Here is a 286,542-nt window from a genome sequence, read left to right on the forward strand (position 1 = left end):
AGATTATGAGATCCGGTCCCATCAGTTCATGGCAAATAGATGGGGAAACAGTGGAAACAGTGTCAGACTTTATTTTTCTGGGCTCCAAAATCAGTGCAGATGGTGATTGCAGCCATGAAATTAAAAGACACTTACTCCTTTGAAGGAAGGTTATGACCAACCTAGACAGCATATTAAGAAGCAGAGACATTCCTTTGCCAACAAAGGTCCATCTAGTCAAGGCTATGGTTTTTCCAGTGGTCATGTATGGATGTGAGAGTTGGACTATAAAGAAAGCTGAGCGCCGAAGAATTGATGTTTTTGAACTGTGGTGTTGGAGAAGACTCTTGAGAGTCCCTTGCACTGTCAGAGATCCAACCAGTAAATCCTAAAGGAAATCAGTCCTGAATATTCATTGGAAGGACTGATAATGAAGCTGCAACTCCAATATTTTGGCCACCTGATGCGAAGAGCTGACTCATCTGAAAAGACCCTGATGCTGGGGAAGATTGAGGGAAGGAGGAGAAGGGGATGACAGAGGATGAGATGGTTGGATGGCATCAGCAACTGGATGGACATGAGTTTGAGCAAGCTCTGGGAGTTGGTGATGGACAGGGAGGCCTGGCGTGCTGTGGTTCATGGAGTCTCAAAGAATTGGACACAACTGAGCAACTGAACTGAACTGAACATTATCATTCACTCAGAACCCAGCAATGTGCTTGGTACAGAGTGGCCACTCCAAAAAGAAAAAGAAAATCTGTTGGATGAATGAATATGATACATTCTCCTTAGTTTCTTCTTCTCTGCATTTGTGCAAGAAAATTTTTGGTAAAGGAGATGAAAGAGAGTCATAAGGAATTCAGTGCCTTCTCTTGTCTACATTTTAAGCAGGAGTTAAGAAGTTTATGATTTTAGTGAAAGGAAATATTAAATAAGAGTCTGCTATAGAGCTTTAGTTGTCAATCTGTTATGATGCTCTGAGATGAGACCCAGAGCAAAAACATGCCAAGAATGTTTTTTTTTTTTTTTAAATCTCAGAATGAATCCAGAATTATAATGTTGTTTCCTATTTAAGTGCAGAGGGAGTCTTAAGATTAGATTAAACATGATCATCATTGAAAGTTAGTAAAAATGTGTTCATAATACTAAGAACTGTGTGGTTTTAAATGCTCTAAGTCATGAATTACTTTTGAAATATATGGTAACTAGATAGTAGCAATTGGTGTTGGGTTGGGACTGGCAGTTTCTGTAATATGTATTCTAGGCTGTGCATTCAAGCTGGAAACATGCATGACAGACAGCCCCTGCCCCCGTGAAATACTGACTGGGCTGGAGGCCATAGCTGAGCCAGTGTTGAGCATCCTGGAAACAAGTGAATGAACTTTGACTAAGGAAGCATCTTGGAAATATTTGAGATATTAAAAAAAAAAAAAAAAGTGACTTTCAAAGAGTGATTATGTGCATGGGAAGAATAAATGGGAAAGAGCCATAAAGACTGACCTTCCTCCTGGCAGAAGTATGCCCCAACTCACCTACGTGAAGGGAGCAAGCAGTCAGGGTTGTGGGTGCTGACTGTACATTTGTGCTGGTTGGAATGTCCCACCGCTCAAGGCCTTCCTTTTCTGGCTCATTCTTCTTCTTCTTCTTTTTTTTTTTAACATGTATTTATTTGGTTGCATTGGGTCTTGGTTGTGGCATGAGAACCCTTGGTTGTAGCATGTGGGATCTCGTTCCCTGACCAGGGATCGAAGTTCCAACTTGGGCCCCCTGCATTGGAAGCGCAGAGTCTTAGCCACTGGACCGCCACGTAAGTCCCTCTGGTGCCTTTTTAACCATTATTATTACACTTTAATAATGCAGCGTAGAATGCTTATACATACGTATGACTTCTTGAACAGAATGAGCTTCACCAGGTAGAAGAAGGAGACATCACCGTGTTTACAGGACTCCCTTCTGTTCCCAAGGTAGTGGAAATCTTTTGTCTTTTTCTGTTTCTCCAGTTTCCTTCCCTCCCCCACTGCTAGCAGCACCCCTCTCCCCTCATTTAACTGAGGCGGCTCCCATCCCCCTGGACCAGCAAGGGCGTGTGATCCTGGCCTCGTCTATCAATGCGTTACACTCACCTGGCCATAGTGGCTGGGTCAGGCACGAGCATGTGACCTAAGCTGAGCGTATGACCTAGGCATGTGACCAATGAGGACCCTTCCCAGGTGTTTGGTGAACAGACCCATTACCTGGTGTTCTCCTTCAGTGGGCAGTTAAATGAGGAGGCTGCTAAATGGGAAATAGCTGCTGGTGGTCTTGCTGAGGAGGAACTCCTGAGAGGGTAGGCAACATGGAGGATGGCTTCTGTCAATTTACTTTACCTTGTGAAACGTTCATGCCCTTAGTCTGTAAAGTGATGGAGAATAATATTAATACCTATCTCACAGTATTGTTTTGTGGATTAAATGCCAAATACAAAGTATTTGAAAAGCATTTCTTCCTTTACCTCCTGCCTTCCTTCCTTTTTTTTTTTTAAAAAAAAAATAGCTTCTTCATTATTTATTTTTAAAAGATTTATTTATTTAATATGTTGGCTGTGCTGGATCTTGGCTGCTCTGCACGAGCAAGGAGGGCCTATCCTTGGCTGAGGTGTGTGGGCTTTTCATTGCAGTGGCTTCTCTTGTTGCAGAGCTTGGGCTCCAGCGTGCAGGTTCAGTATAGTTGTGCGTGGGGCTTAGTTGATCCTTGGCCTGTGGGATCTTCCTGGACCAGGGGTCCAACCAGTGTCCTTTGCAGAGCAAGGCGGATTCTTAACCACTGAACCACCAGGGAAGCCCTATTTACTTACAGACACGTGTAGACTTTCTCCAGCTGCCAGGAGCGTGGGCTACCCTTCCTTGGAGCGTGTGAGCTTCTCATTGTGGTGGCTTCTCGTGTGGACCACCAGCACATGGGCTCTTCCTGGACCAGGGATGTAACTCATGTCCCCTGCATTGGCAGGCAGATTCTTAACCCCTGGGCCAGCCTGGAAATCCCCTTCCTTCCCTTTTTCTTTCTTCCTTTCCTCTCTCTCTTTTTCCTTCTACTTGCTCTCTTTCCTTTAAGACCCTCCCCCATCCCAAAAGAGATGAAAATTATTTGGGCATGGACTCAACAACCTTTACCAGTGACTGCTCACTCTCCCACGGGGCTGGGAAGCCATGGAACAATCATCTTGGAGGCTTCAGGGAAAGCGGGGCTGGCGTGGCCACCCAGAAGGCGCAGTTCTGACATAGGTGGTGGGCAGAGGTTATGGGAGCAGATCTTTGAAAGATCTTTTCCATATGGAAGAAACTTCTACCCAAGAGCTTTACGCTAAGATAAGGGTGTTTTTATTTTTATTTTTTAATGGCCTCACCATGTGGCATGTGGAATCTGAGTTCCCTGAACAGGGATTGAGGCTCTATTGTTGAAGCATGGAGTCCTGACCACTGGATCACCAGGTAATTCCAAGGGCATTATTTATTACTTAAAAAAAAAATAAAATTGGAATATAATTTATTCGCAATGTGTTAATTTCTGCTGTACAGTAACATGAGTCGGCCGTATATGTATACATATATCCCCTCCTTCTTGAGCCTCCCTTCCGTCCCCACCCTCACCCCACCCGTCTGGGTCATCACAGAGCTCTGAGCTGAGCTCCCTGTGCTACACTGCAGCTCCCACTAGCTAACGAGTTTATGCATGGCAGTGTGAATGCTGCCCTCCCAACTCATCCCATCCTCTCCTTCCCCAACTGTGTCCACAAGTCTGTTCTTTATGTCTGTGCCTCTATCTCTGCCCTGCACATAGGTTCATAAGTACAGTTTTTCCAGATTCCATATATATGTGTCAATATCTGATTCTTATTTTTCTCTTTCTGACTTCACTCTGTACAACAGGCTGTAAGTTCATCTATATCACTACAACTAACTCAATTTTGCTCCTTTTTATAGCTGAGTAACATTCCATTGTATATATGTACCACATCTTTTTTATCCATTTATTAAAAAAAAAAGTTTAAAATATTTATTTGGCTATGCTGGGTCTTAGTTTCAGCAGGAGGGATCTTTAGCTGTGGCATGTGGGATCTAGTTCCCTGGAAGTGTGAGCCACTGCACCATCAGGGAAGTCCCCCAAGGGCATTTTTAAAGGGTTGACGAGTTTCTAGTCCTGGGGGGCATCTGGCCAAAGATGGATAGCCATCTATCAGCAAGGCAATAGAGGGGACTTGTGTGCAGGGGGAAGTTTGGACTAAGCTTCCAAGATGGCTTCAGGCTATAGTCTATGATCTCTCCATCTAACACTGAGATAAGGCATTCCCTTCAAGCTAAACTGAGGAAAAACAACAGGGGATAAAAGTATCATTTCCTTATGGTTCTCAAACTCTAGCGCATCAGAATTGCCTGGAGGACTTGATAAAAACACACATTGTTGGGTCACATCCCCAGAATTTCTTAAAAAAATTTTTTTTGATTGGAAGATAATTGCTTTACAATTTTGTATTGGTTTCTATTGTTAAAAATCAAGAATCAGTCATAACTGTGTATATAAATCCCCCCCTTCCTGAGCCTCTCTCTCCTCACCCCAGAATTTCTGATTCAGCAAGTCTGGGATGAGTCCCCAAATCTGTTTCTAACAGGTTCCTAGGGAATGCTGATGCTGTTGGCCCGAGGACAGTATTTTGAAAACTGCTCTCCTGTGGGCTTACCAGGCTAGGAGGTAGAGACCCGAGTTCTTGCTACTTGCTACTCTGTGTGGCTATGAACATCAGGTGTGAACTCTATCTGAGATTCACTATCCTCATTGCTAAAAGGAGACAAGTTAAACTCTTATCATTGCTGATCATCTTTTCAATGCAATGGGTCTCCTTCAACTTTCCTTTCTCTTTGGTGGACATCCTATTTAGAGAGACATTTCCCCTAGATATATAATATGTCATTAAATAACAGCCGGCTTAGCCTTGACTTCCCTGGTGGCTCAAACAGTAAAGAATCTGCCCACAATTCAGGAGACCTGGGTTCAATCCCTGGTTTGGGAAGATCCCCTGGAGAAGGGAATGGCTACTCACTCCAGTATTCTTTCCTGGAGAACTCCATGGACAGAGGAGCCTCATGGGCTACAGTCCAGGGGGTTGCAAAGAGTTGGACACAACTGAGACTGACATTTTCATTGCTTAGCCTTATTGTTGGCAAATATCTGATTTTCTTTTTTCTTCTTTGTTGGACAGTTGCTCAGGGATCTCTGGATCTATAACCACTGAGTCAAGTGATATTTAAGATATCTCCTTAAATATCTTAAAGATGTGACCTTCTAGGATATTCAAGATCCAATGCCAAACCTTGAGTTACTTTTTGGAGGCTGGTGAGCCTCAGCTCTCACAGCTTATTAAGGATGTAGTCAGGGAGCCCTTGGCATCAACGGGAAGTTCAGGTGATGGCTTTGATAGCTTCTTCCTCAGTTCTCAGACAGGTGTTAAGTCCCCATGGCTTCCCTGGTGTCATTTCTTAGGGTACCATGTTTTGAGAGTTTGGGGCTGGTACTGATTCAAAGATCTTGGAGTTCATGACCCAGATACGTTCTTCAGGAGAGCCATTAGTTTTTAAAAGAGATGAAAGGATAAACGTCTCTAGATGTTTCCACTTAGAGATGACTTTGGTTCTCATTAGGCTGAATCAGTGCAGATGTGTATATGAGTATATTGCCTGCACTTCACACACCTAGAAGAGGTGGCTGCTGAACATTTGAGCCTCTGCCAGCTGCTGAAAATCCTGCCTGAACTGCTTGGTAACACCTTTGTACCCACATCTTTTTGAGCTAAGTGAACTGTTAGCTTGTGCTAAAAACACATTGTTAGCTTGATCATTTGTATGCAATGCTTGGAGCTGAACTGCTGCCCTTCCGTTGGAGGGGAGAGGGGGCTTGCTGTTTTGAATATCTTTGTCTCTCTGGGAGCCGGTAGAACCAAGGCTGTCTGTGAACTGGAGTGATTTTGAGAGGCTTCCTCTGCAGGCTCAAGTTGATAAGACTCTTTTGCATGCAAGTGGTTTCTAAGCACTAAACTTCCTTCCAGGTTCCATGCAAGTTATGAGATCCTGTCCCCACCCCCTGCCACCCCCAACCAGTTCCTCACAGTTGAGCAGGGCAGCCAAGTCTCCAGACAGATGTTCAGGAAACAAAAGGCTCAGTGGGGACTGATGAAAATGACCCCCTTGGGCTCTCAGGAGAGGCTGCTTTTCCGACTGGCTGAACAGCTAACTTGGCGAATGATGCAAGCAAGGTAGAAGGTCGGCCCTTCACATGGGGGAACTAAATGGACACTTTTCTAAATTTTTTTTTAATTGAGGGGGCATTGCTATACAATGTTGTGTTGGTTTCTGCCGCAGAAGATGTGGTACATATATACAATGGAATAAACGGACATTTTAACGCTGGATCTTTGAAGGATTGTGGAAACCTTGTTGGAGTGGTCAGTCAAGATAAGTTAGATGGTGGCTGAAGTAGTTGAAGCAACAGATGATGGGCAAGGCCTGAACCTGCTGGGTTTAAGCGGGTGGATGAGTGGTGCTGGGCTTTCAGCCTAGAATACGGTTCCTGTGTCCTCAGCCCCTCACTGGCCCTCAGTTTAGTGGGCCTTGGCCTGTGAGTCATTCTGCAGGTGGGATCACTGGGGCTCTGACTTGCCTACCTGGTCCATCCAGGGCTGCACAACAGGCATGGCACTGCCTCTCCATGACAGGAAAAAGAGATTATTTTTTAGCCAAATTCTGCAGGATGATCTATTGCAGTTTTCATTTTCTCAGCACATTTTATTGAATTTTATTAGGTCATTTAGCAAATAATTTTAATTTTCTGCTTAGATCAGAATTTCAGAAAGTAATGTACTGTTGTACCGTTAATGAGTCCCTTAATAAGCTCCAGGAGGATGCGATTTGCAAACCACTCCCGAACATAACTGTCACTCAGCCTGGTTGCCAATTAGCTCACTCCTCAGCTGTTCTCCCTGAGAGGGCCCAGAGATTTCTGGAAGATTCCTGTACCTGGCTGGGCCTTCTGTGCAGGGGAGCAGGTGAGGAAGCCAGAGGTCATTTTAGTGTCAAGCTGTGGCACCTGCTGTTTTCTTGTTTCCTCCCTGGAGATCTGGTTCATAATCTCAAAACTGAAAGGCACCGTGGGTTGCATGGATCAAGTAATCATGACAACTTGGCAGCTTAACCACGCAGGCATCCTGGGATTTCAGCTGCAGGATGGTGATGAGCAGAGAAGGGGATAGGATGCAAAATTGATTGAAGACGTGTTTATGCTGGGCACTGGACCAGGACACTCTGTTTATTAATATTATCTTTTCTACAAACAAGACATTAATACTTTTCTTGTAAATTGTTTTGTGCTCTGCTGTGCTTAGTTGCTCAGCTGTGCCTGACTCTTTTTGACCCCATGGATATAGCCTATCAGGCTCCTCTGTCCATGGGGATTCTCCAGGCAAGAATACTGGAGTGGGTAGCCTAAAAATCCAGGGGATCTTCCTGACCCAGAAATTGAGCCGGGGTCTCCTGCATTGCGGAGAATTCTTTACCAAGTGAGCTAGTAGGGAAGCCCCAGTACTAACAAAATCACTCCTTACTCTGCTAACAGTTTTAGGACAAGTGTTGGTAAAACTTTGGCCCACAGGCCAAATCTATTTTACAGATTGTTTATGTGAATAAAATTTTATTGGAAATTGAGGGAACTGAGGCCAAATTCTCTCAGCCACATATTGTCTAAGGCTGCTTTCATGCTACAGCGACGGAGCTAAATAGCTATGACAAAGACAGGGTGGCCTGCAAAGCCGAAGATATTTGCTATCTGGCCCTTACTGCAGTTTGCCGACCCATGGCTTAGAATATGGACTCTCATGGCTTTTTCTACTCATTTGTATGCCAGGCATGTTCACAGATTCTATTGAATTTTGCACATAACTGAGATTGTACCATATGCCTTGTTCTGAGGTCTGACCTTTTTTTCCTCTTGATTATATGTCTTGGGGATCATTCCATGGCAGAATATTATTTTATTGATTTATATTTTATGACTACATAGTAATCTATAATACAAATACCTTGTAATTTATTTATGCTTTCTCTCTCTCTCTTTTTTGTATTTCAGCCAATTATCTTCATGAGTTTTTCTAAATAAACTTTTCATTTTGGCATAATTTTCAATTTACAGAAAAGTTGCAAAGATAATACAGAGAATTTCTGTAGAGGATCATTCAATTTCTCCTAATATTAACAGCTTATGTGACTGTGGGGTATTTGTCTACTGAGAAATCGACAGTAATACTATTTATTAATTTTTAATTATAGCAGTAATTCTTATCAACTCACTCCTTGTAAAAATAAAACAGTATTGCTGTTGTTCAGTCACCAAGTCAAGTCCTATTTGTTGTGACCCAGTGGACTGCAGCACGCCAAGCCTCTGTGTCCCTCACCATCTCCCGGAATTTGCCCAAGTTCATGTTCATCGCATCAGTGATGCCATCCAACCTTCCAAAACTGTATAGATTAGGCTAAAGTTCTCTTTGATTTTCCATCCTAATCTCAGCACCCTTAGCCCTGGGGTTCCTGCCCCACTTTGCTGTTTATTTTTCAAGACTTTTCTATATTAGCCACTATCTCACACACACACACACGATATTGAAAGTATAATACAGTTTTATAGTTTAAAAATGTACCATGCTTATCATTCTTCAACTCTTGCTTTCCTCTCCAGTGGCCCTGGATGTCTACTCGTGGTCACATACAGAGATTGGCCCCATTCTTGCACTCGCTGCTTTGCTTTTCCATAATATGACATAACATAGTCAGTTGAGCGGTTTCCTTATTGATGGCAGTTTAGGTTGTTTCTATTTTTTCACCATTATGAACAATGCTGCAATCAGAGTCCTTGCACATTCAGCTTGTTTTTTTTGCACGTGTGTAATTATTTTCTTTTTTTGAGGGATAGATTCCTGTAATTAAAATCACTGGGTCAATGGGCACGTATGTACATTTTTTCAGTAGATAGTACACAAAATTGTCATCTAAAAAGCCTTGTCATCATATAACTCCACCACGATGTGTGAGAGTGCCTTTTCCTAATAACTGTCACCCATGAAAATTACATTTTGGGGGGCCAGATTGAGAAATGCTTTGTTAATATAGGATAAAGTAGACTTTAGAATAAAGAAAATTACCTGAGATAGAGAGGGACATTACAGAATGATTAAAGGGTTGATTAACTGAGAACACAGAACAGAGGACACGATCCTGTTGTGTAGACATGGTTATAAAGAGGCAAAGCACAACAGCAAAACTGTGTCTGCTAAATCTAAACATTCTACCCGTCGAGCCAACAATTCCAGCCCTGGCTACACACCCAAGAGAAAGGAGTACATATGTCTACCATGCATCAGTGGCAAAGACAAATGTGAGGACGTTCAAAGCAGCATGATTCATAATAGCCAGAAACTAGAAAACAACCCAAACATCTAGCAACATAGAATGGATATATAGACTGTAAAGTATTCATGGGTTGGAATATCACACAGTAAAGACAAAGAATGAGTACCATTACAAGCAGCGAGTTGGATGAACATCAGATATTATGTTGAATGAAAAAAGCAAGTACCAACAAGCAGATAATGTGTGATGTCATTTAAAAGAAGTTCAAACACAAGTAGGGAAAATTAATCTGTGGTGTAGAAGTCAGTATGGTGGTTCCTTTGTGATTGGGAATGGGCATGAGAAACTTTCTGGGGCAGCCTACTATATCTGGAAATGTATATATCTTTTTTTTTTTTTTTCCAGCTGTGCAGCGTGGCTTGCGGGATCTTATTTCCCCAGTCAAGGGACTGAACCCAAGCCATGGCAGTGAAAGCCCAGAGGCCTAACCACTGGACCTCCAGGGAACTTCCAAGAAATGTATATGTCTTGATCCGAGTGGTGGTTACATGGATGTACACATAGATAAAAATTCACTGGCCCTTAAGACTTGTGCCCCTTTTCTATATCTTCATAACCAAGTATATAGTACATGATAGATTCTGATTGAGCAACACTGTTAACTACTTACTTTAATGCCAGACTCTGCTGTCATCTCCTGAGCTGCAGTCTTCCCTCATCTCTTACCACTGGTTACCTGCCTCAGTTTCCCTGATGCATCCTAGTTCCTTGCTGGATCTGAGTGCAGCCCTGCTAGTGCCCCTTCCTGGGGGAGGGCCTTGGATTTTGTGCCTCCAGCCACTGGCTGGGCTCCGTTCGTGGATATCCCGTTTGCTCCTTTTTTTCCTCTCCTGTAACTGACATTTATTGTAATTATCTAAAGCCCTGAAAGAGAAATTAAATTCAACAGTAAACGTGGGAAAGTAGCCTCATAGCATATTCTGAGGTCCTTGCCATGTTCATTCCTTTCTTTTTAAAAAAATTTATTTATTTGTCTGCATCTTAGTTGTGTCTCGGTTAGTTGGATCACGTGAGATCTTTCCTTGCGGTGCGTGGACTCTCTAGTTGTGGCTCGAGAGTTCTGGAGCACAGGGCTCGGTAGCTGTGGCATGTAGCTTAGTTCCCTGCCCCTGTGGCATGTGGGATCTTAGTTCCCCATAGAGGGATTGAACCCATGTTTCCTGAATTGCAAGAAGGATTCTTAACCACTGGACCACCAGAGGAGTCCCACTATTTGCTCCTTTTTGACCATGAATATTTTTCCTGTTTGAGGGATTGACTGCCAGTTCCAGTCCCAGAGGTGGGCTCCTCAGCAACTTGCACAGCCGACCTTTGGTCTCTTTGCTAAGGACTCCCTAACCCACTTAAAGTTTCCCACCATCTCCGCTTTCCATATTCTCTGCTTCTGGATGTCCCCAGCCTAGTCCCCCTCCAACACCATTGCAGTCGCCTGTCTAGATGATTATAAACATCCCTCTATGACATGACAGAGCTGTCTCTGTCACAGGCATCAGCTGGAACACAGCTGAGCACTGAGGCATCCCCTCTCCGGTCCCCTCTAACTTCCCCTCTAATGGGCCTCCCTGATTTTAAAGGTGCTATTTCCTGGGTGGTTAAAGGGAGATGAGATGTTTATCAGGGGATGTGCCTGAGCATCATCTTTGCCCGTGAATCCCCCCAGGCGTCTTTGCTACAAATGTGCCTGTTTGTCATTTCTTGCCTTGCTTGGAGCACTGACTTTATTGCCGGAATGATCAAATCTCTTCTTGCAAAAACACCACTGGAACCGATAGCTGGAAAGATGACCCCAGTGACAGCCCATTATTAGATAAATTAAAAAATGACTCAGCAGTTAAGGGACAGGAGTTCCATGTGGGCGCACAGCCTTCTCAGGCTTGCTTATGGGGTGGGATGGGAGCTGGGCTGTTGGTGGGTGATGGCAGGTGCTTTATTCCCGAAACAAAGGTGTCCATGTGCAATTGTGTCTACCAGAGCACTAGCTGGACTCATCTATGGGCTAGCTCCACAGTCTCTGGGCTAGTGGGTCCAGGTTCCTTGCTTTAATTGCTTTTTCTTTTCATATGGAACAAGAGTAAGGAGCAGCTTATTAACTAGTTCACTTTGACCAGTTTCCACTCCTTAACTAACCTGCAATAATTTGCAGTATTTCTGGAACAAAAGCATCAGAGGGCTTCTCTAAAGTTAGTACTGATGAGTCAAATGTTCAAGACAGAGTGGTCATCAGTTTTGTAGGGTGAGAAGTAAGCCTTAGGGGCTGTAGGGTGCTAGCTGTGCATAGCTGTTCCTTCCCTGTGTGGCTGGGTGGGTGGGTGAGGGCTGTCACTGAATGCCTGTCTTCTAGCAGTAATCTGTTCCCTGTCACCAAGATACCAGGGATCTGGGCCTGGCTGAAGTAGACCTGGCTTCCAGTCCCAGCTCTGCCATTTTCTAGCCTCTCTGCCTTGGACAAATCGCAGGAGGACATATTTCTAGAGTTGGAACAGCTCCTCTATGGCTTGACCTCTCTGCAACAGCTCTGCTTGCTCAGCCTCTCTCTGCTTGGTTACTTCTAAGACTGGAGTACTCACTACCTCTTGAGAGGAACCTGCTTCAATAGCCCCAAAGTGTGAATATCAAATGTAAAACGGAGCTCATGCATTCCTTTATTCATTGGATGTTGGCCGTATCTGTAACCACATCTCTAGGTTCTTCAACCTATGGGTACATTAATAGTCATATCTTGTCTATTACAGGAAGGAGGTCCATGTGGAAACCTCCTAGGACTGTGACATGTCACCAGATTAGACCTGGCCAGTGTGGGTGTCAGGGCCAGCCAGGCTGGAACCTTGTCCTAGTCTGTTGGAGCAAGTACAGCATGACCTCTCCCCTCCCTTCCCCTCCCTTCCCCACCCCTCCCCTTCTTGAAATATCCAAGTACAGGGTTGTATTTAGGAAATGAGGGGAGTGACCTCTTCCCATCTCTGTGCCGCACTTGGTTGTTTGGGTCACAAAGATACACTGACCGTGTGCAATTGTACAACCTCCTCCGTGTTCTGTTCAGTTCAGTTGCTCAGTCGTGTCTGGCTCTTTGTGACCTCATGAACCACAGCACGCCAGGCCTCCCTGTCCATCACCAACTCCTGGAGTTTACCCAAACTCATGTCCATCGAGTTGGTGATACCATCCAACCATCTCATCTTCTGTTGTCCCCTTCTCCTCCTGCCTTCAATCTTTCCCAACATCAGGGTCTTTTCAAATGAGTCAGCTCTTCACATCGGGTGGCCAAAATATTGGAGTTGCAGCTTCAACATCAGTCCTTCCAATGAACACCCAGGACTGATTTCCTTTAGAAGGGATTGGTTGGATCTCTTTGCAGTCCAAGCAACTGTCAAGAATCTTCTCTAAGACCACAGTTCAAAACATCAATTCTTCGGCACTCAGCTTTCTTTATAGTCCAACTCTCACATCCGTACATGACTACTGGAAAAACCATAGCCTTGACTATATGGACCTTTGTTGACAAAGAATGTCTCTGCTTTTTAATATGCTGTCTAGGTTGGTCATAACTTTCCTTCCAAGGAGTAAGTGTCTTTTAATTTCATGGCTGCAATCACCATCTGCAGTGATTTTGGAGCCCAGAAAAAAAAAGTCTGACACTGTTTCCACTGTTTCCCCATCTATTTGCCATGAAGTGATGGGACCGGATCTCATAATCTTAGTTTTCTTAATGTTGAGCTTTAAGCCAACTTTTTCATTCTCCTCTTTCACTTTCATCAAGAGGTTCTTTAGTTCTTCACTTTCTGCCATAAGGGTGGTGTCATCTGCATATCTGAGGTTATTGATATTTCTCCCAGCAATCTTGATTCCAGCTTGTGCTTTATCCAGCCCAGCATTTCTCATGATGTACTCTGCATATAAGTTAAATAAGCAGGGTGACAATATACAGCCTTGACGTACTCCTTTTCCTATTTGTAACCAGTCTGTTGTTCCATGTTCAGTTCTAACTGTTGCTTACTGACCTGCATACAGATTTCTCAAGAGGCCTGTCAGGTGGTCTGGTATTCCATCTCTTTCAGAATTTTCCACAGTTTATTGTGATCCACACAGTCAAAGGCTTTGGCATAGTCAATAAAGCAGAAATAGATGTTTTTCTGGCACTCTCTTGCTTTTTCGATGATCTAGCGGATGTTGGCAATTTGATCTCTGGTTCCTCTGCCTTTTCTAAAACCAGCTTGAATATCTGGAAGTTCATGATTCATGTATTGCTGAAGCCTGGCTTGGAGAATTTGAGCATTATTTTACTAATACTTTACCTCCTCAGTGGGAGCATCTCATTTATCTTCTGCATGATCCTTCTCTCCACAGGGCCTCTGACTTGTATCTAACCCACCTTTCCCCATCTCTTCTCTCCAACTGAACAAAATTTTCCCCTTCTGTGCTAACAAAGCAGGTATGCAAGAGGCATGGGCAACTCTTAGAGGGGAAGGAATTTTGTCTAAGTCCCACTCATAGGAAGCAATCAGTTGCCAGCACTGGCTTGGCCATGACACTGTGGTGCTAAATAGAGCACCTAGATGGTGCTTGGCACAGTGAATCCTCAGTACAGTTATAGCCAGTACAGTGGCCTTAGTGCCACATGCCAGGTCCGGTGTGAGACACTGTGGGTCCTGGGATGTGGGCAGGATGGAAGGTGGGAATTGGAATAGCGAGGAGGATGGGGAGGGTCACTCTGGCAGCTGTAGCTTACCTGATTCCCAGCACAGGCAGCAGATGGGGCCATCAGCAAAAATCAGTTCAGTTTCTCCCTCTGCCCCTCTTCCCTCCAGAAACCATTACAATTCTGAAATCTAGGTCCATCAAGAATAATGCTCAAGCTTGGGCCAAGATTATCCCAAGAGACTGAAGAGATTGGCTTCATGGAAGATGTACGCTAGACACACTATGGGCATGGGTGTGCTATCTGGGGGCTTACTACCTCCAGGTAAAACTCTGGTGGCCTCATGCCCCACTATACTTCATGTTATTCCATTCCTCTTCATGCTTCTGTGGAAATATCAGGTTAAGACTCCTGGATGCACTGATCATTGGAGGTTGGTCCTGGGTGGGAAGGTTGTGGGGCTTTCTCAGGTGGGTACTGAGGTGAGGAGGCCAGAGAGAGAATCTGAAGGTTAGAAAGAGAGGAAGCAAAGCCTGTGGCTGAGACGTGGGGTCCCAGATCAAGTGACCAGAATTTGTCAAAATTAAAAGCGGAATTCAGTGCTGCATGCAGAGTGGGTCAGGGAGAGCCATCCAGACTAAAGCAATGAAGGCGACAAGGGTGTGTTGGAGGCTTCCTTTCATGCTCTGTGGGCAGGAGTCTGGGTCTCTTTGAATGGCATCAGAGCCACTTAACGATGGGCATTTTCATTGTGTTCCTTGCAATTGGTTGGGTTTGATTCTGTTTCCAAAGATCCGTTGGGCACCCACGTGCACATCTCACAACCACTTCAGTCTTACATCCCAAAAGAATCCGTATTCCTTTCTTCGCACTTGCTTTCCTGGGAGTGGCTCTACCATTCACCTACTCTCCCAGGCAGGCATTTGTCACCTCCTTGCCGTTTGCCATCTCTTGCTAGGTCTATGTTCCCTCCTCAATATTCTTTGAAAACCATCCCCCTCCCTCTCTGCTCTATGGCTGCCAGTTCTAGTGTGTCTCCCCTGGGGCACAAGGTCCTTCTGGCTTGGCTTTCTCTCTTGCAGATCTACTTTTCACGTGGTCATCTTTCTGTGCCCAAACCTTAAGCATGTCTCTTCCTCCTCCAGAATGAATCCTTGCTGCCTTCTGGGTGATGTCCAGACCTTGCATGATGGTGCAAGAATGAATCCTTGCTGCCTTCTGGGTGATGTCCAGACCTTGCATGATGGTGCAAGAATGAATCCTTGCTGCCTTCTGGGTGATGTCCAGACCCTCCTGAGTTGCAGAAGTGTCTGGTTCTGTCTCTCTGCAGTCACCCACAAGCACTTCCCCCACACAGCACCACTGAAATGTACTGAGTACTTACTGTGTGTTGGGTACTGTGCTGGGAGACATTCATATGTGATTTCACTGACTCCAAGAACCATCTGATCTATACATCTGCCTGTTCTCTGACTTCTGCCTGGAACTACTTCCCTCCTCTCCAGCTATGTGTTTCCCCCTACAATCCATGTCTTTTGGAAAAGACTACATTTACACAGACTGTGTATTGGACTTACTGGATTTGAAGCCTGACTTTTTCACTTAGAAGCTGGGTTACCTTGTGCATATTATGTAGCCTTTCAATGCCTCAGTTTCCTCATCTATATGAGTAGTGGTAGCCCCTACTTTGTAATAGAACCCAATACATACTACCAGTAACGTGCTTAGCACAATGTCTAGAATGCCAGAATTGCCCCCAGAATGCCGGGTGTAACTCCACATACTGTTTTTAAATTGAAGTGTAGTTGATTTGGGCTCCCCAGGTGGTGCCAGTGGTAAAGAACCCATCTGCTAATGCAGGAGACTTTAGAGAAGTGGGTTCAATCCCTGGGTCAGGAAGATCCCCTGGAGGAGGGCACAGCAACCCACTCCAGTATTCTTGCCTGGAGAATCCCATGGACAGAGGAGCCCGGTGGGCTACAGTCACCAGGGGTGACTGTAGGGTAACCAAGAGTCAGACACACAACTGAAGCGACTTAACATGGCATGGCATGCATAGTTGATTTACAATATCATGTTAGTTTCAGGTGTACAATATAGCTATTCAGTGATACAGATACTTCTACCCTGATGCTGGGAAAGATTGAGGGTCGGAGGAGAAGGGGGAAACAGATGGTTGGATAATATCACTGACTCAATGGACATGAGTTTGAGCAAACTGCAGGAGATAGTGAAGGACAGGGAAGCCTGGTCCGCTGCAGTCCATGGGGTTGAAGAGTCAGATACGACTTAGTGACTGAACAATGAACAAAATCTATCTATCCTTCTTCAGATTCTCTTTTATAGATTATTCCAAAATATTGAGTACGGTTCCCTGTGCTATAAAGTAGGTCCTTCAGATCAGATCAGATCAGATCATTCGCTCAGTCGTGTCCGACTCTTTGCAACCCCATGAATCGCAGCACGCCAGGCCTCCCTGTCCATCACCAACTCCCGGAGTTCACTCAGACTCACGTCCATCGAGTCAGTGATGCCATCCAGCCATCTCATCCTCTGTCGTCCCCTTCTCCTCCTGCCCCCAATCCCTCCCAGCATCAGGGTCTTTTCCAATGAATCAACTCTTTGCATGAGGTGGCCTAAGTACTGGAGTTTCAGCTTTAGCATCATTCCTTCCAAAGAAATCCCAGGGCTGATCTCCTTTAGAATGGACTGGTTGGATCTCCTTGCAGTCCAAGGGACTCTCAAGAGTCTTCTCCAACACCACAGTTCAAAAGCATCAATTATTTGGTGCTCAGCCTTCTTCACAGTCCAACTCTCACATCCATCCATGACCACAGGAAAAACCATAGCCTTGACTAGACGAACCTTTGTTGGCAAAGTAATGTCTCTGCTTTTCAATATGCTATCTAGGTTGGTCATAACTTTCCTTCCAAGGAGTAAGCGTCTTTTAATTTCATGGCTGCAGTCACCATCTGTAGTGATTTTGGAGCCCAGAAAAATAAAGTCTGACACTGTTTCCACTGTTTCCCCATCTATTTCCCATGAAGTGGTGGGACCAGATGCCATGATCTTCGTTTTCTAAATGTTGAGCTTTAAGCCAACTTTTTCACTCTCCTGGTTATCAATTATATATATAGTAGTCTACATGCTCTTTATACCTGTTCTTCCTTCTGGAAGGATTCTATGCCAGCTGGACAATCTGGCTCACTTCTCATTCTTTAGGAACATTATTCCCTTCCCCTAGAGGCCTTTTGTGACCCCCTCAAGCTGGAAGATGTACCCTCCTTAGTTATCTTAGAGTATCCTGTGCTTACCTCCAACACAGCATAAAACAATTGTCCCTGGGGCAGTTGTGGTTTTCTTGTTTCTCTGATGTTTGAGCCCCTCAAGACAGCCCCAGTCTGTCCATGGTCACGTGTGCCAAGGGGTGAGCACAGTAGAGCAAGCCCTCAGTGGTGGGTGCTCACAAATGGACAAAATGAACAAGTAAGCGTGTGCCAGATCCTGGAAGGAGGCGGGGTGCCTTCCAGTCAGCTGTTTCATTGAGCTCCCTGTCCTACAACCTGATGTGTCAAAGAACTTGGGTGGCCCGTCGCACCTCTGACTTCCTGACAAATTTAATGTAGGTTCAGGGCTCTCTTTATCCTGCACTCCCCACTTCTCAGTCCCTCAGCTGTAGAGTCACATTTGCATACTGCAGCCATGATCAAGCTGAAAGCATAGTGGAGATGAAAGGAGCCAAAAGCCAGGTCTCTTGGGCAATTTCCCTGGTAATGTAGGAACAGAATTATCCAAGGAGTGATTGACAAATTAGAAGCACTTTGCACCTAATTTTAATGCATTTGGCTCCTTGAGAAAAGGAATATGTTAAAATTATTCACCTTGCAGAAGCTTCTGTCTTTCAAATCAAAATCAATCTTCATGTGGGGTACTAAATCTTAAGGAAACAAATTGCTTTCTATGGTACATTGCACTCTTTAAGTGGCTTTATTTGGAGGGCCAGCTGAGCAAGTTAACTTCAGCGGCACAGCTGGTTGGCGATTGTGGAGTAGGCGCTTTCCAACTTGCCTGTCGTTGGAGAGGGCCTGGCCTGGCGCTCATTAACCACCCTTGGATTAAGAAACAGTGAGAGTAAGCGGAACATGCACTGGACCATGGGGTGAAAATTAAAACAGAGTTTCAAGACTCAAGTCAGTTTGTTGATATACAAGACTGTGAACTTGGTTCTTGGAGCATCTTTTTTTCTTTTCTTCCCAGTGGTTCCCAAATATGAATGCTTTCATAGTTCAGGACCATGTTATGAAAGGACCACATAGACTCTTTCACATGGAGGTGATCATAATGGGATAACAATTTATAGTTTTTAATCTCATATGACATTTTAATGTTAAAAGAAGATAAAGCCAAAGGAATGTATCTCTAATTAGGGAATTTGAAGCATGAACTGGTGAGTAGAAGACTTGCTGCCATTCCCCAGGAGACTGCCTACTTAAGAATTTTAACATTTTTTGAGCTGGGAAGAAACATAGAGATTTTTCTAGTCTAGTCTGCATTTTCACAGAATGAAGAAATTCCATTACAAAATACTTTAATAGTTGCCCATGCTTGGCTTGAATGTTGTCAGTGATGGAAAACTCACCACATTATAAGGCAGCCCATCCCATTGTTGAGTAGTTTTAATTTAAAACAATTCCACCTTATTTTCCACTAAAATTGATCTTCCTGAAACTTTCACCCATGAGATATAGCTCTGCATTCTAGATCAAGTGTCTTTTGAATGACAGTCCTTCAGATGTTTGAGGGTGACTCCCAAGTCCCCTATTTCATCCCTCATTTGTCATCTGCTCTCTGGGTTAAACAGCCATCATTCCTTCTGTTGTCTCTCAGTATGAGTCTTCCAGCTGTCTCTGGGTCCTGCCATTTTTTTCTTTGGACATGTTCCAGTTTGTTCACATCTTTCCTTTTTTTTTTTTGTTTTTTTGGGTGCATTGTGTGGCATGTGGGATCTTAGTTCTTTGACCAGGGCTCAAATACATGCCTCCCTGGAGTGGAAGTGAAGTGCAGAGCTTCAACCACTGGACTACCAGGGCAGTCCCCATGTCCTTCTTAAAATGCAGTTAATGTAAGTTTTCTAAATGTAGCCCGGTTTTGGAGGGAGATTATCACTCATTCACGAAGCTTTGAAGCTGAGCCTGCCCATCCTGGAGCTGTGTGGATAGGCTTTGACAGTCTCCCAGGCAGGAGTGTGTCCTTCGACCTGTTACATTTGGTTTGGTCTGTTCTGGTCATCATTCTCTGCCATCCCATGCATTTGCTACTCCTTTTAGCCACTTTCCATCCTCACATTTGATGAGCTGTCTTCCTGCCAGTCTTTCTGATGAGATAAGAAAGGCCATTAAGGATAATTTACTTGGTAACAAGAGGTGGCAACAACAGCAGCAGTTTAAAAAAAAAACAAAACCCGTCTTCTAAAAGTCATATATATATTTATTTAAAACATAAACACAAAGAAAACAATGATCTAAACCATTTTTGTGCGTGTCTGTCCATAAACATTTATCTGAGCGCTTCATATGTTTTTGCTGTTTTACTTACTATGAACATTTTCCATGTTTAGTAATCTTCTACAAGACCGTTTTTAATGCTTCCCATTATATGGGCATACTATATATAATTTACTTAATCCCCTATTGTTGGGTATTTGGGTTTCTAATTTTTCTGTCTTATGAACTGTTGCTGCTAGGTTCTTGCACTCATCCATGATAAATTCCTAGAAATGGATTTGCTGAGGGCAGTGGGTAGACAAAACTTGGGATATTTGTTGCACTTCAGAAAGATTGTGAGATTTTAAACATACAGTTTTATATCCCAAAAAGTAGGAGCAGAACTAGATGCCCAACTTAAAATCCTTGCTTTAAATATGTGTTTCTTTTTTAAAAAACTTTGTTATAGAATATCCTTATTATTTTAGGCTTCCCTGTTAAGAAAGTTTATTTCTTTAAAATAAAATAAAATAAAAAAAAGATTGTGGGACCTTCGGAAACTGAACTTGGTATCATTTCTCATTCAGACCATGGGATAATAGTTGGTAATGATGAATGTTTCAAACTTCAGATCCCAGATCTCAGGGGCTTTGAGGAAGTAACCTGGAAGATTCACCTTGTCTAAAACCCTGACTGAAATATCCGGTCAGTCTTACTCAAAACATGCCCTAATTTCTGGTTGTATTGTAGTGGAATCAGTTTGGATTGCAGAAATTTCGAACCTGTAGTAGAATTAGTTTCTGTATTTTTGAGATGTGGCATAGTTAAATCGATCCTTCAAACTGGAATCTGATTATTTTATTGTTTTTTTCAAAAGATACGGAATTCACGGATACCAAGTAAATATAGTAGGTCCAGTCTCTCTAGGAACGGATGAATATAAGGCAATCACACAGCTGCTGACTATCAAAGGAACTGATGCGTCTAAGATTCTAAATTGTTAAGATGTAAATCACTTTCTTATACATATACAAAACTACAGAATTCCACACAGAAGCAAATCTTTATTTTAGCCGTAAAACTCAGAAGATGTTTCTAATCTGTTGTCCATCTGACCACAGGGAGGTTGTAGAGCAGCTGGGATTGCAGTTGGTTGCAAGTAACAGAAACCTGACTACAGAGCTTTAACCAAGCTAGGGTTCATTTCTTTCACATAACAAGAAGTCCAGAGCTGGTACAGAGGTTGCCAGGAATCTAAATACCATCTAACTTCTTGGTCTACCATCTTTGTGACAAGATTTTTATCCTCTGGGTGGCAGGATGCCCAGAAGATGCTATGCTATGCTAAGTCACTTCAGTTGTGTCCGACTCTGTGTGACCCTATAGACGGCAGCCACCAGGCTCCCCCGTCCCTGAGATTCTCCAGGCAAGAACACTGGAGTGGGTTGCCATTTCCTTCTCCAATGCATGAAAGTGAAAAGTGAAAGCAAAGTCGCTCAGTCGTGTCCGACTCCTAGCGACCCCATGGACTGCAGCCCACCAGGCTCCTCCATCCATGGGACTCTCCAGGAAAGAGTACTGGAGTGGGGTGCCATTGCCTTCTCCGGCCCAGAAGATGGGGAAGGGCTAAAGCTGTACACAAGCTAGTTATGTTCTTTTTATTAGAAAAATACAGATTTGTTTCTGATTTATTGCTTCAGCATCTACATGGCCACCCCCTTGCTGCAAGGGAGACTGAAAGTGTGAATATATGTCTTTTTCAAATCAAGGTTATGAATAAAAATGCAGGAGGAGAATGTGTTGGAAAAGCATTAGCCTGGAGACTAGAACTTTTAACTTCCAGGGTTATAATTTCAGCTGTACCACTTGTAGACTCTGCAATGCAGACAAGGCACATTTCCTTGTTGGCTTTAGTTGCATCATCTATGAAGTGATGAGGTTGGAGAAAATGATGCCTGAGGGCATCAGTGTCCTGGGGCTGGTTCATACTGACTCATGAGAGTGGAGTGTGTCTTCTCAGTCTGTAATCAGTGATGTTATGGTATGAATTTGGCCCTGGGGGTGATGGTGATGGTGGTATTTACACCACGGAAATTGGCCAATGCTATGAATGAAGGCTTTCCATCCATCTCCTCCCAAGCAGATGGTTAAACATTTACCACTAAGAGATCTTCCAGTGTTAACAGTCTCTGAAGCTATCATTTTATTTCTATAAATCAGATTCAAAGGGCAGTGAGGCCTCACTGCAGAGAACTTGAAGTCGCTCTTGTTCATTTTTTCTATCCCATTGCTATGGGTCTCTCTTACGTTACCTCCTTCTACATTCCCTGTAGTCTTTTTTTTCTTCTGACTTTCCCCCTTGTCAGCTTTTTCTTTAAGTGACCATGTTATAAAGTTTAAGAACAAATGCATTTGCTATGGTTATACATTAGAGTTTTGTGTTTCTGATTGTAAAATAAGATTGATGTTTTTAAAAGTAAATATTGAAAACCAAATCTATTCCTTTCTTTCTGCTATTACACCTGAAATTGAGTTTACTTAAGTACAACTCTGATACACTTTTTTCTTGTTTTTTTGTTTGTTTGTTTATTTTTTTGTTTTTTTCTTAATCATCAAAAACTACTTGTAATGATCTGTTAACCAACAACTCAACTGAGTTCTTTTTCAATTTTGTTGAAAGCACAGAATTGGAAACTATGAGCTACCAAAATATTGGTTACCATCTCATTAGAGTCATTTACTTTCTTGGAAGACTTTTAAAATTAAACTTTTTATTTTGAGACATAGATTCACATTCACATGTAAAAAGTAATACACAGGGATATAGTAACACCTTGCAAAACTCTAGTATGTATCAAAACAAAGATATTGACATTGATACATCCTAGTATATTAAAATTCTGAAAGAGATGGGAATACCAGACCACCTGACCTGCCTCTTGAGAAACCTATATGCAGGTCAGGAAGCAACAGTTAGAACTGGACATGGAACAACAGACTGGTTCCAAATAGGAAAAGGAGTATGTCAAGGCTGTATATTGTCACCCTGCTTATTTAACTTATATGCAGAGTACATGATGAGAAACGCTGGGCTGGAAGAAGCACAAGCTGGAATCAAGATTGCTGGGAGAAATATCAATAACCTCAGATATGCAGGTGACACGACCCTTATGGCAGAAAGTGAAGAGGAACTAAAGAGCCTCTTCATGAAAGTGAAAGAGGAGAGTGAAAAAGTTGGCTTAAAACTCAACATTCAGAAAACAAGTATCATGGTATCTGGTCCCATCACTTCATGGCAGATAGATGGGGAAACAGTGGAAACAGTGTTAGACTTTATTTTTTTGGGCTCCAAAATCACTGCAGATGGTGATTGCAGCCATGAAATTAAAAGACGCTTACTCCTTGGAAGGAAAGTTATGACCAACCTAGAAAGCATATTGAAAAGCAGAGATATTCTTTGCCAACAAAGGTCCGTCTAGTCAAGGCTATGGTTTTTCCAGTGGTCATGTATGGATGTGAAAGTTAGACTGTGAAGAAAGCTGAGTGCTGAAGAATTGATGCTTTTGAACTGCAGTGTTGGAGAAGACTCTTGAGAGTCCCTTGGACTGCAAGGAGATCCAACCAGTCCATCCTAAAGGAGGTCAGTCCTGGGTGTTCATTGGAGGGACTGATGCTGAAGCTGAAACTCCAATACTTTGGCCACCTTATGTGAAGAGTTGACTCATTGGAAAAGACTCTGATGCTGGGAGGGATTGGGGGCAGGAGGAGAAGGGGACGACAGAAGATGAGATGGCTGGATGGCATTACCAACTCTATGGACATGAGTTTGAGTGAACTCCGGGAGTTGGTGATGGACAGGGAGGCCTGGCGTGCTGCGATTCATGGGGTCGCAAAGAGTTGGACACGACTGAGTGACTGAACTGAACTCAGTGTATTAAAAATTTTTCAATCAAATATTTAAGATTCCATGGCATGGTTTGGGATATGAAGGGGAGGGGTATGCCTTCCAGTATTATTGGGCCCAGAGCAGATACCAGAACTCTGGCCAGCTTCCTGCTTCTCTTTAAGGTTTGTTCCATGGTGTGTACGCCCAGCAGTGGGATTGCTGGGTTGTATGGCAGTTCTATTTCCAGTTTTTAAGGAATCTCCATACTGTTCTCCATAGTGGCTGTACTAGTTTGCATTCCCACCAAGAGTGTAAGAGGGTTCCCTTTTCTCCACATCGTCTCCAGCATTTATTGCTTATAGACTTTTGGATCGCAGCCATTCTGACTGGCGTGAAATGGTACCTCATTGTGGTTTTGATTTGCATTTCTCTGATAATGAGTGATGTTGAGCATCTTTTCATGCGTTTGTTAGCCATCTGTATGTCTTCTTTAGAGAAATGTCTATTTAGTTCTTTGGCCCATTTTTTGATTGAGGAAACCAGAATTGAAAGAGACACATGTACCCCAATGTTCATCGCAGCACTGTTTATAATAGCCAGGACATGGAAGCAACCTAGATGTCCATCAGCAGATGAATGGATAAGAAAGCCGTGGTACATATACACAATGGAGTATTACTCAGCCATTAAAAAGAATACATTTGAATCAGTTCTAATGAGGTGGATGAAACTGGAGCCTATTATACAGAGTGAAGTAAGCCATAAAGAAAAACACCAATACAGTATACTAACGCATATACATGGAATTTAGAAAGATGGTAATGACAACCCTGTATGCAAGACAGCAAAAGAGACACAGATGTATAGAACAGTCTTTAGGACTCTGTGGGAGAGGGAAGGGGGGTATGATTTGGGAGAATGGCATTAAAACATGTATAATATCATATAAGAAATGAATCGCCAGTCCAGGTTCGATGCAGGATACAGGAATCTTGGGGCTGGTGCACTGGGATGACCCAGAGGGATGGTATGGGGAAGGAGGTGGGAGGGGGGTTCAGGATGGGCAACATGTATACACCCGTGGCGGATGCATGTTGATGTATGGCAAAACCAATACAATATTGTAAAGTAAAAAAAAATAATAATAATAAAAATACAATTTGTTGCAATCTGTGACTTCACTTTCACTTTTCCCTTCCTAGCACTTCCACAGCTAAGTCTTGTTTGAGCAGAATGAAAAAAGCAAGGAGGGTTTAATATCTTATTCCTCAAAAATGTGGTTTTGAAGCAGCGACATGGGCATCCCCAGAAAGCTTGTTTAAAAAGCAGAATCTTGAATTCTGCCCAGACCTACTGAGTCAGAATGTGCATTGTAACAAGCTTCCTGGGTGATCTGTATGCCCTCTAAAGCTTGAGACATTCTGGTGCAAAAGGTTACTGGACAGTCTCTAAGCCAGATACATCTGTCCCCTGGGCCTCACTAAGGAGATCTACCTGTAATTCTAAGCATTTACTTGGACTTACCTGGCAGTCCGGTGGTTAAGACTCCATGCTTCCAATGCAAGGGGCACAGGTTCCATCCCTGATGGGGGAACTAAGGTCCTGCGTGCCACATAGTACAGCCAAAAATAAATAAGACTGATGTCTATACCTACACTACACACCTCCTTGCTGCAAGGAGCTGTGACCAGTCTTAGGAAGTAAGGCATAGGGTCAGTAGACCTAGATTACCGTCTGAGCTTTCTTTTCTCTCTAAAGGATTCCCCCTTTGGGACCCATCCTTGTGCCACTAATCCCAGAGTTAGTCTTTGAATGGATAATTGAAGGCATGGATCCCAATAACCTAGGACAGTTTTCCCTTTCATATGACTTTAGAGTCTGGAGAAACTGTCCTCAATTTGCTTTGTCATTCATGATTTGATCAAGTTGTCATGTTTGAACCTTCTCTTTTCTAAGGCTTAAGCCTTTTCTTAAAAGGATAGACCTTTGATGGTTACCTGTTTTGTGTCAAGTACCAGATGCTTAGTTTATGTGATCTCATTTAAGCTTTACCTCCCACTATGTAAAGTACACCTCATCACACTCCTTTTGCAGACTTGAAAAAAAAACCCAAGGCTCAAAAATTAAGTAACTAGGGACTTCCCTGGTGGCCCAGTGGTTAAGAATCGTCCTTCCAATGTAGAGCATGTGGGGTTGATCCTTGGTTGAGGAACTAAAATCCCACAAGTTGGGGGGCAACTAAGCTTATATGGCTATGACTACTGAGCCCATGTGCCACAAATAGATAGAAACCCTCAGCTACAACTAGAGAAGTCCACAGGAAACTCCTGCATGCTTCAACTAAGATCCAATGCAGCTAAATAAACAAATAAATATTAAAAAATTAAGTAGCCAAAGATCGTTCTTAAATGAGAAGATAGTAATTGTTTGAATGGTAGACCTTGAAAAATTCTCCTCCACTGGATAGAAATAAATGACTCAAATAGCATTTCCTTCCTCTGGTCTTGGCTTTTTTTTTTTTTTTTTCAAACTTCCCACCTGATTATAGCTACTGGAATTTCATGAGTGATCTGGTCCATGCCCACAATGCTTGGGCATATTTCTAAATACTGTTCACAGTTTGAGACTCCCCTGGCAGTCTGGAGATGAAGACTTGGCCTTCTACTGCTGGGTTGGAGGTTTGATCAGGAAGCTAAGATCTCACAAGCTTCATGCACAAAAAGCCAAAACATAGAAACAGGAGCAATATTGTATCAACTTAAATAAAGACTTTAAGAAATGGTTCACATAAAACAATCTTAAAAATAGAAATACTTTGTAGGTTTCATTTAATCTTCACGGGAACTCTGCACCACTGCTTTTATAACTCCATTTTACAGATGGGGAGTACTGAGTGTCAGAAATGGAAAACAGTATAATTTCCTAAAATGGTTACACGTCGAGTTACTATGTTGTCGTTCAGTTGCCAAGTCGTGTCTGACTCTTCCTGGCCCCATAGACTGCAGCATGCCAGGCCTCCCTGTCCCCCCACAACCTCCTGGAATTTGCCCAAGTTCACATCCATTGCCAGCAATTCCAATCCTAGGTGTATACCCCAGGAAATTAAAACATACGTCCACACAAACACTTGTGTACAAGCGCTCACAGTAGGATTATTCATGATAGCCAAAAAGAGGGAAACAATTGAAATGTCCATCAACAGAAGAATAGGTAAACAGTGGTATATCCATATAAAGGAATGTTATTCAGCCATAAAAGGAATAAGCTACAGATTCATGCTACAGCCTAGATGAAAGTTGCAAACATTATGTGAGAGAAGTGAAAGAAGCCAACCACCAAGGACCACTTATTATATGATTCCATTTATGGGAAGTTCCCAGAACAGGCAAGTGCATTGACACAGAAAGTAGATTAGTAGACATCTAGAGCTTGAGGAGCGATGGGGAGAGTGAAGAGGGTGAAAGCTAATGGAATGAAGGGTTTTTCTGGACACTGCAATGTTCTGAAATTGATTGTGGTGATGGTTGCAGGATTCCATGAATATATTAAAAGCTATTGAATTATATATATTTAAAAATTATTATATTTTATATATTTTTAATTGGAGGATAATGTCTTTGCATTATTGTCTTGGTTATGCCATGTATCAACATGAATCAGCCATAGATATACATATGTCCCCTCTCTCTTGAACCTCCCTCCCACTTCCTATACTTTGAATGAGTGAGTTTATGGCAAGTGGATATCTTTAATAAAACTGTAAAAAAAAAAAACACCCCCCAAAACCCAAACTGAAATCAAAACAGCTATGCAGCAGAGTCAACAGTGGAAGCGAGGGATTCTCTGTCCAGTCCTGTATCCATTCTACTCACTGCACCCTGTTCAGTCATGGCTCCCACCCCAGGCTCTTCCCCAATATCCCGCTGCCCAGCATTCCCAATCAGTTACGTTAGAAGGTCTGGAGTGGGGTCTGGGAAACAGTAGATTCTAAAGCTCCCAGGTAATTCCCAATGTGCACCATGATGTGTACAGAGAAACTTTTCTCGAGCCTGGCTGCATGGGCTCTGGTACCATGCATCTTTGTTCAGAGGCTGTGATCTACATGGAATCTAAAAGATCTGGCATGAAATTTTGATCAAAGCAATTACCTCTATGTTTTTTCAGTGGAGGTTGTTTATGGCATAGCAGTCAGAGAAATTGAACTGTCAGAAACTAATATAAGAATAATAAGGGAATATTTCTTCTTCATTGAACACCCAAGATGAATAGCAGGCAAAATAAAATTTTAAAGTTAATTGAATATGTATACAATGCTACTCTTTTGTTAAAAGACTATATTAGGAGACAACCAGACCCTCAATTTTTTCCAATAATGTTAGTGTTGTATATCCTGGCTTGAATAAAACACATTTCATAAAACACCTACACAGTTCTGCAGTACATTATGAATGGCCTCTCTGGAGAAATCTTATATGCCTTTCAACTTTGACATAGTGAGACAGTAATAATAGAAGTCTTTGGCATATCATTTTGCAGACATTGTAAGCATTTTTAGCTTTACTGATGGAAAGCCAGGGCTGACCTTACCTGGTACTGACCTGCAGTGGTTTGGGAGAGGTGAACGGGGCAGGAAGGGCCCTCCCTCTTTGTTCCCCGCCCAGGTGGGGCTATGGACACAAAAGCCAAATGGGAATGTATTAGAAATTGTGTGAGTTGAGATAGAAGGTAGCTGCTCTTGGAGAAGCTCAAAATGAGTGTGGCTTAATAAATGAGAAGCTGGCTTCTGTCTCAGGTAAAAGTCCAGGATGGTGCAGCCACTCTGCCCTTCACTAGTGCTCAAGGATCGAGCGTGCTCGATACTTGATGCTCTTCCATTCCTAGGCCATTTCCTTTCTCTGTGTTGTCAGATGTGACCCACCATGCCCATCAGCAGTGTATCTGCTCTGGAAAGGGGTTGGGGGTGGGGGGTGTGGAAAGCAGAGACCGCCTCTTCCTTCTACGGGCAGGAACTGGGAGTCGCATGCATCACTTCAGCTCACATCCTATTAGCCAGAACTTAACCATCCTAACCATAGGACCACATCTAGCTACAAGGGAGGTTAGGAAATGTAATGTTTATTTTGATTAGTAGAATGCCCAACTGAGTCCAGGCTTTCCATTACTACAGAAAAAGGAGAAAAATGGATATTGGGGGCTTAACTAACAGTTTCTGATAAAGGGAGACCAAAGGGCTTGAAATCATGGATATTATGAAGGAAAATGAGTTTTCTCCTTGGAGTTGTCTAGTTTTACCTCTCAACCATGTAATAAGGAAGCAGGCCCAACTAGCTCCTTCCTTTCTTCAGAATCCTGATTGTCTCAGGGTCTGATGGAAATTCAGATTCAGGGAGAACTTAGTGAGGTGTTGAGTGCCTAATGAAGCTTCAGTTATTCATGACAATCACATGAAATAGGTCTTATACTCATTTACTAATGGGAGACTAGTGGATCAGAGAGGCTAAGTGACTGTCCCAAAGCCACACAGCTGACTGAGTTCTAGAAGAGGTTCTTCTGCTGCTGCTAAGTCGCTTCAGTCGTGTCCGACTCTCTTCGACCCCAGAGACGGCAGCCCACCCGGCTCCCCCGTCCCTGGGATTCTCCAGGCAAGAACACTGGAGTGGGTTGCCATTTCCTTCTGCAATGCATGAAAGTGAAAAGTGAAAGTGAAGTCGCTCAGTCGTGTCTGACTCCTAGCGACTCCATGGACTGCAGCCCACCAGGCTCCTCCGTCCATGGGATTTTCCAGGCAAGAGTACTGGAGTGGGGTGCCATTGCCTTCTCCTAGATGCTAATGAGTAAGATTTTTAAGGAGATCACACCTAGGACATGTGGGGAGGGTAATGGGGCTTAGAAAGAGGGGGCAGCAGGTACTTAAAGGAAATGCAGCTATAAGAACTTCCATCAAGTGGAGATGTAGAGTGTGTGTGGGAGCGAGCGGTGGGAGATGCAGTGGAAGGAACAAGCAGGGGCCGGTTATGTGGGACACAAAAATAGGCTTTTGCAGGGAAAGGGGAGCCCTGACGGGTGTAAGCGTGAGAATGACATGGTTGGGTTTGCCTTTTGAGAAATCTGCTCTGGGGGCAGGAGATCAGCTGGGATCTGGAGAAAAGATCTAAGGGGGTGATAAACTAACACCTTTGTGGTGCAAATAGAAGCATGGGGACAGAGTCAACAGATGTCAAGGAGGTAAACCTTTAGTTCTGATTGAATGTGGGGATGAGAGAGGGACAGAATTACAGGACAATTCCTCGAAGGACCCCGGTTTATGGTGTGGATGATTGGTTTGATGATGGGTTCCATTCGTGAAGAAAGGTTTAACTAGTTTGTCTCCAACTGCAAAAAATCATGGTTCCAAACATCTTCATCATAGGAGACTGTACGACTGAGAAATATGTGGGAGGAGCTTCCCTGGTGGTCCAGTAGCTGAGCCTCTGTGCTCCCAATGCAGGGGCCCTGGGTTTGATTCCTGATCAGGGAGCTAGATCCCACGTGATGCAACTAAGAGTTCGCAAGCCATAACTAAAGTTCTCACCTGCTGCAACTGAAAAGATCCCACGTGCCACAGCTAAAGATTCTGCAATGAAGATCGACGATTCCTCGTGCTGCAACTAAGACACAGTGCAGCCAAATAGATATTAAAAAAAAAAAGAAGTGAGATAAACATGTGGGAAAAATAGAATCTGATGACCATGAAACTTATGAAAACCCCTATTAATACAATTTTACCCCTACAAAATTAAGGCAATAAAGAGTCCTGAATAAAGATGATGTCAATAACTTTTTTTTTTGAAAACCCCTATTAATACAATTTTACCCCTACAAAATTAAGGCAATAAAGAGTCCTGAATAAAGATGATGTCAATAACTTTTTTTTTCCACATCTTTAATTAGTAAAGCAGCAAAAATAGGCACTGTATCATTTAATTCCCACTGACTGTAGCTCTCTTGAAATTTTCTATACTGTCTTTACCAGTGGTTTTGATGGACTGCACGTAGATATGTTTCACTCTATTGAAAATGATAAGCATATTCAGAGGCATTTTCTTTTAGTGTCTAAAGCTCCATCCCAATGCTTTAATGCCTTTCGAATTTTCTGATCTGGACTGTCAAAGTCATCATATCTAGGTCCTGACTCAAAATTAACTATCACCAATTTATGCGTAAACTTGATCCCAAGTTCTCACAGCTATAATGTAAAGGCACAGAGAATGAAGTCCATCTAAGTACAACAGAGTAAGGGGAGATTACTGCTGGGGAGAGACTGCCACATTTTAAAGCCAGTTAAGGGTATGTACTGTAGACCATAAAGGCGTGAGTCAGCTTTCAGTTCCCCCTTGGTTTCTGACACTTCATGCAGCTGCTACTGTTCACTTGACTCCAGCAGGGGGCTCAGCTTCAGTGCAGTCCTTCAGCAACGTCTCCCTGAGACCAACAAGGATGGGAGAAGACAGAGGCAGCTTCAGTCTCCCTTGTAAGTCTTAGCTCCACATCCTCTCATGGCTGAGCTGGTCTTGACCTTACGTTTGAGCTCTGAAAATGGCTTGTTTGCCTTGTTCCTGAGAAGTTGAGCTATACAACTCGTTGACATGTCAATAACCTCAGATATGCAGGTGACACCACCCTTATAGCAGAAAGTGAAGAGGAACTGAAGAGCCTCTTGATGAAGGTGGAAGAGGAGAGTTAAAAAGCTGGCTTAAAACTCAACGTTCAAAAAGCCAAGATCATGGCATCCAGTCCCATCGCTTCATGGCCAACAGATGGGAAAACAATGGAAACAGTGACAGACTTTATTTTCTTGGGCTCAGAAATCACTGCAGATGGTGACTGCAGCCATGAAATTAAAAGATTCTTGCTCCTTGGAAGAAAAGCTATGACAAACCTATATAGCATATTAAAAGCCAGAGACGTCACTTTGCAAACAAAGGCCTGTATAGTCAAAGTTATGGTTTTTCCAGTAATCATGTATAGATGTGAGAGTTGAACCATAAAGAAGGCTGATCACTGAAGAATTGATGCTTTTGAACCGTGGTGTTGGAGGAGACTCTTGAGAGTCCCTTGGACAGCAAGGACATCAAACCAGTCAATCCTAAAGGAAATCAGTCCTGAATGTTCATTGGAAGGACTGATGCTGAAGCTGAAGATCCAATACTTTGGCCACATGATTCGAACAGAAGATTCATTGGAAAAGACCCTGATGCTGGGAAAGACTGAAGGCAGGAGGAGAAGGGGATGACAGAGGATGAGATGGTTGGATGGCATCAGCAACTGGATGGACATGAGTTTGAGCAAGCTCTGAGAGTTGGTGATGGGCAGGAAATCCTGGTGTGCTGCAGTTCATGGGGTCGCAAAGAATTGGATATGATTGAGCAACTGACCTGAACTGAAATAGGGTTTTGAAGGATAAATGAGCTCTTCCAAGGGAAACAAGCAGAGAAAGATAGCATATTTCTATAATTTTGTTAAAATTTCTCTCTACTCACCCCTCATAAGAGGAACCTGGCCTTAGAGGATAGTAAATGTGTGTGTATGTGTGTTTCTAGTCTTTTTCTTACATTGGGTGGCAGGTTCTTTACCACCGGCACCACCGGGGAAACCCTGTAGTCTTTTTCAAGATAAACAAAATTCTGAGGATTTCCCCTTCCTTTCCACCTATTTCTGGACAAACTTGGAGGCATAAGTGCTTTGCAAGAGCTACGTCGTGTTATAGCATGATGATGGATGAGAGAAATTTATCAGTGTTGGCTGAGAAATTCATCTATGAGTTTAAAACTTTAATAAATCACATCTTTTAAACCTGGGATTGAAAACCCATCTAAAGAGACAGTAGTAGAGTATTGGGTTATATACCATTCCACTTCATATGCTGGGGGTTTGGGGGGCCTTTACCCTGGGGCCTGCTTTGCTGTGACTCCTGCCACATTGCAGTCCAAAGTTCCCTTCCCTTGATTACTGTGATTTTTCTGTGTTTTCCTGGTAACTCAGAACCAATGAGAAACAATGACCCTGGTAATCACCTCCTGCAGTTCCTTTTGATAGGGCCCTCAGCAGAGCAGAACGGTTAATTATGGGAGGCACCCGGGGAGGGTGCTTTTAAACGCCCACAGCAGTGACAGTCACAGCAGCTCAATATCACTTCCACCAGCACCTTTCCTTTTTTAACTTAATTTCTTTTTTTTTTTTTACTGGAGTGTCACTGATTGACAATGTTGTGCTAGTTTCTCCTGTGCCGCAAAGTGAGTTGGTTATGCATACACATACATCCACTCTTTTTTAGATTCTTTTCCCATATGGAATTTCCCACATTACAGAATATTGAAAACAGTTCTCTGCGCTATTCAGTAGGTCCTATTATCTATTTTATATATAGTAGTGTGTATCGGAGAAGGCAATGGCACCCCACTCCAGTACTCTTGCCTGGAAAATCCCATGGACGGAGGAACCTGGTAAGCTGCAGTCCATGGGGTCTCGAAGAGTTGGACACGACTGAGCGACTTCACTTTCACTTTTCACTTTCATGCATTGCAGAAGGAAATGGCAACCCACTCCAGTGTTCTTGCCTGGAGAATCCCAGGGACGGGGCAGTCTGGTGGGCTGCCGTCTCTGGGGTCGCACAGAGTCGGACGCGACTGAAGCGACTTAGCAGCAGCAGCAGTGTGTATATGTTAATTCCAGCCTCCCTCCCCACTCTAACCACATGGTTGTCTTCTACATCTACGACTCAACTTCTATTTGGTAGGTTCATTTGCACCACTTTTTAGATTCTGCATGTAAACAGTACAGTATGATATTTGTCTTTTCTGATTTACTACCCTCAGCATGACGATCTCTAGGTTCATCTATGTTGCTGTGAATGGCATTATTTCATGATTTTTATGGCTGAGTAATATCCCATTGTATGTATGTACCACATCTTCTTTATCCGTTCTTCCACCAGTGGACATTTAGGCTGCTTTCGTGTCCTCGCTATTGTAAATAGTGCTGTAATGAACATTGGGGTGCATGTTTTCTTTCAAACTGTAGTTTACTCTGGATATATGCCCAGGAGTGGGATTGCTGAATCATGTGATAATTCTATTTTTAGTTGAGGAAACTCCATATTGTTCTCCACAGTGGCTGTATCAATTTACCTTTGTAAACAATGTAGGAGGTTTCCCTTTTCTCCGCACTCTCTCCAGCATTTATTTGTAGATTTTTTGATGATGGTCATTCTGACTGGTGCGAGGTGATGCCTCATTGTAGTTTTGATGTGCATTTCTCTAACAGTTAATCAGTGATGTTGAGTATCTTTTCATGTGCCTCTCAGCCATCTGTTCCACCAGCCCCTTTCTACACCCTGAGAGGCTGTGTGCTGTCAGGGTTGTGGACCAGAGAGACCAAGACTTTTCTGGGCCAACTGGCGGTAATTTTGTAAGCATGTGTGGAAAGGGTCCTATTTTAATGATGCCTCTTGGGGTGAAATCAGAAGGTCAGGGCAGTGAGAAAGCAATCAATGCATCAGGGGACCCTTAAAGGGTGATGTGTACAATCTCCAGTGGCTCATGGATGTTTCTTTTTCTCCTTCCAAAAGGGGCCAGGAGGATGTGTCACAGGAGGCCTCCAGGTACCAGGAGCACCAGCTATGCTTTGTTTCTCTGTGGGTGGAAAATATTCTGTGACTCGGGGAGGCAGCTGGAGACCAAAGCACCACTTGAAGTCAGGCAGCAGCTCAGGAAGAATGAATGGCTTGTAATTAAAGCTCTCTCTGCTTCGTTGCGGCGGCTAAGAGGTCAGCTTCAAGAATTCTGTCCTCTAGCTTGTTAGGACTCTCAGTCTTGGCCAGGTTTCAGAAATGTTTCCTTCTTAGCATATCTTCCTTTACAGACTTTAAAAGGGAGACCTACTGGGACTTCTCCAGTGGTCCAGTGGTTAAGAATACACCTGCCAATGCAGGGGACACAGGTTTGAACCCTGCTCTGGGAAGATCCCAAATGCCTTGGAGCAGCTAAGCCCATGCAGCGCCAATAATTACTCAGCCTGTGCCCTGGAACCTGGGAGCCACACCTACTGAAGCCCATGTGTCTAGAGCCCGTGCTCCACAGCAAGAGAAACCACTGCATTGAGAAGCCCGTGCAGTTTTAGTTGGAGAGTAGCCCCTGCTCTCCACAGCTAGAGAAAGCCCATGTACAGCAACAGAGTTCCAGCACCGTCAAATACAGAAGTGAATAATTTTAAAAGGGAGAGGGATCTATTAACTAGGCAATATTTGATTGGAGAAGGCAATGGCACCCACTCCAGTGTTCTTGCCTGGAAAATCCCATGGGTGGAGGAGCCTGGAAGGCTGCAGTCCATGGAGTCGCTGAGGGTCAGACACGACTGAGCGACTTCACTTTCACTTTTCACTTTCATGCATTGCAGAAGGAAATGGCAACCCATTCCAGTGTTCTTGCCTGGAGAATCCCAGGGACGGGGAGTCTGGTGGGCTGCCGTCTCTGGGGTTGCACAGAGTCAGACATGACTGAAGTGACTTAGCAGCAGCAGCAGCTAAAATTTGGCTCGACTGTCCCGGCCCATCAGTCAGTCTGGATGCACTGATTATTCCGTTCTGCTCACCGTGTACCCTCCCCCAGTTCAGTCTGCATCTTACCCTTCTGCTCTGTGCCAGGTGAGGCTGTGGAATCTGTGGATTGCACTACCTGGGCTCCCTCATCTTCTGGCTTTGGCTTGAGTCTGGCCAGTGAGAGGACATCATGGTGAAGGTGGGAGAGAAGCAATGAGGGTCTTGATTTGCACCCATTCTGTGGAGATACAATGTCTCTGACTTTAGCCCCCTTCCACATCTCCTGCTTCTGGGGTCATTCCTCTTCCATGGTTCTATTTCTTTCTCTTTTTTCCTAAATTGTTTTAACTTAAAAAATGTATTTATTGTATTTTTGGCTGTGCCGGGTCTTCATTGCTGTGTGCGGGCTTTTTCTAGTTGCAGTGTATGGACTTACTGCAGAGGTTGCTTCTCTTGTTGCAGAGCAGGGTCTCTAGACATGTGGGCTCCTTAGGTATGGTGCACGGGCTTAGTTGTCTGGCATTATGTGGAATCTTCCTAGACCGGGGATCAACCCCCCCACACTGGCAGACAGACTCTCAACCACTGGACCACCAGGGAATTCCAGTTCCATTTTTTACTGGGCTTTAACTAAACTACTTGCTCTGGAATCCTTATGGGAGGGCCAGCTTCTGGGGGACCCCAACCAAGACACCACCTAATTGGCCATCTTAAAAGAATGGTCAGCGTAAACGTGCCTAAGAGATGTTAGGATTTAAACAGCACTTGTGCTGTTACAGCCCTGAACCAATCAAAGAAGACTGTCTTTGGAGTTCAGTGGGTTATCAGTGGGAATTAATCCTGTTAAATAACTGCTTCCAGCTACTTGGGGAAGGAAAGCAAGCACATGGCCCTATTTAGGATTCACCTTGAATGTATGTCTAATGTTGCTTCTTCTGGGTTGCTGCCATAGTAACAAGAGTAATTAATTTTGTTACTACATCTCTTTCTCTCTCTTTTTTTTTTCTCACCACCTCCCTCCACTCCAGTTCATTCTGAACTGGCTTTGAAGTATTTTAGTGAAGCAGTCAGAACTCCCGCCTACCTTCATTTAAATGTTGATAGTGTCCTCTTTCTGATTTTATGAGGCTACCTATTCTTGTTGTATGTACCTCCATTTCTTTGGTGATAAAGCACATATATGTTATAGCTCAGGCCCTTAAACAGGATTCAGCAATTAGAAAACACAGATGCTATAGCAACTGGGGCAGTGTTTGGCCCCCTTGTCAACTCAGAACATCTGCTTGGCCAACGGGGGCACCTTGGTTTATTGCTGTCATTAGGAGCTGTCAGTCAGAGGAGCTGAGACTGGCGTTGCCCTCCGAGGTGTTCAATATTAAAAATCTGCATTTCCAACCAAGAGAGCTGAGTCCTACTTCAGTTTTTTTTTTTTTAAGGTCCTGAGTTTTTGTTCATCAGTGTGATTTCTAGGAGTTGTCCAAAAGACACACGATGGGTCCTTTTCAGTTGACACCTCTGCCCCCAAAGTCATAGACATGATAAATGTAGCAGCTGCTTGTGATTTTCTGTACTACTCCTCCCAGCCAGCCTATTTGATTTCAGGACCCCTGGGGTAGATGGCTCCATGTTGATACACCTGGACAGTGGAATACTAGGCAGCTTAAAAGTCACGGGTAGGTCTACTCATCCACTCAGTAGCACCTGGCCATGGGATGGGTTCTTGGAAATAAAAATGTCAGACGTGACCCCTGATCCAGTACACTTTACGAGACTACCTCCACGAGGCCCATGGGAGCTGATGAAGATGGAAAAAGGTAATAAAATATACTCTGGAAACTTCATGGAAATACAGGAATTAAGGAAGGTTGGCGTGATGGGTATATTTTGGGCAGAGACCCCATATCCCAGTTTGTAAATTGTGGCAAATATCATCAGCTGTTGTTGTTGTTCAGTTGCTAAGTCATGTCTGAATCTTTGTGACCCCACGAACTGCAGCACGCCAGGCTTCCCTGTCCTTCAGTGTCTCCCAGAGTTTTCTCACACTCATGTCCATTTTGACCAGATTTAAAGACTTAGCCTCAGAGGAGACAAATAAACTGCCCATTGTTCACAAGACTTTTTGCATTTTAAGACCTTGGATGTCAGCCAGTCTAACCTTCAATTGGCTCCTCTCTACAGAATCCCAGCAAGGGATTCATCCAGCCTCACTTGGCAGCTCCTGGCACTTCATCTGGTGATGATCTGCAGCCTGACTGGACAGCACAGACACGAGGAGGCCATTCCTTGTGACTCTGCTCGTCGACTCTGGTTTTACCCAAGTATTTCTGCTGCTTCCACACAGCAACCCTTCCTACTGGGCCAGCGCTTTGCATATTCCCTTGTAGAAAGGACGAACTCTGTGTTTTGTTTTGTTTTTTAGCTGTTTGCTATTCTCCAAAAGACATCTGGTAGTACTGTTCATTCTTCCTTCTAAGTATCTCGTGACTCTGGCTCCTTCTTTTCACCTCCATAGTCAGTCAGCACAGAAAAATAGGACAAAAATCCCATATGGCCATTACTGTCAGTTATTCTATTTCAGACACCCCCTTTTTCTGCTTAAACAAATGCAGCAGTCTCCTAGCTGGCTTCCATTTTGCCTTTTCAGCTACCTTTTATGGTAGGCAGAGATTCGTTCAAAAATAAAAACACCACTGTGCCATTTCCCTATTGAAAACCATTCAGTGGATGCCCCATGGTCTTCACTCAAAGACCAAAATCCTTAATATTCCCCTCAAGTTTTGCAACATCTGGCCCTTTCCAATCAAGGCTCTCAGCACTTCCCTTGGCAGCCGACTTGCTGGCCTTTTTCAAAAGTGTTTTAGCATCTTGATTGTGCCACGACTTTTCTAGTGCTCCAGGACTCACATAGATGCATCCTTCTGCCTGCAGCGAGTTCCTCTGAGCCACCTGATAACTTCTGCTCATCTTTTTGGTCTGAGTTTTTTTAATTTGTTCATTTATTTTGCTTGTGCCATGCAGCATATGAGATCTTAGTTCCCTGATCAGGGATCAAACCTGTGCCCCCTGCAGTGGTAGTCTTAACCACTGGACCACCAGGGAAGTCCCAGGTTTGAGTTTATAAGTAACTTCCTCTAGCAAGCCTTCCCTGAGAGGTCCCATCTCTTCAGGTTAGTGGTCTATGGTACAGATTCTTTTTTCTTTTTTTAAAAAAAAATTTATTTATTTATTTGGTGGTGCCAGGTCTTCATTGCCGGATGTGGAATCTTCAGTATTTGTTGAGGCATGCGGGATCTTTTTTAGTTGCGGCATGTGAACTCTTAGTTTTGGCACGTGGGATCTAGTTCCTGGACCAGGGATCAAACCTGGGCCCCCTGTGCTGGGAGCTCAGAGTCTAAGCTACTGGACTGCCAGGGAAGTCCTTTTTTCCCTCTTCTTTAATAATTAAGATAACTTATGTACACTTAAGTGAACCCATTTTTCAGTATACAGAAGCTCAAATCAAGATATAAAACAGCTGCAACATTCCTAAGACTCCCTCATATTTCCTTTAGCAGATACTTTTCAAAAGTAACTGCTGTTCAGACCTCTATCCCCATAGATACATGTTGCCTCCTTTTCAACTTGATGTAAATGGAATTACACTGAGTTCACTTTTTGCATCTGCCTCTTTACACTCATCTGTGTTGCGGCACGGGGCAGCAGCTCACACTCTCCTTCCTGTGTGTTACCTGTTGCATGAATGTGCCATTTTTTTGATCCATTCTATTCTTGGTGGGCATTTCAGTTATTTTCCATTTTGTCTACTACGAATATTGTTGACATGAACATTAGTGTTTTTTTCTGGACATATGCATTCATTTTTTTCCTCGCCATGAAATTAAAAGATGCTTACTCCTTGGAAGGAAAGTTATGACCAACCTAGGTAGCATATTCAAAAGTAGAGACATTACTTTGCCAACAAAGGTTTGTCTAATCAAGGCTATGGCTTTCCCTGTGGTCATGTATGGATGTGAGAGTTGGACTGTGAAGAAGGCTGAGCGCTGAAGAATTGATGCTTTTGAATTGTGGTGTTGGAGAAGACTCTTGAGTATCCCTTGGACTGCAAGGAGGTCCAACCAGTCCATTCTGAAGGAGATCAGCCTTGGGATTTCTTTGGAAGGAATGATGCTAAAGCTGAAACTCCAGTACTTTGGCCACCTCATGCGAAGAGTTGACTCATTGGAAAAGACTCTGATGCTGGGAGGGATTGGGGGCAAGAGGAGAAGGGGACGACAGAGGATGAGATGGCTAGATGGCATCACTGACTCGATGGACGTGAGTCTGAGTGAACTCCGGGAGATGGTGATGGACAGGGAGGCCTGGCGTGCTGCGATTCATGGGGTCGCAAAGAGTCAGACACGACTGAGCGACTGATCTGATCTGATATATAAGAATATATGGGCTTCCCTGTGGCTCAGTGGTAAAGAATCTGCCTGCCAATGCAAGAAACATAGGTTTGATCCCTGGGTCAGGAAGATGCCCTGGAGAAGGAAATGGCAACCCACTCCAGTATTCTTGCCTGGATTTCCCATGAACAAAGGAGCCTTTGTTCCCATGAACAAAGGAGCTATAGTCAATGGGGTCGCAAAAGAATGAGACACAACTTAGCAACTAAACAACTGTAAAACAACAAAATATAAGAGTATGTATTAAAAGACACAAATAAACTTATAGAACAGAAATAGAGTCACAGATGTGAAAAACAAACTCATGTTTACTGGGGGGAAAAGGGAAGGGGAGGGATAAATTGGGAGGTTGGGATTAATAGAAACACACTACTATATGTAAAATTCTCCAAGCCAGGCTTCAGCCATACGTGAACCATGAACTTCCAGATGTTCAAGCTGGTTTTAGAAAAGGCAGAGGAACCAGAGATCAAATTGCCAACATCCACTGGATCATCGAAAAAGCAAGAGAGTGCCAGAAAAACATCTATTTCTGCTTTATTGACTATGCCAAAGCCTTTGACTGTGTGGATCACAAGAAACTGTGGAAAATTCTGAAAGAGATGGGAATACCAGACCACCTGACCTGTCTCCTGAGAAAGCTATATGCAGGTCAGGAAGCAACAGTTAGAACTGGACATGGAACAACAGACTGGTTTCAAATAGGAAAAGGAGTATGTCAAGGCTGTATATTATCACCCTGCTTATTTAACTTCTATGCAGAGTACATCATGAGAAATGCTGGACTGGAAGAAGCACAAGCTGGAATCAACATTGCTGGGAAAAATATCAATAACCTCAGATATGCAGATGACACCACCCTTATGGCAGAAAGTGAAGAGGAACTAAAAAGCCTCTTCATGAAAGTGAAAGAGGAGAGTGGAACAGTTGGCTTAAAGCTCAACATTCAGAAAATGAAGATCATGGCATCTGGTCCCACCACTTCATGGGAAATAGATGGGGAAACAGTGGAAACAGTGTCAGACTTTATTTTTCTGGGCTCCAAAATCACTACAGATGTTGACTGCAGCCATTAAATTAAAAGATGCTTACTCCTTGGAAGGAAAGTTATGACCAACCTAGATAGCATATTGAAAAGCAGAGACATTACTTTGCCAACAAAGGTCCGTCTAGTCAAGGCTATGGTTTTTCCTGTGGTCATGTATGGATGTGAGAGTTGGACTGTGAAGAAAGCTGAATGCCGAAGAATTGATGCTTTTGAACTGTGGTGTTGGAGAAGACTCTTGAGAGTCCCCTGGACTGCAAGGAGAGCCAACCAGTCCATTCTAAAGCAGATCAGTCCTGGGTGTTCTTTGGAAGGACTGATGCTAAAGCTGAAACTTGAATACTTTGGCCACCTCATGCGAAGAGTTGACTCATTGGAAAAGATTCTGATGCTGGGAGGGATTGGGGGCAGGAGGAGAAGGGGACGACAGAGGATGAGATGGCTGGATGGCATCACTGACTCAATGGACATGAGTTTGAGTGAACTCCGGGAGTTGGTGATGGACAGGGAGGTCTGGCGTGCTGAGATTCATGGTGTTGCAAAGAGTCGGACACGACTGAGCAGCTGAACTGAACTATATATAAAATAGATAACTAATAAGAACATACTGTATGACATAGGGAACTCTATTCAATACTCTCTAATGATCTATATGGGAAAAGAATCTAAGAAAGAGTGGATATATGTATAACTGACTTACTTTCCTGTACAGCAGAAACTTAACACAACATTGTAAATCAACTATATTTTTCTACTGATAGATTTTACTTTTTCAAAATATTTGCTCACTTTTTCATTCAAACTCTTCCCCATTGGACCCATCCTTGCAAGAGGATTTTATTTCCACCAAACTGCCACAAGGGCTGTCCTTGTAACTAATACTTTATCCACTAGAATGTGATAGAAAAAAGTATAAAATCTCTGATCAGAAGCTTTAAGAACAAGTGCCACTGCCATTGTGCTTTTCTCTCTGATGTGAGATTGACATAGAGCCTGGTTCTCCATTCTGGATCCTAGAATGAAGAGCAGGAAAGAAGAGAGCCACAATCGACTCACAATGGATATCATTAGACTGAGAATTCAACATTTATGTTACAAACAGTTGAAGCCTAGGGATTGCTTGTTAGGACAGCAAAACTTAATCTAAGGTGACTGATGCAGTGCCTCTCCTCGGCTCCCTTTGTGCCTTATATGAGTGTGCTTGTTTGCTCAGTTGTGTCCAACTCTTGGTGACCCCATGGACTGTAGCCTGCGAGGCTCCTCTGTCCATGGGATTTTCCAGGCAAGAATACTGGAGAGAGTTGCCATTTCCTACTCTAGGGGATCCTCCTGACCAATGGATCGAACCCGTTTCCTGGGTCTCCTGCATTGGCAGGTGGATTCTTTACTACCGCACTGCCTGTGAAGCCCCTTGTGTCTTGTGTATTGCCGCCATAAAATGGTACACATTCCAATGAAGCATTGTTGAACTTTCCCCATTGGCCCCTTCCTGCCATGGCCCAGTCTCTAAAGGTGGAGACTATGCATGTCTTGACCATCACTGTGAACCCAGCAGTACCTAGTACTTGGATGAACCAACAGTAGGTTTATAATACATACTCAGTCAATGGGAGTGGCTTTCAACCTTTTGTTGATGGGAAAGTCAATTTTCCTAGGTGCCTTTCCCATAGTGGGAGGCCTAGAATGAATCACCATTTCCAAGTGTTTGATTAGTGAAGGGAAGAGAGTAGCTCTCACCTCCTTTCCTGTGAACACCTGTTTCTGATGTGTAGCTCAAGGTGGCCTTAGTCTATTAATAGTCCCATGTCCCATGGTTGGTTCTTGTTGACCTCACTATTGACTCAAACTCTGGAATTTCTCTTTATGGCACTACTGCTAAGCCAATCTTCCATCCCAGATTTGGACAGAGATGTCTCTGATGAACTTATTGATCCTCATGTGCCTCTGTCAATAAGCCCACTCTCATCTCTCCTTGGAGTCCGAGTTTACTTGTTTATTTGAGCCATGCTTTCCTCCCCGCTTTCTCATTTCTCATATCTGCTTTTTCTATCTCACCCTGTCCTCCAGCAACACCAAATTACTCCATTTCAAATCTTATCGCAAATTTCTGCCTGCTTCTGATTGATGCAGGCATTTATCGCTTCTAGCAAATTGAGCTTCATTGTGCTGGAGTCTAAAGGTGCCGGAGTAAGAAATAGCTTGGTCAAAAATTAGCACCTGCAATTTCGGGCATCTGCTATTGTAACTTTTGATTTCAGGATCACCGTATTTGAAGACTCTGTATTTTCTTATTGATTTGTAGATGTCCTTTACATACTCTGGGAATTAATTTGTGAGTTGATGCTGTATATCTGAAACAGCTTAAATCACTTGGTTTACTCTTATCACTTTGTTTATAGTACCTTTTTTTTCAAAGAGAAGGTTTTCATTTTAGTTTGTCGATCTTTCCTTTATGATTTTTTTATGTTAAGAAATTCTTTCCAGTTATGAGGTCAGAAAGAAAGTGTAAAATATTTTTCACATTTAGATCTTAATCCCCCACAATTTTAAAAATCATGTGTGGCCTGAAACAAAAGTACAATTTTTTTTTTCATACAGAAGGCAAGTTGTTCCCACACAGTTGAAAGGTGGTATAGATGCACAATGCTGTCATTACTTCATTCATCTACGTAGATGAATCTGCTTTTATCGTCTCTATTCTGTCCTAGGGGAACACGGGTTTTTAATCCTGCATCAATACCATGTGCTCCAGTTACTACAGTTTAGCCATATCTTTCCTATTTTTTTTTTTTTTTAAAGAGAGTACATGTCTATATGGTTCCATTTTTAATTAATTGCTTAATTTAGTTGGTTGTTCTGGGTCTTCATTGCTGTGCATAGTCCTCCTCTAGTTATGGCGAGCTGGGGTGACTGTTGCTGTACACAGGCTTCTCACTGTGGTGCTTTCTCTTGTTGCAGAGCGCAGGCTTTTGGTGCACAGTCTTCAGTAGTTTGGTGCTCAGGCTCAGTAGTTGTGGTGCTTGAGCTTGGTTGCTCCAAGGCCTGTGGAGTCTTTCTGGACCAGGGAGAGAACGCATGTCCCCTACATGTGGCAGGCAGGTTCTTATCCACTGTGCCACCAGGGAAGTCCTCTTCTCTATCTTTTAACCACATCTTTTCTTGTTCTTTTTTCAGAATTGCCTTGGCTATTCTTAGATTTTTTGCTCTTATGTGGAAATTTGGAATCAGTACCAGTTCCATGAAAAACCCCATTTGGATTTTGATTAGAATCCTATGGAGTTTCCAAATTAATTTATGTAGAATTGGCATCCTCATGATATGTCTCCCTTCTCATCCATAATATAGCTTGCCATTTATTCAAGTCTCCCAAAAATGTTTCAATATGCTTTGTAATTTTTTTCATAAAATCTCACTTTTTTGGGTTACATTTATTCCCAGGTACCTTGATTTTTGACTATATGAATACTGTTTAAAAAAAATTCTTCATACATTTTCTAGTTGGGTTATATTTGGTATATAAAAATTACCAATGGAATTTAAAAAAATTCGTGCTTCAGTAAACCAACTAAACTAAAATATTTCATTTGTTCTAGTGATTTTTAGATTCTCTGAGATTTTTTGATGGCAATCAAATTGTAGGCAGATAATGACATTTTTACCTTTTATTTTTCCAATCCTTATAGCAAATATTTCTTCTTCTTTTGCCTATGAAATTGACTAGGATTGGCAGAAAAACAGGAGGGGAAATAACAGATATTTGTGTGTTATTTCTAATTTTAATGGAAATTCCCTTGACATTTAGCCATGAATAAAAATGTTTAGTATAGCTTTTATTACTATTATATATATATGTACATATCTATTTAGGTTAAAAAACCTATTTCTCATTTGCTAAAATTGTAGGAATGCCTGTTGAATTTTATTGGATAGTTTTCTGCAAGTATTGAGAAAATATATAGGTTTTTATCTCTCAGCATGCCAGTGTGATGCATCACATTGTCAAATTTTCTAACTTTTACCCATTCTTGTATAAATTCCTGGCCTAAACTGTATTTGACCAGATATTATGATATTTAAAAAGTTGGATTCAATGGACTGTTTTGTTTAGGGTATTCATATTAATATTTATAAGTGAAATTGGTCTGTAACTTTTTCCTTATACTATCTGTGGAGGATTGCATCATTGTTAACAATGATTTAATGCTACATTTCCCTTTTGTCAAGTTTGACCTTGAACCTGTGTGTGGAAGTGACTGTCAGTCCCCAACTTAAACTAAGAGATTTCAAGAGGCGTTACAATTCTTTACTAGCTCCGTGACTTTTTCTTTGCCCCACAAATGAGCATGTTCCACAAAGGGATTGCCCCTTTGGCCTGGATCCCTGAATGCAAGAACAGATGGAACACAGATGCAGCCTGGGCTGTGACCTCAGCTGACCTGTAGTCCACATGTAATATGAATGAGGAATAATCTTTGTATATGTAAGCCATGGAGATTTTGGGGTTTTCACTGCAGTAGAGCTAATTAATTATCCATATCTGGTTTTAGAATCAAGGCTAATATAGTCTCATAAAACGGTCCGGTACCTTTCTTTTCTCTGAAAGGATTTATATATGCAGAAAGAGTCTGTTCCTTGAACGTGTGGTAAAATTTGATTATAAAACTGTCTGGGGGACTTCCCTGGTTATCCAGTGGTTACAGGGGATGTAGGTTCGATCCCTTCAGGGAACTAAGACCCCACATGCCATGGGACAACTAAACCGGAGCCCCCGCCGCAGCTACTGAGCCTGTGCGCCACAGTGAAGATCTAGCATGCTGCAGCTGAGACCCAAGGAAGCCAAATAAAGATTTAAGAAAACTCTCTGGGCCTCGTATATTTTTGAGGGGGAGAAGAATTTTGAAAAATGATGCAATTAAAAAATAATTATTGATGTAGTCAGATTTTGTTTTCTTCTCTGTCAATTTTTGTATGCTATTCTTTCACAGAAAAATTCTCCTTGTATCAATTTTATGTCAACCTAAGGTGATTTGTAAGAATCTATTATCATTAAACTTTTCTTGTATATTAATCCTGATCTAACAAGAATATCATTTGTACCATTTTTCTTTTTTTTTGTGATCAATTTTATAAAAAGTTTATCTTCGTAATTATTATTGTCATAGAACGTGCTTGTTCTTTGTTAAAACTTCTTGTCAAGTTTTTTCAGAAAATTCTTGTCAAAACTATTTTTTCATATTTCATTAATCCTGCTCTTATTTTTACTTGCTTATTTCTACTTTTTTGAGTTTTCTTTCTAGGTTTGAAAGTGAATGCATAATTCATTTATTCTCAATATTTCTTACACTAGTTAGCATTAGAGAGTTGACTGCATATAGCAGAGACCCAAAATAACTACAGCTTAAATAAGGCAAAAGTTTATTTTTCTCACATGTGAAAATTTAGGAGGTAGGAGATCCGGGGCTGGCATAGTCACTGTGCTTCACAAAAGCCTTAAGGACTCAGGATCCTTCTGTTTCCTCGTTTGTAGGGTTTTGCTCTTGTCAGTGTGTTGCAAGATAATTTATCTCTATGACGGTTCCAGCAAGCATAAAGGAGGGGAAGAAAGGATTCCCTCCCATGAAGATATGACCTAGAAGTTATATGCATCCTGTCTGCTCATATCTCATTGGCAAGAATTCCTCTTATGACCACACAAGAGATGCTGGTAAATTTGGCTTTTGTTCTGAGAAACCCTATGTCCAGCTAAAAATTAAGGGATCTGTTACTGTGGGAAGAAAGGACAATGGATACTGAGAACAATGAGCAGTCCTGGCCACAGTCCATCCCTTTGTTACCCAAGCATCCATGAGTACTCATCTTCCCAACCGTCCCTACACCAAAGGACGCAACTCCAAGGTCCCCTGCAGTTATTGAACCTAACTCGAAATCTAGGATCTCTGGATTTTCGTTTTCTCCATTAGGTCCATGTGTGGCTCTTTATGGTGCAGTGACTTAAAAAGTACAGGACAGGGACTTCCCTGGTGGTTCAGTGGCTAAGACTCCATGCTCCCAATGCAGGGGGCTTGGTTCAATCCTTGGTTAGGGAACTGATCTCACATGCCGCAACTAAAGATCCTGCATGATTCAGTGAAGATTGAAGATCCTGCCTGCAACAACTAAGACCTGGTGTGGCCAAATAAATAAATAAAAATAGTTACAAAAGATAAATTATCTGCCTCTCACATAGTCAATATACAGGGATGAAGGAGGATCAGAAGAACAATAGTAAAAAGTCCCATTGGACAGAAGGGAAGGTGAAGCACAGAACAGCAAATGCTCTCTAACAATTGATCAAACCCCATTGCCCATCCAGCAGGATTCCCTGTCTTGGAGGAACTCTTTAATTCATCATCTTTGATGTCTTCTGGCATTACCATTTTGGATGTTCTTTCTTGCCCATGATCTTCCCTGGACACATGTGAGGTAGGCCATTCAGAACAGGTTCTCCTTGTGGATAAGAAAGTTTTGGAACCCACTTGTTGGTACATGTCAAGATCAATTCTTTGTCAAACACCCACAGCTAGCTCTTTCTCTTAGAAATAAACTTTTAAACCTGTTTTGAATTTACTTCTGGGCTTTGCTCATTACTTTGTCTTTCAACTTAGTGACAGCTAACTAGTTATACTTAAAAACAAAGACTTCATTCATCTAATCGTTTCCTGGAGGCTGGCTCCAATTTTCTGGCAAAAACATCTTTTAAAAGAAGGTGTTGAATTTGAGGGCCATGGTTTTATCTGCTAAATCTGACACTACACAGCTATCACTCCTAATAGCTGTATTTTGGCAGTATGGAAGCAATTTTCAACCCTGAAAAACCCCAAGCAAATAAGCTCCTGGTCAACTCAGACTGTAAACCATAGGCAGAGTATGCTTCAATGCCAGCCGGCTAGCTTTATTTTGGATTTATATCTCTTCTCTAGGATTTTGTTGAAAGACACAAGAAGTGATAATTCAGACCAACATACTATATATATTATATATGTATTCCTCTAGCACTACAGCCTCACTGAATCTGTGCTCTATCTTCTGAAGCAGTGCAAGGCTGTTTTGCCAAATATTTAGTTTCTATGTAACAAGGATTACTAACTTTCCAACATGCAATATCTGAGTCAACACTGATATCACCCAAGCAGTAGTCTCTGGGTATTTGTTGTGTTCAGAACTCTACTTTAAGGTACCAAAATTAGGTAAGTCTGTGTTTAACAGAAATAGTGGCTTTAACAGGACAAATATTTATTTCTCACATAAAATGCTAGAAGTAGCCAGTCCAGGTCTAAAAGGAGGAGGAGGTTCTTCTCCATGAAATCCTTAGGGACTCAGGCTCTTTTGTCTTTTTGCTCTAGTCTAGTCTTCAAGGTGTTGCCCTTGTCCTTAGGCCTTTATTTTAAAATTTTATTTATTATTATTTTGGCTGCACTGGGTCTTCATCGCTGTTCACGGGCTTTCTCTAGTTTCGTCGAGCAGGGGCTACTCTCTAGTTGTCGTGCGTGGGCTTGTCTCTGCTGTGGCTTCTCCTGCTGTGGAGCATGGGCCCTAGGGCACACGGGCTTCAGTGGTTGTGGCACACAGACTCAGTTGCTCTGCGGCACGTGGGATCTTTTTGGACCAGGGAGTGAAGCCATGTGCTCTGCCTTGGAAGACAGGCTCTTAACCCCTGGACCACCAGGGAAGCCCTCCTTATTCCTTTAGAAGACCCACAGCATAGAGTAATGGTTTGTCTGGGACTTCTTTGGTTTTAGCACCGAAAGTCTTATGTTCTAGGAAACCCCTCCATGCTGGGAAAACGTGTACAGCTGTTCACTACTCTATATCCACCCCAATTAGAAGTATTGTGATAACAATTCTGATGCAAACCATCCAGAGTTAGCATCAAATCCCATAAGTTAAGGGCTTATCCTTTCACAAGACTGCCCTTCCTTTAGATAGCAGCTGCAAGGGGGTCCAGGCCACCCAAACTTCTGACCTATTAGCTACTAGTCTTGAAAGTTCCCACAACTCCACACAGGGGTGATAACTTGTTAGAATGATCCACAGCATCCCCTGAAAGTATGATATTTATAGGTTCAAAAGGATACACATAGGAAGGGGTCTAGGAGCATCCCGATCCAGAGCTTCCATGGCCATGCCCGTGGGGTCAGGGTGCATCACTCTCCCAGCGCATCAGTGTGTGTGCCAGTCTGGAAGCTCCTCTGAGCTTTGGTGTCCAGAGTTTTTATTAAATGGGCATGATTGATTGAATCATTGACCACTTGATAAAATTTAATATCGAGCCCACTGCCCCCTCTCCAGAGGTTGAGCACTTGCAAGTCTCAGCCTTCTAATCATGTTTCTAATTCTATATTTCTAATTCTATACTAGAATTAGAAATATTCTATATTCTATAGAATATAGAAAAATATTCTAAAAAATATAGAATAATATAGAAAAACTCTATATTCTATATATTTTATATTCTAATTCTGTATTTCTAATCATGTACTTGGTCTATCTAGCGAAAGCCCCTATCCTGGTGCACTCTAGGATCCCATCCTCAGTCATTTCATTAGCATAATAGAGATGCTCTTACCACTTAGGAAATCTCCAGGGTTTTTGAAGCTTCCGGCCAGGAACCTGGGACAAAGACCAGACAAATTACTTACTGTACCATCACCACCATGTTTACATTTCCACCAGCAGGAAGGTGAAAAGTGTCAGGAAATCCCTTTGAGAACATGATCAGAAAACTGTACATATTACTTTGGTTTACAGTCCACTGGCCAGAATGTCAACACTGGCCATTCAGACTATGAGAAAGGCTGGGAAACGTGGTCTTCATTCTGAGCAGCTGTGTGCCTAAAAACCAGAGGTCTTATTATTATAAGAAAGAGGGATGATGGGCACTGAGGTACAGTTCCCAGTCTAAGCCACATTTATTTCTTTGGTAATTCATGAAGCCTACACATTTTCTTTGATGTCCTGTTTTAGCTTGTAGCACACTATGAGATTGGTATGTAGTATTTTCATTGCTTCTCAGTTCTAAATATTTTGTAATTCTCTTGTGATTTCCTGGAGAAGGCAATGGCACCCCACGCCAGTACTCTTGCCTGGGAAATCCCATGGACAGAGGAGCCTGGTAGGTTGCAGTCCGTGGGGTTGCTAAGAGTCGGACACGACTGAGCGACTTCACTTTGACTTTTCACTTTCATGCATTGGAGAAGGAAATGGCAACCCACTCCAATATTCTTGCCTAGAGAATCCCAGGGATGGGGGGGCCTGGTGGGCTTCCATCTATGGGGTCGCACAGAGTCAGACACGACTGAAGCGACTTAGCAGCAGCAGCAGCAGCAGCTTGTGATTTCCTCTATATCCCATTTAAAAGAGTGTTTCTTAATTCTCAAAACAATATTTTTCTTTTTAGTAGGCAGTTTGATGATTGAAAATTGAATTCCATTGTTATCATAAAATATGAGCTAATGATATCAAGTCTTTGAAATTTATTGACTGTCTTTTGAAAGGTTGCTGCTGTGAGCTGTGTGTTATGCCAGGATTTGTGACCTCCAGAGGAGAGGATTTCGATCTGGAGTCAGAGATGGGGGCTTGACTGCTTGAAGATCTTTGTGTAGCAAAGTTTTATTAAAGTATAATTGAGATACGAAAAGCTTCTGACATAGACATTAGAAGGGGACAGAAAGAGTGCCCCCTTGCTAGTTTTTAGTAAGGTGTTTTAAGTCTGTTCAGTTCAGTTCAATTCAGTTCAGTCACTCAGTCATGTTCAACTCTTTGCAACCCCATAGACTGCAGCATGCCAGGCCTCCCTGTTCATCACCAACTCCCAGAGTTTGCTCAAACTCATGTCCATTGAGTCGGTGATGCCATCCAACTATCTCATCCTCTGTTGTCCCCTTATCCTCCTGCCTTCAATCTTTCCCAGCATCAGGGTCTTTTCCAATGAGTCCATTCTTCGCATCAGGTGGCCAAAGTACTGGAGTTTCAGCTTCAACATCAGTCCTTCCAATGAATATTCAGCACTGATTTTCTTTAGGATTGACTGGTTGGATCTCCTTGCAGTCCAAGGGATTTTCAAGAGTATTCTCCAACACCACAGTTCGAAAGCATCAATTCTTTGGTGCTCAGCTTTCTTTATAGTCCAACTCTCATATCCATACATGACTACTGGAAAAACCACAGCTTTGACTAGATGGATCTTTGTTGGCAAAGCAATGTCTCTGCTTTTTAATATGCTGTCTAAGTTGGTCATAACTTTTCTTTCAAGGAGCAAGCATCTTTTAATTTCATCACTATGGTCACCATCTGCAGTGATTTTGGAGCCCCCCAAAATAAAGTCTGTCACTGTTTCCATTGTTTCCCCATCTATTTGCCATGAAGTGATGAGACTGGATGCCATGATCTTCGTTTTCTGAATGTTGAGCTTTAAGCCAACTTTTTCACTCTCTTCTTTCACTTTCATCAAGAGGCTCTTTAGTTCTTCACTTTCTGCCATTGGGTGGTGTCACCTGCATATCTGAGGTTATTGATATTTCTCCCGGCAATCTTGATTCCAGCTTGTGCTTCATCCAGCCCAGCGTTTCACATAATGTACTCTGCATATAAGTTAAACAAGCAGGGTGACAATATACAGCCTTGACTCTTCTTCTCCCAGTTTGGAACCAGTCTGTTGTTCCAAGTCCAGTTCTAACTTTTGCTTCTTGACCTGCATACAGGTTTCTCAACAAGACTATGTTTGTTAGTGAGCTGCTAATCAGATAAGAGAGACACCTCAAGGCTGAGGGAGTTTTACCAGGCCCCTCTCCCACAATATGCATTTTTGAGATAGGATGGCATGAGGTTTGTCATCCCTGGCTATAAAACAATTGACGTGAATACTGATTTGTTGAGCCATTATCAGCCCAAGGTTTGAGAAAGGGGAAAAAAAGGTTAGTCTTAGGCAGAACTGGTTTCATCAACAGAGAAGGGGAAAAAAAAAAAAAAGCCTGCCACTTGCAGTTTGTTTCCTCCTGCTGCTTGGGGACCTCTGGCCTTCCTACCTGTTACCCTCTCACTTTGACAAAGACTTACTATATGATCAATTTTTGTAAATTTTTGATATGAGCTAAAAAATGGTCTCTATTGTCTGATGCAAGATTAAAATATGAACTTTCATCACTTGTGTTGATCAAGTGTATATCTTTTTCCAAAAATGTAGGATCATATTATACATATTATTATGCAAAGTTCTTTTAAAGATCTAATATGATAGAAATATTTCCACGTAGATAGTTTAGGACCTGGTGTGTGTGTACTAAGTCACTTGGTCGTGTGTGTCTCTTTGCGTCCCTGTGAACAGCAGCCCTCCAGGCTCCTCTGTCCATGGGATTCTCCAGGCAAGAATACTAGAGTGGGTGGCCATGCCCTCCTGCAGGGGATCTTCCCAACCCAGGGACTGAACCCACATCTCTTAAGTCTCCTGCATGGGCAGGCAAGTTCTTTACCACTAGCACCATGTGGGAAACCCTAAGACTTGGTACATAGCCTTAATTATTTCAATAGGATAAATTCCATGTGTGGAATTGCTCCTTCAAAGGATATGCTTTAAAAAAATTTTTTTTATTGTGATAAAAGTCACATAAAACATTATTTTAACTATATTTGACTGTGCATTGCACAGGCACTAAGTACATTCACATTGTTGTACAACTCTCACCATTATCCATCTCCTGAATTGTTCACCTTCCTAAACTGAAACTCTGTGCCTCTAAACACCAAGTCCCCCTTGCCCCACCCCCCATCCCCTGGCCCCTGGCATCTACCACTGTACTTTCTGACTCTATGAACTTAGTCTTCTGGTACCTCATATACTAACACACATATATAGAATCTAGACAAGATAGTACAGGTGAACCTATCTTCAAAGTGGAAATAGAGACACAGATGTAGAGAACAAACATATGGATACCAACAGGGGAATGGGGTGGAGATAAATTGGGAGATTGGGATCGACACCTATACTTCCCTGGTGGCTCAGATGGTAAAGAATCTGCCTGCAAGGTAGGAGACCCAGGTTCAACCCCGGGTTCGGGAAGATACCCTGGAGAAGGAAATGGCAACCCACTCCAGTATTCTTACCTGAAGAATTCCATGCACAGAGGAGCCTGGCTGGCTACAGTCCATAGGGTCACAAAGAGTTGGACATGACTGAGCAGCTAACACTTTCACTTTGGCTTCCCTAGTGGCTCAGATGGTAAAGAATCCACCTGCAATGCTGGAGACCTGGGTTTGATCCCTGGTCAGGAAGATCCCTTGGAGAAAGGAATGGCTACCCACTCCAGTATTCTTGCCTGGATACCACTCTGTGAAATGCTAAAAATCTATATACTACTATGTATAAAATACATAACTAATGAGACCTTACTGTCTGGCACAGGGGTCGGGGGGGAAGGGAGGAACATCTATTTGTAGGACATATATTAAGTTAATCCAGGCAGCACTGAAGAATATATATTACCATATGTAAAATAGATAGATAGTGGAAAGTTACTGTATAACACAAGGAGCTCAAACTGGTGCTCTGTGACAACCTAGAGGGATGGGATAGGGGCTGGGGTGGGAGGGAGGTTCAAGAGGGAGGGGCTATATGTATACTTAGGGCTGATTCATGTTATTGTATGGAGAAAAGCACACAACATTGTAAAGCAATTATCCTCCAATTAAAAATAAAAAAAGAAAAAAATGCATTCCAGTATATAGTAGGTGCAGACAAATACTGTTTGATTCAAAAGGTATGCTTTTTAAAAAGCTTCTTCTAAATTACTGCCATGGTTGTCAGTTTGCCTGCAAGAGGGGTCAAACCAGTTTTCACTTCCTTCCGTCCTGGAGAACACGGTCCATTTCTTACACCATCTCTAGCATTGTGTATTAAATATCATCACAATTTTATCGTTGCTGGTGGTCAAAGTACCTCCTTTGGCTAATGAGGAGAGAGAAGCTTGAGCATGTACAGCAGCTGGCAAAATCAAGCTGAGGGAGCTCCGGGAATGGATCCTGCCTCTCATTTCCTGCCCGGGGCAGGGGGTGGAAAAATGACAAAATCCAGCTGTGCCTGTCTTTTCCATCCAGAATTGTGAATTCTAGAGTTTGTTTGTTCCATCCAGCACCGACTGAGCTGAAATTCTGTGAAAGAGGTGTCCTTCTCCGGAGGGATGAACCAAACCTGCCAGGCTCTATGCCTCATCCCAGGACAGCAGAGCTTGACAAATATGTTTCAGCCAAATGCCTTTTCTTAGCTGGAAGCCAGAGAACAATCAAGTTTCTCTTTTGCTGGCTGTGTAGCTCAGCTGGGTCCTAGGAGCTCTGGTCTCTGCCCAAATGTTTTTAAGACTTCCTTTCAGAAGCTGGCAGCAAGGGGACCACCCACCTCTCCCAGTTAAGGTTATTGGTCCTTTGGAAGAAGAGATGTAACCACGAAGTGCAGAAACTAAAATAACAATTGAATGTTCATGCTTCTGGTCCCATTTGAGCCTCACAGCACTCTGTGAGCTAAGAGTGATTATTGTTCCTCTTTCATAAATGAGTACGCTGAGGGTTAAAAAAGGCTAGGGAAATTTTGCTGGTTTACACAGCTAGAAAGAGGCGCCTCTCCTGATTACCTGCCTTGTGTAGCCTGCTGTCCTTTATCAGTCGCCATCAACATTACTCTATTTTCTTAAATCACTGATCACAATGTGCAATTTTTTGCTGTCTTTGTCTACTTATTGTGTTAGACAGTCTCCAGTGTGGCACCTCATGATCCTCACCTCCTAGTATTCATGTCATTGTACAGTCTCCTCCCACTTTGAATCATGCTGGTGTGACTGATAGAGTCTAGAAGAAATGATGACCTATGACTTTCAAGGTCACATCATAAAGGGTAGAGTTCTGCTCTGCTTTAGGAATCCAGCAGCCCTTGCTTTGGAGATGCTCAAGCATCCCAGGGAGAGACCCATATATGAAAAGTAATCAGGGCCTCCTGCCAAAAACCAGGACGAACTTGTCAGCCCCGTGAGTGACGCACCTTGGAGGTGATCCATCAACCCAGTGAAGCCTTTGGATGACTGCAGCCGAGATGACTTTAACTGCAGACAATCTCACAAGAGACCTTCAGCCAGAACCTCCCAGTCAAGCTGCTTCTAAGTATCTGACCCACATGTGATCACATTTGAGCTACTAGAAGTGAAAGCGTGATATATAATAAATGTTTATTGTTGTTGGAAGCGATTTGTTATATAGCAATAGATAGCTTAAAACACTCTGTCTGTTCCCCCTGGCAGACTGTAAACGCTGTGAGGGCAGGGCCCATGTCTCTCTGATTCACCACTTTCACACCTAGAATGATGCCCAGCACACAATAGCAACTTAATACATATTTAGTGAATAATGAATCACTGAAAGATGAAATAGAGGTCGAAAATCTTCACGCTCTCTCCTCACTTCTAGAGACTTCCCACAGACTCTATTGCTTCTCTTTCTTCATGGAGTTGAGTCCCACACAGCCACCTGGGGAGTGGGCTTTTTTCCTGCTGCCTACGCAGCAATTCATAGTTAATTAAACCTTCACATAAACAGAACAAGGGAGGATGTAAAAGTAATGAGCTGACAGCCCAGTGTGTATTACGTGGGGCTGAGAAGAGAATTTAATTTAGAGAAGAATTATGCACAGGCGGAAGAGCGGCCCATTAAAGCAAACCAACTGTCTGGAAAGAGATAAAACAAAAATGGATTCTGCATCCTGCAAAATAAATAGCAAAACTTCTCATTCTGGGCGCTTTGGGATCCTCAGAGATGAGCCCGAGGATGAATGGGAAAGGGAAACACTGGATTAGGGAGACGGAGGTGCAAAAGGGGGCCCCTCCAGTTCTCCCATGTGGATTGCAAGATGTCTTGCTGGAGCTTAGCCCTTATACTAGAATTGCTTTGCTCACAAACTCTCTGTCTTGGTGTGGGTTTCCCCCAGAGTGGACACTAAGCTGCGGATTCAGGTGCAAGCACTTTACTGGGAGTTGCCAGGAATACAAGTAGATGGGGAATTAATCTAAGGAAGGAAAGGCAGTACATAAAGAATGGGTTATTATTCCAGCTACTATGGGGTCGTAAAGAATTGGACACGAATGAGTGACTGAACACCACCACCACCACCACACTAAGCCACTGGAGGTTAACTCCATGGGGGAAAACTTTGAGAGACCTCAAAAAACACACACATTAGATTTATCTCAAAAGGTGAAGGAGCTGGGATAGTTGTACCCCCATGCCCACAGGGGGATGTTAACTCTCAAGCACTAGGTAGATGCTTACCATGGCAAAAAGTCTGAAGGCAGGCCACTGGCAAAGTTGTAGGTGTCACTGCTGAAAGTGAGGCTGGTGTGCATAGAAAAAGTAAGGGGATTTGGGGATTATGGCTGGGGCATTGAAGAGAATTGGCTACATCATTCCTGACTCCTAAAGAACTCTGCAAGTTTGACTTGTGGGCCCCTAGATTCCAAAGATCCAGAGGTCCTCACTGATTTTGTTGGCCACCTCTCTATCCCAGATCAAGTCAGTTCTACTCTTCCATCATTAAAAAAAAAAAAAATATATATATATATATATATATATAGCTGTGCCAGGTCTTATTTGCGGCACTCAGGATCTTTGATTTTTGTTGTGGCATGAGGGACCTAGTTCCCTGACCAGGGATTGAACCCAGCCTCCCCTGCATTGGGAGTGCAGAGTCTTAGCCACTGGGCCACCAGGGAGTCCCTGTCACTTTTAATATTCTCATTTTCATTATCTTACTTCATTTTACCTGGATCATTCATTTACTCCACAGACTTATTTCTAGCCCCCTGAGCTATGTGCTGGGGACACAGAGTGAACAAACACTGATGTGGAAATGACAGTCTGGCTTTTAGAGTCCATAGTAACTCTTTAACATGCTCCAGAAAAAACAAGTTGGAGTATAGGATTTACTAAAGCCATATAGTTGCACAAGGCTCCCTAAATTCATACCACAGGCTCAGAACATCCAGGAGATAACAAGCGCCTAAATCAGCCATTCTGCCAGAGGAATTGCAACAACGATGATTTGGGGAAATCTCTTTTTCTCATTTGTCTGCAGCCTGAGGCCTCTTCTCTAATCCTAAAGTATTTATTGAAAGGAGGCACCACCATGCTATCACACTTCCAGAAATTTATGGGGTAAATATCAAATTAGTACCTTAGATTAAGCCCAACTTGTAATGATATCTCTGTGGTATACACGGAAACTAAAAAGTAAACAACCATGTTGATTTTTTTTTTAGAGACAAATTCACGCCCAGTTAATCAGCACATGCCAAGAGAAGGCCACATTGCTCATTATTCATTCACTGAAGAAACATTTATTGAACACTTATTATGTTCCAGAGGCTATACTAAACACCGAAAACTAGCAATCAAGAAAACAAGACGACATTTGAGGTCAGGAGGGCCAGGTCATGTAGGCTATGGTGAGGCATCTGGATTTTATTCTTCGTGAGATGCTATGACTCCAGTTCTTCACTCCTCCTTATATGCATGACTGTCGTTATGTAACTTAACATATGATTCTGGGCTTGGCTGTGTCACTTGCTTTCACCAATGGGATATTAGCAAACACTTCAAGTGGAGGCTTGAGAAACACTACACGATTGCGCTTCCTCACTCTAGCTCCTTTGCCTTGGCCAGCCTGCTGGAGACTACTAGAACTGTGGAAAAGTGGCTGGGGCAATCCAATTATTCAGTTGAGAGATTGAACAATGTGCAGCTCACCTCTTGGTTTATTGTATGAACCTAACCAAGATCCGGAGAAGACAATGGCACCCCACTCCAGTACTTTTGCCTGGAAAATCGCATGGACGGCGGAGCCTGGTGGGCTGCCGTCTATGGGGTCGCACAGAGTTGGACATGACTGAAGCGACTTAGCAGCAGCAGCAACCAAGATCAGCTGAGCCCAATCCAATCAGCAGAACCTCTCGTATTCATGATTATATTCCACTGGGGTTTTGTGGTTATTTGCTATACAGTATTATTGAGACAATAGATAAGAGATACAAATGTAAAATCATTGGCAGGTTTGAAGCTGAGAGGGGTATCATCAATGTTTTCAAAAGAATCCTCTGGTTACGGTATAAATAATATACAATATGACAAGGATAGAATCAGAGAATCTAAAATTATTCAAATATCAGTGGCAATCTTTGGGTGGACTCAGAGTACATACTGACATTTTCTCAACATTTTCACAATAATAGTTTCATTAGGAGAGGTCGAGGACCTTGCAAATATCATGATAGAATATTGAACACTTAAGCAGTCCTATTTGATGTGGACTATTTTTAAAGTCTTTATTGGATTTGTTACAGTATTGCCTCTGTTTTTTATTTTTTTGGCTGTGTGGGATGTAGGATCTTAGAGAAATGAACCTGCATCTCCTGCATTGGAAGGTGAAGTCTTAAAAGCTAGATTACCAGGGAGGCCCTAGCACTTCTATTGCAACTGCAGCTGATATATTTTCCTTGGGGTAGCTTCCTTTAACTGTTAAACACTGTTTACTTTGGAGAAAACATCTCTGACACCCCCTAGATGAGACTAGATTACCCTGTTGTAAAACCCCCCCCAACCCTTAACCATAATTGTGATAAAGGATGACACAATCTGTTTAATATCTATCATATTTTACTGGAAGCTCCATGTGGGCAGGGGCCATGCCTGTCTTCTTTAGTCCTATCTCCCTGGCACAGTGCTTGGTACACAGAGGGCTCTCAATGCATATTTATTATAATGATAGAGTCTAACTCCTACTAGGGAAAAATAGTTACATGCTGTATTAGTTAGTGTTGGCTAGGCTGTAGGAGGGGCTTCCCTTGTGGCTCAGATGGTAAAGAATCTGGGAGACTGGGTTCTGTCCCTGGGTTGGGAAGATCCCCTGGAGAAGGGAATGGCTACCCACTCCAGTATTCTTGCCTGGAGAATTCCATGGACAGAGGAGTCTGGTGGCTGTGGTCCATGGGGTTGCAAAGAGTTGGACACTGAGCAACTCACACACACAGACTGTAGTAATGGAACACAATAGAATGCTTTAAGTTTTTTAATATACAATTTAAAGTCTATAGAAAAGTTGCAAGAATTGAGCAAAGGACTTCTATACTCTTAATCCAATTCTTCAGTTGTTACTATTTTATCATAATTACTCTTTTGGTATGTGTCTCTCTTCTGAACCATTTGAGAGTAAGTTACTGATAGCATGGCTAATTACTTCTAAATATTTCAGTGTGTATTTTCCCCAAAGACTCTTTTATATTATCCCAGTAAAAATAGAAAAACAATGACATTAACATTGATACAGTAATATTATGCAATCCACAGATCCATTCAAATCTTGTCAGTTGTATCAATAAACATTCTTTGTAAGCACCCTTGTGTTCCTGGTCCAGGATCCTACCATACATTCAGTTGTCACATCTCTTTAGTCCACTCCAGTCTGGAACAATATCTTTTTTTTTTTTTTCCATGTCTTTCATATCTTTGACATTTTTAAGGAGCACTAGCCGGATACTTCGGAGAAGGCAATGGCAACCCACTCTAGTACTCTTGCCTGGAAAATCCCATGGACGGAGGAGCCTCGTAGGCTGCAGTCCATGGGGTTGTGAAGAGTTGGACGTGATTGAGCGACTTCACTTTTAATTTCACTTTCCACTTTCATGCATTGGAGAAGGAAATGGCAACCCACTCCAGTGTTCTTGCCTGGAGAATCCCAGGGGTGGCGGAGCCTGGTGGGCTGCCGTCTATGGGGTCTCCCAGAGTTGGACACAACTGAAGTGACTTAGCAGCAGCAGCAGCAGCTGGATACTTTATAGAATGTTTCTCATATTATCTCCTTAGTCTGAAGTTTCTTCATGATTAAACGCTGATCATACATTCATTTGTAGATATTAAACACTGTGAGTTCACGTTGCTGTCTCCAATTTCAGTCCAGCTTCTAGCCTCCCTCCTTTCCATGTTTGCATGTTCTTCCTCTGATGATGAGAAACCTGGCTTGCCTTGGGTGCAACCAATAAGTCTGGTCACTTATTTTTCCCAACTGCCCTGGTGCAACCAATCTCCTGCTTACACAGACCAGCTCCTCTGCCTCGATTGCTACACATGTCACCCTCATGGGCTGTGTCCCTTATTTCACTGTGGCTTTGCTGGACAAACCCCGCACCCCACAGCCTCCACCATCCCGATTGGCATGGTGAGCCTGGACCCCAATATCTCAATGCTCAGGCAGACTAAGTGAGCACCAACTCTGACTCCACAGACTCCCTCGATGGTGCTGCCAGCTGTTTGTTTTTCGTTCACATAACAGTGTGGGCAGATGGAGAGCTTTTTGGTGTTGGAGGAGGTCAAGGAAAGGAAGTGACCTCTGATTGACCTGCGAGCTGGACTAGGGCAGTCAGGGGCTTCACCCTCACCCCCATCAGTTTTTTGGGGATGTAACTTCTGCCCTCCATCCCCAGAGTGGGAACCATTTTTAAGGACTCAGCCAGAGAGGATTAAGGTGTTGAGAGCATCTGGACCGTGTCCATGGCTGAACCCTGCAAAGCCTCTAAACATTTAAGAGGCTGATGGGCAGGTGTGGAGGTCTATTCATCTTGAGGTGCCCAAGACAAGCCTCGTGAATTGCTTGCTTAAAAGCTGCCACCTGTTAACCTGGACCGGCTGCCTCCTTCTGCCGGTTCTCCGTGTATGCGGGCTGGTTTTAGATTTCACCTGGGAAGCTCCCGAGGTTGTGAATCAGCAGAAATTACAAAGCTTGAATTCTCAGCCTACTACTCTCACTCCTCAGCCTGGACTTTCCACTCGCCGTCTTATTCTTTTTTCTAATTTATTAATTTTATTTTCTCTTTATGGTTGCACTGGATCTCCACTGCTGTGGGTGGGTTTTCTCCAGTTGCGAAGAGTGGGGACTACTCCCTAGTTGCGGTGCGTGGGCTTCTCATGGCAGTGGCTTTTCTTGTTGGGGGGCATGGGGTCTAGGGCACGGCTTCCGTGGTTGTGGTGCACAGTTTAGCTGCCCTGCGATATGTGGAATCTTCCCGGACCAGGGGATGGAACCCATGTCCCCTGCATTGGCAGGCAGACTCTCATCCACTGGACCACCAGGGAAGTCCTCCACAGCCTTATTCTGATTAGAGGAATTTCACCTTGGTGACACTGATGTTTTCAGGTGGCACTGTTTCACTTTGCCTTGAAAACTTCCCACCTTTCCCTGTCCCTGTCTCCTTTAATAGGAGAGACTTCTCAATCCGACAAATCCTCTGTGTTGGGTGGTTGTGCGCATGCTGCTGCATTTAAAATTGCCTTTTATATTTTTGAGATTAGTTGTTTGTTCCTTCATTTGCTATTATTTTCTCCCATTCTGAAGGCTGTCTTTTCACTTTACTTATAGTTTCCTTTGTTGTGCAGAAGCTTTTAAGTTTAATTAGGTCCCATTTGTTTATTTTTGCTTTTATTTCCAATATTCTGGGAGGTGGGTCATAGAGGATCCTGCTGTGATGTATGTCGGAGAGTGTTTTGCCTATGTTCTCCTCTAGGAGTTTTATAGTTTCTGGTCTTACGTTTAGATCTTTAATCCATTTTGAGTTTATTTTTGTGTATGGTGTTAGAAAGTGCTCTAGTTTCATTCTTTTACAAGTGGTTGACCAGTTTTCCCAGCACCACTTGTTAAAGAGATTGTCTTTAATCTATTGTATACTCTTGCCTCCTTTGTCAAAGATAAGGTGTCCATATGTGCGTGGATTTATCTCTGGGCTTTCTATTTTGTTCCATTGATCCATATTTCTGTCTTTGTGCCAGTACCATACTGTCTTGATGACTGGCTTTGTAGTAGAGCCTGAAGTCAGGCAGGTTGATTCCTCCGGTTCCATTCTTCTTTCTCAAGATAGCTTTGGCTATTCGAGGTTTTTTGTATTTCCATACAAATTGTGAAATTATTTGTTCTAGCTCTGTGAAGAATACCATTGGTAGCTTGATAGGGATTGCATTGAATCTATAAATTGCTTTGGGTAGTATACTCATTTTCACTACATTGATTCTTCCAATCCATGAACATGGTATATTTCTCCATCTATTAGTGTCCTCTTTGATTTCTTTCACCAGTGTTTTATAGTTTTCTATATATAGGTCTTTAGTTTCTTTAGGTAGATATATTCCTAAGTATTTTATTCTTTTTGTTGCAATGGTTAGTGGAATTGTTTCCTTAATTTCTCTTTCTATTTTCTCATTATTAGGGCCAAAGAACTAAATAGACATTTCTCCAAAGAAGACATACAGATGGCTAACAAACACATGAAAAGATGCTCAACATCACTCATTATCAGAGAAATGCAAATCAAAACCACTATGAGGTACCATTTCACACCAGTCAGAATGGCTGCAATCCAAAAGTCTACAAGCAATAAATGCTGGAGAGGGTGTGGAGAAAAGGGAACCCTCTTCCACTGTTGGTGGGAATGCAAACTAGTACAGCCACTATGGAGAACAGTGTGGAGATTCCTTAAAAAACTGGAAATAGAACTGCCTTATGATCCAGCAATCCCACTGCTGGGCATACACACTGAGGAAACCAGAAGGGAAAGAGACACGTGTACCCCAATGTTCATCGCAGCACTGTTTATAATAGCCAGGACTTGGAAGCAACCTAGATGCCCATCAGCAGATGAATCGGTAAGAAAGCCGTGGTACATATACACAATGGAATATTACTCAGCCATTAAAAAGAATACATTTGAATCAGTTCTAATGAGGTGGATGAAACTGGAGCCTATTATACAGAGTTAAGTAAGCCAGAAAGAAAAACACCAATACAGTATACTAATGCATATACATGGAATTTAGAAAGATGGTAACAATAACCCTGTGTACGAGACAGCAAAAGAGACACTGATGTATAGAACAGTCTTTTGGACTCTGTGGGAGAGGGAGAGGGTGGGATGATTTGGGAGAATGGCATTGAAATATGTATAATATCATGTATGAAACGAGTCACCAGTCCAGGTTCGATGCAAGATACTGGATGCTTGGGGCTGGTGCACTGGGACGACCCAGAGGGATGGTATGGGGAGGGAGGAGGGAGGAGGGTTCAGGATGGTGAACACATGTATACCTGTGGCAGATTCATTTTGATATATGGCAAAACCAATACAATATTGTAAAGTAAAATAAAATAAAATAAAAAAAACCAATACCCAAGAAAAAAAAATAATAAAATTGCCTTTTGACTCTCTCTTCTAGGTTCAGAAGACATGGAACAGTATTAGCAAGACGAGCTTTGGAGTGGCAGAGTTCTCGGTTCAAGTTCCAGCAGCACTGCTTCCTGGCTGTGTGACCCTGGGTGAGTCACTTCACTCTTCTGAACCTCATTTCCTCATCTGTGAGAAGCAGTCTCCGTCAGAGGGTGGTGGTGGGGATTAGATAACGTAATATGTAGAGAGCGCTCAACTTAATTTGATGCTGGCAGTTGCTCTCTTGCTCCTTTGTTGTTTCACTTGTTCTAGTAAGGATGTTGGAATGTGCCATCCACAAAGTACATGTTTTAATATGTTTTCCAGTTGCAGTGGGTTAAAAATTATGCTGAAAGTCCTACCCTAACCCTGGCTGCCAGTAACTGACCTGTCCATCCACGAGCACACACCCACCTGAACACGGGCAGGAATCTGCACCGGGCCACCCTCTTTTCTGAGCATTGCACCTACAGGCATCCCAGACTTCAGCTGCAGAGCAATGAACAGCCAGTCTTTGGAGCCCCTTGAACAGCCAGTGCTAGAGATCAGGGCTCTTATGATCGAGCCTCCGGCAGCGAAGAGGCCCTCATTATAGCACAGACCATGGAGCAAGTGTTTGAGGGCTTGGGGAGGGCAGGGTCCTCCTGTTGGGAAGACCGCTCTTGCCTGTCAAGACTCGGCTCTGATGGGTACTAAGGAGGTTGTCAAAATCCCCTGTGAACTGGGAGTTGGACACAAGGACCCGTGTTTCCTGATAACCAGCCAACCATGCAGGTCTAGCTCCCCAGGTCCCTCCTTGGAGCTGGTACCTGAGTCTCCCCTTCCTGTCCACCAGCCTTTAACTTGGCGGCAGGGCTGAGAGAGACGACTCGGGGAGCCCCAGCCCTTACTGCAGTGTCAGCACATGCTGGCTAAGTCTGGGAGTTCCATGCACCTTCCGAGGCTGCCCACGAGCTACTCAGAGATTGTGGACTGATTATTAGATAATGGACCAGTTAGTGGGCCTTCTCAGGTATGCGTGGGACCACTGGATTTGATCCTGGCTTAATTGGGTGGTTTGGGCTGATGACTCACCTTTCTTCCATACGGGAGGCTTCCATGCAGAGAAAGCTGCAGACAAATTAACCTCGAAGACTGACTTGAAGTTACCTTGGCCACTGACAGTTACACTGAGCTGAGTGCAAACGCAGGCCCTTGTTGCCTTGTGAACCTGGCGGCGTTGCTATGGAAACCAGAATTCTGCTATCTCTCTGGTTCCCTGGGGTTGGGGGTGGGGAATGGGATGGGGGTTGGCAAGGTGGGGGCATGTAGAAGGTGTCCCCTGGGAGTGTAGAAGGTGTCCCCTGCGAGTGGAGAGGCCTGGCCGGACTGGGAAGGTGGGAACAGGAGGTAGGGAGGTAGAAAACATGAGCTTGGTAGGTGAGGTTAGGAGAAGAGCTGGGAGCATCTCACTTTCTGAGATGGGGACTGAGTCTCCATTCTCAGCTGAGCTCCAAATTGAGCCCCCAGGAAGCCTTCCTTCTGGAGAGTCCCCCTTCCCAGGCTTCACAGCTGACTGGTGGAAGGGTGGTGCCGGGTATTCCCTCAACAGAAATCAACAGTTCAGCTTAGCTGAGAAAACTCCTAGCAGAATGGGGTCCTGACTGACTTCTGTCCTCATGTAAGTCTGCAGCAACACAAAAGCTTGTGACTTGTGAGCTAGAATAGAAGCAAGGCTTCTGCTCTGACATGTACACATTTGGACCTGACGTGAATAATGAAAATACAATTCCCATCTACCTAGAAGGCTCTTTTGAAGGTGAAAAGTAATAATTGCCTGTGAAAACATTTTATATTCTTTGCTGCCCCAGACCCAGGAGGCTTGGTGGATCTCCACCTTAGGGAACGGTGGTTGGTGGCGGGCCCTGTTTCTATTGTAAATATGAAGGTCTAATCTGGAGACTTAAAGCTGGCTTGATGCATCTTCCTGCTTTCTCCTCTCTCTTTTCCTGTGTGATTATAAGTCAGCTCTCCTGCCCCCAACTAAATTGTCAGCTCTGTCCGAGATGGGGACCATATCTCATTCATTTCCGCAGCTTAGTTCCTCCTCCTGCCCTGACTCTTTCCTACCCTGTGCCCTTTCTGGGGCAAACACAGAACTTCATCCCTGTGATACCAAGTAGGTAGGGTTCTTGGCCTTCTCCAGTCAGTAGAAATTGACTAGAGCCCAGACAGGAAATTCAGGCAAGGCTTTATTAGGGCTCCTGCACTGGCTGCGGGAGGGAGCAAAGACAAGTAACAGGTTCCCTTGCTTGCTCCCCTAGTTGGTGAGCTCATTCCTTATATGGGGTGAGGGTAGGGGTGTGCTGGAAGGATGGCTTAGGTGTTTTGCCCACTCCTTAGGTAGTGTTGTGCAGGGGGCATGCGCAGTACCCTGCTTTTTCTCCGGACACTCAGTGTTTTTTGCTCCCACTACTTCAGAAACGGCAGGTGGGTTTTTTGGTCTTTGTGTCTTTTGGTCTAGAATTTGCCCCAACTGCCCATGCACACAGCTATTTTTAGTCCCATGTAGTTTCTCTGTATTTTGTAGCTCCAGGTGTCCAGGTGCAAGCACTGCAGCAAAGGGTCTCAGGTCCCAGGCCTGTCTCACCTGGTAGGAATGCAATGTTTATTGTTTGTATCTATAGCATTTAAACGGAGAAGGCGATGGCACCCCAGTCCAGTACTCTTGCCTGGAAAATCCCATGGACGGAGGAGCCTGGTAGGCTGCAGTCCATGGGGTCGCTAGGAGTTGGACACGACTGAGTGACTTCACTTTCCCTTTTCACTTTCATGCATTGGAGAAGGAAATGGCAAGCCACTCCAGTGTTCTTGCCTGGAGAATCCCAGGGACGGGGGAGACTGTTGGGCTGCCGTCTACGGGGTCGCGCAGAGTCGGACACGACTGAAGCGACTTAGCAGCAGCAGCAGCAGCATAGCATTTAAAAATCTAACCAAGATTTATAATTATCTCAATGTCTCTGGCTCTCGGCTGTTTTGAGGGGGCCTCTCAGGATCAGATCCTGAGAGGATTCAAGGGCAAGGAGTGTGTTTAGGAGGTGATCCCAGGAGCATCAGTAGTGGGAGGGGCAAGTGAGACAGGGTGGGGAAGGAAGGCAGTAAAGGATGCAGGGTGGAGAAAGTCAAACTGTGGGTAGCCGGGGCTCAGCCCTGCTGGGGGGTCTCTGGGAGGCAGTGCAGAACTTGTCTCACCAAGGAACAAGGAGCTGGGGTACTTATCTCTCAACGCCCATCAGTGTTTGAGGAGGTCATTGAGAGGACGTGCAGGTTGACCCTTGAGCGGGACCAGGGCAACTGGAGGCTCCACCTCCTGTGCTTGGGATGTACGTTCTACCCACTGTTCCCACACAGTGTGCGTGGTTCCAAGAACACAGCCTTGAGAGGAGAGAGAAGTGTGTGTTTAGATCATCTGGATGGCTGTGTATGACTAAACCCTGCTAAGGCCTCTTCATAAGCTTTAAGATTCTGTTATGTGCCAGCCTGGATGGGAGGTGGGTTTGGGGGAGAATGGATGCGTGTAGATATATAGGTTGAGTCCCTTCACTATTCACTTGAAACTATCACAACGTTATTAATGGGCTATTCCCCGATGCACAAATGTGTTTTGGTGTTTAAAAAGAAAAAGATTCTGATGAGCGGGTGGGGAGATCTACCGTCTCATGGTGCCCAAGACAAGTCTCGTGTGTAAGCTTCTTTGCCACCTGCCAATCCGGGGTGCTCTCTCCTTACCCTCCATGTATGAGGACCAGTTATAGATTTCACCCTGAGGATAAATACCCATATACATCATACCTGATATATCGAGGGGCTTTTATTGTATTTATTTGGCATTAGTAGTAGAGAACCCTCCTACTAATGCAAGAAATGTAAGAGACAGGGGTTCAATCCCTGGGTCAGGAAGATCCTCTGGAGAAGAGTATGGCAACCCACTCCAGTATTCTTGGCTGGAGAATCCTATGGACAGAGGAGCCTGGCGGGGCTACAGTCTGTGGGGTTGCAAAGAGTTGGACACGGCTGTTGCGCATGGTTGTTGCGACTTAGCAACAACCGATAGTTATTTTACATTGTTGTGTTACTTTCTGCTGTACAACACAGAGAATCTGCTGTATGTATTCATCTATCTCTTCCCTCTAGAACCTCCCTCCCACCACCCCCATCCCGCCACTCTAGGTCGTCACAGAGCACTGAGCTGAGCTCCAGCTGAGCTGCAGCAGCCTCCCCCCAGCTGTATACTTCAGCTTCAGCAGCTGAGCTCCAGCTGAGCTCCAGCAGCCTCCCCCCAGCTGTATACTTACACACGGCAGTGTACCTATGTCAGTCCTGCTCTCCCACTCCATCCCCCCACCCCCTCCCCTCTTGTGTCCACCTGTCCGTTCTGTTGAGGGGCTTAACAATGGCATATTTCCCTTCACCCCTCCACTTCCTCCATGTCTGGAAGCCCATGGCTGATTTGCTTGGTGATTAACTCATCAGGTGAACAAGGCTGAATTTATAAGCTTAGACCCATGTGATTCCTCATAACTTTGCCCAACTCCAGGGCCTTTGAGATGACCCCCATGATCCAGGTCGGGACTCCAGGGCCACTGAAATGACCCTCATCATCCAGACTGTCAGCTCAGCTCTGGGGTGGAAGACAGGTGAGAAGGGAGTCTGGTGATGCTGGTATGTGGGCACACACTGGTCTACAAGAGTCTCAACCACTCATTTTGGCTCTTAGCTGTCAGTGACATGAACCACAGGGCCCACAGAGAAAACACAAACCAGCCACTCAGGAAGAGTCACATAGCAGATAAGGCTCCCAGCCCAATCTCTGATCAAAGTTACTACCTGATTTCATGGGCTTTTTCTTAAGTCCCATAGGATAGGAAAGTAGCTGGATGCCAAAGAGAAGTTCATTATAAGCAGCTCTTTGAGGGCCGAAGCAGCAGGGCCCTTCCATTCTCTGAGGTGTGGCCTAACTCAGAGCCGGCACTAGAACACCTGGAGGTTAGGCTGGGCGCTTTAATAAAGTGACCATCTCTTGGGCAAGCATGGGGTCTTCTCCACGTTCCTAACACAGGGATGGCCTCATGCTTATTGAGTAGCCAAGGATCTCATGACCTTGGTATGGTTTTCCTCTGTGGCAGGGCTGCACCTTCCATGACCCAGCATCCTGGAGCTGGCCATGGTAGTGCCCCTACCAGGCTGACCTTCACAACCAGTCTTCCTCTTGCCCTGACCCTGTATCTCAAGAAAGGGCATGTTCCTTTAACTTGGAACAAAAGCCATATACACTCCTTTCTTATTTTTATTTATTTTTGTGCCATGCTGTGCAGCTTAATGGATTTTAGTTCCCCAACCAGGGATCGAACCCTGGGTGCTTGGCAGTGACAGCATGGAGTCCTAACCTCTGGACTGCCAGAGAATTCCGCACACATTCTTAATTACATTTTCAGACAGTTCCTAGAAGTGGGATTATTGGTTCAAAGGCTGTGATTACTTTTTTTGAAATGTATTGTCAAATTATCCTCCAGAAAATCTAGTCACTCCTTCCCTTCTTTGAACACTTGCTATCACTCAATAATATTATTCAAAAAAATGTTTCTAATTTGGTAAGCAAAACAATGTTCTTTTATTATTTCCTGACTATATCTGATAGCTTGTAATCTAGTCTATACTTTTTATGTGCTAATTATCTTTCTTTATAAATTATTTATTAAAAAATATTTATTTATTTATTTGGCTACATCTCATCTTAGTTGTGGCATGTGGGATGCTCAGTGGGGCACATGGGCTTAGTTGCCCCTTGGCATGAGGGATCTTAGTTCCCAGACCAGGGATTGAATCCCCACCCCCTGCATTAGAAGGTGGATTCTTAACCACTGGACCACCAGGGAAGTCCTGGTGCTGATTTTCTTTCATAGAAGACCAATAGACAGTGATGTAAAAGCTTTGTCCCCTCTTCCTAATTTTTTTTCTGGGCATCTCAGTGTTCCATGAGACTGGGCTTTACACCAGGGAAGTCAATTCTGTTTGAATCCTTTACTCAATCCTGAGTTGTCAGTGTTAGAAGTGGGGTAGGGATCTCTGTTCCCTGTGTTCATGGTTTTCTGGACATAGTACTGGGAATTCCTTCGTGTCCTGCATTTGTCATGCACCGAGTCTGTCCTGGGCTGAGTTTCCTTGTCTTGTTTGGTGTTAGGAAGAGATTAGAAGTGTCCTCCACAGGTGGGGAGCAGAGCAGTAACTGAGAAAACAAGTGGGATCAATACCTAATCCTGTGCAGCCAGCCAGCTTTTTTCAAAGCCTCATATGTATTGATTTCTGTGTGTGACACTTCCCTTTCTTGGGTAATCAGTCCCTTTGCTTAGCAAGTGAACAAGTGAGCAGTCTTATTCCTGCTTTGTAGGAGCAAGGATGCCTGTTTAACTCCGAGCAGCTGAAAGGGGAGAGAGGGAGGCCCAGAGGGTCCTCTCTGGGTTACCTTCTCTGTGCAGTGGCCTCGATGACCTGGGTATTTCTTTTGGCCTCATTCTTGTTCTAGATTTGAAACCTCACATGTCTGGGGTGGGGACATGGAGCAGAGCCATGTGACTTAGCAGCAGCATGGTGGGGGAAAGTCAGGAAGTTCAAAGGAAGAGAATAAAATTTATTAAATGCCCACTGTAGCTTCCAGTGAGATAAGCATGATGACTTTCATTCTATAGATGGAGGGTGTGGCTTAGGGAAGCTAAGTTACTTACCCCAAATCACACACTGGTAGCGTTAAAATGTGAACCCAGATCAGAAAGATAGCTAAGTTCCTACACAGCACGGCATCCTACAGCCTTGACCTGAGGACCTCTACTCTAATGTCATGTAGTCAACTAATACCTGGATGAAACTCTTCAGTCTGGGGCATTGACAAGAAACCAGGGATGTATACATCTGGGGCAAGAAGACATGTCATCAAATATTGCAAGGATTGTGAAATGAAAGAGAAGTTCAAATTCTTTTTGTTGGTTCAAAGGGCAACATTAGGATGAGAGAGTGGATGTTACCAGAAGGCAGATCGTGCCTCCCTAAAATGAAACATCATCTAAGCATCTGTATGTTTTAAATAAATGGATTGCCCTTAGAGCTTCCTCAAAAAGGAGATGCTTTTGTATAACTCTGTATATTTGATTATGCTGTTCTTTTGTCTTGGAGAGCTCAGTGAATTCCTACTTAGACTTTAAGACTCTGTATGGGTCTTAGGCGGAGAAGGCAATGGCACCCTACTCTAGTACTCTTGCCTGGAAAATCCCATGGATGGAGGAGCCTGGTAGGCTGTAGTCCATGGGGACGCTAAGAGTCGGACACGACTGAGCGACTTCACTTTCACTTTCATGCATTGGAGAAGGAAATGGCAACCCACTCCAGTGTTCTTGCCTGGAGAGTCCCAGGGATGGAGGAGCCTGGTGGGCTGCCGTCTATGGGGTCGCACAGAGTTGGACACAACTGAAGCGACTTAGCAGCAGCAGTAGCAGCATGGGTCTTAGGATCTAGAGATTATCATACTAAGTGAGGTAAGTCAATAGACAAAGACAAATACCACATGATATTGCTTATACTTGGAATCTTAAAAAAAGAGATACAAGTAAACTTAACAGAAATAGACCCACAGACGTAGAAAACAAACATGAATACCAAACAGGAAAGAGGGGGGAAAGATAAATTAAGAGTTTAGGATTAACAGATACACACTACTATATATAAAATAGATAACCAACAAGGACCTACTATATAGCACAGGGAATTATATTCAATATTTTGTAATAAGCTATAAGGGAAAAGAATCTGAAAGAGAACAGATATATGTATGTATAACTGAATCACTATTTTTACACCTGAAGCTAACTCAACATTGTAAATCAACTATACTTCAATTAAAAAAAGAAAAACTCAGTGCAAATGTCATCCATCTGTCCATCCACCCCAAAGTATTTATTGAGTGACTATCATGCACTGGGGAATGTGTTAGGAACTGTGGATCCGTGATGAAGACAGGCGCAGTCCGAGGCCCTAGGAACTTACGTGATGGAGTGAATCTCTTCCTGTGCCTTTGTTTGACACGAGTTTACTCAAGCAATTTTAATCGATCCTCCTCTGTGAACCACCTTCCAACTGCCTGTGGCTTCTCTGCCAGAGCCCGTCTCTGGGCAAAACTCAGCAGGACAGGAGAGCCGGAGGCTTAACATCTGTTGGAAGCAACCCTCAACTAGTGCATGATGGGAACTGGTATATTAAATACTCAGGATCCCTAGTCCTTCTGGGGAAATAATCCTGAGGTGGGGCTTCTATACTGACTCAGAATTCCCCTGTAGGATCAAGATCTAGTTGCTTACTAGACTAAACATATACCATAAGTTGTGTGTGTGTGTGTGTGCGTGTGTGTGTGTGTGTATGTGCGCGCGCACGCGTGGTCAGTCACTTAGTCTTGTCTGACTCTTTGCGATCCCATGGACTGTAGCCCTATATATACATTTTCTCATTTAATAGTCCCAGCTGCTCTGTAAGTTTTGCTCTTGTGGCAGATGCACACTCTCACTACCCCCGGCCCACCCAAATTCACCTGCAGCTGGGATTTCCATCAGTATAACAGCTCTTTACCTCAGGTGCCTGAGGGCTTTATCTGGCACCATGGAAACTTGCTCTACTGCACAAAGATAGAACCTGGAAATATTAGGTTGGTACAGAAGTAACTGGTTTTGGACCCTGAATTTCAAATCATTATAACTAGGCTCAAACACATCTTTATTAATCAAAATGGGAACCATTGAGTTCTTGGGCAACTTCTCGTGTAGTTGTAAGAGGATCAGCTTTGATGATGCTCTGACTTGGTCATGGTTAGCTTCCGATGGCTGGCCACTGCGCTTCTCATCTTCAAGGCTCTTCTCTTCTTTGCAAAACTTCTTGAACCACCACTGCACTGTCTGTTCATTAGCAGTTCCTGGGCCAAATGTATGTTGATATGGTGAGTTGTCTCTGTTGCTTTATGACCCATTTTGAACTCAAATAAGAAAATCACTCAAATTTTCTTATGTCTAACATCATTTCAGTAGTCTAAAATAAATATAAAATAAAAAGCAAGTAATAAATCATTAGCAAAAAACATAAAGCAAGAAATGCTCATTAAAATTGAGGTATAACATAACTACATTTATTTAAGAATGTATTTCAGTGTCAAATGGCAAAGTTTGCACCAAACTAATAGAAGTAAAGATTTTGGGAATAGCCTTCAACCAGTAAGGGAATGAAGTCAGAATCTGCTACAGCTTCTCTTACCTGTGTGAAGATCCTGAGCCATGTCTAACACCATTTCTCAGGGTGCCCTTGTCCCTGCCGTGGGATTGAGCTTTCATTCATAGCAGTAACCTGCTCATTAACTCATGCTTTTTTACAAAAACTTTATTTTGCTCATGCATCATTAATTTATAATATTGTGTTAATTTCTGCTGTACAGTAAATTTTGCTGTACAGCAGAGTGACTCAGTTATACATCTATACACATTCTTTTTCATATTCTTTTCCATTATGACTTATCACAGGATATTGAGTATAATTTCCTGTGCTGTACACTAGGACTTTACTGTTGATCCATTCCATGTATAATAGTTTGCATCTGCTAAGCCCCGAGTCCCGATCCATCCCGCCCCTGTACCCCTTCCCCCTAGGCAACCGTGAGCCTGTTCTCTGTGTCTGTTTCATAGGTAAGCTCATTTATGTCATTTTAGGTTCCATATATAAGTGATATCATACAGTATTTGCATTTGTTTGACTGACTTAGTACAAAAATCTCTAGATCCCTTCATGTTGTGGCAAATGGTATTAGTACTTCCTCCTTTTTATGGCTGAGTAGTATCCCATCGTACATATGTACCACATCTTTATCCATTCATCTGTCGATGGACATTTAGGTTATTTTCACGACTTGGCTGTTGTGAATAACACTGCTGTGAACGTCGGGGTGCATGCATCTCTTTGAATTATAATTTTGCCAAGGTTTGTGCTCAGGAGTGGAACTGCTGGCAACCCTACTTTTAGTTTTCTGAGGCGCTTCCGTACTGTTCTCCGTAGTGGCTGCAGTAACTTACATTCCCAGCTACAGTGTAGGAGCGTTCCTGTTTCTCCACACCCTCTCCAGCATTTGTTAACACATGCTTCATTCCCTTCCCTGTCTTACTTTCTCCACTTCCTCACCTGCCACAGCAAATCACCTGTGTCTTAGTCCTTATCTCAAGGTCCAACTCTGAAGAGCCCAAGCTAAGATAACCACCCTTTTATAATCAAAAATTGATATTCAGAGAGGTCAAGTGGCTTGATCATGGTTGTGTAATAATCAATGTTAGGTCCAAGGTTTGAACTCATATGTTTTTTTCTTTTTTTCTTATGACTATGAGCACTCAATTCTATGTTCTGTCCTAAAATAAAGACCAAAACAACCACAAAAGCAGATCCCTCATTCATTCACAGACACCTCTTATTGGCCAGATTCTGCCTTCGGTAGTAGAAATAAACAGTGAATAATGGTAATACCCAGTTCCCAAGTGTTTTTAGAGTCTAGTAGGGGAGTGTCTTGATTCACTTAGGTTACTAAAACGAAATACCATAGGTGGCTTAAAGAACAGACATTTATTTCTCCCAGTTCTGGTAGCTGGAAAGTCCAAGATCAAGGTACTGGCTGATTCGGTTCCTGCCGAGGGCTCTCTTCCTGGTTTGTACATGGCTGCCTTCTCGCTGTGCGCGCCTGTGGCCTTTCCTTGGTGCATGCATGTAAGAGACACGCATTCTGTGTCTCCTCCTCTTCTTAAGAGGCCAGAAATATTCCAGTTTAATAACTCAAGAGCACAGTGGAAAAGTCAATGATATGATTATTAATCACTTTTACAAGAGCAATAACTTGGTAATTATATTTTCATACATTCATTAAACATATAAACCTAATTTTTTATACACAATGGGGTTATAACAAGGGAATGTTAGTTGGTTCATTTTGTATTCAGTTTCCAAAGATGTTAACTGACATTTAATAGTTTGGTAATTGATCTGTGTCATCTTGAATTATTGGTACAACCTTCAGTGGAGAGAGGGAAAGGATTTCTGGGAGCCCAGTGCACTTCAGTGTTGAATTTCTGTCATTCATGGCTAAAAGTTGGGTCATTCTAAGCTGTCACAAATAGGGAAGTATGTGCACCCTCACTTTTTCATAGGATAGTATCAAAAGTCTTCAGGGGGTAGCTCACTTCACTAGTCCTTCTTTATGGCCCTTTCAGATGCCATGAGGTATTTGTCATTTTTCTTTGCTCCTATCTCGGCTCATTGGGATGTATGCCACCTCTGACGATGCCCAAAGAGCACAGATATCACTGCATCAGAGTCCTGTGTGTTGATGCCTGCTGATGCATTGCTGGGGACAATAGATAGATGCCCAGTGCTTCCTACCATGGCTGTTAAAGCAGCTGATAACCTGTATCCTCCATGGCCCCGTTTCTTGAAGGACTCTTGTTTACCTGCTCATGACTGGCAGGCTTCCAAAGGGGGAAACACCAAAGGGTCTCCCCAAAGGGCTTCAGCAGACACTCCTTGGGTTCCACCCGTATCTCTTTGGCTCTCACCAATTCTGTGCCTGTTGTCCTACTTTTTTTTTTTTTTATTACCAGCACCTGCATTTCCTTTTCTCGGGGCTCTCCCATGCTGCCAGAGACTGTTCTACTCACAAGCATGGTAGCTGGAAGCTTCCCCAAGAAGCTTTGCAGCCAGTGACTAGAGGGAACTGTTGTGTGAATTACCTATGAATTTCTCAGCTCCTTGGCTCCTTGAGTGGGTAACCAAAGTGCATGAATCTATACAGTATGCCAGAGCTCCCAGTAGTACTGAGAATCATTTGCACATGGTGGTAACCACTTCTGATCGAACACCCTTTTCTGTCCTTCTTCCTTTCTCTGTCTCATCTCTCCACTCCACTACCAGTGTTTCTTGCAATCACCTCTGTATTCTGTAAAAGAAGATTATATTAAACAAATTGGCACTTTACCATGTAAAGGGTAAAATATAGTTACATTTTCACAACCTAATTACTGGATTATCTCGTGGAGACCAAAGATGAAAGCTGTATGATAAACATTAGTCCTTTTGTTCTGCAACTGGATATATAACCAGTCAATGGAGGATAAAGCAAAAGTCTGTCTGAGGCCCTTTGGAAATGCGGCTGCTGGGAAAAATGACTCCCATGTCCTGCCCCCAAATAATCCTTGTTTTAAACACACCAACCAATTTTCATGTCATTATTCCTGGCTTAAAAAAAATATTTATGTATTTGGCTGCACCAGGTCTTAGTTGGGGAATGCAATGTCTTTGATCTTTAGTTGTGGCCTGTGGGATCTAGTCCCCTGACCAGGGATCAAACCTGGGCCCCTTGCATTGGGAGCACAGAATCATAGCCACTGGACCACCGGGGAAGTCCCTATTCTTTTAATTCTGGGATATCTGCTGCCCGACTTGGTCCTTTGGATGAGTCCAGTATAAACATCTCTTAGATAGACTTATTGTTAACATAGTACAAAGGGCTGGGTCTCTGAGTGTATCTGATGGAAGATCACATGTTCCTGCTTTTTGTTTGGAAAGATGGTGTATGTGATTTTCCCTCCAAGCAGCTGCATCCTGAATAATGCACAAAGGCTTAGTCTAGTTAGGAATGCTAAATACTTGTTTATCTGTCTCTCTATACCCCACATCCACTGGGGATCAACAAACGAACAAATACTCTGCTTTAGGAAATCAAATTCACTCAGATTAAAGTCAAAGTCTTTATAATGTCAGGTGGTCTCACTAAAACTATGTTCTCCCAATTTCTCCATAATCTTTTCAAACTAAAGATGATCCTACAGTATACAATACTGAGGATTTTTAAACATACTCATTCCTAGCAAATGCCTTTGCGTTCTGGGTGACACTGATCAGATCCCGCACGTGGATTAAGTATGCCATGCCTCTCTCTTAATTTTACATTCCATGGTGATTTGGCTCCCAAATCATGAGCACACTGTCAGATTTAGTGACCTCATCTTTCATCCACGACAGACTTAATGACACTCAAATATATCACTCACTTTTTCCCCATTCCAAAATATACCAACACTGTATACCATCATTTACCCAACTTGACTTATAGGCTATTTTTTAAAATCATTCTCATTCTGTCCAGACAAGCCTGATAATTCAACTGGAACTTACATCCACATAGGAATTCAGTAATTATCAAATTTGGAGGAAAAATTAATTACCAGCTTGGTCTTTGCCTATTTTAATCCTGGCCAGTTTTTCTGAAATTTGTCTGTGACTTTTTTTTAAAAGATAGAACAGATTTTAGACCCAATTTAACTTTTAATTTAACATACTGTTTCAAAGGAAATGAATATAATTTCCAAGTTTGAATTAGTTCCTAATACAAGAGTGTGGATGTAAACAGTAGGCAAATACAGCACTAATAAAAATAACAATTTTCCCTTAGCTCTTATGCCAGCTGTTTAGCTTTGTGAAGGGACCGCAGATGTCACCATTCTTTGCTTCATGCCTTGGTTAGCTTTTTCAGGAATAAGGGGCTGGGTGTGAGGCCCTGCTCTGAGCACACACACCTCCCAGGAAAATTCATTTCTTCCTTTGCTCTCTCCAGTCACACTTTGAATGAAACTCCTGCATCTTCATTCTTTTTCCTTTATGTGGAGCTTTTCAGTTCCTTCATATTCCTTGTGTAAGCACTAAGCAATATATAAAAATATACACAAGAAAAAAAATTGTTTTCTATCACTAACCCTCCCACCCCCACTTTTCTCCCTGGAGGAAACCTTGTTTAACAATTTAAAATTTCTGTATTAAAGGACAAAATCTCCATCTTTCTTTGCCAGGTTGCATTTAGATGCTGCTAATTATTATCAAGTTGGAAAGTGATATAGAAGTTGAAGGATCAATTATTTGGTGTATATGTAACCCATCCACTGCTGACTTGTTTTGACTTGATATAGACCTGACTTAAATGTATTGTGCATAATAAATATACCTGCAAATCCAGTCCATGGTACTGTGACTGCATATAGAATACCTAACCCTGCTGTTGCTGCTGCTAAGTCACGTCAGTCATGTCCGACTCTGTGTGACCCCATGGACTGCAGCCCACCAGGCTCCTCCATCCATGGGAGTTTCCAGGCAAGAGTACTGGAGTGGGTCACCAGTGCCTTCTCCAATACCTAACCCTAGATGTCCTAGAGATGGGGAAAAATGGGGAGCGCCCTAGAGAAGGGATAGTGGGTCCACAGGTGAGAGTTAGGTTTACTTTGGAACAAAACATGAGGGTTTGAGAATGTAAAGACATTATTTTGTGGTTTAGGGGGCCTTGATGGAACAATGAGAGACTAGGGCAGGGGAGAGGAAGTATAGAGCAGCAAGGGAATAATATAAATGGGAGAAAACAGCAAAGAGGCAAGATCACCAGAGGTTTGAACTATATGGAGGGTTAACTAGCTATGAAGTTTTAAAAATATTTAGTTTGTGGGAAGGGAGTGGTGGTTGGCTCAGTCTCTAAAAAAAGTCTACCTATCCTGGGACATTTAAGTGCTTATGCCTACAGTGGTAATCTATTGATCCCTTGATGGTTGTCCATTGATCCATCCATCCATTCATCCATCTTGGCAACCATTCATCCATCCTGCACCAGGCTCCTCTGTCCATGGGATTTTCTAGGCAAGAGTACTGGAGTGGCCTTATCCAGGGAATCTTCCCAACCCAGGAATCAAACCCAGGTCTCCCGCATTGTAGACAGGCGCTTTACTGTCTGAGCCACAAGGGAAGTCCTGCTATTCATCCATACAGCCATTATCTATCTATCCATCTTCCCATCCATCCATCCACAATTACCCACTCATCCTCAAACACTTCTGGATCGCCTGTCATGTACCACGGCTTGTATTACTTGTCAAGGAGAAGGATTAAAAGACATGATTCTTACCTTTGGGGGTACTTCAGTCTAGAGCTAGAAAAAGATATAGAAACAAATCATTGCAACACACTTTGCTAAGTGCAATAATAAAGGCTTTTGCAAAATGGCATGTTGGTTGTGAAGATGAAATGAGGTTACATGTATGAAAATCACTCTGTGAGCTATTCAAATGTTAGCCATTATTATAATCTTCATAAAAACTCTAGGAGAAAGGCTTGGATTATTATATCTTTAAATCTTTTTTTTTTTTTTTGTATTTAAAAAGCAGTCTAAGTACTTTACTACAAGTCACAAAATAGAGAAAATAAGACCTCACCCATGAGTCACCTGCTTTAACACTGACATTGTTTTACATTTGTTGAATTTCCTTAGTGTCCCCAAAGCAATCATGCTACATATATCATGATACTGATTTTTTTTCTCCTTAGGTTAAATTGTCTACATTCTCCCATATAAACCTTTCCTTGGGTCACAGCCATGGGGAGTTGATTTATTGAGAGCTGACATGTCTCTGGCTCAGTCCTGGCTTAAAGCCCACCCTCTTGGTTCTGTATGAGATACTGTGACCCATGCTAAGAGTGGTTCCATGGGTTCTGTGTCTCTGCTGTGGGGTCTCTCTGCCACTGCAGGCATGAAGTTATACCTGGTACACATGCCATTTTCCTCTTTGGCATCTTGCTGACTCTGAAAATCCTCTCTGTGTCGGCTAATGAGAAGAGACCCCTCTGTCCTGGGATCTGCCCCTGCAGTGAAGGCGTCAGTGACCTCTGCCCACCAGAGTGACATTGGTAGACCTATTTGTGGCCATAAGGGATGCCTGTGATTGAGGCATATCCTTGTGCTCCCCACTTCCTCTCCTTTTTCCTTCTCTTAGAGTTGCTCTTAATCACACTTTCATTTCCATCACTCCACCAGCAATGCAACTCTTGTGAGGGTCACCAATGACCTCCATTTTTCCAAGTCCAATGGCCAGCCATTGATGTGGTTTATTGATCTTTGAAAATTCATAGTTCCTGTATTTGGGCAGGAGGTGGGGGGGGGGTGTCATCTGTGTTAAAGGTTGCCTTGTACCAGCTGCTCAGATTTAATGAGGCCTCATCTCAGTTATTTCAGGCAGGGTTTTCCAAGACTTCTCTGCCAGCTATTTTTAATCGGATTTTCTTACTCCCTTCTACCAGTTTTCTAAGAATTTTCTTTTTAAATTTTGTAAGCTTCCTGAGGGAGCCACAAAAGGAAGGGGTTATTATTATTATTATTTTGATAATTTTAAAAAGTAGAGGAGTGTGGTGGCCTTGAGAATGTACCTTTTAGACCTCCAGCTTCAGGGAGTGCAACTAACCAGAGGCCCCACCTGCTCCATCTGTGTCCATCACTGTGTATATGCCAACGCTGTCCTCCCTGTGGGCTGCTGCCAGTTGATGACTAGGCCCTGGAGGGGTTTAAAACAGGCCCAAAGCAGGCCCATTCCTGAAAGAAGTGGGACTCCTCTAATGCACACGTTTGGCTCAAGGACTCCTGGGGCAGGTGGAATAATGACCTCCCAAAGATTTCCACATCCTAATCTCTGGAGCCTGTGAATATGTCCCTTCACATGGGAAAAGGGAATTAAGAGTACAGTTGACATTATGGTTGCTAATCAGCTGATCTTGAAATGGGAGCATAGTGGGGGATTATTCAGATGAGTCCAGTTGAGTTCCATGGCTCCTTAGAGAATTTTCCCAGGTGTGGTCAAAGAGAGATGCAAAGATGGAAGAAGTTATCAGAGAAATGGGATGACCTTCTGCTGTTGACTTTGAAAATGAAGAAAGAGACCTTAAGCCAAGGAATGCAGGTAGTGTCTAGTACTTGGAAAAGGAAAAGAAACAGATTCTCCAGACTCTTCTCTGCAGAGAGGAACACAGCACTGTTGACACCTTGACTTTACCCTTGTGAGACCTATGTCAGCCTTAGGACCTAAAGAATTGTAACAATAAAAGTGTGCTGTTTTAAGGTGTTAGGTTTGTGGTGTTAACAGCAGCATGGAAAACTAACACAGTTCCCCATCAGATTTGCCAAAAATCGTTTGAACTGTACTTATAGCTTTCCTGGTGGCTCAGATGGTAAAGAATCCACCCACAATGCAGGAGACCTGGGTTCAATCCCTAAGTCGGGAAGATCCCCAACTCGGGAAGATCCCCTGGAGAAGGGAATGGCTACCCACTCCAGTTCTTTTGCCTGGAGAATTTCATGGACAGAGGAACCTGGCAAGCTCCAGTTCTTGGGGTCACAAAGAGTCGGACACGACTGAGTGACTAACACTTTCACTTTTCATAGTTTAAGTCTCTACTTACCCCTGGAGAAGGAAATGGCAACCCACTCCAGTATTCTTGCCTGGAGAATCTCATGGACAGAGGAGCCTGGTAGGCTACAGTCTATGGGGTTGCAAGAGTCGAACGTAACTAAGCACACACCTCCTACTTATCCAGCCTTCTTTCCTTCCCTCTGTCCTTCATGGATGGTCAGGCCAGTTCTCCCAGGCTCCTTCATCACCTTACCCAGTTTCCTTTATGGATGTTTCCCCAGTAAATATCTTGAATGTTTGATACCATTTTAGCATCTACTTCTCTGGAGACAAACTAACAGGAGTGATAAAAAAGCCAGTGAACTCTTAAAGTAAGTTCTAGATCTACACTGTTCAATATGATAACTCAGCAGTGGCCACAGGACTGGAAAAGGTCAGTTTTCATTCCAATCCCAAAGAAAGGCAATGCCAAAGAATGCTCAAACTACCGCACAATTGCACTCATCTCACATGCTAGTAATACTCAAAATTCTCCAAGCCAGGCTTCAGCAATATGTGAACTGTGAACTTCCTGATGTTCAAGCTGGTTTTAGAAAAGGCAGAGGAACCAGAGATCAAATTGCCAACATTCGCTGGATCATCAAAAAAGCAAGAGGGTTCCAGAAAAACATCTATTTCTGCTTTATTGACTATGCCAAAGCCTTTGACTGTGTGGATCACAAGAAACTGTGGGAAATTCTGAAAGAGATGGGAATACCAGACCACCTGACCTGCCTCTTGAGAAATTTGTATGCAGGTCAGGAAGCAACAGTTAGAACTGGACATGGAACAACAGACTGGTTCCAAATAGGAAAAGGAGTACGTCAAGGCTGTATATTGTCACCCTGCTTATTTAACTTCTATGCAGAGTACATCATGAGAAACGCTGGACTGGAAGAAGCACAAGCTGGAATCAAGATTGCCGGGAGAAATCTCAATAACCTCAGATATGCAGATGACACCACCCTTATGGCAGAAAGTGAAGAGGAACTCAAAAGCCTCTTGATGAAGGTGAAAAGTGGAGAGTGAAAAAGTTGGCTTAAGGCTCAACATTCAGAAAACGAAGATCATGGCACCCGGTCCCAATACTTCATGGGAAATAGATGGGGAAACAGTGGAAACAGTATCAGACTTTATTTTTTGGGGCTCCAAAATGACTGCAGATGGTGACTGCAGCCATGAAATTAAAAGACGCTTACTCCTTGAAAGGAAAGTTATGGCCAACCTAGATAACATATTCAAAAGCAGAGATGTTACTTTGCCAACAAAGGTTCATCTAGTCAAGGCTATGGTTTTTCCTGTGGTCAAGTATGGATGTGAGAGTTGGACTGTGAAGAAGGCTGAGCGCCGAAGAATTGATGCTTTTGAACTGTGGTGTTGGAGAAGACTCTTGAGAGTCCCTTGGACTGCAAGGAGATCCAACCAGTCCATTCTGAAGGAGATCAGCCCTGGGATTTCTTTGGAAGGAATGATGCTGAAGCTGAAACTCCAGTACTTGGGCCACCTCATGCGAAGAATTGACTCATTGGAAAAGACTCTGATGCTGGGAGGGATTGGGGGCAGGAGGAGAAGGGGATGACAGAGGATGAGATGGCTGGATGGCATCACTGACTCGATGGACGTGAGTCTGAGTGAACTCCAGGAGTTGGTGATGGACAGGGAGGCCTGGCATGCTGCGATTCATGGGGTCACAAAGAGTCGGACACGACTGAGCGACTGAACTGAACTGAATTGACTGAATGACAAATTACTATTTAAGTGTGCAAAATAAGAAAATGAATTTTAATTCCAGTTAACTTAAATTTCAAAAAGGATACTTAATTCAGTTATCAGAAAACTTTTAACTATGTTTGGAACAATTCAGGTGTGTGTATTTTTTAAACTATACATTTTATGAACTCAAAACACAGATCAAGTCTTTTTGATGAAAATTTAGTATCCGAATTGAGATGTTCTTTAAATATTAACTGCATACTGGGTTACAAAGACTTAGAATGAAAAATGGATATAAAGGTATCTTATTAATAATTGTTTATATTGATATGTTGAAATGATAATAGTTTAGATATATTGGGTCACATAAAATATATGATTAAAGTCAGTTTATTCAGTCTCTTTTACTTTTTAAAATGCAGCTACTGGAAAAAAAGGACATGTTACTTACACAATATGGACAACACTATTCCAGATGATATAAGTATGCAAGATACATAAGTATTGAGTATTTATCTTGTGCTTAGCACATAGTTGTATTCTTTCCATGGATTATTTATATCTCAAAATCACTCTGTTTTACCAAAATGTAAGGCAATTTACAAGAAATTAAAAATCACCTAACTTACAGTCATTCAGTTGTAAGCAGAGAATGTGGAAAAAATTCATATCTAAGAAGGTCAGAGGCAGGCTGGGCGCTTAGAACCAAATTATCTGAGGAAAAGTAGAGGAAAGTGGACATGCTTAAGCCAGACCTGTGGAGACATAAGAACTCTAAAATATTTCAGCAACTGTTATGGGGTGAGGAAATAAAGTTATTCCAAATGACTTCAGAGGGAAGAGGTTGATGACTCCCAAATTGTGATCTCCTGCCAAAATTTTTCTTCTGAGCTCCAATGTCATAAATCTAACTACTTTCTGGACTCATCTATTTGCATGTCTCCTAGGCATTTCAAACTTAACATGGCCAAAGCTTAACCTGGTTTCCTGTCTTCAAAACTTATTATTTGGGTTTCCAGACTCAGTAAATGGCAACAACATTGACGTAATTTCTCATGATAAGACATGAACTCTGCTCTCCTTTGCTCTGGGTGTGTAATTGATCACTCCCATGTCCTTGTGTGTTGAAAAATCATACCTTGTTCATTTCTGTCTGTATTGGTTATCTATGGCTGTGTAACAGTTCACTCTGAAACTTAGCGGCCCAAAACACTGAACACCTATTGGCTCATTTTCCATGGGAGAGATGTCCAAGGGCAGCTGAGCTGAGTCCTGCAACTCAGGGTCTTCCACAACACTCTGTCAGAGTCAGCTGTTATTCTTCACTGGAGGAAAATTCACTTCCAGTTTCACTCCCATGGTTGGTGACATTCAGTTCCTTGCTGGATGTTAGCTGGAGACCATCCTTGCCATGTAGATCTCTCCATTAGAGCAGCAAATTCTATGGCACCTGCTCCCATCAGAGTAGTGAGTGAAGGCAAGGAAGATGGGAGAGGAAGAAATCTTTATAACCTAATCTTGGAAGTGACATTCTATCACTTTTGCTGTTTATTTATTAATATTTATTTACTTTAATTTAAAAAACTTTATTGGAGTACAGTTGATTTACAACGTTGTGTTAGTTTTGGGTGTACAGTGTATTTTTTAGAAATGAGTCAATAGGTCCAAACTGCATTCGAGTTGGGAGATCACATGAATTCCAAATGTATGTACACCAGGCACCTAGGATCCTTCTGTGCATCTTAGAAGCTGCTTGCAACAATGTCCCAACAGGGACTGTGACCTCCATGCTGTTGGTTGTGGTGTTCCATTCTCACAGCCATAATATCGTGGCTGTTTCTTCCTCTTCAGCTCTGCTGCCCCTTCCTGGCTCACTGTAATCTTTCACCTGGACAGTTCACAAGGCTCTCAGCTGGTTTTCCTGCCACTGTCTTCTCCCATCTGTGTTGTATTTCTGGTCTTGTTGATGAGGCAAGAATGGGTGGTGGTGGTGGTGGAGTGGTGAGCAATGAATTTGGATTTGAACCCATTTATTAAGGTAGAGGGAGCCCTGACTTATATTGAGAGTGGCTGCAGTCCAGGGAAATGGTGAGCCCAGAGGTGGGTTCTAGGATGATAAAGGGGAGAACCGGTCACAGCAAGGAGAGTCCAACCTTTTCCATGAGGAGCCTAGAGACTCTGGCTTCTGTTTCAAATAAACCAAAATGTAGGGCTCTAAATATGGCTGCGGAGTAGGGGAGGAACTCAAGTTGGTGAATGTGAGACCCCAAGCTCCATTCCAGAATGCCATTCATGTGGCTGTGTCCTGGAACCAGGACAGGGCATCCTGGCAGGCTGCGAAGGGCCACTGAGTAACCACTTGATTTACTCTGCCTCATGATACATTGGTTTCAGCATCACTTCCATGATTTCTAACTGAAGAGAGAGAAGAAGGTATACACTGGGAGCTGCACTCCCCGGGAGCCTCTTTAATAGCACGAGAAAGGAGCATCTCTTCCAAATAAGATGCATGCTGCTAAGTCGCTTCAGTCATGTCCGACTACAGTTTAAAGGACTTGCCCTATTTTTTTTTTTTTTTAAAGCACAGAATGATGGAGAGAATACAGGCTCTGGAGAAGGTAACTCTTAAGTCTAGATCCTGGCTCTGCCACTGATTAGTTGTGTTGTATCCTTTGGACATTACTTAACTTCTCTGGGCCTCAACTTCTTGGTCTGTAAAATGGGCATAGCCAGGCTTACCTTCTGAATAAATATGATAAGAAAATGGTCACAGATATGTACAGCAAATGCCTGCCCCATAGTAGGAAATCAGACCAAACTGTTTGGGTTAAATCCCAAAAGCGACTCCAGAGGGTCCCACCATGAAGGTGCTTTTTTCACCTGCACAAGTCTTCTGGGTCTGATCCAGGTCTTCAGTGATGAGGAGCAGGAATCTGAAAGGAAAAGCCACTCTCTATTCTTCACAGGTGTCTTTGGAGCAGTACATGCTGTGAATAACAGCTGATGTTTATTCCAAGCACCTTTCTCCGATTAACTCAATCCTCACAGAACACTAGGAGGTAGAAATAATATTCTCATCCCACTTGACATGTAAGGAAACTGAAACACAGTGAGTTACTCAATGTCATGCAGCTATTGAGGCCCTAGAGTCTATGTTGACCACAAGAGAGCACTGCTTCTCAGCAGTGCTGACCCCGGGTAGCCCTTATATCATCATCTGTCTATATACTCAACAAATCCAGCCACTGTCCTTATAAAGTCAAATGGCCCCTCCAGTACCACCTGGACAAGGTGAGCCATTCTTTTTTTTTTTTTTTTTTTCCTTAATGGCACAGCGTAGCATGTGGGATCTTAGTTCCCTGACCAGGGATTGAACTCAGACCCCTGCAGCAGATGCAAGGAGTCTTAGCCACTGGACTGCCAGAGAAGTCCCCACATTCTTTATACAGAGTCAAGAGTCTATAACTTTGAGTACACACAATCAAGTAAGCTGCTTTCTTGCCAGATTCCGTATCAACAGGACTTGCTCCTATCTGAGTGTGCCACATTTATTCCAGCATAATGCATGGCCTTGCTTTGATCCTCAGTGACTGCAAACTTAATTTGTTAATTAATTTAACATTTACTATGTGCCAGATAATGTGACATTCAGCTGTGGCTAAAGAGATCCCTATCGTTTCTAGGGTCTGGGAGGTGCTAAAAGTCTAGTTGAAAGACTGATGTTTCAGGTCAGGAAGGCAGATTTTTAAAAAAATGTTAATATTATTATTTTTAACACCAAAACAGTTTATATTGGGGTAGAGCCAATTAACAATGTTGTGATTGTTTCAGGTGAACAGTGAGCCATACTTACACATGTATCCATTCTCCCCCCAAACCCGCTCCCATGCAGGCTGCCACATAACATTGAGCAGAGCTCCATGTGTTATACAGTAGGTTTTTCTTGGTTATCCATTTTAAATATAGCGGTGTGTACATGACCTTCCCAAAGTCCTTAACTGTCCCTTCTCCCCCGGCAACCATGAGTTCGTTTTCTAAGTCTGTGAGTCTCTTTCTGTTTTGTAAGTTCATTTGTATCATGCAATGAAAAGTCTCAGAGCTTTCCTGTGGGGCTGTGACTTTCCTATGGAAGGGGTGAGTTTTCTGTCCTCAGAGGTGTTCAAACAAAGCCAGAATGGCCACATGGTGGAGATGTTGTAGAGGACATAAACTGTCGGAGAGTATTTACAAGAGAAGATTTTTAAGGTCCTTTCTAATCCCTAGGAATTAACATTTAAGAGAAACCTGGATGCAACATACATGATATAAACACAAGACAATACCTTCTTAAAGCCTGTTGCTGCAAGTCAGTGTGAGGAAAAGAGGGTGGTCCTTGGATTTTCAAAGGCAGGCATGTGGAGGCACAGCTGACCGAGGAAGGCAGTGGAGCTTCAGCTCACATTTGAAGTGCCCTCCTGCAGCTGTAGAAATCACTCTTTGGAGCAGACGAAGGACAAACTGCAGGCATCTTGTGGATTGCAACATCGCTGGGGAAATCAGCATCCCAGGGATGGTTGTTACCCGCCACTTGGACAGGAAATGTCGCAGACAAAGCCTTGTTTTTCTGCTTCAAGATTTAGTGTTCAGAGTTAGTGGCAAGGAAATCGATACAGAGGTACTAAACCCTTAATGAACGACAGCAAAAGGCTGATCGTTTTGCCTAAAACAGTCCTTTTTTTCAAAGCTGCTTGTCTGTGGGGAGAGTGTTAACAGGAATTGATAGAGTTTGTAGGAAGCATGGTTTCCAGAGTGCTGCTACATGGAGTACAGAGGAGCAACTGCCATGGGTTCATGTCCTGTTTAGTAGCTGAGTCCTTGGGTCTGTTGTTAATGGTTGTGGGCTTCCCTGGTGGCTCAGATGGTAAAGAATCTGCCTACAGTGCAGGAGACCTGGGTTTGATCCCTGGGTTGGGAAGATCCCCTGGAGAAGAGAATGGCTACCCACTCCAATATTCTTGCTCAAAGAATTCCATGGACAGAGAAGCCTAGTGGACTGTAGTCCATGGGGTCACAAGAGTCGGACACAACTGAGCAACTAATACTTTGCAGTCTAGTTTTTGGACAATGGCTTGAGGAACATTTAATACATGCCTGTGTTGTGTTGTTTCCTCCTCTGCATACCTACTACTACTACTACTAAGTCGCTTCAGTCGTGTCCGACTCTGTGCGACCCCAGAGACGGCAGCCCACCAGGCTCCCCTGTCCCTGCGATTCTCCAGGCAAGAACTCTGGAGTGGGTTGCCATTTCCTTCTCCAATGCAGGAAAGTGAAAAGTGAAAGTGAAGTCGCTCAGTCGTGTCCGACCCTCAGCAACTCCATGGACTGCAGCCTTCCAGGCTCCTCCGTCCATGGGATTTTCCAGGCAAGAGTACTGGAGTGGGGTGACATTGCCTTAATAGATGTATTATTACTATATATTCTCTCTTTTTTTTTTCTAAGGTGAACTTGTTCTTGAAAGTCTCTTGATAAAAGCTTTGACTATGCTATTCAGGGTTTTTATCATTATGCTTTTCTTCTAAATTTAAGTATCAGATGTGTGCTATTACCATAAAGACCTCATGAAAGCTAAAATATACTGTTTTGTTGGAAAAATCAGCTAATTCAGGTAATCTAAAATATTTGCAGAGAAACATCTGGATAACTTATTTAAAAAAATGCGTATTTGTTTTCTGGATAACTTATTTATTTATTTTAAAAAATCTGTATTTGTTTTCTGGATAACTTATGTATATTTTTTTTACTTGTCTGTGATGAGCCTTAGTTTTCCATGCTGAATCTTCAGTCTTTGTTGCAGCATGCAGGATCTTTTGTTGCAGCACGCAGATCCTCAGTTGCCGCATGTGAGGTCTAGTTCCCCTACCAGAGATCAAACCCAGTCCCTCTGCTTTGGGAGCAGAGTCTCTGCCACTGGACCACCAGGGAAGTCCCTGGAAAATGTATTGATCACATTAATATTGTGTAGACAGCTTTCATAATTCCCATTACATAAGCTCCCACTGGGGTAGTCAATGTGATATAGATTGATTTTTAATATGCTTTGCATGTAAAATGGGCTTCCCAGGTGGCACTAGTGGTAAAGAACACGCCTGCCCATGTGGGAGACATAAGAGACATTGGTTTGATCCCTGGGTAGGGAAGATCCCCTGGAGGAGGGCATGGCAACCCACTCCAGTATTCTTGCCTGGAGAATCCCATGGACAGAGGAGCCTGGCGTGCTACAGTTCATAGGGTTGCAAAGACTGAAGTGACTTAGCATGGATGTAAAATAACAAATACTCAATAAAAATAAATTTTTATTTTTATAAAAAAATGAATGCAACCACCTCCTCCCTCTCCACCCTGCCCTTGGGTCTTCTGGCAAAGGATCAATAGCTTGATGAGAAACAAAGCCTCAGCTTTAAAGATGACAGAGCAAGTGCCTGGATTCCCCAGTCAAAGACCTCTGGGAGGAGTGGAGTTGGAAAAGGTTGGCCTGGTCACTAGACTTAATGGGGTTTCCTGTTTCCTAGTCACTCAGCAAAGTGACTGAGTTTGTTTTCATCAAACTGAGAGTGAACAGCTTGGCAGAGGGAGGGCATATGGCACATCACCTGTCAGTAAGATACGGCCGAGTAAAAGTCACAGCCCGATGGGTGCCATCAGCTGTTCTCCTGAGGGAGTGAAGAGCCATAGATGACAATTTCCTTGCTTAAGGCGTGGGGACAAACTTGAGAAGCTGTGGAAAAGGATGTTTCCCAATGAGCCATGTAACTTCTCTGACTTTCCATTTCTTCATCTACCAAGTGTGCACAAAACTTCTACCCAATCTTACAGGCAGGTTGGTTGTAAGAATAGAAAATGAAATCACCTCTGTGAAAGTGCTTGGTAAGCAGAATTGTCTTCTCCAACCAAATGGGACATGATGTTTTTATTTGCAACCCAGGGGAAGATACTCGAGTGACAGAAAGAAAACACAGCAGGGAACTGGTGTTTTTGGACCATTTACTGTGTTTCTGATATTGTAGAGGGCCACAAAGTCTCCTCCGGTCCTCACAGCATCTCTGCAGGCAGGTGTTTGCACTTATATACAAAAAAGGAAACTGCAGTAGGATGGCCAAGTATCCTGGTTGTTTGCCCAGGTCGAGGGATTTTCTGTGACACAGGACTTTCAGTGCCAGACCTTGGAAAGTTTCAAGCAAACCAACATGAGGTGTCACGCCAAATTGAAGTTTAAGGTTGAGTGACTTCCGCAAACCTCTGTGGCTGGTCAGTAACAGGGACATAGCAGAGTGCAGGTCAGTCACTCCAGTTCTTAGGTCCTTTCCTGCACCTCTTTTTGCACTAACTCTAGCTGGGTTGGCAAAATGTGTACGTATGAGTGGATTGCATGCCAATAATCATTGTAATGGGGTTTAACAAGAGACTGAAGGCTCTTCGTGAAAGGTGTGTTCTTTGCTGTGATGCTTGAGATTCAATCTTTGATGATTCTCTCTTTAATGAATTTCCCAAGTGTTACATTGATATGGGCATAGAGAAAGCTCTGTGTTATGAGTCACGTGGTACATTGGCTGGCACCGCTAGGCGCTTTCTATAAAGGTAGTAAGATGTCCTTGTGTCCCCTGATTCAGTGTGTCCTACATTAAATAATCTCTTCCCTTAGTTCTCCTGGAACCATTGCAACAGTCCTGTAACGGCCTCCTTCCCTGCAAAACTTCCCTCCGTGACTTCCCATCATCTCCTGAATCAACTCAAGGTCTTTAACCTGGCTGACAAGGCCCTCGAGAAGCTGGCCCTAAAGTCCCTTCTGACCTCATCTCCTGCCCCACTTGGTCTGGGCCCCAGCAGCCCCGATCGGTGTGTCATCTGGCTCATGGTGCCCTCGCTGCCTCTCATGGTCCCCTTACTTCTGTGATGCCTCCCCTCTCATATCTTCATGAGTTCACTTCCTCCTGCCCTTATTTCAAGATTCACTTAGGGCAGCCCCTTCCCCAGGAGGCTGCTCTGGCTTGCCCCCTACCTCCAGCCACTTTAGATGGCATCCTTCAATACTGTTTGGATAACCCAGCAGGGTCAGCCTTTCCCACTGGACTGTGAGTCCCTGGGCGGGGGAAGGGAGCAGAGGCTGGGTCTGTTTTCCTGTAGTAATGCTCCACAGGGGCTTGTGGAAACAGACCTGCCCTGGGCGGTGACAAGGGGGTGTTTTTTTCTTTTTGAGAGGGTGTTGTCTACTTGGTGTGGGCTCTCCCGGCTCCCATAAGCTGAGTGTCATGGTGATTTCCCACACTCTGAGGACAACAGATTGTAGAACTCGGAACTCGGCTGTATTGCAAGCATTGGTTTCAACTGCTGTAATGAAAACGGATTAGGGAATAGCAAACTGACAACCCGGCTTATTCTAAGAGCTGAATTAAAACAAGATTGGCATGCTGGTGGGAAAAAGAGTGAGTCTGAGAAGGGGTGCATTTGAGAAGGAAGTGTGGATATGGTACAGCTGAAAGTTAAAGTCAGAGGACTTCAGGTTCAGAAATTAACTCTTGCTGGAGAGGCCACTTGGCAGAAATAAACTCTCTTTTATAGCTCTTCTTTCAGTTTTTAAGTATAATAATTTGGTCAATCTATAACAACAAGAACTTGTTTATCGCCACTATATCATTATCGCCTGGCATATAGCAGCTCAATACATATTTGTTTTACACATGAATGACCACTGTAAAAACTGCTTTCTGCCTCTACTTAAAAAAAATCATTATTATTTATTTTATTTTTTTGCTGGGTCTTTGTTGCTGTGTGCGGGCTTTCTCTAGTAACGGTAAGCAGGAGTGCACTCTAGCTGCAGTGCACAGGCTTCTCACTGTGGAGCGCGGGTCCTGGGGCTCTCGGGCTCCAGTAGTTGTGGCACACGGCCTTAGCTGCCTCCCGACATGTGGAATCTTTCTGGACCAGGGATCGAACCTGTGTCCTGTGCATTGGCAGGTGGATTCTTAACCACTGGACTACCAGGGAAGTCCTGCCTCTACTTTGAGCACCTCCTTTCTCTGTTCTCCACCCCAATCCTTTAAGTCCGTCTACTGTCTATAACCTCGCTAGTGCAGGAGAGTGAACCCCAGTTGCTGTCCACCCCATCTTCCCTGTCTTTGTTTCTTCTGGAAATACTGGGTTTCTGGTCTGTCTCTGGGATGAGGACCTGGATCCTGCCTCTGGTCCCAGATCCTGGGTTTTATGTCTCTGATGCTTGTCATTGAGACCTTGGCTTGCCCACGTCCATGGGCTTCGTCTACCCCTGTGCTCCCAGAGCACATCATTCTGGCTAAAGCACCGTGGAAACTGTCCTTTCTATGGGCTTCTTGGTGAGTCCTTGGGCAGTTCAGCCCCAGCCCTGGTGAGAAGAGGATCATGCCCTCTTGTAATGGCCAGCCCAGTGCCCTTTCCCATAATGCCTTCCATTTATGGCTACGGCCCACCGCCACATTTAAGATGTCAGAATGGCCCAGACCCAGACCCACCGCTTCCCTGGGACCTAATATGGCCTTCCTTTTATCTGAGGGTTAAAAAACTCCACAGTTATACAAGTATTGAAATTTTCAGTATGATATTAGAATAAAAACAGACACACAGATCAAAACAACAAAACAGAGAACCTAGAAATATACCAACGTACATAGGGGCAACTAATTTTTGACAAAAGTCCTAAGAACACACAATGGTGAAAGGAATAGTCTCTTCAGTAAATGGTGCTGGGAAAACTAGGTGCATATGCAAAGAATGAAATTGGACTCTTATCTTACATCATAAAAAAAAACCCAACTCAAAATGGATTAAAGACTTGAACATGGGACTTCCCCGGTGATTAAGACTTTTGTACTCCCAGTGTAGAGGGTATGGGTTTGATCCCTGATCAGGAAGGATCCCATATGTGCATGGCATGCCCCTCCCCCCCAAAAGACATGACCACGAGACTTGAAACTGTAAATCTCCCAGAAGTAAGCTTGTAGGAAAAGCTCTCTGACATTGGTTGTGGCAGTGATCTTTCCGATCTGACACCAAAATCAAAAGCAACAAAATAAAAACTAAGCAAGTGAGACGACATCAAACTAAAAAAGTTTCTGAATAGCAAAAAAAAAAAAAAAAAATCAACAAAATGAAAAGACAACCTACAGAATGGAAGTAAATATTTGTAAACCATATATTTGAAAAGAGATTAATGTTTGAAATATACAATGAGCTTTTACAACTCAACAGTGAAAAACCAAATAACCAAATTTTGGGCAAAGGACCTAAACATACATTTTTCCAAAGAAGATATACAAATGGCCAATAGGTATATGAACAGATGTTCAGTATCACTAATCATTAGGGAAATGCAAATGAAAACCATGATGAGAGATCATTTCACACTTGTTAACGTGCCTGTTACCAAAAGGATAAGAGATAACAAGAGTTGGTGAGGATGTGAAGAAAAGGGAACCCTTGTGCACTGTTGGTGGGAATGTAAACTGGCGCAGCCACTATGGAAAATAGTATGGAGGTTCCTCAACAAATTGAAAAAAGAACTACCATATGATCCCGCAATTCCATGTGGGTGTATATCCAGAGGAAGTGAAATCAGTGTCTTGAAGAGATATCTGCACCCCCATGTCCACTGCAGCATTATTCGCAATAGCCACGGTACAGAAACACACTAACATGTTAGTTGGTGAATGAATGGATAAAGAAAACATGGTCTCTATATACAACAGAATACTATTCAGCCACAAAATATAAGGGAATCCTTCCATTTGCAACCATATGGATGAACCAGGAGGTATTACGTTAAGTGAAATAAGCTAGACAGAGAAAGACAAATACTGTTTAATACATGGTATCACATACATGTAGAATCTGAAAGCAGAGTTAAAGTCATAGAAACAGAAAGTGAAATGCTGGTTTCCCGGGCTGGGGAACAGAGGAAATGAGGAGATGTTGGCTTGTGTACAAACTTTTGATTATAAGATGAGTAAATTCTGAGGATATATAGTATAGCATCATAGCTATCGTTAATAATATTGCATTGTGTACTTGCAATTTGCTAAAAGAGTAGATCTCAAGTATCTCACCAAAAAAAGAGCAACTGCATGAGATGATAGATGTGTTAATTAACTTGACTGTGGGTATCATTTCACAATGTATATAATGTATATATATATCAAGTCTTCGCACTGTATACTTTAAATATAGTACAGTTTTATTTGCCAATTATACCTTAAGAGGGATAAAGTCTTGGGTTTATTTTTAAAACAGCCACAGAAATTATGCTTCTGGAGGCCTTCCAAGGAAACAATCACCTCTGGTTGGGCTGGATCAGAACTGCCCTCTCCAGAGACTTGCCTGGTGGTCCAGTGGTTAAGAATCTACCTTGCGATGCAAGGGATGCCGGTTCAGTCGTTGGTCAGGGAACTAAGATCCCACATGCTGCAGGGCGACTAAGCTCGTGTGCCACATACTGTGTCTGCATGCTCTGGAGCCCGCGTGTAACAACCAGAGAGCCCACATGCTGCAACTAGAGAGTCCATGGACTGCAGTGAAAGATCCCATAAAATCCTCTGTGCTGTAACTAAGACCCAGTGCAGCCAAATAAATAGTTTAAAAAAAAACCTTAAAAAAAGGAATTATAGTCCCACTGAATGCTCTGTGTGTGCATGTGTGTGTGAGTCTGCATGTGTGTGGTGTACAAGACATGTAAATCTATGTGTGTGTGTGTATGATGTGCACACATATGTGTAGCATGGATGTGTCATGTGTACACAGGATATATAAGCACGTGGTATGTGTGCAGGTGTATACACAAGGCATGCATATGCATGTGTATGTAGGTGTGGGGTATACATAGTGTGTATACACGTGTGGTATGTGTAACAGTGTTTGGCATATGTGTATGGGATGTGGTATGCATAGTGTGTGTATGTATGTGGCATGTCTAGTCTATGTATGTGTACATCTATATAATGGGTGGTCACAGCAAGGGGATGCTGGTATCTCCCTCCCCATAGCTAAGTCGCTGATGTCAGCTGGCTGAAAGCGCAGTCTCTGGGAAAGAAATCTGGGGTGCGTGCCTTTGTTGGCAACATCGATAAGAATTTCTTAGCATTTGTGCAGTTAGTATACCCTGTGTGAGGTGCTGACGATACTGAGACAAATCATATGGGATTCCCGGCATCACAGAAAACAAATATGAGGAATGAGATATCAGGGGTACTGTGGGGGAGGAGGGAGGAGAAAAGGAAAGAGGGAGGGAAGGTTGGAGGGGGAGGGCAGGAGAGAGAAGCAGATTTCTAGGACCAAGAAGGGTATACAGGACAAACGCTTACCCCTGCTTGGAGTGAGGAGACAAGTTCACTTGAGCCGCCCGCCCGTGTGTGATTGGTTCTAAATCGTCTCCTTAATATATTATATCTTTGAGTGTTTATTAAAATAAAGTGATGCTGGAATCCTTCCTGGGTGTATGGGCTTCCTGTCTCCCTTTCTACCCATCTTCCCCCCCTGCACCCCAGAAACCCAGACCCTAAATCTGCCTCCTCCAGCCCCTGCCAGCCTACCTCCCCTCAAATGCCAGGCCTCTGGGGGAGCTTCAGGAGGTCATTAGGGAGACACACGCCTCCTCTCCTCTCTCCTCAGTGCAGTTCCTGAGTTCTTGCCGTGTTAGCAAATTTGATGGATGGTGGCAGACGCTTGAGGATAAGATATTGTAATCAGGAGAGTGTCCCCTCCCTCCCTCTTCCTCCTCCTCTGTCCCTGGATCTGGTGCTCGCCGGTTTCTGTGGAGTCAGCAGATGGATGGATGGCTTTTGCTAATGCTTTGCTGAAGTGATAGAATGTGTGGCAGGAGAAACTCGGCAGACTCACTACATAAAGAGGAACAGGAATAACTCGGGGATGTGGACAAACTGAGCCCGGAAAGGGGACTGGTGTATAACAGAGTGAACTGGACCTTCCTGCTGAACCCTGCCTGAAGGGCTCAGCAGACATCAAGTTGTTGCTAGTGTCCTGGTGGTCTCGTCTCTGTCACTCGACCTCCCAAATTGGACAGTTGCAAGTGCCTTTTGACCTGGTGTGCTCAGGTCCAGTTTAGAACCCCTCCATCCTTCCATCTAGCACTCTGCCATATTGATCTCCTCATGTGCACCCCCACCCCATCAGAGTGCTCCCTCACTCTCATACCTTCCATGGCTCCTGATTGCCTACAAGATCACATGCAGTCCCCACTGGAACTGCTTCTCTGTGGATTTGTGGTTAAACCCCTGAAACTCTCTGAACTTCATTTCCATAGTTACAAAATGGAGACAAAATTACAATTACTTATTGGGAGGACAAATTGTGATCAGACAGGTTAAAATACTTTGGTAGCTGAAATGTGAGACATGTGTCAAGAGCCCAAGTCAAGGAAGAAGCTAATGGGAGCAGCTGTCCCCAGGGTCAGCATGGCAGGAAAGGTGAGAGAACATTGTGGCCGAAGAAGGAAGGAGCCTGCCTCCTGCTCCAGCCAACTGGCCAGGGGGTGTCAATTTCTCTGTCCCCAGCAGGTCTGGGGCCAAGCTCTTCATTACATGTGCCCCCACACGCTTCTTGGCTCTACCATGTCAGGGTGCCCATCCCTGTCTCAGATCCTGGCTGTCACCCAGACCAGACACATGACACCCAGGGCAGCCCTGTGGATTCAGCACTAAATAGCGACAGCACGATGCTGGGCACATGGGTTGACAGCACCAAAACACAAAGCCATATGTGTATCAAAGGAGCAAAGGCTGATGCACACATCTGTTCAGAGGTTTCCTCACTCATCAGAATGTACAGAAAATACCACCCATTCATCTCTTTCAGGCATTAACCGGGGGTGTGGAAAGGGCTAAGATTAACTTGTTAAATCCCTCAAAATAGTATTTGTTAAAATGGAATTTTATGTGTTGACCACATAAATATTCATCACCTCATGGCTGTGTTCCAGCACATACCATTGCTTCTGCCCCTCCACCCTCACCCCCGCCAGGTCGTCAGCAGAAAACATCACGTGATGGAGTTTGCGTTATTTATTCGATGCTGTGTAGGGACACCTCGGAGCTGGACTCTGCCGAGAGAGGGTTTTCTTGCAGGTAGCAAGCAGCTGCTCCTGCCTTCCCCAGCATCCTCCACAGAGCAACTCATGGCTCAATTTCCCCGCCATTCCCAGGCACACAGAGTGCTGCTGGCTTTATCCATCAAACTCATGTCCTTTTTTCAGGAGAAAGAAATCGATAGAAATTGATTTGAAAATGTCAAACCTTATCAACGGCCAACTGTCACTCCAAGACAGATATTTTCTGGATGGTGTAAATGTTTGATTTCACCAAGACTCTTTTCTCGGCTGACAGTCTGGGGTGTCAAGCCACAAATCAACCCTCAGATATTCTCTGGGGGCCGATTAGAAAGGGAGGTGGCATACCACAGTGGCTAAATGGGTAGAGTCAGCAACCAGACTGCTTTAATAGCTGTGTGACATTGGGAAAATTATTTACGTTCCCTGAACCTCAGAAATCTCACCTTACACCTGAGGATAATTGGATATATGTCACACACATGGTTGTGAGAATTAAATGATAACCAGTGTAAACCACTTATAAAATGTGGAGAATATTGTAAGCTTATGATGAATATTAATCCCTTTATATTATTTCTATACCACTTTGCTAGGCACTGAGGAGTTTAAATACAGCTTATTGGTGGAGATAAGATTATACACAAAGCAAACTGGAAAGACGATCCATGGAAAGATGACAGAGCCTAGAGTCTGAAGTGCTGGGTTTGAGTTTCAGCCACTCAATAGCTCCATGATTCTGAGAGTTTCCCTAGAAGTCACTTTAGCCTGTAAAATGGGGATGAACATCACTGAGATTGACAAGCAAACTTGTTATATGTTTCTAGTTGAGACTAGCAATTCACAGTGCATGGGTTTGTGATTTTCTGATCGCCCTGAAAAGGTCATTTTGTGATATTGAGTAGTAAATCCTAAATGTGTAGGGCAGAGAAAGGTTCAGTGTTGGCAGAGATATTTGGGGCAGTGATTATCATAAAGGGTCTTTCAGAATGGGTGGGACTCAACTGGGTTTTGCAGGGTCAAGTCCAAAGAAGACTGACGGCACACACTGGCCTAAATTATCGCCAACACAAGTAGAAGCTTGGTAGAGGCCTTGATGTAGTCATGGGGAATTCTGGCATGATTTTCTACACATTGGAAAGAATCTAGATGATTAAGTTAAGCTGTGTCATCGGATGGGGGGGTGGGCAGTAACTACCTGGCTTCTGCAGGGAATGTGGCTGATGTAGGACAAGAGCTGGGGTGGGGATGCCACCAGGCAGGGGCTCAGCCAGTTGCGAGGTGAGAAATGACAACCAGGGCCAAGGTGTTAGCACTGGCAATGGAGAAAAGTGGACAGATGCGAGGTCTTTGTGGAGGTAGAGCTGTCAGGACTTGCTGATTTAGTCATTCGGTTCATTAATTCAAGTGTTCTTGGCTCTAGGGATATAGCAGCATACGAAACAAGCAGAAATGTGCTTATACTGCTTAAGCACTGGTGGGAGGTGATGCAGGGGAAGGAGAAGCCAGAAGGAGGATACCCAGGTTTCCTGCCTCAGGGAATGATGTGCAGCTATTTGCTTCCTAATGTGAATTGGGGGAACTTAGTCACAAACTGCCAAGACACACTGGCTTGCCTTGACTACAGCCTCCTCCTTTCCTTTGAGAGGCTTGGAAGCCTCTTCCAGGTGTCTCATGCTTTCTGAGTTTCAGTATCTATGTCCTAATGCCGAGGCCTAGGGGGACTAATAGAAGTGGCTTCTTGTGTCTGTGCTAATGGGCTCAAAAATCACTCTTTATAGACTGTCTCTCCACTCAGCTGGTACGGCTCCTTCTTCGACACACATCCAGGAACTTTCAGAAGGTCCCCTGCTCCACTATCACACTCTGCAAGGTGCGCTTCAAGACCAGCTTGCCTCCTTCCCCCTTTGCAGCCACAGGAGGCCTTGTGTTGTTGCCAAATTGGTCAGTTGCCCTGGGCTGGGGTCCTAGCCCTGGATTGAGACCCCTGCTCTCAGCCAAGAAGCTTCTTTTTCCGATCTGATTCATGCAGCCAATAACGAAACTGATGCTGGGCCTGGGTGAGCACAAGGTTTATTCAATGGCCAAAGAATAGAGAAGCAGGAGCCTGGTTCACAAATCAATTCTCAACCCTATTCGGGTGGAGACACCAAATACATAGGAGGGTTGAGGTAAAAGTGGGGGAAATTGGAAAGAGAGGGAGGAATATTCATGAGTTCTCTGAGAACAGGAGTGTGGTTTGGACCTGAAGCAACTCTCCCTTTCAGTTCTTGTATGGGCTTTTCTGGTTGTTGTCACGGCAACTGTCAATTGTAATGGTCCTGGTGGGTGTGTCACTTAACATGCTAATGTATTACAATGAGGGCTTCCCTGATAACTCAGTTGGTAAAGAATCTGCCTGCAATGCAGGAGACTCCAGTTCAGTTCCTGGGTTGGGAAGATCCCCTGGAGAAAGGGATAGGCTACCCACTCCTGCATTCTTTGGCTTCCCTTGTGGCTCAGCTCATAAAGAATCCACCTACAATGTGGGAGACCTGGGTTTGATCCTTGGGTTGGGAAGATCCCCTGGAGAAGGGAAAGGATACCCACTCCAGTATTCTGGCCTGGAGAATTCCATGGACTGTATAGTCCACGGGGTCACAAAGAGTCAGACATGACTGAGTGACTTTCATTCATTCACTCACTACAGTGAGCATATAATAAGGCTCAAAGTCTATGGAAATCGAATCTTTCACCATCTTGGGCCTAGTTGGTTCTGATCAATTCCTGTGTATATTGAAGGGAAGGGCAGGTGCCTATGGGGATAGGATGTGGCAGGTTCCAGGTTGAATTTGATCTGAAAAAGGTCCCATCTGGACAGGTGATCCAACTTCCACGGCACTTTCATAGGCTATAGTCTGAACATTTCCTTCTCCATTTTATTTTATAGCCATGTCCTGCTGACCAAACAACTTTAGACACATCGAACTAAGAGGCGATGAGATTCTGGAGGGAAAACATAGCAGAAAGCAAGGTGTGGAGGCAGGAAGTTTCAAGCAGAATTGGCTGGTTATGGCAGTCCATACAAAGTTGATGCTTGAGATGCTTTGGGGACATAGCAAGTGCTTTTTTTTTTTGAGTGTCTGTTGCCAACGGGTGAGCCATCTTCACCTCCCTACTGGGCGAGTTTCAGGGAAGAAGCCTCTTAGAATTATAAACGATCCTAGTGAACATAATTTCTGCAATTACCGATGTTCAGTAATTATGCTAATGCTGATTCACAAAGAGCTGTTATCTGCTCAGCGTGTTCTGTGCACATTATCTCCTTACCTGACGAGCTGTGTTTTCGCACAGCAGTTATGGTTTGCTTGTCACATTAAGTGATGTTTGCATCTTGGAGCTTGTCATGGCACTAGGAGGAGTGCTGAAGTTCTGGTCCACCCCCATCAGAAGATTTTTGGGTGGGCTTCATGATGATAAGAAAGGAAAGGGGAACACGTGAAAAGAAAGCAGGAACAAGAACCTGCGTTTGACTGAAGGGGAAATTATAGTTCAGGGGTGAAGTGAGGGGCACAGGGACAGTCATGACTGAGATCTGTCTCCTTACCTTTCTGATTCCACATATGGCCTCTGGTACTTAGGAAAGGCAAGAGCTTGCCTGGTCTCCTGTTTCAGGGCTTTGGTTGGCTTGAGCTTGAGCCCCATTTCCAGTCTGTTTCAACTCGTGAGAGCACTTGGAAATCATCTAAGACATTAATTCTGTAAGTGTGGTCTCTGGTTCAACAGTATTAGCATCACCTGAGTATTTTTTGGAAAATGCACATTCTGATGAAAAAGAAAACAAATGAGTATGTGCATATATATATATATATATATGCATTATATATTATATTGTAGTATATACATTTGTATATAACTGAATCACTTTGCTGTACAACAGAAATTAACACATTGTAAATCAACTGTACTTCAATAAAATAAATTTTTAAAAATGCAAATTTTAACACTCCAACCCAGGCGTCTTGCGTGAGAAATCCCCAGGGTGAATTCTTTACCATTCCACTACCTGGGAAACCCATTATTCTTACTGATTTGGGTTGTCTTTTTGTTGTTGAATTGCTTGAGCTGTTTGCATGTTTTGAAATTTAAGCCTTTGTTGGTTGCATCATTTGCAAATATTTTCTCCCATTTGTAAGTTTATCTTTTTGTTTTGTTTATGGTTTCCTTTGCTGTGCAGCAGCTTCTAAGTTTTTTTAGGTCCCATTTATTTATTTTTTGCTTTTATTTCTATTGCCATGGGAGACTGACCTAAGAACATTGACTCAGTTGGTCAGATAATGTTTTGCCTGTGTTTTATTTTAGAAGTTTTATAGTGTCATGTCTTGTATTTAAGTCTTTAAATTATTTTGAGTTTAGTTTTGTGTGTGGTGTAAGAGTGTTTTCTCACGTTGATGTTTGGCAGAAATCAACACAGTATTGTAAAGCAATTATCCTCCAATTAAAAATAAAAAAGTTAGAAAAAATTATTCATTTGTTTGGCTGTCCGGGGTCTTAGTTGCAGCATGCTAACTCTTAGTTGCAGCTTGTGGGATCTAGTTCCCTGACCAGGAATCAAACCTGGTCCCCTGCACTGGGAGCTTGAAGACTTAGCCACTGGGCCACCAGGGAAGTCCTTGAGTGTATTCTAAGTTCGTTGATTGACATTCATATTCCTACTCATTTTAACAACCAACATCTATTGTGTGCTTACTGTGATCATTCCTTTGGAGCTGCTATCACTTGCCTCACTCTTGTTCAGTCGCCCACTCGTGTCTGACTCTTTGCGACCCCATGTACCACAGCACAACAGGCCTCCCTGTCGCTCACCATCTCCCGGAGTTTGTCCAAGTTCCTGTTCATTGCATCGGTGATGCTGTCCAGCCACCTCATCTACTGACACCCTCTTGTCCTTCTGCCCTTGATCTTTCCCAGCATTAAGGGCTTTCCAATGAGTTGTCTGTTCGCATCAGATGACAAAAATACTGGAGCTTCAGCTTCAGCATCAGTCCTTCCAGTGAATATTCAGGTTGATCTCCCTTAAGATTGCCTGGTTTGATCTCCTTGCTGTTCAAGGGACTTTCAGGAGTCTTCTCCAGCACCACAGTTCAAAAGCATCAATTCTTTGCCTTTCTGCCTTCTTTATGGTCAAGTTCTCACAATCACGTGTGACCACTGGGAAGACCGTAGCCTTGACTATACAGACCTTTGTCGGCAGAGTAATGTCTCTGCTTTTCAACACACTGTCTAGGTTTGTCATCACTTTCCTACCAAGAAGCAATCGTCTTCTGATCTCATGGCTGCAGTCACCACCCACAGTGATTTTTGGAGCCTAAGAAGAGGAAATCTGTCACTCCTTTCACTTGCCCCTTCTATTTGTCATGCAGTAAAGGGGCCAGATTGATTATGTTCTTTGCAGCCAAAGATGGAGAAGCTCTATACAGTCAGCAAAAACAAGACCAGGACCTGACTGTGGCTCAGATCATGAACTCCTTATTGCTAAATTCAGACTTAAATTGAAGAAAGTAGGGAAAACCACTAGACCATACAGGTATGACCCAAATCAAATCCCTTATGATTATACAGTGGAAGTGAGAAATAGATTTAAGGGCCTAGATCTGATAGATAGAGTGCCTGATGAACTATGGAATGAGGTTCGTGACATTGTACAGGATACAAGGATCAAGACCATCCCCATGGAAAAGAAATGCAAAAAGCAAAATGGCTGTCTGGGGAGGCCTTACAAATAGCTGTGAAAAGAAGAGAAGTGAAAAGCAAAGGAGCAAAGGAAAGATATAAGCATCTGAATGCAGAGTTCCAAAGAATAGCAAGAAGAGATAAGAAAGCCTTCTTCAGCAATCAATGCAAAGAAATAGAGGAAAACAACAGAATGGGAAAGACTAGAGATCTCTTCAAGAAAATTTGAGATACCAAGGAAACATTCCATAGAAAGATGGGCTCGATAAAGGAGAGAAATGGTATGGACCTAACAGAAGCAGAATATATTAAGAAGAGATAGCAAGAATACACAGAAGAACTGTACAAAAAAGATCTTCACGACCCAGATAATCACGATGGTGTGATCACTGACCAAGAGCCAGACATCCTGGAATGTGAAGTCAAGTGGGCCTTACAAAGCATCACTACGAACAAAGCTAGTGGAGGTGATGGAATTCCAGTTGAGCTATTCCAAATCCTGAAAGATGATGCTGTGAAAGTGCTGCACTCAATATGCCAGCAAATTTGGAAAACTCAGCAGTGGCCACAGGACTGGAAAAGGTCAGTTTTCATTCCAATCCCAAAGAAAGGCAATGCCAAAGAATGGTCAAACTGCCACACAATTGCACTCATCTCACACACTAGTAAAGTAATGCTCAAAATTCTCCAAGCCAGGCTTCAGCAATACATGAACTGTGAACTTCCTGATGTTCAAGCTAGTTTTAGAAAAGGCAGAGGAACCAGAGATCAAATTGCAAACATCCTTTGGGTCATCAAAAAAGCAAGAGGGTTCCAGAAAAACAACTATTTCTGCTTTATTGACTATACCAAAGCCTTTGACTGTGTGGATCACAATAAACTGTGGAAAATTCTGACAGAGATGGGAATACCAGACCACCTGATCTGCCTTTTGAGAAATCTATATGCAGGTCAGGAAGCAACAGTTAGAACTGGACATGGAACAACAGACTGGTTCCAAATAGGAAAAGGAGTACATCAAGGCTGTATATTGTCACCCTGTTTATTTAACTTCTATGCAGAGTACATCATGAGAAACGCTGGACTGGAAGAAACACAAGCTGGAATCAAGATTGCCGGGAGAAATATCAATAACCTCAGATATGCAGATGACACCACCCTTATGGCAGAAAGTGAAGAGGAACTCAAAAGCCTCTTGATGAAAGTGAAAGTGGAGAGTGAAAAAGTTGGCTTAAAGCTCAACGTTCAGAAAACGAAGATCATGGCATCTGGTCCCAATACTTCATGGGAAATAGATGAGGAAAGAGTGGAAACAGTGTCAGACTTTATTTTTTTGGGCTCCCAAATCACTGCAGATGGTGACTGCAGCCATGAAATTAAAAGACACTTATTCCTTGGAAGGAAAGTTATGACCAACCTAGATAGGATATTCAAAAGCAGAGACATTACTTTGCCAACAAAGGTTCATCTAGTCAAGGCTATGGTTTTTCCTGTGGTCATGTATGGATGTGAGAGTTGGACTGTGAAGAAGGCTGAGCACCGAAGAATTGATGCTTTTGAACCGTGGTGTTGGAGAAGACTCTTGAGAGTCCCTTGGACCGCAAGGAGATCCAACCAGTCCATTCTGAAGGAGATCAGCCCTGGGATTTCTTTGGAAGGAATGATGCTAAAGCTGAAACTTGAATACTTTGGCCACCTCATGTGAAGAATTGACTCATTGGAAAAGACTCTGATGCTGGGAGGGATTGGGGGCAGGAGGAGAAGGGGATGACAGAGGATGAGATGGCTGGATGGCATCACTGACTCGATGGACGTGAGTCTGGGTGAACTCCGGGAGTTGGTGATGGACAGGGAGGCCTGGCGTGCTGCGATTCATGGGATCGCAAAGAGTCGGACACGACTGAGTGACTGAACTGAACTGAAAGGGGCCAGATGCCATGATCTTAACTTTTTTAAATACTTTGTCTTAAGCCAGCTCTTTCACTTTCCTCCTTCATCCTCATCTGAGGCTCTTTAATTCCTCTTCACTTTCTGCCATTAGAGTGGACCAAGATACATCTGCATATCTAAGATTGTTGATGTTTCTCCTGCCTGTCTTGACTCCAGCTTGTAACTCATCCAGCCCAGCATTTCTTATGATGCGTTCAGTGTATAGGTTAAACAAACAGGATGACAGCAGATAGACTTCTCATACTCCTTTCTTGATCTTGAACCAATCAGTTGTTCCATACAGGGTTCTAATCGTTGCTTCTTGACCCACATATAGGTTTCTCTGGAGACAGGTAAGATGATCTGGTATTCCCTTCTCTCTAAGAGCTTTCCACAGTTTGTCATGATCCACACAGTCAAAGGCTTTTAGCATAGTTGATGAAACAGAGATACATGTTTTCCTGAAATTCCCTTGCTTTTTCTATAATCCAGCGAATGTTGGCAACTTGATCTCTAGTTCCTCTTCCTTTTCTAAATCCAGCTTGGACATCTGGAAGTTCTTGGTTTGAATAATGCTGAAGCCTAGCATGCAAGATCTTAGCATGACTTTACTAACATGCGAAATGAGTGTGATTGTCTGATGGTTAGCACATTCTTTAGTACTACCCTTCTTGAGGATTGGGATGAGGATCAACCTTTTCTAGTCTTGTGGTTGCTGCTGAGTCTTCCATCATTCCATAATGAATGCAAAACCTTGATGGCATCATCCTTTAGGGATTCGAATAGTTCTGCTGGAATTTCATCCCATCCACTAGCTTTATTAACAGCAGCTCTTCTTAAGGCCCACTTGACTTTGCACTCCAGAGTACCTGGCTCTGGATGACGACCATACCATCATAGTAATCCTGTTCATTAAGTCTTTTTTGCAAAGTTCTTCCACGTATCCTTCCCATCTCTTCTTGATCTCTTCAGCATCTACTAGGTCTCTACCATTTTTATCTTTTATTGTGTCCATCTTTGGGCCTCACTGTTAATGTGCTCTAAAGAGGGCTTTCTGTGTCCCCAAATTGCCCCCTGAATTTTCTTACTTAATTCTCACCATATCCCTTTGAGGTAAATACATGAGAAATCCCCTTACTTAGAATGATTCTCCCTGGAGAAGGGCATGGCAACCCACTCCAGTATTTTTGCCTGGAGAATCCCTATGGATGGAGGAACCTGGCGGGCTACAGTCCATAGGGTTGCACAGAGTCGGGTAGGACTGAATGACTAAGCACAGCACAGAAGGATTCTCTAACCAGATAATTGAAAAAGTCAACTAAGGCAGGAAACCATACAAAATACACATACTCTAAACCTTTAATTTCAACTTAAACATGTAAATATATGTACATTCATCAGTCTATTGATGTGCCAGTCTTTCTTCTTTCTGACTATAAGTTTCCATATCTTTTGTGGTATCTGATTTGGCTTTCTTTGGAATGGGAAAGCTTAGGGAGCGAAGAAATCTTAGGGCAGAATCCTTTTAGAATTGTATTTTTCTCAAACTCCTAATTCTATAGAATTTTTTTAAAGTGATTTTTCTTGTACAAAGTGTTCAAACTCAGTTTTCATAGATACATTGGTGTATATAATAAAGCCTGTAATTATAACAACAAGCATAACTGGTATAAGCTGGCTTAGAACCAATGCAAAAAAAACTCAACTATTAGGAGCAGAAGTGAATGGGTGTGTTACAGAGCACTGTACATCTCTGGACAGGGACCTGTCCCAAAGTTGCACAGCTAGGAGCTACGATGCAGACCCAGGCAGTTGGGATTCAGAGCCCTTATGGCACTCCCTTGATTGTCTTTTTTTATTTTAGGTTAAAAAAAAATTAGATAATCAGTCATTTTATCTCAACAAACTATAAATACCTCAAATATGCTCTTCTTCCTGCACCGTCCCTGAGTCTGTACTTAACTTTGGCAGACTTGGTGTTCCTGAGAGATCGGGCAATTGAAAAGGATGCAGTAACAGCTTTAAATGTTTAAGCATTGTCTGCTGCTGCTGCTGCTAAATCGCTTCAGTTGTGTCCGACTCTGTGCGACCCCATAGACGGCAGCCCACCAGGCTCCTCCATCCTAGAGGAAGAAATTTTTTCTCTAGCTATCTACGTTCTTCTGGCTGGTCGAAGAATTAAATTGACATGAGAAACCAGAATTGAAAGAGACACGTGTACCCCAACGTTCTTCGCAGCACATTTTATAATAGCCAGGACATGGAAGCAACCTAGATGTCCATCAGCAGATGAATGGATAAGAAAGCTGTGGTACGTATACACAATGGAGTATTACTCAGCCATTAAAAAGAATACGTTTGAATCAGTTCTAATGAGGTGGATGAAACTGGAGCCTATTATACAGAGTGAAGTAAGCCATAAAGAAAAACACCAATACAGTATACTAACACATATATATGGAATTTAGAAAGATGGTAACAATAACCCTGTATACGAGAGAGCAAAAGAGACACTGGTGTATAGAACAGTCTTTTGGACTCTGTGGGAGAGGGAGAGGGTGGGATGATTCGGGAGAATGGCATTGAAACATGTATAATATCATATATGAAGCGAGTCGCCAGTCCAGGTTCGATGCATGATATTGGATGCTTGGGGCTGGTGCACTGGGACAACCCAGAGGGATGGTGTGAGGAGGGAGGAGGGAGGAGGGTTCAGGATGGGGAACACATGTATACCTGTAGTGGATTCATTTCGATATATGGCAAAACCAATACAATATTGTAAAGTTAAAAAATAAAATAAAATTAAAAAAAAAATAAAACAAACTGGTCAACAACAAAAATAAATAAATAAATTGACATGAGAGAGAATAACAGGAGAAAATCAAGCAAAGTTTGATAACATGGGAGAGACCCAGAAAGACTGAGTAACTCACCAAAATGGCCAAAACACTTGCCTTAAATACCATCTTCAGCTAAAGACAATAAGAGGCTGCTTGAGGGTAGTGGTTTGGGACTTCAAAAGGGAGGAATTCATATGAAGATGGAAAAGCAAATGTTTGGTAAACAAATGTTGCTGGGTCCTGCAGAGACAATGGAATGCAGAGAAGAATTTTGACAAACAGACTTGGCCAGGCTCTTCCCTGTCTGTACACCTGGTTCTTACGACAGTTATCGTTGGTTCCATTCCTGAACAGGTCCTCTAACTTAGGCAGTTAGGGGGAAGGTAAAATTTCTTCCTGAGTCTTTTGGGTCTTGATTGTTTTCAGATCAAAATAATCCACCCACCAGGGAGATATTTTAGAGTGGCAAATTTTGCTCCCCTACACCATCAATATTCTCTGACAAAACACTGTCATTGCACTGTCTTAAGGCAGAGGACCGAAGAAAATAATAGCAGACAGGAATTAATTAGACTGATATTTTAGTTGAACCCCTTGAAAAAGTGTCCCTGGATAGCACGTATTCTCTTCCCAAGTCATGTCCCCATAAGACCCCATGAAAGTGAAAGTGTGAAAGTGAAAGTCACTCAGTCATGTCGGACTCTTTGTGACCCCATGGACTATACAGTCTATGGAATTCTCCAGGCCACAATACCAGAGTGGGTAGCTTTTCCCTTCTCCAGGGGATCTTCCCAACCCAAGGATTGAACCCAGGTTTCCTGCATTGCAGGAGGATTCTTTACCAGTTGAGCCACCAGGGAAGCCCAAGAATACTGGAGTGGATATCCTATCCCTTCTCCAGGGGATCTTCCTGACCCAGGATTCAATCTGTGGTGTCCTGCATTGCAGGCGGATTCTTTACCAACTGAGCTATCATATCTCTTATTACGTAAAGTGTTCTACATCCGATGACATTCTTTACCCTGTGATCCTGGTCTGGTATTATTTTTCTGCCTCATTTCTTTCTATGTGACTTGCTGCAAATTACTGAATTTGTGTGACTTATCTGTACAGTGGGGATGAGAATGGTACCTGTTACGGCTGCAGATAGGCTGCTCAGTCATGTCCGATTCTTTGCGACTGAACTGACGTGAACTGAACATCTGTCTGCAGATAAGTGTTAACAGGAAATTATTAGCATAACACCTGGTACTGTGTTGTGGTTGTTCAGTCACTAAGTTGTGTCCAGCTCTTTGTGACCCCATGGACTACAGCATGCTAAGTTTCCTCTGTCCTCCAGTGTCTCCCAGAGTTTGTTCAAATTCATGTCCTTTGACCCATTGATGCTATCTAACCATCTCATGCTCTGCCGGCCCCTTCTCCTTCTTCTTTTGCCCTCCATCTTTCCCAGCATCGGGGTCTTTTCCAATGAGTCAGCTCTTCCCATCAAGTGGCCAAGTGTTGGAGCTTCAGCTTCAGCGTCAGTCCTTCCAATGAATATTCAGGGTTGAGTTCCTTTAGGATGGACTGGTTTGATCTCCTTGCTATTATGGTTGTTGTTTTCCAATCCCTCTTCCCCTGGGACATGGTGAAAGCTCAGTTAGATATAGCTAACTGCATCCATTCTGTCAAAGTTCTTCTGGTCTTGTTTTATAATCCTAGCTCAGTGTCTAGAACACAGAAATTGCTTGATAAATAATTGTGGGAAATTGAATAAATGAGTCTTTGAATAAATAAATAAATATGGAAAATCGAAAAAGTGAGTAAATGGATAGATTAGTGTTCTTCACTGGTCTCTTTCTGCAGCACATGATGGTCTCTATGATAAGCTTTGTTTCTGATATCAGCATCTTTTGTCCATTGGTTGTTTCAAAGAATTCTCAGTCTCTCCATCTGCAATTGCTTACAGTATTCATATTCAGTACAGACTTTTTCTTGTTTATTTATTTATTTTGGACTGTTCTGGGTCTTCATTGCTGTGGCAGCCTTTCTCTAGTTTCAGCGAGCAGGGGTTATTTATTGTGGAGCTCGGGTGTCCCAGTGTTGCAGGCTTCTCTTGCTTGGGCTTCTTCTGTTGCGGAGCATGGGCTCTAGGCTCCCAGGCTTCAGTAGTTGCAGCATATGGGCTCAATAGCTGCAGTTCCCAGACTCTAGAGCATAGGCTCAATAGTTCTGTTGCACGGCTCAGTTGCTCTGTGGCATGCGGGATCCTCCTAGACAAGGGGTTGAACCCGTGTCTCCTGTATTGGCAGGCAGATTCTTCACCACTGAGACACCAGGGAAACCCCAGAGCTTTTGCTGAGTATGTTTTAAAGTGATCTTGTGTTCCTCTGATAGTCTCAGAAAATGACCTATGGACAATAGCTTACAGCAATGGCATACAGTTCACATGGCTTTCTTGGCTCTGAGTGTCCTGTAATCTGAGGCTTATGACTCTCGACTGCATCAGAGTTCCACTGTGGTTTCATGGCCCCTGGCTTTTGGGAAGAAACAGTTAGCATCTAGATTTGACCTTGAATGAAAAAGTCTTGGCCTCTCAGTGCAAGGGTCTTCATGCTGTCATGGGAGTAATAGACACATGATGGTTGGAGAAGACAGAAGTCATGAAACAGGTGGTTTATAAAGCAGTCCTGGGTCAGATGGAGGAGGCTGAAGAAGAGTGCCCCAAGGCCTTGCGAGTATCTTCTTGTTCTGATAGACTTAAACCTGGAGCTGCCTGGGAGAGGGCTGTGATGATGAGACCCAAGTTCGTAAGTTACATGGGTAAACACGTAAGCTTAGGTGAATACGTAAGTGTCAACTGCAGCACTTACGTTTGGTGTTTATGCCATTTGCCTTCCAAGTGCCTCCCCACCCCTCAGAGCTCCTCTCCATCCTCTTGCCTTCCTGTTCTTTCTCCGAAGGCTGACCCTTAAGGGTCATATCAACAGGTTCCTGTGCCTTTTGGTGTCAACCAGGTCAACCTCATCAATCAGGACCTCTTGGCAAGAGATTGGAAGAAAGGAAGCAGGAGAGTGTGGTCAGAGTATTTATTTCTTCTGAGGAATAGCCACAGGCTGGCTGCACTCTCAAGGTGGCCCTTCTTCAAGTTCTGGTATCTGTTCACTCCCCTTATCGTTTCATGCCTAGAAAGGGTAACATCCTGACTCATGCCAGCTACAACACTATCCTTTGTAGCTTTCCTGCAATCTGCTCATACCCAAACCTGTCAGGTGGGCACTCCTGCCCCACCCAGCATCATCTGTGTGAATGGTCTATTTATTAAACCCTCCTGGAATGATCCCAGTTTGAGTGTTTACCGCTTCTTAATGGAAGCCTGACTTAACAGCCTCAAGTTGTTCTCCTTCTTTGGGAAAGAGTGGGACCCAGAAGGGAGGAATCAGTAAGTAGTAAAAAGAGTCCAGCTGGGTCAGTAAGGGAGGTGGTTTCGTTGGCAAGCAATAGAAAGCTAATTTAAGCAGAAAAGGAATGATTTGTGGGGTATAAAGAATTTGGGAGACTGAGAACCAGTCAGACAACTGGGTAGCAGGAAGTATAGTTATGTTTCAGTTTAGACATGGTTGCCGATACCTGCTGCTTCAGGCTCTTGATGAGACCCCTGTTACTGTGAATATTTTCTCCACTGTATCTGCATCTGTGCATCACTCCTTCAAGGTTCGGAATCCCAGGTGAGAGAATCTGCTGAGCTGATACTCAGTCACATACAGCATCCTCCCTAGTTCCAGGAAGTGGAAAGAGAAATGTAAACTTCTTTTTTTCTCCCACCTTATTCCATTTCAGGCTAGAAATGTGAATGAAACAGACAAGAACATGGTCCATGGTTGGCTTCTTCCTTTCCTCCTTCCCACTCCCTCACCAGTATCCACCTCTGGCTCCTTCCGGACTGGGATCGGGGGAGAGTAGAAGGTGTTTGGTGCAGGACATGTCTTACTTGGCTGGTGCTGTTGTGACCTGGTGATACTATGGAGGGGTGTCTCTGCCCATTGGGCAAGATTGGCAGGTATTCAAAGATGAATCTTGCTCTCCCTGACAAATCTCTCTTCCTTCTTGGCCATTCCCCTCCAAGTATTCTTGGGAAAAATTCAAAATGAGTCCAGTATGGCACCCATCAAGGGCTGCCTGAAACTTTTTTCTCTCCATCTTTGGAAGTCGCCAGAGAGGGTTTAATTTTACAGTCTCATACAGTTTTTGCTGCAGAGTAAATTGTGATAAACACCCAGAGGCAGCCCCTACACAGTGCTGGACTTGGTTTCACAAAGACAACTCCAGAAATGTCAGTCCAAGCTCCTGGATAGGAGCCATGGTGGAAGGACCCCGGAAGAAGGTAGAATTTTTTTTTGTTTTCCCCCAGGACAGCTTTTCTCCCATAAAGCATTCTCAGAAGATAAGTTCTAATTCTTACCTTCCCTAGAAGAAGAACAAAGCCTTCTCATGATCTGATATTCAACACATAGATTTCCACTGTGTGTTGGTCTGGCTAAACCAATCATGTTTTATTTTACGGTTGGTAAACTTTCATTTTGTTTCAGAAGCTTCATTTGCCACTTTGAATAAGCAGGTTTTCTTTGCTGTGTATCGGCCCATGTACTCAAGGCTGTTGTGTGGGCACGTGTAAGTTGCTTCAGTCGTGTTCGACTCTTTGCAACCTTATGGACTGTAGGCCACCAGGCTCCCCTGTCCATGGGACTCTCCAGGCAAGAATACTGGAGTGGGTTGCCATGTCCTCCTCCAGGGGATCTTCCCAGCCCAGGGATGGAACCAGCGTCTCTTATGTCCCCTGCATTGGTAGGCGGGCTCTTTACCACTAGTACCACCTGGGAAGCCCCACTCAAGGCTATTAATCTCAAAACTTTTTCTCAATGAAAAACAACCCAGGTAAATGCTGGGTAAACAGGTGAATGCTACAGCTTACATCAAACCAGGACTAAAAGCTGAGGACTTGGTTCCAGCTTGTCAAGAAGGTCCCACTGATGGCTGGTTGTTGATGGATTGTTTATTTGTTTATTTATTTATGTATTTCTCAGCTGTAAAAGGGCAAGACCCAGGGTTTGGTAGAAGGATGCACATGAGAAAGAGGTCACTAGGTCATCCTTATCCTCTCCAAGGAATAGATTCAGATTCTCAATTCTCTGTGATGCTAAATTTTAGGAGAGATTTCCAAGATATTAAGGAGGATGGCTTCCCTTGTGGCTCAGCTGGTAAAGAATCCGCCTGCAGTGCGGGAGAACTGGGTTCAGTTCCTGGGTTGGGAAGATCCCCTGGAGAAGGGAAAGGCTACCCACTCCAGTATTCTGGCCTAGAGTATTCCACGGACTGTATAGCCATTGGGTCACAAAGAGTCGGACACCACTGAGTGACTTTCACAGGAGGATGAATTTGTGAACTATTGATTTTATTATGCAAACAGAACTTGAAATCATATTAATTTTGGACATTTTGGGAGCCTCTGTTAATTGGGCATTTTCCATCTGGTCATTTGGGGTCACAGATTATGTGGATGTAAGATGTCAAAGAAACTCCTTGTATTTGAAACAAAAGTTGCACCTCATCTCATCCCAAGCTTTTATTATCTTCATTATCATCATATCATTGTCATCATCTATAATGTTTTTATAAATCTTCATACACAACCTTTATTATCCTTTATTATTTTCTTTGGATAACTTTCAGGTCAGTTGGAGTATGTCTATTTATTTTTTACAAAATAAAGAGCACCTTACTTGTACTGATTACGTGTGGGTTTGGAAACATTATGAGCAGGAATAAATTTAAATAATTTTTCCTTTTCTTGGGAAATAGATTGTTTTTAATTAATTAATTGAAATATAGTTGACTGACAACATTATATTAGTTTTGGGTGTACAACAGTGATTTGATATTTTTATATATTATGCATTATAGAAAGTTACTACAGTTATATTGATTATACTCCCTGTGATGTACATTACACCCTGTGACTTATTTATTTTATAACTAATCATGTTTTACCTCTTGGTCCCCTTTGCCTGTTTCACTCATGTTTCCCAACTCCCGCTGGCAACCACTAGTTTGCTCTCTGTGTTTGTGACTCTATTTCTGTTTTTGTTTCTTTTTTATATTTGTTTACCCTTTTTTTAGATTTCACATGTAAATGAAAACATATAGCATTTGTCTTTCTATGTCTGACATTTCCCCTAGCGTAGAGTTCCCTTAGAACTCCAGGTTCAACCATGTTGTTGAAAATGGAGAGATTTTGTTCATCTTTATGGCTGAATAATATTCCGTTGAACATTGGGCTACATGCAGCTTTTCGAATGAGTATTTTTGTTTTCTTCACATGAACATTGCTGGGCCATATGGTAGTTCTGGTCTTAATTTTTTGAGGAGTCTTCACCCTGTTTTCCACAGTGGCTGCACCAATTTACATTGATGCCGACCGTGCACAAGGTCTCCCTTTTCTCCACATCTTCATCAAGGCCTATTTGTTGTCATCTTGATAAGAGCCTTTCTGACAGATATGAGGTAGGATCTCATCATGGTTTGGATTTGCATTTGCCTGATAGTGATGTTGGCATATTTTCATGTGCCCGTTGGCCACCTGTACATCTTTGGAAAAATGCCTATTCATTCCTCTGCCCACTTTTTAATTGGGTTTTTTGATATTGAATTTTATGAGTTCTTAAAGTATTTTAGACACTAATCCCTTATTGGACATACCATTTGAAATATATTCTCTCATTCAGTAGGTTGCCTGTTTGTTTTGCTGATGGTTTCCTTTGCTGTGCAAAGTCTTTTTAGATTGGTTAGGTCCCATTTGTTTATTTTTGCTTTGTTGCTTTTGCCTGAGGAGACGGATCCGAAAAAATATTTCTAAGACCAATGTCAGAGAGTGTACTACTTGTTTTTGTCTAAGAATTTTATGGTTTCAGGTCTTAACATTTGAATCTTTAATCCATTTAATTTACTTTTGTATATGGTGTTTTGATGTTTTCTCCATGGAAAGTCTTACTTGTTCCTAATTAAAATTTTTCTTGTATATTTCATATTTTGGTTGCAATTGTGAATAAGGTTACTTCCTTTCTTTTTTCTTAAAGGTTGCATATATATAGGAAGCTACTAGCTCTTTATATTTATTTTAACCACCAAACTTAATGGACTGTTTCCTTGGTTCTGATAATTTAAAGTTGATTCTCTTGGGTTTTCTAAATAGTATTGCATCAGTTTCAATAATTATAAATTTGTGTGTAATTTTCAGTATTCCCTTTTGTTCCTTCTCCCCCTTCTCTCTTTCCCAATCTCTCTCTCCTTTGTTTTTCTTCCTTGCATTACTAATACTTTGAGAGTAATGTTAAATAATAATAAGCACTGTATGGTGTTCCTGAACAGAAATAGCTCTCACATTTTTCTGTATTTTTAAATTTAAAATATATTTGATAATATTCATTAGTTGTTTTGTAACTATAGTAATATGCAAAATTTACCAAAAGTTTTCATTTTTTCTTCTATTTTTTGGTATGCAGGTCTGTTAACTTGTAAAAATCCTGAAGATAGCCTTTTACTTTATTTTCTGCACCCTTGAAGAGTTTATTATGGATGTTTACCTGCTATTTGAAAATTTAAAAGAACTAGTCTGCAAAACTGCTTGGACTTTGCTCCTTACATGGAAATAATGCATGCTAATGGTATAATAGCTTTCCCCTTTGCAGAAAGACTCCAGTGTACATTGGTGGGCTTGCATTGGCTGTGGAAGTTCTGTGGGAGTCTGCTTCCCCCGAAAGAGCTGATTGCGTTTTCCCCAGGCTTTTGGATTTGGAAGTAGAAGATTAGGAGGAGTCCTCTTTTGACTGGGGGAGCCTTGGAATGAGCAATCAGGAATTACAGCTGAACTGGATCCTTGGCATATAAGGGACAGAATGAATCCAACACTTTGAGAAAAACAGGGAGAATGATTGTGAAAATATTGTCTGGTTCTGCCTACTGCTGACAGCTCTAGGGAGTGTCTCTTATTCCTAAGGTTAATTGGTTGCACCATTATTTTCCTAGTAAATTCCTTTGTACCAAGTGAGTTTGAATTGAATTTCTGATATCTCTAATCATGAATATAGGTGCTTTTTTTTTCTTTCTTTTTTTAAAATCTCTTACACGATTTAATAGTTTGCTATTTGCTAACTTCACAAATATTTAGGAAAATATAAATTACCAAAATAAATTTATTAAGGTTTCAAGTCTATTAGCATAGAATTACACATAATGCTTTGTTATAAGTATTACCTGTTAATTCTGGACCCTGTTTTAGGCACTTGGGATCCATCTTTGAATGAATAGATGAATATTCCTACTCTTTAAAAATTAAAAAAATTCCTTGTTTATTTTTAATAGTGGTAAAATAAGCACAATATTTACCACATTAACAATTTAAAAAATTGACTGTACTCCCTGCGTCTCTGACGAAGCTCCGCTGCCTTTTGTCTGTGTTGCTCTGTGTCCCGTGCTCCTTCTCCTGCATCTCTCTGCAGATGGGGTTTTATTTTTTAATCTTTTAAAAAAAATTTTATTGAAGTACAGTTGATTTGTGTTTAATTTTAAATTTGTATTTAATGTTGTGTTTAATTTCTGCTGTACAGCAAAGTGACAATTATACATATATATATTCTTTTTCATATTCTTTTCCACTACGGTTTATCATGGGATACTGAATATAGTCCTCTGTGCTATGCAGTAGGACCTTGCTGTTTCTCCATCCTGTATTGCACATGGGCTTTCTGTTGCTTAATTCTCTTCTCCTCCCCATGCCTTAGGCTTTGACTTGTATGGTCCAGACTTAGGTTTTGAACTTCTATCATCTCTTAACTGAATGAAGCTGATCACCTCATCGTCTCTGTAGGACTGGATCCCCTGGACCAAGAGTCCAACCGTGGCCAGAGAGGTGTGTGGGTGGGGTTATCTACACGGTAACAGGGATGTAGGCAGGGGTAGAATGTCTTAGAAAAAGGTGAGGATGGGAAGGCAGTGCTTGTATCTTGAACTCAGCTTGGGCAATTTCTTTTTTTAATATATATTTAATAATTTGACTGTGCTGAGTCTAGTTGCAGCACTCGGGATCTTCGGTCCTTGTTGCGGCATGCGGGGTCTAGTTCCCTGATCAGGGATCAAAACCAGGCCCCCTGCACTGGGACCTCAGAGCCTTAGCCACTGGACCATCAGGGAAGTCCCTTGGGAACTTTCATTTCTGCCGCTGCATTCAAAACAGAAAAGTTTGATGACATGAGAGTGATTGAGCAGAGAAGCTCAAATTAAATTAACTTCAGAGAGTTTTGATTATCAGATGGGATCATCTGTGTATAAAATATTAGGCACCATGCCTGGCAGATGAGTCAATCAATGAAAGTTCATTTCTCCCTGCCCTCTGCCCTTCTTTTCTCCTTTCTAACAGAGACATCTAGGGCCCCTGTCTTAGCACTTTGGGTTCCCAGGTGACGCTAGTGGTAAAGAACCCGCCTGCCAATTCAGGAGACCTAAGAGATGGGTTTGATCCCTGGGTTGGGAAGATCCCCTGGAGAAGGAAATGGCAACCCACTCCAGTACCCTTGCCTGAAGAATCCCGTAGACAGAGGAGCCTGGTGGGCTACATTCCACAGAGTCACAAGAAGTCAGACATGACTGAAGCAATTTAGCATGCACATCTTAGCATTTTAAGTTGCAAGTCTAACTTATTCTCTGCTGAACTCTCTTTATGCTCTGGCCAGCCTGTTCTTTGAAAATAATTCAGCAAGGAGTAAGAGGTTTCTCCTGCTTTTCACATCATTGTTGTTGTTCAGCTGCTAAGTCATGTCCGACTCTTTGCGATGCCATGGACTATAGCACACCAGGCCTCCCTGTTCTTCACTATCCCCCAGAATTTGCTCAAGTTCATGTTCATTGAGTCGGTAATGCTATCTAACCATCTCATCCTCTGCTGCCCTCTTCTCCTTTTGCCTTCAATCTTTCTCAGCATCAGGGTCTTTTCCAGTGAGTTGGCTCTTCCCATCAGGTGGCCAAAGTATTGGAGCTTCAGCTTCAGCATCAATCCTTCCAGTGAGTATTCAGAGTTGATTTCCTCTAGGATTGACTGGTTTGATCTCCTTGCAGTCCAAGGGACTCTCAAGAGCCTTCTCCAGCCTTCCCATAATTTGAAGGCATCAATTCTTTGGCACTCAGCCTTTTTTATGGTCCAACTCTCACATCTGTACATGACTACTGGAAAAACCATAGCTTTGACCATATGGGCCTGTGACTCTTAAGTCCACTACCTGGTCATAGCTGTTTTCTTGTTGTGTCTTCATATGACTTAAGGTGTGAGAGAGCTCTGCTGTCTTTACAAGAGCTCAATCCCATTCATGAAAGCTGCACTTTCATGACCTTCAGTTCAGTTCAGTCGCTCAGTCGTGTCCGACTCTTTGTGACCCCATGAATCGGAACACAGCAGACCTCCCTGTCCATCACCAAATCCCGGAGTTCACCCAAACTCATGTGCATCGAGTCGGTGATGCCATCCAACCATCTCATCCTCTGTTGTCCCCTTCTCCTGCATCCCACCTGAATCCTTCCCAGCATCAGGGTCTTTTCCAATGAGTCTTCGCATGAGGTGGCCAAAGTACTGGAGTTTCAGCTTTAGCGTCAGTCCTTCCAATGAACACTGAGGACTGATCTCCTTTAGGATGTACTGGTTAGATCTCCTTGCAGCCCAAGGGATTCGCAAGAGTCTTCTCCAACACCACAGTTCAAAAGCATCAATTCTTCTGCACTCAGCCTTCTTCACAGTCCAACTCTCATGTCCATACATGACCACAGGAAAAACCATAGCCTTGACTAGATGGACCTTTGTTGGCAAAGTAATGTCTCTGGTTTTGAATATACTGTCTAGGTTGGTTATAACTTTCCTTCCAAGGAGTAAGTGTCTTTTAATTTAATGGCTGCAGTCACCATCTGCAGTGATTTTGGAGCCCCCCCAAAAATAAAGTCTGACACTGTTTCCACTGTTTCCCCATCTATTTGCCATGAAGTGATGGGACCAGATGTCATGATCTTAGTTTTCTGAATGTTGAGCTTTAAGCCAACTTTTTCACTCTCCTCTTTCACTTTCATGAAGAGGCTTTTGAGTTCCTCTTCAGTTTCTGCCATAAGGGTGGTGTCATCTGCATATCTGAGGTTATTGATATTTCTCCCGGCAATCTTGATTTCAGCTTGTGCTTCTTCCAGCCCAGTGTTTCTCATGATGTACTCTGCATATAAGTTAAATAAGCAGGGTGACAATATACAGCCTTGACGTACTCCTTTTCCTGACCTTATCACCTCCCAAAGACTCCACCTCCAAATACTGTCACATTGAGAATTAGGTTTCAACATATGGATTTTGGGGGAATACACACATTTGAGACGTCCCTATAGCTCAGATGGTGTAAAAAAAAAAAAATCTGTCTTTAATGCAGGAGACATGGGTTTGATCCCTGGGTCAGGAAGATCCCCTGGAAAAGGAAATGGCAACCCACTCCAGTATTCTTGCCTGGAGAATCCCATGGACGAAGAGTCTGGCGGGTTATAGCCTATGGGGTTGCAGAGAGTGGGGCACAACTGAGTGACTAACACACACACATACACACACACACACGCAGAAACATTTAGTCCCTAAAAGGAAACAACTTCAGTGCAATGATTGTGTCTATTTCACTCACAATTGCACCTTTGATGTTTGTCATGGTGCTTGGTTCAAAGTAGGTGCACGAGTCATTCAAATGAATGAGTAGAAGCTGGTAGCTAACCATGTGCTCATAGCACACTGGTCATTATAATCTCATTAAATGAGTAATGTGCACAATATAAACCCTTCTCAATATATCTGAAAACCTTCCCACACTGTAGCATACCTGATCAATAAATGGAACCCTTGCTATGATACCAACTTATTTTTTAAAATACTTATTTGGCTGTATTGGGTCTTAGTTGTGGCTTGTAGGCTTCGTTGCTCTGTGGTATGTGAAATCCTAGTTCTCCAAGCAGGGATTGAACCTACATCCCCTGCATCGCAAGAGTTGGACGCGACTCAGCGAGTAAACAACAGCAACCCCTGCATTGCAAGGTGGGTTCTTAACCACTGGACCGCTAGGGCAATCCCTGATATCAACTTATTTTGTTGAGTTTGATGGCACCGTCGAAAAAAATATCTGAGACTCTCTGTACAGCAGAAGAAATTTCCTATGGCTGCCGTTGCAATTCTGAGTGAAAGGGTACATTTGGTTTACCTTCTCCACATTTCATGCCATGGTTTGCTCCGGCTTTTCTATGACCTATAACTATCTGATAGAAGATTCTTAGGGCCTGATCATTTTCCAATGTTTATTTGCCTCTCTGCTCGCTAAGCTGTTCCTGCCTATTTATCACCTGAACTAAAGAACAGGGCTGGCTCACCGGTAAATAGCTGACACCTAAGGTTGGGTAATGAGAAAATTAGAACTTCACAGCACCCTGCAAGCTTAGAGCCTCCTGTAATAGCTTGGAGCTCGCAGCAGCTTCTGAGTGGAGAAAGGAGACCTGATTCTAAGAAGAAATATGATAATTGGAGGCCAGAGGGAGGCCAGCCGGCTTTGGCCAAATAGGAAATTACCTTCGGTTGCTCCGTTACTGTAATTCAGCCGCTCCAATTATCACAAGGTGATAAAGTGTCTGACTATGTTGTATAACACCTTTCCTTGTAAGCGAATGAGCCCATTAAAGGAGCTTGAATGAAATCGTTATCCTTATGATGCCTAATTACAGTAGACTCGACTCCCGTGATCAGTACAGTGCTAGTGAAATACAAGAGAACAGACCATTACTGCCATGTGTGAGGACTCCTCCAGGCTGCTTCGGGTTTAGGGCAGGGCCTGGGCATTTCCATGGGGCAGAGAGACCTGTAAATCGGAAAGCAGCTTCTCCGGGAAGGAGGCAGTGCCTCTAGACTCTGGAGCTGACTGTTCCTCGAGCAATAAGTCTGATTGTAAGCTTGCTGGTTGCCGTGATAGATGAAGAAACAAAAAAGTGTATAATGCTTACTTTTTGACAACAGGCAGCACACATATGTATCCACTTAAATGGCATATATATATATATATTTTTTTTTTTTGGCAACTTAATTCAAATAGAAATGAATCACTAGGATTCTGGTAGCTTGTTCCTTTTTCTTTTCCTTTATTCACTCCCTATCTATCCTTCTTCTATTCTCCCCGCTTCTCTCTCTTTTTGATGTGGACTGTTTTTAAAGTCTTCTATTGAATTTGTCACGATATTGTTCCTGCTTTATGTTTTGGCTTCCTTGGCCACAAGTCACACGGGATCTTAGTTCCGTGACGAGAGATCCGTCTTGCGCCCTCTGTACCATAAGCTGAGGTCTTAGCCACTGGGCCGCTGGGGAAGTCCCCTACCTTCTTCTTTTTAAGTCACATAAATAGGGCAGAGGTTGGTTGAAAATGTTTGATGTCAGCAAAGCTGTTTTTCCACTTCTCTTGGGCCTCAGTTTCCCATCTGTGAAAATGCTGATAATTTCCTTTGTATGGCCACTTATGTAATCACGGCTCATTCAATGGATGTATGTGGGGGGCTTACTCCGTGCAGAGCTGTGCTGTGTCCCGGTTGTTCAGAATACTATGACATAGGTCTCCTTAAATATCATTGTAGACAGTCCATAGAAGTGCTTCAGTTTTTCAATAAATAGTTCTTACTAATAACCATGTTGATTTTTCAATATAGGCGGGCTGATTTAATCAGCCAGTTTCCTAGACAAGGCCAGAAATGCTCCCTGGAAGGCATCATTATGTTACTTTATGCCGTAGGAGCACTTTGCTGTGAGTTTTCACATGGAGGCTCACAAATCTGTGAGACCAGCATTATTATGTGCATTTTACAGATGAAAAAACTGAGGCCTGGAGGGGTTAATTGGCAATGATTTGAATTAGAAGCAACATATGGGAAGTTTAGAATCTTCCTATTTTCTCAAATAGGTGGATTCATATGATTTTCATAATTATTGTGCATGGAGAAAAATCCCTAAGCAAGTTTTACTCACATTTCTTAAAACAGTATGGTGTTGCTGGCAGTGCCAGATGAGGTGATCTAAGCTTTCTAAGTTCATTTTTCTCAACTGAAGATCCTAGATTGAGCTGGCTCAAAAGTGAGCAATCCTTGTGAAGTTTTGTTTCTAAAGACAGTACCTAAGGTGGAAAGGGAGTTGAGTAAAAATTTCTCCCTTGAAAAATCCCACATCCCGTCAATCACCCACAAAGTCCAACATACATACTTTTGTTTTTAATTTAATATAGACATTCATAACATAGGCAATTCATAGGCAATCACGTGCAGGATATGAGTTAATATGCAAACTGTAATTTTATAGTACTGTGTTTGTAAATGTTCTTTTCTTAAAAGGTTAAACTATGTGAAATTGCCAATATTTGAACAGTTTAACCTATACAAATGGCAATTTCATGTTATTCAACCTAATAAGTCGCTATTTTTCTCTTTTGCTTTTATATGGCATTAGTGGCATTATGTATGAAACTTGAACATCAAAAGATAGCTCTGAAGTATCTTTTCTGGGGTGAGGGAATATTTAAAAATTGGACCGTGGTGATGGTTGCACAACTCTAAAGTCACCAGAAACCTTTAAATTGTATGCTTAGAATAAACACATTTTATAGTATATAACTTATATCTCAAAAGAGCTGTTAAAAGGGATGAAAGTCCTTGCTCAGGACAGGCACATGGTGGGCTTTGGCATCTGGTATTTCCCACTGTCCCTTTTAATGGGGTGCCTCACAGCATCCCTGTGGAGTAAATAAGGACAGCGCTCAGAGAGGTGAGGTGACTGGGCCAAGGTCACACGGAGGATACATAGCAAAACGGGGATGGAAACACCATCTGGAGTGCCAGGCGGGTTTCGCTTCACTCCCCCCACCCCCCACCCCCAGCTTGGTTGTGGGGGGTCCCTTCCCATTCTTTTTGGCTCTGAATGTTCTGAACAGTCCGGGAGTGGGAAGGCTGTGGAAAATGGATTTACACAACCGCTTCCCTGGGCAGCCCACTTTGGAAATCATTTGTGACCTGTAATTGACCGTGACGATACAAAAATTGGAACCTGAAAATCACAAACATGCTGGGTTATTAGATGGTGAAATTGCAGTTTCCCGTCAGCCTGCTGCTTTCTGACTTCTCATTTTTGCTTTTCGGGGTTGGAGCTCTGCAAATCCCCACTATATACACCCCTCCCTTGCCTGGATGGGCTTGGGCTACCTGGTTCCACTGCTCAGGGGACGGTGGTCTCCAGCTGGGGGAGCCATTAAGAGGAGGAGAAGCTAGCCCTAATTTATCCCATCCGGTTACCCCTCTTCTCTTTGAAGCTTCGCATCTGATCTGAGCAGCCCCAAGGCCCCACGCTTACTTGGCCGTATGAGAAGTCTCCAGGGACCCCAGCTTCCTCTCTGAGCTCATCCCCCTCCCTCTACCCTTGTGCCTGCCTTTCTCCTGCTGCCCCGATTTGACTGAGGCTGTGACACCCCCACATCCCTGCCTCCAGGCCTCCGCACTGGGCGTGCTCGAAGCCTGGGGCGCTCTTACCCAGAAGTCCTTGGGGCCAGCTCCTTCAAGCCTTCGCCCTAGTGTCGCCACGCCGCCTTCTCAGCGGTATCTGCCTTGACTGCCGTCTTTAAACTGTGGCTCTCCCCATCACCCAGGTGTCTTCTCTCCTTACGCTGCTTTGTTTCTTGCACTGGTCACCCTGCCCAACAAAGTACCGTATATTCTGGTTTTAACACTGCCAATTCATTGTCCTCCCTCCTCACTAGAATGAAAACCCCAGGAGGGCACCGATTGTCAATTTGTTTATTGATATTAGAATTTTGTGTTTTATTTTTGTTGTTGTTCAGTCCCTCAGTTGTGTCCGATTCTTTGCAACCCACAGACTGAAGCACTCCAGGCTTTCCTGTCCTTCACTATCTCCCGGAGTTTGCTCAAACTCATGTCCATTGAGTTGCTGATGTCATACACCTCTTGCCTTCAGTCTTTCCCAGCATCAGGGTCTTTCCCAATGAGTTGGCTCTTTGCATCAGGTAGCCAAAGTACTGGAGCTTCAGCTTCAGCATCAGTCCTTCCAATGAACACTCAGGACTGATCTCCTTTAGGATGGACTGGTTTGATCTCCTTGCAGTCCAAGGCACTCTCAAGGGTCTTTTCTAGCACCGCAGTTTCAAAGCATCAATTCTTTGGTGCTCAGCCTTCATTATGGTTGAACTCTCACATCCATACATGACTATATTTTTAATAACAGCCTTATGAGAACTAAGTCACATAGCACACAATTAACTTATTGAAAATGTGCAATTCGTGTATTGAAAGTGTACAACTCAGTGTTTTTCAGTATGATTTTAAAATTATGGAACCATTACCACAATCAATTTTAAAATGTTTTCACCACCCTGAAAAGAAACCTGCAGACTTTATCAGTCATTCTTCATTCCCTTCACCACTCTCCCCCTGCGCACCCCCGGCCCTAGGCAACCACTAATCTCCTCGGAACATTGCATATGAATGGCATCTTACAAAATGTGGTCTTTTAGCTTCTTTTATTTAGTGTAATATTTTCAAGCTTCACCCATGTTATAGCATGTGCTCAGTCATCAGTCATGTCTGATTCTTTGCAGTCCCATGGACTACAGCCACCAGGCTCCTCTACCCATCCAGGCGAGAATATTGGAGTGGGTTGCCATTTCCTACTCCAGGGGATCTTCCCGATCCAGGGATCAATCCCGAGTCTCTTGCATCTGTTGCATTGACAGGTGGATTCTTTACCATTAGCACCTCCTGGGAAGCCCATTATAGCATGTATCAGAAGTTTATTCCTTTTTGTTGCTAAATAATAATCTACTATATGGATATACCACAGTTTATTTATTCATTAGTTGTTAGACATTTGGGTTGTATCCACTTTCAGTTCAGTTCAGTCACTCAGTTGTGTCCGACTCTTTGCGACCCCATGAATCATAGCACGCCAGGCCTCCCTGTCCATCACCAACTCCCGGAGTTCATCCAGACTCACGTCCATCGAGTCAGTGATGCCATCCAGCCATCTCATCCTCTGTCGTCCCCTTCTCCTCCTGCCCCCACTCCCTCCTAGCATCAGAATCTTTTCCAATGAGTCAACTCTTCGCATGAGGTGGCCAAAGTACTGGAGTTTCAGCTTTAGCATCATTCCTTCCAAAGAAATCCCAGGGCTGATCTCCTTCAGAATGGATTGGTTGCATCTCCTTGCAGTCGAAGGGACTCTCAAGAGTCTTCTCCAATACCACAGTTCAAAAGCATCAATTCTTCTGCACTCAGCCTTCTTCACAGTCCAACTCTCATGTCCATACATGACCACAGGAAAAACCATAGCCTCGACTAGACGGACCTTTGTTGGCAAAGTAATGTTTCTGCTTTTCAATATGCCATCTAGGTTGCTCATAACTTTCTTTCCAAGGAGTAAGCGTCTTTTAATTTCATGGCTGCAGTCACCATCTGCAGTGATTTTGGAGCCCCCCCAAAATAAAGTCTGACACTGTTTCCACTCTTTCCCCATCTATTTCCCATGAAGTGATGGGATCAGATGCCATGATCTTCGTTTTCTGAATGTTGAGCTTTAAGCCAGCTTTTTCACTCTCCACTTTCACTTTCATCAAGAGGCTTTTGAGTTCCTCTTCACTTTCTGCCATAAGGGTGGTGTCATCTGCATATCTGAGGTTATTGATATCTCTCCTGGCAATCTTGATTCCAGCTTGTGTTTCTTCCAGTCCAGCATTTCTCATGATGTACTCTGCATATAAGTTAAATAAGTAGGGTGACAATATACAGCCTTGACGTACTCCTTTTCCTATTTGGAACCAGTCTGTTGTTCCATGTCCAGTTCTAACTGTTGCTTCCTGACCTGCATACAAATTTCTCAAGAAGCAGGTCAGGTGGTCTGGTATTCCCATCTCTTTCAGAATTTTCCACAGTTTATTGTGATCCACACAGTCAAAGGCTTTGGCATAGTCAATAAAGCAGAAATAGATGCTTTTCTGGAACTCTCTTGCCTTTTTGATGATCCAGTGGATGTTGGCGATTTGATCTCTGGTTCCTCTGCCTTTTCTAAAACTAGCTTGAACATCAGGAAGTTCACGGTTCACATATTGCTGAAGCCTGGCTTGGAGAATTTTGAGCATTACTTTACTAGCATGTGAAATGAGTGCAATTGTGCGGTAGTTTGACCATTCTTTGGCATTGCCTTTCTTTGGGATTGGAATGAAAACTGACCTTTTCTAGTCCTGTGGCCACTGCTGAGTTTTCCAAATTGGCTGGCATATTGAGTACAGCACTTTCACAGCATCATCTTTCAAGATTTGAAAGACTCAACTGGAATTCCATCACCTCTACTAGCTTTGTTCGTAGTGATGTTTTCTAAGGCCCACTTGACTTCACATTCCAGGATGTCTGGCTCTAGGTCAGTGATCACACCATCGTGATTATCTGGGTCGTGAAGATTTTTTTTGTACAGTTCTTCTGTGTATTCTTGCCATCTCTTCTTAATATCTTCTGCTTCTGTTAGGTCCATACCATTTCTGTCCTTTATAGAGCCCATCTTTGCATGAAATGTTCCCTTGGTATCTCTAATTTTCTTGAAGAGATCTCTAGTCTTTCCCATTCTGTTGTTTTCCTCTATTTCTTTGCATTGATCGCTGAAGAAGCCTTTCTTATCTCTTCTTGTCCACTTTAGGGCTATTATAAATAATCCTTCCTTGAACATTCATGTATAATTTTTCGTGTGTGCATGTGTTTTCAGTTATCCTGAAGATATATGTTTATATATGCACACACAAGCACCTAGGAATGGCATTACGTGGTAACTCTATGCTTAACTTTTTCCATGTTGTTTTCCAAAACAGCTCTGCTGGTTTATAACCACACCAGCAGTTGGTGAGGGTCATGTTACATGTTATAAAAGTTAAAAATCCCACTTAACAACAGAATCAGAATGTTCAAGCACAGAACCTATAAAAGCCTTTTGAAGGGATGCCTGAATTTCCCTCGAGACCTGCATCCCTGATGTCTGCTTCAAAAACATCCCTAGCCCATGCTTTCCCAGGTCTCTTGTTTCCTTTCTGTCTGCCCTGGGCATTTGGCCTTCCAATCACCCAGCGTCCAGTCCAGAGTGATTGTTGTAAAACCCATCTATGACCACTTCGCCCTTCTCCCTGGACATCGTTAGTGGCCTCCACCCCACTGACTGTGGCTGTGGTTTTCAAATCATGATCAGCAGCCCCCTCGGGGACTCTGGGGGTGAGTGAGGCTGTTGGCTGCATCTCATCCCCTTTTCCACTATAGCAAGTTCTAATTTTTCTTCGTTTTGTATATATATTGGACTTCTGTGTAAACTTTGATTTGCAGATCTGTTTCTATTCCTAAAATAAAACTGCTCCTGGAAACTACTGGCCATAGATTTACATTCAAACCTCTTAGCCCAGGGTTTAATATCAGTGATGCTCCAGCTCAGAGAAGTGCCAACATCGGCTCACAGGCCAAATCCAGTTGACTGCTAGGAATAGATTTACATTTTTTATTTATGTATTTTTAAGATTTTGAAAATATTTTTATTTATTTATTTGGCTGTGCTGGGTATTAGTTGTGGAACACAGGATCATCAATCTTCGTTATGGCTTGTGGACTCTTAGTTTCTTGATGTGTGATCTAGTTTTCTGACTCTGGATTGAACCCAGACCCCTGCATTGGGAGCACAGAGTCTTAGCCACTGGACCATGAGGGAAGTCCCAGTTTTTACATTTTTAAATGATCATATTTTAAGTGATTCTATAACTACCAAAATATAGCTTCATTTTGGCCTCTTGGTATGCAGAGCTTAAGTATTATCTGGCCCTTTAAGAAAAAGTCTACTGATTCCTGATCCAGCCCCAACTTTTCTCGCCGTGCTTCGGTCACAGGACTTGAGCCCAGTTACACTACAGAGTCTGATTCAGTACCTTGCTCGTAAGCGAAGCTCATCACATATAAGCTAGGTTGACTCCATGCCCATTTTGTTGTGCTGGCATCATTTTTCATATTAATAGAACCTTTTTCACTCTCCAAGTGTCTTCTTTGGATGGTAAATTATACAGTCATTCTATATATAACTGACAATAGACTGGAATGGAAGATAAAAAACCACCAGCAAATTTTGTGATGAGTAATATTATCTTTGATATTAAGAGCATCTCCTAAAGAGTTTCCAAGCTCTGGCTGTTTGAGTTAATACCCAGAAATGACAAGCATTATGAAAAAAAGAAAAAAAGAATGGCCTTAAAAATAATTATTATGCTTCTATTATGTATGTGATGGGTTTCTAGGACTAATGATTAGGCATCTTTGCTTGCCTAATTTTTTTAAAAGGATTTAACCAATTTAACTGATTTTTAAAAGCAGCATGAAGCATGTTAACAGAAATCCGTGTTGGGACACAAATGCAATCTCATGCTATGTACTGAATATTTTTTTAGAGATAGGCTATATTTAGGGGGTAGGGGATGGAATCCTTTCATCAAAATGTTCCAAGAAATGAACCATATCTCTGCTTTTTGTGCCTGGAGCCCAGCATGGGTATTTATCTGTAATGGGTCCAACTTTTAGAAGATACTGATTCCAAATGACCTGGCTATTATTCAAATAAGCACTTTTAAATTCCTATAATAACTAACCGACCATGAAGAGTAATTCAATTTTGGATGAATCTAATTTTATTTATAAACAAGCACATACAGAAATCATGAAGTAAAACACGATTAAAAAAGTTGAGGTGCAGAAGCAACCTTCTTAACGATCTTCCTGGCACCCTGGTTAGTAAAATTCCTTCACTCAGCATGCATATTTAGGGAATGTGTATGCTTTTTCAGACTCTGAACTAGATGCTGGGGATGGTGCAAAGGATAACGCCACACCTTATCTGTCCTCCAGGGACCTAGTACAAAATTTGAGTCAGTGCCCAGGCTGATATGGGCTCTGAAGTCTTGAACAAGCTTATTGTTTATTGCTGTGATAAATGGCTCGAGGAAAAAGAAGGCAGGGTTAAGAACTACAGAATGATGGCGATGATGTTTTTATGCAGGGTGGTCTGAAAAGGTCTCTCTGGGGGGTGACACCTGAGTAGATACGGGCAGGAAGTGATTCCAGAAGGTCTTACAATCCTCATTCTTCATTCTTGGTTTGTTGTATCAATGGATCTGGTACATAAAGTCCCTGAACTCTCTCAAAGAGCCTCAGGTCTTCCCATATTAGAAGAGACAAGTTTTCTCTCAAGGCCCAAAAGAGAAAAATTTTAAGAACTTCAGCAAGTGTTTCAGCCTGTTAAATCTTTTGGTTTTTTTATGCTGTATTTACAGACACAGACAAGGTCCTCTCCTTCAAGTAAGTGAGAAAGAGGACTTTGAGGACAGCCTTTGGGGGCAGGTGTGGCAAAAAGGTAAGAGTAGATTCTGGAATGAAGAGCCACTCTGTGTGATCCTGTTGAAATAAGGTAGCTGCCATGACTGACAGCTCACAGTTGTTGAGTCTCTGCCTTGGTGCCAGGCATGGGTTATGACTTTCCCTTGTGTTAGCTCAGTGAGCGCGCCCCACCTGCAGAGGTGAGGAGAGGCAGGCTAGCAGCTGGGCAGGTCCTGGGCTCAGAAGGCAGAGGTGGTAGGAACGGGCCCCTGAACTAAAACTCTGTCCTCGTTACAGTTTCCTCAGGACTGTGAGGGTGTTCTCAAGCCACGATAAACGTTTGTTGAATGAATGAGTAGCAGTAGCAAAAGCACAGAGGCAGGAAATTAGGCATGTGTGTTGTATCCCATCTCTCTGGAGCCTGGAGTCTGGTGGGGATCTCGGAGCGGAGGAGGCAGGGCATCTCAGGTGAATGAGAGAGTGTGTGCGAGAGACACAGTGGGAAAGGGATGGTAGGACCTGGAGGGGAGAGAAGGTGATGGAACATGGTTTCTTTTTCCTGGGACGCAGAAGACTCTGATTTACAGGCTCCCTTGGGCTTAGGCAGGTGCCATGTGACAGTTCTGACCCATGGACAAGTGGGAGTGACTTCTGGGCTGAGGCTGGTGAGGACACATCTGCCTCCCCTGTTCTCCCTTTGCCTGCTTCAGCAGCCGTGGAGACCGCCGGCCAAGATGGCAAAGCCAGGATGTAGCAGCCTGGATCCCTGAGTCACTATCTGGAAGAGGGCCACCTAGCTAGGACCAGACTTTTTGTAAGGGACAAATAAATCTTTATATTAAGCCACTGAGATTTGGGGGGTTTATCTGATACGGTGGCAAATCTTATTCTGTCCTGACTAATATAGGATTAACTGACCGGAGGCCTTGAATTTCAGGATAAAGGCTTTCTGCTCTTGAAGAGTCAGAGAAAGCAATGGCACCCTACTCCAGTACTCTTGCCTGGAAAATCCCATGGACAGAGGGCTAAAGTCCTTGAGGTCGCTAGGAGTCGGACACGACTGAGCGACTTCACTTTCACTTTTCACTTTCATGCATTGGAGAAGGAAATGGCAACCCACTCCAGTGTTCTTGCCTGGAGAATCCCAGGGACGGGGGAGCCTGGTGGGCTGCCGTCTATGGGGTCGCACAGAGTCAGACATGACTGAAGCGACTTAGCAGCAGCAGCAGCTCTTTCCCACACATGCATCTTAGGTCCACAGGTGCTGGGAAGCCGGAGAGCTCATGCTGCAATTGTAGGTGATTCAATGCCAAGAGAGCATAGCTCTCAGATTCCTGCTGAGAAAAGCTTTCTCTTCTTCTCCCCTGACCCAGTGGTCTTTGTCCAGGAATGTTAGTTGGGCACCAGAAGTGGTCCCAGCAAGAAGGCCTGATCGGAGAGACAAAAATATCAAGCTGGGCTGGATGTGAAATTTATTTGGGGAATGCAGAAAGTGGCTCAAACTGCAGAGACTGTGTGATTACTGATAAAGAGGAATGCCTTACATACTAAGACACTGAGGATGGGTTGAAAAGCACAAACAGTGGTTTTAATTTAATCTCCACTAAAAAAAAAAAAAAAAAAAACAAGAGCATACTCTATAGAAAACTATTCTGCGCTGTTTTTTTTATTAATACTCTATAGAATTGCATGGGCTTCCTTCCACCTCATTCTCTTTAATGGATGCTCATTCTCTTATAGAATTGTGTGTCATCTCTTCTTGAGGCATTCTACTATGGATGGACCATTTTGTTTGTCTCTGATTTTCAGTGATACAAATAAGGCCACAGCGAACATCCTTGTACACATCCCCTTGAACACATCAAATTGTTTCTGTAGAGAAATGTCTGGGTCAGAGGGTATAAGCCTTTTTCATTTTGATAGGAACTGCCCAACTGCTACCCTAAAGGGTTGTAATAATTTCCACTCTGGAGAATGGTGATTTTTTAATGGACTGATTCCCCCGAGAAGCTCTGGTTTGCAGCCTCCGGACCTTTGGAACATGTGTTTAGCTCGAGTCATTTTATTTAATCTGTGGCTCAGGTCCTTCCCAGGAATCCAATCCAACTCGAAGGTACTCCCTCCACAAAGCTCACATTTAAGCCCTGAAAAATGGGAGGACTTAATCCAGTCTCTATCAGATCTAAATCAGAACATTTTTCCCCTTCTGCCATTTTAAATTACCTCTCAGCTCAGCCCCAGACTGAGTAATTCAGAGTTAATGGGATATGAAAGTCATGGTCCATGGCGTGATTGCGGGTACCTAGCCAGAGGCAAGCAAGATTTATTCTCTAGGAACCCAACTGGGTTGAAAAGGGTGATAAATCAGCAGGGCTATTGCGCGCTCCCCTTCTGCTGTGGGATTCATTCTAGTTTATCAGAATAATCATCTTCAGCTCTGAGACTGGAGATAAACAGCCGAATCTGGAGCCCCACGATGTGGTAAGAGGGAGAGAGATCTTTCTGAAGTCTCTCTTCCTAGCTTTGTTTGGACCGGGGTGGGTGGAAGGCCTGTTGCTTTCAAAGTCCCGTCCGGTGAAAAGCATCCATCTGTGTTTGCCTGAGATACAGGCTGGGATTTTGTGCCCATGAACCCTGCTGGCCCGAGGCTTTCCGGTCTCTCTGGGGATATTGTGCAAAAAACGGATTTGGCATCCCACCCTGGTTCATGTTGTCCTGTGTACTGAGTCCAGGGACACTCTTCTCTCCGGCTTGGTCATCCACTGTCCACCACCACGCTTCTGGGTCCTCTCGTGTCATCTTTCTGCTGGTGTCTGGCAAACCTCCCTTCTGATTGCATCGTGCTAGCTTGTGGTCTTTTGCTCAACTTTGCCGTGGCTATTCCCATTGGTGGTCACATCATGTTATAGAGCAGAAGTCATAAACAGATCAATATCAGCAGAATCCTAAAGGGGTCTCGGTGCTCACGCATACACAAGAATTACCTGAGATAGTAGCTTCAAATGTCAAGTGCTAGCCTTGACTAAATACTCACTCAGGCTTATGCTAAACTGCCTTATAAGCATTACCTCGTTTTAACCCTCAAATAATCCTGTGAAGTCAGCTGTAAAAATCATTTTACACCTGAGGAAGCTGAGCCTTGGCTGGGTCATCGTTGACTTGCCCAAGATCACAGAGCCAGTGAGTGGCAGTGCCTGGTGTGAGCGTATGGAGCTCACGTTTGCTGTTTCCATGCCCATGTTTACACAAACATTCATTTACACAAATTCACTCGCATGCAGATACACACATGTATAAACATTCAGATGGACACACACACACACAAACACACATACAGTTGGGAGGAGAATGTTCGGCAAAGAATGAGTGGCTGAGGCTTATGATTATTTTGAAATATTTATCTTATCTTTACTTATTTGTTTGGTTGCCCCAGGGTCTAGTTGCAGCTCGTGGACTCTCTAGCTGTGACATGTGCCTAGTTGCCCTGCAGCATGTGGTATCTTAGTTCCTCGACCAGGGATTGAACCCATGTCCCCTGCATTGCAAGGCAGAATGTCAACAACTGGACCATGAGGGAAGTCCTGAGGCTTATGATTATTAACGAGAACAAGAACCTGGATTCCCAGCCCCCTTAACCTTTTTTTTTTTTTTTTTTTAATTATTTATTTGCCTGTGCCAGGTCTTAACTGAGGCACTCAGGATCTTTGATCTTCATTGCGGCATGTGGGATCTTTAGCTGCACATACGGGATCTAGTTCCCTGACCAGGGGTCAACCTGGACCCCCTGCACTGGGAGTGCAGAGTCTTAGGCACTGGGCCACCAGGGAAGCCCCCACCTTGTCCTTGAATGAAGCCTCCTCACACAGCTTACTGTAGAAAGTGAAATGGGAAGGGGGAAGCCGGCACTGTTAGAATTGTTCAAATTTGGGGTGTTACCTGGGGAAGGCTGGTGATGGTGTCTGGTGAGGCCACTCAGAATAAACTTGACTCGGAGTCTGCACGTGGATCATACAGAGTTGCTCCAGTGTGAGGAGCAGGGCCATCCCTCGTGAAGACTCACGTTAACTGAGGTTAGGATACTGACATTAAAAACCAGTATAGGAGTTTTCTCTCCAGGGCCAAGTTTACCTGACAATGTCCTGGAAGAGTCTGCTTTCAGTCCAAGGGAGACATTCCTTGATGTTTGAGGATGCCAGGCTGAGACATGTTCACTGTGCCGTAGGGCCGGTCTGACTGGTGGGACTCGAAGTCTTTGCGAGGATCTGGAGGGTCCCCAGTGGGACTGAGCTCCTGTGGCCCACAGCAGTAACCTACTCCCTTTATCAGCTTCCATTTCTTCTCTTCCTGAGATCACCTCCCAAATAAACTGCTTGCACCCAAATCCTTGTCTCAGGCTCTGCTCTACTGACTGGTGGCTCGGTCAGTAAAGGACCTGCCTGCAGTGCAGGAGACCTGGGTTCAATCCGTGGGTCAGAAAGATCCCCTGGAGAAGGAAATGACAGCCCACTCCAGTATTCTTGCCTGGAGAATCCCATGAACAGAGGATGGTGGCGGGCTACAGTCATGGTGTCACATGACTCAGTGATTAAACCACCAGGCTACACAGCCACCTTAAGTCTTTCCCCTGGAACAGTTTCCATTGTTCTCTTGCTTATCATATGACCCAGCCTCACCTTCCTTTCATCTGAGGTCCCTTTTGACAACCTATCAGAAGCACTGAATCCCAGAGTTAAGAGCATGCGTGCATGCATGCTAAGTCGCTTCAGTCATGCCTGACTCTTTGTGACCCTATGGACTCTAGCCTGTGAGGTTCCTCTGTCCATGGGATTCGCCAGGCAAGAGTGCTGGAGTGGGTAGCCATTACCTCCTCCAGGGGATCTTCACGACCCAGAGATCAAACCTGCGTCTCTTATGTCTCCTGCATTGGCAGGCGGGTTCTTTACCACTAACACCATCTGGAAAGCCCAGAGTTAAGAGCGCAAGCATTGAAGTCAGACAGATGTGAGGTCGAATCCTGGCTAGGTCACTTATGGACAATGTGACCTTGGGCAAATTACTCTCTGGACCTCATGAATCTTTTAAACAATGCAGGTAATGATAACCACTTTCAGAACTGTCAGGAAGAATCAATGAGATAATGTATGCGAAGAGTTCAGTGGAGCACTTGGCAATTAGTAGGTACTCAATAATGTCTGACAGGCCTTCCTGTTTGTCTGAACAGAGACTGGATTCTTTCATCCATTGGTGCCAGGGGATCTGGTTCCTCCTCCCTGAAGCCTGGCACTCAGGACATGGCTGAGCCCTGAATAGGGTTGGAGCAGTCAGAAAGGGCGTTGGTGGTATGGTAGGTGTCGCAAGCACATTGGTCCACCCGCCTCTCTGTTCTTTTGATCTTCTGATTGGGGCCACTAACTCTTTCCCAGAGAAGCCCTACCTTTCCCTTGCTCTGCACTTTTAATTGTCCAGTTTCATCTACAGGGAATGCTTCCTCCACCCCGCAACCCCATCTGCTGAAATCCTACTCAAGCTATCATCAGTTCAGTCGCTCAGTCATGTCCGACTCTTTGCGACCCCATGAATCGCAGCACGCCAGGCCTCCCTGTCCCTCTCCAACTCCCGGAGTTCACTCAAACTCACGTCCATCAAGTCAGTGATGCCATCCAGCCATCTCATCCTCTGTCATCCCCTTCTCCTCCTGTCCCCAATCCCTCCCAGCATCAGAGTCTTTTCCAGTGAGTCAACTCTTCACATGAGGTGGCCAAAGTACTGGAGTTTCAGCTTTAGCATCATTCCCTCCAAAGAAATCCCAGGGCTGATCTCCTTCAGAATGGACTAGTTGAATCTCTTTGCAGTCCAAGGGACTCTCAAGAGTCTTCTCCAACACCACAGTTCAAAAGCATCAATTCTTCAGTGCTCAGCCTTCTTCACAGTCCAACTCTCACATCCATACATGACTACTGGAAAAATCATAGCCTTGACTAGACAGACCTTTGTTGATAAAGTAATGTCTCTGCTTTTCAATATGCTGTCTAGATTGGTCATAACTCTTCTTCCAAGGAGTAAGCGTCTTTTAATCTCATGGCTGCAGTCACCATCTGTAGTGATTTTGGAGCCCAGAAAAATAAAGTCTGACACTGTTTCCACTGTTTCCCCATCTATTTCCCATGAAATGATGGGACCAGATGCCATGATCTTCATTTTCTGAATGTTGAGCTTTAAGCCAACTTTTTCACTCTCCACTTTCACTTTCATCAAGAGGCTTTTTAGTTCTTCTTCACTTTCTGCCATAAGGGTGGTGTCATCTGCATATCTGAGGTTATTGATATCTCTCCCGGCAATCTTGATTCCAGCTTGTGTTTCTTCCAGCCCAGCGTTTCTCATGATGTACAGTATGCATAAATCAAAATGTATAGCAAATTTGCCCAGAGAGCTTTTTCAAAACACACATCACTAGGACTTGTCCCCAGAAACTGATTGAATAGATTTGTCATGGAGCATGGGCTTGTATATTTTGAAAAAGCACCTCATTTTTGATGATACATATACCACTTGTATCATCCATAGGGCCCAAGTGACGGAGTCAAACCGCCTCAACTGCCTGTGTGATGCTGGGCAATCTACAGAGCTTCTCTGAGCCTCAGTTTTCTCACCTGTAAAATGGGGACAATAATAATGCATACCCCATATGGTCACTTGGAGGGTGAAACGAGAGACTAGAGGTAGTACTCAGGAAAAATTATATCTATAGTCAGACATCCCTGATTCCCCCAGCCAGAAGTAATTACTTCCTACTATTTTCTCATCTTGCTGTCTGTACCTCTCTTACAGCACTTAGCACAGCGGTTCTTCTATTAAAGTCATGCAGTGTGTGAGTCACTCCCCACCCCCACCCAGAACACGAGCAGCTGAGGACTGGGGACAAACAGGGATGGTGTATCATCTGCTGCGTGCTCCCATGGCACCTGGTATGGTGTCTTGCATGGAGCCCGTGCTCAATAAATTTTTGTTGATTTGAATATAAAACCATAAGAAACTAATGTATATGGTTATGTTATGTACCTGCATAATGCGCTTTTGAACAGGCTTTTGATTAGTCTTAGTGTCCGGAAAACTGTTTCCTACTGACAGTGCATTTGGAAATTGCCAGGAGGGCAATAAATATGTGCATAAAATTCAGCTTTGCTCAGACCTGGACAGAATCTCTTTGTTTCCTGGGGCTTCTGGTTGCCAGGCACCCAAAGGGACTGGGGCTGTCCCTGGGCTGCCTTCTTGCTCTGGACCTGTCAGGCACTGTCCTGGCTCCATTTGTAGGCCTAAGAGCGAGAACTTGGCTCTCCAAAGGGCTTGGAGGGTGGGCGTCCGGGTCTCTCTTCTAGATCTGGGGCTCCTGGACTCCCTGTTTAACACTGTGACTTGGGCTCAGTCTCCATGGAGAGCCCTTCTCTGGCTCGCAGTTGTGCTGTCCCTGCGGGAGGGGTCGGGGCCCCTGCAGTGTGCCTTAATTCATTCCCGAGACTCTCTGGGCTGCTCTGTTCCCTGGGGGACCTTCTCTCTAGGAACACTGGGGTTCCATTAAGCAGCCTGGCAGGGGAGGAGTCTGGAGGCCCAAGGCAACTCCCCCAGCGCCAGGGATCTTTCTAGCAGATGGACCCTGTCGTGGGGCTGAGGATGTGTCCTGGTCAAAGGAGGCAGAACGCTTAGTCTTCTCTGCCCAGTGTGCCTTTCCAACCTGCCTCTGCATCCTTTCTTCCCCCACGTCCTCTGAGAACACTACCCAGCCTCACTGGTTCTCCCTGCTATCCCCACATCCCCGCCCCACTCTGCCTGGACACCTCTGCCACATCTGCCCTTTCCCAGGATGCCTCTGCATCCCGTGTCAGGCATCCCTCAGCAGCCTGCCTTTTCCTGCCAGGATACCAAGAGCTCTTTAGTATCCCCCACTGCTAGACAGTAAGCCTCACGAAGATAGGGACCCGGACTAACTAGCTTGCATCTCCAGTTCCCATCAGTGGCAGGCCATCAGGGGAGCCCTTTGTAAATGCTTGTTAGGTAGAAAGTTACAATTCTGTGTGTTTTTTGTTTTTTAAAAGAAATCACATAACAGTATATCATTAGCATCTTTCCATATCAAGAAATGTACATCTACATGATCATTTTTTTGTTAATCCATCTATATGAAGTTTACTATTATTACTCTTATTATTTTTCACTGGGGTATAGTTGCTTTACAATGTTGTGTTAGTTTCTGCTGTAGAGTGAAGTGAGTCCGCTGTATGTATACAGATATCCCCTCCCTCTCGGATCTCCCTCCCACCCCTCCTGCCACCCCATCCATCTAGGTCACCACATGATCATTTTTAATGGCATCATAGTATTTCATTGTATGGCTGTACTGTAATTAATTGATCTCTTGCTGCTGGATAAAGTATTGCATTCAAATGTACTGTAACTGACAGTCGTATGCAAACGTGTAACTAATTTGCCTGACCAAAAGGGTTTTACCTATTTATATATCCATCAACAATGCTTGGTATCTTTTTATACCCACCTCAATCGGACATGACTGAAGCGACTTAGCAGCAGCAGCAGCAATACTATATACAAAATATTATGTTTTTGCCATTGATAGTCATAACTAGTGTTGTTGATTCACTTTACAGATGCTGATCGACAGCCAACCCCATGTTGCTAACAAAATGAACATATTCTAGGGTCAGTACCACATTGTAGTTCAACACTATATTTAGAATATGGTAGGTCTAAGCTTCTCTTATTTTTTTCCTCTAGATAATCTTCCTGACTATTATCTATATCTGTTCTTCTGTATAAACAGTAGTTATTCCTCAAATACCTTTAAAAAACACCATCGTTATTCTGATTTAGAGTGCATGGAATTTATAGACTTGAAAATAAATAAATCTTTACCATATTGAGTCCTCTCATTCAAAATCACAACGTGGCTTTCCTTTCAAGTTTTGAAAATGTCTTTTTAAGAAATTCTCAAATATAACCACCTAAAGATAAACACCATTAGCATTTGGCCAGATATCTTATCAGATCTTTGGAGGCATATGTATTGATATAAATACATAATTTTATCTCTGTGAGATGCACATGCTGTTTTATAAACCAAAATAACTCAATAACATTCTGTGAACATCCTTCTGTTTTAATAAAACAGTTCTACATCATCATTTTATAAATGGCTATAAAGTATTCTGTTGTATGGATATATCATTATTTAACCAGTCTCTTGCTGATAGGCATTTAGGTTGCTTCCAAATTCAATAATCAAAACAATCAAAGTGAATGAACATTTTTGTACAAATATCTTCATTTCTTGTTATCTTTTTAGAATAAATTCCTGAATTTAGAAAGTTTGGGTCATAAGGGTCATACATGTATTTTTAGACACATTAGCAAACAAGACTTCAAAAAGGTTGTGCAGATTGTCTTCTACCTACACTATTTACGAATGCTCACGTAGGGACTTCCCTGGTGGTCCAGTGGTTAAGACTCTGTGCTGCCAGTGCAGGGGTCTGGGTTTGATCCCTGGTCAGGGAACTAGATCTCACATTCTGCAACTAAGAGTGCTTGCCACAACGAAGATCAAAGATCCCATGTGCCGCGACAAAGCCCTGGTGCAGCCAAATAAATAAATAATAATATATTTTTTTAAAAAAAGAATGCTTATGTAAATCCAAAAAGGAAATTAGGAAAACAATTCCATTTACAGTAGCATCCAAAGGAATAAAATCCTAGCACTAAAGGGAGGGGAAACACTTCTGCATTGAATACAAAATATTGCTGAAAGAAATAAAAGAAGATCTAAATAAATGGAAGGACATTCTTTCTGTGTTCATGGGTTGGAAAACATCACACAATCTATAGATTTATTGCAAACACTATCAAAATTCTAATGGCCTTTTTTTTGCAAGACTAGAAAAGCTAACTGTCACATTCATATGGAATTGCAAGGCACCCCCAAAAGCCAAAACACTCTTGAAAAAGAGCTGGAAGACTCAGACTTTCTGATTTCAAAACTTATACAAAGATAAAGTAATCAAAACAGTGTGGTACTGGTATTTTTTTGTTGTCATTTAGTTGCTGCTGCTGCTGCTAAGTCTCTTCAGTCGTATCCGACTCTGTGTGACCCCATAGACAGTAGCCCACCAGGCTCCCCGTCCCTGGAATTCTCCAGACAAGAACACTGGAGTGGGTTGCCATTTCCTTCTCCAATGCATGAAAGTGAAAAGTGAAAGTGAAGTTGCTCAGTTGTGTCCGACTCTTAGAGACCCCATGAACTGCAGCCCACCAGGCTCCTCCGTCCATGGGATTTTCCAGGCAAGAGTACTGGAGTGAGGTGCCATTGCCTTCTAAGTCATGTCAAACTCTCTCATATCCCCATGGACTGTAGGCCCCCAGGCTCCTCTGTCCATGGTATCTCCCAGGCAAGAATACTGGAGTGGGTTGCCATTTTCTCCTCCAGGAGACCTTTCTGACCCAGAGATTAAAACTGAGTCTCCTGCACTGGCAGGCAGATTTGTTACCACTGAGCCACCAGGGAAGCCCAATACTGGTATAAGGACAGACAAAAGAATCAATGGAATACAACTGAGAGTTCAGAAGTGAACCCATACATCTATGGTCAGTTTATTTTGATAAGGGTACTGAGGTCCATCAATGAAGAAAATCACCATCTTTAACAAATGGTGCTGAGATAGCTGTTGTTCACATGCAAAAGAATGAAGCTGGACCATAAATGCACACCATAAAAAAAAATTAATTCCAGATGGGTCAGTGACCAAATGTAAGAATGGGAAGAGAGGAGAATGAGGGGAAACCATTCAATGAGTAAGAGATTTTATTCTGGAGTGAGGGAAATGCTCTGGAATGAGGTAGAGATAATAGCTGTGCAATATAGTGAGTGTTGTAAATGCCACTGAATTGTCCACTTTAAAATGGTTAGGACTTCCCTGGTGGTCCAGTGGTTAGGATTCCTCACTTCCTGCAGGGGATGAGAATCCATCCCTGGCCAAGGAACCAAGATCACACATGCCAAGTGGTTCCACCAAAAATAAATTAATAAATAAAAACCAAAATTATTATGTTATGTGCATTTTACCCCAATAAATTATTCTTAAAAAAGCAACCACACAGAAAACGCAGTGTGTGGTTTGTGATCTGGCATAAAAGGACCCTCATCCACTGGACTGATTCTAAGCTTGAACTCCTCAGTTCTAAAACACTGGTCACATGACCCAGGAAAGAACCAGAAAACTGGGCAGCCCACCTGAAGTAACCTGGCAGCAGAAAACTAGTTCTCGCAATGGTCTTAGCTTCAGCCTGCTGTTTCCTGATATGAAATCACTATATATTTACTTTGGAAAAAAAAAAAAGAAGAATGCTCACATATCCTGCATGTTTGTCTATGCCCTAGCCATAGTGAATCTTTTTAAAAAATATTTATTAATTAAATAAATATTTGATAAATAAATTTATTAAATTTATTTGGCTGCACTGGCTCTTAGTTGTGGCACTCAGGATCTTATATCTTTATTGCAGCATGTAGGATCCAGTTCTCTGACCAGGGACTGAACCTGGGCTCCCTGCATTGGGAGCATGGAGTCTTAGCCACTGGACCACCGGGGAAGTCCCAAATCTTTTAAGGGAGTTAAAAAGGAGCTGGAGTTGGAAGAAACCATTACGCTATCTGGACAGACCTATTCTAGGCAAAGGGACCAGAGCACATGTGAAGACCCTGAGGCAGGGGTATTTTTGGTGTATTGGAGGTACCAAAGGGAGGCCACAGTGACTGCAGCAGAGGAAGAGGGAAGGATCATGGTAGCCTGATCAAATAGGGCCTCGTGGGCCACTATGAAGACCAGTGTTTACTTAGTGAAAAGGAAAACCATCCCAGGGATTGAACTGAAGAGTGAGTGACATGATGTGACTTCATAATCTCACTTTATTTTTAACACGACTTTTGTGACAGAGAATAGAATATAGATGATTGTATTAGGTTGGAACAAAAGTAATTGCAGTTTTGCATTGTTGAAATTTGCTGTTTGATATTGGAATGCATTCTTAAATAAATGTGTTTATGTTGTACATCATTTTAATTCACATTTCTAGCTTTATGTTCTTTTTGCTAATGACTTACTACTTGCTGTTTATTTTATATTTATTTTAGACTAGGGAAATGATGTTAGAAAAAGAGCAAGTCCAAGTGATTTTCTTATTCAAGTTGAAAATGGATCATAAAGCAGCGGAGACAACTCACAACATCAACACCACATTTGGCCCAGGAATACTAACAAATGGACAGTGCAGTGATGGTTCAAGAAGTTTTGCAAAGGAAATGAGAGCCTTGAGGATAAGAGACTGCAGTGGCCAGCCATGGGAAGTTGGCAGTGACAAATTGAGAGCAACCATCAAACCTGATCCTCTGAAAATTACACAAGAAGTTGCTGAAGAACCCAATGTTGACCAAACTACAGTCAATCGGCATTTGAAGCAAATAGGAAAGGTGAAGCTCAATAAGCGGGTGCCTCATGAGCTGACGGAAGAAAAAATCATTTTCAACTGTCATCTTCTCTTATTCCACACAACAATGATAAATCATTTCTCGATTGGATTGTGATATGTGACAAAAAGTGGATCTTATGTGACAACCACAGATGACCAGCTCAGTGGTTGCACTGAGAAGAAGCTCCAAAGCACTTCCCAAAGCCAAACTTGCACCAAAAAGGTCATGGTCACTATTTGGTATTCTGCTGCTGGTCTGATACACTGCAACTTTCTGAATCCTGGTGAAACCATTACATCTGAGAAGCATGCTTAGCAAATTGATCAGTTCAGTTCAGTTCAGTTGCTCAGTCATGTCCATCTCTTTGTGGCTTCATGGACTGCAGCACACCAGGCCTCCCTGTCCATCACCAACTCCCGAAGTTTGCTCAAACTCATGTCCATTGAGTTGGTGATGTCATCCAACCATCTCATCCTCTGTCATCCCTTTCTCCTCCCGCCTTCAGTCTTTCCCAGCACCAGGGTCTTTTCCAGTGAGTCAGTTTTTCCCATCAGGTGGCCAAACTATTGGAGTATCAGCTTCAATATCACTCCTTCCAATGAATATTCAGGACTGATTTCCTTTAGGATTGACTGGTTGGATCTTCTGGCAGTCCAAGGGACTCTCAAGAGTCTTCTCCAACACCACAGTTCAAACGCACCAATTCTTCACCACTCAGCTTTCTTTATAGTCTAACTCTCACATCCATACATGACTACTGGAAAAATCATAGCCTTGACTAGACGGACCTTTGTTGGCAAAGTAATGTCTCTGCTTTTTAATATGCTGTCTAGGTTGGTCATAACTTTTCTTCCAAGGAGCAAATGTCTTTTAATTTCATGGGTGCAATCACCATCTGCAGTGATTTTGGAGCCCAATAAAATAAAGTCTGACACTGTTTCCACTGTTTCCCCATCTATTTCCCATGAAGTGATGGGACCAGATGCCATGATCTTAGTTTTCTGAATGTTGAGCTTTAAGCTGACTTTTTCACTCTCCACTTTCACTTTCATCATGAGGCTCTTCAGTTCCTCTTTGCTTTCTGCCATAAGGTTGGTGTCATCTGCATATCTAAGGTTATTGATATTTCTCCTGGCAATCTTGATTCCAGCTTGTGCTTCTTCCAGCCCAGCATTTCTCATGATGTACTCTGCATATAAGTTAAATAAGCAGGGTCACAATATACAGCCTTGACGTACTCCTTTTCCTATTTGGAACCAGTCTGTTGTTCCATGTCCAGTTCTAACTGTTGCTCCCTGACCTGCATATAGGTTTCTCAAGAGGCAGATCAGGTGGTCTGGTATTCCCATCTCTTTCAGAATTTTCCACAGTTTATTGTGATCCACACCGTCAAAGGCTTTGGCATAGTCAATAAAGCAGATGTAGATGTTTTTTCTAGGAACTCTTGCTTTTTCAATGATCCAACAGATATTGGCAATTTGATCTCTGGTTCCTCTGCCTTTTCTAAATCCAGCTTGAACATCTGAAAGTTCATGGTTCACATATTGTTGAAGCCTGGCTTGGAGAATTTTGAGCATTACTTTGCTAGCATGTGAGATGAGTGCAATTGTGCGGTAGTTTGAGCATTCTTTGACATTGCCTTTGTTTGGGATTGGAATGAAAACTGACCTTTTCCAGTCCTGTGGCCACTGCTGAGTTTTCCAAATTTGCTGGCATATTGAGTGCAGCACTTTCACAGCATCATCTTTTAGGATTTGAAATAGCTCAACTGCAGTTCCATCACCTCTACTAGCTTTGTTCATAGTGATGCTTCCTAAGGCCCACTTGACTTCACATTCCAGGATGTCTGGCTCTAGGTGAGTGATCACACCATCATGATTATCTTGGTCATGAAGATCTTTTTTGTACAGTTCCTCTGTGTATTCTTGCCACCTCTTATTAATATCTTCTGCTTCTGTTAGGTCTACACCATTTCTGTCCTTTTTCGAGCCCATCTTTGCATGAAATGTTCCCTTGGTATCTCTAATCTTCTTGAAGAGATCTCTAGTCTTTCCCATTCTATTATTTTCCTCTATTTCTTTGCACTGATCACTGAGGAAGGCTTTCTTATCTCTCCTTGCTATTCTTTGGAACTCTGCATTCAAATGGGTATATTTTTCCTTTTCTGCTTTGCTTTTCACTTCTCTTCTTTTCACAGCTATTTGTAAGACCTTCTCAGACAGCCGTTTTGCTTTTTTGCGTTTCTTTTTCTTGGGGATGGTCTTGATCCCTGTCTCCTGTACAATGTCATGAACCTCCATCCATAGTTCATCAGGCACTCTGTCTATCAGATCTAGTCCCTTAAATCTATTTCTCCCTTCTGCTGTATAATCATAAGGGATTTGATTTAGGTTATACCTGAATGGTGTAGTAGTTATCCCTAGTTTCTTCAATTTTAGTCTGAATTTTGCAATAAGGAGCTCATGATCTGAGCCACAGTCAGCTCCCAGTCTTGTTTTTACTGACTGTATAGAGCTTCTCCATCTTTGGCTGCAAAGAATATATCAGTCTGATTTCAGTGTTGACCATGTGGTAATGTCCATGTGTACAGTCTTCTCTTGTGTTGTTGGAAGAGGGTGTTTGCTATGACCAGTGCTTTCTCTTAACAATACTCTATTAGTCTTTGCTCTGCTTCATTCTGTACTCCAAGGCCAAATTTGCCTGTTACTCCAGGTGTTTCTTGACTTCCTACTTTTGCATTCCAGTCCCCTATAATGAAAAGAACATCTATTTTGGTTTTAGTTCTAGAAAGTCTTGTAGTTCTTCATAGAACTGTTCAACTTCAGCTTCTTCATTATTATTGGTCAGGGCATAGACTTACTGTGGTATTGAATGGTTTGCCTTGGAAATGAACAGAGATCATTCTATAATTTTTGAGACCACATCCAAGTACTGCATTTAGGACTCTTTTGTTGACTATGATGGCTCCTCCATTTCTTCTAAGGGATTCTTGCCCACAGTAGTAGATATAATGGTCATCTAAGTTAAATTCACCCATTCCAGTCCATTTTAGTTCACTGATTCCTAGAATGTCGATGTTCACTCTTGCCACCTCCTGTTTACTGCTTCCAGTTTGCCTTGATTCATGAACCTAACATTCCAGGTTCCTATGCAATGTTGCTTTTTATAGCTTCGGACTTTGCTTCCATCACCAGTCACACCACATCTGGGTGTTGTTTTTGCTCTGGCTCCATCTTTTCATTCTTTCTGGAGTTAGTTCTCCACTGATCTCAAGTAGCATTTTGGGCACCTACCGACGTGGGGAGTTCATCTTTCAGTGTCCTATCTTTTTGCCTTTGCATACTGTTCAGCACATCAATAAGATGCACCAACAACTGCAATCCCTACAGACAGTATTGGTCAACAGAAAGGGCACAGTTCTTCTCCACAACAACAGCTGAACACATATTGGACAATCAACGCTTCAAAAGTTGAACGAATTGGGCTGTGAAGTTTTGCCCCATCACCATATTCACCTGGCCTCTGGCCAACTGACTACCACTTCTGTAAGCATCTTGACAACTTTTTGCAGGGAAAACACTCACTTCCACAACCAGCAGGAGGCAGAAAATGGTTTCTAAGAGTCTCGAATCCTGAAGCAAGGATTTTTACACTACAGGAATAAACAGGCTTGTTTTCATTGGCAAAAATGTGTTGATTGTAACGGTTCCTATTTTGATTAATAAAGATGTGTTTGAGCTTCATTATAATGATTACAAATTCATGGTCAGAAACTGCAATTACTTTGGTACCAATGGAATACAAGTGACTGATTAATTGCAAGTATGATACAAGCTAGGGAGGAGGGTCCAGGTGCTTTGGGATGTAAAATGGGAAACTCTGGGAGTTTGCAGGGCTGATAGATGCGATGCTGGTAATACTCCCTGCCAAAGGATCTCTGGGAGTTTTCCTCCAGTGATGCACTGGAAGCATTCCACTGGCTGTCGGCCTGGAGAGGGCTCACTGTACTTGTCCAGCCTTGTAGAAGGAGGAGAAGGTGGGAGTCAGGCTGGTAAGCCTCAGGGCCTGGCAGGACCTGCCTACCTCACCTTCATCCTTGAGATGTATCAGGAACTGAAGGCCCCTGATGGCTCTAACTGAAATCCTCTCTGTCACAGATGTCAGGGGAGAGACAGCTCTGTCCCTAAATGAAGCCCTGGCTAGAGGCTTGACAGCTCCAGGTGGAAGGTGATCCTGCTGTTTCATCATCCCAGGACAGGCATCCTGGGTTCTCTGGCCTGGCTGTGCATCGAGGAGAGTTAGCAGTCACAGGCCTGACAGCCAAAACGTGTGCCTGGTAACTGTCCCCCAGGCACGTCTGTATCAGCCAGGGTCAGTGGGAAGCAAACAGTATTCTTCAGCTAGGTTAACTCCAAGCAGGATTAATAAAAGGGCTGTTTATAGATGTGTGGGCAAAGGGCAGGGAAATCATAAGCGGTAGGGAAATATTGGGCTTCCCTGGTGGTTTAATCCTCATGCAGCAGATACAGGTTCAATCCTTGGATTGGGAAGGTCCCCTGGATAAGGGAATGGCAACCCACTGCAGTATTCTTGCCTGGAGAATTCCATGGATAGAGGAGCCTGGTGGGCTACAGGCCATGGGGTCACAAGGAGCTGGACATGACTGAGCAACTAATACTTTCACTTTCTTTTTTTTCAGGGTAGTATCTGGGGCCAGTAATATTGTTCCTTTCCTCAGGTACAAAGGGAAGGGGCAGGAGGAAGGATCAGATACTGGAGGTCATTGGAGAGAGTCATGGAGAGAAAGCTGCGGATCAGAAGTCGGGTCCCTTGGCTGAGAGACAGAGCCAGACCCAGACAACCTTGAGGAGAGGGAGCTGGGGGAATCAACGCCCTGACTTTATGGTTCTTCCTTTCTCTGATATCTGTCAGGACTCCCTGCTGGTCAAGCCTGACCAGAGGTTGAGGGAGCCTGTTGAATGTGGTCCATACAGAAAGAGGAAGGATGGTGAGTGGACCTGGAGGAAAAATGGGAGCTGTCTATGTTCTTCTGGGGGTGGTCCTGCCCTGGGCACAGGCTCTAGAAGTAGATCAGACACCGTTCTTGTCTCCAAGGGCCTCTCAGTGACATCCAGTAGGATTAATGCTGTAGATAGAGGAATGAGCAAACTGCACGGGCCTTCTGGTTGTGTGGACCATTAAACTGGGAGGGGAGTGGGTAGAGACAAGGGATGCTTGACTGCTCTTCCAAATATACCCACAATGGCACATTTATAACATTTTTAAAAGATGATGGGAGGATGTGAGAGTTCTCAGACTAAATGGGTAACAGCAATGACACAACCTCACAAGCTTCTTGTGGAGATTAAATAAGATCCTGGATGAAAACTGCCTAGCACAGTACCTGGCACATTGCAGATGAGCTGCAGATGGCAGCCCCATCACCATCTTTTAGTCTTTTGGCCTCATCAGGGTAGCCCAGTTAGGTCAACCGTGCTAACAAACAAGGTAGGCTATCATCCTGAATGTCGGCCCAGGGACTGTGTGATTTGTGTGGTTACCATTTATTTATTAAGTGCTTGATCTGTGCCACACACCATGCTAAACACTTTACACTTTTTATCACAGCTTTTGTGGTGGGGGATATGTGGATAATGTTACCTTTTCATTTTTCTTCCTCTTGTGCCTCTGGTGTTGGTTTAAAACCATGCCCACAAATTCTTTGGTACTCTTCCCATTGAGGGATGTGGACTGTGCCCACTGTCCTTGAACCTGGGCTGTTCTTTGTGACTGATTTGTAACCTGTACAGTGCAATAGAATTGATGCTGCATGACTTTAGAGGCTAAGTCACATTAAGCCGTGCAACTTCTGCCTTGTCTGTTGGAACACGTTTCTGGGGGAAGCCAGGTATCAGGGGAGGAATCCACCCACCCTGAGATGTCCGTGCTGGGGGGCGCTGCACATGGGCACTTTGGTCCAGCCCTGCTGACTGACCAGCATTAAGTGCCAGCCATGTGAGGGAGCCCTCCTGGATGTCCAGCCCAGCTGAGCCTTCAGATGAGTCCAGCCTCAGCTGCCACCTGACTACAACTTCTGGAGAGAGTCCAGCTAAGCCCTCCCAACACTCCTGACCAATGGAGTCACAAGTGGTACAAAATGGCTGGTTTGGGCTTCTAGGTCTTCCCTTGTGGCTCAGCTGGTAAAGAATCTACCTGCAGTGCAGAAGACCTGGGTTTGATCCCTGGGTTGGGATGATCCCCTAGAGAAGGGAAAAGCTACCCATTCCAGTATTCTGGCCTGGAGAATTCCATGGACTGTATAGTCCATGGGGTTGCAAAGAGTCGGACACGACTGAGTGACTTTCACTTCACTTGGGCTGCTAAGTTTAGGAATAAATTTTTATACACTTGATGGTGTATAAAAATGGATGGAACACCTCCCCTCTCTTTCCATGCCCCAGACTAACTTTAGACCTGGCCTTGTGATTGATTTTGGCTGTTGGGATGTGAGTGAATGTGACATACTCCACAACCAACCAAAAATATGAAGTGTGCTCGTGTGATTTGGCTAGTTCTCTTGCACTTTTGTAACTGAGCATGGGAAAATCATGCCCCAGATACCTGCTTCCTCCTGTCATAAAATAAAAAATACCTGAACTCAACCTTCAATCTGAAGCAGAACTGCCCAAGGTGACCCACAGGGCTGTGAGTGAGAAATAAATACTTGTCAAGGTAAACCTCTGAGATTTGGAGATTTTTTGTTACCCTGCAACATCACAACAATAGTTGACTAAGACAAGATTGGTGATGATGCTGTTATTCCCATTTCCAAGATGGTAAGACAAAGCATAAAAAGATCAAATGACTTGCTCAGGGTGTAGCTAAGAAGAAACAGAGTCTGCACTGTAACTCTCTTTTAACCATTGTCTCTGGAAAGTAACATACGCGAATACGTCAGTCACAAACCCAAATGTATATCCAGCATCCCTGCTCAGCTCCTGCCTGGGCGTCTGTGGTAATTTCAGTTCCCAGAGAAGCCAAGGACAGTATAGGTGAGATAAATAGCCACTGAAATCCTGTTTTCCAGTGTCTAAAGCTTCAACCTTGAAACCTTAGCTGGATCATCCATTATCCTTCCTGAGCACAGAGGAGGTGGCCGGTGCTTGGAAATACACAAGCACTGTGCTGCAGCTTAAGCACATAAGGAAAGCAGGCAGCAACCTCCTTCATTCTTCCTCCTCTGGTTGCAGAAGTAGGGCTTCTTTAAAAGTGCTGTGAATTTATACACATTCGGATGCCTTCAGAACTGGGGTAAAGTCTATTTGTGGCCATGGCTGTGTTTGGCTCTGTGTGTGTGTGTGTGTGTGTGTGTTGCACGACAGAAGAACAATTGGGAGGAAAATGGCTAAAGAGACGGGGCTCTGGAATCAGTGAGTCCTGAATTAAAATTTTTATTTTCTTGGGCTCCAAAATCACTGCAGAGGGTGACTGCAGCCATGAAATTAAAAGACATTTGCTCCTTGGAAGAAAAGCTATGACCAACCTAGACAGTATATTAAAAAGCAGGGATATTACTTTGCCGACAAAGGTCCGTCTAGTCAAAGCTATGGTTTTTCCAGTGGTCATGTATGGATGTGAGAGTTGGACCATAAAGAAAGCTGAGCACAGAAGAATTCATGCTCTTGAACTGTGGTGTTGGAGAAGACCCTTGAGAGTCCCTTGGACTGCAAGGGGATCCAACCAGTCCATCCTAAAGGAAATCAGTCCTGAATATTCATTGGAAGGACTGATACTGAAGCTGAAGCGCCAATGCTTTGGCCACCTGATGTGAAGAACTGACTCATTGGAAAAGACCCTGATGGGGGGAAAGATTGAGGGCAGGAGGAGAAGGGGCCGACAGAGGATGAGAGGGTTGGATAGCCTTACTGACTTGATGGACATGAGTTTGAGTAAGCTCTGGGAGTTGGTGACGGACAGGGAAGCCTGGCATACTGCAGTCCATGGGGTCACAAAGAGTCAGACACGGCTGAGTGACTGAACTGAACTGAATTTAAGATAACACCCTCCATTGCATGACCTCAGATAAGTTTTGCAACCACTCTGAGTCTTAGTTCCTTTGTCTTACAGGTAGGAGGCAGTAATATTTGAGTAAGGAATAGTATTGGCCCCCATGAAATAATGAATATAAGGCACCTACCATCTTCTAGGGGTTCAGTGAACATAGGCACCCCCTTTCTCTCTTGTCATCCCTTATAAATAGTGACTTAACAAATTGTGGATCATGGGACTTACTGTGAACTGTGCTGGCATCAGGGGAGTTGCCCCCAGGAGTGACGAAGCATGAGAGACCACCTTTGTCAACTGGGACCTGGTTCCTGCAACTCTGCCTCTATGAGTCTACATGTCCTCTGACTAAGCAGCAAAAGGCAAAGAGAAGAAAGGGTTTAAACTAGGAGACATTTGAGCCTGGGTTTAAACACAGCATTTATCATTTATTAGCTGTGTGATCTGGATAATTAATTAAATGTTCTATGCCTTGTTTATTCACCTTTGTGTAAAATGAACATCATATCTGTATCCTGCTTCTCAACATATTCTCAGTGCTCAGCATGGTGCCAGCCACCTAGTAAATGTCATGAGGATCAAACAGAGTAACACATGAGTAATTGTCCAGCAAATAGTAGGGACTCACGTAACTCTGGCTTCCCTGGTGGTACTGTTGGCATAAAGGCAAGACCTTTCAAGGCAGGGAGCTCAAGAAACTTCAACTGAATCTGAGCACTTTTAAAGGTCTTTGATTACATTTTGTGGAAGCTTGGGGTCTAGAGTCTAAAATTGGCATTTGCAGAGTCTGCCTGTGTCTGCCTTAGGAGATGTAACTGTCTCCTCTCCTTGGCACTGCCTATCCTCATGCCTCCTTCAGTCTGAGGGTATTTGCATATGTTGTTCCTATTGCTGCGTGTGCAGAATTCATGATTATCCTCACTAACGCCATCACCATCATGATCACCATCATCAGTCTCATAATGACCATTGTCAACACTATCACCATCGCCATCAATCTAACAGCATCATTTAAATGATCATCACCACAACTGCAGGGACTATTAGTGGTAGTCTCCCCAGTTACTATGTCCTTACTCTGTTCTGTACTATCTGCTATAAATGCTTTGTCTTATTAAATCTTTATAATGAATCTCTAAGGTAAACACAATTACTATCTTCATTTTACAGACAAGGCAAACAAGATATGCAAGTGTGAAATAATTTGCCCCAAATTAACCATTGATGGGGACATGTTTGAAATTCAGATAATATTACTCCTGTGCTAACTTTCTTAGCTAGGAGAAGGAAATGGCCACCCATTCCAGTATTCGTGTCTGGGAAATCCCATGGACAGAGCAGCCTGTTAGGCTATAGTCCCTGGGGTTGCAAGAGTCAGACATAACTTAGTGATTAAACAACAAGAACAACTTTCTTAGCTAGTAGGAACTGCTCCTTCTCTCCATCCCTTATCTAGTCAACCAGCTCTTCAAATCTCAGCTCAAATGTCCTACACTTGGAAGTCTTCCTTGACTGCCTTCACCACCACTGTAGGCATACAGAACTCCTTGTAAATATTCTTTATACTATTTATCACAGTGTGTGCTTTTGCATTTATTTGTGTAGCCATTGTATTATTGGCTATCTTCTCCATTCTCCAAAAGGGTGGGGACTGTGAACACTCTTCTTTGTGTTCTGTCTTATGCCTGGTACCCGGAGAGGTGCAGCTCAGAGGCTGAGGTCTACTATATTCTTGGATGGGTCGTTAACCTCGATGTGGTACTGCTCCTTGGTTCTCTGGTCTTTGTAGGTCAACTTCCTGTCTAGCTCATCTTTAGTGGGCTCTCTGGGCTCTAGCTGAAGCAAATGACATCATCCTGCTTGTGTGGATTATCACTGTTATCTAGGTAGACTCTAAAACTGCTCCAAAACTGGATTGGAAATGGGGTTGTTAAGGAGAATCAGGAAGCCAGGAGACTAAGCTGTTGTCCTAAGAAGGGCTTGCCAAAGAGGCCATGGATGGATGACCCTCAGTGTCATAGTGGCACTGGGGACCAAAATCAGCAACAAAGTTAAAAATGTTCTAAGGCAGAAATGGCTGGGCCCGGCGTCTGGATGGGTGTAGGATGCTGTAAGTTGCTCTAAGATGTCAATTTTGGAAGAATACAGTGTGGTGATATCTTCAGCCTTAATGGGCATCCCACTCTTATCTCCAGGCATATAATGGGCTCTTTTCTATATAATTTTATTTATTTATTTTTGGCTGTTCCGGGTCTTCATTGCTGCTCAGGCTTTTCTCTAGTTGTGGTGAGCAGGGCCTACTTTCTAGTTGCAGTGCATGGGTTTCCCACTGCTGTGGCTTCTCTTGTTGCAGAGCACGGGCTCCAGGGTGCACGGGCTGGAGTAGCTGCTGTTCCCAGGCTCTAAGGCGCAGGCTCAGTAGTTGTGGCTCATGGGCTTAGAGGCTGTATGTGGGATCCTCCCAACCCAGGACAGGGATGGAACCTGTGCCTCCTGCACTGGCAGGTGGGTTCTTTACCACTGAGCCACCAGGGAAGCCCTGATGGGCTCTTTTATGTATCTTGCTTGTGTGCATTTCTTTCCTCTGCCCGCAGTTCCCTTCCCTGCCTGTTTCTACTGGAAATATCCTACTCAGATCAAAGGACTTCTCTGCAGATGTTGCCGACTCATGCTGCTACCACATCTTGGTCAGATCTTTTCTCAATCGTGTGCCAGAGTGGGTTGTCATCACATGTTTATATGCCCATTTGTACCATCGGCCATGAGTTCCTTGGGAGCAAGCTTGGCAATGTTCTTTTTCTCTCCTTCATCCTGGATCTATCCCCCACCTTTCTTCCTTTTCCTGTCCCCAGATCTATCCAGCTCCTGTGATACTGTAATGTGACACATGCTCTATTCATTATCAGAACAACAACAAAGAGAGACCGAGAGGACAGGGGAGCAGAGGAGGTGGCCTCTGACTTGGAGAAGGACTTTTTTTAGCTGAGATCAGGTCTTGCAGGCAGAGGAGCATGAAGTCTTTTAAGAGAGCCAGCATCCCTTCCTGGTTTTGGTGAGATGAGCCCTTCTACCTGGATCTCTTGACCCCAACTGCTTGATTTCCTGACACACTGCCATTCCCCATGCCTGACTTTTGAATTCAGATCATCACATCACTTGTATGGAGCGAGCAGACCCAAAAGTGGGTGTAGGGATAAAAGTGTCCCTGTGTGTGGGTTTCTTTTTCTTAACTATGTTATTTATAGTGGGAACGAGAGGAACAGTGGGCGGTGTGCAGCTGGCCTCCCACTCAGTCCTCTGCTGCAGATGCTTTCTGAGTGGAGGGTGGGTGGGCAGGGACTGAGTGCTGCACTGCTCATCTGATGATGTGATCACTTCAGTGCTGCAGCTCATTAGTCTTTCAGCCTTGAGCTTGGTGATGGAAGTTGGGGTCCTGCGCAGAGCCTAGAAAAAACCACCAGCCACCCCTGGTACCATCGTAACTCTTGGGATTCAGTGCTGGGACTATAGAGATCTGACCACTCAGCAAGTTTCTCTCCTTCTGGTTCTTCTCTCTTTTTGGTTAAGTCACGTAACCTCTTGCTGCCTCGTTTTTCTTATCTGTCAAGTGGGGGCTGTGATAATGCCTACCATACAGCATTGTGGTAAGTAGGACCGGATGTAACATATGGAGATCACTTAGAGCCCTGTCTATCACATAATCCATGCCCCATGAGGTTAGCAATGTCACTCTTAGTGGCATTAGTTAGCTACTATTCCACTACTATTATTATTGCTGTTGTCATTTAAACTTTTATTTTTACACTGGGTCCTGACCTTGTCCTTGAAATCAACCAGATCTTGGCCAGCCGGGTACCTTCCCTTTGTTTAAGTTTTACCCCAGGGTCGCCTTCTTGGAGAAGCCTTCTTGACTCCAGATCCAAAACAGTAATCCCGCCTGGCCACTCTCTCCATCCCATTATGACGTGCCATCTTTATACACGGTCCTGCTTCATGTTCTTATTCATGTGCTTATTTACTGCCTCTCTCCATTCTGGAAGGCAAGCACCCCTGCCTTCTTTACTCCAGCCTCCCAGGTGCTCGGCACAGCAGTCTGCACCCAGATTGTCTCAGTAATTATTACTCTTAGTTGACTGTCTTCATCAGACCCCTTCTGCCTTGTCCTGAGCCTCTGCCAGCTTGGTCTCAACTGAGCCCCCCGAGGGAGCCACCGAGACTGGGTGATGTTGCCTTTTGAAGTTCTCTGCACTCCTTCCCTGCCACCCCTTGGTGGAGCCTTTGTTGCAACTTTCCCGTGAGCCTGTCCTGTTGTTCTTTCACTCTCAGGACCAGACTGGAAATACATCATACTGAAGTGTGAATGATTGATAGAGGCAAAGTACAGCCTTCTCTCAGGAGATCAAACCTGACTTCATTTTCACTTGCCCTCCTTACAAGGAAAGATGTGAGGATGGTGCAGGGCTAACAGGTGATGGTGCTGATTCCCCTTCCTCTAATTAGCTGTGATCCTGTACATGACATATACCCTCTCTGAGCCCCCGTATCCTTATTTTTAAAATGTGCTGCTTCCCATGTGAGATGGTTGTGAGTGTCAAATGCAATCTCGTGTCTGAAAATGCTTGTCTCTCAGAAAATGCTCCCTGAGTAAGCTGTTATTGGTGTTTATCATAACAGAAAATAAGAGGGGTGAGTGAAGTGAGTGACAAGTTGAATATAAACCAGATATGTGCCTGAGGGGAATCCTCATTCCCCTGTCGCTCTCTCCATCACTGCTCGCATCCTGGGCTGCCTGAGATATGATCCCCAGGACATCTCTGGGATCTTCTCCCCCAGCTCCGGTCCTGCTTCTCTGCCCTCACTCTTAGTATAGCTTTGACAGGAAGCCCCAGGGCCGACCAGTTCAGGAAGACAGATGCAGAGATGAGTTTTGTATAAAGTCTCAAAATCAAGTCTTTCTTTAGTCTCTTTCTAGGTGCCGGAGCCCATTTGGCCTTTCTCTTGCCCACGTTATCCCTTCCTGAATCCCTGAGAAGCCTGAATTCCATTTCACTCCTCCTTACCCTTGCTACTTTGGTCCAAGCTTAGCTACCTTGGCTCCTACTTGCCACCCCAAAAGCCAACAGCTTCTCTAATCAAGCTGGGTCCCATGCCTAAGCTTCCACCTGACCTCCCCACATCTAAAGCCTCTTCCATGCTTGAGCATCCACTGAGACTATGGATGGGTGCAGGACAGACTAGGGACATGCGCACTCAGGCCGTGTTTTCTATCGAGAAGGCAGTATTACATGAGCTTGGGAGGGTGTGTTCCAGCACCTGACTGCCTGGGTCCCAATCTGGCTCAGTTGCTGACTAGCTCTGTGACCTTGAACAAGTTTCCTTCTCTCCTTGTGCCTCTGCTGATTCATCTGCAAAATGAAGATAATCATTGAACCTGCTTCAAAAGTTTTTATGATTAAAATGGATTTATTCATGTTAAAGCATCTAAAATGATACCTAGCAGAGTGTAAGTGTCCAGTGAATGTTGGCTTTTTTCCTTTCTCTTTTTATCATTAATAAGGAGTCAACTGCTTCCTTATTGGCAAATTCCAGTCAAAGGTGATCTCAAATTTGAAATTTTTCCCCAGGTAAAGTCCCTTTCTCCCTAGACCAAGTCTACCCTAGAACATTCCCACACAGAGTGTGTGTCTGAGGAGTTTCCGGCCCTAATTCCTTTCCCCTTCCTGTTGTCATGTTCTTTGCCAAGTGGTTGTGCAGTTGCTCCCCTAAAGGCAGATGCAGGTCCCTGCCCTCTGGATTGAGGCTCAGTTGGATGGCTTGTTTTAGCCCAAGGCAGTACAGGCAGACGTGGACCACTTCATATTGTGCTGTCAGGGTTACTGAACAAGGGCTCACTGCCCGACGTGCACAGAAGCCAGTACTATGGCACCAGCTTTTGAGAAAGAAAAGGCTTTAGTGTGAGGTCGACTGGCAAGGAGACGAGAGGCACAGCTCAAACCTGTCTACATGATCTGTGGTTTGGTCAAGCTTTTATGGGTTAAGGCAAGAGGGTTAGTGTACAGTGGGGCAAGTTTTTCTTGGAGGGTTTTGGAACGCAGTCATTTATGGTAAGATGCGGTAAAGGGATTTCAGCACCAGATCTTCCTGGACAGCACTTCTGAATGGGCTCTGGTATTTAGGTTTGGACCATGTCCCAGTTCTTTGGTTCCAGAAGGGGGAGAAAATTTTGGTTCTGGGGATATTTGTAAAATGTATTTACTTATTTGGCTGCACCAGGCTTAGTTGTGGCACTTGAGATCTTCAATCTTTGTTGTGGCATGTGGGATCTTTAGTTGTGGCATGTGGAATCTATTACCCTGACCAGGGATCCAACTCGAATCCCCTGCATTAGGAGCATGGAGTCATAGCCATTGAACCACCAGGGAAGTCCCTCTGGGGATTATTTGATGTCATGACTTGTGGTTTTGTTCTGTTGTCTCTGAAAAACAACTCAGTATCTTGTTAGATACAGGATAGGGCCAACTTGGGCTGGTCCTACAGTTCTATAAGGACCCAGGGGTGTTTTTGCTTGCTCTCTTGTGCATCTGCCATCATCATGAAAAGAACCCATCCTGGTTCACCAGATGGCCCAGAGAAGATGAGAGACACTGGAGGTGGTGTAGGACAGTCCTGATTCTGACCCTCAGCCTCCAGTTGCCTATTTATGTAAGTCCTAGCCCAGCTGAGCCAGGTCAAGATCAGCCAAAGGCCCAGACAATCCACAGATGCATGAGCAAAAAAAAAAAAAAATGCTTGTGCTTGTACATTACTGAGATTTGTGGTTGTTTGTAAGGTGGCAATATCTGACAGATACACCTGTGAGTGATAGGAAGTTGCCCTGTTACTGTTGACTAGGCTTGGGCTCCCAAACCAAGAGCAGGGAATCGCTGTGAGCTGGGCTGGACCACGTGGAGCGCCTGTTTACCCTCAACTAGTTGAGTCAGATGGAAATAGGCTGTCACTGCTGCCAGTTGCTCCTTAGTCTTTACCTTGGTCCCGGTCCAAATCTGAGCCTCTGGTCCCTCTGCACCAGGGTTGCCTATAGGAAATCAGCAGAAGAGACCAGGAGATGGTTAGACAGGTTCTGTTGGAGCAAGTCCCACCTAGCACAGAACTTGGCTGCTCAAGACATGTGAAGGAAAGAGAGAAAAGCGGACCAGCTGGGTCTGCTCTGCCTAACCCTAACCCAGCTGTTCTGGTAGACAAAGGAGAGAAAAAAAAAAAACCCACCACTTCTTTTAAAGTGAGGTGACTCCTGTACTAGACTGTGTGACCCTGAGGTCAGTGCCTTAGACTGCAGCCCGTGTGTTGGGATAGCCTTCCCTGCAGGTGAGACAGAGTCAGAGTGTAGCCCGTGTGTTGGGATAGCCTTCCCTGCAGGTGAGATGGAGTCAGAGTGTAGCCCGTGCATTGGGATAGCCTTCCCTGCAGGTGAGATGGAGTCAGAGTGCAGCCCGTGCGTTGGGATAGCCTTCCCTGCAGGTGAGATGGAGTCAGAGTGTAGCCCGTGCGTTGGGATAGCCTTCCCTGCAGGCGAGACGGAGTCAGAGTGTAGCCCGTGTGTTGGGATAGCCTTCCCTGCAGGTGAGATGGAGTCAGAGTGTAGCCCGTGCGTTGGGATAGCCTTCCCTGCAGGTGAGACGGAGTCAGAGTGTAGCCCGTGTGTTGGGATAGCCTTCCCTGCAGGCGAGACGGAGTCAGAGTGTAGCCCGTGTGTTGGGATAGCCTTCCCTGCAGGCGAGAGGGAGTCAGAGTGTAGCCCGTACGTTGGGATAGCCTTCCCTGCAGGTGAGATGGAGTCAGAGTGTAGCCCGTGCGTTGGGATAGCCTTCCCTGCAGGTGAGACGGAGTCAGAGTGTAGCCCGTGTGTTGGGATAGCCTTCCCTGCAGGTGAGACAGAGTCAGAGTGTAGCCCGTGTGTTGGGATAGCCTTCCCTGCAGGTGAGATGGAGTCAGAGTGTAGCCCGTGCGTTGGGATAGCCTTCCCTGCAGGCGAGAGGGAGTCAGAGTGTAGCCCGTACGTTGGGATAGCCTTCCCTGCAGGTGAGACGGAGTCAGAGTGTAGTCCGTGTGTTGGGATAGCCTTCCCTGCAGGTGAGACGGAGTCAGAGTGTAGTCCGTGTGTTGGGATAGCCTTCCCTGCAGGGGAGACGGAGTCAGAGTGTAGCCCGTACGTTGGGATAGCCTTCCCTGCAGGTGAGACGGAGTCAGAGTGTAGTCCGTGTGTTGGGATAGCCTTCCCTGCAGGTGAGACGGAGTCAGAGTGTAGCCCGTGCGTTGGGATAGCCTTCCCTGCAGGCGAGAGGGAGTCAGAGTGTAGCCCGTACGTTGGGATAGCCTTCCCTGCAGGTGAGATGGAGTCAGAGTGCAGCCCGTGTGTTGGGATAGCCTTCCCTGCAGGTGAGTTGGAGTCAGAGTGTAGCCCGTGCGTTGGGATAGCCTTCCCTGCAGGGGAGACGGAGTCAGAGTGTAGCCCGTACGTTGGGATAGCCTTCCCTGCAGGTGAGACGGAGTCAGAGTGTAGTCCGTGTGTTGGGATAGCCTTCCCTGCAGGTGAGACGGAGTCAGAGTGTAGCCCGTGCGTTGGGATAGCCTTCCCTGCAGGCGAGAGGGAGTCAGAGTGTAGCCCGTACGTTGGGATAGCCTTCCCTGCAGGTGAGATGGAGTCAGAGTGCAGCCCGTGTGTTGGGATAGCCTTCCCTGCAGGTGAGTTGGAGTCAGAGTGTAGCCCGTGCGTTGGGATAGCCTTCCCTGCAGGGGAGACGGAGTCAGAGTGTAGCCCGTACGTTGGGATAGCCTTCCCTGCAGGTGAGACGGAGTCAGAGTGTAGTCCGTGTGTTGGGATAGCCTTCCCTGCAGGTGAGACGGAGTCAGAGTGTAGCCCGTGCGTTGGGATAGCCTTCCCTGCAGGCGAGACGGAGTCAGGGAGGAGAAGGGAGCAGCGGGGCTGCGGTGTGTTCACTCCCCTTCCTCATCACCCTTTCTCCATGAAACACTTTATTTAGCATAGTGCTTGTCTTTACCGGACATAATATAGTTATTAGTTTATTTACTTGTATCCATCTTCCATCACTAGAATATGAGCTCCATGAACTCCATGAAGGCAGCAACCTGATTTGTTCTTTCAGGACTGTATACCCATTGCCTGAAATAGCAACTGACATGTAGGTGATCAATATGTGTTTGCTGAATGAAAGAAGGCAGTGACCCATTTGTGGCATCAGCTTAGTCGCTGTTTACTCCTTGCCCCTTTACCTTCTCCTAGCATGTCCTGGGGAGAAGGCAATGACACCTCACTCCAGTACTCTTACCTGGAAAATCCCATGGACAGAGGGGCCTGGTGGGCTGCAGTCCATGGAATCGCTAGGAGTCGGACACGACTGAGCGACTTCACTTTATTTTTTCACTTTCATGCATTGGAGAAGGAAATGGCAACCCACTCCAGTGTTCTTGCCTGGAGAATCCCAGGGACAGGGAAGCCTGGTGGGCTGCTGTCTATGGGGTCGCACAGAGTCGGACACGACTGAAGTGACTTAGCAGCAGTAGCAGCAGCAGCATGTCCTGGTCCATGGTTGCAGGAAACCAGAAGACATTGACCAGGAGGCCCATTCTTTGACTCAGAAATTGCTCTAGTCGGAGACCCAGCTTGGGTCTGGAACCTGCTCTATATCTGGACCCCTGGACTCTATCTTGTTCAGTTTCAGGCCCGGACCACTTCTGCCCACCTTGCTTGTCTGGTGGGGATATTGACAGACAATCTCCTTCCTGACAGCAAGACCACGGATACACCAATTGCAGCGATCTGCCTGTCTATGTGATAACAATCCTTAGAGTTTAGTCTCTGCAAAGACTTTGCCAACTTTTTTTGTTTGTTTGTTTTTAGCTCATTCTGTTTCCATTTGCTCCTGTAGTGATTCATGCAAATGCAGCAACTTCTATGCAAATGGACTCTGCTAATACTGTGTGCAAAGATGTCTCTGTGAAATGCCCGGAATGCTTTGTCTCACTGCTCTGGGAAGGACTGCTTGGCTCCAGGGTGTAAAAAACTAAAAAAATTTTCCAGGTGTAGAGTTGGCTGAACTCCATGGTTGCTACCTGTGTTCAATCAATATTCTTCACCCGCAGCTGTGGAGGGAGGCTAGGGATCCATCCTTTGCTATTTGACTCCTCCAAGTTCACAGAGGTTTGAGCTGCACTTTGTAATTGCTGCCTTTAACTTTCTATTCTCAGCCTCCAGTTTCCTTTTGATTTATGGCTGGAGTCTTTGAGTCTCTATTCAGAGGTAGTGTGTGCTTGCCCATTCCAACATCTTATGTCTGGCCAGAGTCACTGGTGCATCCCTACATGGGCATTTAGCAGAAACTCAAGAGCTTTGCAGATGAGTCTCCTTCCAGCTCATGGCCCCGTTTTTTGTTTTTTAATTTACAGCTCTCTTTTATCAGCCAGAAATGCTACAGTCCAGTATTTCTGATATTCCCAGCTAGAGAAAGTTTGAGTGTAATATCCTGGTCCAATAGTCAGATGTTGGTGGATTCCACTAAAATGAATAAAGGAAGCTTCCCATCCACCACCTCCCTCTCAGCCTTTTACTGTCTCCAGCAGAGCTCTGTCCCCACGGTGGAAAGACTCTTCTCCCCACTTGAAGTTTGGAGTGGAGTGGATTAAAAATTTGCCACATTGATCCCCAGCTCATGGGATCTTGGGATGGTCTTGGTCACTCGGAACATCACTTCCCTCATTCTCAAATGGGGATAATTATAGCTACTCATGAGTGTGGTTGTGCTCCTGCTGGAATTAGGAGCAGGTGAGGAATGTGAACAATACAAGCATAATAATACTGTGCCTGGAGAGCATTTGACTCTCAACTCTGTGATTTCTTACCGCAGCAGAGCAGGTGTCCCTTTTCATTTCAGAGGAAATCTGAACATTTTCTTAAAACACATGAAAAAACCCTTGATTATTTTTATCCTCCTTCAGTTTGAGGATGAAATGCCCCCCCACTCCATCTCTTCTTTCATCAGCACAGCATTTTCTGTGGAACTGTCACTTTCAGAGATGTTCTCTGGTTCCTGACTGCCTTCTCCCCACCCAGCCAAGCATCCCGAGCAATTGCCTGAATGAAGGGGGATGAGGTTCAGAGTGCAGTTATTCTGAGCCCTCTCGGAACACCTGTTTGATTCTATGCATTTCCTTCTACTTTTTGCAGGAAAACTGTCTTTCACAAGGGCTCTGACTTGGGACTTAGACTTGCCACTTGATCTGAGGACAGGTCTGATTTTAGGAAGGAGAACTAGTGGTAACAGAGGGAAAGCCCACATGAGAAGGCTAAGATGACTTTTTACCTATGACTTTCATCAGTGATGACTTATTTTCCTTAATTTGCAATATGAACAGAGAATGGTCCTTTATGCACCTGAGCATTCCCAGTTTTCAATAGTGATGCATGCGGCTACTTGATGGGTATGCGGTCTGACGTGTTCTTTTTTGCAAACAGGGTTGGGTAGGGACGTTTCAAGCTTGCCCTCCAGTTGAGGTGTGACTCAGAAAGTGCTCCTCTGATCAGCATCTGTCACAGTCTGTCAGCTTCATGTTTTAATTGTATTCAAATTCAGTGTTTAAAACTCAAAAATATAATTAGTTATATTCTGTTTCGATCACAGTGATTCAAAGGTGCTGATAGGATCCTTGGCCATCAGGTGTATGCGTCTTGCCCATCCTTGGCTGCGCATTAAAGTCACCTTGTTGTCATTGTATAGACGTTAGGTCGTGTCCCAACTCTTTTTCGACCCCATGGACTGTAGCCCGCCAGACTTCTCTATTCGTGAGATTTCCCAGGCAAGAATCCTGGAGTGGCTTGTCATTTCCTTCTCCAGGGGATCTTCCTGACCCAGGGATTGAATCTGTGTATCCTGTATTGGTAGGTGGGTTCTTTATCATTGAGCCCCCGTTAAAATCACCTAGAGCTTTAGAAAAATGAGGTTGGGGCCCCACTCCCTGGGACTTTATCCATTCCTGGGCTAAGAATCTGAATCCACAGCAGATTCTCACTGTAGCCAGGATTTAGGATCATGGAAGTGGACTTTGGAGGTACGAGTGGCTATTGCCTCCCAATTTTGTTGCTATTCCCCATGGAAAAATTTCTCCTTAACAAGATAGTAAGGAAAGCGACACTCAAGGCAGAGTTTAGCAAGTGGCTGACATTGGTATCTAGACTACAGCAGACAGGAGACAGCTGGTCCAGGAACCCTGTTACTTTTTTCAAAGAGATGGGATCTTGGGGAAGTCAATTCCTTCTCTGGGCCTCAACTTCTAAATCTGTAAAGTGGGAGGGTGGAATGAAATCTTTTCTATGGGTTTTCCAGGGTTGACATTGACCACTGCTGAGTCTCTACTGGGGGACATCTCACTGTTTGGTGGGGGAAGCTCTGTCCTCTACAGCCACCCTAAAGAGAAATTGTTATCAGTAAGAGGGGGAGAGGAAGTGTCTGGGGTCACAGAAGAGTCTGGGCTGCAGAGTTAGCCCTAGGGTGACTCTAGAGTTGACTCGAGGCTCTCAAATAGCTCTTTGTTGTCTTTCGATGAATCTCAGATGTTAACAAGAATCATCCTGATTCTTACTGGATGTGGGCACTTGGAATTCCAGTGGGGTAGAGGAGTGGGCTGGTGGGCTGCAGTCCATGCGGTCGCTAAGAGTCGGACACGACTGAGCAACTTCACTTTCACTTTCATGCATTGGAAAAGGAAATGGCAACCACTCCGCTGTTCTTGCCTGGAGAATCCCAGAGAAGGCGAAGCCTGGTGGGCTGCCGTCCAAGGGGTCGCACAGAGTCAGACACGACTGAAGCGACTTAGCAGCAGCAGCAGAGTAGACAGCTGGCTTTGGGAGAAAAGGCTACTCTCTCCTTAGATGAGATGACCAAACTCTTGAGCCACTAGAGGACAGAGGGTCCAGAGATTATAAATTTTGTTCTTTGTAAATTATAATGTTGTGATGGAAATGAGTTATGACTACTCCTGTTATTAAACCCCACAGTGTTAACTCTCACGTTTCACTCCTGCTCGTCCTCGCTGTGTGATCTCAGATAAGTCAAGTGCCCTCTCTAAGACACGGTTTTTTCCTTTGTACAGTAACAGGGCGGAACTGCCTGATCCTCTAAGGGCTCTTCCCTCCTGCATCCAATGAGTGTGATCAAGACGTTGAAATTAACGGTTGAACAATCAGAAGTCTGAGGCTCACCTTTTAAAAAGAAAAAGGCCAGCTAGAAAATGGCACAATTAAAAGAGGGAAAGAAAACTCTCTCTCAAGAGGCTGCTATTTCACAAAAAGTCAGCCTGTCTGTGATATTCTGAGCAGCATATTATGATGACAGAGAGGCAGGCTGGATGCGCTGGAAGATGAGCAGCAAGTGGTAAGTGGAGGTGTTTGAAATAGAAAAGTCTATTTTAAAAGACGGCTAATAAAGCAGGAGGAGGCGGTCTGTGGAGAGACACGGAGCCAGCATCCTGCCACCAAGACTCCAGCGCCGCTGCTGAGCCCGGGGCCCTGAGCAGGGAGGAGGGGAGCAGAGGCTGGGAGTGGGGACCAGTTTCTGTCCGTGGAGAGGGGCTCACGAGCAGCAGAGAATTGCACCCTTCCTGTGAGCCCTGCTGGCTCAAGGGATGGGGTCCACTGGGGCATTTTTCGGCTGGTGCCTGGAAGCAGTTGAGAGCAGGGACCCTGGAGCCAGACTGCCTGCGTTTGATTCTAGCTCTGTCACTTAGTAGCTGCGAGACCTTGAGAAACGGAAACCACCTCTCTGTGTCTCAGTTTCCTTCTCTGCAAGTTTGAATAAGATTAGCTGATCATAGTGAGGATATAAGTTCAGATTTGTAAAGCACTTGGAACAGAGCCAGGGTGAGGTGGGGGGCAGAGAGAGAGAGAAAGAAAAAGTGTCAGTGTATGTAAAGTTAGAACAGTCCCTGGAACATAGTACATATTCAGTTAATGCTTTGGTGGTTATTATTATACTCAGGCACAGGATTTCATTTATTTATTCACTCATCCACTCAGTCTCCTAGCAAACATCAGTCAAGGGTCAGTGATGGACGAGCCTGCCGCGATGTCTATCTCTATTTCTGTCTCTCTCTGCCTGTAGTGCATTCATTATTTCCCAGGTAGTGCTAGTGGCCAAGAACTTGCCTGCCAATGCAGGAGACGCAAGAGACTTGAGTTCGATCCCTGGGTCAGGAAGATCCCCTGGAGGAGGAAATGGCAACCCACTCCAGTATTCTTGCTTGGAGAATTCCATGGACAGAGGAGCCTGGCAGGCTACAGTCCATAAGATCACAGAGTCTGATATGACTGAGTGACTGAGCCCACATAGTCTGTTCATTTATATATAAATAAAATGTGGCCCATCAGATGGGTCCTTTCTGTTTCTTGGGCTGAGGCCCAAGGCTAGTCACTGCCATTAGTTTTCAATTAGATAAAGCATTCTGAAAACTAGCCTGTGGTAACACCCTCAGGATCCACCAGCATCTCTCTGATCTCTGAGAAATCTCTGACAACTAGGTCTGTGGGCAGAGACCTTCAGGCAACTCCACACAATAGCCTGGCACTGACCTGGCTTGCTCTCCAGGCTTCTCTCCAAGCCTCAGTCTCCTGTCCCAGCTGCTTGATGAATGTCTGTACTGGGAGATCCCAGGTAACCTTACTCATGCCACCTACCCAGCTCATGATCCTCCCCTCCCAAAGCATGACCATGCCTCTCTTGGTTTCCTGTCTCTGTGAACAGCAACACCATCCTTCCAAGAATGCAAGCCAGCAACCATTTACCTCTCCATCTCCCCTGCCCTGCTCTCTTTCTTGACAAGCTACGTCCGTCCTCACTTTGTTCTCTGTATCTCCAGCAGTTTGGGACACCATTGTCCCTCAACCAATGTTTGATGGGGAACTGAATGGATGAGCAAATAAGTAAATGAAGACCAATGCCTGTATATCATAATAATCATAACAGCAAAGTATTGATTCAGTATACATTATGTTCCAGGCATGTTTATAACTGCCTGATATGTATTAATTCCTCCAATTCCGTATTAGGCGTTCCCTGCATTTCCCCCTTCCTTTTTTTTTTTTTTTTTTAATGGCTGCATTGCATAGCGTGTAAGATCTTCGTTGCCCAACCAGGTATCAAAGCCATGCTCGGGGATGGAACCCACGGCCCCTGCAGAGGTAGTGTGGAGTATTAATCACTAGACCACCAGGGAAGTTCTTCACTGCATATTTATTGAGTGAACTCAATACATGCATGAAGAAATCAGGTCATGGTAGAGCACTGAATATGCCTCAAACCACAGAATAACTGAAACTTTCTAGTACATTCCAGGCTTCTAGATAGAGCTTCCACACCCCCTGCAAAATCGATGGTGCGTCCTAAGCTTACGAAGCCAACTCAGAGCCAGGTCCTATGGCGCTGCATCTGGTGCGGTTTCTAGGTCGTTTCTCACCGCTGCCAGGAAGATGTAAGAGCTGCTGCTTCACTGAGCCCCCTACGAGCCAGACCTTATTTTCCTGGCCACCCCAGGGGCACTTGTTCCCCGCGAGCTTACTCCTGTGAGCTCTACACAGCATACTGTACAAGGGAAGTGGTAATTAGAAGGAATGCTTGAGCAGGGGAACTTGAGTGGAAAAATACTTTAGTTAAACGAAGCAGTAAAGATTGCTTTAAAGTGTTAGACTCACATGCCCATCGAGCTGTCTTCCTTCTCAAAGGAGGAGCCGAAAAGATACACAGGGTATGCTGTGCATCTATGGGAATGGCCTTCCTCGGGTCTGGGGGTCAGGTCTGTCCACTGGGGGCCATGTCTGAGTGGTCAGTGACACTGACAGCACTGGATCTGTGTCCCTTCACACTTGAACAAGCTGGGCCAAAGGCCCAGCCCCGCTGGTTGGGGTGTAATGTCCACATTACGTTTCAATGTGTGCCTGTGCCAAGTCGCTTCAGTTGTGTCTGACTCCTTGTGACCCTATGGACTGTAGCCTGCCAGACCCCTCTGTCCATAGGATTTCCCAGATCTGAATACCTGAGTGGGTTGCCAAACCCTTCTCCAGGGGTCAAACCCACATCCCAACCCAGAGATACATCTTGTAGGTCTCCTGCATCGGCAGGCAGGTTCTTTACTAGCACCACCGGGGAAGCCCTCAGGACCCTCATTGTATCCAGAGTAAATGCACAGGAGAAGATTGCGGAACACAGGATGGCAGTCCATGAAGGGAAGTTCCAGCTCCTGCTTACGTTACATTCACACAGAACTTTTATTTTTTTGTTTTGTTTATTTTTATTCTCTTATTAAAAATATTTTTTTGGCCTCTCAGCATGTGAGATCTTAGTTCCCTGACCAGGGGTTGAACCTGGGTCCCCTGCACTGGAAACATGGAGTCTCAACCACTGGGACCACAAGGGAGGTCCCACAAAAAGCTGTAATTGATGTTATCATCCAAAGCTGGGTTTTTGTTTGCTTGTTGCCTTATCCCCAACTGGACTAGGAGGTCCATGCGGTAAGGATTTCATCCCATCTGTTCACCTCTGTACCAGAACCATGCACAGAATTGGGCATATAACAGGCTGTCTAGAATATTCAATGAAGAAACAGTCCTTTTTAAAGGACTATTAAAGGACTACCTAGCTTAAAAATTTTTGTTGTTGCTGAAGTACAGCAGATTTACAATATTGTGTTAGCCTCAGGTGTACAGCAGAGTGATTTGGTTATTCACATACCTATATTTTTTTTCCAATTTTTTCATTATAAGTTATTACAAGATATTGAATATAGTTCCCCATGCTATACAGTAAATCTTTGTTTTATATATATATATATATATATATATATATATTTATATACAACCTAGACAGCATATTAAAAAGGAGAGACATTACTTTGCCAACAAAGGTCCGTCTAGTCAAGCCTATGGTTTTTCCAGTAGTCATGTATGGATGTGAGAGTTGGAACATAAAGAAAGCTGAGAGCCAAAGAATTGATGCTTTTGAACTGTGGTGTTGGAGAAGACTCTTGAGAGTCCCTTGGACTATAAGGAGATCCAACCTGTCCATCCTAAAGGAGATCAGTCCTGAGTGTTCATTGGAAGGACTGATGTTGAATCTGAAACTCCAATACTTTGGCCACCTGATGTGAAGAGCTGACTCATTTGAAAAGACCCTGATTCTGGGAAATATTGAAGGCAGAAGGATAAGGGGACGACAGAGGATGAGATGGTTGGATGGCATCACAGACTCAATGGACATGAGTTTGGGTAAACTCTGGGAGTTGGTGACGGACAGGGAGGCCTACCATGCTGCAGTCCATGGGGTTGCAAAGAATCATACATGACTGAGTAGCATGTATCTGTTGATCTGATAATCCTAATTTATCCCTGTCCCACCCTTTTCCCTTTGATAACCGGTTTGCTTTCTATGTCTGTGAGTGTATTTCTGTTTAAATACATTCATTTGTATTATTTTTTAGATTCCCCATGTTAAGTGGCGTTTGTCTTTACCTGTCAGGCTTGTGTCACTTAGTGTGATATTCCCTAGGTCCATCAGTGTTGCCACAAATGGTAATATTTCATTCTTTTTTATGGCTGAGAAATATTCCATTGTGTATCTGTATCGCATCTTCTTTATCCATTCACCTGTTGATGGACATACAGGTTACTTCCAAGTCTTCAGTTCAATCACTCAGTCGTGTCTGACTCTTTGTGACCCCATGAATTGCAGAACGCCAGGGCTCCCTGTCCATCATCAACTCCCGGAGTTCACTCAAACTCACGTCCATTGAGTCGGTGATGCCATCCAGCCATCTCATCCTCTGTTGTTCCCTTTTCCTCCTGCCCCCAATCCCTCCCAGCATCAGAATCTTTTCCAGTGAGTCAACTCTTCACATGAGGTGGCCAAAGTACTGGAGTTTCAGCTTTAGCATCATTCCTTCCAAAGAACACCCAGGACTGATCTCCTTTAGAATGGACTGGTTGGATCTCCTTGCAGTCCAAGGTACTCTCAAGAGTCTTCTCCAACACCACAGTTCAAAAGCATCAATTCTTCTGCGCTCAGTTTTCTTCACAGTTCAACTCTCACATCCGTACATGACTACTGGAAAAACCATAGCCTTGACTAGAAGGACCTTTGTTGGCAAAGTAATGTCTCTGCTTTTTAATATGCTGTCTAGGTTGGTCATAACTTTCCTTCTAAGGAGCAAGTGTCTTTTAATTTCATGGCTGCAGTCACCATCTGCAGTGATTTTGGAGCCCCCCAAAATTAAGTCTGACACTGTTTCCACTGTTTCCCCATCTATTTCCCATGAAGTGATGGGGCCAGATGCCATGATCTTCGTTTTCTGAATGTTGAGCTTTAAGCCAACTTTTTCAAGAGGCTTTTTAGTTCCTCTTCACTTTCTGCCATAAGGGTGGTGTCATCTGCGTGTCTGAGGTGACTGAAATTTCTCCCGGCAATCGTGATTCCAGCTTGTGCTTCTTCCAGCCCAGCGTTTTTCATGATGTACTCTGCATATAAGTTAAATAAGCAGGGTGACCATATACAGCCTTGACATACTCCTTTTCCTATTTGGAACCAGTCTGTTGTTCCATGTCCAGTTCTAACTGTTGCCCCCTGACCTGCATATAGGTTTCTCAAGAGGCAGATCAGGTGTTCTGGTATTCCCGTCTCTTTCAGAATTTTCCACAGTTTATTGTGATCCACACAGTCAAAGGCTTTGGCATAGTCAATAAAGCAGAAATAGATGTTTTTCTGGAACTCTCTTGCTTTTTCCATGATCCAGCGGATGTTGGCAATTGATCTCTGGTTCCTCTGCCTTCTAAAACCAGCTCGAACATCTGAAAGTTCATGGTTCACGTATTGCTGAAGCCTGGCTTGGAGAATTTTGAGCACTACTTTACTAGTGTGTGAGATGAGTGCTATTGTGTGGTAGTTTGAGCTTTCTTTGGCATTGCCTTTCTTTGGGATTGGAATGAAAACTGACCTTTTCCAGTCCTGTGGCCACTGCTGAGTTTTCCAAATTTGCTGGCATATTGTGTACAGCACAATTTCCAAGTCTTGGTAATTGTAAATAGTGCTACTATGAACATTGGGGTGCCTGTATCTTTTTTATTTAGAGTGGAAAGAATTTTTGACCACTCATTGCAGAATCCCAAACATTGCCTGATACATAGTTGAGCTTCCAGAAGATAAGCTCAGACAGCAGGGAAGGACCTTGTCTCTTCATTGCTGTATCTTCAGTATCTAGCATTCTAGTGGATGCTCTAGAATGGGGGTCAGGAGACGTTTTCTGTAAAGTGACAGATGGTATACAGTTCCAGCATTGTGGGCCATACAGTCTCAGTCACAACTATTCAACTTTGCTTTTCTAGTGTGAAAACAGACCATTTGTAAACAAATGGGCATGGGTCTGTTGCCATAAAATTGTATTTAAAAGAACAAGCAGCAGACCTGTTTCAGAGTAGTTTGCTGACTCCTGCTCTAGAATATAAGCTCCGTGATGGGAGAAATTGAAAAAAAAAAAAAATCTGTGAATCTATACCTATCATCTAGAACAGTGCCCAGCACTGGTAAGTATGCATTAAAGGTATATTGAACAAACGGAATGAATGAGGGGCTGGACATGGTTTTAGTCAACAGTTCCCTATGGATTAGGAAAGGAGCAGATGCTGGATGCCTCCTTTTCCCTGGGTGGTTGGATCACAGCTAGAGTATCATTCCTGAAGGTGGGAGTCCACAGTACATGAAGAGGACAGGGCTGGGGATGGAGCAGGGAGAAGTGACCTTGCCACATGGAAAATGGTGGAGTGAACTGGACTGAGCCTGGAGAGGAGAAGAGGAAGTTTGGAGACATAGTCTGTTTGTTGAAGGACTTGCTTATGGGACAACAATTAGGTTTTTCTAAGAAAGAAAAGGGATATTTCTAGAACTTTCTAGAAGTTTGTTGATAGTAGTCAGATTCAGAGCTGGCTAATAGGAGCAGCCTGGTAGAGACTGAGCTGTCAATCTGCTGGAATCATCTGAGTAGATGTGGGGATGCTGTGGAAGAGATTCTAATATTGGATGGCATGGGACTCCATGGTGTTGGGTCCCTTCTGGTCTCAAAAGCCATCCTCACACTGATGTATGCACTGTTTTTTCAGGAACAGGTGGTGATAGTCCTTCAGATGAAACCAGACTCATCAGCCTGGTATAGAAGGCCCCTTAGGGTTGCCCCATTCACACCTGTATTCTGTTCCACCTCCACCAAACACCACTTGTTCTTTCCCCAGTTCACCATCTGCTTTTATACATAAATCCTACATTTAGTTTCCCCAGAAGAAGAGTCTAAAGGCTAAGATTCTGGTGCAAGTATTGATAGTTTATTTGAGAATTGATCCCATAAAACCAATTGCGAGTGTGTAATCAAACCTATGGTGACTGGAGCTTTATCCATTGGGAATTTCTTAGGAGCCAGTGTTGAACACACCTCAGTGTTATCTCACCTGAGGGGTGAGAGAACTGGGGTATTTACACACTAACCCCCATGAAAAGTTTGTTGAAGTCTATTTAATATTCATTAGGAGGACTGATGCTGAAGCTGAAGCTCCAATACTTTGGCCACCTAATGTGAAGAGCTAACTCATTGGAAAACACCCTGATGCTGGGAAAGATTGAAGGCAGAAGGATAAGGGGCAGCAGAGGATGAGATGGTTCGATGGCATCACTGACTCGATGGACATGAATCTGAGCAAACTGGGGGAGACAGTGAAGGACAGAGGAGCCTGCAGTCCATGCGGTTGCAAAGAACTGGACATGACTTAGCAACTGAACAACAATAACTTCACAGGATGCAGTCGGGGGTAGGGTAAGGATGTGGTAATTTCCTAGCATCTCCTGGCCTGCCACTTGGATGGGCAGAAGTGGGCTTTGGTAGAGGACAAAAGCCCCCAGGCAAAGAACCTCGGGTGCTGGTAGTTAGAAGTCCACTCTGATGTTGTTTAGGGCAAAGGCCAGTGAGCAGAGCTCCCAAAAACATGGGCCAAAGCTTTCTTCTCCTTAGAACTCCTCTCCGATTTTAATTCTGCTTCGTGGTCACACAGGCCGCACTCTGGAAATAGAAAGCCCCTGGTACTGATGGATGTGATGAGTCAAGCACTGACTGGCTCCAACTCAGGGTCAGATGAGACTTTGGTTGGGTTCATATGGGTGGAGCCCTAATTGCTGGTCCTGGGAAATGTATGGGGTTCACTCATTCAGGCAAAGACAGGTTGTACATCCAGTGATGGACACTGATAACCCAAGAGAGCCTGAGTGTGCTCATGCCCTCCTCTCTGAGCACTGAACCACTCGATCCCATCCACTGCTGCTGTGAAATAAATCTACCAGCTCTGGGAACGTCGATGGAATCCATAGGGAGAGATGGTTTACAACCCCCTGCAGATTCTACGATTCTGCCTACTGACCCTCATGGAGCCAGATTATTATGGCAGATTGAACTGAGACTCAGTCTTCCAGCTTCCTCCCCATTGGCTCCCAGCATGCCTTGTGGCTGGGTAGTAGAATAAAGAGGTTAAAAAGAGGTTCCACTCTTTCTGTGTGCATTTTTCATTCATTGACCCTTGTTCAAAATATTGATTGACCCCTCTCCGCCACTGTGAAACAAATCTGAACAAAACAGGCATCAGCCCTCTCTTCATGCAGTTCACAGCCTTATGGGGAAGACAGACTTTACTCAAATAACCACACATCTATGTCATTACAAAGTTCTATGCGAAGCTGGGTGGGGAGTCTATAGACTGCTTGCTTCTCAATATTTTGGGAAAGATTGCTTAGGCCTTTGCAAATTCTTCTGTGTAAGTCAGGGTAAAAAGCTGTGTATGGTAGAGAGCCCAGGAGCCCAGTGAGCACACTGGTCTTGTGGTGGCCTGGCAATTCTATTAATAGCCGGTGCATTATTAATAAGCAAACATTCCATCCCTCCCTCCATATTATGAACTGCAGCTTGGGCTGGGTGCTGTTAAGCTTGAACCCTGAGCCCTGAATGGGATGCTTTGCCTTCTTGTTTAATGAAAGGTTTTAGGAAATGGAGACCTGCTGCCAAGGGCATGAAATTGTTTCTAAAATCCAGAGAGCCTGGTAGATCTTAGGAAGATGCTAGCTGGTGATAATGGAGTCTGATGGGCATGCGGAGGCCTGGCTTAGCTCGAGTGGGTGAGGACCACCAGAGTGATGGGGAGGAGAGGAGGACCATGCTGTTTACCCACCTCCTAGGAAGCCCAGTTGAAAACATGAGGGATGGAGCTGCTCTGCTTGTTCCCCATCATCTGTTTCCTTTTTCTTGTCACTGTGAATTGCTTTCTTCTTCTCAAGAGCCTAATGCAATATCAACCACTTTGGCTAGAGCATTCTCCTTTTGAGGCAATAAGCACATTCAGAAGAAGCAGTGTAAAGCCAGGAACAATACCATTGACCCCGAAAGTCCATTATGCCCCAGGGGAAACATGTCCACAACAACATCACCGAGGCAGCAGGACATGCAGTGACACACAGGGCAGAGCTGTCCTCTTGGGACAGATAGAGAATGACCTTGGCAGATGTGGAAGCCATTTGGCTCCATTTGCAGACTCCAAACTTTGGCTGGAGAGAAGGAGAATTAAAAATAAAAATAAATCATAAGTCTTACTGAACTGAAGCCAAGTTCAGATACCACTGAAATGTGCAAATTGCATATATTTTACACTCAACTATGTGACCTTCAAGTCAGCATTGTGCTCTTGGGCAAGTTTTTTGACATCTCAGAGCTTGTATTGGATTTTGCATGTGTAAATGCATTTGTTCAACAAATATTTAAGATGGGATATAGCATTTGGGAATGTGAGCACCTATAGTTTCACGGTTCAGACATAGAGATGGGGTTACTCCAGAAGAGAAGTGCATGGGTCTCTGCCTCTTGGTGAGACATAGAAAGATGGTGATAGAAACCCCAGCTTCAGGTCAGTCAAACATCCTGAGCCCCATGGAGTAGAGGTTGGAAAAGGCAGATTTGAAAGCACCACTAACCCAAGATGGTCACCACTAAGAGTCATTTAATTCATGGGGCGCCCATGGGGAGGGAAAAGGAGAGGAAGGCTCATGTTTCCTGAACACCCACTGGGTGCCAGAAAGCACATCATAAACATACACTTGTATGGATTCCCCAACTGTCCTGCTGGGTAGGTATTGGGAACGGAAAACACTGCCTGCCTTAGCAGCCAACAAAGGGTGCCGAAGCCATCAAGGCATCACATTACAGCCTCCCTGAGGGAACTGGGAGGGAAACAGGATGCACACCATCTAGCAGCAGCTGCTGCAGCCACTCCTCAATGAGTCACCCCCTGAGGAGTCTCAGAATGAGAAAGCACAGGATTCTGGCCCCAGATTGCTCAGATGCATAACAAAGGAATGATTCGAGTGAGTCCAGAATCTTGTATCTTCCCAAACACAGAAAAGCACTTAATTCCTTAACTTGAGATATCTGGTTTTCTTTAATTAACAATAATCTTTTGATATTCTCACCACTTGTTTTTTGTTTTTGTTTTGCAAAAACTCCTGCAGATCCTGGCTCCTTCCTTGCCTCTTCAGAGCAGTCCTTCGGAGTTATCTGAGATGCTGGGTCCCAGGCTTAAGTCCTCAGTTTTGTCTGCCAAATAAAATAATTCTTAAAAAAAAAAAATTTTTTTTTTCTGGCTATGCTTTGTGGCATGGGGGATCTTAGTTCCCTGACCAGGAATTGAACCTTTGCCCCTGCATTGGAACCACAGAGTCTTAACCACCAGGGAAGTCCCAAAACATAATTCCTAACCAAAACATAATTCCTAATTTTTAGATTGCACATCTTTTTTTTCCGTCAACAATATGATTGCTCTGACTTAAATAACAAAATGGAGACTCTGAGAGTTGAGTCAACATGCTTGAAGTCTTACAGCTAGTGGGTGGCAGAGTTGAGTCTTCAACTCAGATTTAACCGCTTCTGTTACTGAATTAAGACATAAGGACCTTGATGGGGCCCTATCCTGGCCAAGGCTTTCTGCCTCTGTAGGGGAGGGTTCTCTTTCCCTTCTGGGTTGAGTAGGTGAGTAAGGAAATCAAAGATGAGGTCCACCCTGCACAAGCTTTATTCCGTGGCCAAAAAATGGAGAAATGATAACTAAATTCACAAATCAACTTCTCCCCAAGCCTGTGAGAGGGAACTAATACAATATTGTAAAGTTTAAAAATAAAATAAAATTTAAAAAAAATAAAAGAGTAAAGACAAAGGGAGGAGGAGTGAGGCTATTGATCAGGAGGCGTGTGCACTCAACCACCAGGAAACAGGCAGGGCTGCGTTGAGGGAGTGGGGTACCACCCTCTTTTTATCCTTTTTTGGTTCTTAATCTGCAGTTCCCAGAGAAGGCAATGGCACCCCACTCCAGTACTCTTGCCTAGAAAACCCCATGGACGGAGGAGTCTGGTAGGCTGCAGTCCATGGGGTCGCTAAGAGTCGGACACGACTGAGCGACTTCACTTTCACTTTTCACTTTCATGCGTTGGAGAAGGAAATGGCAACCCACTCCAGTGTTCTTGCCTGGAGAATCCCAGGGATGGGGGAGCCTGGTGGGCTGCCATCTATGGGGTCGCACAGAGTTGGACACGACTGAAGCGACTTAGCAGCAGCAGCAGCAGCAATCTGCAGTCCCACCACTGGTAGGTGTGTCATTTAATATGTTAATATAATAAAATCAGCATATAATATAAGACTCAGGGTCTGTTGGAGGTCAAATTCGTTGTTATCTTGGTCCCAGCTGGTTCTATCTGGTTGTTTTCTTTGTGTGTGTGTAGCTTCCTTTCTTATCTCTGGACTCTTGAACTTAAAGATTTCTGTTCACTCCTGCTAAAAGTTGGGGGTAGGGGTTTGAGCAAGGACATTCCTGCTAACAGTGGAGGTTGATGGATTTTGAGCAAACACCTGGAACAGCCCTGGTAACATAATGTTTTCACATACTTTTTTCCGCCAAGGAGATACCTAAGCCCCTCTTGAGATCTCCAGCCGCTCCAAGCCCCCGAGTTAAGGATATATGGCATAAAGAATGGCCTGTTGTGGGGGTTGGTTAAGATAGGAAGGGTGTGGATGGGTGGGTGCATGCATCCCACTGCCTGTGTAGCTCTGCTGCCTTCTCCATCCACCACCGGACAATCTCAGCTATTAATTGTTGTCAATGTTCAGTCACTAAGTTGTGTCCTACTCTTTGTGACCCTGTGGACTGCAGCACACCAGGCTTCCCTGTCCTTCAGTATCTCCTGGAGTTGGCTCAAACTCATGTTCTTTGAGTTAGTGACGTTACCTAGTCATCTTGTCCTCTGCCACCCTTTTGCCTTCAGTCTTTCCCAGAATCAGGGTCTTTTCCAACGAGTCAGCTCTTTGCCTCAGGTAGCCAAAGTATTGAGTATCAGCTTCAGCTAGTTCTTGCAACGAATATTCAGGGAGGAAATTTTTAGGAAATGGAATATTGATTTCCTTTAGGACTGACTGGTTTGATCTCCTTGCAGTCCAAGGGACTCTCCAGAGTCTTCTCCAGCACCATCAATTGCCTTCACTTTCTGCCATTAAAGTGGTATCATCTGCATATCTGAGGTTGTTGATACATTAATGACTACTTCTGCCCAAAGGCGACCTCCACATTTCAGCATTTAGTGTAGACCTCTCTGCTGAGCTCCAGGCCCAAGTACCTGAGTGCCTAACTGGTCATTTGCAGCTGAATGATCTACAGGTACCCCAAACTCCGTGTGTCCATGCTGATATTGACGACATGCTTACTTAGGGAAGGAAGGAAGCTGCTCTTCTTCCTCTATTCTCTGACTCAACAAGTATCATCTGCTTGGGCTGGTTCACTGTAAGAATTCTCAATAATTCTTTGACAATAAGCCTAAGAGCTTTGTTTCAAGTTCTCGGTCATATCTTCCCCTCAAATGCTTCCTCCTGCCATCTTCCCCAAATGGAGCAGTGACCACTTCATGCCAGGATTATTGACTTTTCCTCTCCCCCAAGGGCTCTTTTGGCCTTCAGCTTCTCTGCTGTCCAACCTGTATGCTAATCTATTCTCAGCATCTTTGTGGAAGTCATAGCATTAGAACTGGGCAGTGGAAAGTGAGTAGAACTCTCTCGGGTAGAATCTGGGAGCTGGCTGTCTTGTCTGGACCCTTACGACTCAAAGTGTGGCCTATGGACTGGAAGCATTGGCAACCCCTTGGGAGCTTGTGGGAAAGGCAGGATCTCAGGTCCTACCACAGACCTAAGGGGTCAGAATCTACATTTTAATATGATATCCAGGAAATTCATATGCCATATTAAAGTTTGGGAATCGCAAACATAAAGTGAACAGTTTGAGCAACTGCAAAGATGAGAAAGAACTGGGTATTTTCAGGGAAACATGAAAATAATTCATTGGCCAGAGGGGAAAGGAAAGTAAACATTTGAGAGCTGGAACTGTGTGTAAGGTCCAGGTTATTGCTTTGTGCATGTTCTCCACCCAAGGAGGTTTTCTGAATCCCGAGGACCTGCAGGTATCTGAAAAGACACTCACTGTGTTGTCTGTTTGAAGATGAGAAGACTGAGGCTTACAAAGTTGTGCTCAAAGTCTCAAGAATAGTGAGTAGTAGGATCAGGATCTGAACCCAGACTCCTAAATTTTCTTGCTCCTGCTGCCTCAGTTCCATGGATAGACCCCTTCTCCCCATCACCAAACTTTATAGAGCTGTGGTTCTCAAACTAGAATGTGCATCAGAATTACCCAGAGGCCTGGTTAAAACACAGATTTCTAGGCTCCATCTCCAGGGTTTCGGATTCAGAGGATCTCAGGTGAAGTCTGAGCATCTGCATCCCGAAGTTCCCAGGTGATGCTGATACTACTGATCTGGGGGCCATACTGTGAGAACTTCTGGCTTAGAGAATTTCATGCTGCATGGACTCAGCCAGGTCCTCCCTTGCAGAGGATTCCAGTCCTGAGTCTGGGCCAGCAGGCTGCCTCTCAGGAGGCATTGATTAACAGTGATATCTGCAGCCAGTAATCAGAATGGGCACCATTAATGGGATGATTATTCCACTCTACTCTTAGCTCCGGGCAGTGCCTCAGTAGATTAGAGTTCTCCAGAGAGGTAAAACCAAGAGGACATATAAATTTATTAGCAGGAATTGGCTCACATGATTTTGGAGGCTAAAAACTTCCAAGATTCGCAGTTGATAAGATGGAAACCCAGGAGAGCTGATGACATAATTCTAGTCTGAAGGCTGGTGAGCTTGAGACCTGGGGAAAGTCAAAGTGAGCTGCCTGGAGTTCCACTGTGGAGTGGAGGCAGAAGCAGCTGGAGAACCCCTTCTCCAGACTAAGAGCTACTGTAGGAGAACCTCCCTGAACCTTGGGCTCCCCAAATAGTCATAAAGGAGACTCTTAAGAGTTCCACAAAAAATTCAAGGTCACACATATTAATTAATAGACTATAACAATAAGAAAAATAGTCCCTGGTGGCTCAGACAGTAAACAATCTGCCTGCAATGGGGGAGATCTGGGTTTGATCCCTGGGTTGAGAAGATCCCCTGGAGAAGGGAATGGCAATTCACTCCAGTATTCTTGCCTAGAGAATCACCATGAACAGAGGAGCCTGGTGGGCTACAGTCCATGGGGTCGCAAAGAGTTGGACACAACAGAGTGACTACACACAATGCATAGCAATAAGATCGGACAATGACCATGTATTTACTACATGCAGGACACTCTTTAATCCTGGGACTTGGAGTGACCATCTGAGCCTGGCAGCAATGGTAAGAGGGTTGTCCTACAGTGGACTCCCAGATGAATACAGAGATCCACTGTGGGCCCTGCACTTTTGGGGCCTCAAAGACTAGTGGAGGAGACAAGAAACCATTATTATCATTGTTTTGATGATCTAACTTGATTTTTAATGGCCACATTATGAAATAAGTATTGTTCTTTTTTCTTATTTATTTTTATTGAAGTATAGTTGATTTACAATGTTCTTAATTCCTATTGTACAGCAAAGTGATTTGGTTATACATGTGTTAGTATATACATTCTTTTAAAATATTCTTTTTCATTATGGTTTTTTATCATAGGATTTTTTTTTAATTGGAGGATAATTGCTTTACAAAGTTGCCTTAGTTTCTGTTGTACAACTATCATTTTGACAGAGGAGGAAACTCAAATTTAGAGAGCTGATGTAACTTGCAAATGGGAAGGATTTCAAGGGAACGGAGCATAAGTCATCGTGACTCCAGAGCTCATACTTTGACCCTCCTCATTACATGGTGTCACAGGTGTGTAAGTGTGAGTGTCCATGTTGCACAAGCAGGAACATCACTTTCGGTTTATGGAGAAAACAAAGGCCACAGGCAAGAGCAATCCTTATTCAGTCAGTGAGCGCATGGTTTTTCATACACATTGCTGCAAAAGAAGCCAAGTCTAGTCTTTGATGGGCCACATTCAGTTGCGCTAAATATTAATTAACTCTTTTATCTGCTCAGTAAAGCCAGACCCGTTCTAGGCAGCCCTGTTAAATCTATTCCTGCTCCTTTATTTGCTTGCAAGTAGCATTGGCAGTGTTTCCTTCTAAAGAGTTTCCTGTAATTCAGAGCTTTACACTAAATGATTTACCCATCTCATCTCCTCATTACATCTCAGGCCCCCCTTGGTCTTCTCAACTTCCCCTGTGGTCCCTGGGTTGGGGTATCCTTCTCTTCAATCAATGAACTCCTCTAGCTGGTCCCTGCATCCCACAGATTGAAGGCGATTAAATGAGATAATGCAAATGGCATCACTTTAAAACCATAAAGGGCTGCACAGATGTGAGGGGTTATTATTATGAGCCTTTCTTATTAATGAGTATTAATGAGCTAAGCCTGCAGATCCCTAACGCTACAGAGACCTCATATTAACCATATGGAAGCCTGATTTTCAAAGAGAATGAGAATGAACTGGGAGAAGAGGCAGAAAACAATTTTTTTTTTTGGATTTCCTTCCCTAGTTCTCAGTATCTTGACCACAATCTGCATGAAACTAAGTGGTTGTGTGTTTACATAATGGATAATTATGTCTTTGTCTTTGTTCTTAGCTAATTGCTTCAGGACACCTGCCCCCACGTGATTTCTGCATTTTTATGGTCCTCTTGAAAGGATTTTTCTCTGTCAATTAAATAACATTTCACATTTGATTTGGGGGATGCGTGAACTATAGAACTGAGAATTCACATCAGCATTCAAAATGTCGCAAGGTTTTAGAATTCCAGGTGTGGTTAGAGACATCTGTGGCCAGGATGACTTCACGGAGCTGAGACTTGAGATCTTCCATGTACTATCCTTGTACAGGGCGCGGCGGAAATCTTAACCATCAACCTTCTGGTTCCAACGTGCTGGTGGTCAGCATGTAGTCTCCAGCCTCCACCTGAGCGGGGGTCTTAGTCTCTGCAGAACAACTCAAAGATAAACACCACGTTGTTATCTATATTCCTGGAGGAGGAACTCAGTTTGTTTTATGACTGAACTGTTGTTTAGGTGACCAGTGCTTTTCTCCCCAAGCTGCTTTTCCTTTGTTTCTGCATTCCCACCCTTCCCTAATTAGTGACTGCTTGAGTCTCCTCTTCAGAACTCAAGGAAGGTCTAGGAGACTAAAGCCTTTTTCTACAAATAAGAATCAGGGGACTTGGAGGGGCTCTTGTACCTGGGAGGGCCCCACAGGGTCCTGCTTGGTTTCAACTCCCCCTTGTCTTTGATACTTCTCCATCCTGTGGATGACAGGGACAGGACAAGGAAGGGAATAAAGTTTTGGATGGAGAGGCCAATCATAAATTCATCAGGGGAACTTGGTCTTAGGGGGACCCAGTTTCAGGATCACAGAGAGCCTCAAAGGGCATGGTCCAAGTTTGGGTCTTATTTTCTAGATACTAGGGAGTCATTGAATGTTCTTGAGTAGGAGGAGGGTGTTGAACATATGTGGTGTATTTTGGGGGAATTTAACTGTGGTAGCTGGTATTGGAGGGTGTGTGTAACAACTAGAGTCAGGAAATCAGATAGGAGACAGTTCCGATAATCTAAGAGAGCAATGATAAGGGCCTGAAATGGGTAGAGGCAATGGCTAGACAAGGCTGAGACAGGAGAGAGTTTTGCTCTTCTAAACTGAACCATGAATGCTTATCTTGTTTTGAATGATTTTTTTTTTTAAATAAGGCTTTAAAAAATTATTGATTTTGGTTGCACTGGGTCTTCATTGCTGCACACGGGCTTTCTCTAGTTGTGGTGAGCAGGGGATACTCTTTGTTGTAGTACTCAGACTTGCGCAGAGCACAGGCTCTGGGCACGAGGGCTTCAGTAGTTGCAGCACATGGGCTCGGTAGCTGTGGCTCTCGGTAGCTGTGGCTCTTGGGCTTAGCTGCTCCACAGCATTTGGAACCTTCCTGGACCAGGGGTTGAACCCATGTGCCTTGCCTTGGCAGGTGGATTCTTACCCACTGTACCACCAGGGAAGTCCTTGAAAGATTTTTGCAGCTCCAGCTCTTTGGGCCTTTAGCTTCCCCATCCATTTTTAGCATCTGTGTCATCCTCATACCAAGCAACCCGTGGGGATATGCCAAGTTCCCATCTTTCCTTGACCTTTAAAAACCCAAGTCCCCTGGGAAGATCCTTATGCGTATACTCCTCCTCTCTCCCTGGCGTCTCAAATGGTCAGAACTCGGGCTTTGAGAGCTGCCCATCTTCTCTGTCACAGCCTATGCCAATCTTTATCTGGACATTCTGAAAGCTCCTTTAAGTTTCAAGGAGTGGGTTCGACCTTTTCTTGGCCATTAGGATCTCTGAGATGATATGGTCACTTTCCCTCAAGGCTTCTGTCACTAACACTTTGCCTGCCGGTTCTTCTTTTCTGGTCATAAGTAGGGCCAGAAATGCAGGTCCCACTGGGAGTTGAGGTCGTAAGGGAGAGAAGCCAGAACTTTTTGATTCTCTGTCCTTAGTCAAATGAGACTTGGAGCAGGCAAGTTTAGTCTCCCGTAGATTCTAGAGTCAGTCCCTACCAGGCTCCTACCTGAGCTCTCTTGTGGTCTCTGAAACCCTGTCTTCCTTTCAGCCCAGGACCCCAGTGCCTCCTCTCAGACTCCCTGATGGTCATCATGGCTTGTCCACCCATGTACCCACATAAGAGGAGCTACAAATATTGCCTCTTTGCAACCTCTAGTCATTTGTCAACCCAATCCACTAACCATCTATCTGCTTGGATTACAACTCATATCCTTCGCTATTTTCTTCTGCTTCTTTAATCCCTTGTGTAGTGGACAGGATAATGATCTTGAGATGTGAAAATTATCTTGAATTATCCATATAGGGCCAATATAATCAGTTGTGTCCAATTCTTTGAGGCCACATTTACTGTACCCCACCAAGTTCCTCTGCCCATGGGATTTTCCAAGCGAGAATACCGGGGTGGGTTGCCATTTCCTAATTCAGGGGATCTTTCCCACCCAGGGAATCTTCCCGACCCAGGGATCAAACCCGAGTCTCTTGCATCTCCTGTATTGCAGGCGAAGTCTTTACCACTAGTGCCATCTGGGAAGCCCAGTGTAAACATAAGAAAGAAGAAAGAAAGTGAAGTCACTCAGTTGTTTCTGACTCTTTGCGACCCCATGGACTGTAGCCTGCCAGCTTCCTCCATCCATGGATTTTCCAGGCAAGAGTACTGGAGTGGGTTGCTGTTTCATTCTTCAGGGGATCTTCCTGACCCAGGGATTGAACCTGGGTCTCCTGCACTGCAGGCAGATTTTTACCATCTGAGCTACCAGGGAAGCCCAATGTAAACATAAGGGTCTCTTTAAGAGGGAGGGAAAGGGATCAGATTCAGAGAAGGCAATGTGATATTGGAAGCAAAAGTTGGTGTGCTGCCATTGTGGGATGAGGGCTGTGAGTCAAGGGTATGGGAAGCTTCTAGAAGCTGAAAAGACTCCTGGAAGCCTCAGAAGGAACAGTCTGACCAGCACCTTGATTTTAGCCCCATTAGACTGTCTTCAGACTTCTGACCTCCATAACTTTAGGAGAATAAATTTGTGTTGTTGTAAGTCAGTAAATTGGTGGCAATGTGTTATAGCAACAAGAGGAAACTGAAACACGCTGCCACTCAAAATGTGGTTGTAGAGCATTGCCATCAACTGGGAGCTCTTTAGAAACAAGGAACCTCAGATTCCACTCGAGGACTACTGAATCAAGATTTGCATTTTAACACCAAATCCAGGTGATTTTTATGCACATTAATGTGTATGCTTTTATATTCCCCTGGGGCTTTAGCTACAATCTGAATCAATCCAGATTAGGAAGGACCCCGCCCAAGGGAAGAAGATAAGTTCACTGTGAGATATAAGGAAAAATAAGCCCTCCCCTCCATCTCTCTTATTGTGGAGCTCACTTTTATTAAACTGTTGGCTAATAGAGAACCTGATCTTTAAAGATTATTTTTAAAATTCTATTTACCTTTTCAATGTCTTTTTTCTTTTGCATGGTGCTGAGGTTAGGGTAGAAGTAAATCCTTGATGCTGAAATAGTTTCCATCACTCAATCATTGATCTCTCCTCATCATATTTGTCATGACCAGCTCTGACTAACCAATGATCAATAGACAGTGGCATTTTACAGGAATGATGAAGCAGGACTTGTCATTGCTGTGGAAATTAGATCTGCAGGATGCTCAACTGGCACCAGTGTGAACTCTGATCCCTACTCTGACCTTGGCCTGGATAAGTAGATGGATCCAGATATGTCAATGGCTATAAAGCAAGGGAGAAAGACCCACATATTATGGGTCATCAGCACCAAATGAGCATTTGTGTTAGGAGATGAATCCCTATTGCATATGCTCTCACAGTACATCCTTCTGTGTGAAATGAAACAAATCTCAAGACAAGGTTGTTACATTCATTTTTGGGGGAGGTACAAGAGGCAGTCATCCCACATGGTCTGTTGTGCGCTGTGCTTAGTCACTCAGTCATGTCTGACTCTTTGCAACTACATGGACTGTGCCCGCCAGTCCATGTGATCTCCTCTGGACACTCCTCTATCCATGGGAATTCTCCAGGCAAGAATACTGGGGTGAGTTGCCATGCCTTCCTCCAGGGAATCTTTCCAACCCAGGAATTGAACCCAGGCCTCCTGCATTGTAGGCGGATTCTTTACCATCTGAGCCACCATGGCCTAGTAGGGGGGATATATCTTTTGGATAGAGTCCCTCTGATGGACAGTGGTTTGGGGTACCCTTCCTGCTGCCTCACTTAATGTGGATCCAGATCTAACTTGACCTAATTTTATTTCCATTTGTCTGTTGAACTTGGAACTCTTGGTCTGAGATTGTCAGAATATCCTGAATTCTCCACTAAAGTCCTCTTGAGAGGGAAGCATTAATAAAACTCCTGGGGAGCTATGAGTTCACTTTTCCCCAGGATCTTGACATAACAAGAGAGCTCTGTTGATTGGCAGCCAGCATCACACTGGTTACCTCCTGGGGCCTGTGGGAAGAAGTGTCTCAGTGCTTTGAGAATGTCACTGAGTTGAAACAGGTTTCCATGATAATTAACACCAAATGAGTACACAAGCAGAGCTTCTTGTCTTCCAAATTTGAAACGCACATTAGCTAATTAATTCTAATTAGAGGCTGACAGATCCATGTGGCACAGTGAGCTAGTAATAGGCGGGATTTTCCTTTTGTGTCTTGACAAGTTAATTAATGAAAATGGGGTTGGGGACTTCTTCCCAGGTCTATGAGCCAATTAGGCTCTAGAAGATGCCCCTTTCTTGGAAAAAGATTTTGGTATTTTGAGAAACTTGCATGGTGGCCCACAGGAAGCCCATTCATTACCAATGCCTTTATGTATTCCACAAATATGGAGTGAACACCTACATTGGCTCAGAACTGGCCTAGGTGCTGAAGGAGACACCATCCCCACTCTTTAGAATCCTAAAGTCTAGGTGGGGAGGTGCAAACAAATCAACAGAATCCAATGGCATCCTAACCAAAGCAGTAAGACAAGAAAAAATAAAGACGCACACAGATACAAATATAAGAAAGGGTGATCCAAAATGTCATGATTTGTATGAATCAATTTATATGACATTTTGAAGAAGGCAGAGTCGTAGTGATGAAGAATAGACCAGGGTTTGCCCAGATTTGGGGATAGAAGGAGCCACTGACTAGAAAAGGGGCAGCACAAATGAATTGCTTGAAATTATCTGTGTCCTGATTTTGGTGGTGGTTTTATAAATCTATATGGGCTTCCCAGGTGGTTCAGTGGTAAAGAATCCACCTGCTAATGCAGGAGATGTGGGTTCAATCCCTGGGTCAGGAAGATCCCTTGGTGAAGAAAATGGCAACCCACTCCAATATTCTTGCCTGGGAAATCCCATGAAGAGGGAGCCTGGCAGGCTACAGTCCATAGGGTTGCAAAAGAGTCAGAAATGACATAGCCACTAAACAACAGCAATGCAAATCTATATATGTGTTTAAACTCAGAACAATGCACCGAAAATGATCCAATTTTCCTGTATGTTATTTTTAAAAAGAAAAGACTGCAGTTAACATGTATCAACATTTATCTGTCTCAAAGTGTTGAGTGAAAAAATATTCATTTTATATTGTTTGAATTTTCAGACTCTTGAAAAACATGTCTTTCAAAAGTAATCCTTAGTTAAGTATTGTATATATGTTTTTTTTATAACATGAGAGCTTTTGAATTAATGTATAAACTAACTGAAGTAAGGAGAAGGCAATGGCAACCCACTCCAGTACTCTTGCCTGGAAAATCCCATGGATGGAAGAGCCTGGTAGGCTGCAGTCCATTGGGTCGCTAAGAGTCAGACACAACTGAGCGACTTCACTTTCACTTTCCACTTTCATGCATTGGAGAAGGAAATGGCAACCCACTCCAGTGTTCTTGCCTGGAGAATCCCGTGGATGGAGAAGCCTGGTAGGCTGCAGTCCGTGGGGTCCCACAGAGTTGGACACGACTGAAGCGACGCAGCAAAACTGAAGTAGACAAACAAGGAAAGAATTGTATGGTTTAATGCATACAAAAATAAATGGACATTGGACTGCTGATTTTAGGTTCAAAGGGGCAGATGGAGAGACTGAATTTTCATGGTATTTGAGAATCTGATTCTGCTTGTTTCTGGGCCTTTGGGTTTTGTGAGTTGCTTCAATATGGTGGCTCAAATGATAAAGAATCTGCCTGCAGTGCAGGAGACCTGGGTTTGATCCCTGGGTCGGGAAGATTCCCTGGAGAAGGAATGGCTGCCTGCTCCAATATTCTTGCCTGGAAAATCCCACAGACAGAGGAGCCTGGTAGGGCTACAGTCCATGGTGTCACAAAAGAGTTGAATATGATTGAGAGACTAACACACTTTCAATATCCTTATGATAAATTTTACCATTCTGTTTAAAAAAGTCATAATTTATAGAGGATATGGCTAGAATTTTTTTATGGAAAATTCAAGAGATTCAGCTAAAAGGGGTTGATGCTAACAAGAGAGCTCAATAAGGTAACTGGATACAAGTTAAACATGAAAAAAAACAGTATTCCTCTTGATCAGAAACATGTAATTAGAAAATGCAATGTAAAAAATGCTCATAAGAACAGCAATGACAAAAATGATAAAACTCTTTGGGATTAACTGGAAATATCTGGATTTATATGAAGGTGGTTGTAAAACTTACTGAAAACCATGAAAGATGGCCATAATCAATGGAGATGTATGATGGTCCTGGATGGGAAGAGTCAGTCAACAGCTTACAGATGCCAGTCTTTCCCAAACTAGTACGTATACTCAATGCAATATCGATAAAAGTCTGCAATCACAAAAGCGTGGATGATGTGAAAGTTGATTACTTGGGATGTAAATGATCCAGATGGACTATTGAGGTGGTAGTGAATAGTGGCTAGATGTCCACCAGGAACCATAGCATGAAAATTCTGGCTTGCCAGACCAAGGACAATGACCTTCACATGGCAGCTCATAAGAAGCTCTCCAAAATAAGGTCAGAATTGTGTTTGAGGAATATGTATTGGCCCTTGTGGAGGATGAGAGACAGGGAGAGACCGAAGGCAAGGAAGGGACCCACTAGAAGGCTGCTTAATGGAATCATCTGGAATGATTGCCGTCTTGCCTGGGCCAAAGGAGTTTCTCAATAAATGTTAGTGCCTTGCTTTTGCCTCGCACATCCTTGTCCTTCCCTGTAGCAAAATTCCAAAGAAGAAATGAACTAAGTATAGTTGATCTGACAGGGGAGGGATACTCTCTGCAAATCTGACTCCTAGAGCCTTCATACGGTCAATGGGGAAAGGTTTCTTATCTTTCTTTTTTACTGGAAAGTATCTTAAAATTTTTATTTACTTTTGGCTGCACTGGACCTCCAGTTCTTCAAGGGCTTTCTTTAGTTGCAGCAAGTGAGGGCTACTCTCCAGTTGCGCTATGTGGGCTTCCCATTGCGGTGGCTTCTCCTCCAGAGCGCAGGCTCAGTGGTGGGGGTGCATGGGTTTAGTTGCCCCATGGCATATGGGATCTTCCCAGACCAGAACTGAACATGTGTCCCCTGAACAATCAGGCAGATTCTTACCCACTGGACCACCAGGGAAGTCCTATTGGAGTATAATTGCTTTATAATGTCATGTCAGTTTCTGCTGTACAACAAAGTGAATGAGTCATATGTGTACTTATATCCCCTCTGTCTTAAGCCTCCTCGCACCCACCCACCCCCATGCCACCGCTCTAGGTCATCACAGAGCACTGAGCTAAGCTCCCTGTTCTATACAGCGGCTTCCCACTAGCTATCTATTTTACACATGGTAATGTACATATATCAGTACCACTCTCACAGCTCATCCCAACTTCTCCTCCCCACTGCCAAAAGTTCATTCTCTATGTCTGCATCTCTATTCCTGCCTCACAAATAGGTTCATCTGTACCATTTTTCTAGAAACCACATATATGTGTTAATATTCAATATTTGTTTTTCTCTTTCCCACTTACTTCACTCTATATGACAGACTCTGGGTCCATTCACATCTCTGCAAATGACCCAGTTTCATTCCTTTCATGGCTGAGCAATGTAAGATGCCAAGGTTTGGAATCTGGAAATGTGGATGGACAACTTTGATAATTAATGCTACTTGCCACTGAGCGTTTACTATCTGTGGGGCAGGAGCCGGCATTATCTTCATTTTATTCCAAGGAGGTAACAAGACTCAGAGTTTACCTGCCCAAGAAGCTGAGACAAGATGTGACCTATGTGTTCCCACATGACTGATGTCCCAGCACCTGGCAGAAAGCGTCCAGCAAAGGTTGGCTATATGAAGTCAAACGACCAGATGTTGCTTCTCTGGGAATTTACTTGCTGTGGGTTTGGCCAGTGCCTCATCTTTATCAGTAAATCCTCTCCCTGCCCATAAATAAGTCACCATTTGTCAAGGAGGGGCAGAGAAGGTCTAGTAGGAGGGGTGGTGAGATAGAGCAGAAAGGAAGGGGCTGAGTAATAGAACTCGATGTGTTTCTATAAATTAGGAAACACCCCACTTGCCACTGACCCAGGTGTCTTTATCAATTTGCTCCTCCACGCCCTGCCAGCCTGGCACAATAAAGCTTCCTGTCCATTTCAGGCCTAATCACGCAGAACGTAAATCCTTCAGTAGAGAGGCAGCTGCGAGGGCTGGGGCGCAATCCTCCAGGCTGTTCATTTCCATCCTCTGGCACATGATGAAATCAAGGATGCACGTTCGCTCCCCAGAACTGCTTCACTCCAGATTGTTAAGTAAGCATCCTTTCTGCACCCTCATTAGGCTCACAAGGCCTCCGGATGAAGGATGAAAAGGAACATTTATTGAATGATTCTGGTGTGCTTAGCTGCTTCATATGGGATTCAACCGTCTAAAAAGCCCTGTGACATAAGGATTCTTCTTCTCAGGTTACATCTAAGGAAACTGAACTCAGAAAGGAGAGTGGTCCAGGCTCAGAGGCAAGTGAGGGCTGGATCTTAAAGTGACATACCTGCACAATTCCCAGTCTTCCACACCAAACTGCTTGGTTGGTTGGCTTGCAGTCATTAGACATAGGATAACTTAAACATTTTTTTTATTGACGTATAGTTGATTTACAATGTGTGTTAATTTCTGCTGTACAGCAAAGTGATTCAGTTATATATATATATAAAAGTGTGTGTGCATATATATGTATTCTTTTTTCATATTCTTTTCTATTATGGTTCATCACAGGAGATTGGATATACTTCCCTGTGTTATTTGCATCTGCTAATCTCAAACCTGCAGCCCTTCCCTTCCCCACCCCTGCCCCTTGGCAGCCACAAGTCTGTTCTCTATGTCTGTGAGCCTGTTTCTGCTTCATAGATATGTTCATTTGCATCCTATTTTAGACTCCACGTATAAATGCCATCACATGGCATTTGTCTTCCTCCTTCTGACTTTCTTACTTAGTATGATCATCCCTAGGTCCATTCATGTTGCTGCAAACAGCACTATTTCGTTCATTTCTATAGTGTGTGTGTATATATATACATATACATATCGGAGTAGGAAATGGCAAAGCACTCCAGTAATCTTGCCTGGAAAACTTCATGGACAGAAGAGCCTGGAGGGTTATATTCCATGAGGTTGCAAAGACTCAGACGCAACTAAGCACACACACGTACCACATACTCTTTATAGAATAACTTTGGGGGGCAGATTTCTGGCAGACGGATGGGAGAATTGAAGGTTAGAGCACTTCCAGAGTTCATTTTGCTTGTGTATATTTATTAAACATTTACTGAGGTCTATTTCATAGCCACACTGGCTGTTTTGTAAATAGAGCTTAACTGTCCACATTTAATTCTAAGTAGGAACAGCAATCCTGTCCTCCAGTTTCTGTTCCTTTTTCTTCTTAGTTCTTAGATATTCTGGTTTATATTCTTGCCCATTATATTTACCCTAAGATCCTCATTCTCACTTTGGAAACTATACTTAGCCTCCCTTCTCCAATTACCCCTTCTCCTGACTCACCCAATTCTTATTTTCGTCCCCTCCCCTCTGGTGTTTAGGGACACCTGAATCTCCAGGTTAGAGACACAGCTGCTAGTCTTGACTCTATCCATCTAATGAGTTTAGCTCCTAGCTCCTTCCTTCAGGGGGAAGAATTGAACACTTGATACTGTGGATAAAGAGATGAGAAAGATGCCGTTCTTGTCCTGCATGAACATGGAGCCTCATCAGGAGATGGACATACACCCAAGTAACTAAAAAACTGGTCATAATTATATAAGTGCTAGAGCAAAGTTTGTATAGCAATTTTAGGAGGCTGCGAGTGAGAGAGTAAAAGAATAATATGTTCGTCTTTAGGTCACAATAAATTGCAAAATTTCTGCTCACATCCTGTCTCATTGTTCCTATTAGCATGTGAACTTATAGTTCCTGACAGATGAGTTTGTTGAAATGGAAACATTATTTTAATATTTTTGTTTACTGTTTATCCAAATCTGGATCAACATCACAGAATGTTGATGACTTCAGAATAATCTTCTTGAGGACAAATGATGAGTTGTGGGAACAGGAGGATATCAATATGAGGAGTGGCTTTGGGCAGCCCCCATATTCTTTTAAAAAATTATTTATTTGTCTGTGCTGGGGCTCTTACTTGTGGCACATGGGATAGTCGATCTTCATGGTGGCATGTGGGATTTTAGTCACAGCGTGTAAACTCTTAGTTGCTGCATGTGGGATCTAGTTCCCTGAGCAGGGATTGAACCTGTGCCCCCTGCGTTGGGAGTGTGACATCTTAGCCACCAAGACCACCAAGGAAGTCTGCCCCCTTACTCTTATGTGAGTAAAGAACTAGCCTGGAAGACTGGAGGTGGGGTAGGGAAGGTATGTCATGAGGCCTCCAGGCCTAACGTAGTTCAGTGCTGACCTCCTAGGAGGCAACAGTATAGATGGGATAACATCTTAATATCCCTTTGGACAGGGGCATTATGGGTCAGATAGCAAAGCCTGGAGGAGGAGAAGGAAGAGATTTACTCAGGTACACAGATGGGACTTTCAGATCAAGATGGCATCAGTGGTGGCACTTAGTTTGCCTTTCCCTCTGTGCCCACCTCCCCATTCACCTTCCTATGAAAATACTCATAAAAACAGAGAAAATACTGCTACTTTTCAATAACATGGATTCTAGACTTTGGGAGAAAGTCTAATTCATAGAAGTTAATTTTGAGGCTGTTGAACTTCCCACACTCCCTATTACCACTTCTCTGTATTGACCCATTATGGGACTACAGTTCCCTTCAGTTTCCCATAACAAGAAGGAAGGGATTATGGCAGACAAGAACAGCTGTGCCTCTTTGTACACCAGACTGAGGAGTCAGGAGGGAGATCTGTGAGACAGCTGCACCTTGGTTTGTGTTGCTGACCATGCATTGCTTTTCACAAAGAGAAGCCTGCATAGTTATCTCAGAATAAACTCCCTTCCACCCATTCAGAAGGCCAAGCACTAAATCAGAGAACCCATTCTGGTTCAGCTCAGATGTAAGACCACTAGGAATTTTGAGTCTGTGCTTATTAATCAGCTGTCAGTTTAAAGTCTGGATGTGGATTCTAATAGTCATCATATGGTTAATAATCATGACAAAGAAGATCATCCAGACCATTTGCTGGCAACACACCTGAACTGATCTTTTATCAAGCGTGAATAATAAGAAAAACAAGAGAACATAAAAGGGAGGAATATTACATTGAAAAGAAAAGCAAACTTTTGAAAAAATATGGAAAAGTAAAAAGAGCATTGACTAAAATGTCTTCTTTGTGCTCTCAATATGAACTCTGTGGCATAAGAAACAAGAGATAAAATGGTAACTTTAAAAAAGTTGCTGAGATGCAAACAGAGAAAATCTGAAATAAAGATTGTAAAGATATAGAAAATGCAATGGCATAATACAACTTGCATCTGCATTAGAAGCAGTAAAAAAAAGAATTGACATGGCAGAAAATGGAATTTGTGTTAGGGAGGACAAAGTAAAGATACTCTCTCTGGATGCAGAGGAAAAACCCAGAGAAAGAAGACAGTTATAACGATCAATCAGCTTTACAACAGTGATTGGTTCAGGCATGGTCATGTGATTCAAGTTGGTCCAGTGATACTCAACCCTTAAATTTTTAGTGAGCTGTGGAAGAGAAGCTCAGAAAGTCTTTACTGAGACTGCTTAGCTCCTCTGTAGGATGAAAAGCTCAAACCAATAGGGTCACCACATCAAAAGACCCAGTCAGAGAAGGTAACCAGTACAGAGGAAAGTGGTGCCAAATGATAGACATCAGCAACACACGGTTGACAATGAGGACAATGTTTGTGCCCCTGGATCAAACCATTCCTGAAGACTTTTATCCCCTGGACTTTTTAGTTATGTGAACCAATACATACCTTCTTTGCTTAAAGGCGGGGGGGGGGGGGTGGTGTGCGGGGGTGGGGAAGGAGGGTATATGGACAGAGAATGGGACTCTTGTGCTAGAAGGGTGGAATAAGGCAGGGTTGTAGCTAAGCCCAGAAGCACGTAGTGGTCTCTGAGTAGAGAATGCAACCACAGGGGGTCTTTCCAGTAGGAGTTGGAGCTACAGAAGGGATGAATCCAGGGCAGCGAGAAGAAGGAAAAATACCCTGACTTTTTCCTGCTTCTTCTGCCACTGTCTCCTACTGGTCAAACCTAGCCTGAAGCCAGCTAATTGGAGAACTCAGGACCTCCTGTAGAGGTCAGCCTTTCTGAGACACACAGCCAAGCAGAAAAGAGTAAGGGATGCATACGAGGACAAAGAGATGCAGAACGGGCCGGTACAACTCAAAGGAAGCATTTTACAACAATAAGCTGATGAAGTCAAAGGCTGATTTGACTGATATAAGTCAAATAAATCAGTTATATATGTGAAAGCCAAACATCAGCTATGACATTAAATGGAACCAGATGAAATTCCCTCATTAAAAGACAATTTGTCTCAGATTTGCTTCAAAACGCACCAGAAGCCAATTATAGCTATTTGTCAAAGCTTCACATAAAAGAGAGAGGAAAAAATGTTAAAGCTGAGAATAGGAGTGACAATATCAGGGAAAAAATATAGAGTGCAAGGCAAATGCAGTTACCGTGATACAGGGAGTTATTTTGCATTGATAAAAGGTAAAATTCACAAGAATGCTGTGACACTAATTTATTTAACTCAGTGATTCTTAACAAGATGCTATAAAACATCCAGAATATCATATCAGAGTTTCTGAGAAGGCTTTTTAAAACTCACATGTACACAACCCTGATTTTCAGAGAGTACTGGGTAATCCCATTTCAACATGATCCAAAATCACTGTTGATAGGTATATATTTTATCCTTCAGATGTTGGGGGCAATAAACAGATCAGAACCGCCCCCCCTGCCCCCACCACCACCAAAGCAAACTGAAAACAAAAGCCAAACAAAAATAAGAAAATGAACACATCGTCTCTGGCAATGTGGAGGATTCATAATGTTGATTCTTACTTCATTGATGTGCATTAAATTTTGTGCTTTGAAAATGGATAGAAAACATGTTCTTCATTGTTCATAGCATTTACCACAATTAATCTATATTAGCTTACAAAGAAAACCCACAGTCTGAATATTAGAGATGGTTTTGGCTAAATTTTCTGAGAAGAATGAAGTGAAATTAAAATTAGTACAAAATCTCAGTGAAAAATTCCAAGTCCTTGAAAAAAAATTTCTGTATTTTTTAAGTCTAAGACAACATAAAAACTGCAACTATTCATTATTTGAAAATTAGGAAAATGAGAATCCTACATTCACAAAAGTATAGAAAATGGACAAAGTTGTATTCAAAGGAAAGTTATACCTTAAATATTTTCAATTTAAACAAGAGAAAATTAAAAAGAATGAAGCATTAAAATAAAGACATTCAAAACTAATTCAAATAAACAAGGAGAAAGGAAATAAAGATAAAATCAGAAATTAATTAGAAAACAGGGAAAGAATGAATAAACCCAGGAGCTGACTTTTCAAAATGACAGTGAAATAAATTAACTTCTGGCAATTACAAGTTAGAAAAAGAGAAAGCTATATTGAACTAACAAAGGAATTAAGTAGAGAATGGGAAATTATATAGTCTAAATATTACAGACAACTTAATTCTGATATATTTGAAATTATGTCACAAGTGCATGATTTTGAAAGCAAATATGAATTACCAAAAATGAACAAAGAATCAGACCAATTGAGATTTCTTAATTTCAGCAAAGACACCATTGCTTAGCGTAGAAGAAGCTTTATTTTAGATCCAGTCTTATCCTGTTTTATCAATTACACTGTAACTGATAACTTGATTAAACACAGTGCTCACCTCTTTCAGCCTCATTTTCCTCATGTATAAAAGGGGGAGAGTCATTTCCCTCTCGTGGTTTTTTTGTGACCAACATATTACATGGGACACATGAAGTGCTTACATTTATGCTGGCCCGTAATCAGTGTCTAATACACAAGGACCATTGACATGGAGCTGAAATTGGAAATCAGTCATCAGGCACTTTGGATCCAATTGGGTTTATGAATGCATTCCTTCATGCAATTTTCTACGTGTAGGTTGCTGCTGCTAAGTCGCTTCAGTCGTGTCCGACTCTGTGTGACCCCATAGACCGCAGCCCACCAGGCTCCCCCGTCCCTGGGATTCTCCAGGCAAGAACACTGGAGTGGGTTGTCATTTCCTTCTGTAATGCATGAAAGTAAAAAGTGAAAATGAAGTCGCTCAGTTGTGTCCGACTCTTAGCGACCCTATGGACTGCAGCCTACCAGGCTCCTCCGTCCATGGGATTTTCCAGGCAAGAGTACTGGAGGGGGTGCCATTGCCTTCTTTGACATGTAGGTTACATGTCAATAAAAAAGAGTTTACATGTATCCTTTCCAACTTTTAAGGCAGAGGTGTCTTCTAAACGATGCACAGAGGAAATAGAATGCTTCCATGTGACATACTGTGACACAGATGGAAGCAACAATTTTAAATAAACTGACAGTAAATTAAATCCATTTGTGTATTAAATGCATGCTATGCCAGGACCAAGGAAGATTTACTTTGAAAATTCTGAGTAATGGAACATCTATCATGGGGGTCATCAGTGTGTTAGACGCTTCCTACAAACTAGATTGATTAGGGATCACAGAACCTTATGAGTTATATTATCATCATTTAATAGCTAAAGAAATTGAAGCAGGAAGAAGTTAGATTGGCCAAGGCCACAGTTAGCACTAGGACTGACATTCAGCAGCAGGTCCGGCTTACTGCAAAAGTGTAAAATGATTCCACACATCCTCTTGAGTTTGATTTAATAAATGCTTAAAGTTGCATTTTATAATGCTCAGACCCATTATTGATGAAAACCCTTCAATTACTTAGGGTAGACACATTTGATATAATATGCTGAAAAATATATTAAGCACTCAATTTCATGCTTAGTGGTGAAATATCTGAGCCATGGCCAACGATTTCTTTGATCTCTTTTTAAAATTTTTATAGAAGTTCTAGCCAATGTAGTAAGACATGGATCAGAAATAAAATGCATCACAATGGAAAAAAGAGACATTATCTTCATTTGCAAGTGATACAGTTATCTGTACAGCTTATACCAAATGATCAACGGAAACACTAATAGTAGCAGTAAGATAGATCCACAAAGTAATTGAATGTTCAAGAAATGTTAGAAATAGAATGTATATATACTAATATTACCAGTTAGAAAATACCATGGAAAACTTAGAGTCCATTAACAATGTAAATATAAAATACTAACTTAAATAAAATTTGTACAGAATATTCATAGAGAGGATGACAGGGATCAATTGGGAGAAATAAATGAAACCTTGAATAAATAAGTAGGCATACCATATACTGCTTGAGAATACTTGATGTTATAAAGATGTCATTTTTTTTCTCCAAAATTAACTTATGGGTTTGAGTTAATTTTATTATAAATTTTATTCCCGGAAGAAGGCAGTGAGCAATGTCTTGGAATCTGATGAGGTGATTCTGAAATTCATGTGGATAAATAAAAAGAAAATATTAATAAATTTTCAGGAGAGTGGATGGGAGAAAAAACATTCACTAAATATATTCATTGATTCTAAGAATTTAAAAAACATTAAATTGTATATCTTAGCATGGAGGCAATATGATAATCAATAAGTTCAAAATCTTCATGAATCTTTAAATTAAGACTTCTACTACAGCATATATTTTCCCCCATAAAAATGCAATAAAATTTAACTGAATAATGCATGTTTTTCTTCAGGACCTTAATGATTCTATAAATACATGGCTATAGAAATGTATAAAGTAATTGGCTTTTTAAACCAGGAAACACGGCTCTTAGCACTTTATATGAGTTATTGCAAGGGTGAAAAGGAACAGAAAACCATAAAACCAGGTTGAAATGTGAATGCTGGTGGTTGACCAGGCTTAGCCAGCAGTTAAATGGTCCATTCTCCCTTCAAAGAGTGGGTGATTACAACCCAGGCCTTAGCACAGTTAAAACTTTCTCAGTCCTTCTCTTCTGCTGATGGTAACATCAGAGCCTGAGATGAGAAGTTTTGTGCAAGTGATAAGTAGAAGGACACTTCAAAGGAGGTGAAAATAGAAGGACAAGGGAGGAAAAGAAGTCAAAGATGCCCTTTCAAACTGAAATCTAGCTTCATCTCGATTCCTCGGGAAGTTTGAGCGTAAATGGAACTCTAGAGTTTTTCTGTCTAAAGGGTGGAGAGCTGAGATTTTATAACTCAAGTAGTGCCTGAAAGAGGGCAGAACCTGCCAAGCGTCTCGGGTAGGGGCAGCTGTGAACTGTTAGCAGCGGGAGTCACAGCTGGGCGATAGGTTGTCTTGTTTATAAAGATGACCTGGCAGGCCTCACTACAGTCATGGCCCTTGGGTGTATTGGGTTGGTCAAAAAGTTCATTGGGGTTTTTCCATGATGTTGTACAGAAAAACCCAGACAAACTTTCTGGCCAACCCAGTACTTTGTGGCTTAGCGAAGACCATAAATGATAAAATAGCACATACCAAAGATCTTCCATTGATCCAAAGAAAAAGAGCCTAGAACTAAACACACCAAAATTTTGACAGCGATTATTTCTTCATGATGATGATTTTTATTTTATTCTCATTTTCTAAAGTGCTGTCCACATTCTTAAAAAATATGTGAATAAATTACTTTTTAACCAGAAATGAGAAAAAACTACAGCTCTGGGCACTACATCTGACCAGATTTAGGTGTGGTTTGGCCACTTTCTAAAATGTGACCTTGGGTGGGTTGCTTAGTCTAAGCCTCAGCTTTCTCAGCTGTTAAATGGGGTTCCCAGCTGAGAAGCACTCTAGTAGATACTGCTGTTTACCCAGCATCTGCTTCCTCTTTCCCTCTTGTCTTGCTCTGTGTGGTTCTGAGGGGAATCACTAGCAAGAGTCCAGGCTCATGCAGTTTCTTGTCCACATCAGAGACAGAACTAAGATGCCAAGCTCTTCATTTCTCCCACAATGTTCTTGGCTCTTTACAATTCCTGGACACAAAATGCCTAGATAAAATGAAAAAAAAAAAAAAAAAAAAACAACCCCATACCAACAGGAGGATTATTTCTTTCAGTTGAGTTTTAGAGCTCCTTGACAAGATTAAAAAAAAAATGCAGGAGGATTTTTTTTGTTGTTGCTGCTGTGAATGGTTATTTTTTACCTTGAGTTTTCTGATTTAAGTCCTGATTTTCTTCCTAATGGTGCAATCAGCCTCACTGATGCTCAGATGGAACCCATCTCATTAGACAAGACTAAACATCTAGGAGAGGCTGTCAGGCAGGAAGAGATTTTTCTCTCCTGTTGTAGAGACTGACCAGTCTAAGAATTAAATTGACATGAGACAAATTAACGGGAAATCAAACAGAAGTTTGATCACATTTGTACTTGGGAGAGACCCAGGAAAACTGAGTAATTCACCAAAATGGCTGAAATCCTCACCTTTGTGTCATCCTCAGCCAAAGACAAAAGTGGGTGTTGAAGGCAGGGGTTTGGGACATTGAAGAAGAGGAAGGCGATTTACATGGAGTTGAAAAAGAAGTATCTGGTAAACAAATGTTTGCTGGGCTCTGCAGAGACAGTGTGACCCAGAGTAGACTCTGATCTCTAGGCTCTGCTGTGTGTCCTCCATCACTTAACCCATTTTTTTTGCAGAGATCTCTGGTGATAGGATTATTCTGGGAACAGAAAATGTTAGTCACTGAGCTGTATCCAACTCTTTGCTACCCCATGGACTGTAGCCCGCCAGGCTCCCCTGTCTGTGGAATTCTCCAGGCCAGAAGACTGGAGCGGGTTGCCATTCCCTTCTCCAGGGGATCTTTCTGACCCAGGGATTGAACCCTGGTCTCCTGCATTACAAGCAGACTTTTTACCATCTGAGCCACTGGGGACCTCTATCTAAATTCCTTAGGCAGTTAGGGGGAAGGTCAAAGTTTCCTCCTGGCTCTTTTGAGTCTTGATTATTTTCAGCTTGAAATAATCCAAATGGCACAGAGTCATTTTAGGGTGGCAAATTTTGCTCCCCTACAAGACAGACCTGCAACTCTAATTGTTGGAAAAGAATGGCTTCTACCTTTGTTTTGTTTTTGTTTTCTTATTTTAAGGTTTTCTTTTTTGGCGGGTACCATTTTAAAAAGCCATTATTGAATTTGCTACAATATTGTTTCCGCTTTTTTAATGTTTTGGTTTTTTTGGCCACAAGGCATGCGGGATCTTAGCATGGACTAAACCTGCATCCCAGTGCTTGAAGGTGAAGCATTAACCACTGGCCCGCCAGGCACATCCCAGCTTCTGCCTCTGAGTCAAGCCATAGGTGATGTGCTGAACAGGTGGCAGGGCCTCAGCTTGCCTTCCTCAGCAGGCAGAGGGCATCAGCTCCAGAAAGGGCTCTTATCATGGAGAGAATTCAGTGCTCGAGGACTTCTAGTCCGTTAGGAAGCAGGCGGTCCTCCCCTGGGACCAAGAGCACATTTGTCCCTGCCAGAGTAGTTTGCTTCCTGGGGTCAGCTGAGCCCAATCACCACCACACCCCGAAAACAGCATAGTTACTTTCCTAGGAGATCTGCTAAACACACCCAGGCCTAAGCTCGTTGACTCAGTCCTTTGGGTGTTAACAATATCTCATGCTTTCTTAAAAAATGCTTTATTCTGGCCACACGGAGAAAAATAAAAACAAAAAAAAAGTATCCGCAGCCATGTTGGAATTGCTTGGGATCTGTTGCAGGAAGTAGGCAACTTGCAAAAGGCTTATTTGAACCCCAGGAGGAAGCATGTGTAGGGGAAGTGAGGATGCTGGGGGTCCCTCCTGTGTGACTTCAAGCAAGACACTTAACCTCTCTGAGCCTGCTGTTTATTTGCTGTTGTTATTGCACCGTATAGAAAGATAACGTTCCCGGCATGTTCTGCAACTTGAAAATTCTGAAGTGCTAAACTTGACTGCTTTTAGACCCTGGGCAGCACATTTGGTGGGCGTGAAGACCGCCACAGAAACAGTGGCATATCATAGCAATCTAAGAGAGGCGTACAGATAATCAGATCCTACCTCTCCCCAGGCAGTCCCTCTTCAGCTTTTCTTCTGAAGCCACTCAGCACTCTCCCATCCTTTCACACACCCTTGTTCTCCTTTAATGGAAAGCATAGCTTGCATTACGGTCATCTACTTAACCCCTTTGCTCCTTTGCCCTGTGACCTCTTTATTAGGATCTGGCTATGAGACAGCCTTTTATGGACCATCCTTAAGGGATTGTCAGTTTCTTTACCCTTCACCCCCCTCCTTTCCTTGACGCCCCTCTGAAGTTCAAATGCATCGTTTTTAACTTTTAAGAAATATTTCAAAAACATGCATTGCTGTTAAGAAATATTTCAAAAACACACATGCACATAACACATCAGAATTTTTTTTTTAATTTTATTTTATTTTTAAACTTTACAATATTGTATTAGTTTTGTCAAATATCAAAATGAATCCGCCACAGGTATACCCGCGTTCCCCATCCTGAACCCTCCTCCCTCCTCCCTCCTCTACCCTCCCTCTGGGTCGTCCAGTGCACCAGCCCCAAGCATCCAGTACCATGCATTGAAACTTGACTGGCGACTCATTTCATACATGATATTATACATGTTTCAATGCTATTCTCCCAAATCTCCCCACCCTCTCCCTCTCCCACAGAGTCCATAAGATTGATCTATACATCGGTGTCTCTTTTGCTGTCTCATCACATCAGAATTTTTAAAAAAGAAATAGAACACTGTAGAAATAGCTACCCTCCTCATCTCTTTCTCAGCCTTCCCCTCTCGGGGATAAAGAGACTGACTGCTGGAGTACCTCTGTATCATTTCTGTATCATTTCCTCTCCTGTGTTTGGACTTCTATTCATATGTATGAATCTATTAACAGTATAACCTCCTGTTATTTGTGTTTTCAATATTTACCTATTTGGTATCCTATGGTCCATATCAATTGCAACTTGCTTCCCCCCCGCCCCGCCCCCCAACATTCTCCTCTTCAGATTTATCCATTTTTGTAAAAGCCAGCCCTTTTACCTTCCATGTTGTATGAATAATCACAGGTTATCTCTTCTTCTACTGAGAAATATTTAGGTGGTTTCCACTTTTCTCTACTGTATAAATTGCAGCAATGAACACTGAATGCACCTCCCTGGACACAGCTGTGAGTCTAGTTCCAGGCGAGACACTTAGGAGTAAGTAGAATTGCTCTCTCGTGTGGCATACATATCCTCAAGTGTGCTAAGTGTCACTAGACTGTTCTCTAAAGGGGCGATACCAGTTCATACATCAATAATGTATACATCGCATTTGCTACGTCCTCAACAATTATTGATGCCACCCAAACTTTAAAAAGTTTACAAATCTAGTCAGCATTCAATTATACCCTGATTCTTTTTAAAATTGTTTTCCCTCTCTCCGTTTACTAGCAAGGTTGGCTTTCTTGCTGTATCTATCAAGTATTTGGGTTTTTGCTTCTGTGACTTGATTATTCACATTCTTTGTCTAGTTTTATGTTCTTCGTTTGTCTTTCCTTACTGACTCTGGATTCTAGTTATCAGTTATAAGGGTTGCAAATATATTCCCGCCATGCTCGTTTTTAAAGAATTATTTATTCATCTATCTGTTTATTGCTGCGCATGGGCTTTTTCTAGTTGCGGTGGGCAGGGGCTTCTCACTCCAGGGGCTTCTCTTGTTGCAGAGCGAAGGCTCTGGAGCGCAGGCTCAGTGCCACATGGGCCTATTAATAGTTGCCCTGAGGCACGTGGAATCTTCTCCGAGCAGGGATCGAACCCACGTCCCCTGCATTGGCAGGTGGACTCCCAACCCCTAGACCACCAGGGAAGTCCTCCCCCTTGCTTTTAACTTACTTCGCCGGTGTCAGAGGTATGAGAAGAGCCCTGGCGGCAGAGTTAGAAGAGTGGGGGTCCAGCCCTAGTTTGTCATTTACTTACTGTGTGACCTTGAACAAAACATTTTCCTCTCTGAATCTCTTTTCTCATCTGTGAACGTGGAGATTATGGTCCATGTTTCCAGTGATTGTTAGGATCAAAAGATACAATGTTCTTGCTAGTATTTTTTTGTAAATTGTAAGTTTCTGCAGAACTGTGGAGGATGAGGTCTCTCCTGGGTCTAAGATTTTTTTTTTGGTTGTCTAAATAAGTCCTTGCCCTTTCCCATCACATGGGCCTGTGAATCCAGTGGAAAACATATTAAAGACACTGAGTGTTTTGATTTTCTGAACTGCTCCTTTCAAAAGCTTTCAAAGGCCAGTAATTTAGGACAGATTTAGCAGAATGACTTAAATAATGAAGGTAATTATCCAGGTCATTCTGGTCCCTGGATTTTTTTCCCCCCTCAGAAATATTCCAATAATTTAATTCAAGAGCAATTTTGAATTAAAATTATCTACATTGTTGATGCATGTTTCTCTCTCTTCTTTTTTTCTAACATAAATGATGAGTTTCTAAAAAAGAATTCAGACCTTTGGATGTGGGTTTTGTATGAAGGGCTATTAAGTGATGTGGGTAAACTTACCTTTTTAAATGGTTTAGTCTCACAGTCAAATTATTTAAATATTGTGAAAGAGGGTAAAAAAAATCCATGAAAATTTAACTATCATTGAGAGAATGCTGTATTTTGACATACCATATAATTGTAACACACCAAATATTTTTTACAGTAACAATTATATTCTTCACTCAGGCATAAGATCACCTGAGTGGGTATGATATTTCTCAAGAGATTGTTGCCATAGCATTTGGACTCTGATTAGGGCCATTTCAAAGCTGGACACTGTCCAGCATTATCAGCAACATCTCAATTGGAAGGAAATTGCCAAAAATGAAGTCTGGTCCTATCTCTGTTATCATAAAAGCTATTTCACCTTTGGTTCTCATTAGCCATGTAAATATCTCCCACGCTTCCCTTAAAAAAATAAAAATAACAAATAAATAGCATGTTTCTCTTCTGTGACAAATTGAGTCATAATTGTAAATTGTCGTTAGGATAGGTGGACAAAGCTATCATTTTGTCCTTATTTGAGGAGATAGGTTTACAGCATAATGTAATCAGTCTCCCACCCTCTCCCCTTGTCAACATCATGTCTCAAACACTGACTCACAAAGAAATTATGAAGAGCTATGGAGAAGACTTAATTTTAGCCAGTGAGTTTGCACATGGCCCTGTTCTTTCCTTAGATGAACTTAAAGAACGTGAAAGACGCATAGCTCCTTCCTTCTTGTGTCATCCAGAAAATATCAGAATGAATTTTCCTTTTTTACCTCTATCTGTGTCTTTGCCATCAGCCAGGAAGGAGACAAGCATTCTTAGAGCTATCACTGTGTGTTTGCACTGGGCCCGTAATTTACAATGATCTCTATTAATCTTCATGATCTTTCTGTGTGGTAGAGGTTGCTGTGCCCGTTCTACTGATGAAGACACTGAGGTCTGGAGACATTACATACCCTGACCAAAGCTGCTTGGCTGGCAACCAGAGTGGGTACGTACAATTCGAGGCTCCAAGTTTTGCCTTTTCCATGAAGCAAGGGGCATATATTTTGTGACCTAGTAATACAGATGTTGGGCTTCCCTTGTGGCTCAACTGGTGAAGAATCCTCCTGCAATGCAGGAAACCTGAGTTCAATCCCTGGGTTGAGAAGATCCCCTGGAGAATGGAATCGCTACCCACTCCAGAATTCTGGCCTGGAGAATTTCAGATTTTCATTTGGCAAAGAGGGTATTTGTGCCCTTTTTGATATTTGTAACTGGGGCTTTTCCAGCAAGCCAGGAAGTAGATGTGGTATGTTTCAGCTCTGGCTTCACTTCCCAATCTTTATCTTTCTCAACTGCTGAGGATCTAAGGCAGGTCCCACCTGTCAGCACAAGGAAAATTTGATTGCAAAGGTGCATGTTAGTGGGAACACTTGAGTAGCAATGAGACAATGTTATGATCTGCTTAATCTGGAGACCATGACTGTTATCAGCTCAAATTTGATGGATATGATTGATTGATTATTTCACATATTCATTCAACAAACATTTTCTAAATATCTACCATCAATCAGATAATCTTGGAAGTGCTGGAGACAGAGAGGGATGAACAAGACAGAAGTCTTTACATGTACTGAATGTAAGACAGATGCTGTGAGGATAAAAAGCCAAAACCCATCCTCAAAGATTTTACAATCAAGTTGAAAAATCAAATGCATTATCAGTTAACCTGACTCTCAGGTAATAAAACCAGGTGCTAGAGGCACAGGCAAATAGCCCGGGGAGCACAGAATAGAATGGTGAATTGTGGTGGTTAGTTTTCATGGCAGACATTTGAGAAATCTGGGGGCAGGGGCGGTTAGGATATTTTAAATGTGTCTAAAATCATGGGAATGCAGAGGTGAAAGGTATTCTGGACTTCTCTGCAAAATCCTGGAGACCCCTGAAAGTAGTTAGAATTATGACACTATCTTATTCCAAGGTTCCAAATAGGCCAGTCTTTCATGGTGTTGGCGTCCCAGAAACAACCTAGGAACCAAACGTTAGTCACGAGTATTTCAAGTCTATACTTCGTATTTTAAAGAAATACCAATAATAGAAGACATCTTTTTGCTTTCTAATTGGGCAGGTTTTTTTGTCTATTTATTTATTTGGCTGCAGTGAGTCTTTGTTTCCGCACACAAGATCTCTGATCTTTACTGGGGCACGCGGGATTGTTAGTTGCGGCAGGCGGAGTCTTAGTTGTGGCATGTAGAATCTAGTTCCCTGAGCAGAGATGGAACCCAGGGCCTCCTGCATTGGGAGTGCAGAGTCTTAGACACTGGACCACCTCCAGGGACATCTTTATTGCAGAGACACTTTATAATAATTCCTCTCTCCAGATCATTGCTGTTATTATCATCTTTCACTGAGATGGCAGCTGCTCCTGGTAAATTTCTTTTCTATACTTCCATCCAAACTCTTCTGTCCAAACTCTTGAACTCTCTCTATTACCCAGCTCACATGGCTGCTCTGTTTCTCTTTCTGACCTTCCAGGGATCCCGTCCTGGCTCTTTTTTATGTATACTGTTTTATCCTGTCTGACTTCTGTGAATATTTTCATTTGCTGGTCTACTATCCAGATTCTCCTCAAGAAAGGGATCTTAGGGATCTTCTCAGACAGCAAGAGTCACGTTCCCTTAGAATCCAGAGGGAGAGTAGGCAACTGTGAACAGTTATATATTAACGTTAGTTTTTGCTCTTCTTACATGGGAACTGCGTGAATTGCTTTGTGAAGGGCCACCTTTAAACAGAGTCCCAGGTGCTTGGGAATTTATGCATAGCTGTCTTCCAGGGGTTCTGGTCCTGTTGGAAGAGGCCTCAAATCCTGTCTTTTTCATCAGGTATCCCAGCTCACAGGACCAGCTTGTTCAATCTCACCGGGCCCTACCTGGCGGGGGTGGAAATGGCTTCCTAATCGGCCTTTCAGCCACTCTAGATTTTCACCAAGGGCTCAAATAAAGTTACTTTCTATTTTAGTGGGGGTGACCTGAGCCACCATGACAAGTAAATACAGATATTTGAGTGGTAGCACACAGGAGACGTTCCCGTCTTACTTTTCAGTCCAGTATCACATTCCCGGTTGGCACAAATCTTTCTTCCATGCAGTGATTCCAGAGTCCAGGCTGTTTGAGGTTCTGTCATCATTGACACAGTAAGATCTCTATCAGGAACCTTCAAGCTGAAAACTTTCAAAGATGCAAAAGTGCATGCCAGAGCCTGGATGCCAGCTGTTATACAGTACTACTGTACTTTTCAAGGTACTGTACTATAAGATTAAAATTTTTTTATATTTTGTTTTTTATGTCTGTATTATTTGTGTGGAAAGTATTATATACCCTCCAAATCCTGAAAGATGATGCTGTGAAAGTGCTGCACTCAATATGCCAGCAAATTTGGAAAACTCAGCAGTGGCCACAGGACTGGAAAAGGTCAGTTTTCATTCCAATCCCAAAGAAAGGCAATGCCAAAGAATGCTCAAACTACTGCAAAATTGCACTCATCTCACAAGCTAGTAAAGTTATACTCAAAATTCTCCAAGCCAGGCTTCAGCGATATGTGAACTGTGAACTTCCTGATGTTCAAGCTGGTTTTAGAAAAGGCAGAGGAACCAGAGATCAAATTGCCAACATCTGCTGAATCATAGAAAAAGCAAGCGAGTTCCAGAAAAACATCTATTTCTGCTTTATTGACTATGCCAAAGCCTTTGACTGTGTGGATCACAAGAAACTGTGGAAAATTCTGAAAGAGATGGGAATACCAGACCACCTGATCTGCCTCTTGAGAAATTTGTATGCAGGTCAGGAAGCAACAGTTAGAACTGGACATGGAACAACAGACTGGTTCCAAATAGGAAAAGGAGTTCGTCAAGGCTGTATATGGTCACCTTGTTTATTTAACTTATATGCAGAATACATCATGAGAAATGCTGGATTGGAAGAAGCACAAGCTGGAATCAAGATTGCCGGGAGACATATCAATAACCTCAGATATGCAGATGACACCACCCTTATGGCAGAAAGTGAAGAGGAACTCAAAAGCCTCTTGATGAAAGTGAAAGAGGAGAGTGAAAAAGTTGGCTTAAAGCTCAACATTCAGAAAACTAAGATCATGACATCTGGTCCCATCACTTCATGGCAAATAGATGGGGAAACAGTGAAAACAGTGTCAGACTTTATTTTTTTGGGCTCCAAAATCACTGCAGATGGTGACTGCAGCCATGAAATTAAAAGACACTTTACTCCTTGGAAGGAAATTTATGACCAACCTAGATAGCAGATTCAAAAGCAGAGACATTACTTTGCCAACAAAGGTTCATCTAGTCAAGGCTATGGTTTTTCCAGTGGTCATGTATGGATGTGAGAGTTGGACTGTGAAGAAGGCTGAGCACTGAAGAATTGATGCTTTTGAACTGTGGTGTTGGAGAAGACTCTTGAGAGTCCCTTGGACTGCAAGGAGATGCAACCAATCCATTCTTAAGGAGATCAGCCCTGGGATTTCTTTGGAAGGAATGATGCTAAAGCTGAAACTCCAGTACTTAGGCCACCTCATGTGAAGAGTTGACTAATTGGAAAAGACTGTGATGCTGGGAGGGATTGGGGGCAGGAGGAGAAGGGGACGACAGAGGATGAGATGGCTGGATGGCATCATTGACTCGATGGACGTGAGTCTCAGTGAATTCCGGGAGTTGGTGATGGAAAGGGAGGCCTGGCGTGCTACGATTCATGGGGTAGCAAAGAGTCGGACACGACTGAGCAATTGATCTGATCTGATCTGATTGTCACTGAAAGGTGTGTGGGGCCCAGCTGCTTGCTGCTCAAAACCAAGTAAACAAACCAGGTTAGTGGAAAGGAAAGTTTGCATTGTTTCAGATGCCAATAAGGGGGGGTCAGCAATACATGAACCGTGAACTTCCAGATGTTCAAGCTGGTTTTAGAAAAGGCAGAGGAACCAGAGATCAAATTGCCAACACCTGCTGGATCATCAAAAAAGCAAGAGAGTTCCAGAAAAACATCTATTTCTGCTTTATTGACTATACCAAAGCCTTTGACTGTGTGGATCACAATAAACTGTGGAAAATTCTGAAAAGAGATGGGAATACCAGACCACCTGACCTGCCTCTTGAGAAACCTATATGCAGGTCAGGAAGCAACAGTTAGAACCGGACATGGAACAACAGACTGGTTCCAAATAGGTAAAGGAGTACATCAAGGCTGTATATTGTCATCCTGCTTATTTAACTTATATGCAGAGTACATCATGAGAAATGCTGGGCTGGATTAAGCACAAGCTGGAATCAAGATTGCCGGGAGAAATATCAATAACCTCAGATATGCAGATGACACCACCCTTATGGCAGAAAGTGAAGAGGAACTCAAAAGCCTCTTGATGAAAGTGAAAGTGGAGAGTGAAAAAGTTGGCTTAAAGCTCAACATTCAGAAAACTAAGATCATGGCATCCAGTCCCATCACTTCATGGCAAATAGATGGGGAAACAGTGAAAACAGTGTCAGACTTTATTTTTTGGGGCTACAAAATCACTTCAGATGGTGATTGCAGCAATGAAATTAAAAGACGCTTACTCCTTGGAAGGAAATTTATGACCAACCTAGATAGTATATTGAAAAGCAGAGACATTACTTTGCCAACAAAGGTCCGTCTAGTCAAGGCTATGGTTTTTCCAGTGGTCATGTATGGATGTGAGAATTGGACTATAAAGAAAGCTGAGCACAGAAAATTTGATACTTTTGAACTGTGGTGTTGGAGAAGACTCTTGAGAGTCCCTTGGACTGCAAGGAGATCCAACCAGTCCATCCTAAAGGAGATCAGTCCTGGCTGTTCATTAGTAGGACTGATGTTGAAGCTGAAACTCCAATACTTTGGCCACCTGATGCAAAGAGCTGACTCATTTGAAAAGACCCCAATTCTGGGAAAGATTGAGGGCAGGAGGCGAAGGAAACAGCAGAGGATGAGACAGTTGGATGCCATCATCGACTCAGTGGACATGGGTTTGGGTGAACTGCGGGAGTTGGTGATGGACAGGGAGGTCTGGCAGGCTGCAGCTCATGGGGTCGCAAAGAGTTGGACACGACTGAGCAACTGAATGGAACTGAAAGGGGGTCGGGGAGGGTGGCAGACATCTGTCCAAAGGCCAACTCCTTCTGCTGCCCACCCTCCAAGCAGGGGGTGAGAGCTTTTATAGACTGAGTGGGAGAGGTGGGCTACATGCAGAAACAGCAGTCATCTTCAAATTGGTCATTAGTGCTCTGACCAGCATCATCTTGGTTGTTTTAGGTACAGTTAATTTTCATTTCCAGGGTCCATTTGTTCCCATTTGTTGGAGGACAATTCTCTGCATTGTGGCAGCTCATATCCTGGGTATAATCCGGTCACCATGTAGCTAACTTCTCCACCTGGGGTTTCAGTATCTATAAGACAGCTCACAGGATGTGGCTCAGAATATTAAGTATAGCCCTTGAGAAAGAACTAAAGGTCCTTAACTATATTATTTAGTCTCCTCTGACTCTTTTCCTTGGTTTCCCCATTTCTCACTTCTCTGATTAAACTTATTCTTTGACTAAAGTTTTCCACAAGCAAAAGGCAGGCAGAAGGCATGGGGCAGGGGCGGGCAAGGACTATAGGGTCTGCTGTGTTTCACTATTATAGTGTGGTACTCTATAGCTGATTGTGTTACTTGGGTACTTAGGCTAACTTTGTTGGACTTTCAAACAAACTGGACTTAGGAAATCACTCTCGGAATGGAACTTGTTTGTGTGTGGGACTTACTTTAAGTGTCTTCTAAGGTGACCCTCTAGGTTATTTCTATTCTCATCAGCTTGAAGGGAAAACAGCAGACATAAGCATACATGGGCTTTTTTGCAAAGTCAAGAAGTAGCAGTCTTACTCCATTTAGTCACAAGGTGGCTTAGGCTGGGGCCCCCAGAAGCAGGCGCTCAGCAAGGATTCATGTGCAGGTGACCTCCTTAGGAGGGCTGCCCTGGTGGCCCAGATGGTAAAGAATCTGCCTGCAATGCAGGAGACCCAGGTTCGATCACTGGGTCAGGAAGATAGCTTAGAGAAGGGAATAGCAACCCACTCCATTACTCTTGCCTGGAGAATCTCATGGACAGAGGAGCCTGGCGGGCTATAGTCCATGGGGTGACAAAGAGTCGGACACAAATGAGCGTGTCCCAAGTGTTTCCCAGGAGAAACCAACAAAGAAGTAGGCAGGACTGGGAAGGGAAGGGAAAGAGGGTGAGTGTGGACATAATTTCAGACAACTCCCCCCCAAATTGGCATGATCCTGTGGGGAGCTCTGGAGTGTGAATTACCCCTGAGAGTAGGTCCCACTTCAAGGCAAGGGCTCCAGGCTTTCACACATTGGCTAAGGGCTCTTCTAGGGGCAGGGGAGCTCCCAGCATTTCTGACGCTCTGCCAGTACAGGGCTCCATTAGCTAAGGACCATCCTCAAAAGAAAGTTGCAGGGGAAAATCCTTGGAATTAGAGTACTCAGAAACAGGAGGGTAGACATGCAGGAAAAGTGAATGGAATCCAAGAAGATGGGGCAAAGCATGCACTGTGTCTGCTACACTTAACTGCTACAGTAAGAAATGCAATCCAGTTGTATCCTCAGGAAGAAGAGAAAAACATGGGTCTGGGTGAATTACGGCAGTGTCTTCCTCACATTTGTTTTTACATGATACTCAGCCAAACTCCCTTTTGTCTCTAAATGCACTAAACACAGCATAAGTAACTATCCCATCTTATCCCAGCATAAGTGACTGTGTATGTGGGGTAGGGAGGATGGAAGACCCCATGTGTTCTGGGTAAAATGTAAATTGTACAACTTAGCTCCTGTTTATAGTGACAAACTTCTAAAAGGAGCTGTGCCCCTGTGTGTCTGCTCATTCATGTCTGACTCTTTGTGACCCCATGGACTGTAGTCCACCAGGCTCCTCTGTCCATGGAATTCTTCAGGCAAGAATACTGGAGTGGGTACCATTCCCTTCTCCAGGGGATCTTCCCAACCCAGGGATCAAACCCAGATCTCCTGCATTGCACGTAGATTCTTTACTGTCTGAGCCACTAGGGAAGCCCCTGGGAAGCTCTAAAAGGAATACTACTATTATTTAATGCCTTTCTTTTTGTCTTCCATGGCAGTCTACCTACTTGCTAACATGGTGAGTGTGGGGAGAGCTTTCTGGGCCTGGGGAAGCCTCTGGCTCCCACAGCCAAGGACATAAAGCCAGAGGTCCTGAGTCTGGTTCCTGCTGACCTCCTTCACCTCATCTTCTACCACCTGCCCCTCATTTTCAACATTCCAGCTGTTCTGGAGCATATCTGACCACTCCTGTTTCAAGGGCCTCCTCTCTTCTACTTGAAAAGCTGACTCCTTTCCTTTTTGTCCTGGTGATCTCTTCATTTTTCAAAGCCCAGCTCACAGTGCCTTCCTCTGAATACACTCTCCTGACCTGCATGGATAACTATTCCTTATGAACATCTTGTAAATAGGGATAGTAATAATGGCAGATGCTTAAGGATCATGTTCTCTGTACTTTATATATATTGTCTTAGTGTCCACACTCACTTGAAAAAGGAAGGGTTCTTATCATTATTTCCCAGGCTGGAGGAGGGAGGGCTTGGGGGGAGATTGGGGTCGGGATGGGGAGGGGATTGGGTAGTTCAATTCTATGGCAATACTCTGCTCCAGAGTTGTAGGTGGAATAATTCAGAATATGATCACACAGAATGTGATCATACTTATTTGTTTAAAGTATCATCAAAATGAGAACACATAAATACATGTATATAGGTGTTTGCTTATATACACAAACATACATATAATATACATACACATACATGCACGTGTGTGTGCATAATTGCTACAGTCGAGTCTGATTCTTTGTGACCCTATGGACCACAGTCCACCAGGCTCCTCTGTCCATGGGATTCTCCAGGCAAGAATACTGGGGTAGGTCACCCTGCCCTCCTCCAGGGGATCTTCCTGGCCCAGGGATCAAACTCACGTCTCTTACACACATACATTATCCCCCTCCTACCCCATCACTCTATCCCCAAGGGGGTCCAGTTTGAGAGGCACTTCCCTGACACAGTGCCTTTCTCTCTCTTCTATCAAGCTCATCATCCTTCTGTATCTCTGATTTTTCTCATTTTGCCCCTCTCTCTCCCTCCATTTCTTCTCTTCCTCCTCCTTCTCTCCCCTTCTTTTATGACCAGAAAGACTGCTTGGTCTTTTGGTCTGCACTGTGTGTTCAAACTCCCCACAAGCCGGGCTGTGTCATTGGCCCCTCGTTTCTGCAGAGAAAAAGCTTGTTTAAATCTCCAGCCAGATTCTGTCCCCACTTCCAAGGGCCAGGGTGATGGATGGAGGCAATTATGGCCAGCACGCTTCCATTAGGGCCCTGCCAGCCCCAGGTACAGGCAACCTCTGCGGGGCTGGTTAATTATGACACAGGACAGCCATGGGGAGAGGCCCATGTGGCAGGCTGGGCTGCAGAACCTCTGAGGCCAAGCGCATTGCAGTTGGTCTTTACTCTGGGCCTGCTCTGGGGGACTCCGTGCCTATGCTGGGGCACCCACGAGTTGCAAGCACCTCTTGTAGGGCTGGGAGTTTGAGCTCTAGAGCCAGGTGGCCTGGCTTCAACGCCTGGGCCTGTCATTTGCTAGTTGGGTGACCGTGGGCAAGGATTTACTCTTGTGCTTCAGTTGCCTTCCTGTAAAAAGCGGGACTGACCTCATAGACTTGTGAGGATCAAAGAATGAGACACAGCTAAACTCAAGCACTGCAAGCCCTTATCATGCTGTCAGCCGATCACTTGGTTCTGCTCTCACAATAAACTGGAAGGTAGAAATTTCATCTGTTTTGCAGCAAAAAACCCAGAGGCTCAGTCATGTGAAATGACTCAGGTTAGCGGGGGAAGGTCAGGGAGTGTGGAGCCAAGACTAGAATTGGAGGATTTAAATTCTAAGCTCAATGCACCTTCCCTTATCCTCTGCTGGACACCTTTCTGACCACCTCATCCTTTTCCTCCTGATGCTAAAATTGCTACACTCTACTTTGCTTCTGAACTTTTGTTCTGGTCTGCTCAATACAGAGTGTGAAATTACACAGCCCTTGGGAGTGGATTGCTGCTGCTGCTGCTGCTGCTAAGTCGCTTCAGTCATGTCCGACTCTGTGCGACCCCAGAGACAGCAGCCCACCAGGCTTCCCCATCCCTGGGATTCTCCAGGCAAGAACACTGGAGTGGGTTGCCATTTCCTTCTCCAATGCATGAAAGTGAAAAGTGAAAGTGAAGTCGCTCAGTCGTGTCGGACCCTCAGCGACCCCATGGACTGCAGCCTACCAGGTTCCTCCGTCCATGGGATTTTCCAGACAAGAGTACTGGAGTGGGGTGCCATTGCCTTCTCCATGGGAGTGGATTAGGCGTGTCTAAATTCACAGTCCAGGTGAGGATGGTGTCATGGGGGAGGCTGACCAGGCACCTGGAACCCTTCACGTCTCATCCCAGTTCTGCCCCTAACATGTTACGTAAACTCAATAAACTCTTTGTCTCTGGACTGCAGTTTCCCTAAGTGGAAAATCACTTCAACAATTCCCCTTTGAGATATCTGTTGATCCTGCAGAAATCCTGAAGCTCTCGTGCAGAGATCTAAGTACTAGGAGTGTTTATTGCAACCAGGCTTGTAATAATGAAAAATTGGCAATGATCTAATTATCTATCAAACTATCATAGTGAATAAAGATAACGAAGGGAAACTTTATGTGCTGACATGGAAATATGAGAAAACAAGGAGAGATACCTTGTTGAATATCAAAGACAGTGACAGAACTGTATATATAGCTCAATCTACTTGCCCAAAATTATCCCTAAATCTACTTAGGTATTGGGACATATAGGCAAATGTATAAAAATGATCTAGAAGGCTAGGATGCCAAGTTCTGATGAAGAGTTACTTCTGGGGAGAAGGAAGGAATGGGAGTGGTGGATCATGGGGGACTTTCACTTTTCACTTTCTCTATTTCGCCATAGCTTTATTTGATATTGCATTAGTACGTTACTTGTTCCGTTGTTTTTCTTTTGGGGGGAGATGGTAACAAAAAGCAAGACTGTGATCTAAATATTCTTTCAGTGTATATATATATATAGGCTGTGCTGGGTCATCACTGCCGCCTTTGGGCTTTCTCTGGTTGCAGTGAGTGAGGCTATTCTTTGTTGCGGTGCTCGGGCTTCTCACTGTGGTGGCTTCTCTTATTGAGGTGCTCGGGCTCTCAAGTGCTAGCTCAGTAGTTGTGGCTCATCAGGATTAGTTGCCTGTGGCATGCAGGATCTTCCTGGACCAGCAATTGAACCCGTGTCTCCTGCATTGGCAGGTAGATTCTTGGTGAAGAAGTCCCAAGATTCTCTTAGCTTTGATCACATCCTAGATGGTGGTGTCCCCTGGGGTCTGTCTATGGTGGGAGCTGAGTACACACACATCTTAGGTTCTTCCTCCTCACCTAGGTGGGGTAGGGCCTCAGAACAGTAAGGGAAATTCCGGGTCTTTACCACTTCTGACCCTCTCATATGGGGGACCCAAGCTGGCCTTGACGGACTGCCTGAAGGCTTAGGGGAGGAGTCGGAGGGACTTGGGAGGTCAAGGGGACTTTCTCAAGCTTTGTCACACCTTGGCTGTTTAGGTCTGGTGGATCAGAACTGGTTCTGGTGTCAGACCAGATTTATTCACCTTCGCTGGTCTCCAGCATGTCCTTCTGCTTACATTTCACAGACAGCTGCAAGAGCCTGAGCTCCTGGAGGAAAAAAATAAATGCCTAAAGACTCAGAAGAGGGCTGTGTAGTCAGCCAGTATGGCCAGTTTTCTCAGCTCATGGGGAAAACCTGATGGATTTGAGAAAAATCCATTGATTTCAGCTATGTCTCTTCAGTCTCTTCTTGACCTAAGAAATGATTTTGTTGGAGATGTTTTCAACGTCATAGAGATTAAAAGGGCCTCAGGGGGATCAGTTTGTTGCTTTGGTCTCCCAGGAAGTGTCTTGAAAATGCACTGAAATAATTTTCTACCAATGCCCTCAAATTAATAGACAGGGAAACCCTGGCCCCATATTTTATTTCATCCATTTCTCAGGGTGTGTTTACATTTGTTCTGAGAATAATTTTCTTCCCTGTAGGATGCACTGCTGGATAAAGGTCCTTTAAAGGAGAAACAGGTGGGTGCATTGGGAGAGGCACGGCCAAGTGCAATGTCATGCTTGAAATTGCTTCATAGTAGGTTGAAACTTTGTCTCCAAGCCTGGCGTTTTCTGTCTCTTTCTTTCCCACCACCTTCCCTCTCTTCTTTAACTCTCCCAATTTTTTCTCTTGCGTTTGTCCCTCTCCTTTCTTCTTCTTTTTTTAAAAATGTATTTATTTGTTTAACTATGCTGGGTCTTAGTAACAGCGCACGGGATCTTTAGTTGAGGCATTTGAACTGTTAGTTGTCACATGTAGGATCTAGTTCCCTGACCAGGCATCAAACCTGGACTCCCCTGCATTATGAACTCAGAGTCTTAATCACTGGACTGCCAGGGAAGTCCCAAAAATGAAAGACATTTGCATCCTTGTTATATGTTTAGTATTTTGTGTTTTGTGTCCTGAATTTAAAGGCAAAGGAAATGGAGATATTTCATTCTCTTGGAGCAACAAAGGAAGTTACTATCCCAATAATAACAGCCCTAAACCAAGATGCTTTCTATATGGGATTTCTGACTTTTACTTTCCCCCGAAGGGCTGAGGGAATCAGGAACCCTTGCAAAAGCTCTGGGAATGTTAAAGTTTTAGTTCTGACTCTGATTATGGATTTTGATTAATTTTCAGATGATCTATTAACTGCATTGTAGAATTACAGTTAAGAGGAAATGCATTGGCAGATCTGGCTCTTCCATCTTTAGCAAGCCAATAACTGGTTCTCTTTTCCTTTCAGAATGTTCTCGAGGGCATCAAAAAGATAGACCTGGGAAATCTGGGCTTAAATCCTTGATCTGCTGTTTATTAGTTGTGTGACTCAGGGTAAGACAACCTCCCCGAGCCTCAATTTCCTCACACGTAGAAGGAAATCAACAAAACTATGTTGTAGGCTTGTGAGGATCAAGTTTAAAGCATATGACTCATCCTAGGGGCTTAATAAATATGAATTAACTGTCTTTCTTTCTAGACCCTTCTTTGCTTCTCCCATTCCATCTGGGGCATGTGGAAGTACAGTCTGGGGACTGTGGGATCCTGGGTAGGGATCAAGACAAATAAGATGCAATTCTGGAAAACTCAGTTTAAGTATCACCTTCTTCAGGAAGCCCTCTTTGACTTTTTATACCCCAGGCTGGGTTGGGTGGGCTGTCTTTGACCCGACAGCACTTCGTCCTTAACCTGACTCACTTTTCTGTTCCTGCCACAAGACTGTGGCTTTCCCTTGTCGTGGGTGCTGTCTTATTCATTCCTGTATCCCCAGGGCAGAGCAGAGCTCACAGGAAATGGGGGGTAAGCCTTTATTAAACCTGGCTCTGTGTTGAACACATTGCATCTTTATACGCCCTATCTCATTTTAGTTTCATATCTGATGAGATGATCACTATTATTATTCTCGTTTTACAGACAAGAAACTGAGTCTCTCATAGGGATTAAGTAATTTCCTTAATATCGCACATGTGCCAATTGGCAGAGACAGTGTTTGAACCCAGGCAATGACTCCAGATCTCATGTGTATCACCACTGTCTCATACAGCAGAGGAAATGGAAGAATTAATAAATAAAAGAATAAACGAATGAGTCACCTGGCTTTGTAGGGCCGCTCAGGGCTTAGGGATATAATTAACTTCAGTTGGAACTTGGTCATAGGGAAATTATAGCAGCTTGAGAAACCAAAGCCTTGAGACTTCTCTCTTCTCTAATAAGAGATTTGAATAGCCTGATATCTCTTACCTGACTTGATATATACAAAGAAATAAATAATGCAGTAGTCTCTTTCCCTTGCAGTTGAGACTTAGCAGTCATAATTCTGTTCCATAGCCAGCAAATTCAAGGAGGAGGGTGAAATGTCTTCTGAAACAGTCCAAAATACATTTCCCAGGGTAATTACCAACCAGAAAAAATTCCATAAATTGGAGTTAATTGGCACCAGGCAAATGAAACAGGGAGGAAAATATTCTTCTCATTAATGTCATTGAGGGTTGTCTCAGAAGCAGAAGCTGGGAATATCTGGAGAAGCAGCAACCACCAGAAAAACTTCACGTTAAGGGGAGGGGAAGAAATGGCCTTTCTCTATGGGCCTTCTCATATGTGTGACTATACTGGAAGCTCATATATTGTCTACAGGTTAGTATTATTAGTTATTGTATCTGTTAGCTATTGCTGTGTTACAAACCACCCCACAACTCAGTGTCTTGAAACAATAGTTTATTATCATTGACATGTCTGTGGATTGGCTGGAGCTTGACTTACTCAAGCAGAGCTTGGCTGGAACAGTTTTGCTTCTCACTGCAAGTCTGGGGGTTGGTTGTTGTGGCTCTGGTCCACACATCTCTCTGCTAATCCTCTTGTCAATCAGCTAGCCAGAAGCCATTCATCTCATGTGAATGGCACTTCCATTCATATATCATTGACCAAAAAGTCACGTGACCAATACAAAAGCAAAGGCAGGGATGTTTTCTCGACCCGTGACAAGGCCATAGCCAGTTGTGGATGCAGGAAGAAGTGTTGAATTGGGGACGGTATTCAATAATATGAGTACTACTACCTTCAGTGTGTAGATGAGGAATATGATTTCAGAGAGGTTGAGCTAATTACGCCAATCACACAGAAAGTAAGGCATGGAGATGAGATTCAAGTCCAGTTTTACTGGGCACCAAAAAGTCATACTTTCCATCTTGATTCTGATTCCTAATGAGAACTCTATGAATTCTAACTTCAGGAGGCCATTGAAATCTTTTCAGACATCTATTCATGTGGTCCTCAGATGAGGATAAGTTGACAGCAAAATTTAAGATTCATTTGCCTATATTTATTGGCCGTACTGGGTTTCGTTGCTGCACAAAGACGTCCTCTGGTTGTGGTGAGCAGGGGCTACTCTCTCACTGTGGTGGCTTCTCTTGTTGCAGAGCGTGGGCTCTAGGGTGTGTGGGCTTCAGTAGGTGCAGTGCATGGGCTCAGTATTTGTGGTGGAATGTGGGATCTTCCCAGACCAAGGATCAAACCATGTCCCCTGCATTGGCAGGTAGATTCTTAACTACTAGACTAGCAGGGAAGCCCTCATTTGTCTAGATTTCCCACTTTCCTCCTTCACTCAAACTGTGGCCTTCCCTGGGTTCACTACATGCAAAACCAAAATCACCTCATCTACTACCCTTGCTCTCACCACTGACTTTTCTCTGACAGATCCCATCAAGCCAGGCTCCCCCTGGATCAGATCCTACACCAGGTTGTGATGCCTCCCTGGGGCCCCGTCTGGGCTCTGCTGCGGGTCCTGGAGCTGTCCAGGGTCCTGAAACAACCCACCCAGAGACTGGCTTAGTGAATCCAGATGGAGTCAATTAAGGACGCATTCTCGACAAGCCTCATTTGGTTCAGGAAGCTTCTGTTCTGGCTTTCTGCCTCAAGTGCACTTGAGGCAGAAATAGGGGGGGGAACAGCCAGTCACTGTCAGCGAACTCTGAAGGCTTACAGCATTTTGCTATTTGCCATGTTGAAAGTAAGGGATTGGTGTGGCAGTGTACAAAACCCTACAAGGGAATTCAGTAAGAGTCTTGGGGGGTGGCCTTGCAGTTCACAAGCCTCTTTCACACACACCGTCTGCCCATCCTTGGTGTTGAGGCCAAATTATTGTGCTCATTGTACAGGTGATGAAACTGAGACGTGGAAAACATTTCCTGTTCTGGGGTTGTAGAATTGCACTAAAGGAAGATATATGACTCTGAACTTCTGAATTATTCATCTTTATACTTACATTTGTCATCTCAACAAACATATTTTGATAACTGATTTAAAGTTCTTTGGGGGCACATAATGAAATAATGCCATTTGCAGCAACATGGATGGTCCTAGAGATGGTCATACTGCGTGAAGTGAGTCAGACAAGAAGGAGAAATATGGTGTATCCCTTATACGCAGAATCTAAAAAGACACTGTACAAATGAACTTACTTGCAATATAGAAACAGACTCACAGATTTACAGAAGGAACTTATGGTTGCCAAGGGAAGGATGCGGGGGATGAGATAGGTAGTTTGGGATAGACATGTACGCACTGCTATATTTAAAATGGATAACCAGCAAGGACCTATTGTATAGCACAGGGAACTCTGCTCAATGTTCTGTGGTAGCCTGGATGAGAGGGGAGTTTGGGGAAGAATGGATACATGTGTGGCTGAGCCCCTTTGCTGTCCACCTGAAACTCTCTCAGCATGGTTAATTGGCTACGCAGTGCAATGCAGTGCAGTTTTGTGCTCTGCCGTGTTCAACTCTTTGTGACTGCATGGACTGTAGCCCGCCAGGTCCCACTGTCCCCGGAACTCACCAGGCAAGAATACTGGAGTGGGTTGCCATTTCCTACTCCAGGGGATCCTCCTGACCCAGGAATTGAACCCATGTCTCCTGCGTTGGCAAGTAGATTCTTTACCACCAGTGCTACCTGGGAAGCCCCCATTAATTGGCTATACTCCAATATAAAACAAAAAGTTAAAAAAATAAAGTTCTTTGGGGGCACAGAGAGAAAAAAAAAGGTAATATATTTAAGAACATTGCAATCATGCATGTGAGTGTTTGGTGAGGGCAAGTTAGATGAGTTCACAAATAGGGATAGTGGAATACAGAAAGTATCTGCACTTATTCATTGGCTCATTTATTCATTGATCCAATAAGTATATATCAAGTGCCTATTATTAATACTATGTGCTCAGTACTCTAGTGGGCACTAGTGATGTAAGAGTAAATAAGACAGATTTCAGGGCTTTCTAGGTGGGACTAGTGATAAAGGACGCACCTGTCAATGCTAGGAGACGTAAAAGATGGGGATTCGATCCCTGGGTCAAGAAGATCTCTCAGAGGAGGAAATGGCAACCCACTCCATTATTCTTACCTGGAAAATCCCGTGGACAGAGGAGCCTGGCAGGCTACGGTCCACAGGGTTGCAAACTAAGCACACAGGCACGCAAGGCAGATTTCATCCCTGCCTAGTCTAGAAAGGTAGATAGTTAAGAGAGAAGTAAATAAGCAATGAAGCCCATCGTTACAAATTTTGATGAATGCTAGAAAATCCGTGAATAAATAAAATACTGAGATGGAATACTGGAGGACTGTGCTTAGGCAAGGTGATTAGAGAAGACTTCTGTGGAGAAGTTGCATTTAAGTTGGAAATCTGGGCTAAGGGATGGGTAAGGCGTTCCAAGGAGAGAAAATAGCATGTGCAAAGGGCCTGTGGTCAGAAGGAACTTGGCATGTTGGAGGAACCTCAGAGGCACTCGTGTGGCTGAAAGAAGTGAGTGAGGGGGCAGTGGTTAAAGGTAAGATCATAAAGGGCCATGTAAGGAGTGTATGTTCCCTCTTTATTTACTTACTTATTTATGGCTGCGCTGGGTCTTCACTGCTGCACGTGGGTTTTCTCTAGTGGTGCAGAGCGGGGTTATTCTTCATTGCAGTGAATGGGCCTCTCACTGTGGTAGCTTCTCTTGTCATGGAGCACAGGCTCTAGGTGCATGAGCTTCAGGAGCTGCAGAACTCAGGCTCAGTAGTTGTGGCCAACAGCTTGGTTGCTCTGCAGTATCTAGTTCCCTAACCGAGGATCAAACCTGCGTCCCCCGCATTGGCAGGTGGATTCTTAACCACTGGACCACCAGGGAAGTCCCTGTGTTTCTTCTTTGTATTATGGTTTGCTTGATGGCAGGTCTGGCATAAAGCAGGGGATAGTAACTGGAAGTTCTAGGGTGGCTGCCCTCGAAACAGACCCTGAGATAAGAAAGTAATTGCTGGCACTTTCTTTGGGCAGGGATCTTGGAAGGCATCAATATATATGTAGGGGGATAGGGGGAAGAAAGGAGCTAATAAAGGGAAGACATGTTGCAGATTACTGCTTCAGGCAACTGGGGCTCAAACCTTCAGAAAACCTCTGGGAGGGAATGTCCAGTCCCTCCTTATGCAGAGAGGTGAGGAGCAGAGGTGTTCTTCTGCCGTTGCCATCAGTCAGTAGTTGAAAGCTGCTCCTGAGAATGGGAGACATGAACGCTCCGTTGTGGCCTACTCAGAAGACTAAGCAGGTGGTATCACGTGTGTTTTCAGTTAGAAGTCTCCCGGCTTGTGTGCTTGCGAATAGACCATGTGGAGGGACTGCTCACGGGGCATTTAGGTATCACTATGGTGGGCATCTGATACCCCATCTCTAAGCCACATATGCCTGCTGGGGATGAGGGGAGCAAGGACAAAGGAAGGGGGGGATGCCAAAGATACTGGCAGAAAAAAGGAAAACCTCAGGGATTGGGGGCCACCCTCCCCAGTGACACTGCTGGGAGCAGCTGGCCCAGGGACTGGTTTGAGGCAGGAGGAGCAGACCATATCCCTGAAGGTCACAGTCTCACCTGGCTTCTCTGCTCTCTTGCCCCAGATGCCTCTTCTCTGCCAGGCTAAGCAGAAAGCCCCCAGACCTGTTTCCTTTTAGCAACAAGGCTCACTTCTTAGACTCAGCCTCTAATACACCATGAGGCTGAAGACATCATGTTCCACGTGTCTCCTATCTCCCTTCATCTTCCACTCCCCTCCCCCAGGTATAAACTTTGCCTTTTAGCACTGGCAAGAGCTTATATTCTGAGGAAACAAGCATGATTTAGGGACCAGTCCCGGGAGGTTGGAAATGGCTTCAGGGGCACATTCAAAATAAGAATTTGTGTTCTGCACACAGAGTCCTAAGTGATTAACGAGGAAAATCATATACATCTCCCTCAGCTATGTAGGTGATAAAAACCAACATTACTGAACTGTTTTGTAGCTTGTGAAAGACCAGCTAATAAATGATCTCATTTGCTCCCCACAACAACTCAGGGACGCAAATAATACTGTTAGTCCCACTTAACAGATGAGGGAGCTGAGGTTCAGAATGCGTTAAGAGCTTTACCTCAAACCCCACTGGCAATGAGCAGCACAAATGCTGAGTGCTTTCTTTCAGTAGCACACTGAGCTCTTTACCTTGGGGATATCTCAGCATTCTGCCAATGAAATGACAACAGATTCACTACAGGACTGTCTATAATACGGATGTTGGAAATGACCTATGTCTACAACCATAGGATAAGAAATACCATGCAGCCAATAAATTTGAGGATTGAGGTCTATGAAAATAGGTGGGTAAAGTAAAGAAAGTAGCTTACACAATTGTACTACAGGTTGGGGTCTGCAAACATTTTCTGTAAAGGGCCAGATAGTAAATATTTTAGACCTCGTAGGCCCTAGAGTTACACGTGGAGTCTGCTTTCCTTGGCTTTCCAGGAAGCGCTAGTGGTAAATAACCTTCCTGCCAGTACAGGAGACATGAGACTCAGGTCCGATCCCTGGGTCGGGAAGATCCTCTGGAGGAGGGCACGGCAACCCATTCCAGTATTCTTGTCTGGAGAATCCCCGTGGACAGAGGAGCCTGGTGGGTTAGGTCCATAGGGTGGCAAAGAGTTGGACATGACTGAAGCAAGTTAGCATGTACACACAGGCCATATGATCTCAGTTACTCAATTCTTTGTAGTGTAAAAATAGACAAAACCAATTTGTAAATGAACGAATGTAGCTGTATGCCAATAAAACTTCATTTCTCAAATCAGGGAGAGGGCTAGATCTGCCTCCAGGTGGCAGTTTATAAGAAGTGAGGTCCCTCAGTCATGTCTGACTCTTTGCAATCCCATGGACTGTAGCCTACCAGGCTCCTCTGTCCCTGGGATTTTCCAAGCAAGAGTACTGGAGTGGGTTGTCATTTCCTTCTCCAGGGGATCTTCCCAGGGATCGAACTCAGGTTTTCTGCATTGCAGGCAGACGTTTTACCGTCTGAGCCACCAAGGAAGCCCTAACAACAGGGATCAGTAGTTTATACTCATCCTTATTATAGTGAAGACATTTCAGAGTGTATTACTATTTATGTCGCTAGAGGGCGCCCCTCCATTAGTGAGGAGGCCGAGCTCCTTTATCATGGGCGGAGACCCGAACAAATTAATTAGAGCTAGAATCACTGCTGTTGTTGTTTAGTCGCTCAGTCGCGTCCAGCTGTTTAGCGACCCCACTGACTGAAGCCCACCAGGCTCCTCTGTCCATGGGACTTCCCAGGCAAGGAATACTGGAGTGGGTTGCCATTCCCTTCTCCAGAGGAATCTTCCCTAACCCAGCGATGGAACTGTGTCTCCTGCACTGGCAGCTGGATTCTTCACAACTGTGCCACCAGGAAAGACACGCAGGCTGGCTGCTTTATCATGAGTGGGGACTTGAAGGAAAGAATTATGGTCAGAATCACTGCAGAAGGACAGAAAACTCACACATTTGCTCACAGAGTATCTGCTGTGTTCCTGGGTCAGGTCAATGGTGCTGGTAAATGCTTGAAAATAGACTCTTGGAAAAAAGAATAACAAAGCGTCACCACCCCCACTATCTAGTATTTGTTGATATTTGCAGTGAATCCTGATGTCACAGCTGATCTCAGGCTACTAACTTGCCATCGATCTGTTTGCAAAGCTCCTATCATTAAATAACGGAGTCTCTAACACCCTAAATGGGCAAAGAATTTGAAAAAGAATGGCTACACGAATCCGTTTGCTGTACATCTGAAACTATGACAATGTTGCTAATCAACTGTACTCCAATATCAAAAAGTTAAACAAAAAAAATCAAGACAGAGTCTCACAAACTGATACAAGTCAGCTTCAGCCCACTGCTGATTCATTTTACTTTTTAATTGTTTTTCATTTTAATTACATTTATTTTAATTAATTAGTTCAATTATTTATTTATCCATTACTTATTTGATTATCATTTATAATTATATATTTTAATATATTAATCTATTATTAATGATTATATATTTTATTTATTACATTTATTTTAATTAATTGCTTTTTATTTTAATTATTCACATTCCCTTGACCAGGTGGGTGATAAATAATAACAGACAACTAACGTTTGTTGAGCAATTACAATATGCAGATAATTCTGCTGAGTCTTTTACGTGTATTATCTCATTTTGTAGTTCTCAGAACTCTGTTGGTGCAACTCTCAGTCCACTTTGATGTTGCTGTTGTTCAGTCGCTCAGTCGTGTCTGACTCTTTGCAACCCCATGGACTGCAGCACACCAGGCCTCTCTGTCCCTCACCATCTCCCAGAGTTTGCCCAACTTCGTGTTCATTGAATCGGTGATGCTACCCAACCTTCTCATCCTCTGCTGCCCGCTTGCAGATGAGCCCACCTTGCAGATGGGCAAATTGAGGCTTAGAGCAAGTCAGTAATTGACTCAAGGCACTATCACCAGGATTCAAACTCTTGTGGTTTGACTCTTGAGATCAATCACTCAACCAGATCATACTGCATCTGCTGTCACTAGGCAAGGGGTAGGTATTAACATCTGTTTTACAGCTAAGGAATCATTATTATTATTATTATTATTTTTAAATGTGACTCACCTTTCAGACAGCTGGTTGCTGGTCACTTTAGGTCTAGAACCCAGTTCTTTCTGACTTGAGTGTCTATGTGTTTTCCCAAGAGCTAGGGCTTCCCCAGTGGCTCAGACAGTAAAGAACCCACCTGCAATGCAGGAGACCTGGTTTGATCCCTGGGTTGGGAAGATCCCCTGGAGAAGGAAATGGCAACCCACTCCAGTATTCTTGCCTGGAGAATCCCCATGGACAGAGGAGCCTGGCAGGCTACAGTCCATGGGGTTGCAGAGTCAGACAGGACTGAGCGACTAAGCACAAAGAGTACAAGGAAATAAAGAGTTAGCTGAGCTAACCAGTTATTCCCAGAGATGAGTCTGAGGACAGATTTGAAGGAGGAGAAGAGCCCAGGTGGATAAAGGGAGACAGAGACATGTATTTTTAAAAAACTTTTTGTTTTGTATTGGGGCTTCCCAGGTGGTACTAGTGGTAAACAACCTGCCTACCAGCGCAGGAGACGTAAGAGACGTGGGTTCCATCCCCGGGTCAGGAAGATCCCCTGGAGGAGGAAGTGGCAACCCACTCCAGGACTCTTGCCTGGAGAATTCCATGGACAGAGGAGCCTGGCGGGCTACAGTCCATGTGGTTGCAAAGAGTCGGACATGACTGAAGTGACTTAGCACTCTCATATAGCCGATTAGTAATATTGGGATAGTTTCAGGTGAACAGTGTAAAGACTCAGCTATACATATACATGTATCCATTCTCCCTTATGCTCTGCTGCCATCCAGGCTGCCACATAAGATTCAGCAGAGTTTTCTGTGCTATAGAGTAGGTCCTTGTTGGTTATCCATTTTAAATATAGCAGTGTGTACACAAGACATGTATTTTCCTGAGCCAGATGCATACCCAATGAGAAGGTGTAGAAAGAAGCAGAAGCAAAATCATCTGAAGGGTTTGTGAGCAGGTTTTCTTGGTTAGGTCAGAATGGGTGAGCTGGAAATAATGGAGGGAAATGAGAAAGGTAGAGACAGGTCTGGTTTCGAGTTGCTAAATGCTGCGGGGCATATAATGCTTCTCCAAGCAGAGCAAGACTGGAGAGTTGGAGCCGGGGGGCTAACGGGGAGCAGGACTCCGAGCTGGCCACTGTGGATACGCCAAGGGATGAGGTCAAATGCCTGGAAGTGACAGTGGAATTGCTAATACTGTCCTTTCAGCCAGTCTGCTTCCATGTGGGAAGGGCTTTCCAGTCTCCTCAAGATCTTGTATGTAAAGGAAAAGGCAATGATACTTCTACCTTTAGCTCTGTCCATTACCGACTACATGACCTTGGGCAACTCCACTCATTTCTCTGGGCATCTGTTTCCTTATCTTTAATGTGAAAGAATGTATGTTAAAGCAGCTAACCCAGTTCTAGCTAGTTGCAACTCTAGCAGTCTTTGCTCATTCATTTTCAAACACTGACATACTTAGCGGTGAGGGGTGGGGCAGCAGCATGTCCATGGTCCTTGTAAATAAGCCCTATGTCAGGAACACTGGGCTTCCCAGGTGGCACTAGTGGTAAAGAGCCCGCCTGCCAATGCAGGAGATACGAGAGACTCAGGTTCCATCCCTGGGTCTGGGGAAGATCCCCTGGAGGGGGTCACGGCAGCCTACTCCACGAGTTTTTGCCGGGACAGTCCCATGGACAGAGGAGTCTGGCAGGCTACAGTCCATAGAGTCACTAAAAGTTAGACACGACTGAAGCGACTTAACATGCACACAGGCAGGAATGCCAGTCCCAGTCATGGCTGTTCCTGCTTTTCTAAACTCTTTTCAGTAAAGGGCACAAACTGTAAGCAGGGGGGAAGCCAGGTTTTATGTTTCAAGATCTGATCATGATTATAAGGGGCATAAGAAGTAATAACAGTCCTCGTTTCCCTTGACTGTCCATGATGCTGCGATCTCCTAGGAGCTCATTTATCCAGAAGTCACTTGTCACGTGCTCAGTGACCTCAGTTATCTAGAACAGAGCTCAGGACCAAGAAAGAAATAAACAACACCCCTCCCTCTACCACCAACGCATGCAAACAAATGCAAGTCTGAGGCAAAAATAGATGCCATCAAATCCAGGGCCTCCCCATGGATCAGCCAACTTATGGAAGAGAACCTCCGTTCTTTATTCAGAACACACTTAGTCTCGTATTAAATGTAAGTTTGATGAGAATGGTAATTGCTTTCCACCCCAAAGGAAATTAGAAGCAATGAATTAGAAGGGATAGTGTGTCTCAATTTCCTATAAGCAAATTCCTTGAAAGCAGGAGGAAGGATCTACTGATTGCTTGACAGTGGAGGGAGATGGTGACCAGGCGATTTCAGAAGTAGATGGAGTATTTGCAGCCATTTGGTGCAGGAGCTCCACCACTTCCACACTTGATTTGATGTAAGTATATCACCATGTCTGAGTACGGTCACTCTTGCAAGAGCAAGCTCATCACAATCACCGGGAAACATTTATTAAGAAGGCAGGGCATTGATCGATTTATTTTGGAAAGATTTCTCTCCAACATGATCTTGTTTTAGTTTCCCCTTAAAGAATCTCATCCTGTCATGATGCTAAGTCGCTTCAGTCGTGTCTGACTCTGTGCGACCCCAGAAACTGCAGCCCACCAGGCTCCCCTGTCCCTGGGATCCTCCAGGCAAGAACACTGGAGTGGGTTGCCATTTCCTTCTCCAATGCATGAAAGTGAAAAGTGAAAGTGAAGTTGCTCAGTCATGTCCGACCCTCAGCGACCCAATGGACTGCAGCCCACCAGGCTCCTCCATCCATGGGATTTGCCAGGCAAGAGTACTGGAGTGGGTTGCCATTGCCTTCTCCGCATCCTGTCATAGGGACGTTTTATAGGCATGGAAAAATTCCTCTCCTGGGAAGGCTGGATGACTGGGATATTGCTACAGCCTCTTGAGCTCCTTCCGATTAGCTGTAAAAGGTGACAGCCCTCGATGTAAAGCAGGCCTTTTTTCATCTGCTCTGAAACCCTCTCTCTTCATTCTCTTGGTTGTAGAATTTGATGAGCAGATTCATTTCCACCTGCTACCTTTCTTTGTGAATTTGTGCACTTTGACTAGGACCCCTTTCGGGCCGCCTCTTCACAGAACTGAGGCAGTCTGATCCTTACAATCTCTTCTTTGTTGTGGGGGGCAGGCCATCTGGTCGTCTAGTCTGCTGCCCCTTTCCAGCGATGGTGCCTCAACACCGTGACCCGTGGTCACGTCCTCTCTGAAAACTCCTCTGAGGCACCATCGTTTGTCCCAGGAAGTTAAGGATTCCTTCTTCTCAGCCACGTGACTTCCTTCTCATATTTTTTCACTGTTCATGATCTGCCCCCTGCCCTTTTTTTTACAGCATCTTTTTTTTTTTTTGACAAGTTTTAAAAAATTATTTTTGGCTGCACTGGGTCTTCGTTGCCTCTCGAGGGCTCTCTATAGCTTCAGTGAGCGGGAGCTACCCTTCATTAACATCCATGGTCTTCAGAGCACAGGCTCTGGGGCACACAGACTTGAGTAGTTGTGGCACATGGGCTCAGCGCTTGTGGCGTATGGGCTTCGTTGCTCTGCAGCACGTGGGATCTTCCTGGATCAGGGATGGAACCGGTGTCCCCTGTATTGGCAGGCAGATTCTTTACCACGGGACCACCAGGGAAGCCCTTGAAATCTTTTTCCTTTAAAAGAAAGTTCTTCAAAGGAAAGTTCTGGGTCTTAGGCAGGTCTGTACCTCTGAAACAGAAGAGGGTCTGTGGTCACCATGTTTGTGTCCTGCTACCTTTAAAAGCACCAGCTGCAGGGTACTTGGCAGCCTCCTTGCTGTATCTGTGGATTCTCCCTGCACTCAGGCTTGGGCCAAGCTTCCCTACCCCTTCTGGCCCAAGACTCAACACTTGAGGAGGACCAGAGCCATAACTTCTTGCCTAACTTGGACTTTCTCCAGGGAGCAGCCTTTGCCTGAGTTCTCTCCATCGGCTGGGCCGACTCTATCTCAGAGGCACCTGTGATCTGAGCGTTTGTTTTTTTAATCTCTGTCCTGCCTTCCCTCTCTCTCGGGTGTCAAAGTTTCATCCGAGACTGAGGGCTGTCCCTCTCTGCTCATGCTTTCTTTACTCTTCATAGGCATTTCTCCCAAGAGTGTCCTGCACATCTAATCCAATCTAGGTGTCTACTTCTCAGAGAACCAAAACTCACAGTGTATCTGATGCATGTGTGTTTCACTTCAGTCCTGTCCAACTCTTTGTGACCCTATGGACCATAGCCCACCAGGCTCCTCTGTCCACAGGATTCTCCAGGCAAGAATACTGGAGTGGGTTGCTGTGCCCTCGTCCAGGGGATCTTTCCAACCCAGGGATTGAATCTCCGTCTCTTATGTCTCCTGCATTGTCAGGTGGGTTTTTTTTTTACACCACTGGTGCCACCCGGAGAGCCCATCTGATGCATGGTTGATACCAAAAAAATGCCAGTTGAGCTGAATTTATTGTGACTTTATTGGTCATCAGATATGGTCTTTTATGTATCATCTCTTCAGTCCATGGGTTCTATGGTTAATGTGGTTGGTTAATCATACAACATCTGCAGTTGTTGTTCAGTCGCTTTAGTCATGACCCACTCTCTTTTGCAACCCCATGGACTGTATGTAGTCTTCCAGGCTCCTCTGTCCAGGGGATTTCCCTGGCAAGAATACTGGAGTGGGTCGCTATTTCCTTTTCCACAGGATCTTCCCAACCCAAGGATCGAGCCAGCATCTCTGCATTAGCATGAGGCTTCCTTACTATTGAGACACCTAGGCAGTCCTACACCACCAGCCAGTGCCTCCTTAAACTAACGTGGACTCTCTGTATGAGTTGGGATCATCACAGTGGACATTTGTTGACCAAGTAGTGAATGCACTGATGCCTTCAGGATCTACTAAGATATTGGAGCCTGTTTGCCCATGTATGAGTGACCCCAGAGAACTATTCATTGAGTTATTGTGTCTATTTTTCAATAGTTTTATTTCTCTGTCTCTGCCTTTTCTATCAGTGTTTTTAAATGCTAGAGATGGGAGGGATTTCAAAGATCATTCCTCAGTAGATTGTCAGCACGTGTAATCACTCAGGTGTGCTGGACACTGGATTAGATGAGAAACAATCTTTTCCCTCAAGGTGGGAACAGGGTTCAGCCTCATTTTACAGATGACAAACCAATTTGGCAACATTTCTCAGCAGAGCCATCATGAAAAGGAAAATAAAGAAAGCTAATATATAGTGACAGCAAAAGATTTCTTCAAGATAGACAGGTGTGGATCCAATCTGAACCTTTATAGCATCCCCTGGGCCCCATGTCTGAGTTAGTTCATGATAGACATAGAATCACCTGCTTTCCCAGCCTCACTGGCAGTTCAAGATTCCTCTGACTAATCAACACACTGAAAAAGATGTTACTGTGAGCTGATTCCCTCTACAGCAACCTCATGCTGCTCATTTAAGTGTTGATTTATCCTCATGGTGCTGCTGTTGCTAAGTCGCTTCAGTCATGTCTGACTCTGTTTATCCTCATGAGAGAATAAGAAATGCAGTGAGTTGAGAATGACCTGTACATCAGCTTGGAGGAATCTTGCTTTCCTGCTTGATGCAAAGAAACGGGGCTCTGGAGACCTGGGCCTCCTTCCACCTCTGCCACTAGCTCTCCGCAGGACCTTGGATGGGTCATCTAATCTCTTAGGTATAATTATTAATTTTATTCTGGCACATTCTTCAGCAGGATCATTCATTCATCCAGCAAGCATTTTTATAGCACAGTACATCAGGCACTGTTCTAAGTATTTCACAATCTTCCCAACAGCACTATGAGATGTGTCTACTATGGTTATCGCAGTTTTACAGATAGGGAAAGTGAGGATCAGAGAAGCTAAATAACGTGCCTAAGGTCACACAAAGTGCTGCACTCAATATGCCGGCAAATTTGGAAAACTCAGCAGTGGCCACAGGACTGGAAAAGGTCAGTTTTCATTCCAATCCCAAAGAAAGGCAATGCCAAAGAATGCTCAAACTACCACACAATTGCATTCATCTCACATGCTAGTAAAGTAATGCTCAAAATTCTCCAAGCCAGGCTTCAGCAATATGTGAACCATGAACTTCCTGATGTTCAAGCTGGTTTTAGAAAAGGCAGAGGAACCAGAGATCAAATGGCCAACATCCGCTGGATCATGGAAAAAGCAACAGAGTTCCAGAAAAGCATCTATTTCTGCTTTATTGACTATGCCAAAGCCTTTGACTGTGTGGATCACAATAAACTGTGGAAAATTCTGAAAGAGATGGGAATCCCAGACCACCTGACCTGCCTCTTGAGAAATCTGTATGCAGGTCAGGAAGCAACAGTTAGAACTGGACATGGAACAACAGACTGGTTCCAAATAGGAAAAGGAGTTCATCAAGGCTGTATATTGTCACCCTGTTTATTTAAATTCTATGCAGAGTACATCATGAGAAACGCTGGACTGGAAGAAACACAAGCTGGAATCAAGATTGCCGGGAGAAATATCAATAACCTCAGATATGCAGATGACACCACCCTTATGGCAGAAAGTGAAGAGGAACTCAAAAGCCTCTTGATGAAAGTGAAAGTGGAGAGTGAAAAAGTTGGCTTAAAGCTCAACATTCAGAAAACGAAGATCATGGCATCCGGTCCCATCACTACATGGCTAATAGATGGGGAAACAGTGGAAATAGTGTCAGACTTTATTTTGGGGGGGCTCCAAAATCACTACAGATGGTGACTGCAGCCATGAAATTAAAAAACACTTACTCCTTGGAAAGAAAGTTATGACCAACCTAGGTAGCATATTGAAAAGCAGACATTACTTTGCCAACAAAGGTCCATCTAGTCAAGGCTATGGTTTTTCCAGTGGTCATGTATGGATGTGAGAGTTGGACTATGAAGAAATCTGAGCACTGAAGAATTGATGCTTTTGAACTGTGGTGTTGGAGAAGACTCTTGAGAGTCCCTTGGACTGCAAGGAGATCCAACCAGTCCATTCTGAAGGAGATCAGCCCTGGGATTTCTTTGGAAGGAATGATGCTAAAGCTGAAACTCCAGTACTTTGGCCACCTCATGTGAAGAGTTGACTCATTGGGAAAGACTCTGATGCTGGGAGGGATTGGGGGCAGGAGGAGAAGGGGACGACAGAGGATGAGATGGCTGGATGGCATCACTGACTCAATGGACATGAGTCTGAGTGAACTCTGGGAATTGGTGATGGACAGGGAGGCCTGGCGTGCTGCGATTCATGGGGTCACAAAGAGTCAGACACGACTGAGCGACTGAACTGAACTGAACTGAAGGTCACACTTCTAGTAAATAGCAGACCTGGGATTCTAAGCTAAGCAGTCTGGTTCCATTTCTGCCTTGAACACAGTTGCTACACTGAGGGACAGAATGTTCTGGAATTCCTTCAAAATGGAATTTGACTCAGTGAAGTAGGCCTGGGGAAAGAGAGGAGGGAAAGAAAGAGATGCAGACTCAAGAGGAAAGAGAAAGCACAAGGAGGGATGGGGGGTCGTCCATGGGAGGGGTCATGAGGTAGAGGAGAGCAGGCTGGCCAGAAAGGTAATGATCACCCTAAAACCTGGGCTGGGCACTGTCTTCAAAGAAGATAATCCCTCCATTCAATGGCCCTGGAGAAAGTAGGCAGAGAAGGGAGCTCTTGGGCAAATGGAATTATTCTAGGGACAGACATTTAACATCCAAGAGACAGTGTGATGGTAAACAGGCCATCCATCCCCATGCTGATCAGGTTCTGGGAGAGGAGGTCATGGGCAGGGAAGTGTCAGGCCACTCATTCCTTATTGCCTGAGCACCTGGCAGGTGCCAGAAATGGGAAATCTATATAAAAAGACATAGTCTTGCCTTGAGGGAGTCATAGTCCAGTCCTGGGGGGAAGAAGACAGATAAAGTAAGAAGCATAATGTCTTGATCATGAGAATGATTATGTATGAGGCAAGCTCTAAGATTTCTTCCAGGGATTCCCTGTCTCTTGAATTCACATCCTTGTGTGATCCCTTCATTTGAGCATAGGTTGGATCTATAGACTTGCTTCTAAAGAATAGAATACAGTGGTCATGATGAATGTTGAATCTGAGATTAGGTTATAAAAAGACTGTGGCATGTGGCATTCCTCTTTCTGTCTCTTTGTACCACATGTGCTGAGGGAAGCAAGCTTCCATGTTGTGAGCAGACCGATGCCCCTAAGGAGTGGTGGGCAACTGAGGCCCTCTGTACAGCAACCCACGAGGAAGTGAAACCTGTCAACACCAACCACAGGGGTGAGCTTGGAAGTGGATCTGTTGGCCCTAGTTGAGCCTTGAGATGACAGCAGACCAGGCTGACACCTCCACTCTAACTTCAAGAATGACCTTGAGCCAGAAGCACCCAGCTAAGCTGCTCCCAGAAACCCTGAGATAATAGATACTTGTCATTTTAAGCTGCTACATTTGGGGTTGTTTGTTACACAGCGATAGATAACTAATACGTGACAGCATAAAAGGCCTTTCCAGAGAAGCTTTAGAGAGGAAGTTATAGTCAAACTGAGATGTAAAGCAACAGATTTTGCCAAGCGAGAAAGGGTATAAACCGGAATAATCATAGAAACCAGGGTACATAGTCAAAATTTGAACTGGATGGTACGTAGAGTGTCTCTTAGGTGTGTTTGGGGCAAAAGTGGGAGATGAGGCCAGAAAAGTGAATAAGTGTATAACATAGGCTAAGGAGTTTCAACTACAAAATCAGATTTCCCTTCACGAATTACTGTGCAGAGATTTGGGTGGGTTATCCGAATGAGAAAGTAAAGGAAGGCCAAGAATCAGAAAAATCTTTAGAATATTGGGCCCTTTAAGCCTGTAAATTCAGCAGCCTTCACTGCAACTGATTTTCAAGGCTACAGTCCTCTCTGCCCCAGGAGTTTTATTTTATTCTTCGAATTATTCTTCATTGTCATTAATGTTATAATAAAATGTGATGCATGTAGCTTACTTCATGATTATGGGGCCCAACCAAAGACTTACTGACACTGTACAGCCCCACAGTCTCAGACATAGATCTTAGGGGTCCCTTGGAACTTCTGCACTTCATGTCATAGATATGGAAAATGGAATCGGGAATAGACCCTCACCCTCCTTCTCATAGCCTGTAAAGGGCTCCTACCCTATTTGCAGCTTAGTTGGGGTTATAATGCGGTGGTTAGTGGGAAGGTTGTGAAGTCAGAGAGGCTTGGGTTAAAATCCTGGTCTTCTGCACCATCTTAGTGAGCTTGGATAACTTAAGCCCTCTCAGTCTCAATTTCTTCACCTATAAAACATGGATTGGGGTTGTGCCAACATTACAGCTTGTGCTGTGGATTAAATGAGATGACATGGATGGAGGGGTGTGCCTGGACAGGATATCCTTGCCAGGAATATTGGTTACCATTATCTGTGATGCAACGGAAGGTTCTCTCCCACTCAATCTTATTTTCTTTGTCCTGCCTTTCCCCTGTTGCTGACCATAGAATGATTAGGCGTATGACTCATGACTCTAAGTCCTAATTACATGTTATCAGAATCCATAGACTGGATGTACTATTATCTATGGCTGTATATCAATGTACCCCAAAACGAGGTAGCTTACAACAACGCATTTATTATCACACAGTTTCTGTGGGTCAGGTATCTGGGCACAATCTAACCTTGACTTTAGGGTCTTTCAGAGGCTGTGGTCAAGGTGTTGGCCAAGGCTAGAGCCTCATATGAAGGGCTGGCTGGGGAAGCATGGCTTCCCAGATCACTTCTTGCTGGCAGGGTTCATTTCTTTGAAGGCTGTTGGACTGATGGCCTTAATTCCTTGGTGACTGTTGCCTGGAGGTCACCCCCAGTTTCTTGCCATGAGGTCATTTCATCAGAGCAAGCACACAAGAGTCAGAATGAGAATGCCAGCAAGAGAGTCATGACCTTTTTTTTTTTTTGGTTATGACCTTTTGTAACCTAATCTCAGTGGTGGAATCCCACCATATCTGCCATATTCTATTTATTAAAAAGAAAGGACTAGAATGTCCTGGTGGCCGAGTGGTTAAGGATCCACCTTTAATGCGGGGACATGGGTTCCATCCCTGCTCCAGGAAGATTCCACATGCTGCAGGGCAGCTAAGCCCATGTTCCACAACTACTGAGTCCTGAGCACCCTAGAACACATATTCCACAACAAGAGAAGCCCATGTGCTGCAACTGGAGAGTAGGCCCTGCTTGCTGCAACTAGAGAAAGCCCATTCGTGCCAATGAAGACCCAGCACAGCCAAGAATAAATAAATATATTTTTTGAAGAGTTTCCACAATACTAAAAAAGAAAAAAGTGAAAGACTGGATCCAGCCCACACTCAAGAGGTGGGGATTACAGAAGGACACACATGTAACAGAAATCATCGGGGACCATGTCATGAGCTTGCCTACCATGCCAATGGCCTAATTTGCATATATGTAAAACCTACAGCCAGATGGGTAGAAGTGCAGTTGGCATATATAGTGATATCAGCATGGTAGGATTTACAGAGGATAAAAGCTCACAGCTCAGTAACACTTGCTCCCATGGCAGGAGTCCATCTATCTCTTGCTCTCCAGACACTTGAAGACTGAGTCTCTGTTCACAGACTCTGGTCCTCATTGTGATAAGCACCCTCAGGTAGGGTCCTCTCCAGAGTGATGGCTGAAAGAGCTACCAGGAAAAGAGGCTGTCTCAGCACTGACCTAGGGGTTAAGTACCATGACTTTCTACCCCAGTCCCTAATCTCTCCTCTCCTCTGCCCAACTGTGTGTGGAGGTGTGCATTAATAAGAAGGGTTACTTTAGATCGATGAGATTATTTTATACTGGGTGATCTTTTGTTATGTTGAAAAATCCTATGAAAAGTTTAAATTACTTGATGAGGCTGCTTCTGGTTGATTTCCAATTTTAATATCAAAACAAGTGGGGTGAATGTAATGAGGTTCATTATAGATCTAAGATATTTATTTATTTTTGGCTGTGCTGGGTCTTTGTGGCTACAAAGGCTTTTCTCCAGTAGTGGCGAGTAGGGGCTGCTCTGTAGTTGAGTGTGCAGACTTCTCATTGCAGTGTCTTCTCTTTTGCAGAGCATGAGCTCTAGGTTGCTCTGGCTTCAGTAGTTGCAGCTCCCAGGCTCTAGAGACTCAACAGTCATGGTGCACAGGCTTAGTTGCTCCGAGGCACATGGGATCTTCCCAGATCAGGGATCAAAACCGTGTCTCCTGCATTGGCAGGTGGATTCTTTACCACTGAGCCATCAGGGAAGCCCTCTTCTGGAGCTTTAACACTAGTCATTCTCTCCATTCAGACTCTGTGGTCACATGTCCACTTAGCCCATCAGCAGGTCTTTGAATCCCAATCCCATCAGAGCTTTAGGACCCTGTTGGGAATTTCTCTGGAGCTGGCTCAGGGGTGAAGGTTCACAGAAGGGAAGTGACCTTGGAATCCAAAGCAGGATTAGGAGAACAAGTGGAGTCCCCACCGCTCAGATGCCACGTTGAGCATCCATCCCAAAGGCATCTCTCAAGAAGCTCATATTACGTCTGAGACACAAGAGGTCAGCTAAGCCCACATTCAAATTTTCATTCAGCGTCTCCTCCAGTGCTCACTGCTCTCTCAGGTATGTGTCCTTCAACTAACTATGTGGTCCTTGTCCCTGTGTGTTTACAGAATTTCATGCCCTCTGCATAACAGTCAGGAGACGTATACATTGTTGACTGCAAGTTATGAAGTATGAACTGAGATCCAGAGAGATGCAGTGACTCAGGGAGCAGGAGGCTGAGCCAGGGCTGGAATTCCAGTCCATGACACTCCAAATGCTAAGTGAAAATGAAAAGGGAAGCTGTTCAGTTGTGTCCGACTCTTGGTGACCCCACGGACTGTAGCTTACCAGGTTCCTCTGTCCATGGGGTTTACCAGGCAAGAATACTGGAGTTGGTTGCCATTTCCTTCTCCAGGGGATCTTCCTGACCCAGGGATTGAAGCCGGGTCTCCTGCATTATAGGCAGACACTTTACTGTCTGAGCCACCAGGGAAGTCCAAATTCTAGGAAATTTCCAAAAGAGAGCTCAGGACCAGCTTCCAAGAGCCAGGTCTTCTAATGAGTCCTAATCGTGGAGGATAGTGTCCACATCTGTCGTCCCTGGAGATGGCTCTAATAAATGAGGATCTAGAGACCCCCTCCCACCCTGGCCTAGCCTTACGTCCTCCCCTCCCACAGCCCAGCCAGTGCTTATCCATCCCCCAAGCTTCAGCTTGGCGGCCACATCTCTGACATGGCCACCACACCCCAGTCCCTGAGCAGGCTCCTGCCACAACACAGATGCAAGGGGTTATAAGTGTTTGCCTCACCCCCAGAGCATGCATTCTGGAGGATAGGAGTTGGGTACCATCGCCAGCACCTGGCAGGGTGCCTGCTACCAAACAGGCACTTGGTAAAAGTGGCTGGAGCTTAGGGGATGATGTAGCCATTTCCCAGCAGGACCTTCCAGAACTGGTTGCTTTAAGTGAAAGTGAAAGTGAAGTCACTCAGTTGTGTCCGACTCTTAGCGACCCCATGGACTACAGCCCACCAGGCCCTCCGTCTATGGGATTTTCCAGGCAGGAGTACTGGAGTGGGGTGCCATTGCCTTCTCCGTTAACAGTGGCAAGGCATATTATATTTACTTGGAGCTGGTATACTTGGTGACAGCCTTAGTGCCCTCAGACACGGCGTGCTTGGCCAGCTCCCCAGGTAGCAGCAAGCGCACGGCAGTCTGGATCTCCCTGGATGTGATAGTCGAGCGCTTGTTGTAATGCACCAGGCGCAATGCCTTGCCAGCGATGTGCTCGAAAATGTCATTGACAAAGGAGTTCATGATTCCCATGGCCTTGGACGAGATGCCGGTGTCTGGATGGACTTGCTTCAGCACCTTGTACACATACACGGAGTAGCTCTCCTTGCGGCTGTGCGTACGCTTCTTGCCGTCCTTCTTCTGGGCCTTGGTCACAGCTTTTTTATAGCCCTTTTTAGGGGCAGGAGCAGACTTAGCTGGTTCACACATGTCTATAATGACAACACCCAACTGAAATGATGCCCTGAGTTCTGTGTTCTCTCCATTACAGCACCAACCTCACTGGGTGGCCATAGAATGTTCTTTCAACTGGCCTCCTGCCTTAGTTTGTGTTCTTCCCAAAGTAGACCTTGAGATAAAGGTCTGGGCGCAAAGTCGTTTATGGGGGCGGGGACAGCAGGATGAACTGTGACTGAGGGGAGACGGTGAGCAGGGAGCAGGTTCTGGCTGTGTAACTGCAGCTCCATCCTCCTGGAGTACTGGGACAGGTGAGCTGGAACCCAGCTCAGGATTGATGGGCTGGGGTGAGGAAGCTCAGAAATGCATCAGCCAACTCCCCTTCCTCGGTGACTTCTCCTGTTCCTGGGCCACTAACTCCCCAGCACTGTCCTGCAGCCATTGGTGCACATGGAAACTGTAGATGAACTCTGGAGTAGGACAAGGGAATGTGAGAGCGAGGTGTCAAGAGAATCTGCTTACTTCTCATTGGGTGGCAAACGCTTTCATAAGACTCACAGCTGAAGCTTATTGACAGTTTGCTATGTGCCAGGCATGTGTATGATTTTATGTGTTGATAGTTTTCACGACCATGGGATTGGTACCATCAGCCCCATTTTAAAGACGGGGAAACTGAGACTCAGAGAAGCTACCTAACTTGTCCAGGCTGCTGAGTGGCAGAGCCCGGGCGTCCTTCCTGGGGATGTCTGATTTCTCAGCGGGTGCTCATTCCACCTCTAACAGTGCTTTACAGATGATGACGATTGGGTTTAAAAATGGATAACAGCAGGAATCCTGGAGACCACTAAAAAGTGCATCCTTAGGAGGTCTAGGCCTGGGGTGGCCACAGGCTGGGAGAGAGTGAAAAGGCAAAGAAGCATGAAAGAGAAACTCCGAGCAAAGGGGCTACAGTCAGAGCCAAGCAGGAGACAGTGCATCAGGACACAGGAGGATCCGCTGGGTGCCCCAGGAAGGGCAGAGAACACCTCCAGCTGCACCTAGAGGAAACTTGCAAATCAGCATAAAGAGGTTTGTTTTTGTTTTTAAGTGTACCAAATGGAAGGGGCAATAAAGAATCAGTGGGACCCCTAGTCATGTATGGATGTGAGAGTTGGACTATAAAGAAAGCTGAGCGCCGAAGAATTGATGCTTTTGAACTGTGGTGCTAGAGAAGACTCTTGAGAGTCCCTTGGACTGCAAGGAGATCCAACCAGTCAATCCTAAAGGAAATCAGTCCTGAATATTCACGGGAAGGACTGATGCTGAAGTTGAAACTCCAATACTTTGGCCACCTGATGTGAAGAACTGACTCATTTGAAAGACCCTGATGCTGGCAAAGATTGAAAGCAGGAGAAGGGAATGACAGAGGATGAAATGGTTGGATGGCATCACCGACTCAATGGACATGAGTTTGAGTAAATTCTGGGAGTTGGTGATGGACAGGGAGGCCTGGCGTGCTGCAGTTCATGGGTTCACAAAGAGTTGGACACGACTGAACTGAACTAACTGAGACCCCTAGATCTGCAGCTGAAATGACTCATTTGGGGGTGGCTGCTGCTGCTGCTAAGTCACTTCAGTCGTGTCCAACTCTGTGTGACCCCATAGACGGCAGGCCTGGTTTATGGGTTGCCATATATACAGGCTTGCCCTTTTTGTGGTGATGTCAGAGCTGAAAGGACCCTCTCTTGTAGATCCTCTGACCAAGTCTTCATGGTTCAGATGGGAAACTGAGTGTGGCAGTAAGCAATCGCTCCCCCAGAACCACACAGCAGAACCGATGGGCAAATCCGGTTCTCACTTATGCACTGATCGTTTCCACTGACACACGCATCTTGGGAGCCTCCCAGTGAACTGTGCAAAGGGGATCAAGTCGGTTCTTCCCCCGGCCCCTGGCCTCATCACCTTCATCTGTAGACAGCGGAGAGATGCTGCCTTGCTGTGCGGGCTGTGAGGGTAAAAGGAGTTGGCAGATTCGGCAGATGTGAACCTGCCGCTGATCGCCCAGCCCCCAGTTGGTGCAGAGTTCACGTGGCACTGACCCCTAGCGCCGATGCAGCCCAACCTACAAGGGATTCTGGGCCCACAGCTGCAGCCAGTGATGTGGGGCGGGCACAGAGGACCCTCCCACCAGAAGGAGGAGCCTCTCATAAGCGCTCTGCTCCTCGCGTGCTGAGTGGCGGCCATCAGCGGGAGCTGGGAGTCAAATATCACCCCCTGGTTTGTGAGCAATGCCCAACAACGTCCCAGGAGCGAGGACTGGAGCAGAAGGGGAGAAGCAGACAAGGGCGGCCACCCTGCTGGGACAGTCAGGCAGAGAGGACCTGTAATTACCGTGGGACTCCTGGAGAGTTTCTTGGTCTCTCTGCTCCTCTGTCCCCACCTGTGAAATGCACGATGGAGTGAGATGGCTGAACTGTTGTGATTTTTGCAATCTTGGGACGTGAGGACGTGTCATTTGACTGCGTTTGGCAAAAATCTTCCTGCTGGCTGGAGGCGCATGGCTTGGAGGAAGACGGAGGTGGGTGATCAGTGGTTTGACTCAGTTCAGCTGTTGTGACCAGGTGGAATGCTGGGCGAGGCATGGATTGCTGTGGCGTGGGAGGCGTGGCCCTACCTTCTGGGAGGGAAGGGGGCTGCCGGCCACCAAAGCTAACATTGATGGGCCCTTCTGAGCACTCCGTCTGCTTGCATTCACTGCATCACCACCAGGCCTCACAGGGTAGGTAGGGGATGCCTGAGGGAATCGTGGAGGAGAAGAGGTTTGAGCGGGTCCCGGAAGGATGGGTACGGTGGAATGCGGGTGGAAGGGCACCTGCCTTGGGGCAGATGCAAGGGAGCAGGAAGATGATTGAGCTAGGGCAAACATGGAGGGCTCCAGGGGGAGAAATCTGGCCCTGGTACTCAGTGGGAAGTGGCTGTGAACGTGGGCAGAGAGGAGTGTGGGATTCGCACTGAGTGCTGGGAAGGCTTCCATGGCTCCCTGAGTACCCTTCTACCCCCTCCTCCGCCCAGGTATGGAGTCCTGCTGTGTTTTCAGGGTGTGGGGGGATGATGAGGGGAATTGTCTGACTACAGAGACTTGGCTGCCTGGATTAATCTGCCTCCTGTTTTGCTGCTGAGAGCATAGTCTCCAGAAGAAATTTGTTGCTGTTCTAGTTAAGGTCCAAGTGCTCCACTCTTCAAGGGAAATATAGCACAAGAGACATCTTTAGGTTGTGTGAGAGTGTTCAGCCATGGGAGATAGCCAGGACAGAATATGGGAGTCAGGGTAGACAGTTGGGGTGTTTGGCAGTCAGGATGGGCTGGCCTGAGGTCTGCTTATCTGGATTTTTTAAATGTTGCACAAAGGCCCCTTTTGCCTTTCTTTGTGGTTCCTAGCATTTATAGACCCAAAGATGACTATAGAGATCTGAACATCTCTCAAGGAGCTCTTTAGGATGTCTGCTGGCTTCCTTCATGGTCCAGATCCAACACCGTCAGGGTTGGCTTTGTGGTTCACACTGAAACGTCACCAAGATGTTTTACGAAATGAGTGCAAAACAGTGTAAATTGAGAACTCAATTTCTTAGTAATAGCATGTATTTAGTGTGTTTGGAAGGAAAACAGCCTAAATTATAGGCAAGTGGGATGATCAAGATCTGACATAAACACATCAACAAAGATGAAATGCAGACACAGAAATCAGGAAAGCCTTTCTCATACCAGGCAGGGCATGTTCCCATGCCATCTCCTTCCCTTGGCAGAGCTGGCGGGACACATCACAGGCCGGCAGGGGCCGGGCCTTTGGCTAACGGTGCAGGCAAAGCCTGGGTTGCTTTGACCTTTGGGCCCTGAGTCACCTGGACGAGGCGTTTCAGTGCCGTGTTTCAGATGCTGGGCAGAGCCTTTGCGCCTGGGACCAGGGGCTTCCCAGTGGGCGGGGCCTACAGATTTGGCCAGACTGCCTGCTGCGGCTTCTCCTCCTCCTGGCTGTGCTCACAAGGGATCCTCAGCTTCTGAAACTCAACTCATATTCTTTTTGGCATCTCCTGCTGACTTCTGTATTGGTTTGTGCTCACTTTCCCTCTTTTACCGAAACCATCTCTATTTACTGATTCTTGGTGCTGCAAAAGCTCAAGTACTGACCCTCCAGGCTTCTGTTTTTGTCTTCTTTGCCCAGGTCTGTGATTTCCTGGGTATAAACAATGCTTGATCTGGTTTATAGCAATTCCTAAGGATTGATTGCTTTTTAAAAAATCTGCCAAAGAGAAGTGCCTGGAATGGCAATTATTATTTTTATGAAACAGGGCAGAGATGTTGGGCCTGGTGAACATTTTTGCCCACTTCAGGGGAAGGTTGTAGGCAAGGTGGGGGTTTCTTTAAGTCAAAAATTTCTCAGCCTCTCTGAAAGTCCTTAAGAGCGAAGCGTTGGTTTTTGCTTTCTTATGTTTTAATAGCTCTTGTCTAGACATTCAGGAGCCTTGTGATACGTAACATGGCTCAGCAACGTTTATTTATTTAATAAAGCACTTTTGCATATATCAGATTGTAGTGGTTTAGAACATAGATATTGAAGACACGCTGCTCACATTCAAGTAATGGGCTTGCTGTTGTAGGCTGTGTACCCCTGAGAAACTTGCTCTCCCTGGGCTCAGGTTTTTTTTTTTTTTTCCCACAAAATGGGGACAATTATATACTTAAGTCACAATTTATTGTGGGGTGGATAATAAGACATGTATCTAATAGATCTACATAGGCATCAACTACTACTACTATTATTATTATTACATTTACTCTCATGGTCAATTGTTTAGGCTATTACCCCGGCTCCCAGCTGCTTCTTGCATGTGCATTAGCTCCAAGCCCCATAAGCTCACCTGGCCCCCGATATTTGGAGAGCTCCCAGGGGCCACCTCACCTGCACATGGCATCAAGCCCACTTCCTGGGTTACACACATGTCCTGGCAGGCACAGTCTTTGGCTAATCACCCCTGTCCCTCTCAGTCCTGCCAGACACTGGGGTGGCTTCATTGGCATCTCCAGGTGTGACTGCCTCTTGCTCTGCTCAGACAGTCTGGGAGTCCTTCCAGAACCATTGGAGGGGCCAGAGCCTCTAACTGCAGCGTGGTCCAGAGTGGAGCAGGGAGAATGGCTCGCTGCCTGTGGATTTGCACTCTTGACACAGGGCTCAGCCCTTCCGAGGTGGGAGCTTTCCACCCGCCCCCCCCCGCCCCCAGAAGAAAACCCAGCCTGCCCGACATGGGTGAGCAGTGGAGGTTTTTCTGGAGATAAGACCGAGCATGTGCTTTCATTCCCAGGTGGTGTGGTGGTAAGGAATCTGCTTGCCAATGAGACACAAGAGATGCAGGTTTGATCCCTGGGTTGGGAAGATGCCTTGGAGTAGGAAATGACAGCCCCCTCCAGTTTTCTTGCCTGGGAAAATCCATGAACAGAGGAGCATGGCGGGCTACAGTTCGTGGCATCACACAGAGTCGAGCACGACTGAGTAACCGAGCACACACACGCAGCAAACCATCTCAGAAACACTTTTTTTTTTTAAAGCGTACTCGGATTCTCTTCCCACTCATCTTCTTCCTGGAGGCCTCCCTCAGCCTTTCTGCTTCCCTTTCCTTTTACTTATTTTTGGTTATTTGGAATCATTTCCATGCTTTGCCTGTCCCCTGGTATCTTGCTCACTTCGACCCCCAAGGTGCCCATCAGAACTGCTTTTTAACACAGGAGACCCCTGGTTATGAACGAGTTCTCTCTCATACCAGCTGCTGAGAAACATTTCTTCCTATGTTGCACAAAGTGGGGTTACCACACCTTGGGGGTCATTGCCTTCTGCCTCACAGACCAGCTTTATCATCAGTGTTTTCAACTGTACTCAATTCTGGATTGTCTTCCAACTCACAGCAGCTCATGCTGCAGAATTTGCTTTGTCCAGTGCCAAGCCCTCCTGACTTAGAGATGCCCAGGGTGTGGTATCGGGCTCTCTGGGGATGGGTGGCCCCCTCCCCACTGTCTACAGTTGTCTTTACAACAGGGGTTCCATGCCTTACACTACAGTTACCCATTGAGAATACCCAGTGATGGTCATCCTCACTTAAGACCAGCCCATCCCAGTCTGTACCTTCAGGAAGGTTACCAAAACTCCCACCCTTTTACTGGATCCATGTGAGGGGCCATGACCTCAGAGTACTCAGGGGTCAGGCCATTGGTGCCCCAGCTTCTACCCATTTGTGGTCAAAAGGGCTTATCTGGCTGGATCACAGAACACCTGCATCTGAATTAGCTGGTGAATGTGAAAAAAAACTTGCCTGGGCTTTCCCAAGCCCTAGCAAATCAGAAGCTTGGGGGTTAGGGATGAAGAACTTGAATTTTTAACCAAAGTCCTAGCTAATGCTTCTACACGCCAAGGTTTGAGAATCACTTCTCTAGACCCCTCAGAGCCCCTCGCTGAGCCACTGTGGACATGGCATGTGAGTGAGAAATCAGCTGCTGTGTTAAGCCACTAAAATTTCAGGATAAATTTATTATCACAGCCTGTGTACTATGTCGCTTCAGTTGTGTCCAACTCTGTGTGACCCCATAGAATGTAGCCTACCAGGCTCCTCTGTCCATAGGATTCTCCAGGCGAGAATACTGGAGTGGGTTGCCATTTCCTTCTCCAGGGATCTTCCCAACCCAGGGAGTGCACCTGCATCTCTTATGTCTCCTGCACTAGCACCACCTAGGAAGCCCTGTTATCACAGCCTAGCATTACCCCTACCAATATCCAGGCTAAACTCGTCATCTCTCAGTGTGTGTAATGAGATTTTCTTCAAGCTCCAGTGACAGTGCCTGGTGACCCAGTCCCTGACGGCAGTGGGTGGGGCTGGGACACCAGGGTGTCAGACGTCAGGAGTGCTCACTCTCGAGTCTGTCCCAGTGCGGGGTCAGTCCTGGGGAGGTAGCGCCTCGTTAAATTTCACACCTTGGGATCTTCTCTTGCCTCACCCTGGTCCTGGCTCTGGAAAGGACCTTGGAAGAGCCCAAGCTATTGATCTCAGCATGGGTGTCGGGAGCTCCTGCTTCTTTCAAGGAACAAATAAACATGATCTATACCTTCACCCTCCTTCATGCAGCAAAAACTTGCTGACACTCGCCTGTCAGGGCTAGGCACTAGCTGTGACTAACCTGAAAATGAAAGTCGCTCAGTCATGTCCGACTCTTTGTGACCCCGTGGGCTATATATATAGTCCATGGAATTCTCCAGGCCACAATACTGGAGTGGGTAGCCTTTCCCTTCTCCAGGGGATCTTCCCAACCCAGGGATCAAATCCAGGTGTCCTGCATTGCAGGTGGATTCTTTACCAGCTGAGCCACAAGGGAAGCCTGAGAATACTGGAGTGGGTAGCCTATCCCTTCTCCAGGGGATCACACAGTCAAACGAGGAGGCAGACGAATAAGGAAATCATGGGGCCGTTGGTTCTGAAAGGAGGGGATGAGCCGAGAGTTCGGGGGTCGGGACGAGAAGAGGCCAGCTCAGCTCCCCTGGCAGATGACGATGGGAGAGCCTCACAGAGTGGTGCCTCATGCTTGTGCTTGGAGGAGGGTGGGGTGAGTGTAATTGATGATGCTCGTTCAGATACCCCAGTTGGCTGATGATTTGTAACAGGGCTCTCAACATCACTGAAGCACAGACTTGGTCTGGCTTTCTAGAGAGGGTGATTCCAGAACACTCACCCACGGAGGAGGGCACGTGCCAAGTGCTGGTGCCTGGTCATAGGAAGTGCTCAGGAAAGGTCACTTCTGTTGACTGGAGTTGAGCTGTGGGAATGGTCAGAGGGAGAGAGGAGGTGAGAAGCTCTATAATGAAGAAATTGATGAGAATTATTAAAATTCTTAGTAATAGTAAATGAATATTTAGGATTTGCCAGGCATGGGCCTGAGCACTTTACCTGTACAGAGGTCACCAAAAACCCCATGAGGGGGATACTTGTATTCATCTCCCGTGCCAGCTGTGATAAAGCACCAGAAACAATGGCTTAAAACTGCACAGACTTACTGTTCTGCGATTCTGGAGCTCAGGAGTCTGATTCTCACTAGGCTAAAATCAAGGTTTTGGCAGGCCTGTCTTCCTTTTTGGAAGCTCTAGGGGAGATTCATTTCCTTGCCATTGCTAGTTTCTGGAGGGCACCTGCATTTCTTGGCTCGTGATCCCTTCCATCTTCAAAGCCAGCAGTATCAGTTGAGTTCTTCTCAGCTGCCAACACTTTGGTTCTCCCCTGCCTCCCTCTTCCCCCTTTAGAAATGCGTGTGTTTACATTGGGCCCACTAGGATCATGCAGGCTAATCTGTTTATCATGAGATCAGCAAGCTTAATTCCATCTGCCGTCTTGATTATCCTTTTTTAGGTGACTTGACATGCAGATCCTTGAGGATTAGGACATGGACATCTTTGGGGAGCCTTATGCCTACATGAGAAAGTACTGTTAATGAAAGAGGTGTTATTAAAGGAAAAACAAGCGCTACTACCACAATTAGAAAGTTGAGCACCATTGACTTATTTGTCAAGGGAAGACATGCAGTGGAGGAAATTCATCAGGTGGCTTCTGGAAGGGAAAATGTCAGGGGGTTTTACGTGTTAGGGAAGGGAAGTTTGTTACTATGTGAATTAGGAATTGCCATTTGCACCCTGGATTGGACAGATGCATCTGTTGGTTTGTACATGGTCAGTTAATATAAGTCTTGCTGTGTATTGGTCAAGACAGAGCCTTCAGTTAGGTCTATGGATGGTCTTTTGATCTGGGGTCTCTCCAAGTCCATAGACGGTTTATTAGCTACAGCTGATAATAGCCAGGGTGCTAAGACATAGCACTCAGTGCTGCTGCCCCAAATGGAAGGGCCTTCTTTTATCTCTTTTTGCTCTCAATATACAGATGAGGAAGCTGAGACCTAGATAGGTCATGTAACTAGTGAATAGTGGAGCCAGGATCCAAACCTGCAAAGTCAGATGCCAAGTCTCCCTTATTAACCACTTCGCTTCAGGACCCAAACTCTAGGCTTGCCTGACATGTCTCCTGAATCCACCCAAGCCAAGGCAAGAGGCTGCCAATGGAGAATTCAGCAGTGGCACATGCTGGATATCAAGAGGCCTGATGGGAAATTCCGTGCCTATGCTTGCCAGGAGTTTTGGGAAAAGCATTTCCTGAGAGAATGGGGACATTTGTAGATGAAAGTCACCAACCATCAGGCAGTGCCTCTTGCAGCAGAAAACATGATCAGCTTCTGACATTAACCCCGGGGCAGGAAGGAGCAGCTCATTAAGCTCTGGCGGGGATGCTGACAGCCGCAGACGGGAGACCATGTTTATAAACGACTTAGAGTGGGAACCAGTGACACCTCATTACAGGCGCCCATCAAGGGCCTCTGCTTCCCTCTTCATCTTCCGCCATCAATCTTCCAGTGCAGAGCCTGTAATTAGGACCTGCATTGACTCTTGATCAATTTGTTTTGTTAGGCTAAGGAGGAACACAGCTGGTTACGTGTACACACTGAAAAGGTTGTCATATGAAAGGGTGTGTGTTTGCGGGGGAGGGTGGGGGATCGGGTGGGGTGTAGCCAGGGTGCCTGGCTCGCCTGCAGCCACAGAAACATGCCTAAGGGACTCATTTCCTCTGGGGCCACCATGGCGACCAGGGATGGCAGTTCATATCCCTGAAATGAGCTGGGGTATCTGATACCGTCACTCATGTATCACGTGGAATCACTGGCTCCCATTTACTGAGTGCCTCCTGTGAGCCCTGCACTGTACCATGTGAGCTAATTCTTATATCAGACCTACCCGGCTTCTCCGGGGGAAAATGGAAATTTAGTGTGAAAAAATAACTGGCCAAGATCAAGAAAGCCCTGTTTGCGAGGTTGCCTTAAATTGTTGTTTTGTTTCATCACTAAGTTGTGTCCAACTCTTTTGCAATTCCATTTACTGTACCCGTCCCACTCCTCTGTCCATGGCGTTTCCCAGGCAAGAATACTGGAGTGGGTTGCCATTTCCTTCTCCAGAGGATCTCCCCAACCAGGGATCGAACCCATGTCTCCTGCATTGGCAGGTGGATTCTCTATTACTGAGCCACCAGGGAAGCCCTACATTAAATATATAATGTCTTTTAATGTATACACTGTTGATACTAGGAACTCTCAGCTCAGTGTTGATGTAAATGGGAAGGAAATCCAAAAGTGTGGGGATATGTGTATCCCTAGAGCTGATGCGCTTTGCTGTGCAGTAGGAACTAACGCAGAATTGTAAAGCAATTACACTCCAATGAAGAAAATCGACGACATAGTGGACCAGGAATGGGAAAAGATCTTTGGTTCAGCCCAGTGGGGGCCACTGCCGTGTCTAAAGAAAATGTATTGACTTGATGGAGTAAGGGTCAAGGGCTAGAATGAGCCCCAGGCTAGCAAAGAGGAGGCCCTGAAGGCTGTTGTCTGAGAATGTGTGATCTCCTTTGGGGGATTGCTGTCTGTCCTGTCAGAGAGTTTGCTGCTGAGATAAGCACCTCCTTAGGAGACAGACCACTACACTCTCGCCATCCAACTTGTCACTTTACCCTGTCGCATAGTCAGCTCCACTTGCATTGAGTCCAAATCACATGACAACTGTCTGCTGATGAATTGGCTTCCCCTAGAGATTCCCTATGGATAGATAATGGCTGATGTAGCCATTGCACTTCTCATGGTAAATTTAAATGATGGCATTTGAGTATATGCATCAACTTATTGTAAGCTTGGTGAATGAGAGTCTAGCCTTGAGGGATGGCCACAACATTTAGTTATGGATAAGGACAAGATCCTGAGCATTGAGGTTACAGTTAAACAGCTACTCTTAATTAATTATCCTGGGAAATTTGTCCGATGTCTTTCCTGAGTGATACTGGGTCCTAGAGGCTCATCTTAAAATCCATGGCCATTACCTTTTAGTATCAAGGGAAGCAGGGCTTGATATCACCTTCCTAGTCTTTTTTTAAACAATTTGTTTTATTGAAGTATAGCTGATTTACAATGCTGTATTAGTTTGTGGTGGACAGCAAAGTAATGCAGTTATTGTTGTGGTTATTCAGTTGCTCAGTCGTGTCCGATTCTTTTTGACACCATGGACTGCAGCACACCAGGCTTCCCTGTCCTTCACTATCTCCAAGAGCGTGCTCACACTCATGTCCATTGAGTCAGTGATGCCATCCAACCATCTCGTCCTCTGTTGTCCCCTTCTCCTCCTGCCTTCAATCTTTCCTAGCAGGGTCTTTTCTAATGAGACAGCTCCCTATCCATCTCTCCTCCACCTCACCTTCCTAATCGATCTCTTGGTACAGACTTTAGGCAATGAAGGTTCTGCCCTGGAGAAGATGGGATGGAAAGGGAGGTGGGAATGAGGGCTTCAAGATCTCCCAACTCTGCACTGCAGAGGAAGACACCAGGAATTGGGCTTTCCAGTCTTCTCTCTGGGTTTTATAAGTTGAGGCTCAGAGTTTGACTCACTCCTCGATCCTCTCTCTAAGGAGCAACTCAGAGGCTGGGCAGGGCCAGGGGGCCTAGGCCCTGAGGGAGGTAAGAAAATGATGTTCAGTTCAGTTTAGTCACTCAGTCATGTCCAACTCTTTGTGACCCCATGGACTGTAGCACCCCATGCTTCCCTGTCCATCACCAACTCCCAGAGCTTGCTCAAACTCATGTCCATCGAGTTGGTGATGCCATCCAACCATCTCATCCTTTGTCATCCCCTTCTCTCACCTTCAGTCTTTCCCAGCATCAGGATTTTTTTCAATGAGTCAGTTCTTTGCATCAGGTGGCCAAAGTATTGGAGTTTCAGCTTCAGCATAAGTCCTTCCAATGAATATTCAGGACAGATTTCCTTTAGGATTGACTAGTTGGATTGCCTTGAAGTCCAAGGGACTCTCAAGAGTCTTCTCCAACACCACAGTTCAAAAGCATCAATTCTGAGGTACCATTTCACACCAGTCAGAATGGCTGTGATCCAAAAGTCTACAAATAATAAATGTTGGAGAGGGTGTGGAGAAAAGGGAACCCTCTTACACTGTTGGTGGGAATGCAAACTAGTACAGCCACTATGGAGAACAGTGTGGAGATTCCTTAAAAAACTGGAAATAGAACTGCCTTATGATCCAGCAATCCCACTGCTGGGCATACACACTGAGGAAACCAGAAGGGAAAGAGACACGAGTACCCCAATGTTCATCGCAGAACTGTTTATAATAGCCAGGACATGGAAGCAACCTAGATGTCCATCAGCAGATGAATGGATAAGAAAGCTGTGGTACATATACACAATGGAGTATTACTCAGCCATTAAAAAGAATACATTTGAATCAGTTCTAATGAGATGGATGAAACTGGAACCTATTATACAGAGTGAAGTAAGCCAGAAGGAAAAACACCAATACAGTATACTAACGCATATATATGGAATTTAGAAAGATGATAACAATAACCCTGTGTACGACACAGCAAAAGAGACACTGATGTATGGAACAGTCTTATGGACTCTGTGGAAGAGGGAGAGGGTGGGAAGATTTGGGAGAATGGCATTGAAACATGTAAAATATCACGTATGAAACGAGATGCCAGTCCAGGTTCAATGCATGATACTGGATGCTTGGGGCTAGTGCACTGGAACGACCCAGAGGGATGGTATGGGGAGGGAGGAGGGAGGAGGGTTCAGGATGGGGAGCACATGTATACCTGTGATGGATTCATTTTGATATTTGGCAAAACTAATACAATTATGTAAAGTTTAAAAAAAAAAGCATCAATTCTTCAGCACTCAGCTTTCTTTATAGTTCAACTCTTACATCCATACATAACTACTGGGAAAACCATAGCTTTGACTTAGATGGACCTTTGTTGGCCAAGTAATGTCTCTGCTTTTTAATATGCTGTCTAGGTTGGTCATAGCTTTTCTTCCAAGGAGAAAGTGTCTTTTAATTTCATGAAAAAAAGGATGAACCCCTGACTAATACAGTTCATAATAAAAAATCAGACATGATGTTTTTCTTATGGGAAAAGTCAGTTCTTCCTGAATCTTGAGGAGGAGCCCAGATATAGGCTCAGAATATGCCTGCAAATTCTCTGATGGTCCTCACATTAAAGTGGGGTCTGCCCCTTTCCTTGAACCTGGGTTTACTTTGTGACTGGATGACCAGCAGACTAGGATGCAAGTGTTGCTTTGTGACTTGCAAGGGCAGGTCACAAGGGGGGATAGAGCTTTCTCCTGGTTCTTTTGCGATAGTCACATTTTGTTCCCTCAACCATGACATAGAAGTACTGAAGCTGTCATATTGTGAGGAAACTCAGGACACCTGGACGTGAAGGAATACAGACAACCCACCCCCCCTCTGCCCTGCCGAATTCCCGATCCACAGAGTACATAAGCATAATAAAATAGTCGTTTTAAGACCCCTAAGTTTTAGGGTAGCTTTTAATGCAGCAAAATATAACTGAAATGTTTGCTGATCATTATGGCTTGGAATTAGACCCTTAAATTGTTTGAGCCAAACAGAGCCAGACAGTGTCCACCTCGCAGGTGTGAGGGTGATGTTGAACCTCCCAGCAGGCAGTAGGTTCTTAGCAAATCATGGTTTCCCGCCATTCCAGAAGGCCCTTCCCATGTCTCTTGGCCTGTTCTTTGGAGAACAGGGACCTTTACTGCAAAGTCAATAGGGAAGTTTTACATGGGCTCCACTGCCTGTTTCTAATTAAAATCATAAAACCCCTCTGTTAGCACCTTAATAACTTCTGCTAGGCTGAAGGCAAGTTTCATAAATAGATTCTTAAAGGAAATCTGAAGCTACTTCTATAAAATAAAGAATCAGCCCCCAGGGCCTAAGTGCAGTTAACTGAAAAAAAAAAAAAAATATTTCCCCTGTTCCCAGGGCAGTAGCTCTCAAAGTGTATTGGAATCTTAGCTTGCCAAAAATGCAGATTTCTGGGCCCCAATGTGAAGTAAATACTTTTGTGTGGCCTGGAAATCCTGATTTTTAAACAAGCACCTCCATTCCATTGAATTTTTTAAAAATAGCTTTATTGAGATACAATTCATATATCATACAATTCACCATTTAAAATATACAATTCAGTGATTTTTAGTATATCCGTAGAGTTGGGCAATCATCAGCATAATCAACTTTGGAACATTTTCATCACTTCAAAAAGAAATCCTATACACATTAGCAGTTATCTCCCCATTCCTCCCTACTCTCCTTGCCCTAAGCAACCACTAATTTACTTTTATCTCTGTAGATTTGTCTATTCTGGACATCTCATATAAATGGAATCATATAATAGGCAGTCTTTTGAATGCCTTCTTTCACTGAGTATAATGTTTTCAAGGTTTAACCATCTCATAGTATTATCAGTACTTCATTACTTTTTATTGAATGATATTCTCTTTTATGACTATATCACAATTTATTCATTCATCAGTTGACAGACATCTGGATTGTTTCTACTTCTTAGTTATTATGAATAATGTTTCTCCGAATATTCATGTGCAAATTCTTACATGGATATATGTTTTCATTTCTCTTTTCATTTTTCTTGAGTATATATTTTCCCAGATTGGAATTGCTGAGTTATACTGTAACTCTGTGGCCAATCCTTTGAATAACAACCAGACTGTTTTACAGAGTGGCTGCGCCACTTCACAGTGGTCCCCACCACGTACAAGTGTTCTAGTTTCTCCACATCATTGCCAGTGCTTGGTATTATGTGCCTGTTTTGAGTATAGCCATCCTGGTGGGTGTGAAGTGTGCTTTTGAAGCTCATTGTGCTTGTGATTTGCATTTCCTTAACGGCTAATGAGAGCATTTTTCACCTGCTTATTGGCCATTTTCCTATCTTTTTAAGAGAAATATTTATTTAGATACTTTGATCTCCCCATTTTAAACTGTGGTAAGAACACTTTATATGCGATCTGCTCTCTTAACACAATTTTGAATATACAGTATTGTCATCTACGCGCACGTGGTTGTCCAGCAGATCTATAGAAGGTGTTCATCTTGCCTGACCGAAACTCTGTTCATTGACTTGGAGCTCTTTCTTTCTCCCTTACCCCAGCTGCTGGCAACCGCCCTTCTACTCTGCTTCGGTTGTCTATTTTAGATTCTTCATATAAATAGAATCTCACAATATTTGTCTTCTGTAATTAGCTTCTTTCACTGAGCATGGTGTCCTCCAAGTTCTTGCATGTTGTTGGATATAGGAGGCTTTCCTTTTTTAAAAAGCTGAGTAACGTTCCTTTGGGTCTGCATACCACATTTTCTTCATTCATTCATCAGTGGACATACAGGCTGCTTCCGCATCTTTGCCATTGCCAATAATGCGGCACTGTAGATGAGAAGGCAATAAGGCACAAGTTAATGGGATGATATCCCATGTCCATGGATCAGAATACTTAATATTGTTAAAATGTCCATACTATTCAAGGGATCTACTGATTCAATGCAGATCCTATTAAAATCCCACTGGAATACTTTTTCAGACATAGGAAAAATACTCCTAAAATTCATATAGAACCATAAAGGATCCTGAGTAGCCAAATCAATCTTGAGAAAGAAGTACAAAGCTGGAGGCTTCACACTTTCTGATATTAAATTACATTGCAAAACAACAGTGATGAAAACAATGTGGTACAGATATAAAAACAGACATATGAGCAACAGAAAAGAATTGAGATCCCAGACATACACCCATGCATATATGATCAGCTGTATATATGGACCTTTGATAAGAGTGCCAGGAATTCACAATGGAGAAAGGATAGTCTCTTCAACAAATGATGCTGGGAAAACTGGATATCCACATGCAAAAGAATGAAGTTGGATACTTATACACAAGAATCAATTCTAGGTGGATTAAAGACAAATATGAGGCTTAAAACCATAAAACTCATAGAAGAAAACATAGGTAAACATCTTCATGATATTGGTCTTGGCAGTGATTTCTTGAATATGAAACCAGAACTACAGGTAACAAGAGCAAAGCTAGGGAAATGTGACTACATAAAATTAAAGAGCTGCCCAATAATGAAAACAATAGACTGAAAGGCAAAAGTATTTTCAGACTGTATCAGATAAGGCATTAATATACAAAGTGTAAAAGGATCTCTTACAACTCAATAGTGAAAAACCCAAATAACTAAATTTAAACGTGGACAAAGAACTTGAATGGGCATTCAAATAAGACATACCAATGGCCCACAGGTATGTGAAAAGATGCTCAACGTAACTAATCATCAGGGAAATGCAAGTCAAAACCACAGTCGGACATCATCTCACACCTATCAGGATGGCGGCTGTTTTAAAAAAAAAAAAGCAAAGGTAACACATTGTACACAGGAATGTAATCGGTGCAGCCATTATGCAAAGCGTACGGAGATTCCTCAAAAAAATTAAAAATAGAACTACCATATAATCCAGCAACCCCACTCCTGGTTATATATCCAAAAGAATTAAAAGCAGAATCTCAAAGAGAGATTGACGTCCTATCACATGGAGACTCTGTATTCTAGGTTTCAGAGCTCAAGGACCCCCTAGGGAAGGGAGGGTGCTCCAAGGGGGACGGAGAGTGCTGTCCCTCTGGGAGCTGATGCAGAGGTCTGGCTGGTGCTCCCAGTGCAGTGCTCCCTCCAGTTCATCATCGTAACTCAGATGCCTCCATGTCCCTCCACCAGCCTGTGGATGGGCAGCTCATGACACCTCTGCCCACAGAAGAGCTCTGAGCCCCCGTCTGCACACTGAGCAGGCATTCTGCCTATTCCTAGGACTCCTCTTGATTTGAGAACTCCAGGGGCACTTGCGTGCACAGCCTGAGTATTTCCACTATTGCCCGTCTGTGGGTTTCCTAGGACTCCTCTTGATTTGAGAACTCCAGGGGCACTTGCGTGCACAGCCTGAGTATTTCCACTACTGCCCGTCTGTGGGTCTCAGTCACATCCCTTTGTTGTTGGTGAATTTAGCAACTGTTCTCTGAGTAGAAGGTGTCGCCCCTTTCCTGTCTCTTGAGGATGTAGCTTCTTGCACACAAGCGGAGCTGCTACCTGGGATCATTCTGCTTGTCTTGGGCCCTTGACCTCTTCCAAAGGGTGGATACATTTACCATAGATTCCTATTTTAAATCCAGGCACTGTTCTGTGCACTTGATGTGAATACCTCTGTTTTCATGGAAGCTGGCTGAGGCTCAGAAAGGTTAAGTACCTTGCCCAAGGTCACTGAGCTTTTGAGGGGGCAGAGACTGGTTTTGAACTCAGGAAGTCCAGCTCTGAGTCGGCTCTCAAGCACCCTCTCCCTCTGAGTGTTGAGCCTGGCACGCTGTGAACTGGAATGCCTCCCCAGTCCGACCATGTGATCCCAGGGACATTTGCCTCACCAGACTCTCTTCTGTATCTCCAGCACTTCCAACAGTGCCTGACACACTGCAGCCCAGCAGATGTTCCTAGTGAAGGAGTGTGCCTGTCCCAAGGTGTGAGTCACAGCAGAGCTTTTATTCCTTGTGAAAATTTTCGGTGTAGCCCTGACTGGACCAGGAGGAGAGCTGCTCCTGTCTTTAGTCACAGAGTGGGTGAGGGGCGGAGAAGTTCCTGCCCATCCAGGGGAGGAAGAGCTGTGCCTCTGATTGGGTCATTGTGCCCCCCGAGAGGGACCCGCTGCCTGTTTTTGACAAGTCAAAAGCAGGGCTGGGAATTATGGGTGATCCAAAAACACAAATTTATGAAAATAGCACTCCCTGTGGAGAAACACTGGCTCAACTAGGAAGAGAAAAGCGGCATTGATGCTCCCTGCTGAGAACTAAATGGGAGAAAGAGAGCTCGTGTGGCTGCTGTAAATGCCTTCCATGGGAGAGGCCCGGAGATCATCTCCAGGATGCTGCGAGGGGCACTGATCCTATCTCAGCTCCATCACCAAGACCAGTGGACAGGCTTGGGCACATAGTCTGATCCTGGCTTGTCACTCACTCTGGCCAGAGTATCAAAAGTGAGCACAGCCCGGATTCTTCCCCAGGACCTACAGACAGCAGAGGGTGTCAGCTGATTCATTCCAGTGGTCTGTACTGGGGGTCACAGTCCTGTTACTGAACCAAACCTGGGTTTTCTCACCTGTGCAGTAAAGCCAGTGACGCCTGACATCTGTTGATGGTGCTGAAGGAACGTGGAGCATTTATTGTAAGGAGTCCAGGCAGCTAGTGCTCAAAAGGCCTGACTTCTCCAGTGGCTTTCGGGGAAAGGTTTTTAAAGACAGGATGAGGGAGGGGGTTCAGGGTGCAGGCTCAGCTCATGGATGTTCTTCTGATTGGTTATGGTGAGGTAATCAGGAGTTAGCATCATCTACCTCCTGTTTCCAACTGGCCTGGGGTCTGTGGGCTTGTGGGTGGCATGCAGTTAACTCCTTCCACCTGGTGAGGGTTTCAGCAGCTCAATGGATATGGCTCAGAACATAGATAATAGCCCTTGAGGAGGAGCTTAAGGTCCTTGACTTGGTTTAATGGCTAAACTATTATTATTTTGTCTCGCTTGACTATTTTCCTTTGTTTTTACATTTTCTCACTTCTCTGATTAAATTTTTTCTTTGGCACTCAGGGAAGTGCTTATTAGGAAGTTACAGTTTTTCGATAAATAAGAGGCAGGTGGGAGACATGGGGGCAGGTCTGCCCCGGAAGACCCTGTAGGATCCTGCTCAGTTACAGTCCTGCTGTCTCAGATGAGTTTCCGTGTAAGTAGACTCTCAGACAAGAAATGCATGCAGTAGTTTTTTTGGGTAGTGGGTCTGCAGGGCATTAGGGAAGTGAGACAGGGAAGGAAAAGCATGATGAGAATTCGATCCCATCGTGCTTTGAGGGATCCAGTCTTCAGCAGCCATGGTCTGAGCCTCCTTTCGGGGGTTATTATGACAATAGGCAGGTCCCCTCAGTGAAGGTGGCTTGAGGAGCAAGGGATGGGCTGATACCCTCAGTCAGATGTGGAATGACTGGAACCCTGCTACTGATTTGGAGGAGAGGAAAGCAAGAAACGAGCTCACTAAATACTGAGATCATATCCTGGATTTCCAGCTTGGCCTGTTGTTGGTGCATATGTACAAATACAATTAAAATATGTCTTGAAACTCACATCAAAATTAAGTCACAGTTTTTCCCTGGAACTACTGCAAACTTGCAGAGTTCTCAAGTTGAAGCGACCTGGCGTCTTCATTTGTGGGAGACCACATTTTCCAAAGTTTGGCACACAAGCAGCTATTTCCAGACACAGTTCCCTCATTGTTTAGCTCCTGGTAGATCTGTTCAGTCTGGAATTTCCCCAAGGCCTCTTGCCATTTGCCAGCTGAGCAGATTACATTGATTGATGTGTGTATTTCAAGTCATGTTTAAGTAATGCAAATCTGCCACCACTCCCAACACTGACTGCAGTTTGTTCCCCCACATCTAGGGTGGAGGGCCTGGGTGTGCCGAGAAGCACAGGCAGAAGCCAGACCTGGTTCGGCCAGTTTCATCGGGGAGGCCTGGCAACTGAAACAGTCCTGGGCTCATACACGCCCAGCTGGGCACTCCAGGTGCCCCGAGTGGATTCTGCCAGGCCTGTCTCTGAGTGCAGGTGGGATGGTAGACTTATCTTAGACCTGCTTTCCCAGGGCCCAGAGTGTGACTGACCAGGCAGATGACTGGGGACACAGTTGACCTAAGTGGCTTCTTTTCCCCTCAGAAATCCTGTGGCTCTCAGTGATGTCCCAAGTTCAGTTGCTTCTGTTTTTGAAATTTGGAGCTTTTTAAAAAAAACTTTTTATTTTGTGTTGGTGATATCTGCTTAACAGTATTGTGATAGTTTCATGTGAACAGCGATGGGATTCAGCCATACATATACATGTATCCCTTCTCCCTCAAACTCCCCTTCCATCCAGGCTGCCACGTAACGTTGAGTATAATTCCATGTGCTATACAGTAGGTTCTTGTTGGCTATCCATTTTAAATATAGCCGTGTATACATGTCCACCGCAAATTCCCTAACGGTCTCTTTCCCTGGTCCTTCCCCCCAGCAACTATAAGTTTGTTCTCTAAGTCTGTGAGTCTCTTTTTGCTAAGTTCATTTTTTTCATTTCTTTTTAGATTCCACGTACAAGGGATGTCATGTATTTGTCCTTCCCTGTCTGACTTACTTCACTCAGTATGACAATCTCTAGGTCCATCCATGTGGCTACGAATGGCATTGTTTCATTCTTTGTAATGGCTGAGTAATATTCCATTGTATCCACGTACCACGTCTTCTTTATCCATTCCTCTGTCAGTGGACATTTAGGTTGGTCACATGTCTTGGCTATTGTAAACAGTGCTCCAGTGAACACTGGGGTGCGTGTATCCTTTTGGAATGTGTTTTTCTCTGGATATGCCCAGTGTCATATAGTTGGAGCCTTTTTTTTGTTGCTGTTAGTGAAGTGTATTGATTTACAATGTTGGTGTATAGAAAAATACTTCAGTTATATATGTATGTGTGTATATATATATATGTATAAGTACATATATATTTATATAAAGGGCTTCCCAAGTGGCTCAGTGGTAAAGAATCCACCTGCCATTGTAGGAGACTGGGTTTGAGCCTTGGGTCAGAGAGATACTTGGAGGAGGAAATGGCAACCCACTCTAGTTAGTATTCTTGCCTGGAAAATCCCATGGATGGAGGAGTCTGGTGGGCTACAGTTCATAGAGTTGCAAAGATGTGACTGAGAGACTGAGCGTGCATGCATATTTATGTAGAAGACTCTGAAAACAAATGAACACATTTATTTCAGATTCTTTTCCACTATGGTTATTACAGTATATTGAATGTTGTTCCCTATGCTCTACAGTAAATTGTTGTTTATTTTATATAAAGTAGTGTGTTTCTGTTAAACTCATACTTCTAATTTATCCTACCCATTCCCTTCCCCTTTGGTGCTCATAAGTTTGTTTTCTATGTCTGTAAGTCTGTTTGTTTTGTAAATAAGTTCATTAGTACTGTTTTTTTTTAGATTCCACATATAAGTGATATCTTATGGTATTTGTCTTTTTCTGCCTAACATACTTTACTTTTTTAGCATGATATTTTCTAGATCCATCCATGTTGCTGCAAATAGCAATATTTCATTCTTTTTATGGCTGTCTAATATTCCATTGTGTGTGTGTGTATGTGTGTATGTGTGCTGCTGCTGCTGCTGCTAAGTCGCTTCAGTCGTGTCCGACTCTGTGTGACCCCATAGATGGCAGCCCACCAGGCTCCCCCGTCCCTGGGATTCTCCAGGCAAGAACACTGGAGTGGGTTGCCATTTCCTTCTCCAGTGCATGAGAGTGAAAAGTGAAAGGGAAGTCGCTCAGTCATGTCCGACTCTTAGCGACCCCATGGACTGCAGCCCACCAGGCTCCTCCATCCATGGGATTTTCCAGGCAAGAGTACTGGAGTGGGGTGCCATTGCCTTCTCCAGTGTGTGTGTGTATATACCACATCTTTATCCATTCTTCTGTTAATGGACACTTAGGCAGCTTCCTTGTCCTGGTTATTGTAAATAATGCTGTTATGAACATTGAGGTGCATGTATCTTTGAATTAGCATTTTATCTTTTCCGAATATCCCTGAAAAGTGGGATTCCTGGAGCATATGTAAACTCTAGTTTTTTGAGGAACCTCTATACTGTTTTCCATAGTATTTTCCACCACTATTCCCACCAGCAGTGTAGGAGGGTCTGTTGAGAATTTGCAGCTTTGAAGAGCTGCCTCTAGACTGCTTCCCTCTCTACTCCCTCATTCCTCCCACACCTTCTTTAGTCCATCAGTTCAGTCGCTCAGTCGTGTCCGACTCTTTGCGACCCCATGAACTGCAGCACGCCAGGCCTCCCTGTCCATCACCAACTCCCGGAGTTCACTCAAACTCAAGTGCATCGAGTCGGTGATGCCATCCAATCATCTCATCCTCTGTCAGCCCCTTCTCCTCCTGCCCTCAATCTTTCCCAGCATCAGGGTCTTTTCCAATGAGTCAGCTCTTCGCATCAGGTGGCCAAAGTATTGGAGTTTCAGCTTCAACATCAATCCTTCCAGTGAACACCCAAGACTCATCTCCTTTAGGATGGACTGGTTGGATCTCCTTGCAGGCAAGCCTTTAACACAGGGACAGAGACATGGGAATTTAAGACCAAGGTGCTAACCCATGTCTGGGTCTATCCTCTGCACTCAGCTCACCAGGACTTGGGTTGATGAGACCTGGAGCTCAGTTTTCAGATAGGCCTTGGGCTCACCTTGGCCCCTTGTTCTCATCTTGCAGGTGCCTTCCCCCTCCCACCTGGCAGTGCCATACAGTAGACCAAGGCCCTCCCTATACGAGTCAGCACTGGGGCTCCTGAAACCTAGGGTACTTCTCCTTTATTCTTGTATGGTGGTCAGAGATAATGTGCTCCTCTCTACTGAAAAACCTGGGCCAGGCTCAGACACCTCTTTCTCCTTAACTACTGAAAGCATCTGTAAATTGCAATAGGGGTTGGCGAACTTTTTCTGTAAAGGGCCAGACTATTTTAGACTTTGTGGGCCTCGTGGTCCTTATTGCAACTGCTCACCTCTGCCACGTAGTTTGAAAGAAGCCTTAGACAACATGACTAAGTGTGGCTGTGTTCCAGTAAAACATTTACAAAAATAAGCAGTGGGCTGGATGTGGCTTGCCGGCCATATTCTGCTAACCCCTGAATTAGAGTTTCAACTCTGAGAGTAGTTACATTGGTTGCAGTCATTTATTGAGTGCATGCCAAAAGTCCAGATTCTAGGTCCCATATCCAGAGGATCTGCATCAGTGGCTCTGGGTTGGTACCCACAAATCTGTATTTCTTAAAATTTCATGGATCATTAGGAAGTGTAGCTAGAAGTGCTGTACAAGTCATCTGCTTTTACTACTGGACCTACAACAGATACACAATGGGATCAGTGGCAGAACTGGGAGCAGAGCTCTGGTCTTCCTCCCCATCCAGGATCCCTTCTGTTTCCACCTGCCCATTTAGGGACTTCTGGAGCAGGAGACCCTCCCCAGAAAGCCAGGGGTATGATGAGCTCAGCTGTGGGCATCAGTGGGCTTGGACAATGGCATTAGTTCAATCACCTGCTATATAGCTCAGGAGGAACTGTCTACTCCACAGGTAAGCCCAGTGACAAGAATGTTCGTAAGTCACATGGTGGAGAGCATGGAGCTCCCTGGAGTGGACCTGAGAGATGGGTACCTTGAAAACAGGCCATCTCCTTGGCCCCAGGTCTTTGAAAAAAATCAACCTATTAGTAGAAGACTAGGCTGAGCCATTTTCCAGTTGAACCTTTTGTTCATTCACTTGTACATTCATTTCATTTTTCCTTCATGTATTCAATTAGCATTTATTTAGCACCTGTTTGGAGCCAACTCCTGTTCTGGCATTCAAGAAATACAGCTGACTCAGATATTATCTTTATCTTTACTGTGATTCATGTGGCCGAGGTAATATAGCTATGAGTGATGGGAGAGTGAGGGGTCAGTCTTTCATCTGAGTTACAGGTTAATTGGGGGCAGGACTCTGGGCTGTATCAGGTGTCAGCTTGGGGCCCAGGATCAGAGATCAGTCTCTGGTCAAGAAACATGGTGAAAGTCTCAAGACCACACCAATCCATTTCCTTGAACTTCATTGCTTAAGTGGCATGAATATGGGTGGATGTCTTCCATGGTTGTCTTTCTCATGACCTGCAACGTTAATCTTAACTATGATAGTTACATTCTCAAGTAACAGGGCCCTGTGACCTTCGACAATGTGGGGAAGGGACTTAGTAGCAGTTCAGAATATCTTCTCCTCATTACAGTATTCTCTGACCATTGAGGTGAGCATAGTCAGGGGAGTAATCTGGTCAAAAAGACCGATTTTTTTTTTTTTTTTGCTAAATAGATTTTGGGGTGAAAGCCATTGTAAGATTTAAAGATCAGCTTCATCTTAAGAATGAATCAGAGTTCCACACACAAAGAAGTCTTGCATTTAGAGAAACAGTAATTTCATAAAAAGGAATTGCTAAGCTACTGCTTAACCATGCCAGCAGTTTTAGCTGAATATTTTTCCATGTTAACATCTCAGAATGTCAAAGCTGAAGGGGGCCCACCCGGGGATGGTTCTGGTTATTTGTCTTTAAACTGTACTCTCTGGAATCCTCCATTTTTCTGATGGTGCCTGTGGAGATACCAGACTTGGGGTGTGTGTGGGTCCCTTGTATGGTCTAAGACAGCAAGGGAGTTAGGAAGAGTGCCCTACCCCTTCTCCCTGCCCCCACCTTCCACCCCAGCCCTCTTCCCCCACATTCTGTCTCTCCCTTGGGAACGAGCATTTCTGCCCATTCAGGGAAGACCTACCTGACTCTTCACCAGTGTCCAGGTGCTGAAACCCAATCTGGGCTCTGTTAATTCTGAATTAATTAATTAATTCTCTGGAGAGTTTTGGGTGCAGTAGAAAAGAATCACTTTATTGCTTTGCCAGGCAGAGGGTGCCACTGCAAACTAATGCCCTCAAAACTGTGTCCCAACCTGGAGGGGGTAGTGAGGAGTTTTATGGTAATGGTTCAAAGATCAGCTTGTGGATATTCTTCTGATTGGTTGGTGGTGAGTCAGCATCATCAGCCTTCAGGTTCCAACTGGTCTGGGGTCTGTGCGTTTATTGGCAGCATACCATTGATTTCTCCCACCTGGTGGGGGTTTCAGTATCTATAAAACAATTCAAAGATATTGTTACATATAATCCCTTGATGGGGAACTAGGACCCTGCCTCAAGGCTGCACTATTGTTTCTTTGGAATGTTCTTCCTTTGTCTCCGCCTCCCCTCCCTTCCCTAATTAACATCTGTTTGAACCTGCCCTTGAACTCAGGGAACATCAGGGAGGCTGAATGAAGCCTATTTTCCTGTAATCAAGAAATGGGGGACAAAGAAAGGTTTTTATGCCCAGAGGCTCCACAGGGTCCCACTGGGTATTGGTGTCAGCATCACCTGAGGAGAAGTGAGTCAGAGGCTATGCAGAATAGGTGCCTTTCAATGCAGTGGCTGTAGCATCCTTCTTGTGGACACGTGGGCAGCAAGGGGCACAGACTGGTGGAGCCCTGGCTCCTGGAGAGACCTTCCGTCTTTCAAGAGACCTACACTGTGGAAGAGGAATTATTTTAAAGAAGGTTCTCGCTACATATGTTACATTACTTTTCCTTTTCTTTTGAGAAGGTGGGCTTAGGTGGATATACAGGTGTTGCCAGCCTTATACCTCCAGTCACCTTTTATTTTTCTAGGAAACAAAAGAGAATTTCCAAATGGCACTTATAATTTTGCAATGTTTTCTCCCAATTTTTGTGATGTCTCTTTCTTCAGGTGGGATCAATAACCTAGTTTATTGGCACATTCTTGTTTTAAATTTATTCCTCCTTCAGATGCTTTCATCTTTTGTTAACTGGGCTAAGGGCTCAAAGCATAGATATTAGGGAGACTGGATTTCTAGCTTATCTTTAAGATTCTTAGAGTCTAGGGGAGGAGGCAAGAGAAAGAGGGGCCAGAACTGGGAGAGCTTAAGCAGCCAGGTCAGCAGAGTAGTGGTTTTTTGAAGAGCATATTTAAATACCTGTGCTCTGGGGGCTCTACTTACATACACTTCCCTGGTGGCTCAGATGGTAAAGAATCCGCCTGCAGTGTGGGAGACCTGGGTTCCATCTGTCAGGGGAGTTTGTAATTTCTTCAGTTCTCTCTTGCCACAGCAAAAATTTGAAGTAACGGATGGACCAGTGTTACAGCTTGGTGTTACAGCTCAGTTTTATTTGTCAAGCAAAGGAAAATACATCCTCGAGGCGTGAGGGCAGGCTGACCCAAAAGACGTGAAGAGAAGAGAGCAGCTCAATTTTGGCTCCTCTTTTTATATGTTTTTTCTCCTCCCCCTGAGCCTACCCTAGGTAAACTGGGGAGCCAGGAGGGCTGTTTGCTTCACCTGAGGTTCTCACTCTGGTTCTTCGACCTTCCTTTTTTCTATTCTCGCAGGCTTTCCCCTTCTTTGTCTTTTAGCCACCACCATTCTGGACTCCTTTTTTCCTATTCTGACTACCTACCAGATCCCTGGGTTGGGAAGATCCCCTGGAGGAGGGCATGGCAACCCACTCCAGTATTATACCCAGGGACAGAGGACCCTGGTGGGCTACAGTCCATGGGGTTGCGAAGAGCTGGATACAACTGAGCAAGTAAGCACAGCACGTTGTAAGTGGCGCTCCCTGGAGGCAGGCAGTGCAGTCTTCCCCGTCAAGCACTGTCTCTCCCTCTCGTCTCCCCTTGGCCATCTCCCCCTGGCACATTCAGGTTCCTTGCATGAGTCTGGGAGATGGTACCTGGGCCATGGTACCCTTAGAGAAAGGGGTGACCACTGGGGGCTGGGGGAAATGGGAAGCATCCTAGAAAATAAGGTGTGAAAAGAAGAGTAGGGCATTTGGAGCAGGGGAAACTGCATTTGGGAAGGCCTAGAAGCTCAGACTGGGCCAGAGTACACTTCTGGGTCCTCCATGGAAGCAGAAAGAGCAGAGAAGAGGCTGTGATCCACGTTCATCTGTGTCTGCTCTCCTGTGTGGGAGTTGGGCTGATCATTCTTGATCAAAGCCTGGTTAGGTTTGTGCTCCACATGTTTTATGCTGCCTTCCAGAATATTCTGCTCTCTCCCTGTTCTTTCCCCACCTCGGTCTTCCAGCAGTGTTGTTTATCATCCCTTTGAGGTCCTGGTGTTCTTGGAAGCTTGTTGTTTCTCTCATTCTTATTGAAATTCTAATTGTATTGAGAGGAATTTAGGTTGGTTTGACCTGAGATGGGCTTTTAGAAGCCAATGAGGGTGCTTCTCTTCAGATATTTAGCAATAATTGTCTTATGAAGTGCTCTCAAGTTCACTCTCAGAGAACAAGCCTATAATTTCTATTCAAATAGCTTCTAATGAGATGATGCTTTTGTCAACTTGTGGGGCCAAGTCAGACTGTGGAAAAAATATATTTCAGATTCCTTGGCCCTTGCACAAACTCAAAATACACACCAAATGTGCTTTGGAGCATTACGGAGGCATGACAGATAGATAGCTAAAGTGCGATGGAGGGCATGAGAGGTCTGAGATGCTTTATCTCTGCATCATTCACTTATTCAAAAATCAGTTACCAAACACCTGCGTATGCATGTGCCAGCGCTGTGCTCTGTGGGGGGCATCAAAGTGTGAATAAGGTCTGGATCATGGGCCACAAGAATGAGGCCCCGTGTGTGTGTGTGTGTTTGCACGTGTGTTCAGTTGCTCAGTCGTGTCCAACTCTTTGCGATCTCATGGACTGTAGTCCATCCAGCTCCTCTGTTGATGGAATTCTCTAGGCCAGAATGCTGGCGTGGTTAGCCATTTCCTCCTCTAGGGGATCATCCTGACCCAAGGATTGCACCCACATCTCCTGCATTGGCAGGTGGATTCTTTACCACTGAGCAACCAGGGAAGCCTGTGTGTGCCCGGGAAGGTGGTTTCAGTCAGTGCTTCCCCTAGCACATCAGATCAGATCAGATCAGCCGCTCAGTCGTGTCCGACTCTTTGCGACCCCATGAATCACAGCACGCCAGGCCTCCCTGTCCAACACCAACTCCCGGAGTTCACTGAGACTCATGTCCATTGAGTTAGTGATGCCATCCAGCCATCTCATCCTCTGTCATCCCCTTCTCCTCCTGCCCCCAATCCCTCCCAGCATCAGAATCTTTTCCAATGAGTCAACTCTTCGCATGAGGTGGCCAAAGTACTGGAGTTTCAGCTTTAGCATCATTCCTTCCAAAGAAATCCCAGGGCTGATCTCCTTCAGAATGGACTGGTTGGATCTCCTTGCAGTCCAAGGGACTCTCAAGAGTCTTCTCCAACACCACAGTTCAAAAGCATCAATTCTTCGGTGCTCAGCCTTCTTCACAGTCCAACTCTCACATCCATACATGACCACAGGAAAAACCATAGCCTTGACTAGACATACATCTTTCCTTCCAAGCACTTCCAAGGAGATGACTTTACATGCATTTGCATGAGCATTTCATTATATATCTGCCTTCTACAATTTGAGGATGGGACCATCTATGACAGTTTTGTTTACCATAAATGGATATTCAGTAAATACTGGAAGAGTGAAGGGGCTGATCCTTGATACACAGTAGTCTCTTTTACCTGTGGTTTCGCTTTCTGCAGTTTCAGTTACCCAACTGCAGTCCAAAAAACAGTAAATGGAAAATTCTAGAAATAAGCAATTCATAAGTTTTAAATCGCATACTTCTCTGAGGAGCTGATGAAATCTGATGCCGTCCCACTATGTCCTGCCCTGGTTGTGAAGTGTCCCTTTGTCCAGTGGGTCCTGCTTGTTGTTAGTCGCTTAGTAGCCATCTCAGTTATCAGACACATTTTGTGGTTTTGTGGTGCTTGTGTCCGAGTGACCCTTATTTTACTTAATCATGGCCCCCAAGTGCAAGAGTCATGATGCTGGCAATTCACATATACCAAAGAGAAGCCTTAAAGTGCTTCTTTTAAAAAGGTGAAAATTCTTGGCTGACTATGGAAAGAAAAACAATTGTGCTCTGAGGTTGCTAAGACCCATGGTAAAATGATTCTTCTATCTGTGAAACTGTGAAGAAGGAAAAAGAAATTGTGCTCGTTTTGCTGTTGCACCTCAAACTGCAAAAGTTATGGCCATGGTGCATGATAAGTGCTTAGTTAAGATGGAAAAGGCATTACATTTGGACAGTAAGGTATTTTGAGAGACAGAGAGACCACGTTCACATAACTTATTTACAGTATACTATTATAATTGTTCTATTTCATCATTAATTATTATTGTTAATCTCTTACTGTGCCTAATTTATAAATTATACTTTATCATAGGAATGTGGGTTTCCCAGGTGGCTCAGTGGTAAAGAATCCACCTGCCAATGCAGCAGACACAGGTTTGATCCCTGGTTCGGGATGATCCCCTAGAGAAGGAAATGGCAACCCACTCTAGTATTCTTGCCTGGACAATTCCATGGACAGAGGAGCCTGGTGGGTTACAGTCCATGGGGTTGCAAAGAGTTGGACATGACAAAGCACGCACACGCACACACAAGAGTGTATTAATATATACACAGGAAGAATCATAGTATATATATGGTTTGCTGCTTTCCGTGGTTTCAGGCATCTATCAGGGGTCTTAGAGCCTTTACCACGGATAAGGCGGGGCTAGGGAGCCCACTGTATTATCCTGCTTAGCCGGGTGGCCAGGTGCCTGAAGAAAGAAGTGGGAAGGATCTGAAATCAGTATTCTGGCTGAGGGTCTGGTACAAAGTTGGTGCCCTGGGCAGTAGAAACAGCTTGGTGTGGCCGGATCATGGGGTAGGGGGACTGTGGGGAGGGGAGGGGACTGTGGGGAGGGAGGGGACTGTGGCAAGGGGAGGGGACTGTGGGGGGGAGGGGACTGTGGGGAGGGGAGAGGACTGTGGGGAGGGAGGGGACTGTGGTGAGGGGAGGGGACTGTGGGGAAGGAGGGCACTGTGTCGGGGGGAGGGGACAGAGGGAGGGGAGGGGATAGTGGGGAGGGAGGGGACTGTGGTGAGGGGAGGGGACTGTGGGGAGGGAGGGCACTGTGTCGGGGGGAGGGGACAGAGGGAGGGGAGAGGACAGTGGGGAGGGAGGGGACTGTGGTGAGGGGAGGGGACTGTGGGGAGAGAGGGCACTGTGGGGAGGGGAGGAGACTGTCAGGAGGGGAGGGGACTGTGGCGGGGGGAGGGGACTGTGGGAGGGGAGGGGACTGTGACAAGGGGCGGGGACTTGCGGGGGGAGGGGACTATGGGGGGGCAGGGACTGTGGGAGGGGAGGGGAGGGGAGGGGACTGTGGCGGGGGAGGCCACATCCTGAGGGTTTGCCCCGCCTTGTGGTCTTTGGGCTGCAGCAGCCTCACCTGCCTTTCTCGGAATGGGATTTGAGTGACTGAACTCTTAAGTATCTGTGTGCCATCCTTCCTTTTGGTCCTGTCACTGATCCGTCTCATTGCTTAAGGACGTTCTTCTGATTACCCGTCTCTTTTTATGCTCCTCATCTGGATCAAGTGTTCCCTTAGTTTTGGAAAAGCCGAACAACCAAGGAGGCTCATACAAGAAACACAAGGGCTAGTTCTAGAAAACGTGCTTTTATTAAGAGAGAGCTGTGGAAGCTGAGTCCCGTGGACCATTTCTCCCCCCTGCTGGACACGCAGGACAGGGCCTTCCTGAGATCTATGGTACCTCGGGCAGGCCACCTCTCTGCCATCCATCTGGTGCTAACAAGATGACCAGTGAGCGCTCATTCTAGCTCTGAGAGTTCACAGGCTTATAAAATATGCATCAGACAAATGCCATCTTCATTTCTCTTCATTTACAGGTATTTTGTTGAAAGCCTGCTTTCCCCCCCGCCCCCTTCTCATAAGGCTCCCAGGGTTGAAGATGTGATCCATCTGTCTGCGGGGCTCCTGGGGCCTGGGTGGACCTCATAACACTTCATCTTCCCCGCAGCATAACTTGGGCAGTCTTACCAAGAGGCTGGAACCCAAGTCGCTGTATCCTGAAGCCACAAAGCCATTGCCTTAAGTGTACGGTTTGGTTCCTTTGCAACCTCAGCCGCTCTCACATCATCTGAGCCCCCCACCAGCCCAGAAATTGCATCAAACGACAGCTCCCGAGTCACTTCCCCACCCCCTCTGTCACCATCTCGGCTGACAGTCTGTAAAGGAAAACAAGAACAGAGTCTCATTTCTAGCGGCTGCAACAACACTTTGCTAATTAAAATGAAAAGCTTCAGTTCCCCGGATGAGCAAAGGAGGCGGAGAGACACCTTGAGGAAATCTTTCTCCAAATGAAAGGCCTTCCAGCTAGGCCCCAGTGGAGCCGAGGCCTCCTTCACACAGCAGGGCGTGTGAAATTAGGGTTCAGCAGCCCCACTCCCAATGTCTGATGAGGCCTCGGACCCTTTTCAAGGCTCTCCCACCCCTTCATCTCCCTCAGTCCTGGAGCCTCACGTGGGTTCTCAGGCTTCCTCAGACATTAAGTCATTGTGACCAGTCATCAGGTCTTTGGATCATCCATTAAGGGGCTTCTTTTAGACCCCGCTTCCCACGATGATCACCTGGTGAGAATTTCAAAGGTGCCTATGCTCAGACCTATTAAAAATGAATCCCTACAAGAGGTCTGGGTATTTGCATTTTATAAGTTTCCCAGGTGATTTGATTGCATGGGGAGGAGTAGGAACTTTTGTTAATCTCATCCAAAAAAAGTCCCCTTTCTGGGTTAGGACTCTGAGGACCAGAGAAGGAGATGAAGTTGTCCCTGGCCACACAGGAAGGCAATGGCTTCCTGACTTGCTGACCCTTTCCACGACATGGGGCTGCCCTTTGCTCCGCCTTCCTTCCAGAGCTTTGTATGTGGATGAAAGAAGATGAAGGGAAGATAGAAGGATGGTCAGCCTGAGAGCCTGGGGTCTGATCTTTCTGAGGTTGAATCGTGAAGTTGTGATAACCTGGTTCAGTGTAATAAAGATAATTTACGTTTGCAAAGCATTTCACAGTCTCCCAACGCATCGTTACGTATGTTGTTTGGCTTAAACTTTCTACATCCTGATGAGACAGAAGCAATTATTCCCCCATTTCAGATACAACAACTGAGGCTCAAAGAGACCAGAGGCAATTATTCAAGCCACACAACGTTTTGGGCGGTGGACTTGGAAGTAGACTTCAGATTTCCCAACTCCTGAGTGTGAAAGTCTTGCCACTATATTGGGCTGGAAATTTAAAAAGAGAAGGCTCAATCCAGAAGGCTGGGGTTTAGAGTTGACTCTGTGCATCTACCTTATGCATCCCTTTACCTTATCACATGAATATTGATGGACTTATCCCAGAGGAATAGAAAGAAGGGATTAACAGTTAATGTACCTGTCTGGGGCTGTCTTTCCTCCTTATGCCCCTTTTCTGCCCTATTTCAACATTCCCAAATCTTCTGTTGAAGAAGGTGCATGGCCACGAAGTTCCTTGCATCTTCCTTTAAGATATATCTTTTGTAAGAGCAGCCTGGCTTGGTGGTTATGGACACAGACTGCCTAGATCCGAATTTTCAGTTTGCAATTTACCAAATACGAAGCCTGAACAAAAGTTAATGCATTTTTCTCTGCCTTTCTCTCCTTAGTGAAGATAACAGTGTTGCCTATGCTGTAAGATTATAAGGATTAAGAGAATTATAAATTATAAGCACTTATGTTAGTTAAGTGTTTATAGAAACCAACAAACCAATAAATGCTATAGAAACCAATAAACCTCTCGAAGCTAAGCAGGCTCAGGCCTGGTTAGTACTTGGATGGGAAACCAATGCTGCTGCTGCTGCTAAGTCACTTCAGTCGTGTCCAACTCTGTGCGACCCCATAGACGGCAGCCCACCAGGCTCCCCCATCCCTGGGATTCTCCGGGCAAGAACACTGGAGTGGGTTGCCATTTCCTTCTCCAATGCACGAAAGTGAAAAGTGAAAGTGAAGTCGCTCAGTCGTGTCCGACCCTCAGCGATCCCATGGACTGCAGCCTTCTAGGTTCCTCCGTCCATTGGATTTTCCAGGCAAGAGTATTGGTGTGGGGTGCCATTGCCTAAACCCCCATATTTCAGTGGCTTCACCCAACAAAGTTTAGCTTTTCACTCATGCTGAGTGTGATAGGGTCAGGTAACCCTCCAGAGCTCTCCATGTTGGACTCAGTTGATCCAGAGTCCCTTCATCTTGTGAAGCATCTCAACACATGGTTTCCACAGTTTCAAATAGCTCCTGCTGAAAGTGATGGATCTCATCTCCCCCCAGAGCCTATTGGCCAGAATCAGTCACATGTTACAGTGTTAGTCGCTCAGTCGTGTCCAACTCTTCGCGACCCAATGGACTGTAGCCTGCCAGGCTCCTCTGTTCATGGTATTTTCCAGGTAAGAATACTGGAGTGGGTAACCATTCCCTTATCCAGAGGATCTTGCTGACCCAGGGATTGAACCCGGGTCTCCTGTATTGCAGGCAGATTCTTGGTGGCTCAGTGGTAAAGAATCCTCCTGCCAATCCAGGAGACATAAGAGACAGTGGGTTTGATCCCTGGGGCAGGAAGATCCCCTGGAGTAGGGAATGGCAACCTGCTCCAGTTTTCCTGCCTGGGAAATTCCATGGACAAAGGAGCCTGGCGGGCTACAGTCCATGGGGTTGCAAAGAGTGAGACATGACTGAGCATGCACATATATGCTCTGCTTTGAAAACAAATTGTTATTTCATTCTGTCAGTCACATGGGCCCCATATAATTTACAAGGGAGCCTTGGAAATGCAGGAACTACTGGGTGAATGCCATTGTCTCTGCCAGTGTATGTCAGTTTTGTTAAATATAAAATTAATATGATTTTTAAAAAGATTCTTTTTTTTATGTTGATAGTGTAATCTTCTTGCAGTCTTGTATTTTATTCCTGTTTATTATTTCTTACTTTTCTCCCAGCTTAAAATTTTATGTCTTTTTATCCTTTTGTGTTTTTCGTTCATTTTGTTTGTTTTGATCACAACCAATAAGAAGCAGTTTGGCAGGGATGGTAGGAGTGAGAAGTCCTCCCAACATCTGAGAAGTCTAGAAGCCACCGTGTTCCTGCCCCAGCTTCCTCCTTGGGATTGAGTCTGCTGGTTCTTTCGGAAATCTCACCCTGGGATGCGTAGGGGCTCCACGGCTCAGCCTCCCCGCAGCTTTGATTCTCTTCTATAGTTGCATGCTTGAGTTGTTGGAAAGATGTTGCCACTGACAGTCCCTCAAGGCCTGATGCAGGGTGCTGTATGTTTTATTTTTAAAAAATATTTATTTAGCTGCACTGGATCTTAGTTGTAGCAGGTGGATTCTGTAGTTGCAGCATGCGAACGCTTAGCTGTGGCCTGTGGGATCTGGTTCTATGATCCGGGATCGAATCCCGGCCCATTGCATTGGGAGTCTTAGTCACTGAACCACCAGGGAAGTCCCAAGATGCTGAATGTTTTAAAATCCAGGGTTTCTGACATGGGTAACTTTGCCTTTTGAAGACAATTAGGGAATGTTGGTAGCAAGCCAACCTGGGCTATGGCTAACAGAAGTCCTATTGAGGGGAAGGGCCAACTAGGGCTGACCATTGCTACAGGTACCCACAGTGGGGTGCCACCACCAGCCCCCAAGACTCTTAGGCCTGAGTTTTCCACCTCCCACCTTGACAGGCCTTGTAGGGTAGGCCCCTTGATCCCCTTCCCTTTAAGAGAAGTGCTCAGCCGAAGCTCTACAAAGAGGGTGCAAACTCTGTGATTTTTTGAAGGGAGTCAGCTGGGAGGGCAAGTGCATTTGTCAGGAAATAAGTGGAGCAGAGTGAGCTTGGCTAAGAATTCCAGAACCTGTAAGGAAGAGTAGGGGCCTGGAGTCCTCCTGGGAAAGCAAGCCCTTGGGACATTGGGAAGAGTCAAGGCTGCGATTCTCTGCTTTGGATCCATCTCTCTGAGAGCAGATGTAGATGCCTTTCTGGGATCTTGGGTGTGTGCATGGGGAGTGTCTGTGCAGAGGGATTTCATCAGTCTGTAGAGCTAAGACCATAATGACAGCATACCCCACATCATGCATCGAATCCCCCCATCCCCAGGACCTCTCGGCATGGTGTTTCTTTCACAAAAATGCCTCAACCCCCAGTCCCACAGCAGAACCCATCTCTCTCTCTTTTTTCTTAAACATTTATTTGGCTGTGCTGGGTCTTAGTTGCAACAGGCAGGATTTTTATTCCTTGTTGCAGCATGCATACCCTTAGTTGTGACATGTGGGATCTAGTTCCCTGACCACTGATCAAACCTGGGCCCCCTGCATTGAGACCATAGAGTCTTAGCCACTGGACCACCAAAAAGTGCCCAGAACCCATCTCTTGCCCAACCCCAGAGAGAGGCATCTCTCCCCGTGTCTTCTTGGAAAAGTACCAGGGTCAGGGCCCTGTATCACTGTTACTGTGAATTTTCTCTGCTCAGCAGATTCTCCAGTAATCTTCATTCTACAGTCTCCTTAACCTGTTTCAGACTTTGGACCAGTTGAGCTGGGCTTGTGAGAGTCAAGGTGAACTGCTTCTCAGGGAGTTACGACTTTTACAGATAACTACTCGGCCTGCGTTTTCAGATCCTGTGATCAATCTGGAGTTCGCTCCTTGGAGACAAGGCATTTCTTCTCCACTTACCTGGTTGGGACTGTAAAGATGTAAATCCTGATGCGTTGACTTAAAGAGTAGGTTTTAATATTAATTTCTCCAAGAGGCTTGGAATTTAGAACATTTATCTCATCATATTCATGATTTCAGGTCTTTTATCTCTCCAGTGGCACAGTCTGGGAAAACTGGCCAACATTTTTCTTTCTCCATATATTATATGGCCCTCTTTGAATCTTGTGACCCCCATATTTTGTCTTTCTGGTTCTATCAGGACATGAGTTGCTCTAGCACGTTTCCCGCTGAAGGCAGCCACAGTCTGTCTGGACATATGGTGCCCCTCTGTGGATCTTTTAGCTTTTTCATTTATTCTACCGCTATAGGGCAGTTAGTTGTCTCGGGACCTGGGTGTCAAGGCTGTCTGGCTTGCCCCTAGGGCCCTACTTGGAGCCATTAGTGATGGGTGATTGCTTTCATAGGCCACTCTCAAAGAGACAGATGTATTCACCTCCAAGGAAAATTCTGCACCCAGCTTCTTATTTTGCATAGAATCTGCAGGCTTCTCTGGTGGCTCAAAGGGTAAAGAGTCTGCCCACCAATGCAGGAGACCTTGGTGTGATCCCTGGAGAAGGAAATGGCAACCCACTCCAGTATTCTTGCCTGGAGTATTCCATGGACAGAGGAGCCTGGCAGGCTACAGTCCATGGGGTCACAAAGAGTTGGGCATGACTGAATGACTAACATCACTAGTTGCTAGAACCGAATGGTGGAATTTAGCATAAATCCTGGGGGAGGCTTCACCACCATTCCCATCCACAGGTCAGTATATTAAAATTGGTCCTTCTCTGCTTACTTCCATCTTCAAGTGGGATGTTCTCAACCAAGTAAAGCAATTTTTTTCTTTCCTTTTTTTTTTTTTTTTTAATATTTATTTGCACCAAGACTTAGTTGCAGCATGCAGGATCTTCATTGCCGCATGTGAGATTTTTCAATTGCGGCATGCGAATGGACTCTTAGTTGCAGCTGTGGGATCAAGTTCCCCGACTAGGGACTGGGACCCTGCACTGGGAACTTGGAGTCCTAACCACTGGACCACCAGGGAAACCCCCTCTTTCCTTTGATTTTAATCCCTAGAGCAGTGCTCTGGAGCCCATGGGCCCTCATGATTGCCTAGAGAAGTGAGAGCACTCCTAGTAAGTAGATGGAAAGACCCAAGACTTTTCCGTTTCCACTGGGGAAGTGTTCAGGGATTGGGAATGGTGGCCAAAGAGGACCTTTCTTTATCACTAATGTTCTGTTTATTTTACCAGGAGGGTATATTTATGTATTATTTGTGTGATTAAAAATTAAGTGAATGAATAATCGAACACTTGAGGTGTTAGACTGAACTGCATACAGTCAAATGCACTGAATTGAACTAAACCCAAAAGACAGCAAAAACTCTGGTGACTTGTAAGAGAGAGAAGTTTTCCCTCTCATTTTCTCTTGCCTTTGGTCAGTGGAGACTTGATAATATTAAACAAGTTTTATTAAAATTGTATCTTAACAGATGTGAAACTTGTCTTCCTAATGTCTAGTGTGACAAGAAATCCCAAGGAAATGAATGGATTGTGTTCCTGCTCTGGTGCTAGTTGTTTAGTTACTCTTGTGTTAATTTTTTTTCAGATGAACTTTAAAATGATTTTTTTCTAGTTACCTATTAAAAGACTCATATGGATTTTGATTGAAACGGAATTAAATTTGTTCTTTAAATGTTGCTAGAAAGTGGTACTTTAGCTATAGTTATTCTCCCCATCTGCTGCATCTTTTCATTTATTCTCATCTTTTAGGTCCTGAGACAGAATTCTGTAGTTTTCTTTATGTGGGTCCTGGACGTTTAAGTTTATTCTTAGGTTTTTAGTATTTTGTGCTGCTTTTGTAAATACAATCTTTCTCTTGCATTATGTTTTTCTATAATAACATAATGGATGCTATATTACTGAATTCACTAGTTTATTCTTTATTCTTTAGGCATGAATATGGAAACCATTTATTTTGCATACTTGTTTTATAGCCTGTACCTCTATTGAATATCCTTACTTGTTACTGAAATATAGTTTATATACAATATTATGTTATTTTCATGTGTACTAACAGTGATTTGATATTTGCATACAGTATGAAATGATCACCATGATATATATTTTATTTCCTTTCTGATCTTTATTATTTCCTTCCTTCTGTGGCCTTTGGGTTTTGTCTGTTTTATCTAATTTTAGGTGGTAGGTTAGGATGTTTGAGATTTTTCTGTTTTGTGTGTGGAAGGCCTATATTGCTGTGCACTTCCTTCTTAGGACTCCTTTTGCTGCATTCCATAAATTTTGTATGGTTGTGTTTTCCTTTTCATTTGTCTCAAGGTGTTTAAAATTTCCTCCTCGATTTCATCATTTCCTCCTCGATTTCATCATTGGTATTTTAACGGCATGTTGTTTCATCTCTATGTAGCTGTTTTTATTCTGGTTTCTCTTTGTGTGATTAGTTTGTAATTTTATGCTGTTGTGGTCAGAAGAAATGCTTGAAATAATTTCTATCCTCTTAAATTTGTTGATGTTTATTTTGTGTCCTAACATGTGCTTTATCCTAGAGGAAGTTTCATGAATGCTTGAAAAGAATGTGTTTTCTCTTTGGGGGGAGATGTAATTTCCTGAAAGTATCAATTAAGTCTAACCGTTCTGCTGTGTCATTTAGGATCTCTGTTGCCTTATTGATTTTCTGTCTGGAAGATCTGTCCATGATGTCAGTGGTGTTAAAAGTCAACTACTATTTCTGTCTTTCTGTCCGTTTCTCCTTTTATGTCTGCTGGTATTTATGTATTTAGGTGCTCCTATATTGGGTGCATATATGTTAATGAGGGTAAATTCTCTTCCTGTTTTGATCCTTTAATCATTATATAGAGTCCTCCTTTCTCTGTGGTCTTTGTTTTAGTCTATTTTGTTTGATGTGATTTTTCCTACTCCTGCTTTCTGTCCTTTCCATTGCGTGAAATAATCTTTTTCCGTCCCCTCACTTGCAATCTATGTGTGTCCTTTGCCTTAAAGTTGGTCTCGTGTAGGCTCTTGTTTTATTATCCAGTCTTCCATTCTATATCTTTTGATCGGAGCATTTAGTCCATTGACATTTAAGGTAGTTGCCTGGAGAATCCCAGGGACGGGAGAGCCTGGTGGGCTGCCGTCTATGGGGTCGCACAGAGTCGGACACGACTGGAGCGACTCAGCAGCAGCAGCAGCAGCATTGATCGGTTTGTATGTATTGTCTATTTAAACCTTGTTTTCCAGTTGACTTTGTATTTCTTTTTTGTCCTTTGTTTTTCTTTATGTGGTTTGATGGTTTTCTTTTGTATTATGTTTGAGTTCTCTTCTTTTTGGTTTTTGTGGACTTACTGTATGTTTTTGATTGTGGTTACCCTGGTTTTCGAGTATGTTAACCCATTACTATATCTACTTGCTTTAGACTGGTAGTCATATAAGCTCAAACACATTCTAAAAAAATCTACATTTTCTTGTTATCCTTCCCCATTTTTTATGATTTTGATTTCCTGTTTTACATCTTCATGTTAATCCAAAAATTTTTTTTTATTATTTTTAAAAAAATCTATGTACTGGCTTCTTTAAGTGGTCGTCAGTTCTTTTATAGAATTGCTTTTCCTATTATGACTTTCATATTTGTTTATTTTTTAAAATTTAGAGAAGATCTTTCAATATTTCTTTTAGGAGAGGTTTAGTATTGCTGCATTCTTTTAGTTTTTGCTTATCTGAGGAATTCTTTATCTCTCCTTCCACTTTTAATGATGATCTTGCTGGGAAGAGTATCCTAGGCTACATTTTTTCCCTTTGAGGATTTTGAGTATATCTTGCCATTCCCTTCTGGCCTGCAACGTTTCTGTAGAGAAATCAGCTAATAGTCTTACGGGGCTCTCTTGTAACTAATCCTTTGTTTTTCTCTTGCTGCATTTATAATCCTAACTTTTTCCATTTTAATTATTACATGTCTTAGTACAAGTGTGTTTGAGTTCATCTCGTTTGGGACCCTCTGTGCTTCCTGTTCCTGGATATCTGTTTCCTTCTTTAGATTTGGGACGTTTTCAGCTATAGTTTTTTCAAATGCACTTTTGATTTCCTTTTTTACCTCTTATCTTTCTGTGATCCCTATTACCTGTAGACTGGCACACTTTATATTATTTCATAGGTCTTATAGGTTGCTTTCAGTTTTTTCATTTGTCTTTATGTATGCTCTTCTGATTGACTTCTATTATTCTATCTCTCAGATTCTTATTTGTTCATCTGTATTATTTAGTAGCTACTTATTGACTTTAGCTCAGTTTTTATCTTGGCTTTTGAGTTGTCTAATTTTTATTGACTTCTCTTTATCATTTCTAGGTTTTGTTTGTTTTTACGATGACCTGCATTTCTTTCAACAGCAGTCTTTAGTTCCTTTCACATTTTCATTCCCCCCTTTTGAACTTGGGGTCTAGTAGACTGGAGAGGTCTGTTTCATTGTTTGTTTTTTCAGGGGATTTCTCTTATTCTTTTAACCAGGAGTTGTTCCCATGATTTTTCATTTTACTTTTATATCTCTGACTCTGTGAATTTAGGGGAAACGGTTATCTACTGTGGTCTCAAAGGGCTCAGATGTCCTCCAGGAACTGCTGCAGGTATAAATCTCCTAAAGTCATGCACCTGCTGGGAATCAGCTCAGATTTCAGCCTTGCCTCTACGTGTTGGCAGTCTACCGTCTCTTACATGCTGCCAAAGCTTGTAGCAGCTGAGCTGTGCCAGCTGTGAGCACATTGAGAATAAGGTTGCTATAGTGGGACCACACCCCTGCCTTTCTGTTGGTGTTAACAACAGGGGCTCCTAAGGCAGAACTGGGCTCCATCCTGTGCACAACCCCAATTGTAGCCTGCAACACATCCCAAACCCTTCAGGGTGTCTCTGCACAGCCAGACTGAGTCCTCTCCCCAGGTCTGTCCATTGAAGCGTGATATGAGCACCCAGCCACTGAGCATACCTGAAAGTGCAGCATGGTGGCCAGGACCATCTGTGTTGGTCGCTGTCTGTCCTGCCTGCTGCGCATGGTTGCTGTAGCCTCTTCCGAGCCTCCCTATCCTTGAGTTACTGTTTCAGCCACCTGCCTGTCTCTGGTTTCCCTGCTCTGGTCTATGACAAACAATTGAATCTAAAATGTGAATCCGGCTTAAAAAATCCTGCTTTTTTCAGTGGCTCCCATGGCTCCTGGATTAAAATCCAAACTCCTCAGCCTGGCAAAACATGCCCTTGCCCTCACCTCATGCCTACCTGACAGTTTCAGCCCCATCTCCTTTCCATCTTTGACTTAGACTTCCTGTCTTCTCCAGCTCTTCCTGTTTTCTCCAGCTTTGACTTAGACTTCCTGTCTTCCAGATATTCACTGGTCATCCAACCTCAGGCTAGGCTCAATGCATCCCACCTCCAAGGGTTCTGATAGCACTCTGTTCAGTTCAGTCTCTCCATTGTGTCTGACTCTTTGTGACCCCATGGACTGCAGCACGCCAGGCTTCCCTGTCTATCACCAACTCCCAGAGCTTACTCAAACTCATGGTCATCGAGTTGGTGATGCCATCCAACCATCTCATCCTCTGTTGTCCCCTTCTCCTCCTGGCTTCAATGTTTCCTAGCATCAGGGTCTTTTCCAATGAGTCAGTTCTTCGCCTCAAGTGGCCGAAGTATTGGAGCTTCAGCATCAGTCCTTCCAATGAATATTCAGGACTAATTTCCTTTAGGATTGACTCGTTTGATCTTTTGTAGTAGAGTTTTTTTAGTAGAGTTTGAAATAAGGGAGTGTGATGTTTCAGTTTTATTCTTCTTTCTTATGATCACTTTTGCTATTGCAGAACTTTTGCATTTCTTTACAAAATTTTAGGATTATTTGTTCCTAAAGCAATTGATATTTTGATAGAGATTGCACTGAACCTGTTGATTGCCTTGAGTAGTATGTTTGTTTAACAAAATTCTGAAGTATTTTATTTTATTACATTACTGTGAATGGTATTGTTTTCTTAATTTCTCTTTCTGATACTTGATATTAGTATATATTAGTATACAGAAGTACAACAAATTTCTGTATATTTTGTATCCTGCAAATTTACTGTGAAAGTGAAGTTGCTCAGTCGTGTCCGACTCTTTGTGACCCCATGGACTGTAGCCTAACAGGCTCCTCCGTCCATGGGATTTTCCAGGCAAGAGTACTGGAGTGGGTTGCCATTTCCTTCTCCAGGGGATCTTCCCAACCCAGGGACTGAACCCGGGTCTCCAGCATTGAAGGCAGACGCTTTACCGTCTAAGCCACCCGGGAAGTCACATTAATTCTAATACTTTTTGGTGGTTACTTTATATTTTCTCTATATGGTATCATGCCTGCAAATGGTGACAGTTTTACTTCCCCTTTTTCAATTTGAATGCATTTTATTTCTTTGCATCTCTGATTGCTGTGACTAGAGCTTCCAATACTGTGTTGAAGAAAAGTGGCAAGAGTGGTCGTGCTTATCTTGTTCCCAATCTCAGAGGAAATGCTTTCAGCTTTTCACTGTTGGTATGGTGTTGTGGTTTTGTCTCAACCTTTATTATGTTGAGATATGTTTTCTCTATACCCAGTTTATTGAGAGGTTTTATCATAAATCGACGTTGAAATTTGTCAGAGTTTCCTGCATCTTCTGAGATGATGGTCTGATTTTCATTCTTCAGTTTGTTAATGTGGTCATCATATCTGTTTGTTTGTGGGTACTGAGACATCCTCGCCTCTCTGGGGTAAATTCTGCTTGATTGTGGTATGCTGTTGTTTTTGTTCAGTCGCTAAGTTGTGTCAGGTACACTAGGCTCCTCTCTCCTCCACTGTTTCCCAGAGTTTGCTCAGACTCGTGTCCATTGAGTCAGGGATGGCATCTCATCCTCTGCCTTCACCTCCTTTTGCCTTCAATCTTTCCCAGCATCAGGGTATTTTCCAAGGATTTGGCTCTTTGCATCATGTGCTCAAAATATTGGAGCTTCAGCTTTCGAATCAGTTCCTCCAATTAATACTCATGGTTTATTTCCTTTAGGATTGACTCGTTTGACCTCCTTGCAGTCCAAGGGATTCTTGAGAGTCTTCTCCAGCACCACAGTTCGAAAGCATCAATTTTTCAGTGTTCAGCCTCCTTTATGGTCCAACTCTCCTATCCATACACTACTGGAAAAACCATAGCTTTGACTAAATGGACCTTTGTTGGCAAAGTGATGTCTCTGCTTTTTAATATGCTATCTAGGTTTGTCACAGCTTTCCTTCCAAGGAGCAAACGTCTTTTAATTTCATGAATGTGGTCACCATCCACAGTGATTCTGGAGCCCAAGAAAATAAAATCTGTCACTGCTTCCACTTTTTCCCCCTTCTGTTTGCCACAAAATAATGGGATCAGATGCCACGATCTTAGTTTTTAATGTTAAATTCTAAACCAACTTTTTCACCCTCATCAAGAGGCTCTTTAGTTCCTCTTTGCTTTCTGCCATTAGAGTGGTATCATCTGCATATCTGAGGTTGTTGATATTTCTCCCAGCAATCTTGATTGCCGTAATTGTGCTTGTGATTCATCCACCCTGGCATTTTGCATAATGCACTCTGCATATAAGTTAAATAAGCAGGGTGACAATATACAGTCTTGATGTATTCCTTTTCCAATTTTGAACCAATCCATTGTTCCATGTTCAGTCCTTACTGTTGCTTCTTGACCCTCATACAGGTTTTTCAGGAGATTGATAAGGTGGTCTGATGTTCCCATCTCCTTAAGAATTTTCCATGGTTGGTTGTGATCCACACAATCAAAGGCTTTAGCATAGTCAGTGAAGCAAAAGTATATGGGTTTCTGAAGCTCCCTTGCTTTTTCCATGATCCAGAAAATGTTAGCAGTTTGATCTCTGGTTCCTCTGCGTCTTAGAAACCCAGCTTGTACATGTGGAAGTTCTTGGTTCACATACTACTAAAGCTTAGATAGAAGAATTTTGAGCATAACTTTGCTAGCATGTGAAATGAATGCAATTGTATGGTCGTTTGAACATTCTTTCACATTGTTCGTCTTTGGGACAAGAATGAAAACTGACCTTTTCCAATCTTATGACCACTGTTGAATTTTCCACATTTGCTGATGTATTGAGTGTAGCACTTTAACAGCATTGTCTTAGGATTTTAAAAAGCTCAGCTGGAATTCCATCACCCCCCTAGCTTTGTTCATAGTACTGCTTCCTAAGGCACACTTGCTTTCACACTCTAGGCTGTCTGGCTCTAGATGAGTGGCCACACCATCCTGGTTGTCTGCGTTGTTAAGACCTTTTTTTGTGTAGTTTTTCTTTGTATTCTTGCCACGTCTTCTTAATCTCTTCTCTTTCTAATTGGTCCTATGGTTTCTGTCCTTTATCGTGCCCATCCTTGCATGAAATGTTCCCTTGATATCTTCAGTTTTCTTGAAGAAATCTCTAGTCTTTCCCATTCCATTATTTTCCTCGGATTTTTCATAAAAGAAGGCCTTTCTATATCTCCTTGATATTCTCTGGAACTCTGCATTTAATTGAGGATTTCTTTCCCTTTCTCCCTTGCCTTGCTTCTCTCTTTCCTCCACTATTTGTAAAGCCTCCTCAGACAACCACTTTGCCTTCTTGCATTTCTTTTTCTTTGGGATGGTTTTGGTCGATCCTGGTATATAATTCTTTTACTGTTTTGTTGAATTTGTTTTGCTATGATTTGTTGAAGATTTTTGCATCTATGCTTATCAGTGATATCGGCCTATAATTTTCTTTTTATGTGTGTGGCATCTTTGTTTCGTTTTGGTATCAGTGTGATATTGGCTTCATAGGATGAGTTCTTAAACATTCCTTCCTCTTCAGTTTTATTAGAGTAGTTTTAGAATGATAGACGTTAACTTTTCCTTAAATGTTTGGTAGAATTAACCTTTGAATCTGTGTCCTGGACTTTGTTGGATTTTTTTGTTTGTTTTTAACTGATACAGTTTCGTTACTGGTAATCAGTATGTTTATATTTTCTACTTCTTCCTGCTTTATTCTTGGAATATTGTACATGTCCAGGAATTTACCCATGTCTTCTGTTATCCAGGTCGTTTATTTTATTGGTGTGTAATTGTAATAGTCTCTCATGTTTCTTCGTGTTTTTGTGGTATTGCCTGGAACTTTTCTTTCATTTCTGATTTTCTTTGTTTGGTCCCTCTCTCTTTTTGAGTCTGGCTAAACATTTATAAATTTTATTTATCTTTTCAAAGAATTAACTTTTAATTTCATGGGTCTTTTCTGTTGGTTTTTAGTCTCTATTTATTTTTGCTCTTATCGTAATGGTTTCTTTCCTTTTACTAACTTGAGGTTTTGTTTGCTCTTTTTCTCTTTCCTTCAAGTACAATATTAGATTGTTTACTTTTTTTTAATCACTATAAGCTTCCCTCTTAGAACTGCTTCTGCTGTTTCTCATAAATTTTGGATAGATGTGTTTACATTTTCATTTGTCTCCAGATATTTTTTCATTTCCTCTTTGATTTCTTAAGTGTCTGTTTGGTTGTTTTTAGCATATTATTTGAGACTCCACATTTTTTTTTTTGCAGTTTAAAAAAAAATTTTTTTTTTGCAGTTGATTTCTAGTCTCATAGTGGTGTGGTAGGAAAAGATGCTTGATATGATTTCAATATTAAACTTATGAAGACTTGTTTTTTTTGCATAGCATGTAATCTATTCTGAAGGCTATTACCAGTATCCTTAAAAATAATGTGTATTTTGCTCTTTTGGGGTGAGCTATTCTGTGTGGGTATATATATTTTCATCCATCTAAGGCGTTATGTCATCTGATCTAAGGGCTGGCAAAGAGTCAGATGTGACTTAGTGACTGAACAACAACATTAGATGTTATTTAAGGCCAGTGTTTCTTTAATTTTCTATTTGGATGATATGACCATTGATGTAAATGAGGTATTAAAATCTTCTACTATTATATTATTACTGTCAGTTTCCCCCCAGTTTGTTAACATTTTCTTTACATATTTTGTTGCTCTTATGTGGGGTGTTATGTTATGTTTGCAATTGTTATACTTTCTTGTTGATACATGTAACCGTATATATGAGGTGCATGATCATTTTAAGTTGATTTCTTATGTTTAAGCACTTCTGATAAACCTTCATTTTGAACATTCTTCCTCACACTGGATGTTTTTGACATATGTTACTTTTTTGTTTTGTGTATCCCTTAACTACTTATTGTGGATATAGATGATTTTTACTAGTTTGTCTTTTAACTTTCCTTGTTGTTGTTCAGTAGCTCAGTTGTGTTGTTTGCTCAGTCACTCTTTGCCACCCCACAGACTTCACTGTCCATGAAGGCCAGGATTCCCTGTCCTTCACCATCTCCCAGAGTTTGCTCAAGCTCATATCCATTGAGTCAGTGACGCCATCCAACCATCTCATCCTCTGTCGTCTCCTTCTCCTGCCCTCAATCTTTCCCAACATCAGGGTCTTTTCCAATGAGTTGGCTCTTTGTATCAGGTACCAAAGTATTGGAGTTTCAGCTTTAGCATCAGTCCTTCCAATGAGTACTCAGGGTTGATTTCCTTTAGGATTGACTAGTTTGATTTCCTTTCTGTCCAAGGGACTCTCAAGAGTCTTCTCCAGCACCACAGTTCGAAGGCATCAATTCTTTGGTGCTTGGCCTTCTTTATGGTCCACCTAATACATCTGTACATGACTACTGGAAAATCCATAGCTTTGATATATGGACCTTTGTTGGCAACGTGAGTTTCTGATTTTTAATATGCTGTCTAGATTTGTCATAGCTTTTCTTTCAAGGAGGAAGCATCTTTTAATTTTGTGGTTGCAGTCACCATCCGCAGTGATTTTGGAGCCCAAGAAAATAAAAAGTCTGTCACTGTTTCCATTGTTTTTCCATGTATTTGCCATGAAGTTACGGGACCAGATGCCATGATCTTAGTTTTAAGCCAGCTTTTTCACTCTCTTCTTTCACCTTCATCAAGAGACTCTTTAGTTCCTCTTCACTTTTTGCCATTAGGGTGGTGTCAACTGCATACCTGAGGTTATTGATGTTTCTCCTGGCATCTTGATTCCAGCTTGTGATTCATCAAGCTTGACATTTTTCATGATATACTCTGCATGTAAGTTAAATATGCAGGGTGACAATATACAGCCTTGATGTACTCCATTCCCAATTTTGGACTAGTCCACTGTTCCATGTCTGATTCTAACTGTTGCTTCTTGACCTGCATACAGGTTCCTCAGGAGGCGGGTGAGGTGGTCTGGTATTTCCATATCTTTAAGTATTTTCCACAGTTTGTTTTAATTCACACAATCAAAGGCTTTAGTGTAGCCAATGAAGCAGAAGTAGATGTTTTTCTGGATTTCCTCTGTTTTTCTATGATCTAACTTGTTGGCAATTTGCTTTCAACAAATTGGTTGTTGCCTTTTTGCCTCTAATTCCTCTGCCTTTTCTAAATCTAGCTTGTACATCTGAAAGTCCTTGGTTCACATACTGTTGAAGCCTAGCTTGAAAGATTTTGAGCATTACCTTGCTAGGACATGAGGTAGTGCAGTTGTGAGGTAGTTCGAACATTCTTTGGCATTGCCTTTCTTTGGGATTGAAATGAAAACTAACCTTTTCCAGTCCTGTGGCCAGTGTTGAGTTTTCCAAATTTGCTAGCAAAAACACTTTAACAGCACCATATTTTAGGATTTGAAATAGTTCAGCTGGAATTCCATCACCTCTACTAGCTTTGTTTGTAGTAATACTTCCTAAGTCCCACTTGCCTTCACATTTCAGGGTGTCTGGCTCTAGATGAGTGACCACACCATCATGGTTATCCAGGTCATTAAGAACTTTTTTGTACAGTTCTTTGTATTCTTGCCACTTCTTTTTAATCTCTTTTGCTTCTGTTAAGATCATACCGTTTCTGTCCTTTCTTGTGCCCATCTTTGCTTGAAATGTTCCCTTGGTATCTCTAATTTTCTTGAAGTGATCTCTGGACTTTCCCATTCTGTTGTTTTTCTCTTTTTCTTTAAATTGTTGACTTAATAACGCTTTCCTTTCTCTCCTTGCTATTCTCTGGAACTCTGCATTCAGTTAGGTATATCTTTCTCTTTCGCCTTTTGCTTCTCTCCTTTTCTCAGCTATTTGTAAGGCCTTCTCAGACAACTACTTTGCCTTTTTGCATTTGTTTTCCTTGGGGATGGTTTTGATCACCACCTCCTTCCTGCACAGTGTTAAAAACCTCTGTCCATAGTTCTTCAGACATTGTGTCTACCAGATCTAATCCCTTGAATCTATTTGTCACCTCCACTGTATAATCATAAGGGATTTGATGTATATTGTCACCCTGCTTATTTAACTTATATGCATAGTACATCATGAGAAGTGCTGGACTGGATGAACCACAAGCTGGAATCAAGATTGCCGGGAGACATATCAATAACCTCAGATACGCAGATGACACCACGCTTACGGCAGAAACTGAAGAAGAACTAAAGAGCCTCTTGATGAAAGTGAAAGAGGAGAGTGAAAAAGTTGGCTTAAAGCTCAACATTCAGAAAACAAAGATCATGGCATCTGGTCCCATCACTTCATGGCAAATAGATGGGAAAACACTGGAAACAGACACAGACTTTATTTTGGGGGGCTCCAAAATCACTACAGACAGTGATTGCAGCCATGGGATTAAAAGACACTTGCTCCTTGGAAGAAAAGTTATGACAAACCTAGACAGCATATTAAAAAGCAGAGACATTACATTGCCAACAAAATTCCATCTATTCAAAGCTTTGGTTTTTCCAGTAGTCATGTATGGATGTGAGAGTTGGACTATAATGAAAGCTGAGCACTGAAGAATTGATGCTTTTGAACTGTGGTGTCGGAGAAGACTCTTGAGAGTCCCTTGGACTGCAAGGAGATCCAACAAGTCCATCCTAAAGGAAATCCATCCTGAATATTCATTGGAAGGATTGATGCTGAAGGTGAAACTCCAGTACTTTGGCCACCTGATGTGAAGAATTGACTCATCTGAAAAGACCCTGATGCTGGGAAAGATTGAAGGCAGGAGGAGAAGGGGACGACAGAGGATGAGATGGTTGGATGGCATCACTGACTCAATGGACATGAGTTTGAGTAAGCTCCAGGAGTTGGTGATGGACAGGGAAGTCTGGCATACTGCAGTCCATGGGGTTGCAAAGAGTTGCACATGACTGAGCGACTGAACTGAACTGAATGACCTACTGGTTTTCCTTACTTTCTTCAGTTTAAGTCTGAATTTTGCAATAAGGAGCTGATGGTCTGAGCCACAGTCAGCTCCAGGTCTTGTTTTTGCTGACTGTATGAGCTTCTTCATCTTCAGCTACAAAGAATATGTTCAGTCTGATTTCGATATTGACTATCTGGTGATGTCCATGTGTAAAGTCATCTCTTGTGTTGTTGGAAGAGGGTGTTTGCTATGACCAGTGCTTTCTCTTGGCAAAAACTCTATTAGCCTTTGCCCTGCATCATTTTGTACTTCAAGGCCAGCTTGCCTATTACTCCAGGTATCTCTTGACTTCATACTTTTGCATTCCAGTCCCCTGTGATGCAAAGGATGTCTTTTTTGGTCATAATTCTAGAAGGTGTTGTAGGTCTTCATATAAATGTTCAGCTTCAGCTTCTTCAGCATTACTGGCTGGGGCATAGATTTGAATTACTGTGATATTAAATGGTTTGCCTTGGAAACCAGCTGAGATCATGCTGTTGTTTTTGAGACTGTACCCAAGTACTGTATTTTGAACTCTTCTGTTGACTATGAGGGGTACTCCATTTCTTCAAAAGGATTCTTGCCTACAGTAGTAGTTATAAGGGTCATCTGAATTAAATTCACTCATTCCCATCCATTTTAGTTCACTGATCTCTAAAATGTCAATATTCACTCTTGCCATTTCCTGTTTGACCATATCCAATTTACCTTGATTCATGGACTTAACATTCCAGGTTCATATGCAATTTTGTTCTTTACAGCATCAGACTTTACTTCCACCACCAGACATATCCACAACTGGGCATCCTTTCTGCTGTGGCTCAGCCTCTTCATTCTTTCTAGAGCTATTTCTCTGCTCTTCCCCAGTAGCATATTGGACACCTACCAACCTGGGAGGCTCATCTTTCAGTTTCATATCTTTTTACCTTTTCATGTTATTCATGGGGTTCTCAAGGCAAGAATACTGAAGTAGCTTGCCATACCCTTTGCCAGTGGATCACGTTTTGTCTGGCTCTTACTGGCAGGGACATGCCCTTCAGTGGCTCCAAGTAGCCAGAGGACATGCCCAGCGCCCTAGTTGTCCCTCTGCTGGTCCTCTTGAGCGGATGAACCTTCATCGGCTGCTAGGTGTTGGTCCTCGTGCCCCCCGGGGCCTGGGCAAAGGCCCTGCTGGAGTTGTTGGCTGGAGCCGATTGATGTTGGGAATGTGCAGGAGTGGATGGCTCTCTGGCTTCTCTGCTGTTGCTGGCTGCCCTGGGGCCCATCCACTTCCCTGGAGCCTCAAGGAGCAGGGGGCTCCCTGGCCTCACCGTTGCTTTGTAAGTGGCTGATCTCCTTTTCCTGTATGTTTGCCTTTACCAGTGAGGTTTTTTCCTTTCCTTTTTGTATTTTTAGTTGTGGCCTTTTCTGCTTAGAGAAGTTTATTAAACATTTCTTGTAAAGTCTTTAGTGGTGCTTAACTCTTTTAGCTTTTGATTTTCCTTAGAACTCTGTACCTCTTCTTCAAATCTAAATGATAACCTTGCCAGATAGTCTTTGTTGTAGGTTTTTTTTTATTCTTTCATCACTCTGCATATAATCTGCCACTCCTTTCTGGCCTGTAGGGTTTCTTCTGAAAGCTGGCTGATAGCCTTTCAGGATTTCTCTTATATGCAAGTAGTTGCTTTTTTCCTGCTGCTTTTAAGATTTTCTACTCACCTTTATTTTTTCCATTTTAATGATAATGTGTCTTAGTGTGGACTTTTTGGATTCATCTTATTTGGGGCACTCTGTGCTTCTTGATGCTAGATGTCTGTACCCTTTCCTAGGTTAGGGAGTTTTTCAGCTAGTAATTGTTCAAATAAGTTCTCTGCCCCTTTCTCTCTCTCCTTCTTCTGGGATCCTATAATGTGAATTGTTAGTATGCTTGATGTTGTGTTAGAGGTCTCTTAGCTATCCTCATTTCTTTTAATTTCTTTTTGCTATTTTGTGTTAAGATTACGTAATTGCTGGTGCTTTGTCTTCCAGATTGTTGATCAATTCCCCGGTGTCATTGAGTCTACTGCTGATTACTTCTAGTGTATTTTTTTTTAATTTCAATTATTGTGTCTTTTATCTCTGTCATCATCATTTTTGTCTTCTTCTACTTATTTTTTTTTCCTGGCTGTGCCACATGGCTGCATGATCTTAGTTCCCTGACAGGGATTGAACCCGGGTCCTGGCAGTGAAAGTACTGAGTCCTACCTCCGGGACCACCAGGGAATTCCCTGTCTTGTTCTTCTTTATATTTTCTGATTCTTTGCGCAAGTTTTCTCTGTGTTCATCTGTTCTTTCCTGAGCTAAGTAAGCCTCTTTATAATCATTATCTTGAAACTTTATTGGGAAGATTGCTTGTTTCCTGTTCATTTAGTTCTTTCTCTGAGATTTTTGTCTTGTTCCTTAATTTGGAGCATATTACTCTGTCTCCTCAATTGTCTCCAACAATATCCAGTTGTGGATGTGACTGGTGATAGAAGCAAGGTCTGATGCTATAAAGAGCAATATTGCATAGGAACCTGGAATGTCAGGTCCATGAATCAAGGCAAATTGGAAGTGGTCAAACGGGAGATGGCAAGAGTGAATGTCGACATTCTAGGACATTCATTAGTTTATTCATTCATTTAGTTCAGCAAACTAAAATGGACTGGAATGGGTGAATTTAACTCAGATGACCATTATATCTACTACTGCAGGCAGGAATCCCTTAGAAGAGTCCGAAATGCAGTACTTAGATGCAATCTCAAAAATGACAGAATGATCTCTGTTCGTCTCCAAGGCAAACCATTCAATATCACAGTAATCCAAGTCTATGCCCCAACCAGTAATGCTGAAGAAGCTAAAGTTGAATGGTTCTATGAAGGCCTACAAGACCTTTCAGAACTAACACCCAAAAAAGATGTCCTTTTCATTATAGGGTCTGGAATGCAAAAGTAGGAAGTCAAGAAACACCTGGAGTAACAGGCAAATTTGGCCTTGGAATACGGAATGAAGCAGGGCAAAGACTAATAGAGTTTTGCCAAGAAAATGCACTGGTCATAGCAAACACCCTCTTCCAACAACACAAGAGAAGACTATACACATGGACATCACCAGATGGTCAACACTGAAATCAGATTGATTATATTCTTTGCAGCCAAAGATGGAGAAGCTCTATACAGTCGACAAAAACAAGACCAAGAGCTGACTGTGGCTCAAATCATGAACTCCTTATTGCCAAATTCAGACTTAAATTGCAGAAAGTATGGAAAACCACTAGACCATTCAGGTATGACCTAAATCAAATCCCTTATGATTATACAGTGGAAATGAGAAATAGATTTAAGGGACTAGATCTGATAGAGTGC

General features: G+C 43.9%; 2 long non-coding RNA genes across 2 annotated transcripts; one reads left to right on the plus strand and one right to left on the minus strand.

Moving 5' to 3' along the window:
- Nucleotides 1–45,746: 45,746 nt before the first annotated feature.
- Nucleotides 45,747–54,393, minus strand: LOC132346965 (uncharacterized). Its single transcript, XR_009497002.1, has 3 exons — nucleotides 54,343–54,393; nucleotides 49,140–49,183; nucleotides 45,747–47,020 (listed from the first exon to the last, which is right to left on the minus strand). It is a non-coding gene; the product is annotated as an uncharacterized lncRNA (long non-coding RNA).
- A 7,458-nt stretch (nucleotides 54,394–61,851) lies between these two features.
- Nucleotides 61,852–201,093, plus strand: LOC132346966 (uncharacterized). Its single transcript, XR_009497003.1, has 3 exons — nucleotides 61,852–62,290; nucleotides 62,858–62,957; nucleotides 200,739–201,093. It is a non-coding gene; the product is annotated as an uncharacterized lncRNA (long non-coding RNA).
- Nucleotides 201,094–286,542: the final 85,449 nt, after the last annotated feature.

Source organism: Bos taurus, chromosome 13 (assembly GCF_002263795.3).
Source record: "Bos taurus isolate L1 Dominette 01449 registration number 42190680 breed Hereford chromosome 13, ARS-UCD2.0, whole genome shotgun sequence".
In the NCBI taxonomy this organism is placed as follows: domain Eukaryota; kingdom Metazoa; phylum Chordata; class Mammalia; order Artiodactyla; family Bovidae; genus Bos; species Bos taurus.